Raw genomic sequence first — 264,700 nt, 5'->3', positions numbered from 1 at the left:
GTGGGGGTCCTGGGCTGTCCGGCAACAGAATGCCAGAGCCCTGGACCCTGAAGATCGATGGGCTCGGAGCAAAGCTCCACGAGTGCGGAGCGCGACCCTCGGCCCTTCGGTTAGTGGGACCCCACCGGGGGGACGCTGCTCTCCATTAGGCTGCACACTGTTTTATACGGAAGAAGAATTTTTTTTTCGGTGCTGAGGATGGAACCAGGGCCTCACGCATGCTAGGCAAGCGCTCTACCACTAAGCTACACACCCAGCCCCAAAAGGAGAATCTTAATTCTGGCTTCGGAAAATGACAAATCCCTGCCCACCCCGTCAAAATTTCACCTCGAATCTTGGCATTCTGACCATCTTTGGGGCCACTGGACGGGCTCTTGCACCCCAGTGCTCGATTCTTACTTCGACCACTTATTGGACGTCTGACCGCGAGGTCGAACAGAGCTGGTTCATCGTTGCATCTCCCCTACACCGTGACTGTTCCATCTCCTACCTGCTTTAAGGACATGAGACTATCGTGCACTGGCCTGAATTGCCCTTCTCCTCTGCCTCCCCCACCCCTCTCTCTCTCTCTCCCAACATGATTTAACCTCTTACACCAAGGCACGTCAATCTCACCGACCAAGGGCGGTGATCCTGACCGTCCCCTCTCGAAGTGGTCCTTTCCTCCCGCCAAGCCCCTTCCAAAAGTTCCATTCTACCTTCATTTTGTAGCCAGGGTGATCTTTAAGAAACACAGATCAGAGTATGTGTCAGCCCATCTCAGAGCCTTCTTCCTATAGAAAGCCTAAAGTCCTTAGCCTGATGTTGAAAGCCCAAGTTTCCTTTCCTCTTTCATGTGTCAGCCATAACGGATTCTTTCCTACAAACCGCCCCACCCCACTCCTATATTTGCTGATAGCCTAGCCATGCTTCCTCCACTGATACTTTATAAAATACCGGTTGTGTATTTGGAGAAAGAGGCTGCAGTACTTGGAGGAAAAAAAAAAAAAAAAAAAAAAAAAAAGAAGGGGAATCCCCATACTCCAGAATTTAGTGTCCGCTTTCAGGACCAACAACTTTCTTCCTGATGAAGGATGGTTATGGAATTTCACTTTTACAGCATTTTCAACACTACAAAGAGATTTCAAGAAGAGAACAACTACAGGGATGAACTCAGTGATTTGCTTGCCTTTTCCAAATGACTTACAATTGATTAAATCAGAATGCTAAAGAACTGAAGAACCTTGTGGTATTTCAAAATGTTTCCCTTGACTGACACATTAGAAGTTTGACTTTTAATTTCATTTTGCATTTCATGATCTATTGACAAAGTGCCCCTTCAGTCAGCCCCTTAAATCTTAGCAGAGTACCTGAGTAACTTGGGTAGAAAAAGGTATTTAAAAAAAAAAAAAAACCTTTGGATTCTCCACCTGGGGTCTTCAAGGGGAAATTGCATCTTCCTACTCAAACTGCCTCCATGACCTCAAAACAAATAAAGCCCTTTCCCTAGAGTGGGGCCAGTTACTCTAGCAAACTGACAACATAAATGAAGAAGTGACAGAGATTTGGAAGAAGTCCCTGACTTCAAACAACTGGATCATTAGCTGATGGTTTGCAAATTTGTCCCAGAATCATGTTTTCATCCAGGTCAGGGCTTATTCCAAAGTGATTTTTGTTTAGAGATTTCATTTTGCCTCTGCTTCTTATAAGCTGTGTGACCTACAGACATTCCTTAGCCTGTCTCCTTTACCAAAACGGTCATTGCCACTCATGCAGGAGATAAAGAGCATTAGATGTCAAAGATGGATGAAGTGGTTTTTCTGAGGACATCCAGACACTTAGGAAGTCTTCAGTGGGTACTGTTAATACCCTACCCAGATCCCCTCTACTGACTGATGAAACCATCCCCTCCCAGCTGCTGTGAGTGTTGACTGCTAATCACTGGCAGCTGCCTCTATCTCTTGAGCCCTATTCTTAGCTGAAGGAATCCTCTTCTCCCACTGAGATCATATCCTTCTAACTTCTCATCCCTCTCCTTCCATTCCCTTCTTCCCCTCCCCAGAGCACTCCCTCAGTATATCATGAGCAGCTCATTCTGTCCCAAGTCCCACTTCTAGGAAGCCTGACCTAAGAGAGTGGGTGTATCCAAGAATGGTCCTGGGGCTGGGGAGATAGCTCAGTTGGTAGAGTGCTTGCCTTGTAAGCACAAGGCCCTGGGTTTGATCCCCAGCACCCAAAAAAAAAAAAAAAAAATCGTCCTAAGAAAGAAAGTAGAAAGATAGGATTCCAGGTAATGGGTGTGATTGTATCAGGCTCCCACCTTGGTGGAACTATGACTGGATATGGGAAGGAGAGGCAGTCTCTCTGGTATTTGAGAATGTGAGGAAAATAAAATTACAACAATTATTTTGAAATTGAGTGGCCATGAATATTTTAAAGAGGAAAAATGTCAGACTCTGGGCAATTGATCACCACTATAGAGCAAAGTTTAAAAGCGAGAGCCTCCTAAACTGCCTTTTTATTTTTTTGGTACCAGGGATTGAACCCAGGGGCACTTAACCACATCCTCTGCCCTGTTTTGTATTTTATTTAGAGACAGGGTCTCTCTGAGTTGCTTAGAGCCTTGCTAAGTTGCTGAGGCTGGCTTTGAACTTGCAATCCTCCTGCCTCAGCCTCCCAAACCACTGGGGTAACAGGCATGCGCCACTGTTCCCAGCCCTAAACTACCTTTTCTAACTCCTGTCATCTGCAGTCAGAGGACAGGCATCCCTGAGGGCCAGATTTCAGGACTTAATTTAAAAGAAGCAGAACTTTAGGAAATGATTTCTGAGCCAGCCAACCTCCAGCATCAGAGTGAAATCTCTGATAAGAAAGGGGTAAGACCCTGAGACTAGAAATTAGAATCTAACCTCCATAGGACTTCAGATGCCTTGGAACCCTTTGGTCCTAAAGAAATGACTCACTCCCACTTGCTAGAAGATAGCCTCATCACCTCAAAGTCTATGCAGATGCCTCAGATGAGACAGGTACCCTACACATCCCCACCTGGTTACCAAATCAGTCTTAAAGTCAGGTCCTGGTATGGCCTGACTGGAGAAGTGTAAGCCAGGTAAGGGAAGAGTGGAACTATAAATTGAAGGAGCTACAGGACCAGTTCATATATACCAAAAGTCAAAACAGATAACCTTGGGAATGGATCCTGAGGGAACTAGAAAGTCAGAGGAGGGAGGGGGAGGGATAGGGAGAGTCTGCAGATGTGGGGCATTGTCCCATGATATAGATCTAACATGCTGTCAAAGGGCCTGGTGGTGATCCGGTCTGATATACTGTAGGGATGGCACTTGACAGAAGAAATGAAACCCATTCAACGAAGTCAAGATGCCATGACTTCCACAGAAGAGGGAGGAGAAAGGGAGCAATAGACTCAGGGAAGAGGACATGCTGAAATGATCGCTACCGGCTGACTACATTCCATGACAAACCCTGGGAGATACTGTTTACTGAAACCACAGAAGGCAGCGCCAGCTTTGTTGGGAAACTCAGTGACACAGAATGGTGACTATCATCTGTAGGCCAGGGCTGACCAAAAGGGGATGCTGTCACAGAATGGGTTCTCTAATATCAAGGAGAATGATAGGACCCTGGAGTGACAGAGGCTGCTGGGTGACAGCACTTATCCATCAAAAGCATGGTGGGCATGATTGATATAGGGGGCAGAAAGGTCAGAATGGTAAAGTGACCTGGTTTGCAGGAATCCATGGAGATGGCAAATAGAGGATGGTGCAAGACAGATGAGCAGTTAACAAAGGCATTATATAGCTAAATAAAACCCCCATGCACAGTAGACTAAGGTCAGCTATCCCTGTGGAAAGAATCACATTTCCAGTTTACCTCACCTGAGCCATTTCTCAGATCCAGAACACCCATCTAGTAAATGATAAGCCAGATACACGGCAAGTGTACATAGTAGTGATCCTCCAAATCCTTCCCCAAGGGGTCTCTAGCCATTACATCATCTTGGTAACCCTACACTGCGTAAAGGGTTATTTCCAGGTATTGGTTACAGAGTTCATGTTAATACAGACATATGGGGAACTTAAGCACCCTCAGGGCTCCCTTATTGCTAAGAAGTCAAGTAATACATTAGATCCTGACTCAGACCTCTTATTGGGTCCACTAGGCCCATATGGTCATTTTCCTAGTTCCCCAATGCAATATCCAAACAGTCATACTTAGCAGTTGTCAGGACCCTTACATTGACCCCTTGACTTATACTTTTTTTTTTTTTTTTTTTTTTTTTTGCGGTGCTGGGGATTGAACCCAGGGCTTTGTGCTTACGAGGCAAGCACCCTACCAACTGAGCTATACCCCCAACCCTTCCTTGACTTATAGATTAAGAACCATTGAAGTAGAGTAAGTGTTCCACTCAAGAGCCCTCTCTGGCCAAGAGAGTTACTTCGGGGCGAAGAGCAGAGAATAATACCAACCTCAGATTTGCAGAGAAGTAGAATTGGGAGGTCCCCATCTTATGCCCATTTTATTCATCAATGTGGCCCCTTATAAAACTGGATGAATCATGGAGGATAACAATGAACTACTGCCAACTTAACTATAGAGGCCTAGCTTGATGCCTTCATACCTACTCCACTCCTTAAAGATCTTCTTACAACCACCACAAAATGGGAGTAGTGTCCAAAATTTATAAAGAACTTACAAAACTTTACACCAAAATACAAAGAACCCAATCAATAAATGGGTCAAGGAACTGGACAGACACTTTACAAAAGAAGACATACAGGCAATTAATAAATATATGAAAAAGTGTTCAACATCTCTAGTAATTAGAGAAAAATGCAAATTAAAACAACTCTGAGATTTCATCTTACTCCAATTAGAATGGCTATTATCAAGAACAGAAACAATAATAGATGTTGGTGTGGATGTGGGGAAAAAGGTACACTCATACATTGCTGGTGGAGTTGCAAATTGGTGCAGCCATTCTGGAAAGCAGTGTGGAAAATCCTCAGAAAACTTGGAATGAACCCACCTTTTGACCCAGTTATCCCACTCCTTGGTTTATACTCAAAGGACTTAAAATCAGCATACTACAGAAACACAGCCACATCAATACTTATAGCAGCTCAATTCACAATAGCTAGATTGTGGAACCAACCTAGATGCCCTTTAATATATGAATGGATAAAGAAACTGTGGTATATATACACAATGAAATATTATTCAGCCATAAGGAAGAATAATATTATGGCATTTGCAGATAAATGAATGGAATTGGAGAATATCATGCTAAGTGAAATAAGCCAATCCCAAAAACCAAAGGCAGAATGTTTTCCCTGATAAGTGGAGAATGATATATAATGGGGGTGGGGGGTGGGAGGAGTGAAAGAAAAATGGAGAACTTTAGATTATGTAGAAGGAAATGAGGGGGGCAGTATGAAAAATGGTGAAATCATTACCCTGTGTATATGTATGATTACATGAATGGTATGAATCTGCATCATGTACAACCATAGAAACGAAATGATGTACCCCATTTGTGTGCAATGAATCAAAATGCAGTCTGTAAAAATTTTTAAATAAATAAATAAATAAATTTTTAAAAGAATGGGAGTAGTTTTTAGAATCTCTTAGTCAATCCCTTATTTCAAACATGAACCAGGCTCTTTAGCTGTAGATTTTACACATCATCTCTATGAACAAAGAAAAAATAATATAAATACCAAAAAGTACACTAGCACAAAACACATTCAAAATATTGTCACACTAAAAAAAAAAGAAGAGAGAGGCAACAAGGGTAGAAGGGAGGGGGAAAGGGGAAGAGTACCTTCCTTGCACTGTTACAGTGCTCAGATGACACAATCGATAGATTTGTCCTTGAAGACCACTGGAGATGAAGAGGGTGCTATTTAGAAACAGACCAGGTGTAAATCCCAGCTCCGGCTTTTATTAGTTGAGTTATTCGAGTCTTGCTTTGGACTGCCATGAAATGAAAGACTGGTTTAGTTTATCAAATCCAATTTGACCCTAACAGATCATTAACACGCCTCTCCCACCCCAAGCCAACGTAACACTTTCAAGCTCACAAGTTTTCAAGGCAGCTTATATTTGATCTCTGAGGACCACTGTCTTCTAGGAAGTCATTCTGAGACTGCGGCTGGCCAAAACTTAGACCTCTTGTTCTTGGATGACAAACCCTTTGTTACTCATTTGTGGATTACCAAAATGAACTCAGAATGGGTTGTACATTGGAGATGCTGTACCTACTTTCTAGAGACGGTCTATGCAATTAGTTACTCCACATTGTCACCGTGCTCAAAATGAGAAAGTTGGACAGGCTTAACCCTGAAGTGGATGCTGTTCAGGAAGGGTTGTAAAACTCCTTTGTAAACAGGTGACGCTTGAAATGGGTCCTGAGGTTTAAATTAAGAAAAAAAATGTTCCAGGAAAATAAGTGCTAGGAAATAGATGCCAGCATTTCAGGAGCAAATGCCAATTAGAAGCAAACAAAATCTGTCTCTCTCTCTCCATTACATTGAATTTCATGAAATGCACAAAAATGAAGATTAATAACTCAGTTGATAACAGAAGATTCAGTGGGTAGTCTGATTCAATAAAATTCTTATTTTTATTTATTTATTTTTAAATTTTTTATTTTTTATTTTTTGGTACTGGGGATTGAACCTAGGGGCACTTTGCCACTGAGTTATATCCCCAATACTTTTTTTTTTTTTTTTTTTGAGCAGGTTCTCACTAAATTGCCCAGGCTGGCCTCAAACTTGTAGTCCTTCTGCCTCAGCCTCTTCAGTAGTTGGGATTATAGGCATGTGCGTGCCCAGCTAGACTTGGAGTGTCAAAGGAAGAAGGAAGCCAGGTATAGTGGCATGCCTGTAATCCCAGCTACTCTGGAGTTGAGGCAAATTCAAGACTAACCTAGGCAACTTAGCAAGACCCTGTCTCAAAATAAAAATAAGAAAGGATGGGGATGTAGCTCAGTGGTAGAGTGACTCGGTTTGATTACCAGTACTAAAAAAAAAGTTTTTCTACTGAAATCCATATAATAGCAGTATCTAATAATAATAATTATTATTATTACTATAAAAACTGAAACAAAATAAGGAATAAATAACAAATATGAAAAACATGCAGAATGTTAGGCTTATGACAAAGGGACCTAAAGAGGGACTCTTTCTAGACTGGGGCTATACTCAGTGGCAGAGTGCTTGTCTAACCTGCATAGGCCCTAGATTGTATCCCTGGTACCACAAAAAAATAAAAAGACTTTCTGAATGAAGAGTTCTACCTCAATTTGTAAAGATTTAAAGTACAATGTAATTGATCCCAAAGAGATTTTTTAACGGAACTCAGTAAAATGTTGATAGTATGAAAATTAGTTTATGCATACAATACAATTACTATTTTTTAAAATACTTTTTAATTGTCAGTAGACAATTTACTGTCCTATCTTCAACATTGAAATCCTTAGGATACTGCAGAATTCCAGGAGAGGGGCTGGCATAGAATAGGAGAGAAAGTAAGCCAAACGTGGAACTTACCTTGAAGAGTTAGTGAAAACAGAAAAGTAAACTCTCAGAGGAAATCTCCCTCTCTAGAGGAGATTCTAGAGGTGAGCGACCTAAGAAGAGGCCTGACCTGACCAACCGGGTCAGAGAAACTCTGACCCCAGTGATATCGGTCAGCACTGGTAGCACAAATCAGTCTCCTAGGAGGAAAGATGAGGGAATATCAGTAAGAAAGGCTGTTAATTAATGTCAGCTAAGAGTTGAGAGGTTACTAAGTCCCAGGTATCTCCCTTAAATGCTTTCAATAAGTCATTTATTTATATGTGGTGCTGAGGATCAAACCCAGGGCCTAACACGTGCCAGGCAAGGGTTCTACCACTGAGCCACAACCCCAGCCATGCAATTACTCTTAAAAGGACTCCTCTGGCACTCACAAAAATATTTTGAATGTTGTCTGGGCAATAAAGCTATATATCAATATATTCAACACTCAGCTGACTCTAGTTCTTTTCTTTTGAAAGTTCCACTTTCTTTCACCTATAACAACTCTGGAAGCCAGGGAGAAGCAAATGGTGTTAGTCCCCAAAAGTCCCTGCCCTCAGTGAGCATTCAGGATGTTTATATAAAGCAGTTAAGCAATCATTATACCTGGAAGAAGAGAGGGAGAAAATAGCAGGGTGGGGAGTGGGGGAGTTGGGGAGCGCAGGTAAGTGGGAGGAGAAAACTCAGAGAGCATTGAACTTAAACCTGGAGGACTGAGTTTCCGTGGGCCAGGGGAACTAGGGACTGAGCAACTCAGAGAGGAAAGATTCAGACACAGAGATGGGTAGAGAAAATCAAGACAGAAAAGGATAACAAAGTGTAATTCACCTTGATGACTTTGAAAGGAAAAATGCACACAACTTTATCAGAACGATTTCTCAACATAGAACTGAGCAAAATAAAGGATGCTAAAGGGAAAAGATCTGCTACCAGGTTCCAAGTCTCTGATCTGAAGGGCGGCAAGGATTGTCTGGAACAGGGGTCTTCCTGAGCAAAGTGGAAAGCAAGAGCATTAATAAACATTAGTGATGAACAATACTGAGAGGTAAGGTAATGTGTTTCTAAAGAGGGACCTGATTAACTCACTTAATTCTTAGAACCATCATGAGAGGTAGGTACAACCAGCATTGTCATTTTATATATGAGTTAACTGAGACAAAAGGAGGTTAAGTAACTGATTCAAGATCATACAAGCTAGTAAGTAACACAACCCATGTTCTTTCAGCTCCAAACCAACACTGTTCAGAATTTTCTGTAATGATGATAACAGTATGTGCTGCCTAACAGAGTAGCCACGGGCACATACAGGTATTGAGCAGCTATTGAGTTATTGAGTTAGTCAGTTTTCCATCACTTCAACAAAATGCCTGAGATAATCAACTTATAAAAAGAAAAGGTTGGGATTTTTGGTTGTGACTCAGTGGCAGAGCACTCAATTGGCACATGTGGGGCACTGGGTTCGATCCTCAGCACCACGTAAAAGTAAATAAGTAGAATAAATGTACTATGTCCATCTACAACTAAAAATTTTTTTTTTAAAAAGAAAAGGTTCATGTTGACTCACAGTTTGGGAGATTCTAGCATTCTAGAATGCTGATCTAGCATGATCAGCATTCATTGTTTTCTGATTTTTGTTTTGTTTTAATTATAACCATTCTCATGGATGTGAAGTGGTACCTTGTTATGGTTTTGACTGGTATTTCCCTAATTACTAATGTTGTACAGTATTTTTTCATATGCTTTTTAGCTGTTTATTTATTTGGTGAAATGTCTATTCAAATCAATTGCCCATTTTAAAGTTGGGTTGGTTGTCACTTAGTTGTAAAAATTCTTCATATTGGATACTAGACCCTTATTAGATGTATATAGTAATTTCATATATTTTCCCTCATTCTGAGACTGATATTTTATCCTCTTGATAAAATCCTTTTATACACAAAAGCATTTAATTTTTATGAAATTCAGTTTATCTGGTTTTTTTCGCTATTGTTGCTATTTGTGCTTTTGTTGTCATATTTAATAATTGACAAATTTCCATTGTGAGATCATGAAGGCTTGCATGATAATATCTTCTAAGAATTATCGTTTTAGCTCTTATATTTAGTTTTTTTTATGTCATGTGAGGTACGGATCAAACTTCATATATGGATATCTAATCATATATGGATATCTAATTGACCTAGAACTATATTTGAAAAAACTTTTCTTGCCCCATTGAATGTTTTTGGCACCCTTGTCAAAAATCACTCGATCAGTTGGGCACAATGGTGCTCACCTATAATCCCAACAGCCTGGGAGGCTGAGGCAGGAGAGTGACAAGCTCAAAGTCAGCCTCAACAATTCAGTGAGACCCTAAGCAACATAGTAAGACCCTGTGTCGAAATTAAAAATAAAAAGGGCTGGGAACTTGGCTCATGGGTTGAATTCCCCTGGATTCAACCCCTGGCACCAAAAAAAAAAAAAAAAAAAAAAAAAAATCAGTTAATCAGCTAGGCACTGTGGTCCACACTTGAATCCCAGAACTTCAGAGGCCGAGGCAGGATGATTCCAATCTCAAGGGCAGACTCAGTAATTTAGGAAGACTGTAAGCAACTTAGTGAGATCCTGTCTCAAAATAAAAAATAAAAAGAGCTGGGGATATGGCTGGATGGTTAGAGTGCCCTGGGTTCAATTCTCAGTAGTACAAAAAACAAAACAACCTTTTCAGTTTTTCAAGGTCAATATCTATACTCCTCATTTTCATTTCATTGAGTCTCCTTTTTTCCTTAGTCAACCTAGACCCAATTTTGGTTTAATTGATTTTCTCTTTTTTTTTTCTATTCCTTTTATCTACATTCTATTATTTTCTCCCCTATTAAATTTGTGTTTAGCTTTAGATAATTAATTAATTTTTTTTTTTTTTTGTTCTGGGGATTGAACCCTGGGCCTTGTGCATGCAAGGTAAGCACACTACCAACTGAGCTGTATCCCCAGCCCTAGCTCTCTTCTCTAGTTCTGTAAGGTATAAAGTTAGGTTGTTAACACAAGACTTTTTTTTTTTTTTTAACGAAGTCATTGGAACCATAAACTTCTCTTAGAGTACTGCTTTCCCTGCATGCCACAGGTTTTATTGTGTTTATGTGTTTATTGTGTTTATTCATCTCAAGGTGTTTTCTAGTTTGTAATTTCTTCTTTGACCAACTTGTTGTTTAAGGATATGTTACTTAATTTACATATTTTAATGAATTTTTCCAGTTTTCCTTCTGCTGTTGATTTCTAGCATCATACCATTGTGGTCAGAGAAGATATTTTGCATGATGCATATCTTTTAAATTTTTTTGAGACTTGTGTCCTAGCATATGTTCTGTCCTGGAGAATGGTGGCATATAGAGTTGTTCAATTCCTTTCTTTCCTTATTGATGTTCTAGCCATTATTGGAAGTGTGGTATTTGAAGCTCCAAACTATTATTGTACAACTGTCTATTTCTGTACTCAATTCTGCTCCCCCCTTTTTAAAATTTTTTGGTACTAGGGATTGAACCCAGGGGTGCTTAACCACTGAACCACATCCCCAGCCATTTCATTTTTTATTTTGAGACCAAGTCTCACTAAACAGCTCAGACTGCCTTCGAACTAGGGATCCTTCTGCCTCAGCCTCCCATGCCACTGGAATTACAGGCATGCACCACTGCACCCAGATCCATTTTTGTTTCATAGAGTTTGGGACTCTGCTGTTAGAAGTGTATGTTTATAATTGCTTTATCTTCTTTTCTGGGGATTGAACCCAGGGCCTTCCATATGCTTACATGCCCTACCATTGAGGAACATTCCCAGAGCCCCCCACCCCTTTTTTTTTAACTTTTATTTTGAGACAGGATATCACTAAGTTGCATGGGTCAGCCTCAACTTTTGAACCTCCGATCTCAGCCTCCCAAGTAGCTGGACTTAACAAGTGTGAGCCACCATGATCATCTACAGATTGTATCTTTTTTAAAAAAAATATTTTTTATTTTTACAGACTGCATTTTGATTCATTGTACATAAATGAGGTACATCTTTTCATTTCTATGGTTGTACACAATGTAGATTCATACTATTCGTATAATCATACATGTACATAGGGTCATGATGTCTGTCTCATTCCACCATTTTTCATACCCTCCTCCCTCTCATTTCCTTCTACATAATCTAAAGTTCCTCCATTCTTCTCTCACCCTCCACCCCCCCCTACCCCCGGTTATGTATCATCATCCACTTATCAGGGAAAATATTCTGCCTTTGGTTTTTTGGGATTGGCTTATTTCACTTAGCATGATATTCTCCAATTCCATTCATTTATCTGCAAATGACATAATATTATTCTTCCTTATGGCTGAATAGTATTCCATTGTGTATATATACCACAGTTTCTTTATCCATTCATCTGTTGAAGGGCGTCTAGGTTGGTTCCACAATCTAGCTATTGTGAATTGAGCCGCTATAAGTATTGATGTGGCTGTGTTTCTGTAGTATGCTGATTTTAAGTCCTTTGGGTATAAATGGAGGATTGGGATAACTGGGTCAAAAGGTTAGGAACAGACTTCCTTAACAAGACTCCCAAAGCACAAGAAATTAAAGCAAGAATCAATAAATGAGATGGATTCAAACTAAAAAGCTTTTTCTCAGGCAAAGGATGCAATCAATAATGTGAAGAGAGAGCCTACAGAGTGGAAGAAAATCTTTTCCACACACACTTCAGATATAGCACTAGTCTCCAAAATTTATAAAGAACTTACAAAACTTTACACCAAAAATACAAAGAACCCAATCAATAAATGGGCCAAGGAACTGGTCAGACACTTTATAGAAGAAGATATACAAGTGATTAACAAATACATGAAAAAGTGTTCAACATCTCTAGTAATTAGAGAAATGCAAATTAAAACAACTCTAAGATTTCATCTTACTCCAATTAGAATGAATACTATCAAGAACACAAACAATAATAGGTGTTGGCATGGATGTGGGGGAAAAGGCACACTCGTACATTGCAAGCGTGGTTGCGAGGTGTCGGCATGGATGTGGGGTTGCAAGTTGGTGCAGCCACTCTGGAAAGCAGTGTGGAGATTCCTCAGATGGTATCTTTAAAAGCCGTGTGCCCTCTCAGATGTCTCTATATCCTACTGATTCTGTCTCTCTGGAGAACCCTGACTAGTACACTTGGTATTGTGTTGTCCATGCAGATGGTGACTAAGTGTGATGACAGGAGTGAGATGGATGAAGTAGAACTGGGAACTGCAGCCTTCCCATCCATATGAGGGAACGAGAGGGAGGTCAGAAGGTAAAAGCTAAGGGCAGTGGTGTCTAATGGCATGAGGCTTCAAAGGAGGCATGAGAAACAGTTGTGAAAACGTGTTTACTGATCTTGAGAGATAACAATTTTGTTGGTTAGATGAACATACAAAAAAAAAGATACATCTTACATGTAAGGAATAATTTCTACCTATTTAGAAGCAAAATTAGAATGCATATTAGCACAATGATTAAATATGGTTCTTGTATTTGGGGTTAATGAAAAATAACAAAAGATATGGTAAGAGAGAAAATCAATGTGATCAATAGAAGTCAAGTTAGAGTACAAAAGGGCGACAGATTAAAAGATATATATGTACAGTCAACTGGAACCTCTGTACTGACAGTATCAACTTAAAAGCATACCTTGAACTTTACCACAGTCGCTGAAACAAAACAGCAAATAAACAATACACTGAAATAGTCTGTAGAACTTAAAGGCAGAACCTGTTAAAAAGTAACCAAGGGAGGTTGGGTGTGGTGGTGCATGCCTGTGATTTCAGCTACCTGGTCGGCTCAGGCAGGAGGACTGCAAGTTTGAGGGCAACCTGGACAACTTAGTGAGAACCTGTCTCAAAATCAAATGAGAAGGGGGCTGGGGATGTAGCTCAGTGGTAAAGTGTTCCTGGGTTCAATCCCTAGCACCAATAAAATAAAATAAAATAACTAAGAGGGGAGCTGGGAAGTGACTCAGTGATAAAGCACTTACAAAGAATACAAATAAAAATAACTGAGGGAGACTTGCAGAAAGAGGATTTATAGCTCTATCCTTGAATAGGCACCACATGTCCTCAAATTAGATTGTAACTGTGAAGAAATTGATTCCAAAGGGATTCTTTTCTGGCACATAATAAATTGCTTATAGGGTAAATAGCTAATACCTTTTAATTAAGTTACAAGTGTAATTTAATGAATCCCAACAGGATTTCTTCTGAAAATTAGTAAAAGTGTTTTACGTGCTCCCTAAGTAATAAACACATTAAGTTATGAGTATAGCTATGTATATTGGCTGTCTTTCCAGTTTGCTCTCCCATTTATTCATCAATTTTCCATTGAGAGAAGAGTGTGCGTGATACAGAGAAAATGAAGAGCAAGAGACACAAAAACAATCCTTATACTGCCAGGCACGGTGGCGCATGATTGTAATCCCAGCAACTCGGAAGGCTGAGGCAGGAGGATCACAAGTTTGAGGCCAACCCTAAGCAGTTTAGTGAGACCCTGTTCAAGATTAAAAAGTTTAAAAAGGACTGAGGATGTAGCTCAGTAGTTACGTGCCCCTGGCTTCAATCCCCAGTCCAAAATAAAACAAATTCTTATACTAATGGATTTCCAGTGTGTTTATATGGGAAAGCTTGCAGGTAAGGAAGAGGAATCTGCTTCCAAAAAAACTAACATCTACAAGGAAGAATGCTAAATGCAGTGGAGGGTTGATGTAGTGTTATGGGTAGGAGGCTCTAACAAAGAGTGTGTGTTGGGGGGTGGACTGTAAAGGTAGTACAACAGCCTAAATTGTATGCCCCAACAGAGAAATATTGATGCTCTAACCCTCAGTAACAGAATGTGACCTCATTGGGAGACAGAGTCTGTACTTAGGTAACCAGGTTAAAATGATGTCCCTTAAAGTGAATCCTAATCCAGTGACTGGTGTTCCTGTAGCAAAGGACAATTTGGACACAGACACACACCAAGGGAGAAAGTCATGTGAAAATGAAGGCAGAGGTCAAAGTGAGGCAACTTCAAGCCAAGGAATGACAAAAATTATCAGCAACCACTGGAAACTAGGGGAGAGGCAGGGAACAGATTCTCCCTTACTGCTCTCAGGAGACAGTCCTGCAGACACCTTGATCTGAACTCCAGAGCTATGAGATGATCCTTTCCAGTTGTTTAAGCCACACAGATTGTGGTACTTAGCTATGACTGTCCCAGGACACTAACATGAAAGAGCAGTTAGGCATCTGCACAATAAGTCACATTTCAGTGGAGACTTGAGGGGTAAGTAACAGAAAGTTGGGTGAACTGGGGACTGGGCAGGGGCATGCTCTGGGCAAAAGGAACAGACTCTGCATTTATTAATCATGTTTATCCTCCTTCTAACTGGAGACCAAACCCAGAGCCTCTTGTGTGCTAGGCAAGCACTCTACCACTGAATTGTGTCCCCAGTCTATTTTGTTTGTTTGTTTGTTAAATTTTGAAATAAGGTCTCACTAAGTTGCCCAGGCTGGCCTTGAATTTGTGATCCTCTTGCCTCAGTCTCCTAAGTAGCTGGGATTATAAGCATGTACCACAATGCCCAGTCAATCATGTGTTCTAGTTACTGTGTTTATAATGTGTTGACATCTCACAAAGCTTGCTGGCCTGGAAGAGACTCCCCCTCCCAGGGTTAGTTGATTCTTCTTCTATTCTTCTGGACTGCAAAGGTCTCTTCCAGTGGCATGTCTTTCATATACAAACCAACCCACCCTGTGTTCACACTCCCAGCAACTTACCGAAGGCACACAACATAGTATTTCCCCTGCCCTAAATCGTACAGGGCCAGGTACCAGACATCTAGAGACCTCCTCTAGCTCCTGGGAATTGCTCCAGTTTGCTCTTGCTAACCTGCCTACTCTACCCTGACTTGCTTTTCCTTCAGAAACCTCAATAAAAGCTCTTCGGGCTCAGGCTCTGACCCTATTCTGGTCTTCTGCCTTGTGATCCAAACTTGGTGCTTTGCTTGGTTCTGCCTGGCATGTGGCAAATCCCTCTCTAAGATCTGCACGTATATAAATGTCTTCCTTCCAAACCTCAGTCTTGTCCCCTCCTGTGACTGCAAAAACTTTATTGTCCTATCTTCAACATTGAAATCCTTAGGATACTGCAGAATTCCAGGAGAGGGGCTGGCATAGAATAGGAGAGAAAGTAAGCCAAGCGTGGAACTTACCTTGAAGAGTTGGTGAAAACAGAAAAGTAAACTCTCAGAGGAAATCTCCCTCTCTAGAGGAGATTCTAGAGGTGAGCGACCTAAGAAGAGACCTGACCCGACCACCGGGGTCAGAGAAACTCTGACCCCAGTGATATCGGTCAGCACTGGTAGCACAAATCAGTCTCCTAGGAGGAAAGATGAGGGAATATCAGTAAGAAAGGCTATTAATTAATGTCAGCTAAGAGTTGAGAGGTTACTAAGTCCCAGGTATCTCCCTTAAATGATTTCAATAAGTCATTTATTATTTTCAACAGGAAAATATTAGGATTCCATTTTACAGATTAGGAGCTAAGAACATTACTCACAATCTCAGATGGAGGGATTTTATAGGCAGCTGGAATAGCAAAGGCAGAAATAAACGGAGGAGAGCCTAGTGGGTAGCTTATCTCAAAGTTATTGGAGAAAATTCACAGTTCTCTGAAAAATAACTCAATTTAATAAAATAAAGGAGGATTAAAGAAGCAGGCTACCATCAGGGCGGTTTCTTTGATCTTAAGATATACCAATCTGTGTATGCTATAGAAAGAAATCTCCTAGAATGAGCTACTTATAGGGTAATAAGGTAGTAAACACACCAGAGTTAATAAAAGAATATATTAATAATATGTTATGGTGGAATCATTATATACCAGGTCTCTCTGTATATATAATCTATATAAATTACACCTTAACTCATCAATTACCTTCAATAACATTATAAGGAAGGTATAATTAGGTTTCCATTTTATAGCTTCCAACAACTCAAAAGAGAATGGTTAAAAACCAAAAACCACCGGCATGGTAGAACACATTTGTAATTCCAGATACTTGGGAAGCTGAGGCAGTAGGATTCAAAGTTCAAGTCCAGTCTGGGCAACTTAGCAAAACTCTGCCTCAAAATAAAAATTTTTTAAAGGACTGGGGGTGTAGCTCAGAGGAACAGTGCTCTGGGTTCAATCCCACGTACCATAAAACACCAAAAACTAATAAACTATGAAAGACACATTATTCTGTACAATCCTCCTTTACTGGGGATCTGAAAAATATCTTGTACCTGGGCTCTAACTTTGCCATAGAATTTCCACATATGGTGGTAGGCAATAAATGGCACACGGGCACAGGGGTGCTCCTTGAAGAAGTCAAATCATGAACTGAAAAAGTATGTTGCAGAGTATATAAGAAAAGTAAGAAAAGACAACCAAAGTCCGAAATATTACATCCTTTCTATGGACATCATGTCTGTGTAATGTAAGAAGAGCTTAAAAAAAAAAAAAAAACCACAAATAAAAAAATGTTAATCCTTGGTGGGTGAGAGAATATAAGATTAAATATAACTGAAAAATGGAATCTGAACTTTAAATGGAAATTTTAAAACTTCCCAAAGGAGTTTACCTAGTCCTTGTGTAATATTATTAATTTTTTGTCAAAAAATATTATCTCGAGCTGGGGTTGTGGCTCAGTGGTAGAGCGTTGGCTTAGCATGCCCGAGACCCTGAGTTTGGTCCTTAGCACCACATAGAAATAAAATAAAGGTATTGTGTCCACCTACAACTAAGAATACATGTGTATTTAAAAAAATATTATCTATTTTGTTTTGTTTTGAGACAGGGTCTCTCTAAGTTCTTAAGGCTGTCCTGGAACTTAATAGTGTCACTAGGATTACAGGTGAAAAATATATATATACATATGCATTTGAAAATATCACTTCAGATTTCATTCTATTCATGTAGATTGGTCTTTAGAAGGCATATGTTTGGAGAAAAGAAATGCACCATTGGGACTCCCAGTTCCAGGGCCCTTTCTCTTCAGAGATATCTGTCCCTGTCACTTTTGCAATAAGCCTGCTGCTTGCTTGCTAAGGGGGAAAAAAAAAAAAAAAAAAAAAAAAAAAGGAAAGAAAGGAAGAAAGAAATGCACCATCAGGGCATTGTGAGCATAACAAAACAAAAACAAAATACTTTGAAGTCATTTCAAAAGGTAATGTGCAGACAAATGTGTTGTGTTACCTCCCAAAGGAGTTGCTGGGATCAGGGAGGTACAGAATAATATGAAGTACCTTTTTCACAAATGCGTCTTTATACTTTCATGATAAGAATTTTCACTTATTAAAAGGATTGATCAGGTTTATTAAAATGCTCATCTCATTCATTCAGACATTTAATTGCAGGATCTTCCTCACCAGGGAGTGTGCACACCAGGGAGAGAAATGCAATGGGTTAGTTATATTTGTAAAACCCATCAGATGAGGAGTGGAGGCAAAGAGTGTTAAGGAGACTGGAGAAAGGTAAGCAGGCAAAGAGATGGGTGAAATGAGTGGGTAGGAAGCGTGGAAGGCAGAGGGAAGGGGTGGGGTGTGGAGTGTCTAGTGGCTAAGTCAGCCTAGAAAAATATCCCAGGGTCAGGCTGAACCAAAGAGGAAAACCAAAAACAAGCCCCTCCCCTAGGATCAGAGTTTAATCTGGTCGGTGGGATGTCCTTTAATGAATGTCTGGCTGGTGGAATCAAACCTAAGAACAAAGTTGGAAACATTAGCAATAGCAAGACAAAATACTAACAAGGAATTAAAGGTATTGAAAGAGAGGTCCGGCAGTGGAGCAGACCTGTAATCCTAGCGACTCAGGAGGCTGAGGCAGGAGGATCACATGTTCAAGGCCAGCCTTGGCAACTTAGACCCTGTCTCAAAATTTTTAAAAAGGGCTGGGGTTGTGGCTCAGTGGCAGAGCACCCCTGGGTTCAATTCTCGGTTAAAAAAAAAAAAAAAGTTACTGAAAAGATACAATAGACAAGGAAATTCTTCTATGTGATTTATATAGCTTTACTCACTGAGGACCTATGATTTACACAGCTTTACTCAATGAGTACCTCTCACCATCCTGGCCGTACGTACCCTTAAAGCCTTCCATTTTACAGTTAGAAAAAGGAGGCAGGAGGCCAAGTAACTACGATGTGCATCCATACAAGTGTAGGTTTGCTGGAGACCCCAAACTGGTTTCTAAGCTGCTCCCCCCACCCCACAAAATACGAGAATTGAGAAGCCACAAAGCGAGGGAAAGAGTGAAGAGGAAAGCGTGTACCCTAAGGTGGAGAGCTCAGTGAAAAAAGCAAGTTGTGCAGCAACATGTAAAATAGCATACTGCAAGACAATCAAAACAATCCCAAACGATAACGTGCATTTTCTGTAGGGACATGTATGTATGTATGTAAAGTATATCTATCTTGTATGTTTGTTCATGTGTGATATATGCGTAAATGCCATATGTATATAAATACATATTTAGATGCCTACCTACACGTACATCTATTTTATGTATTTCACATATGTATATATACTCGCGCCCTCATAAAAACTACAGATGATTTGGAGTTGGTTTTAGTATTTCTCGTGAATACTATTAAGTATTGTTCTGTAACTTGCTTATCCATACACTCTAGAGATGTGTGAGCGTTAAGGAAGGACACTCAGCTGGTAACTGCTTACTTCTGGCCGGGAGGGACACTGAGATTGAGTGTCATGGTCAACAAAGACCCTAGGCTTTCTAGAGGACAGCCAGGGACCAGCCCGGGACCATGCCTCACCGCCCCCGCCCACCAGCGCCCCGTGGGCCGCGCCCCTGGACAACCCCATCAGAACCCGCGCGCCGGGGGTGCGCTGGGGCCCGACCAGTCTATCCTTCTAACTCGGAGGGGGAGGGGCGGAGTCTGAGTAGGCTCCGCCCCCGAAGCGCGAGGAGTGGGAGGGACTTCCGCCCGGCAAGGGCGACTTCCGCATCGGTGGAGAGACATTCGGGTGTCGCGTGGGGCGTCGTTGACCTAGCGCGCTGACTGTGCTGAAGCGTGCGCGCGACCAGCGATGCTGGGGGTCGGTTGGAGAGTCGGTTGGGATCCCTGGAAGCGCCTATCCCAGGGCGACCGGGCGGGGGATGTGGCCGAGGCGCCCGCCATCGACTTTCCAGCCAAGGGCTGGGCCGGGATGTTGGCGATGGACCGGGGCGTGGATTTAGGTAGCGGAGCAGCTTGTGCGCCGAGGGAAGGGTCTCGGAGAGAGTGTGCCAGCTCACCTCTTTTAGCCGTTGAACAGAAAATCCACAACCGACGGAAGATTCTCTCACCTTACGGCAGGAGAGTAAGGGATGCTCGAGGAAGATACTTGGATCTGAAGGACGACAACCTGCGCCCGTCAGCTAGAACCAAGTCTCCTAGGGGTCAAGATTTAAGGATCAGAGCTAACCAAAGAAAATAACGGTATTAGTAACAGTTACTGAAAGACTGCTGTAGATATGTCTTTTATTTAATGTCACTCCAATCCTGTAAGTTAGGTGACATCAGAATCTCCTTTACGAACGCAAGACTGAGTCCCAGGATACATAATGTGCTTAAGAATCAGTCGGTAGTGCCAGGATTCCCTGTGAACATTAAACTGAGAACTGAAGTTATTTTTCGAGTCGTTTGTAATATTGGAGACAATTCCCATGCTGCTGGGGGAATAGCTGAATTTACGATGGAATATGTGATTTTGAAAAACTGCGTTACAATAATATAGAAAATTCCCCAAGATATTTTGGAGTGGAGAAAAAATTCAGGTCGCAGAAAAATACAAGTTACGTAGTTAGTAACTCTTTTACACAAAAACCCCTCAAACGATCACTTTTATTGTTATAGGAGCTTATTTGAGGAATAGAAAACGTGCAAATTAACAAAAAGGACTGCGATAATATACATTAAACTGACAACAGTGAGAGGGGAGAAGGAAGTCAGGGATTTATGGGTATTAAGAGAACTTAATTTAAGAAACTTTTGGGGGGTGATAAGATAAATGTACACATATAATGTATATAATAAAAATTAATTATAAAACGACTAAAAATGACATTATCATTTGAACATCCACTATTAAAAATGGCATTTGAGGCCTGGCGCTGTGGCGCAGGCCGGTAATCCCAGCGACTTGAGAGGCTGAGGCAGGAGGCTGAGGCAGCCTCAGCAACGGAAAGGCACTAAGCAACTGTCTCTAAATAAAAAAATATAAAATAGGACTGGGGATGTGGCTCAGCGGTTGAGTGCCTGAGTTCAATCTGCGGTTCTGCTCCGGCCAGGAAAAAAAAGGCATTTGAATTATTCCAGAAATAAAATCCACCATTATTTTAAGGGGTTAAGATTTGAGGATTATGCGAACATGAAGTAAAGCACAGGGATTCCCAAAAGAGTACTTTAAAAATAATTTTAAAAAGTACAATATTTTATTGTTTAGTCCCAGGGAGCTTTTAAAAATTGTTAATGTTACCTGCAGCTGTTCTAAGGCCACATAATATAGCTCATGTTTGGTGGAAACAGAGGCACCAAGTAAAGACTTTCAAATAAGGCTTCTGACATTTTCAGTTGAAATACTTTATAAAATGTCAGTCACTACTTAATAATGAGCTTCTTCATTTTTAATAAAATTGTTAATGTTTTGCCAAAATCTTTCACTCAACAGTTTTATGATCCCATATAAAAAGTTTAAAATGAACAAAAAGCATATATACAGTACACTGTATTGAAATTGAGACCTCAAAACTGAAAGGGAGGTTGGGGTTGTAGCTCAGTGGTAGAGCGCTTGCCTAGCACTGGTGAGGCCCTGGGTTCAATCCTCAGCACCACATAAAGATAAATGAAATAAAGGTATGGTGTCCATCTACAACTAAAAAAATTAAACAAAATTGAAAGGGTACCGCCAGGGGTTGAAATGGGAGAAATACACTCATTAGCAGTAACCACTGGAAATAACCATTTAAAATATGTCAATTGACAAGAATATCAAGAACCAGTTTTGGTTTGAGGGACCCCTAGTTATTCACCTTCGGGAAAGTAAAGAAGAAAGCAGACAGAGATGTGCTCACCTGAAAGGTCCCTTAGGATCTGAGGCTAACTGTCACGGTGTTGGCAAGTTCCTACGAAGTGAGGGTTCTAACCCTGATGACATCACAACTGTTGCTTGGTAGCCAGCCAAACCAACTTTTTTTCTACCGGGCACTGGCTTAAACCATTCCTCATTCCAACAAGATACTTGAAATACAGTTAGACATTATTAATTACTGCTGTGTAACAAATTTCTCCAAAACAATCATCTTATTTTCCCCCACTTTCTGAAGGTCAGGAATCAGCAGTAAGACATCATGATTCTGGCTCAGTCTTTCTTGAAGATATAGTTGTCCAAGGCTCCCAGTCATTTTAAGTCTACTGAGCATGATGATCTGCAAGCTCACTTTTCCTGCTATTGGCAGACCTCAGCCCCCACCCCCGGCCCCATAGGAGTCTCACCATAAAACTGCTCACAACACTGCAACTTTCTTCCCGCAGAGACAAAAAAGGGAGAGGGGACAAGATGAAAGCCACAGTGTCTTTTGAACTAATCTTGGATGTCACACACCGTCCATTCTCTGCTAATGATTACATGGACAAATCTCAGTATAGTATGAAAGGGAACTTGACAGGTGAAGAACAGAGTGGAGATCTTTAGGGTCATTTTGAAGGCTGGCTACCACCATTTCTTGAACACTCACTGGTAAATTATTAAATACCTACCATCAGGGTGCCCAGAGTTGTTAAAAATGAAGGAATCAGAGGCACTGTACAAACAAGATTGGATCCCAGTTCTATCTATACATGCACAATTTCTTTAACATCAAAGTCACTCAAGAAATATCAGAAAATATACTGAATTATAGTTATATACCTAAGCACATTATTAATTACCTTATGTACTTAAATTTGATCCATTCGATAAAAACATCTCTCAACACCCTGTTGTATAGATAAGACATTTCTACCTTTTCCCATCTCATTAATTCCAAACATGTATGATTATAACTTTATACTATTAAATTGTATAGGCCAGGTGTGGTGGCACATGCCTGTAATCCCTGACTCAGAGACTGAGGCAGGAGGATCCCAAGTTCAAAGCCAGCTTCAGCAGTTTAGGGAGGCCCTAAGCAACTTAGCGGGACTCTGTCTCAAAAACAAACTAGCTTAGGATTGTGGCTCAGTGGTGAAGCACTTGCCTAGCATGTGTGAAGCATTGGGTTTGATCCTCAGCACCACATAAAAATAAAGTTATAAAAATCCTTTTAAAAAAACCCAAACAACCAAACTCAAGGGGCTGGGGTTGTAGCTCACTGGTAGAGTGTTTGCCCAGGACATGTGAGGCACAGGTTTTGATCCTCAACACCAGATAAAAAAAAAAAAAAAAAAAAAGCATTGTGCCCATCTACAACTAAAAATATTTTTTAAAAAACATAAAAAGGAATGGAGATGTGACTTGGTGGTGAAGCACCCCTGGGTTCAATTCCTGCTACCAAAAAAAAAAGTATAACACCTTCTGCTGGGTGTCCATAATTAAGTACTTATGCAATCATGATAGAAAGGTAACTAGTGGGGATTTCCTTTGATGTCCCTGACCACGCCCCTAAATTGATAGAGCTGACCTTGAAGTTCCTATGGAAGTTGATGGGAAGTCTACATATTAGGGAGCTTGATGAGGGGGGAATTAGGGGAGAGAGTGTGTGAACCATTTGAGCATACACACACACATACACACACACAGAAACAGACACATGCCTACATGGTTTTAGAATTTATTTCAACATGAGGAAAACTATATATGTAATATATGTGAAGAAAGTGGGTGAGGGCCATCTATGCCCACCTGTGGCTAACAATTAGTCAGCTGTATTTCTGTCCTACTTTTGGGTGATTTTATCCCTACTCCAGAGACTGTGACCTTAAGAACAATTTCTGGATGGGTATGGTTGTAGGGAACATTCCTCAAGCTTATTTGACAGCAGTCACTGACACCATGGTTTAAATAAACCTAACAGTCTGGATGGAGAAACTGAGGAAATGGTAAAGACTCGCCATGGATTATAGGCCTTTGCAGTTACTGAGGCTGAGTTACGAGCTGAGGGAAAGCCTTGCTCAACAGGCATCACAGCAAGCTGTGATGTGAGTTCCCTGTGCTGCCTAGTCTCATGCTGTGTGCTGGAGCTTGTCCTTCCCCCAGTCCTTTGTCTCAGACTTGTTGCCAGACAGAATCACTCAGGGATACTTGGTTTGTTTACATTAGTACGATGTATAGCTTACCTGTAGGTTGGTTCCGTTATGTTTTAACAAGTGTCTTAACCTGATTGGATAATGTGCCTATTTATGTCTTGTACAATCATAAGTAAAATTAGATCTGTGCCTTCTGAGCCTGATCTCCGTTGTCCGTGTTTATTGGGGGACATTGCCGTCCTCACACTCAGAGGGACCTCCATCCAAGATAACTACATATGGTGACACAGATCTGAAATCCCAGCTACTCAGGAGGCTGAAGCAGGAGGATCTCAAGTTTAAGGCCAGCCTGGGCAACTTAGCAAGACCTTGTCTCAAAATAAAAAATAAAAAGGACTTAGATGTAAATTTGGGAGTACTTGGGTTCAATTCTCAGTATGACCAAGAAGAAAAGAACAATTTCCCTATCTGCTCGGACCCTGTCTTATGTATGTGTAAGTCATGGGTCTTAACTTTTCTGGTGACTATTGTGGTACAAGGAGAGACTGGCAAGGAAGGCAGAGGCAGATATTAAAAGGCCATTGGTGGGGGCAGAAGTTGTGGCTCAGTGGTAGAGTGCTTGCCTGGCATATGTGAGGCCCTGGGTTTGATCCTCAGCATCTCATATAAATAAATAAATAAATAAAAGATCCATTGACAACTAAAAAATATTTTTAAAAAAGGCTATGGGAACAGCCATTCGTATTTATGGTTCAGTACAACTCCATTGTGTATATATACCATATTTTCTTTATCCATTTGTCTGTTGGGAGGCACCTAGGTTTGCTACACAGTTTGGCTATTATAAACTGTGCTGCTATAAATATTGATAAGGCTGCATCAATAGTATGCTGATTTTAGATCTTTTGGATTAATACCAAAAAGTGGAATATCTGGGTCATATGGTGGTTCCATTCCTACTTTTTTTGAGAAGTCTCTGTACTGCTTTCCAGAGTGGCTGTGCTAATTTTGCAGTTCCACCAAAAATATATAAGTGTACCTTTTCCTCTACATCCTCTCCAACATTTATTATTATTTGTATTCTTGATAATTGGCATTCTGACCAGAGTGAGATGAAATCTGTGTGGTTTTGATTTGTATTTCCCTGATTGGTAGAGTTGTTGAACAATTTTTCATACATTTTTATGGCCATTCGTATTTCTTCTTTTGAGGAGTGTCTCTTTAGTTCTTTTGTTCGTTTATGAATTTGGTTATTTTTTTTTTTTGGTGGTAAGTTTTTTGAGTTCTTTATGTATTTTGAATATTAATCCCCTATCTGAGGAGTAGATGGCAAAGATCTCCCATTCTGTAGGCTCTCTCCTCATGCTCTTATTTCCTTTCCTCTGCAGAAGTTTTTAATTTGATGCCATCCCATTTGTTGATTCTTGGTATTATTTCTTGAGCTTTAGGAGCCTTGTTAAGAAAGTCAAGGACTGGAGTTGTGGCTCAGTGGTAGAGCGCTTGCCTAGCATGTGTGAGGCACTGGGTTCAATTCTCAGCACCGCATATAAATAAATAAAATAAATGTCCATCAACAACTAAAAAAAAAAAAATATATATATATATATATATATAATTTTTTTAAAAAGAGTCAATGCCTATGCCAATATATTGGAATGTTAAGTCTACATTTTCTTCTAGCAGTTGCAGGGTTTCTGATGTAATTCCTAGCTCTTTGATCCACTTGGAGTTGACTTTCGTGCAGGGTGAGAGATAGGGATCAAGTCTGATTCTGCACATACGGATATTCAGTTTCCTAGCTCCATTTGTTGAAAAGATTATCTTTCCTCCAATGTATGTTTTTGGCACTTTTGTCAAGTATTAGATAACTGTATGTGGGTTTGTCTCTGTGTCTTCTATTCTATTCCATTGATCTTCATGTCTGTTGTGGTGCCAATAACTTGCTTTTATTTATTTATTTTTTGTTACTATAGTTTGTAATATAATTTGAGATCCAATATTGTGATGCCTTCAGAATTGCTCTTTTAGCTCAAGATTCTTTGCTATTCTTGGTCTCTTATTCTTCCATGTAAGTTTTGGCTTTTCTAATTTTAGCTTTCTAGTTCTGTGAAGAATGTCATTGGTATTTTTGATGGGGATTGCATTGAACCTGTAAACACTTTTGGTAGTATGTCTATATAATATTAATTTTGCCTATCCAAGAACATGGAAGGTCTTTCTGCTTTGTAAGGTCTTCATCAATTTCTTTCTTTCATTGTCTATGGTTTTCATTGTACAGGCTTTTCACCTCCTTGGTTAGATTTATTCCTAAGTATTTTACTTTTTTTGAGGTTATTGTGAATGAAATAGTTTTCCTAATTTCTTTTCCAGCAGATTCATTCCTGGAGTATAGAAAGTGATTTATTTATTTTGATCTTGTAGCCTTCTACTTTGCTAAATTTGTTTATCAGCTCTAGAAGTCTTTTGGTGAGTTTTTTGTGCTTATTGTTCGTTTTTTGTTTGTTTGTTTTGTACCAGGGATTGAACCCAGGGGCACTTTACCACTGAGACATATTCCCAGGTTTTTTTATTTTTTATTTTTTATTTTGAGACATGGTCTCACTAAGTTAAAATTGACTTTGAACTCCGGATCCTCCTCCCTCAGCCTTCTGAGCTGCTGAGATTACGGGTATTTGCCACCAAGCCTTGCTTTTGGTGGAGGTTTTTATTTTTTATTTATTTTTTGATATTTTAAATAAAGAATCATGTCATTAGCAAACAATTTGACTTCTTCTTTCCCTATTTGTATCCCTTTTATTTCCTTCTCTTGCTTTGCTCTGGCTACAGTTTCAAGGGCTATGTTGAATAATAGTGGTGACAGTGAACAGCCTTGTCTTGTTCCTGTTGTTAGAGAAAATGCTTCCAGTTTTTCTCTGTTCAGTATGATGTTGGCCTTGGGTTTGTCATATATAGCCTTTACAATGTTGAGGTTGGGTGCTAGACTTTGTCAAATGTTTTTTTCTGCATTGAGATAATCAAGTGATTCTTGTCCTTAACTCTATTTATGTGGCAAATTACATTTATTAATTTGTATATGTTGAACTGATCTTGCCTTCCTTGGAAGAGGCCCACTTGATCATGGTGCACTATCTTCTTAAAGTATTTTTGCATGTGATTTTCCAATATTTTATTAAGAATATTTGTATCTCGGGTCATCAGGAATTTTGGTTTGAAGTTTTCTTTCCTCTATGTGTCTTTGTCTGGTTTTGGTATCAGTGTGATAATGGCTTCATAGAATTCATTTGGCAGTGGTCAAAATGGGTGGATTCTAAGCAGCAGATTACCTCCATAATGTGATTGGGTCTCATCCAATCAGTGAAAGGCCTGAGTAGAACAAAAAGACAGGCTTGTGCCAAGCAAGAAGAAATTCTGCCAGCAAACGATCTTGAACTGGAACACTGGCTGGCCCCTAGACCTCCAGCCTGCCAATACACCCTACAGATTTTGAACTTGCCATCCCTCATGATCCCGGGAGTTGATTCCTTAAAATAAATCTCTCTATATACACATTGTATTGGTGCTTTTTCTCTGGAGAACCCTGACTAATATGCTTGCTTTCTTGAAAAGGAAAAAAAAAAAAAAAAAAGAAAAAGAAAAAGAAAAAAGTGATTCAAACATACTTTTTAAAAAAGTACAAAGAATAATGTAAAGAAACTCTAATGTTTCTGTAACCAAAATTTAACAACCACTGATGTTGCATTATATTTGCTTGAGAATCGTTTTCTTGGTTCATTTTCTGTTGGTAATAACACAATACCACACACTGGTAAGTTATACAGATGTTTATTTTGGCTCACAGTTCTGGTCTGAGGTCGAGAGGCCATGTCTTATGATGACCTTCTTTTTTTTCTATCTACCCTTTTAAAAAAAATATTTATTTATGTGGTGCTGAGAATCAAACGCAGTGCCCCACACATGTGAGGCAAGTGCTGTACCAGTGAGCCACAGCCCCAGTCCCTGATGATGACCTTCTTGTTGTGAAAATCTCAAGGCCACACAGGGCATCACATGGCACCAGACAGGGAGCACATGAGAGAGCCAGCCAAACTGCTTTTATAGCCAACTCGTTCTCACAATAACCACTTACCCAATAATCCACTAATCCATTAATTGCATAAATGACTTAATCCATTCATGAGGGCAGAGACCTAATCAGCTCTTAAAGGTCCCAAATGGTCCCATCTCTTAACATCTCATAATGGGGATTAAATTTCAACATGCGTTTTATATGGGACAAATCATAGTCAAACCATAGCAATTGCTTTTCTTAAAGAAATAACAATTAGAGAAATAGCCGGATTCCAAGTGTAAACCTTCCTGATTGCACTCACCTTTCTCCCTCTTAAGAAGTAATCACTCTTTTAAAACCAGGTATCAGTCAGGGACATATCTCAGTGGTAGAGCACTTTCCTAGTATATGTGAGTCCCTGAGTTGGATTCCCCACCATCGTACACATGCAAAGTAAAATAAAGCCAGATATCATTGCCATCTACATTTTAACATTTTTACTACAAATGTCTGTGTCCTTAAATAATATTCACTTTAAGCATGTGTAAAATTTTTTATGTACATGGCATCATACTGTGCTTTCTGAGACAGAGTTTGGAGCCAAACTGTCTGGATTTCAATTCTGCCTGCCAGGGATTTTTTTTGAGGTAATGAAAGTGTCTAAAATTAGGTAGTGAGGACAGTTTCCCAATTCTCTGAATATGCTAAAATCCACTGAATTCTACACTTTAAAAGAGTGAATTCTAAGCCAGGCATGGTGGTACCCACCTGCAATCCCAGAAACTCAGAAGCCTGAGGCAGGAGGATCGAAAGTTCAAGGACAGCCTGGGCAGCTTAAAAGGATCCTGTCTCAGAAATAAAAAAGAGCTGGAGATGTAGCTCAGTAGTAGAGTATCCTGGGGTTCCATCCCTAGTACTTCCAGGGAAAAAAAAGTGAATTTTATGATATATAAATTTTACCTTAAAAAAAACTATTATAGGGGCTGTGGTTATAGCTCAATGGTAGAGCACTTGTCTAACATGTGTGAGGCACTGGGTTTGATCCTCAGCACCACATAAAAATAAATAAAATAAAGGTATTGTGTCTATCTACAACTAAAGAAATTTTTAAAAACTAATATAAAAATTAAATAACAAAGGTGTATGTGAGAAAACTTCTTTCTGCTCTGTCTACAAGTTGTGTGACCTTGGGCAATATATTCAAAAAACGTTCTTTGCCTTCTCATAAGGAAGTATTCTTAATATTATTGCCTTCTGTAATTTAGTGCTTTCGCTGTGGGGTTTTTTTCTTTTCTTTTTTTGTACTAGGAATCTAACCTAGGAGAACTTCACCACTGCCAAGACCTTATTATTTTTTAATTATGAGATAGGCTCTCGCTAAATTGCTAAGGCTGTCCTCGAACTTGTGATCCTCCTATCTCAGCCTCCTGTGTGGCTGGGGATACAGGCGTGCACCACAGTGCCTGGCTTCACTGTGTTGATTCAATATCCCTGATGATATATGTGGGCTACTTGACTCATTCTGTTGTATATTTGTTCACATATTCTTATTTGTTCATTTCCCTATTGGATTTAGGCATTTCCAATTTTTTTTTTTTAGTTTTTAAATTTATTTTAATGTTTATTAGAAAAAATAAGTACATAAAATGTGAAATATGATTTCTTGAAACAAGACCATGGTTAAAAAAGGCTAAAACATTTTTTAAAATTAGTAAATATATGGCACAGGATATAGTACATGAGATCTGGAAAGTGGTAATACATTGAGGAAAAAAAACTGTGTGAAGGAATTATTTGATTTAACCATCATCATTTCTAAATGCTTGTTATTAATGAGTCATCCAAATTTGTTTTTACAAATAATGTGGCAATAAACACCCTATGTATATATCCTTGGGCACATATATAGGGGAAACCAAGGGAACCCGCAAGAGGATTACTGGATCTTGGGTAGATATATGATAAAGAAAAAAATTATTCATGGAAGTTGTTCATGATGGTAAGGACAATTTTATTGAAGGGCATTTTGTTATATGAGGAGGTCAGATTGACTCTGAAGACAACAAGGAAAAGTGGGAATGTATAACCGGGGGACTGGGTGCCAGTGAATGGAAAACTACTAAGAGAAAAGTCCAGGGTTGGGGAGAATTTCTGGCCAAACTGACCTAACAGGATTCTTGCTGAAGGCAGGTGAGTATGATCAGGCATCACCTTGGGAATGGTAGAAGAGAAGAAATCTGATTAGACATCAAGGGTGATAGATACGAAGGATGGGGGATTATGGCTATAGTGACTCATAGAGATTCTTTTTTCTTTTTTCAGACAGGGTTGGGCTGCCCAGACTGGCTTCAAATTCCTGACCTCAAGAGATCCTCCTGCCTCAGACTCCCTAGTAGCTGTGACTATAGCCACGTGCCACTGCATCCTATTCAGGATTCTTGCTAAAATTGGACAATGCAAAGATGAACATAGAGGCCCCCCAAATCAGGGTCTAGGTGAGAGAGAGTTCAGAGGAACCCCATTAGAGGTAGGTCAAGGAGGAGATCTTTGTCAACTGTTTGACTTTATTAGGTGCCATTGAATTGCTCTTTAGTTGGGTATTGAGGTACACACCTGTAAACTCAGTGACTCAAGAGGATCTCAAATTAAGACCAGTCTCCCCAGTTCGACAAGGCCCTAAGATACATAGCAAGACCCTGCCTCAAAATAAAAAGTAAAAGTGACTGGGGATGTGGCTCAGTGGTTAAGTGTACACCTAGGTTCAATCCCTGTACCAATATAAAAGAATAAATAGCTCTTTAGCAATGTATGATCTTCTTTTTCCATATCCTCACCAACATTTGGTATGAGAAACTTCAATTTTTGCAAGTATAACATTTCTTTTTTGTTGTTGTTGTTAGGTGATTTATTTGTTGATTTTTAAATCTTTTAGCGAATGAGCTCAGTGCAATGAACTTTCCTCTTAGTACTGCCTTCATAGTGTCCCAGAGATTTTGATATGATTTATTGGTATTCTCATTTACCTCTAAGAATTTTTTAATCTCCTCCCTGATGTCTTGTTATTCATGCACCATTCAATAAATAGCATATTATTTAGTATCTAGGTGTTGGAGTAGCTTCTATTTTTTATTTTAGCATTGAATTCTAATTTCATTCCATTATGATCTGATAGAATGCAGGGGAGTATCTTTATATTTTTATATTTGCTAAGAGTGGCTCTGTGGCATAACATATGGTCTATTTTAGAGAAGGATCCGTGTGCTGCTGAGAAGAAAGTGTGTTTGATTGTTGATGGATGGAATATTCAAAATATGTCTGTTAAGTCTAAGTTATTGATTGTATTATTGAGTTCTATAGTTTTCTTTGTTTAGTTTTTGTTTGGAAGATCTATCCAGTGGTGAAAGAGGTGTGTTAAAGTCACCCAGTATTATTGTGTGTTGTGGTCTATTTGATTCCTGAAATTGAGAAGGGTTTGTTTGATGTATGTAGATGCTCCATTGTTTGGGGCATAAATATTTACAGGTGTTATGTCTTGTTGATGTATGATTCCCTTAAGCAGTATGAAATGTCCTTGTTTATCCCTTCTGACTAACTTTGACTTGAAGTCCATTTTATCTGATAGGAAGATGGAAACCCCTGCTTTTTTACTCAATCCATGAGAATGATATGTGTTTTTTTTTTTTTTTTCTCCCATTCTTTCACTTTCAGTCTTGGATGTCTTTCCCCATGAGATAGGTCTTCGTTTTTTATTTTGCATTTACTTGTAACTAGTGCATCTTTTGCTACGTTCACTGGCTGTTTGGGGTTCCTCTTTGGTTAACTGTAGTTTAATATTGCATGTTAATATGCTGTATTATGTTTCATTTTTGTGATGCTGGGGAATGAAACCCAGGGCTTCAGGCATGTCAGCTGAACACTTTACTACTGAGCCTCGTTACCCAGCTCCTTATGTTTCTTTTTTTAACAAATTAATTTCTGGATATAGTACAAAGGTTGACCGCTAGTTTTTAGACTTGGAAAATATAGATGTATTGTATGCAATTTATATAGATGAAGAGGGATAATGAAAAATGATTTTTAGAAGGAAGATGAAGAATCTTTTTTTTTTCTTTTTTTTTTTGGGGGGTGCTGGGGATCAAACCCAGGGCTTTGTGCTTACAAGGCAAGCACTCTACCGACTGAGCTATCTCCCCAACCCCCATGAAGAATCTTTTCATAGCTGGGCATGGTGGCACACACCTGTAATCCAGCAACTCTGGAGGCTCAGGCAGGAGAACGGAAGTTCAAAGCCAGCCTCAGCAACTTAGTGAGACCCCTATCTCAAAATAAAAAATAAAGAGGGCCAAGATGTGGCTCAGTGTTAAATGCCCATGGGTTCAATCCCTGGAATTAGGAATTTGAGATACTTTTGAGGCATCCAAGAGAATACATCTGTGCTGTAGATATACATTTGGGATTCGTCAGATTGTAGATGGTATGCTAAGTGTAGTAAAACCCATGGTTATCTCCTGGACAGAGATAACAAGAGCCTTACAGAATTTATACATTTGGAAAAGGAGGTTTCAGTGAGGGATCCTGAAATGGAGGACCAGTGAAGAAGAGGAAAACCAGAAGAGTATGATGTCATGGAAGGCAAAAGAAGAACATGCTTTTTTTTTTCAGTTTTTCTAATGACCACATGAAGTTGCATCGCATAGGTATATGATGGTTGCTCTTCTACTTGCAATTTCACTTTATCTCATTGCTCTTCTCCCCCACCCTCCACATTGGTACTAGGGATTGAACCCAGAGGTACTTTGCTACATCCCCAGTTCTTTCCACTTTTTAGTTTGAGTCAGGGTCTTGCTGAGTTTTTGAGTGTCTCACCAAATTGCTGAGGCTGGTCTTGAACTTGTGATACTTCTGCCTCAGTCTCTGCAGTTGCTGGAATTATAGGTATGCCCTGCCACACCTGACAGATGAATTTATAGATTTATTTTAGTATGCTACTCTGATTATTTTATTTTTTACTGTGAATGGAAATCAGGGGAACTTTACCACTAAGCTACATCCCTAGTCTTTTTCTGTTTTTTATTTTGAGACAGGATTTGACTAAACTTGTGATTCTCCTGCCTCAGCCTCCCAAATCCTTGAGATAAGAGTGCGCACCACTGCGCCTAACTTGATTATTTCCTTAGGATATGCTCCTATATGTAGGTGAAAGGTAAAAGCTATTATTATTATTATTATTAGTAGTAGTAGTAGTAGTAGTACTGGGGATTGAACCCATAGGTGCCTTACCACTGAGCTACATCCCCAGTTCTTTTTATTTTATTTTAAGACAGGGTCTCTCCAAGTTACTTAGGGTCTTGCTAAATTGTTGAGGCTGGCCTGGAATTGGCAATCCTCCTGTCTCAGCCTCCTGAGTCGCTGGGATTACAGGCCTACACCACCATGCCTGGCAGGGAAATCTATTTAAAACTTTTCAGGTCCTGGCTTGGTGGTGCATGCCTGTAATTCCAGGGAACTGGGAGACTGAGACAGGAAGATCTCAAGTTCAAGACTAGTCTGGACAATTTAGCAAGATTCTGTCTCAAAAAAAGGGCTAGGGATGTGACTCAGTGGTAGAGTGCTCTGGGTTCAATCGCCAGTACCCAAAACCAAATGAATAAATAAATAAAAGCTTGTAGTATAAATTGCACATTGTCTTCTAGAAACTTCACTTCCATTTATATACCCACCTGAATGAGTTGCTTTTTCTCCATAACATCAGTATTACTGGGCATTTCCAGTAATGGCAGAAAAGTGGTGAGAATCAGATATTGCACATGAACAGTTTTTTTTTTTCCCCCCAGATTTTAAAATAAAGGGACACATAAGAACTTTTTGTGGTTGTTGCTGCATTGCTGGGGATTGAAAAAAGAGCTTCACATGAGCTACCACTGAGCTACACACCAAGCCCCATACTGACATTTTTTTAAAAAAAAATTCTTTTAGTTGTTGAAGGACCTTAATTTTATTTACTTATATGTGTGCTGAGGATCAAACCCAGGGCCTTGTGCATGCCAGGCAAGTGCTCTACCACTGAGCTACATTCTCAGTCCCAATATTTTTTTTTTTTTTTTTTTTTTGTAGTATAGGGTATTGAACCCAGGGGTGTTCTACCACTGAGCTATATCCCCTTCATTTGCATGTTTTAGTTTAAGACAGGGACTTGTTAAATTGAAGAGGCTGGCCTGGAACTTGCAATCCTCTTACCTCAGCCTCCCGAGCAGCCCAAAACTTTCCCCACCCCGACTAAGGACTAAAACCAGGGCCTTGTACATGCAAGGCAAGCACTGAACCACTGAGATACATCCCTAGCACCAGTAACTCGCCCCAACCCCACTGGGGATTGAATCTAGGGGCTCTTAACCATTGAGGGCTAATTCCCAGTCTTTTTTACTTTTTATTGCTTAACTACAGAACTACATCCCAGTTCTTTTTATTTTTCGAGACAGGGTCTTGCTAAGTTGCTGAGGCTGTCCTCCAACTTGCTGTCCTTTTGCCTCAGCCTCCTGAGTTGCTGGGATTACAGGTGTGCACCACCAAACTCAGTTTTTGTTTTTGTTTTCGTTTTGCTCATTCTTGACCTTTTCCTTGGATTAAATTCCTGAAAGTGTAACTGTTTGCTTTCTTTTTGATATAGGGGATTGAACCCAGGGACACTTTACCATTGAGCTGCATTTCCTTGCTAAATTGCTGAGGGTCTTACTAAATTGTTGAGTTTGGCATCTTACTGCCTCAGTCTCAGTTGCTGGGATTATAGGCATGTGGAACTGTCTGGTTGAACATGGAACTGTTGAGTCAGATATATTTTCTTTCTTAAAGTGATTAAATTTTTTTTTGGTACCAGGGATTGAACCCAGGATGCTTTACCACTGAGCCACATACCTTGTTCTTTCTATTTTGAGATAGAGTCTCCCTAAATTGCCTAGGGCCTCACTAAATTGATGAGGCTGGGCTCGCATTTGCCATCCTCCTGCCTCAGCCTTCTGAGTCCTTGGGATTTACAGGAGTATTTGCTTTCTTAAAGTTGTGGATTCATGTAGTTAAATCACTCTCAAGAAAGGCTGTGCTCTCTCAGAACATCAGCAATGCATGGGAAGTTTTATAGAGAACCGTTTCCTGAATTGTCTCGATCAGGCTAAATTTTTCCAGTATGACTCTATATGGAACGTACTGTTCGAATAAAAAAATTCAACCAGTTTTATACATCACACTGAGTTTCAGGTCTCAAAATCGTAAAGACTATTACAACTGTATTTATCTAATCCTAGATCTCCTTAAGGATTATTTTCAAAAGCATTGTGTTGGGGACTGAGTCACCAGGGCCAGTTGCAGAGGGCAAAGGATGGCGTACTAGGGGTTGAACTCAGAGGCACTGGACCATCCAGCCGCATCCCCAGCCCTATTTTGTATTTTTATTTAGAGACAGGGACTCCCTGAGCTGCTGTTGCTAGTTGCTGTTGCTTAGCACCTCTCCATTGCTGAGGCTGGCTTTGAACTCGCGATCCTTCTGCCTCGGCCTCCCAAGCTGCTGTGATGGCAGGCGTTGCCACCGCGCCCGGCTGGAGGATGGAGTTTTGAAGTTGAGTTTTTCAAAAATAGTAGATCCGGGGTAGCCTGGAGGTCACATGAAAAAAAGTACTAAGGTTTAAAAACATTTCAGTGGTTCATTCAGTCTCCCAAACAGCGTTATTTCTATTAGGTTAAATTCACTCTGGGATCAAGCTGGCATTTCCTATTTTATTGTGGTTTAACGGTTGACAAAAATAAATACGGCATTATACCCACAAAAGGTAAACATTTCTAATGAGCTCTGCAGACACCTAATTTTTACACTGACACCTGACTCTTGGCGCGAGGTGTGAGTGTTAACACTCGTCCGCAGATACTCCAGACTTCCGGGAGGGAAGACTGGCGGCAGAACCCCGGCCCACCCAGTGGAGCGGGGCGCCGAGGACCCGCGTCGCCCCAGGATAACCCCGCTGGGCGCGCTAGCCCGGGAGGTTGGAGGAGGCGGAGTCTGCGCTGGGCCCGCCCCCGCCGTCGACGTCCTCGTGGCGGGGGCGGGTCTTCCGTCCAGTGAGGCGCTACTTCCGGATCGGCGTCTGTCACCGCGGGTGGCTAGCCGAAGTGGCTCTGAGCGAGCCAGGTTGCGGTGCTGAGGCCTGCGCGCGGCCGGAGATGCTGGGGGGCTGCTCTGGGGCCCGGAAGGACAAAGCCGAGGGCGACCGGGCGGGAGGTGTAGCCTCGCCGCCAGCCATCGACTTCCCGGCCGAGGGCTCGGAACCAAAGTATGATGGTGAGTGAACCCGCTGTCGCTGGCCGCCTGGCTGCCCCCCCGATCACCCGCGTTTCCGCGCAGTTTGGCAGCGGCGAGGGTCGCCTGGGTTAGTGCAGCTGCCTCGGCGCTGCAGCTGGGGGTGGCGTGCGGGTCCTCAGGATGAGGTAAATATTTGTTGAAAAAGCTTCTCGGACCTGCTTGTTTGTTTATGTTTCTGCTCCTTGGTTTCCTTTCTGCGCACTGAGGCCTTTGGACGGCGAAGGACTTACTGGCCGCCACTTTGCAGCTCTTAAAAGCCGTGTGGTCTGGTCAGTCGTTGGGAATGACCTTTGTTTGCTATAATGGGACTTTGCAGACTCTATAGTGCAGAACAGTTGGGTCTAAGACTTGCAATTTGTAGCTTTTCCTGTAGTTTTTGCATCAGTGACACAATAATGATTTCTCAAAGTGAGGCAGTGGAAATGCCCGTTTTCTTGATGCTTTTGGTTATTAGATGTGGCGTTACTTAAGTCAACTAGCATAAAATGCAAAAACAACATTTCTACTATTTTACTGAAAATGCAGGGTTGTTAGTTGTCAATTTTTTGGACAGTTTTAAAAATTAAATGTGGCGTCGAGAATGAATACATTGGGGTTGGGGATGAAAGCTCAGTGGTACAGCTGATGTTTAAGCATAAATGAGACCCTGGGTTCAATGCCCAGCACCGAAATGGACAAGGACTCAAAGAGGTTTTAACTATACAGTAGTCCTAATAGAATGATTACAGAGAATACACATTCAGTTGAAGCACGGAATAAATATTACTGTGTTGCAGTGAATTTAAAGGTGCAAACTGAGGTGAAAAGGTTTTGGAAAAGTTCTTGCATTTTCATCCCTAATAGTACCTGTAATTCTTTACTACAAAGAGAAAAAACAAACCAAACAGACTGTGGTGGTAATTTAGGTAGAGTTTTACTGAGGAAAATCGTAAGATAACAATTTTTTTCATGGATACATAGTTTTTTCCCCCATACATTAGGTGGTATGTTAATAGCAGCTCAACATTGTGGAACATGTTATGTCATAGCATAAGTCCCAGCTGTAAACATGCAAGTCTGTCTTTCTGTGATAAGAGTGTCTGCAAACCAAAGATTACTCTTCAAGGGAGTAATCTTAGATAAACTTAAAATATTTTTCTTCTCCATTGTGCTTTTCTTCCAAAGAGAACTACACTGTCCAGATGCAGTTTATTTTTTTTTATATGAAAAGTGAGGCCTGTGAAGACTGTAAGTTCATTTTCAATAGATGTAAAAACAGAATAATTAAATGACTTCCCAAATGCTCTGGGATTTGAAGAGGTCACTCTGCCAGTTAATTACTGAGTCATAAAATTCAAAATCTAGGTATAACTTTGGTAGTTGATTGTTGGAATTTTTCTAAAGCCAACATTTGCCTTTGATAAATTTACTGTAGGTTTTCTTTTTGTGAGCATAAGGAGTACTGGGAGCCTCAGTGGCACACATCTGTAATCCCAGCTACTCAAGATGCTCAGACAGAAGGATGACAAGTTTGAGGCCAACCTGGGTAACTTAGCAAGATCTTGTCTCAAAAGTAAAATGAACAGGGCTGGGAATGTAACTCAGTAGTAGAGCACTTGCCTGGCATACAGGAGGCCCTGGGTTCAATGTCTGGTACCCAAAAAAAAAAAAAGGAGGAGGGCCAGCAGTAAGTCCATGGTCACATTATTCATTTTCTTCATCTGACACCAGTTTTTTAAAAATGTTAATTCAGAGGGGCTGGGATTGTAGCTTAGTAGTGGAGCACTTGCCTAGCATGTATGAGGTGCCGCGTTCGATTCTCAGCACCACATAAAAGTAAGTAAAGATATTGTGTCCATCTATAACTACAAATAAAAATGTTATTTCAGGTTAATCTTCTGGGCTTTTCTTTTTCTCTTCCTGAGGAGTCTGAATTAGAGTATCTCTTTCATGTTTGAATACTCTCATCCTGCTTAGCAGAAGTCTAGAACTCTAATTCAGCTAGGATCTGCATCTTATTTCTTACTGTTTTATGAGAACTTGACCTCATCTTTCCTTTTAGCTACTTTCCTTTTCCTCTTCTACTCATGACCAGTACTGTGAAATGGGAAACTTTCAGCTTCAGCCTTCATTTCTTTTCCATTTTACTCATTTGAATAGCTGTCCTCTGGTTTTTTAAAAGTTGTCCATTTTCTTGAATTATTAAGAGCTCATTTGAAAAAACTGACCAACTTTTCTCTTTTATTTCTTCATATTAAAAAGTAGAATTTCTGGGCTGGGGATATAGGTCATTGTCAGAATATTTGCCTAGCATGCTCAGCTCTGGGTTTGATCCCCAGGTGCAAAAAGATAGATAAATAAATAAAATAGAATTTTCTCATTGTAAAAAATGGGAAACTAGGAGTACAAAGAAGCAGAAAACCCTCCTAACCATAATCACACTGTTAAAAGTTATGTGTACATATATTTAAAAATTTCACCAGGCATGGCGGCACAGAACTGTAATTTCAACTACTCAGGAGGCTGAGGCAGGAGGATCACAAGTTTGAGGCCAGCCTTGGCAACTTTGTGAAATCCTGTCTCAAAATAAAAAAATAAAAATGCCTGGGGATGTAGCTTAGTGGTAAAGTACCCCTAGGTTCAATTCCAAGTACGGGGGTCAGGGAGGAGTTTTCACATTAACAGAGTATGTTTAAAATATAGAAAAGCATGAAGATTTAAAAACCATAATCTCATCACCCAGAGGCTATGGTTTACATTTTGGTGTAGTTAAAGACATTTTTTGTTAATGATTTCACATTTAAAAATGTTTATTAGAGAAAGGTCACATGAAAGGATTGATGATTTCCATATAATTTGCTCCAAATACAATAAATATTTAGAGAAATTATTCACAAATATTTTAAAGCATAAAGGAAAAAAAGGAGGGGGGTTAATTGCCTATACTCACAGGAATAATCACTGTGAGCAATTTGATGTTTTGGGTTGGAAGTGTAGCTTAGTGGTAGAGGTTTTGCTTGGCATGGGAGAAGCCCAAGGTTTGATCTCCAGCTCTGCAAAAGAGAGAGAGAGAGAGAGAGAGAGAGAGAGAGAGAGAGAGAGAGGGAGAGAGAGAAAGAGAGAGAAAGAAGAAAAGAAAAACAAAAAACAACCAAAAAAAGGGAAGAAAGAAAAACACAATTTGATATTCATTTGCAAATATTTATTGAGAGTTGTATACCAGTCACTGTCCTCAGTACTGAGGTTGGAATGATCAGACTATATAAAACAGCATTATAATGTAATTTAATTTCTTTTACAAAATCTATAGAAATATCATTAAAAACAAGGGGACAGAGATTTAGTCTGTTTTGTTCTTGCTAGCTTTAAAATTTTTTGTGTATTTTTTATTTAAAAATATTTTTTAGATGTTGATAGACCTTTATTTTATTCACATATTTATATGTGATGCTGAGGATCGAACTCGCTACCTCACACATGCTAGGCAAGTGCTCTGCCACTGAGCCACAACCCCAGCCCTTGTGTATTTATTTAACTATAAAATAAATGCATTTTAAAAGTTTGATCAAGCCAGGCATGGTGGTGTGTGCCAAATGTTGTAACACTTTTCTATCTCTTGTGTTTGAACATATTTGCTTTTCTTTCTTCCTCCTCCTCTTCCTCTTTTTGCACTTGAGATTGAACTCGGGCCTTGCACATGCTGTGCAGAGGCACTCTACCACTGAGCTACATCCCCAGGCCATTTTATTTTATTTATTTATTTTGAAACAGGGTTTTGGTAAGTTGCCCAGGTTGACCTCAAACTTGTGATTTTTTTGCCTCAGGCCCCACAGTGGCTACAATTTCAGGCATTTGTCACCACACCCAGCCATGCCTGCTTTTTCTGTGCCCTTGGCAATATCAAGTATTTCAAGCTTTAAATAGTTACCAATGTGATGGGCAAACTCTAGTACCTTAGATATTTTAATATGTATGCCATTAATTACTAGTTAGAATTTTAATTGTACTTTTGCTTTATTAGCTTGTGAGACTTCTAAGTTTTATTTCCTTTCCTTGTCATGCATAGTACAGACATATGTAATGTGTCTGAATTTGAATTTTATATTTTAAGTTTAAGATGTCTTTACATGGCCTGGGGATATGGCTCAGTGATTGAGTGTGTGCCTGGCATGCGCAAATCCCTGGGTTTAATCCCTAACACTGCATATAAATAAATAAATACAGATATGTAACAGTGCTTCCTTTTTTTTTTAAGATGTCTTTACCTGAGGAAGTTTTTCCATGGCCACATTTTTCATTTTTTCTTTCCCATACTCAGACAACTAAGTATTTATTTAAAATGAATAGCACATCTGCACATAAGAAGGTCATGGTGGTCCCCTCCCACAATACAGACACATGGCCATCTATAGATCAGAGAGGAAATTGATGCATAAATACTGGATTTTCAAATGTTGGCTCTTCCAGGACATTTAGTGGTTAATAGAGGAGACTGGAACAGAATATTTGAAATGGACCAATTTTATTTTTTTATTTTTATTTTTATTTTTTTGATACCAGGGATTGAACCCAGGGGTGCTTAACCATTGAACCACATCCCCATCCCTTTTTGTGTTTTATTTTGAGACAGTGTTCACTAAGTTGCTTAGGGCCTCACTAAATTGCTAAGACTGGCTTTGAATTTGCAATCCTCCTGCCTCAGCACCCCGACAAGTTGCTGGGATTTCTAGCATGTGCCACCATGCCCCACAGAATGGGCCAATTTTTGAAGGGCTAGGAGCTATGTACTCCTCTGCCTGCAGGATGTTTCCAGTTGAATGCTTCCACAGCTGTTGGGAGTTGATATGTCTTAACTTTCCTCTGACAGCACCTCATTATCTCATTAACACCTCTACCTTCCTATTCCTATTGTTTTATATCCTGGCCTCCACAGTTCTGTAATTTGCCTCTTTTACTCATTTTAGCCACACCTTCCCTTATTTACTTCCTACCTCCTTCCAGGCCACCATATCATTTCAGAATGGTGTCCTCAAGCAGTTTTCCTTTATTATGTTTTTTGCCTGTTAAGGTTTGAAAATGGGGTGTCCCCCAAAAGCTCACATGTGAGACAATCAATGCAAGAAGTTTCAGAGGCGAAATGACTGGGTTGTAAGACTTAACCTAATCAGCGATTTAATCCCTTAATAGGGATTAACTGAGTGGTTACTGAAGTGGGGCGTGGCTGGAGGAGACTGGAATTGAGGCATGGCTTTGGGGTATATATTTTGTATCTGGAGAGTGGAGACTCTTTGCTTCCTGATGTTGTGAGTTGCTTCCCTCTGCCACACTCTTCCACCATGATGTTCAGTATTCAGCCTCACCTGGAGCCCTGAGGAATGGAGCCAGCCTTCCATGGAGTAGAACTCTCTGAAACTGGAAACCCTCAAATAAACTTCTCCTCTAGTCAGATCTTTTAGTCACAGCAGCAAAATAGCTGACTGAAACACCTGTTCAATAATTTATTGAATAAAGTGTTGGTCTGGGGAGATAGCTCAGTCGGTAGAGTGCTTGCCTTGCATAGCACAAGGCCCTGGGTTCGATCCCCAGCACCGCAAAAAAAAAAAAAAAAGAAGTTGAATAAAGTGTTAGTGAGGATTTACGACCTTCAACTTTAAGTACCAGCTCATCTGTCTGCTTTATCTTCCATAGTGGCAAGAGGGCAAAATTGGGAGTCATTCTAACATTCCTGATTTGCTAGTTCTCTAACTTCTCAGATCAGTGTCCTTATCTGTAAACAATGGTGATGGTAACACTTTATATTGTTTTTTAAGAATTAGAAAAAGCTGAGTGCAGTGATGTACGCCTGTAATCCCAAAGATTTGGGAGGCTGAGGCAGGAGGATTGTGAGTTCAGAGCAAGCCTCAGCAATTTAGGCCCTAAGCAAATCAGTGAGACCCTGTCTCTAAAACATAAAAAAAGGGCTGGGGATGTGGCTCAGTGGTAAGCACCTCTGGGATCAATCCCCAGTACCAAAAAAAAAAAAAAAAAAAAAAAAAAAAAATTGGAGATTATGCATGTAAAACACTTGTGCATACGTAGTTATGCGTTCAGAGTAGTTTATGTCTTTTTTACCTTCTCTCCTTTGTCAACTTTCTTTATGCCTGCTTCGCAAAGGAAGGAGGCTATCCTATTCCACACTTGCTAGCTTGTTTGTTTTAAAATTATTTTGTTTGTTTTTTCCCCTTCTAATGTACATATCATTGGTATCTATCATTGCTGCCAAAACTGTTTTCCCTCTGCCTCATAGCATCGTTTTTTTTTTTTTTTAATAACCATTTTATTTAGTTTTTATGTGGTGCTAAAGGTCAACCCAGTGCTAGGCAGGCGTTCTACCACGGAGCCACAATCTCAGCCCCAGGCCTCATAGCATCTTGCTGCTGGTCCTCCAGCTTATAAAATTCAACTCAGAACTCACTTCCAGAAAGCCTTTCTTAACCCAACTAAGCATAACTACTCTTTTGTTTTAATTTCCCTTCAGTTAAATACTTTGTATTTCATTAGAGCGTGCTGTTTTTTCATTTTGAGATGTGTTTACCAATAATTTTTCCTTTTTAAATTTTTAGAATCTGATGTTCCAGCAGAACTCCAGGTGTTAAAAGAACCCCTTCAACAGCCAACTTTCCCTTTTGCAGTTGCAAACCAGCTATTGCTGGTTTCTTTGCTGGAACACTTGAGCCATGTGCATGAACCAAACCTACTTCGTTCAAAACAGGTGTTTAAATGTAAGTAAAAATAAGTTGATCTTGATTAAATAAAGTTTGTAAAAATACTATATTGTTTAATGTGGGTCCAAGAAGTAGCCGGTGTATAAAATTGGGTCAGAATTAATTGTGAATAATCATTCCTTAAAGTCATTTAACGTTTTCCTTTGGGTAACTCCTGGGGAACCCCAAAATTGCATGTAATTGCATAAATTAGTTTTCATTTTGATCTTTTTTAGTTGTACATGAACACGTACCTTTATTTTTTATGTGGTGCTGAGAATCGAACCCAGGGCTTCACCTGTGCTAGATGAGTACTCCACCACTGAGCCACAACCCCAGCCCCTGATTTATTTTGAGACAAGGTCTCACTAAGTGGCTGAGACTAGCCTCAAACTTGCAATCCTGCCTCAGCCTTCTGAGATGCTAGGAACAGGAAGGTGCCACTGCACTCACCTTAAAGAATTCTTTCGCATCTGTAGCATAATGTGATATTCATATAATTTTTGCAGATCTGTTTTGGTTGGTTGATACGCAGATAAAAGAAAATCACACGTATTCATTCTGAGCTAGTTCTTGACCAGAGAAGTAGGATAGCTGCATATTGTGTTGTTGAAAATGTTTTTTTATTCCTGCCAAAGGGCACTTTTATGAGAAACTCAAGACAGAAGTGAGTAGTATTATAGATGATATTTCTAGTTCAGCACTTTATTCCTGTTTGCAGTACTGGGGGAATTGGATCGAGATGTGGTCTACCACTAAACTACATCCCCATTCGTTTTTATTTTTTATTTTGAGATAGGGTCTTGCTAAATTCCTCAGGCTGGCCTTGAACTTTCAATGTTCCTGCCTCAGCCTACAGGGTACCTGAAATTATAGGCATGGGACACCACGCCCAACTGGTTGTTCATTGATAGACCATTGAAACTGCTTTAATATCTCTAGCCACAGAGTCTGAGGTTCTTTTCTACCAAAAAGGTCTTTCCAGGTCTTGTTTGGTGTTAGAAATTCTAAAACTTACACATTTATGTGGTCTTAGAACTTAATATATTTTTGTAGACTTCATGGAACATAAGTAGTAAAAGTATTTGTAAGGTGTACATTTATTATTTGCTTGAAAAAACAAATCTTATTCTGTACATTCTAAGCAGTGGCATATATGGGGGGCGCATAAGAGGTGTTTCTTAGGTTCCAGAGAACTGGTACCTAGGGATTATTGCATTAGATTCATGGTATAGAAAGTAAATTGTGATAATGTTGGTGCAGTAACTTTGCTTATAGTTAAAGCAGATTTGTAGATCTTACTGTTCTTTCTGATAATTGTGGGAACTGAATCCAGGACCTTGTGCACTGAACTATACCCACAGCATGATTTTAAGATAATTTTGAATTCCCTATATATAGAATATTTAGATTACTGAACTTTAAAACTAGATGTATCTAATTTTTTAGAGACGATTCTAGAATAAGTGTTCCTAAATAAATATTTCTGCTGTGATTCAGTTAGTTGATCTCAGTGGAGAGTTTTGAGTGTTAAAGAATATCCTCTGTGGTATCTGTATTTCTTATGAAGAAAACCAGGGCATCTCTGTAGGAACTTCTTTTTCTGAGGAGCCTGCTATTTGGTCTATAAATACATCTACTGTGCTCTTTGCATGTTGGCTGAAGATGTTCCATAAAAAAAAAAAAAAAAAAAACATTAATAATCACTTTGATTGTTACTTACCATTTTTTTCTGTCTCTGTTATCATATTACCTGTCAGCAAAGTGTAATGTATGAAATGTCAGAAGATTTTACATTTTTTTCTTGCCCCCCCCCTTTTTTTTCCTAATGGAACTTAGTACTTTAATGACTAGGCATATAAGCAAATGACTGCAGTGTAAAATAGGCAGTAATTACAAACGTGTTCTTGATCAGTTAATATACCAGTTGCTCCTTCTCTTTTAGAGACTCAGTCTTCAAGCCATTTTATCGACAACCTTTCTAATCCTGGTTTTCCATGTTCTTCTTTTATAGTACTTTGTCAGACCTTTATCAAAATGGGGCTGCTGTCTTCTTTCACCTGCAGTGATGAATTTAGCTCATTGAGACTACATCACAACAGAGCTATTACTCATTTAATGAGGTCCGCCAAAGAGAGAGTTCGCCAGGTAAGCCCTAACTGTGCTGTATATGAAAAAGTTTAATTTCAAGAGAACTGAATTTTAAAGCATTATGAAATTGTAATTATATATCAAGTTTTTGAAAATACAAACTTCACTTATTCAAGATTTATGGAATATTTATGTGTTAGATTCTTTTGTAGGTGCTGAGGTAAAATCACTGAACAAAATAGATGAAAATCCCTGCCCTCATGGAGATTATATTTAGATGGGAGGGCAGAAAACAGGAGGAAAAAATATAAAAATATATGAGATATTAGGTGGTGTTAACATAAAGGAGAAACATATGGCAGTGAAGGGGTTTTGGAGATGTCGGAAGGGGCTGCATAACTTTCACATAGGGTGGCCAGGGAGGACCTCACTGGCACAGTGTTAAAGTCAAGAGTTGAAGGTAGGTCAGGGGTTGTAGCTCACTGGCGGAGCCTTTGCCTTGCATGTGTGAGGAATTGGGTTCGATTCTCAGCACTGAATATAAAGAAATAAATAAAATAAAAATCAATTGACAACTAAAAAATATTTAAAGAAAAAAAAGAGTTGAAAGTTAGAGAATGAATTATGCAAATATGTGCAGAAGATCATTCCAAGCACAGGAACAGTAAGTGTAGGGGCCCCACAGTGGGTATGCAGGTGGCAGTGTGCTGGGGGTGGGGGTGAGGGGCTGTAAGGCATCCCTAGGGCTGGAATAGAGTGATCAAAGGGGAGAATTTAGAGGAGTGAGTAGGGAAAGTCAAGGGAGGAAGGGACAGATTAAATAGGACCTTGATACCATTTTAATGTGCTTGGTTTTTACTCAGATAAAATGGGAAGCATTGCAATTTTTTGAGCATAGGAGTGACATAACCTGATTTACATTTTAATGGGATCACACCTGCTACTGTGTTGAGAATAGGCCAATGGAGGGGCTGGGGAGATAGCTCATTCGGCCCTGGGTTCGATCCCCAGCACCCCGCCCCCCCCCCAAAAAAAAAAAAAAAAAAAAGAGTAGGCCAATGGAGGTCAAGGGCAGAAGCAGGGAAGCAGATACAGTCCTACAGGCAAGAGGTGGTGGAATGGGATGGTAGCAGTGGAGATCTGGGGAGTAATCAGTTTTTGTATATATTTTGAAGGCGAAGTCAACATTGGCTTATGGAGCTCCTTGTTAAATATATTCTCAGCTTTGAAATATTTTCAGTTGTAAACTTTTTTTTAAAAATATATTTTTTAGTTGTTGATGAACCTTTATTTGCTTTATTTATTCATATGTGGTGCTGAGAATCGAGCCTAGTGCCTCACACATGCTAGGCAAGTGCTCTACCACTGAACTACAACCCCAGCCAAGTTGTAAACTCCTAAGTAATATTAAAAATGGTGTTTTTTTTGCCTGGTACAGTGGCACATATCTATAATTCCAGTTGCTTGGGAGACTGAGGCAGAAGGATTACAAGTTCAAAGGCAGCCTCAGCAATTTTACTAAGCACGCTGGTCTCAAAATAAAAAAATAATAAAAAGGGCTGGGATGTGGCTCAGTGGTTAACCCCCCCTGGGTTCAATTTCTGGTAAGCCTGCCTCCCCCCTCAAAAATGAAAAAAAACGTTTTTTGGTTTTGTTTTCAATTTTGTTTGAGTTTTTGGGCTATTAATGTGACATTGAATTTTGAAAGATTCCTTGTTTCAGACTTTTCAAAATGATTTTTAAAAAGCATTATTTTTTTTGTTTGTTTCAGGATCCTTGTGAAGATAATTCATATATGCAGAAAATCAGGTATGCGTTAAGTTCTTCTTTGATTATGTACAGACTAAACTATTCAGAAGAAAGCAAGATTAATTTGGGGATAAAAAAATAATGGTGTTAGGGTAGTTTGTTATTTTTTTTTTTTTTTTTTTTTTTTTGGTACTGGAGATTGAACCCAGGTGTACTTGACCACTAAGCCACATCCGTAGCCCCCCCTTTAAAAAAATTTTTTTTTAAATTTTTTAATTTTGAGAGAGGGTCTTGCTAAGTTGCTTAGGGCCTCACTAAGTTGCTGAGGCTTGCCTGGAACTAACTTACCATCCTCCTGCCTCAGCTTCCCAGACTGCTGGGATTACAGGAGTGTGCCACCACACCTAGATAGTTGTGAAAATTTAAGACTGTGTTGTCAGCACTTAGCCCTGCTCCAGGACTTGCTTTATTTCTCATTTCTTTCCTCTTCCAATTCTTGTCCCCCATTGAATGTGAATTCTGTAAGCCCTACTATTACTTCACACTACTGATAATACCCAGTCTCTTTTAGGGAACATCTATTTACCAGATGTTTAAAATCTGTGACTGGTTTGCATCATTAAGGAGTTTAAATAAATTTATTACTGAGCTCACCTAATCAACTACTGTCCGTTGGTATTCCTTAGGAAGGAAGAAAATGCTGTAAAACATTTTCTAATTGGTAAGGGCCTTGAAATTATTTTAATGACCCCCTTGCCATTTTCATTATATTGTTGATTTGCTTAGTGTTTTCTTTGTAGAGAATGAAAAATTTCACTTCATTTTTTTATGTATACATATATTTTTAGTTGTATATAGATACAATACTTTTATTTTGTTTATTTATGCGGTGCTAAGGATCGAATCCAGTGCCTCACACTTGCTATGCAAGTGCTCTACCACTGAGCTATGACCCCAGCCCCACTTCGGTCATTCTTTATAAATGATTGCAGTTTAGTAATAGATGAGGACCAGCAGATTTGTACATAATACTGTGAATAGGAACTGTCCTAGAACATATTGATTGTCTCAGGTTGTAATATTGATTATGTATTTGGTGTTGGGGGGCGGGGCAAACTTTTAATCCTAATAATTTGGGAGGCTGAGGCAGGAGTGTTACAAGTTGGAGACCAGCTTCAGCAACTTATTGAGACCCTGTCTCAAATTTAAGAAAGCACTGGGGATGTGGTTTAATGGTAAAGTGTCTCTGAGGTCCATCCCCAGTAACAAAAGTAAAACCAGAAAATACTGATTGTGTTTTGTATTTAACTTTTAGATCCAGGGAAATAGCCTTTGAAGCACAAACTTCACGTTACTTGAATGAATTTGAAGAAATTGCCATCTTAGGAAAAGGTGGATATGGAAGAGTATACAAGGTTTGTTTTCTACTTACTCATTTTGACCCATTACTCTATAAATAAGTGTATTTTGAGAAGTTTGTTTCATTATTATTATAAAGCACTCAGAGAATGCCTAGAAATCACGTGTATTTACTTACCATTATGATTTGTTATTTATAGGGAAGCACATAGGTTTTAATATTTTCCTAAGCACAGTAGGTGGATTTTGGATTCTGAAAAATTAGAGTTTTGTTTTATGTTTTATTCTTATTAAAAATGTGTAACTAACTACTTGTGAGACTGAGGCAGGAGGATTGCAAGTTCAAGGCCAGCTTTGGCAACTTAGAAAGACCCTTTCTGAAAATAAAATATAAAAAAAGGACTGGGAATGTAGCTCAGTGGTAGATTGCCCTTTGGCTCAATCCCTAGTACAAAAAAGAAAAAAAAAAATGTTAATCAGTCTGAGGATGTAACTCTGGGATAGAGCTAGCATGCACAAAGCCCTGGGTTTAATCCCTAGCATTCACACGCATGCAAAAATGTTACTAAAAAGAATATCCTCCTGCATTTTGGGACTTATATGGGTTAGCTGATGTTCTTCTTCTTCAGACCTGGAACCTCTGGGAATCAGACTCACACAGTGTACAAAGCTGCAGTCCAGCTGAGTAGGGCTCACTCCCAGAAAACAGGGGCAAGGAGTTACAGCTTTAACTTAATTTGATTTTTTTGGCTAGTTTGGATTATCTAAGCTCAGAATAGAAGAACTTCTTTATTCATTTGTGATTTAATGGAACTTAATACTTGGTCTCTTTTGCTTTTTTAGGTCAGGAATAAATTAGATGGTCAGCATTATGCAATTAAGAAAATCCTGATTAAGGGTGCAACCAAGACCGATTGCATGAAGGTATGATTTTAAAAGTGATTTGAGTTAGGCCCAGTGGTGGCATGCACCTGTAGTTCCAGCTCCTGGGACACTGAGGTGGGACTTGAGCCCAGGAGTTCAAGACTAGTCTGGGCAACATAGCAAGGCCTCATTTCAAAGAAGAAAACAAAGATCTATTTTGTGTAATTGTGAATTTAGTTCCTTTCAAAAGAAATATGTGTATTTGTGATATTTGGCAAATTGTAGGTGATATGGATTGCCTGTTTACTAAGATGAGATTGTAGTAAAGAATAGTAAACATCAGAACTAAATTTTTATTTGACATTTTTTTTGTAGACTACCACATTTCAGGTCATTGCTGGGGAAATTAATTTTTCAGGTAAATGCTCAGTATATAATACAATTTGTTACTATAAAGCATGAGCCCAGTTTGTCCAGGTCTTCCCCTTACATGCTTTTGGGTTCTGGGAAAACAGCTGTTATTTTCTGAGCTGCTGTTTCTCTCACTTGGCAGTAGTGTTTTTTTTATTCACCTTGAATTGATTTAAGAATCAGATGGGAAAATTATAAATGAGCTATACGAAACATAAAGCGTCATAAATTTATTTAGTTGCTGTAGCTATTTGCCTCTCACAAGAATATCCCCATTATTTTAACATAGTTCAGATTGCTTGCACAGAGGGATTTTTATTATTTTGCTCTGGAACAATAAGTGTTTGATACCATAAACATTTAACAAATTGCCAGTAAAATCTCTTTACATTTTCTTTAGGTACTTCGGGAAGTAAAGGTGCTGGCAGGTCTTCAACACCCTAATATTGTAGGCTATCACACTGCATGGATAGAACATGTTCATGTGGTTCAGCCCCAAGGTAAGGGTAAGTCATTTTTGACTATACAAGTTGAGTATCCCTTGTCTGAAAACACGAAAACTAGAAAACTCCAAAATCCAAAACTTTTAAAGTGTTAAGAGTCACTTAAAATTTTTTGGATTTTGTAGTTTGTGAGAATACTTCAGGATCTGAAAAAAATCCCAAGTCTGATTTACTTCTGGTCCTGAGCATTTTGGATAGGAGATAGTCAACCTGTATAGTGAAATGGTTGGCATACTTCTACCTGTGAGCCAAATCTTGGCTGCCCTTGTTTTTATACATTTCACAAACTGATAATGTTTTTTTTATTTTCAAGTAGTTAAAAGGAATCAAAGAATATTTTGGGAAAGTTATGTTTAATTCACATTTCAGAGTCATAAAAAAGTTTATTAGAACCTAGGCTTACATACATATTGCTTTTGCACTACAACAGAATTCAGGTTGCAGCAGGGTCCCTTACAGTTATCAAAACCTAAAAGGTTTTCTTTCAGGTTTTCTATAAAAAGTTTGCTGACTCCTGGTGTATACAACAACTCTGTTTTTATACTTCCTAAAACATGCCAGCTATTTGAACAAACATGGTTTATTCACTTTGACTTGTAGTCTCATTTGGTATTATCTATACCTTTTAGCTCTGCTTTTGACTTTAAGTTGAAACACTGGGCTGCGTGCAGATTTTTGTATTTTGTTTCTGTTCAGCAGGCAGAGTTCCTATTCAGTTGCCCTCTCTTGAAGTGCTCTCTGATGAGGAAGACAGGTATGCGTTTGTCTGCACATTAGAGTGGTTTACTGTTGCCCGCAGTGACTTGCTTTTGCCTTTTGCTACTGGGATCTTGGGAGGAGTGTTTTAGGCTTTATTTTTGTTTATTTTTATTACAAAATATTAAATTTTCCTCAAGTATTTTAGTATGTTAAATAAAAGGTGCTGCTGGAAAGATTTGATACCTTTTTTGAAAAGTTGATCTGTAAGATTCCTACAGACTTGAAGGAGCAGTGAGATTACTCTTTTTTTTTTTTTATTGTTTAAAATTTTTATTTTATTTATTTATTTATTTTTTATTGTTTAAAATTTTTATTTTTTATTATTATTTTTTTTTATTATTGTATACAAATGGGATACACTTTGTTTCTCTATTTGTACATAGAGTCAAGGCATACCATTTGTGTAATCATACATTTACATAGGGCAATGATGTTTGATTATTTTTTTTCCCTTCCCCCCACCCCTCCCACCCCTCTTTTCCCTCTATACAGTCCTTCTTTCCTTCATTCTTACCACTCTCCTTATCCCTAACCCTAAACCTAACCCTAAACCTAATGCTAAGCCCTCCCACCCCCCATTATATGTTCTCATCCGCTTATCAGCGAGATCATTCGTCCTTTAGTTTTTTGAGATTGGCTTATCTCACTTAGCATGATATTCTCCAATTTCATCCATTTGCCTGCAAATGCCATAATTTTATCATTCTTCATTGTGGAGTAATATTCCATTGTATATATATGCCACAGTTTCTTTATCCATTCATCAACTGAAGGGCATCTAGGTTGGTTCCACAATCTGGCTATGGTGAATTGAGCAGCAATGAACATTGATGTGGCTGTATCTCTGTAGTATGCTGATTTTAAGTCCTTTGGGTATAGGCCAAGGAGTGGGATAGCTGGGTCAAATGGTGTTTCCATTCCAAGCTTTCTGAGGAATCTCCACACTACTTTCCAGAGTGGCTGCACTAATTTGCAACCCCACCAGCAATGTATAAGTGTTCCTTTTTCACCACATCCTCGCCAACACCTATTGTTGCTTGTATTCTTGATAATCGCCATTCTAATTGGGGTGAGATGAGAGATACTCTTTTGATCTTTTTTTACATTCACTTTTATTTTTTTCTGTTTTTCCTCCAGAGATCAATATGGTGGTGTTAATGAAAGCAGCTCATCAATTATCTTCGCTGAGTTTACCTCAGAAAAAGAAAAACCCTTTGGAGAAAATGACGGTGAAAATCAGAATAACAAATTGGTGAACTACACCACAGATTTAGTTATAAGGGACAGCAGTGAACTTGAATCGTCCATTAATCTCCAAGAAAATGGTTTGGTTGATTTGTCTGACAGATCAATTGTTAAACATCAACTGCCAGTAAGGCATAATTCAGACCTGGAAGGGAATTTCTCATTCAGTGAAGAGTCTTCTGAAGAAAACTTTAACTTATTGGGGCAGACAGAGGTAGAGCATTTTCCCAGAACCTACTGATGTGATGTTTACCTTAATAATTGTATGAAGGATTGTGATGGGCCTGCCTTCTTCCTCAGCGAACTTCCCACTTGGTGTGCCTCCCTGTGTTCAGTCTTTTGGACTTGCATGTTCTCTCTTGCCAGATGGCCCTTATATTTGGTGTGCTTCCTTCACTTAGCTCCTACTAATAACCCTTTTCTAAATTCCCCAGATAATCTTGAATGTGCACCCTGGAGTTGGAAACCTCATTCACACTCTATTTCTGTAGTATGTTAGTGTCATGCTATAAAAATATGTTTATGCAAAAGAATTTTCTATTTTTAGAGTATGACTTTAGATGAGTCCTGTAGGATTGCCAGGTCAGTTTTCAAGATATTCTTTTTGAGGGTTATACTAATATGCTGGTCAGACTCACATCGTATGCTCACTGGTATTGATTATTAGTATTTAAAAAAGTGAGCATTAACAGAGTCTACCTAATTTTGTCATATTAGAATTGCAAAACTGTATATCTTAGCCACACACACACACACAACAAAGAATTGTCAAGGAATATATATGTCTGTGTGTGTGTTTGGTACCAGGGTTGCTTAACCTCTGAGCCATGTCCCCAGCCCTTTTGATTTTTTTATTTTGAGACAGGGTCCCACTAAGTTGTTAGGGCCTTGCTAAGTTGCTGAGGCTGATCTTGAACTTGGATTCCTCCTGCCTCACCCTTCCAAGTTGCTGAGATTACAGGTGTGTGCCACTGTGCTGACTTTTTTTTTTTTTTAATGAAAAAACTGAATGAATTTACGTGAATCCAAAGGAATTGAGTTTGAGGGACTTCCAATCAGAATTGTTTAATTTCTCTGTATTTCTGTATTTGGAAAATTTTCCTCAATGCCTAAATGAGTGGGCTGTAGGAAGTTTAATGTTTGCTTATTTTTTTCTTAAATAAGTTATTAGTTATGTACTATGTGAAGCCAAAGTATATATACTTCAGAATATGGTTATAGTTGTAGAATACTATATAAGCATTCTTTGATGTTTTATCTTAGGTTTAAAAACTGTTTGCAGACCAGTTTCAGAACTGGTTCCTTCATGCCATGTTCAGGAGCTTCTACCAGTGGACTCCTACTGACTTCAGCCTGATCTACCCTTGTCTCCTTGTATTATGACACACTGTTTTAATTATTTAATTATTGCTCTGCTTCTTGGGCAGGCCCGGATCCTTAGTACTTAGCCATTGTTTTTGGCCTAGAGTGAGCAAGTTGAGTGTTGATTAAATGGATAATGTTCGTGAATTGGCAAATACGGGGACCCACAGTGTGTCCTGTCCTAGGTGCGGTACCACCTGATGCTGCATATCCAGATGCAGCTGTGTGAACTCTCCCTATGGGACTGGATAGCCGAGAGGAACAAGCGGGGCCAAGAGTGTGTGGATGAAGCTGCCTGTAAGTACCATCTGGATAGTAAATACTGAAGGGGAAATAAAGACAGTCAAGTCTTTCCCACCTAATGTTAGGAATGCCTCCAGGGGCTTTAGGTTAAAAAAAAAGAAAAGAAAACTAACAACAAAAAACTTCAAAGAAATAGTTGTGCTTATTTCAACATTTTGCAAGAACAAATAGATAATTTGGAAGCTAAATTTCTCTATAATAAAGATTTTGTTATATTGAAATAGTACTACCATGAAATTTAAATGATTTTGGATAGACAAAATTTATTTGATTGTCAATGGATCTTTATTTATTTATATGTGGTGCTCGAGAATTGAACCCAGTGCCTCACACATGCCAGGCAAGTGCTCTACCATTGTGCCACAACCTGCCCTAAGATAAATTTAAATACTTGTTTTACTTTATTATTATTATTTTTTAAATTCTGAAATTGGTGCTCTTATAAAAAAATTTCTTACATGATCCAGGCTCCCCCTCCCCCATACTCTATAGTTATAGGTTCTTCTAGAAATACTTTGTTGAAAATTTAAAAAATATAACACTGATTCTCAGCTCTGGCTGCTTGTTAGAATCACACAGGGTATTTTTAAAAATGTTGATTAAAAAAACAGTAACTTTACAGTGGAGAAGCCTCATAAACACAATCTTGGTCAAGGATCAAACTCACTATCAGTGTTGGTAAGTCATGTTGATAGTGTGAGTCTCCTTGGTGAGATATGATGAGAATGGCAGTTCATCTCTGTGATCTTCCTTCCCCCAAACCATAGTCCCAGGCTAATCATGGGGAAAATACTAGACAAATCCCTCTTGAAGGACATCTACAAAATACTTGATCAGTACTTTTCAAAACTGTCAGGGCTATCAGAAACAAGGAAAGCCTAAGAAATTGTCACAGTCCAGAGGAATCTGAAGAGACACCACAACTCTGTATTATACGATAGGTATATCCTGATTGGGGTCCTGTAACAGAAAGAGGAAACTTTTGTAAAGACTAAGGAAATCTGAATGAACTAGGAACTTCAGTTAATAATATTACCTATCAATGTTGGTATACCCATTGTGACAAATGTATCATATGAGTACAGGTGTTGATGATGAGAGAAACTGGGGATTTGGGGATGTAGCTCAGTGGTAGAGAGCCTGCTTAGCATGCCCAAGGGCCTGGATTCAACCCCAGCACTAAAGGGGAGAAAAAGAAAAAGGGGGCAACTGGGTGTGGGTTTTATGGAAACCCTTTGTACTATCTTTTCAGTTTTTCTGTAAATTTAAGATTTAAATATAAAATCTATTTTAAAAGAAAGCTGCTGTCTGGGACTATACCACTTATATATGTAGTGATTGGTCTAAGATAGGCCTTGGCCTTTGATACTCTTTGGAAAATTTGCTTGATTCTTGCATGTAGTCCAAGTTAAAAATCACCGTATTAGATTATCAGAATTGTAGATGAGAGTGACTTGATTTTAAGTCAAACTAAATGTCAGTCATTAATCACTTGCCATCCACTTCTTTATTGGGTCTAAGATATCAATTAACTTAATCAAAATCTGAGACCAGCTTCCAGTGCAAAGACAAACACTATCTCCAGAAGCTTCTCTATGCACCCAGTGCTGCTTCTCTGGTTTACCATATAATTAGGGTGGAGGGCATGTAATTGGTCCAGTTCAGTTGTGGCAGGAAGTGTGTTGCTTATTTTCAGTGCCCTGTGTATGTGTCTTGCCTGCTACATGAACAAATGGAAACAGTTTATTGGAACACTGTATGCTGTCGCTGATCTCTAAATTTCCATTTGGAGAATAAATATGGCATGAAAATTTTAATTTTTACCATTTAGTACAAGAAATCTGTTGAAACAAGGAAAAACATGTATGATGCTGCTAGAATGTTGTGTGTATATGTATATATGTGTATTTGGTGTATATAATATGTGTGTGTGTATTTTTTTTTTTTTTTTTGATATTAGAGATTAAACCCAGGGTGCTTTTCCACTGAAAAGGGTTGGTGCTACACCTCCAACCCTTTTTATGTTTTATTTTGAGACCAAGTTTCATTACGTTTCCCAGGCTAACTTTGTATTTGTGATACTCTAGCCTCCTGAGTAGCTGGAATTACAGACATGTGCTATCATGCCGGACTGTTTTCGTCTTAAAATATTTTGAAGTTTTAACTTTGTAGTAGTCCAACCCTGTGTTGATAGCTTTATGTCAGTTCTTTTTTTTTTTTTTTTTTTTTTAGTCTCTTTTTTTTAATATATATTTTTTTAGTTGTGGATGAACCTTTATTTTTATTCATTTATTTTTATGTGGTGCTGAGAATTGAGACCAGTATCTCACACATGCTAGGCAAGCACTCAACCACTGAGCCACAACCCTAGCCGGTTTTACATTTCACCATTCCCAACAATCCCATGAGCAGCAGACCTAGGTTTGAGACCTGACTGTACTTACCAGCTATAAGTTTCTATGCAAGTCTGGGAATACTCTCAGTTCGTCTTATCATCTGTCATTTGTGGGTTGTCCCTGTGGTGTGGGTTGTTGTGAGGATTAATGCGGGGAGTATGAAGGATGTAGCAGATTGCTAGGCAGAGAAAATGCACTGAATGGACACTGTTGCCACAGAGTCAGGTCCCTGTGTGGCCAGGTCTGCCCCCGGGTCAGGTCTGAATCCTGTGACTGTTGCCTGCCATATGGAGAGGTGAGGCACATGAAACAAGAACCACATGTTTTCAAGACACCACAGGAAAGTAGTGGTTCTGCATAGTTGTGGCAGTCAAAACTCTTCTTACTTTTCTATCTAGGCAGAAGGGGAGTGATGACTTTCATGTGATGGGGAATCACAGTGGGGGTCTTTATAAGTGGAACCATTGCTTTTACACACACACACACACACACACACACACACACATACACACAATACACACACACACACAGGTTTTTGTTTTCTGAAGTATTGCCCAGTTATAGGCTAGATATTGTAAAAAGTTATTCTGTGTTTGTGGAATAGGTTTGAGCTGTAAAACAAACTAGGCTCATTCAAGAAGAGAGCATTCAGGCAGGGTTCTTTTACATGAATATAAACAATAGGTTAGTTAATGATTTTTGACTGAGCTATTAAATGCTTAGTGTGATATTACTAAATTTACTTGGTAGGAAAATTCTAGGATTTTTTTTTTATTAATTTTTGATTTAGTCTTATAAATATTAATTAGATGAATTCACTTTTTTTTTTAATTGGTACTGGGAAACCCAAGGATGTTTTGCTACAGAGCTACATCACCAGTCCATTTATTTTTTATTTTGAGATAGGGTGTTAATAAGTTGCCCAGGCTGGCGTTGAACCTCTGATCCTCCTGCCTCAGCCTCTCAAAAGTCACTGGGATTATAGGCTTGTGCCACCATGCCCAATTCTTTTTTCTTTTTTGCCACATACTTAAACTACATCTAAGTTAGCCACCTAATGTCTGAGAATTGTTTAAAAAGTAATTGATATAGGGTTTAGTTGATTCTGGGTAAAATTAGAGGTTCCTTCTTTCAGGTCACACAGTCCATCAAGGATTGGGTGCCAGTCTGATGGTTTCTTCTCTAGCTGAGGAACACTTTCTTTGTTGACTTTGTGCTCCAGAATATCCTCCACAGCTCCTTGACTTGGTTAAAAATCTGAATATTGCCCAAATGTGTGATGTTAATGTGTATAGAACCACCTTAACCTTTAGATATTAATATAATGGGTTCAATCCCTAGCACCACAAAAAAAAAAAAAAAAAAAAAAGAGAGAGAAATGAAACTATTTCTCCCTCCCCTTACTTCCAGGTCCATATGTTATGGCCAGTGTTGCAACAAAAATTTTTCAAGAATTGGTGGAAGGTGTATTTTACATACATAACATGGGTATTGTGCACAGAGATCTGAAGGTAAGTAGGGTATCCAAATCCTTGAAAGCAGTAACTTCAAAAGAAAGTAGCTTCGTGTGAGGGGTGACTTGATGTGGGCTCCCTGAGTATAGTGAGATGATGTACCCTTGTTCATATACTTGGGAGGTCATTGTTACATCTGTTTAAATCGTCGTTGCATAGTCCAGACAAGAAAACCTTAGACTAAATTTAAAAGCAGTAATTTTAGAGTATTTGAACATTCTTTATGGAGTCTAAGTACTGTTCTAATATTGGTGATGCTAAATGTAATTAGTACTGTCAAAAATGCTCACATATTATCATAGCAGTAGATAATAAACTTTCTGGGAAAGATTTTTGCTGCTTAAAAAAGATAAGCACTATTCCAATTTTAAATCCACAAAAGGCTATCAAGAAAAATATTTTCTTCTTTGACAAGTTTTAAAGTAATTTGTTTACTTTCCAGGCAAAACTTACATCATGGTAAAGGCATTTAAAAGAAAATTAAGGAGCATAAGAGTTAATATGCAGGGACTTGGGTTGTAACTCAGTGGTAGAGTGCTTGCCTAGCATGTGTGAGACACTGGGTTCAATCTTCAGCACCACATAAAAAAAATAAGTAAATAAGATAAAGGTATTGTGTCCATCTATAATTAAAATATTTTTTTAAAAAGAGTTAATATGCAAATCAATTTATTTTTTGAAAAGGGTTGAAGAACCAGTAGTTTCTACATTGGGATGTAAGGGTGATGGGTTATATATTTACTGGTTTATGTCTAGCCAGAAAAAGCAGTTGTTGAAATTCTCCAGCACTAAGGAACCTGGAGGTCTTATTTCAAGAGGTAAGCTAAGTCGTAACAACAGTATATAGAGTTCCACATCTTCATTGGGAGAAGCTTCTTCAGGTGTTGTTTGTATTTCTCACCATAAACGTTTCTGATATTTCTTTTACAGATATCCTCTAGGGATAAAGGTTTTTGAGATAAGTTTATTAGGGTTTCCTTTAAGAGGTGGAATTCTGGTAGCATGATTCCTGCAGGTAGGATTCCTTGCTTATTGGTCAGTCTCAAAGGGTAAGTGTGATAAAGTAGTCTGGCAAGAAGTGTCACATCTCTGATGTTGGAACTGCGTTGAAGGTACATATAAATTGGAGATTCTGCATTTTTTGTTAAAATATTAACGTTTGCTTCAAATTCCAGCAAGAGATTGATTATTGCCTCTCTGCCCCCAAAACATGCCTCATGGAGAGCTGTTTGACCTTCGTGGTCCTGGGCATTAACCTTGGCTCCATGAATTAGCAGCACACGGATGCAGCTCACCCCTGCTGCTAGCAGTCGGCCTGCCTTGCTTGATGCGGTGCACACTGCCAGCTTCAGGGCTGTGTTCCCAGTAGAAGAGACAGCACAGTTAACATTCGCACCACATGCAATGAGTGTTTCCATCATCTCCTTATTTAGTACATCTGCAGCCATGTGAAGGGGTGTCATGCTGGATTCATTAATGGCATTGACCTGGGCACCATTTTGGGCCAAAATGGAGAGAACTGGGTAGGTTCCGTATGTTATGGCCAGGTGGAGGGGCGAATGTTTGTTGCTGTTGTCAACTCGAGCATTAACTCGAGCTCCATGTTCACATAAGATGCGGAGACACAGTACAGCATTATTCTGAATGTCTGTTAGGATCCTTTGGATTCTGTCACCTGGTTTTGTCCATGTGGTAGAAGTGATTGGCCAGTGCAATAGCATCAGGTGAAGAGCTGTGAGGCCTCGTGTGTCCCTGGAGGGTATTTATCACATGTTAATTAGATTCATAGTGAGAATGGCTCTACATGAAGAATTAATGCTTAAGAAGTCAACATTTTCTTATTACCCTTTAACTACTTTGAAGAAATGTTTCAGAATCTGTATTGCTGGGTAATTTTAAGAATCCACCAGTTTTCAGGTTACATAGATTTATTAGTGTGAGGCCCTGGGTCAAGGGGGACAGTAAGGGGCCGCGAGGGCTTCCAGACAGGAAACATAGTTAACTATTGAAGTAATATTGGAAGTGGGCAAACTTGGAGAGAGGTGCAGGGCTTCACTCAGGAATGTTATATAGTTTTGAAGGAAGGAAAGGGTGCTCTGCGGAGCCCCTGAGGAGATATAGGGAGTCCATGATGGATGTTTGGAGAAGAATTGAAAAGCTGGGGTGGGGGTGAAGGTGCAGGGAGAGATTGAAAGCAAGGCATATCTGGTGGACTCTAATGAACAGGGTCCAAGAAGTTTATTATTTTTATGCCATGTCATTCTTTCATTTATTCAGATATTATTGATTGGGTCCTTACTTGGTGGAGGCATTTGGTTTAGGTGTTAGAGTAGTGAGCAAGATAAATTTCTCTTTCAGGAAGCTTACATTCTAGTGGAAGATCATAAAAAAAAGACCCATTGTCTTGTTTTTCTTAGGTTATTAGATTTCCTTAGGGCCATGGCCAGAACTTAATATATTTTCCACAATACTGTTACTGAGCACTTAATACTCAGTGTGCATTAATTTAGCTGAGTAGTTTGTGTTCTTGCATCTTTTCCAATTTTTCTAGTATCTCATCTAGTCATAAAAGATTAGATGATGTGTAGTTCTAAACCAATGAAGAATGTAGAAGCCCATATGTAACTAGGACAGATAACCTCTGAGTCACTGAGATGGTCACTTAGGATGGCCTACTAAGTTGCCTTACCTTACTTCTGGGTCAGCTCCATGTTCTAACAAACAGAGCAAACTTGGTGCCTTGTGGTATTCGGCAGCCAGATGAATAGGGATAATGGACTGTGTTTGCTGTGGGAAAATCAAAATGCATTATAAACATAGTTTATAAAGTAATATTTGTGCTAGCTTGCCATTCCAAGGGAACAAAGTATGTTAGTTTTACATTGGTTCAGTATATTTTGGCATATGTGTTGAAATTTTCCTTTGCTGTTTACCTATTTTAAATGATTAATACCCAGGGAGTTTCATATTATAGAATTTATATTTTACAGAAATGCAAATTTACCAAGGCAACAGAAATAACACTCAGGACTTTGAAAGTTGATCCTGTGAATGACTCATAGTGTAAAATTAATGCTATAAAGTCATTTATCCTTAAATTGAAGTGACAGGCAAGTAGGTGCTATGTTTTAAGGCTTTAGCAAAGTCATATCATCAGGAGCAAAAACTGAATTTTTAGGGTTTCAAAGATAACACAGCATATGTTCTGTCTGTGATTAGCAGAGCTGTTTATGCCAGCTCTTAAATATATGTGTGTGTGTGTGTGTGTGTGTGTGTGTATACACACACATGTGATTTTATACTGTGGCTGTAAGATACGTGGGGGAGGGAGGAAAAGAGAAGCTGACTTCCTTTTTTTGTTTTTAAATGATACTAGGGACTGAACCCAGGGGTGCTTGACCACTGAGCTATGTCCTCACTGTTTTTTATTTTTTTAATTTGGGACAGGGTCTTACTAAGTTGTTGAGGGTCTTACCAAGTTCCTGAGATTGACCTCAAACTTGGGAGCCTCCTGCCTCAGCCTCCAAAGTTGCTGGAATTAGATGTTTGTGCCACTGTACCCTGCTGTGACTTCCTTTTTGAACAAAGAATTAACCGTATAGGCAATAATGGTTTTATAAAAATTAGTCATAAAAGAGTATATATTAAGCTGGGTACAGTGGTGCACACCTGTAATCCCAGCAGCTCAGGAGGCTGAGGCAGGAGGAGTTTAAGTTCAAAGCCAGTGTCAGCAATTTAGTGAGGCCCTAAGCACTCAGCATAGACCCTGTATCTAAATAAAATTTTAAAAAGCCCTGGGGATGTGGCTCAGTGGTTAAGCTCCCCTGGGGTTAATCCCTGGTACCAAACAAACAAACGAATGAGCAAAAAAAGAGACTAAAAAATAAGTTCACTGCATAGGTATAATTACTATCAGTATCTTTGAGAGGATGACGTAGTGTTCTTTGAGCCAAATAAGTTCTAGTCTTTTCTTCATCAGTTTATACATGGTGAATGGAAGGAAGGTGTTACAGACCTGCACTCTGCTCTGTGGTGGGATGTGCTGGCTGGTGGCTGAGCCAAGTGTGAGCCAAGTGTTTTGTTAGGGCAGGGAGGAGCCAAGTGTTAGGTCATGTTTCTCCATAAGCCTCTGTCTTTTTTCTAAAAGTGACTAAGCTTAAAAGAAGGTACCTGGCTCAGATGTAATCTGTAACTGGTGGATCTGGCCAGAATAGTCAGGGGCTTGTTGACAGGGTGGTTTCTGAGAAGTGCCTTGATTGTAGTGCAGTCATCTTTGATTATGGCTTCGTAAAGCTTAGTGTGCAGTGCTGTGTCTGAGCTGTCCTCTGGTGACTTGACACTGTCAGCCACCAGGTCTCTGCTTCCCTTCTTGGTTATATTCCCCATGAGAAAATCCTGAGGCTCTTGAGTTCAGGGGAAATTGCTCTTATGGAATCTGTCAGTTTCAGTTTCTTTATGATGATCCCTTCGGTGCAGTTCTAGAACTATTCTAGAATTGTTGAGGAGCCTATTTGTGAATACATTTCATTTTTTAATTGAAGCTAGACCATTTTAGATGTTGTTACCTGATTGCATAGTGCCAAATCTCAGCAGTTTTTAGGCTTTTCTACTCAGTCACAAAAACATTTTAACTCTCATCCTACACTTAAGATTATTTCTGCTTTCTCTTCCAGATAACTTTAGTTCAAACAACTAACAGAACTAAAACAGGATATTTATATATTAACATAAAAATTTTTACATTTAAAAGTAAGAAAACTTTTAACCCACGTATTTTTTTTTTTTTTTAATTTTAGTAGAATCTTTCCCATCATGTAGGTGTATTTGTTTTATTTTTTTGCTGTGGTGGGGATCTAACCTAAGGCATCACATATGCTAGGCAAGTGCTCTACTACTGAGCACATCCCCAGCCCTTTTTGAAAATTTGAGAAAAGTCTTGCTCGCTAAATTGCTGAGCTTGCCCTTGAACTTGCGATCCTCCTGCCTCTGCCTCCCAAGTAGCTAGGATTACAGACGTTTGCCGTTGCACCTGGCTAATGCAGTTTTTCACTGGTATAGGAATAGTCTGGTTGGAAGATGTTTTGGATCTGGGAAAATTGCTTAAATAGACCAAATGTGTATCTTCATAGTATGATCTAGTTGTCCCCAACCCTGGCTAATATATGAGATATCTGAGAGCTTATGAAAAATGCCAAAGTTGCCGAGCATCATGGCTGAGGGAAACTGAAGCAGAAGGGTTGGGAGTTTGCCGTTTCCAAAAAAAATTGGCCTGGAGGAGTGTGCGTAGTTTGCACAAGACCCTGGGTTCAATTCCAGCACCTTCCACCCCACCAAAAACCAAACAAAAACAAAAACAACAAAACAAACTCCCAGAGTTTTTCATAAAAAACATCAGTCTTTGACTGTTGGAGGACAGTTCTTAAAAGCTTCTCAGATGATGACACACAAAGTCAAGAAGCACTTGTCTTGGTATAAAGCATGCTCTGCATTAATGGTTCTGAAGCTGAAATGCCTTTGGAACTTTGGGACCTGCATTCAACCCCAGGAATTTTCACTTAGTTGTGTGAAGATGTTGAGATTCTTATGAACTCCTCTGATGATTCTACATAGAGCCAAATTTGAGAACTGTTGCTCAGAGTTTGATTTTTGACAGGGCTACTTGCTTCTGAGTTGCTATCATCTTTTTTTTTTTTGGTGGTACTAGGGATTGAACCTAGGGGTGTTGACATCCCCAATCTTTTTTATTTTGTTTGGCTACTACATTGCCAACTCTTTTTGTTTTTGAGAAAGGGCCTTGCTAAGTTGCCCAGGCTGATCCCAAACTTGCAGTCTTCCTGCTTCAGCCTTCTGAGTTGCTAGGATTATAGACCTTTGCCATGGCACCCTGTAGTTAATAACTCTTCTAACACTCATGAGTCTTCACTATTTGTTTTAAGAAAACTAAGGAGTAGACTTGTTGTGTTTGTTTATAGCCTAGAAATATTTTTCTTCATGGTCCTGATCAGCAAGTAAAAATAGGAGACTTTGGCCTGGCCTGCACAGACATCATACAGAAGAATGCAGATTGGACCAATAAAAATGGGAAGGGTAAGCAGCTTTTGTTTTTGAATTAAAAAAGAAACATGTCAAACATGTTGGTATTTAAAGAGAATCACAAAAATTTAATGACAAAACTAAGATAAAAACAAAACAGCTGTTGTCCCCTTAGGAGCTACAGCACCCTGCTTATCATGTTTCTTAATGTTGACAGTGTTAACACTGTAGAATTTAATATGTGCTTTTTCAATTGTAGAAACACCAACACACACTTCCAGAGTGGGTACTTGTCTGTATGCCTCACCTGAGCAGTTGGAAGGATCTGAGTATGATGCCAAGGTAGGATTTATTGCTTGTTACCCTTTCATTTGAGTCATTCTGCAATCATTAAGTATCAAACAGTACAGTAAGTACAGAAGCTTATAATAGAGGTGTCTGGAGAGAACAGTCCTGCAGGTGACCTATTGACCATGCTGCTCTAGTAAGAAGCCTTATTTTTCACCTGAATCTGACTATGTTGCTCTTTAAGCTGTTTTACTATTTCTGAATCCATGGATGTCCCAGGGCTGCAGAGATAGCTCAGTTGGTAGAGTGCTCACCTTGCAAGCATAAGGCTCTGGGTTCAATCCCCAGCACCACAAAAAAAAAAAAAAAAAAAAAAAATCCCATGGATGTCCCAAGTTGTTCTGAAATGAGCTTTCCCCTTTGAACTATCACCATTTGCTTCAGGAAGTGAGAATTCATAGAAGCCTGTGTTCAACTTTTCATTCTTTTCACTTCAAACTTAGTTCAATAAATCCTACAGAGAAGCACCCCCCCCCCCTTTTTTTTTGGTACTGGGGATTAAATCCAGAGATCCTTACCACTGAGCCACATTTCAGCTCCTTTTTATATTTTATTTAGAGATAGGGTCTCACTGAGTTGCTTAGGGCTTCTCTAAGTTGCTGAGGCTGACTTTGAACACACAGTTCTCCAGCCTCAGCCTCCTGAGCTGCTGGGATTACAGGTATGTGCCACCATGCACAGTATCTTTTATTGTTCCTCAAAGAAGTGTTAAAGTAAATCCCCTTTTCAAAATAACAGTCTAGGGGAGGGGTTGTGGCTCAGAGGTAGAGTGCTTGCCTGGCATGTGTGAGGCATTGGGTTACGTGAGGCATTGGGTTCCATCCTCAGCACCACATAAAAATAAATGAAAAATAAAGGTATTGTGTCCATCTACAACTAAAAATACATTTAAAAATAAAAATTCTCAAATAATAGTCTATTAAATTTTCTTCCTTTTTGATGAATGCATAAGTGTTTTAGCTATTGGGAAAGAACTGCCAGAAGAAACCAGGACTGTCTCTAAAAGCCTATCTAGTAAAGACCTTCCTAAAAATTAGTTTTTAGGGAAAATAGCACAGATTCATTCTTTCCCTTTTTTCCCTGGGGATTGAACCCAGGCAGTACCAGTGAGCTACATTCCCAGCCCTTTTTATTTTTTTTTATTTTGAGATAAGGCCCTGCTAAGTTGCCAGGCTAGCCTCAAACTTTAGATCCTCCTGCCTCAGCCTCATGAGTTGCTGGGATTACAGAGGGGTTTTTTGTTTTGTTTTGTTTCCTAGTTGTAAATGGACAGAATGCCTTTGTTTTTAAATAAACTAAGGATTGAATCCAGTGCCTCACACGTGCTAGGCAAGCCCTCTGCCACAGACCTACAGACCCAGCCCAGTAGCACAGATCTTATGAGAGTTTGCAAACATTACCAGGAATGCTTAGAGTATAGGCAGAGGTAAAACTAGAAAAGGATCCAGTGACAATCCTGTATTGCTCGCACTAACAGTTGCAAGCTTCTGTTGCTCTGCCTGGGTCAGGCCTGGGTTGTCACGGATGGTGGAGACAGTTATAGGGCTCTGACTGCTGTGGGTGGTGAGAGATATCACTGCCCTTCACCTGACCATCAGACCTGCATGCCCATGGATGCCTCTTAAGGGTATTAAAGAGATCGGGTTGTGAAAGTCCTGGTCACCTCTTGCTTGGGGTAGATAATTGTTTTTGTAAGGCGTGGACCTTCCTGTTGTGTTCCCATCTGTTTGTGATTGTAAATCCTCATCCTTAGAAGTCCTTGCTAGTTTGAGAGAATATAAACTGTTGTGGAAGTGCCATTCTAACTTTGTATTGCATTCTTGAACTCCCTTTTTTGTTCTTTTTTCAGTCAGATATGTACAGCTTGGGTGTAATCCTGCTTGAGCTCTTTCAGCCATTTGGAACAGAAATGGAGCGAGCAGCAGTTTTAACAGGAGTAAGAACTGGTCACATACCTGAATCCCTCAGTAAAAGGTGTCCAGTTCAAGCCAAGTATATCCAGCACTTAACTAGGAGGAATGCATCTCAGAGACCATCTGCTCTTCAGCTGCTGCAGAGTGAACTTTTCCAAACTTCTGGAAATGTACGTAAAATTATTTAATGCTAGGGGAAATATCAAGCTTGAAATAGAATTTGTTTAAATTGTGAATCCTGTTTCATGAAGAACAGTTGAGTTTTGATTAAGGTTTATGGAAAACTTAAGCCCATTCTGAGTTCCCTAACAGTGTATCAAGTACTAAGCTTATACCATAGCACACTTGTGTTGGGGGTTTACATGAGTTGACTCACTGCCAGCTTTCCAGTATTAAAATGATAAGCTTCACTTTTAGCTTCATCTCCCTGTTAGTCAGTAGAAAGGTTTTCATTTCTCCTTTTCAACCATGAATCTTTTCTAAATGATTATAAAAGTGCCTACTAATAAAAAGGGACACATATCGAAGGACAAAAGAGAGTAGTAATTCTAAGGTGTAGATGGAACAGTGGTGGCAGAGGCTGTTTTCACCACAGGGGGAGCTTTCATCGTATACCTGTGATGTTAGTTTTCAGCCCTCTGATATGGTGTTGCCCTAGGCATCCCATTCCCTTCCTTCATCCTGACAGTTCACAGTGTCGAGTACAACCACTAGTCTACTAGAAACAATAGGTGATTCATCCATTCTCTTCCTCTGTAAACTTATGTAAGATTTAGCTGGACACAGTGGCACACACTATAATCCCATCTACCCAAGGAGGCTGAGCTAGGAAGATCACAAGTTTGAGGCCATGGCAATTTAGGAAGACCCTGTTTTAATTAAAACAAACAAACAAAAAGATGGGGGTGGGGGGTGTTAAGTCAACTGTAAAGCACCCCTAGGTTCAGTCCCCTGTAAGGGCTGGGAGTGGGGCAAGAAACCTAAGATTTAATTAAAGCTTGATTCAAAGATATATTCACAGATTATCTAGTGCTTTGCCACTCAAATTATGGTTCTCAGATCAGTTGCATCAGTGCTACCTGGGAGCTCCACATTCTCAGTGAAAATCTGCGTGTTTGCAAAATTCCCAAATGATTTACACACAATGTTTGTGCAGCAGTCCATGAATGTGGTAGTTTCCTAAGTGTTGTCTCTAGGTCAGCAGGAGAAAATCCCTTGGGAACTTGGTAGAATTCTTGCCCTCACCAGTCTCCCAACCTATTAAGAGAAATTCTGAGTGGGTCGCAGTGGCACATGCCTGTAATCCCAGTGGCTCAGGAGGCTGAGGCAGGAGGATCGAGAGTGCAAAACCAGCCTCAGCAACTTAGTGAGACCCTGTCTCTAAATGAAAAATAAAAAAGCAGGGGATGTGGCTCAGTGGTTAAGTGCCCCTGAGTTCAAACCCCAGTACCAAAAAAGACTGGAGGGTTTATATTCTGGGAGGAGAGTGGGCAGCAGTTTGTACTTTAATAAACTTTTTATTTTTTTAGTTATAGGTGGACACCTTTATTTTTTAAAATTTTTTGTGGTGCTGAGGATCAAACCCAGCACCTCACATGCGCTATGCAAGTGCTGTATTGCTGAGCCATAACCCCAGCCCCAACAAACTCTTGAAGTGATTCTGATATACACTAGTTTGGGAATCAATTGGAGTGATTTTTTTAAAGACTCCATTGGGGCTAGGTGTGTGGCTCAGTGGTAGAGGTGATCTTAGCATGCATAAGGCCCTGGGTTCCCTCCAAAGGAAAAAAAAAATCAGGAAGTTGATTTGTCTTTTATTTAAAGCATATTAATTTTCAATTAAAAATAAATTTTATTAGCTTAAATGGTAAAATGGTAGATGTGATATTTCCTTTGAGAAAGTGAAAGTAGCAGGTGTGGTTCTAAACCAAGTATAGGCATTTATCCTCTTAAGAAAGGATTCTCTAGTACCAGGTCAGGAGCTATTAGAAATGATAGTTATTTGGTGTTTATGGAAAAAGATTCCTCCCATCTTGTACGATTTTATTTAAAAAAGCAAAAACAAAAACAGAAAACTCACACATACCTTTATATGTAAAGGTTTGTATATAGGCAGTCTTTTCTTTGCATGGAAATGTGGAACTGTAAAAGTAACTCTACAAAGTTCAAAAATGCCAAGGGATCTTTATAATCAATAGGAAAGGTTATGATTGTTTTGTGATCTTTAAAGTGTCAAACATTAAAACTTTCATGTTGTCAGTTATGAACATATATGGAAATGAAAAAGATCATAAAATCATTGTTGAATTAATGCGTAGTAATTAGCAACATTGGAAATTGATGAGTTCCAGGAGTAGTGTGAACAGTGCCTGCCACCTTCCTCTGGTAGCATGGGACATGGAGTGAGCACCTTTTCTTTTCTTTGACTTGGCTAATTGTCATGTTCTCTCCGTTTTTTTTTTGTCATCATCATTGTGAAATATCTCTGAGAGTTTCTAGTGTTTTTTTTTTGCTGGTATCACCTGTTTCCTAACTTAGGTTGAAAGCAGCTCTTAATCTGTGACCACATATCTAGTGTTTTTTCTGATGGTGACCACATTCCCACAAGCAGGCCACTCTTCTATAACACCATTTTCATTTGATTCAAAATTGCTTCCAGCATTATCACTTTTCATTACTTTGATGCACTTCGTATTTGTTGGCCAGTATCCGCTTTCATTTATCCAATTTTTAAAAATGTCAGGTAGATTCCTCACTGGAAGACAGGGAGGCAACACAGTCATGTGTTGTTAACTAACAGATGTATAGTGACCAAGCACTGATTTTGAAAGGAAAGACATATTTGACCCCTTGATGTGCTTTGTTCATTTACACAGTATCTTGGGAGTTGAGGAATGTCACACAGTTGTATTTAGTACACCATGATAGCTGACCCTGGAGCCATGCATTTGGGTGACTGGTGCTATTTAAACTGATAATGAATTTATGTATATTGGAACTTTGCAAAGTGAGAACTGCCCGTTAACTCTTTGTTTATTGTGGTGCAGGGGATCAAACCCAGTGCCTCATGCCTACTGCCTCTATGCTCTACCACTGAGCCACACCCCAGCTCCAGAAGTGGCCATTTAAATGGAACTTAAAATTTTTCTCTTTGCAGGTTAATCTCACCCTACAGAAGAAGATAATAGAGCAAGAAAAAGAAATTGAAGAACTAAAGAAACAGCTAAGCCTCCTTTCTCAGGACAGAGGGGTTAAGGATGATGTGTAGACCTGAGACCACCTGAGCGCCCCTGTCCCCCTGCCTGGCCCCATGTCTCTTTCAAAGCACAGCAGGCACTCGCCAGGCCTGGGAAGACGGGAAAAAATACAAAAGATGGCATATAGAATGGGAGCTTACCTGTCTAGCCTTATTTAGGCTACATCAGTAATATGAAAGTGGACTTATCTCTTAGAACAAGCAACTGGAATGTAAATTTTCAATCTTTAGTAGAATATAGATGGTATGATTCTTAATTGTATTTAGTAAGCCTGTAGAAGACTTATTAAAGATGTAAAAGTACCCCCAGCTGCCTTTTCCTTAAGTAGCTCTTTCATGACCTAAGATTGCACTAAATTAACTTTTATTTTTCTTTCTTTTTATCTTGTGGTGCTAGGGATTGAACCCAGGGCCTCCTGCATGCCGGTCAAAGGCTCTACTACTGAGCCAGATCCCTAGCCCCTCTATCTTAAACCTGTTATGTTCTTTCCCTCTCTTCTGCAAGCTTGTATTCCTGAATTTCCTACTTAAATATTTCTGTCCGGTTTCTGAAATTGAAAATTTAAGCATCACTTTCAATAATTCCTCTTTGAATTATGCTTGTTGACCATCCAGTCCTCCAGAAGGTTCTACTGTAGAAATCCAAGGGTGCTTCCCTTTCTAATCCCCACGTGGAGGCCTACATGCCAGCTGGGTTGTCATGGTCCAACAGCTGCCAGTCTCCTCAGTCCTTTCCTGCTGCTGCTGAAGCCAGTTCCTAGAAAGACACCTGATTGTATCACTCCTTGGTTCAAAACCACCTGCTGGCTCTGGCTGTCTCTAAGGTGGAATTTCAGTTTTTCAGCACCATCTCCAACTTTTCTCTGTTCTTGCACCTTCAACTCACCATCATTCTCTATAGAAAGTGACCTCAGAGCAGCAGAGACACCATCTTTCTTCTGCCCAGCTCTGCTCCCGGAAGCCCTTCCATATAATATGGCCTTCAACTCCCCCAACAGCCTACATTCCTGAGGCGGCGGTCTGATGTGCCTCCCACAGTTTGCAGTCCTCATGGTGTTCTGTACACAGTTTTAATGAATTTTAAATAAAATGGAACCCATAAGTTACATGATGCTTTTATTGATATTTGACAACTGTCCTAAATAAAAGACTTTGATTATAATACAAGTCCTCTTATTAATAGGCATGAAGCAGCACCATTCGTAAAATCAAAACCCTTTAAAACCATTTGGTAAAATTCACTTAAGGAGCTTGAGAGCAGCATTGAAGGGGGCCAGGTTTTCACAGGATCTCAGCCACCGCTGCACATTGGCTGGTGCCGCCGTGGTGCAGCCTCCAGTCTGCTGGAGCACAGACCATAGCACGACATCTGCTACGGTGAGCTCGTTCCCAACCAGCCATGGGCTCTTCCCCAGAGCAGAGTTCATGGAGCGGAAAACAGCTGCTTTTTCTTTGCTGCTCCCCTCTTTTAGCTGAAAAATAGCAATATCTACCCAGCTATCTATGAGGGTTGAGTTGATAGCATTATGCTTCTGGCCAAACAGAGAGAACAAGAAACGTGCAATGTTCCCTTCTCCTTCGATGGGGCACATCGTCTGGACACTGAACTTCATTTGAGTCTTGGGCACTGAAAGGGAGAAACATGCCAGGTAGTGTATGAGTGGCAGCTGCTGAGGGAAGTATTTGTGCTGTCTAGAAGGGGACGTCACCAATAATCACGAACTTATAAAGAGGGAAAGTATTTTCAAGTACATTACATTTTTCATGTCTCCCAAGTGTTAAAATTCAAGAGATTCAGATGCAAACCGTATGTTAAATGCAAACCGTATGTTAAAAACATACCCAAGTTGCCTTTATGCTATTTGATTTTGACGATTTTCAAGCTGGAAGGACCTAAGACCATCTATCCCAACCTCTGTTGCCAAGGGATTTGGACGCTGAGAACAGGAAACCAGGAGTCCCATGGCCCCAGTCAGGGATTCTGCCCTCATAACTTCTCTACTCATGTGGAGCTGAGGGCAGTGAAGTTATCACTGATGAATGGTGGGAACTCACTGCCCTCTATATAAACCCAAACAGGACACACATCAGTGAGACAGCAAATACATGATATCCTGCCAGCCTCCAAGGGACATAAGAAAAGTAACTGCAGTGTCCCTGGCATAAGTTTTAGAATAAGAGGGTCAGACAGCTGTGTCACTTCACCTCTGCTCTGCCTGGTTAGACAGAGTCCCCCTGGAACTCACTCACTCTCAGAGCAACGAGGGCATCCTGTGTCAAGATTCATCTCTGCTCTGCTTCTAGAACTGCCCTGTGAGCTTTGAATACTCGAGAGGACCTGACCTGATGCAAGCAGCTCTAGTCTGCTATAGTGTCCTAGTGCCCTGCCCTTTGTTGTCTGTTCATACATGAAGGTCAACCTTGTCCTATACTCACCATTCTTCCAAATTAAAGTGAAGCCCAGCTGATACTCATGACGGGGCTGTTTCCTAGTCTGTTCGCCAAAGCACTTGAGAAGGTTCTCGGGCACGCTCTTAACCGAAGAGTGGGTGTGCACAGTGGATAGCACCCTGTAGCTCTCACAGAGCAGCCTGTGCAGCACGAGCAGGGAGAGAGGAGGGGAGGCAGGGTTTGCGTTGATCACGATGTCTTTCAGTGCCCCATAGTCCTAGGGGAGAGACCAGAACGACAACCATCAAGAGCAAGCTGGAGTGTATGACTGTAAGGTGCTACCTTGGTGGCTCCCATGAAGGAGGTACTGTTATGACCCCACCTTATAGCCAGGAAAACTTGAGTCCTGGTGAGGCAAGTCACTTATCAATGGGCACTGAGCTCAGAAGTGGAGGTTGGACGTGGGCCAACGCCATGTCCCTCTCCACTCCTGGTTCACTACAATCAGTAGACTTTACTGTGAAACACAAAACAACATTGGGGATGACACTTCTCTCTCTTTTTACCTTTGAGATAAAACTAAATTAGAAACAATCACATGTGTAATTCCCCCAGCTACCAAATCTAACAATGACTACACATACTACACATAGAATTTCTATACCGATTTGTATTCATCAAGGTGTTTCAATGAAGTGCCCCATGAAACAGGGTCTTGGATCCAGAGACCAGGGTCAAGAGATTCTGCAACCCTTAGTGCTGACTAAAGTGCCCAGCCTGCAGTCTTTTTTATTTATTTTGTACGGGGGATTGAACCCAGGGGTGCTTTATCACTGAGCTACATCCTCGGCCCTTTTTGTTTTTTATTCTGAGACAGAGTCTCACTCACTAAGCTGCTTAGGGCCTCACTAAGTTACTGAGGCTGGTCTTGAGCTTGTGTTCCTCCTGTCTCAGCCTCCCAAGTGGCCAGGATTACAGGTGTACACTACTGCACCGGGCTATACCTGCAGTCTGTTTTTTTAAAGGTTGACATTCATATTTCTATGGTTTTGCTTTTAATAACAAAAACAATTCATGTACACAATCACAACCAGTTTCCTTGACCTTTTGTACACGACAGATTCATGTCCTTCATGCCAAGTCAGGCAGAACACTTCACAGTTCCCTGAAAAGATAACATTACTCGATGCTGTGCTTTCGGAGGTATCAAAATGCCATGAGCATCTTGTGCTGAGGAGCCTTCCTAGCACACTGAGAGATCATTGTTCTGTTGTGCTAGGGGTCTGGTCAGGTCTCCTTTGAGTAGTCAGTGCAGAATGAGTGGGCAGAGGAATGAATACACCAGAGGCACTGAGGTTCCCCAGAACAGAGCCCTTGGAGAGACACTGCAATGTCATATCGGCTTCTTAGGGCTTCAGTACCACTCCATCACCAGTTCTAGAGCAGGGCATTAGTAGGGAATCTTGGGACAAACCCTCTTCACACTCAATTAAATACTAGTTTGTAATAAGACATTCTTTGCATATCAGATTGTTCCCCTTAATTAGCTGAAACCTATGAACTTCAATCATGAAAGCTGGCTGATAGGACTCATTTTAATAGAGTAAAATGAATTGGAGCAATACACTGGAAACAGATGGGACTAGTAGCTTTTAGCAAGGTATTTCAAAAGGATTGGTGGGATATTGCACCTGGGCAGCCTACGTTTCTCTCAAAACGTCAAGGTTGCCGCTACTGAGCCTCTGAGAAGCACCCAGTAAGTAAGTGGAGACCTGTACTCCAGGACTCCAAGACTGCTGAACAGACTTGGACCCACAGGAAGCTGTGACTCGACTTCCTTCTGCCCACACTGCTCCTCCTGGGGTCTGAGAAATTCAGCAGGGGCTTTGGAGCTTGCTTTGGTTTCACTCTTGCCTTCCAAACCTGTTCTGTGCCAAGGTACAATCATTAAGAGAAAAAAAGAACGTACTCTTTGCTCCACCTTTGAGAACTAGAGCAAAGCAAAAATCACACTGGCACGATTTTCTGGCACTAAGAACTATCCAACACATTTGATGTCACTCAGCTTTCAATATGAACCTACCTTTCCAAGCACTGAATTCAAGTCCAATGCACTGGTGGTTAAAGTAGTGGGCTCATCAGCTTGTATGATGTTTGTCACGTCCAAGTCTGCATCTGGTGTGTGAATCATCTTGGAGAGACCATCAACTGCAGCTTTCAACTCGTACAAACGTTTTAAAATATCATCTTGGCGGGACTCGAGAGCTTGCAGAGATGGGTCAGATGCATCCTAAACAAACCAATATCCACGCAGTTGGCCTACATTTGATCACTTTTTTTTTTTAAAAATATTTTAGTCGTCAGTGAATATTTATTTATATGCGGTGCTGAGAATCGAACCCAGTTCCTCACACATGCAAGGCAAGTGCTCTACCACTGAGCCACAACCCAGCCCTGATAACTAGTTTTACTTTGGCAAGTGTTTGCACTCGCCAAACCTCCCACTCTTTAAAAGCCATTACTATGAAGCAGCAGAACCATCTCATCCCTCAACCTCCATCTAATAGGTTCTACAAATAGATCCATGAATGCTCTAAAATAAAGAAGAAACATTGTGACTAAAAGTCACTTTGAAATTCTCTGATTCCTATTTCAAGTAATTTTGTCTAAGAATAGAGAAGGGGAGAAAATGGAAACAAATCACTCCCCACCCCCAATGAATCTTTATTTTCTAAAAATTTTTTAGTTGTAGGTAGACATAACACCCTTATTTTATTTTTTATATATTTCTTAGATGTTGATAGACCTTTATTTTATTCATTTATTTATATGTGGTGCTGAGAATCAAACCCAGGGCCTCACATGTGCTAGGTGAGCACTCTATCACTGAGCTACAACCCCAGTCCAGACCTTTATTTTATTAATATGCAGTGCTGAGAATTGAACCCAGTGTGTTACACATGCTAGGCAAGCGCTCTACCACTGGGCTACAACTCCAGCCCCAACAAATCACTTTTTTATTTATTTATTTTTTTGTACCAGGGATTGAAATCAGGGGCATTCAGCCACTGAGCCACATCCCCAGCCCTATTTTGTATTTTATTTAGAGATGGGGTCTCACTGAATTGCTTAGTGCCTCAATTTTGCTGAAGCTGACTTTGAACTCATGATCCAATCCTCCTGCCTCAGCCTCCCAAGCCACTGGAATTATAGGCATGCACAACCGTCCCTGGCTAATTTTTTTTTTTTTTTTTTGAGACATGTTCTCACCATGTTTCCCAGGCTGGCCCTGAACTCCTGGGCTCAAGCAATTCATCTGCCTCAGCCTCCCACTGCATCCAGCATTCTTTATTCTTAATAATGAATTAAAAATACATTAGTAGAGAAAGAATGGGAGCAATGAGAATGTAACTTAAAATTTACACCAATAGAAGGGAAAAGGGGACACAGACATTATTCAAGAAGGCTCCTTTAGCGGGGTGTGACGGCACATGCCTGTAATCCCAGCAGCTCAGGAGGCTGCGGTTCAAAGAAAGCTTCAGCAAAAGCAAGGTGTTAAGCAACTCAGTGAGACCCAGTCTCTAAATAAAATACAAAATAGGGCTGGGGATGTGGCTCAGTGGCAGAGTGTCCCTGAATTCAATATGTGGTACCCCCCCAACACACAAAAAGGCTCCTGTGGCTCGGAAGTGGGTCCCTGGGGAAGGTGATCAATTCACCATATAGTTCTCAAGGTAACACTGGTATCTCCCTTATCTTAGAATCATCTAGAACTTCTTCATAGCAGAAGTGTATAACTCCATGAAGAGGAGCTACAACATTCATTCACTGAAACTGCATCCTTCTTTCCTCCTTAAAAAAAAATTTTTTTTTTTTTTTTTTTTTGGTACTGGGTTTTGAAACCAGGGGTATTTAGCCACTGAACCACATCCCCAGCTCTTTTTTGAGACAGGACCTCACTAAGTTGCAGAGACTGGCCTCAACTTGCGACTCTCCTGCACTCAGCTTCCCAAGTCACTGGGATTACAGGCATGAACCACCACACGTGGCAGCACCCTCTTTACATAGTACAGGGTCTGGTACACAGAAAATAACCAATTGTATCTGCTGAGAAGTAAGTCTCAGATCCTACAGACTTACTTTAAAAGGCAGTAACAAATAACCTCCCCATAGCCCTATCATACAACCTATTTACAGATTTGTGAGTTCTCACAACAGATAATTCATTTTAAGTTGAGGGAACAAATATATTAAGCATGAGGAAAAAGGTCTACCTAGACAGAATAATCAAGAATGTGGCAATGACCTTGAGTTTATTATAAATAAGTACTCATGATACAATGGGAGTGGAGGAGTATTTGCTCACATTTGTGGGCAACCAAGTTCAATGTTCTCAGGAACATCTGTTCCTCCACCAGTCATATCCCTCTCTTATATCCAATTTATTACCAGGTGCTGCTAGTTTTACCTTCCAAATATTTCTGGAATCCACTGGCTTTTAAGAGTGCCTCCGTCACTGCCCAAGGCCAGGTCACCATTTTTCACCTGGCCTAATTTCCTTACTGGTCACACAGCACCCATTCTGATCCCCTGCTCCAATCCATTCCTTAAAATGCTAGTTAGTTCTAAAAACGAACTTGGCCTTGGACCTTGTCACCACTTCCATAAGTCTAACTGCTTAGGCTCTTAGGATAAAAGTTAAGCCTTTAACATGGCTTAATAAATACTTTGTATTATCTAGACTCTTGTTGTGTCACTTCACATAATTCTCTCACTAGTTCTGCACTTAAACCATACCATTATGAGTTTCTAAAACCAGGCTCCCTCCTACCACAGGACCTTCACACATTCTGTTCCCTCCATCTGTGATACTCTCTCTTCTCTGGTCTGTTTAACTTCTATTTATGTTTGCACTTATAACCACCATCTCACCTCTCCTTGCTTGCTGCTCTAAAGATTGGACAGTAAAGGAATATAAGTCCACTGACGTCTGGATAGCACAAAGAATAAAAGATGCCACTTAAATAATAGGTGCTGGCTGGAAATAAGTCTGAATGCAAGATGTGACAGGTGGGACAAGCCCTTGGGTAGCATCCTGTTCTGTGATGACGTTCCTTCTGAGTAACATTTCTAATCTCTTGTAATCAACCTGTATTTGTACTCTGTGCACAGTCTTGCTCATCTCCACCTACCCCGTAGGCCCAAAGCAGCAGCTACTAAATTAAAAACTCAGTCAACACACTCTGGGAATTTCTGAAGTAAGAACTGTACATGTGACATGGTCTGTGATTTCTAAGCCCCAGCAGAACTTGATCTAGCCCTTCGTGATCTGCGTAATGCCAAAATGCTCAAGATCGGCTTTCTCTCATGGATACCTTCCAATTCTGGCCTGTGGTTTTCCTCGTTGAGGCTAGAGACTGTGATTTGGTACCCATCTGTTTTATCTTATATGTATTTAGAAGCAGCTGCTTCTTTGTGTTATTCTTATGTGCTCTAGATATGCTAGATTTTTAATTATTTGTGCATCCATATTAACATCTGCTAAAGGAATTGCTAGAGCCACAGGACTGTGTTTTCTCCAAGTCACAAGTTCACAGATTAAAGCCCGAAGGAACTCGGGCAGCAGATTTAAAAAAACAAAACTTGGGTCTCAAATAAGAGATGACTGACAGGCACAGTGGCACACACCTTAATCCCAGGATCACAAGTTCAAGGCCAGTCTCAGCAACTCACTGTAAGCCTGTCTCAAAAACTAAAAGTTAAACAAGTGCTGAGGATGTAGCCCACTGGTAAAGAACCCTGGGTTTCAATCCCCAGTACCAAAAAAAAAAAAAAAAAAAGATCTCCCTCTGGGTTTTCTTTATGGTTCTCTCTGTGCAGTTGAAGGGGCACTGGGCCATGTCTTTGTGGCAGTTTCTAGTTGAAGGACCACTGAACCATATCTGTCATTTTTGGCTTAGCTCTGTAGTGAGACAACTCTCAATGTCCTTGGGTTTCAAACTAAGCTTCCTTCTAATCTAGGCAGAAAGCCATTATGACAAAGTGAAGGAAAATACACGATGGGAAAACTGACCTCAAAATGTCTACTTATTCATCTCCTGTCAGAATGGACAGAATGTTTTTCCTACTAGAAACCCCAGATATGCATTTGTAATTGATAAAAAGGTAAAAGACTTGAGTAAGTATTTATAAAATAGGCAATCAAAATGGTCAAGGAGGGCTGGGGAGATAGCTCAGTTGGTAGAGTGCTTGCCTCGTAAGCACAAGGCCCTGGGTTCAATCCCCAACACCACCAAAAAAAAAAAAAAAAAAAAGGTCAAGGAGGGGCTGGATTATGACTCAGTGGTAGAGTGCTTGCCTTGCACATGTGAGGCACTGGGTTCCATCCTTAGCACCAAATAAAAACAAAAAAATAAAGATATTATGTCCATCTACAACTAAAAATAGAGTTAAAAAAATGGAAAGGGAAACATGAAAAGGTGTTCAACTTACTTAGAAATTGGAGAAAGTCAAACTAAAACTACATTAGGACACCTCCATTAGGATGACTACTTTAGACGCCCACCAGTTTTGTGAAGAGTGCAAACATGAAGAATTCTCCAATGATAGTGAGAGGATAAACTGGTATAACGACTTTGGAAAACCATTTATCCAGTAAAGCAGAAGACTGATCTGCCCACTGAGCAACAATTCCAATTCTTAGTGTGTGTATGTGTGTGTGTGTGTATGTGTGTATATATATATATCCTGAGTCAAGTAGTGTATAAGAATATTCACTGCAAGATTATTCATAACAGCTGAAAATGGAAAAGGACCCAGTGCCCACGAGCAGCAGGAAAAAAAATAATGGTAGTACAGTCACGCAGTAGAACAGCACGCTACAGAGAAGACGATTAATTCATTGTTGCAATAAAATTACCCTTAAAAATCTCGTTTACAAAATAAAGACAGTACCAACAGAACAGATACTGTATGCCTTACCTACGTCAAGACCATACAGTATAGGGATGTGTACTTAGTATGCAAAGTAACAGGGCCAAACAAGACGATACTACTGTCAAAGTCAGGACCTTTGGAGGAAAGTTGTAAATGGGAAGGGTAGGGAGCTGATAATGCAAATCAAACTGGGGTGGTGGTGACTCTGAAGTTCGCTAATTCCTCAAAATGAGTATTTATGTATTATTCACTTTTGTGAGGGTTAAATTTCATACTAAAAAATTTTTAAGTCTTATGCCAAAAAAAGTAGAAAGATGGATAGATCTTTTAATAGATAAAAGTTAGGGTGACTTGATGCCCAAGTGGTGCACGGGGCCAGGTTGGGGTTTGCGGCCGACTCCAGCGCCCAGTTTGTCCCAGCCAGGTGGGACTCGTCAGTCCTAGCCAGGGCCAGAGGGTCCGGATCGCTGCAGCGCCTGCGCACTGAATAGATGGGGGGTTGCGGGGTGCGGCCGCGCACCAGCGCCTGCGCACTGGTGGGAGCCGCGCACTCCTACCTGCACGTGGCCAGCCTCCGGCGCGGGGCTGCCGGTCCTGCAGTGCACGTTGGGGAGCCGGTACATGCAGGTGGGAAGCTCTACACGTAGCGGTGCGCCGCCCCCATGATAGGGTTTTACCTGGTACATCGGCATGGCGGGAACCAAAGGAAGGAAGTTGGCGGGCGAGTGACAAGAACGCTAAGAAACCGTCCGGGGCTACGACGAACTGCGGCCACCTTCTTTCTGACCCTGCTTGAGGCGTTCGGGAAAACGCAGTCTGTGCGTCCTAATTGGCTCAGGCGTTCTTGACGTCACTAACTCGACTTTTGACATGACCAATCCACGAGAAGGAGATATGGGAAGCGTTCGCTGCCCCGCCCGGAAGGGGTGGGACTTAGCCCCAATAGCCACCAATGGGCACCCGGGAAACTCGGCCAGAGTCGGAACAGCAGTGGGAACTCTCACACAGTCGTGGAGGCTAGTCACATTCTGGGTTCATGGAGGGAGTTGAGGGTCCCAGGTGAGCGGGACTCCTTGTCTTCCTTGGGGGACGCCCTTGTGGAAACCCACGGCGTCCCAGCCCCCTGGAAAGGACAGGAAGTGGTCTAGGCGCGCGGCGAGCAAGGCCCGCAGCGGCGTTCGAGGTGCGCCCGGGCCGGGTACTCGGTGAGGGTGCTCTTTGAGGCCGGGGTCCAGCCGCTGACCCCTCCCTGCGGGTGGGGAGTCGGCACCTGAGTGTTACAGATTTGGCTCGCGTTGGACCGGCCTCTCCAGATGCTGTCGCAAGACGGTGGATCTGAATCAGGACCATGCAACTCCCCTAGACTGAATTAATTTCCGTTTTACCTGGTGTCTGATTCTAATTGGGGTTAGGGTTAGCTTCAAGGCGCACGCTAATTTGCGTAGCCGTTCTTGTTTTGTTTCGTTCCTTGTTTTGTTTTAATGCAATGCTTCTGTATCTCTTTGAGTATTTGATTTCTGGCTGGCAAGTTACACCGAATTAGATGTAGGAGTCTGATGTCAGCACAGTTACATTCAATGTCAACGCACATTCGCTGTTTGTATTTCAGTGTTGTGCCCCACCCCACACCCAACTCAAAACAAGTATCTGAAATGGCCCGTGGCCTATGATGTGTTGCCAAATAAACTGATTTTTAGAGATACTTTCCATTTCATGTGAGGTCATCTGCAGTTTCACATTATAAACTTGTTTTGCAAGGTAGTATGAGGAGTTAAGAGGTTTGTTTATTTCCTTTTAGAGTTTGTTGAAGGTCTGTTGGGTATGTTTCACATGCTGTGGGAAATACCCAAAGATTTTTCTCCTGGGAGACTCCTGTCTTCCCTTATATCCAACCTATGAGTTGCACCATTTGTTGAAAATGTCTACATATTAATGAACATATGGAATATTTTTTTTTCCTCGAATGAGAAGGAGTTGGCTTGAAAGAGGGGGAACACTTTAGACAGAAGACTATAAAAGAGCAAAAATGTCTAAAAGAGGTTGTCCATTACAGGAAATACTTGTTTACTGTGACTGAAATTTAGGGACTTTGGTGAAGGGAGAAGGATGGGAGAGAATGAGAAAATAAGGTACACTGGGGCTCAGTCGTGACTAATATTAAATTTCATCTAATGGGCAGTAAGGCACTAGTAAGTTTTTAAGCCTAAAAATTGTCTGACCAGATTTGTGATTTTGAAAAAACTGGTGGTAGCATGTGGGATGGAGACAATTGTAAAACTCTGAAAGCAAGTAGAGGAAAAACTTTGAGGGCCTTTGCCAAGGCAGCAGTGTGCAGCTTGGATTTGGACTGGGGTTTCAGAAGCAGCTATGGGAATAGTTAGACAACTGGTACCCATTTTGGCAAACTTTCCCACCATACTTTTAACTTTTCCAAATTGTATGGGAAATACTGCTTTTGCTTTTCAAGAAAGATCTCTTTGTAAAAGATTATTGACCTGTAGCTTGAGAATACATGTTTCCTTCATGTAGTTTAATATATAATTAGATTTTAAATATCTATTGAATGTGAAGCATTTATTCAGAAGTATTTTTTGGCAAATGTTTAAGGATTGTAGAACATTTGTATTTGTAAATATATTAAATGGATATGTTCATATAATAAATGAATGGGATAGGTCCACCAATAACTGATGAATCATTTCCTACAGTTAATATCAGGGTGAAAATGCATTACTTGATTTGTTTGAATACTTGTTTTGTTTCTTGTAACTGATTTCTTTAGTACGGAACTTGCTAAAGCAATTAAACCTATCGACCGGAAGTCAGTCCATCAGATTTGTTCTGGGCAGGTGGTACTGAGTCTCAGCACTGCTGTGAAAGAATTGGTAGAAAATAGTGTGGATGCTGGTGCCACTAATATTGGTAAGTTTATGAAAGTTTTAAGCCTCAAGAAATAATCAGTTTATGTTATTTTATTTAAGAACCATTTGATATTATAATAAAATTCAAATATACAAAATGACAGTAGTATGTTTAAATATACTACTGTATATGTGTTTAAGTGTTAGTATAACAATGAATTATTATTTTAAGTGTAAAGTTACCATTTATTGTGCTAGTACTAGATAGTAAGAATAATAATAGTGGTTAAGTTTTACTGTGTTCTTACTATGTGTTTGTATTATATGTTGCAAATATCAATTTATAAAAGCTTTTCAGCATGGATTGATCTTTGAAAAGTAACTATTTTAAACTTTTTAGATCTAAGGCTTAAAGACTATGGGGTGGATCTCATTGAAGTTTCAGACAATGGATGTGGGGTAGAAGAAGAAAATTTTGAAGGCCTAGGTAAGTTGAATTTATAATATAATTGGGCCAAATGTCTCAGAATTTTGAATAACACTGTCTTAGTAAACACATCTTTTTAAGCCAGTTACTGGGGCTGGGGTTGTAGCTTAGTGATAGAGCCCATGCCTAGCACATGTGATGCATGAGTTTGATCCTCAGTACTATATAAAAATAAATAAATAAAATAAAGGTATTGTGTACATCTACAACTAAAAAAGAAAATTAAAAAAAAAAACACCAGTTACTTTGGTAGTCATTGTGTATATTTATTTATCCTTGAGACATCTTACTTTATACTCTTTTTTTCAGCTCTGAAGCATCACACTTCTAAGATTCAAGAGTTTGCTGACCTCACGCAGGTTGAAACTTTTGGCTTTCGGGGGGAAGCTCTCAGCTCACTTTGTGCACTGAGGTGATGCATTGTTTTTATCCATTAACTTCACCCTTAATGCAGATTCTTTTGAAAGTTGATAAGTATGATTAGAATCATTATTGTTTACACTTTACTTACTTTTCTTTTCTTTTTTTTTTTTTTTTTTTTTTTTGATGGAGCCCAGGACCTCATGGTTGCTAGGAAAATGCTGTATTACTGAGCTACAGCCCCAGTCCTTATTTATTCTTCCGATCAGAAAGTCTCAATCTCTAACTTCTGAATTTTTTTATCTGATTGCCAATCTAAATAATACTTTTGAAATGTGAGCAATAAATGATTAAATGAAACAGGTAGAATTGTAAAAAACATTGTTATTCATTTTAAAGCATTTAAAGCATTGTTTATTCATTTTAAATTGTTTCTCAATTTTAAAGTAACACTACAGCTGTAGCTCAGTGGTAGAGTACTTGCCTAGCCTGGGTTCAATCCCCAGCAAAAACAAACACAGGTAATAAATTATAGGGATCACTGTTTTGATTTACTTTCAATTTTGGGGGAAAGATTTAATCAAAGCCCTTGTTTATCCTAAAATTCTAAAGATTCTATTCTATCTAAACAATTGTTTTTATTTAGTCTAAGATTCTAAAATTTTTTAAGTGGTTATACATTTGAATTATAATATCTTTTGGATCATTTTATCAAATTTTGTTAGAACAGTAGTAACAAAACTGAGAAATCTTTATTTGTGAATAAATTTTGAGATCATTTGTTGTTTGCATTTCAGCTTAAAAAAACGAAGTCAATGGTTTTATCAAAACAGCATTTATAGAACCCTCAGTATCTTTAGGTGTCATGCCTTAGATTTTATGATTATTCACTCATTTAAACTCTCTTAACTATCTCAGAGGGATCATCAAGGAAAATAGATCAAATAGTGTTCTGTGTCCAACCCTTGTGAGTCTCTAACTGTGTAGCCATGGCTGCTGTTTTCTTACAGTGATGTAACTATTTCTACCTGCCACGCATCTGCAAAGGTTGGGACTCGACTGGTGTTTGATCATAATGGGAAAATTGTTCAGAAAACCCCCTACCCACGACCTAGAGGGACGTCAGTCTGTGTGCAGCAGTTATTTTATACGCTACCTGTGCGCCATAAGGAATTTCAAAGAAATATTAAAAAGGTGTGGTAAATTCATAACTCCAATCTTCAAGAGTATCAATTTTATAATGTACACTAGTAAAAGATTTAATAAAGATCTTTACTCTTCAGTTGATTCTCAAAGACTTCCTAGCTACTCAGAAGACTGAGGCAGGAGGATCATAAGTTTAAGGCCTGTCTGGGTAACTTAATAAGACCCTGTCTCAAACTAAAATAAAAAGGGCTAAGAGAATAGCTCACAGGTAGAGGTCTTGCCTGGTACGTGTGAGGACCTAGGTTCAATCCCCAGTATTGCCAAAAAGGAAAAGAAAGAAAAGATACTAAATTTTGAATGATGTATCCTTTTCTTGCAAATAATCATCAAATAGTGTTTATTAGACATTTTTATATGAGAAATGGGTCCTTTAAAAAATAATATATTTTGATTCTGTCTGTATCATGTGTGTGTGTGTGTGTGTAACTGGGGATAGAACCCAGGTTCTTGCATATGCTAAGCAAGTGCTCTATAAGCCCAGCTCCCATCTTCTTTTTTTTTTTTTTTTTTTTTTTGGTACCAGGCATTAAACCCAGGGGCACTTAACCACTAAGCCACATCCCCAGCCCTTTTTTGTATTTTATTTAAAGACAGGGTCTCACTGAGTTGCTTAGGACTTCGCTAAGTTGCTGAGATTGACCTTGAACTCAAGATCCTTCTGCCTCAGCCTCCTGAGCTGCTGGGATTATAGGCATGTGTCACCGTTCCTGGCTCCCATCTTCATTTAAAAAAATTTTTTTTTTTTTAGTTGTAGATGGACACAATACCTTTATTTTATTTACTTATGTGGTGCTGAGGATTGAACCCAGTGCTCTACCATTGAGCCACAACCCCAGCACCACCCCCATCTTCATTTTTAAATAAGATTATTTCTCTTTGTTTCCTGAAAAGTTGTTTAGAATGCAAATGGATGGCAAAATGCTATATTGTATTTCAGAAGCAGATTATGAAATTATCTTTGTATAATTACAGTTTTTTATCAGTGAAACAACTGACCTAAATATGTGTAGCAGAAAGCCTGGAAGAGTGGACTCTTGAGTGTTATGAGAGGTTATTCTTGGATGTGAGATCTCGTGCATTTTGCTGTCCTCTTGTTGCTTTTCTCTTTGGTATACACACACTTATTTTTGGTACTGGGGATTGAATAGAGGGGTGCTTTACCATTACATCCCTGGCCCTTTTTATTTTTTGAGACTAGGTGTCAACCATTGCTGGATCCGATCTCGCAGTCCTCCTGCCTCAGCCTCCTGAGTAACTAAGAACACAGGTGTGCACCACTGTGCTGGCTATACATACTTTTTTTTTAATCTTTATTTTATCTATTTATTTTCATGCGGCGCTGAGGATCAAACCCAGTGCCTCACATGTGCTAGGCAAGTGTTCTACCACTGAGCTACAACTCCAACACCTATGCATATATTTTAATAATACAAAAAGTACCTTAAGTCTATATAGTTAAAAACTTTCTTCGCTTATAAAGCCATTTATGCTAATTTTAACTTTATTAAATTTTACAAAAATAGAAAAAACTTTATTTATATCTGATGGTAAAAAAAATTGTGCCTCAGAAAAATATAGGAACATGGGACTGGAGTTGTAGCTCAGTGGTAGAGTGCTTGCCTAGCATGTGTGAGGCACTGGGTTCAATTCTCAGCACCACATACTAATAAGTAAAATGTCCATTGACAACTAAAAAAATATTTTAAAAAAAATACAGGAACATAGAACTTGTACTTGTTAGAGATGACCATTAATAATGGTTTGTATGTATTTTCAAATGCTTTTTAATTTCATGTTTACAAGTATTGGAAAAAATTTCAAGGTACATTCATATAATGAAAACAAGAAATACAGAAAGAACAGCAGTCATGTAATAGAGAATTGTAGGTGGTAAGTTGTCGAGATTGTCTCTGTCTATCCTCAGTTTGATTTATAGTGTGAGACTATAAATGTACATGTGTGTGTGAAGCCTTTATACATGTATGTAGATATTTTTAAAACATTTGTATCGTACGTAAACTGTTGTGTGTCTGATTTTTTCACTTAGCGTGTTGTTAGTTTTTGGTCAACACAGTTGCTTCTTCTATCATTAATGTAGGTGTACCATAATTTTTTTTTTTTTGATGGGGTGTACCAGGGATTGAACCCAGGGGTGCTTAACCACTGAGCCTCATCCCCAGCCCTTTTTTAAATATTTTAGAGACAGGGTCTTGCTGTGTTGCTTAGGGCCTCACTAAAGTACTAAAGCTGGCTTTGAACTTGAGATCCTCCTGCCTCGGCCTCCTGAGCTGCTGGGATTATAGGCATGAACCACTGTGCCTGGCCAGATCTACCATAATTTAATTACCTCCTTACTGACAGTTTTTAGATTGTTTGTGATTTTGTGTGGCCATTGAGTGTTTCAGTGAATATTTTTGTAATTTATCTTTGTATGCTCTTGCTAGTCTTTCTACAAGTATAAAATTTTTAAATTTTTAATTTTTTTTGGTGGTACTGGGGATTGACCCAAAAGCTGCTCCACCATTGATCTTTATCCTCAGACCTTTTTAAAATTATTTTTGAGACAGTGTCTCTCTAAGTTGTCAGCCCGGGCTAAAACTTGCAGTCCTTCTGTCTCGGCCTCCTGAATCTCTGGGATTACAGGTGTGTGCCCCCACTCCTGGCTAAGGATAAGTTTAAACAACAGTAACAACAACAAAACAGGATAAATTTCTAGGGGAGGGATTACAAGGTCAAAGGGAATGTGTGGCTGTAAGTAAGGACAGTGTGGAGGAGGCAAAGCCTCAGTGGCCTTTTACAGGCTACAGCGTGATACCTCTTCACGGTTTGTTCTGTCAGTAATGTTCCCTTTGTTTTTGAAATGGTATGAGAACCTTGAATTGGATGTGGTAACTTGGGCCTTGTTATTCCTGTGAGATAATTGTAATGTTTAGTCTTGTCTTTGTGTTTTTTACACAGGAGTATGCCAAAATGATCCAGGTCTTACACGCATACTGCATCATTTCATCAGGTGTCCGTATAAGTTGCACCAATCAGGTTGGACAAGGAAAGCGGCAGCCTGTGGTATGCACAAGTGGAAGCTCCAGCATGAAGGAAAATATCGGCTCTGTGTTTGGGCAGAAGCAGGTAATGGTGGCCAGTTACTTAAGAACATTTTATTGCTATATAGAGAGACTATGACAGGGTTGTCATCCTTTAATAGAGTAGAGAATAAAATCCAAGAACTGAGTTTTTAAGGTACATATTGTAAAAAATGTTTTGAGAGCTGAAAATTTTTGTTATTCTTACAGAAACGAAGTACTACATCCTTTGAGTCTCTCTGAAAAAGCTTAGAGTATAATGGCCAGTGTGCTGATTATGAGTTAATAGAAGCTCAAGTGTTTCATCTTTCTATTAAAAATAGTCAGGTTTTTAATAGCACTGCAAAACAGTTATCAAGATTCTTTGAATTTCTCTGTGCTCTTAATGTGAATAGTTTCACTGTGAAAGAAAACACATTTTATCTTCTCTGAAGTTTGGACCATTCTGTCTTTATTAGGAAATAACTGTTACTCTTGGTTTCTTTCAGTTGCAAGGCCTCATTCCTTTTGTTCAGCTGCCCCCTAGCGACTCTGTCTGTGAAGAGTATGGCCTGAGCTGTTCCGATGCTCTGCATAATCTGTTTTAGTAAGTAGATTTGTCACCAGGAAAACTACAACCACTATTTTTTCCTGAGGGTGTTTTTTTTGTTTGTTTCTTTTTCCTTTTTCAAATAGTGATTTTAAGACGTGTAGTGTTTTTCTCAATCCCACTGCTGAGAAAGGGGATTTATATAAAAGAGTTACTTGATCCAAACAGTATTCTGGGTAAATGGCACATTTCAGGGGGGTTCCTGTTGAAGTAAGTCTTTGTTAAGACTCTTTAGTTAGAATAATATTTAAATTATTTTATGTGCATTGTTTGACTTTTTGGGAATCTGCTCCTTAATTATTTTAGAAAGCATCCTTATTTTGAGTCTGTGAAAAATAGACATTTCTATAAGCAGGATTGACCCTGGCAGGTCCATATTACTTATTCTTCCTCCACTTGCTTTTGGTTTATGCCTAAAAGTGCCAAAAAAATGGAAATTCATTTCTTTATGTTAAGGTGTTGTTCTTAATGCAGGTGTTGTTCTGGAAATGCAGACATCCCTGGGTGGATTTCATGTAGAATAAGCACTTTACCAACAACACCTTAGTAGAGATAAGTTTGCTGACGGAGAACAGATTTTAAAAGGAGAGAGGATGTGGGTAGAGATCCTGAATACAAGTGGGGAGACTCCATTGACAAGCTGGTGGGGACAAAGGTGCAAAGGTCTTGAGAATGTGTTTGGAGTGAGGTCCACTCCTGACATGGAAGCCCAGCTTTAATAGGGAAGGTGAAAGGAGAGCTGAGGAGGTCAGCAGTGCGCTCACTGCATTACCTGAGATGGGTTTTAGCTGTGAAGCTTTAGGGCATTTCAGAGTGTCTGGGCTCTTTTTGTGATCCATCTGGGTAAAACAGAGATGCACTGGAATAGAAATAGGAATATTCATCAGCAGGTCACCAGGTGTTCTGTTGTTACTTGATTTTAACAGCATGCCTTGTGCTAAGTGTTCTAATGCTTAGCTTAGCTCCAGAACCTACTCTTATGTGTTACCCTTGATAGTATCTCAGGCTTCATCTCAGGGTGTGCGCATGGTATTGGCAGGAGCTCAACAGACAGACAGTTTTTCTTCATCAATCAGCGGCCCTGCGACCCAGCAAAGGTATTTACAAAATTTTTGTATTAATTTATTCTTGTGCCTCTGAGATTTTATTTTATTATTTCATGATGTAAGTAATTTATGTGGAACTTGAGACCAACTCAGAAACATGACTTTAAAATTATTTCAAGCATTTAAGAAAGTCAATATGCAGTTGTTTCACTTGTGTATGTGCATATGTATGTCTATACATACAAGCTTAAGTAGACAAGCACATATTAATTACCAGTATGTTTGTTAGCACTATTTGAAGAAAATAAACATTTCAGAACATTTTCTGTCATCTAGACTTCAGCATAGACCAACCACATGCATACATTTCTGTATTTTTCTCTTCCTTCTGTCCATTTTCCAGGAAAATAAGGGCCCAGATTTCCTCTGCCTCACATTTTTTAAAAATATTTTTTTAGTTGTCAATGAATCTTTTATTTTATTTATTTATATGTGGTGCTAAGGATTGAACCCAGGGCCTCACACATACCAAGCAAGCGCTGTACCACTGAGCCACAATTCCAGCCCTGTAACCGATCATCTTGATTTGGTTACATAGGTTTTTAGTGGTACAGTTTTGACTTTTGTATCTTCAGCAACAGTACCTTTGTAATATTTTCTGTTTTCCAGTGACACTTCAAAATTTACTTGTACCTACCACATGTGGTTCACCCTCTACCTTTTTTTAATTAGCACAGTTTCCATGCTTTATCTCTAATGCCATTAGGTAATCTCATCATAATGTCCTGTAAATATGTGTCTTCAGTACATTTGAATGTGCTTTTGAACATTTAAACTACACTTGAGTTTTATTAAAATTTCTTGAAGTGTATCTTCAGATTGGAAAAGGATTCAATTTCAGGATCCTAAAAAATACCTCTTTGAGGAACTTGACACTTTTTGAATGATGGATATATTTATGATTTTGATTGTGGAATAATTCCACAGGTGTGCACATGCATGCACACACACAGGCAGGTTAAGACTTACCTAATAGGTAGACAGTTGTGTGTCCTTGTAGTTCCAGCTAATTCAGGAAGCTGAGGTAGTAGGATCACTTGAGCCCAGAAGGTCAAGGCCAGCTTGGGCAATATAACAATTACCTGTCTCAAAAAAAAGAAGAGACTTATCAAACTTTATACTTTAAATATGTGCAGGTTTTTGCATACCAATAATACCTTAATAAAGTTGTATTCTTTTAATAAAACCTAAATAAAAATATACCCCTTTGGTGTTAACAACAGTGGGGGAAGGGAGCAATTATTATTTTCACACCTTTGTTTTTATACAGGTCTCCAGGCTTGTGAATGAGGTCTACCATGTATATAATCGGCATCAATATCCATTTGTTGTTCTCAACATTTCTGTTGATTCAGGTATGTTCCACTGAGATGTCAATAAAATGGGAGACTTATTCCTAAAAGAATAAAATGAAGTTATAAAGCTCTGACTTGACTGGAAGGAGGACAATTTATGGTGATAAAATTTTGAGTTTTATAGACCTTGCTTGCTTGCTAATTGAAACAATATCAAATGTGTTATTAGGAAAATGTGACTTTTTAATATCAACAAAGGGAAAAAATATAACATGTTATAGCATGTTCTCCCAAATTTTGAAAATAATTAATTTCATTATCTAGGTATTCTTCTTTGATTGTTAAAATTCTGGTTTATTGTCATCTGGTTTTTCTATACGCTTAAAAATTATGTGTGCTTACCTTGAAGTACATACACACACATGCACATATACCCATCCTTTGGGTAAGCAAATAATTTTGTGTCCTACTCTTTATCCTATCTCTAGGGATTGAACCCAGGGCCTTGCATGTACTAGACAAGTGCTATACTACTGCACTGTATCCCCAGCTCTTTTTTAAAAAAATTTGAGACAGTGTCTTGGTGAATTGCCCAGGCTGGCCTCAAACTTGGGATCTTGCTATCTCAGCTCTTCCCAAGTAGTTGGGATCATAGGCATATGCCACCATGACTGATTGCTCTTTGTTTTAGATGTGAAAAATGTTCTTTTCCATATTATTAAAAATTACTAAGAAACATGATTTTAATAGCTGCATTATATTCCAATGCATGTTTATACTTGATTTTTAAATTTTTTAAAAAAAATTGTTATTATTTTGGTGCTGGGAATTAACTTCAGAAGCCCTCTACCACTGAACTATGTCCCCAGCTCCCACCCCCCCCCTTTTTTTTTTGTATATTTTGAGACAGGTTCTCATTAAGTTGCCCAGGATGGTCTTGAATTGTTATCCTCCTGCCTCGGCCTCCTGAGTCCCTTGAATTCCAGGCATGTGCCATTGTGCCCAACAGTTCTTTTATTTTTTGATATATTAAGTTCTCTTCAATTTAAAGAAATTATAAATAACTATATTTTAAAATTATTATCTGTATCATCATTTCCATAAAATATATTTCTTGAAATGGAATTACTGGGCCAGTGAATATGATCATTTTAAGGCTTTTTGCTGTGTTGAATTCTTGGCATGTTGTATCAATTTATACATCTGTCAGCAATACTAGATAGGTACTATAATTTTTAAATTAAACTCAGTAGGGGATAAAACATAGCTTGCATTTTTCTCTTATACATTTTCTTTTCTTCTTTTTTTTGGGCAACGCTGGGGGTTGAACCTAGGGGTGCTCTGTCACTTATTCATATCCCCAGCCCTTTTTGTTTTTTATTTTGAGATAGGGTCTTGGTAAATTGCCCATGTTGGCCTTGAACTTGTGATCCTCCTGCCTCAGCCTCCGATGTCTTTGAGATTACAGTGGTGTACCACTGCTTCTGGTCTTCTACATTCTTATGTGTTTATTTTTCAGTTTACCCATTCAAATCCTTACTTATTTTGTCTATTTGAAAAATTGTTGGGCTGAAGTTGTGGCTCAGTGGTAGAGTGCTCACCCAGCTGGTGTGAGGCACTCTATTCGATCCTTAGCACCACATAAAAATAAAATAAAGGTATTGTGTCCATTTACCACTAAAAATATATATTTTAAAAAAATGATCATGTTTTTCTTGTTTGAAAAAACTACAATTTTTTTTAATTTATTTGTTTATTTTGTGGTGATAGGGATTGAACCCAGGTCCTTGTGCATACTGGGCAAGTGCTTTATCACTGAGCTACATTCACAGCTCTAAGTCACGAATATTAACTTGGATACCATAATTTTTTTAAACATTGTAACATTTTGTATAAGATTGTTGAAGGATGAGAGTAATTTAGTCAGAATATCAAAGAGAACTAAATTTGAAATGAGACGGTTACTAAATCTAGCAGAATAAACAATTATAATAAAAGATTTAATCATAACACTAGGTAGCTCACAGGAAACTGTATAATCATTAAATTGAAAATAGTGATATGCTTAATCAAAAATTGAAATGTAATTAAAAGAAGTATGGGTATAAGTAGCTAAACTTCTTATAATAAGATACATACTGGTTAGGTTAGACTAAGTTATTCAATAGTAACAACTCCAAAATCAAATGGGATATCTAAGAGAAGTTTTTGTCTTACATCACTCTTCTTACTTGGGTCCTCAGATATTCTGCCCCATATCATTCAGGGATTCAGTCAGAGGCTCTACCAACTTATAACTACACCATCTGAACATAGGCAGAGAGTGACAAAACAGTAGAGAAGCATGCATGAACTTTAACTTCTTTTACTGTCTCAACTTCGAAGTGTTGCTCTTCATTTCCTCTTAAAATTTCACTGGCCAGAAATAGTCACGTGACCCTGTTTAACCAGCCAGAGTGGGCTAGGCAGTGCAGTCTTAATGTACTCTGAAGGGAAAGGAGAACAGTAATATTCACCAGGGTAAGTTTTTAAAACCATTTAAGATGGTTAAAATGTGAAAGTAAATACCAGAACATGTTGAAAAGCTAAAGCAAAAGTGAATAAGGTTGAAATATTTCTGGGGAGGCAAGCAGGTAACCAGCATAGGCTGTGATGCAGGTCACAGAACAAGAGATTGAATGAGCTGAAAGCTTTCTAGCATTGTTTGACTTTTGAAACTGTCTGCATTATTGTTTTTATTAAATTATATATAATTAATTTTTAAAATTACTTGAAAAATAAAGACTATGACAAACATATTCTCAGTAACCCCTTGTAGGATCATCACTGAGGTCACTGTTAGATGGCTGGTCAGCAGTTTGCAGAAAACCTCTCTTGAGTGGTTGGTCAAGCTCCCTCCCTGGGTGTCTAACTGCTCCTGATTCCCAAGACTTGATGTGCTTGGAGAACATAGGTGCTGTCTTATAGCTTCTTCCTCAGGTTGCAATTTTTTCTTGCTCATTTTGACCTTACACTGCTCAGTACAAAGATTGTTCTTCAAGCAGCTTACCTTGATTTTTCTGATTCCACTGGCATCCTTGTGCAGCTATTAGCAGGACTGGACTCATGGCTCTGTCCTGGGGCCCCAGCCCTTGTGTTTCTTCCTGCCTGTGCCCTGCCCAGGGCAGGTTAGAGCCTGAGCTCAAGTGATCTTTCCCTCGTTCTCCCTATATTTTAGTAATACTTTTGGTAAGAATAAGTGAATGAATAGCATATGGCTAAATTATTTTTGTTAAAGATGAGTTTAAACATAATTAATGTATGTTATTTTTTTCTTAGAATGTGTTGATATCAATGTAACTCCAGATAAAAGGCAAATTTTACTACAAGAAGAAAAGCTATTGTTGGCAATTTTAAAGACCTCTTTGATAGGAATGTTTGACAGTGATGTAAACAAACTTAATGTCAGTCAGCAGCCACTATTGGATATTGAAGGTAAGAAAAAATGCAGTGATGTAACAATTTCTAAAACATCTAGCTATTGTGAGACTTGCTTTTTTCCCTGAGGAAACATTTTTTGATATGAAACAAAATTTCTTGGAGTGGATATATCACCCTAGAAACATGTAAACTGTAGGCTTAGGGTAATGTGTTAAAAAGAGACATAAGTGAGCACATTTAGCACGTATGAGTATTTAGTCATGTCTTTTTTTTCTTAAATACTTTTTTAGTTGTAGATGGACATGGTATCTTTATTTTATTTATTTATTTTTATGTGGTGCTGAGGATCGAACCCAGTGCCTCACACATACCAGGAAGCGTTCCACCATTGAGCTACAACCCCAGCCCCAGTGATGTCTTTCTTTTTTTTTGGTACTGGGAATTGAACCCAGGAGTGCTTAACCACTGATCCACATCCCAGCCCTTTATATATATATATATATATATATATATGTGTGTATATATATATATATATATATATTTTATTAAAGATAGGGTCTCCCTGAGTTACTGAGATTGGCTTAGAACTTGTGTTCCTCCTGCCTCAGCCTACTGAGCCGCTGAGATCCAGTGATGTCTTTTTTTTTTTTTTTTTAATGTTGGTAGACCTTTATTTTATTCATTTGTTTATATGTGGTACTGAGGATTGAACCCAGTGCCTCACACATGCCAGGCAAGTGCTTTACCACTGAACTCCAACCCCAGTCCCCAGTGATACCTTTCTTGGTCCATTAATGACCACTCCAGTTTTTCTGATCGTAAACAGATGATGTAAGATGTGTGATGAGCAGAAGTCTACCTTGATTGTAGATTCTTAATTCCCTTGTTATTTCTTTTACTATATATTTTTGAGTTAAGTTCTTAGCACTTACCCTGGAGATTATAATTAGCATAGCAATTGAATTCAGATTAATTCCAGTTTATTTTCAGTAGTATACAAGTTGATACTGGTGCCTGTCACCAGATTTGTCATTTTTGCTTTATGTAGTTGTCTTTTAAATCATATAATAGAAAAAAGGGATCCAAATAAAAAATGTAAAAATACATTTATTCCTTCTTATATTTACCTTCTTTTATATTTACCTTTATTAGTGCTCTTAATTTCCTCATGTGGATTTGAGTTTCTGTCTAGTGTCCTTTTCTTTTTTTAATAAAAATTTTTGTTTTAGATGGATACAATACCTTTATTTAATTTATTTTTTTTTTTAAAGTGGTGCTAAGGATCAAACCCAGTGCCTCACATGTGGTAGGCATGCACTCTGCCATTGAGCTACAACCCCAGCCCCTCTAATGTCCTTTTGTTTCATCCTGAAAGATTCCCTTTATCATATTTTGTAGGGCAGGTCTACACTAATGAATTCTTTCAGCCTTAGTATCTCCTCCTTTTTCTTTTTTCTTTCTTTTTTTTTTTTTTGGTAGGGAAGGGTACTAGGGATTGGACCCTGGGTTGTTTTACCACTGAGCTACATCCCCAGCCATTTTCAATTTTTTATTTTGAGACAGGGTCTTACTACGTTGCTAAGGGTCTTGCTAAATTGCCAGGCTGACTTTGAACTTGTGTTCCTCCTACCTCAGCCTCCTGAGTTGCTGAGATGACAGGCATGTGCCACCAATCCTGGTGAACCATTATTTCATCAAATAATCTTTCTGCCTCTTTGTTTCTCTCTCTTCTGGGATACCTACTTTGTGTATGTTGGTGTGTTTGATGGTCTCTGATGGGTCTCAGAGTCTCGGTTCATTTTTTTTTTTTTATTCTTTCTGTTCTAATTAGATGATCTCAATTGACCCATCAGTACTGCCGATTCTTCTGCCTGATGAAATCTTCTATTGAGCTTTTCTAGGGAATTTTTCATTTCAGTTGTTATGCTTTCCAACTCCAGACTTCTTTTTAATAATCTCTATCAGGCCCACCTACTTTGCAACCTGTCCACTGGAGACTCTGAGGCATATTTATGTTGTGCAGAGACACTGACGTTTTTCTTAACAGTCCTTCCAGATTTCTCTGCTTTCCCTTCCACCCACCCCTCTTCCTCCTACATCCCATCTGGAAATGATAATAAAGACATGTACCACTTTGGAAAAAATAATAATAATTTCTATCAGGAGGGTGAGACAGGAGGTTCACAAGTTCAAAGCTAGCCTCAGCAATTTAGTGAGACTATAAGCAACTTAGTGAGACCCTTTCTTAAAATAAAAAACAAAAAGGGCTGGGGATGTAGTTCAGTGGTAGAGCACCACTGGGTTCAATCCCTAGTGCCAAAAAAGAATTTTTTTTCCATCTAACAATATTCTCATTTGGCAGGACATTATTTTTATAGTTTGATGTGTGTGTGCATGTGTGCACACTTGTGTGTGTTACATGCCACTGAGCTATACCTGTTTTAGTCAGCTTTTTCACTGCTGTGACTAAAGGACTCGACTAGCACAATTGTAGGGGAGAAAAAGTTTATTAGAGGGTTCATGGTTTCAGAGGTCTTAGTCCATAGAAGGCTGGCTCCATTCCTAGAGGCTTGAGGTGAGGCAGAACATCATGGCAGAAGAGTGTGGCATAGGGAAACAGCTCACATGTTTATTAAGAAACAGAGGGAGTCTCTACTCGCCAGATACAAATATATACTCAAAGCCATGCCCTGATTCCCACTTCTTCCATCCACACCCTACCACTTCAGTTACCGCTCAGTTAATCCCTGAGTTAATCAGGAGATTAGATCACTGATGGGGTTGACTCTTACAACCCAATCATTTCTCCTCTGAACCTTCTTGCATTGTCTCATGAGAGCTTCTGGGGGACACCTCACATCCAAACTGTAACATCCCCAAGCATTTTTTATTTTCTATTTTTATTACTAAGTTGCCCAGGCTGGCCTGGAACTTGAAATCCTCCTACCTAAGCCACCCACGTCTCCGGGATTACTGGTGATGTCTGACTTTCTTTGGTTCTTTACGTATGGTTTCCTTTGGTTATTTGAACACATTTAAAATAGCTGATTTAAAATCTTTGTCTAGGTAAGTCCCTATACAAGCTTTTCTAGGAATAGTTCCTATTGACCACCTTTTTTCCTTTACATGAGTTACACTTCCTTGTTTCTTTGCAGGTTTCTATTTTTTTCCATGGAAAACTGAACAGTTTAAATAATAGAATATGGTGACTCAAAATCGGATTCTTTCCTCTTCCCAGCATTTGTTGTTGTTCCTGTTTGTTGTTTGTTTTTGACTTATCTGGAAAAAAAATCTCTGTAAAGCCTCTGTTTTTTTGTCATGTATGGTCATTGAAGTCTCTGATTTTGGTTAGTTAATTATTAGACAGATTTTCTTAAATGCTTGAACCCATCAAGTATCCCAGTATTCTCTGAGAGGCCCCATGTGCTTATTGGGGCAGGCAGTTAATAGCTCTGCCTCAGCCTTCACTTCCTGCTTGCTCTGAGTATCAGGTCAGCCAGAGGTCTTAGGGTCTTCCCAGGTCTTTCCCAGGCATTCCAAGTGGCCTTGTAGATTCACAGGTTTATATTGGAGCTTTTTAAAGCCCCAGTGGACATCTCATTCCCAGGCTTTTCCTTTTGAACTTTTTTGGTTAATTTGTTGTTTTCTCAACTCTTAACCAGTCTCAGGCTATGATTTTAAGCAATTACCTTGAATAGGTTTGACCATGACTCTCAACGAAAGGCCTTTTTGTGCTGGGTGAACTGAGTCAGTACAGATACAGACAGCCTTGCAAGTGGGGTGCTCCAGAAACTGCCAGACAGGTCAAGTAATCATCTTTGTCTAGGATGTGAGATTTCGACAGAGCTTCTGGTTTCGACAGAGCTTCTATTCTCCCCTGGTGGCTGCTAGGCTGCTGTAGTTTTACTGTGAGCTCAGGTGTTGGCTTTCAAGGATAGTGCAGGCCTGGGAAGGAGGAACTGCAGCTCTGCCAAGTCCAGTGGCCTCAGAGCTTGCTGTTCTTACAGAGATTTGACCATTTTTCTTGAATAAATACTCTCCAGTTGTAAATCTTACATTAATTTCCTGAGTTCTCAATCAGTTGTTTCTGACCGTTATTTTTGCCAGTTTTCTTATTCCTTTTAAGGAGGAGGGACTCTTTGGAGGCCCTCACTCTGCCATTTTCCCTGAGGTCATCCCATGCAGTCTTCACTTAGTGTCACATTGAAGTGAGAGTTGCCACAAAGATGGTCTGATCTCTGTCATGATGTGCTCAATCATTATTTTCTATCTGGCCACATGTTATCAGCCATTTGTCAAAGTAAAAAGTTTTCATTTTTATTCAATCAAACCATATACGTTGGGCAACCTGTGGGAGGTGCCAAAGTTGAGCCTCAGCTTCCTTCCTTGGCAGAGGGAGGAGCTGACCTTGCCTGCCTGGTGGCCAGACTCATTTTATTTGGTTAAGTTCATAAGCCAATTTATCCCGATCCCTGTGTCTGAATGTGAAGGAATAGAGGTGGAAGCCCATCATTGTGTCCTTGGTGGGGGAAAGGCCAGAGAACTGCTGCAAGGCTGGAACTAGTCTTTAGTTGGAAACTACAGGGTGACAGATGCACTTTGGATGCCCCCAGTGAGTGAAAAAGGGTCTGTGATGAACCTGAGACTGGAAAAAGATCTTAAGGAGGGTGCTGGGAGTGGTAAACCTTACCGCCTTCTCAGGTTTCTCCTAGGTATGCGGTGGCCATCTAGATCCCCAGGGTTAAGGGGAGCAGGATGCAGAGTAGGAAGAGACTGCTCTCTGTCCTCACAGTTCCCAACACCTTGAGGGCAGGAAGAGGTTGATTTGGAAAATGGTGGGGTGGGCTTTTGTAGGGTGCCATGGAGGACAGTTGGGAGAATACGAGGATATGGTGGGGGGCCTAGGCTCCTGGTGGTTGGGTGGGCTGCAGAGTTGTGGGAGAGGAGCACCAAAAGCCGGCATTGGTATGGTGGGGCTCTGACTTGTGTCTGGAAAGTTTGCGCCTTTCCTGGCTATTGTCTGCATGGGAGAGTGGGACATCATCTCTGCTCGTGGAACACTAAGGGGGATTATTGGCAGTACATGCCTCTATGGAAGGGCTAACTGGTGTCTCTGAGCCCTTTACAGACCTAGCTAGAGAGGCTGCCTCATAGTAGATGATTTAGAACCGCTGTATCAGACGCATGGTCACATCAGTGCCTGTCTTTTAGCCATTTTGTTGAAGTGGAGCAGTGACATAGAAACAGACATCCTTTGAATGGCTTGTAAGTGTCTTAGCCCTGAGATCAAGAAATAGCTCCCACAGAACCCCCCTTGTGTGCCTCCTCCTATACTAACCACCAGTGGTAAACACTTTTCTGACTTTTTAAAACATATATACCTTTTTTTTTTTTTTTTTTTTTTTTTTTTTTTTTTTGTCGCTGTTGTTGTAGGTGGATACAAGACCTTTATTTTTATGTTGTGTGGAGGATCGAACCCAGGGCCTCATGCATGTTAGGCGAGCATGCTACCACTGAGCCACAACCCCAGCCCCACTTTTCTGACTTCTAACAGCATTAGTTTAATTTGCTTTTAATTTGCAATCATTTAATTTGTTTTTTATGATTTATATATAAGAATCAGCCAAGTCATGAGGGACATCCATTTGTTCATTCTGGTGGCTGTACAGAATTCCACTGTATTCACATATCAGTTTTTTGTGGGTGTTAGGGTTGTTTGCAGTCTGGGGCTACAGAGAAAACTGCCATGAGCATCCTCACACATGTCTTCCTGGTGACCATCAGTAGGCATTTGTGGTGGGAGGAGCGAGCTGGGTCACAGGTACATGCACTTAGGGGAGACTTCCCAGAGTGCTATTGGAGCAGCTCTGCCAGTCTAAACTGCCACCAGCAGTATTTAAGACTTCCTTGTGAACCTCATTCTTGTGAACATTTGGTTGCTTTTAAATTTCACCCATCTGGTGCTGAGCAGCATCATATTGTTTTAATTTGTGCCCCTTTTGATAAACTGTTTATATATGTTTAATTAGCTGTCCTCCTTTTTTATGAAATGCCCGTTCATGTAAAAACATCCTCTTGTCTCACTTCAGCACTGTCTCTGATACTTTTCTTTGTTCCCATCTGCCTAGGTAACTTAATAAAGATGCGTGTGGCAGAAATGGAAAAGCCTCTGCCAGAAAAGCAGGAGAGTTCCCCTTCCCTAAGGACTCAAGCGGAAACCAGGCTAGTGTCCATTTCCAGGCTCAGAGAGGCCTTTTCTCTTCGTCACACCGCAGAGACCAAGCCTCAGGGCCTAGAGACTCCTGAACCCAGGCGGAACTCTCCAAGACAAAAAAGGGGTGTACTCTCTTCCAGCACCTCAGATCCTGTCTCCGGCAGAGGGTTTCAGGGCCCTCAGGAAGAGGTGGTGAATCCTAGGAAGGACTGTGTGGACAGAGTAGAAATGGAGAAGGATTCGGGTTGCAGTAGTGCTTCAACTGGCTCTGAGGGAGGGCTCAGCACCCCAGAAGCCAACAGTCATTGTAGCAGTGACCATGCAGTGAGCTCTCCAGAAGACAGATTTTCACAGGAAGATGTGGACTCTTGTGAGAAACTGCCTGAAACGGAACATATGGAACATCACCTTTCAGACATGAAATGCTGTTTAAACCAAGAAGGTGCTGGATATAAATTAAGAGTTTTTTCTCCACCAGCTGATACTACATCCTCAAACACCAAGCGTTTTAAAAAAGAAGAAATTTCTTCAAATGCTGACACACCTCAAAATTTGGTTAATACTCAGAACATGTCAGTGTCTCAGGTTGATGTAGCTATTAAAATTAGTAAGAAAATAGTGCCGCTTGACTTTTCCATGAGGTCTTTAGCTAAACGAGTAAAGCAGTTACATCACCAAGAACAGCAAAGTCAAAGGGGGCAGAATTACAGGAAATTTAGGGCAAAGATTTGCCCTGGAGAAAATCAAGCAGCAGAAGATGAACTGAGAAAAGAGATCAGGTAAAGTTTGCTCTTAATGGTGTTTTGGTCAGGCCTGTGGCTGGTGGTTTTGAATGAACCAGAGGTTGCTCCTAGAGACTCGGCGTTGGCTCCTCTTGCTGTCTTTGGCTTTCACTTTTCTGTCTGACTTGGGTTCAGGGTGGCCCTCCCTTGGCACCAGAATGTGTCCTCTGACCTGTGTTGCCTCTCAGGACAGCCCTACCTGGGGGCGTCCCTGCTCCATAGACTTCTACTGTCCCTTGTGAGCTTCCCCTCTTTGCTCCCCCTCTCAGATTCTAATGTCAGGGCTGACCTTGACTCCATAGATTGATTTTTGACTTCGCCAGGAATTCTTGGTTTTTCCATTCACTGCCTTCTTGCTGCCTCTCACGTCTATCATGTTAGTTTTCTTTAAAGAACTCATCATCATACTTTTCTGCTACAAAATATGTAAGATTGTTTTTCCTTAGATTTTTTCATCACTGTTTTGATCAGCTGTTTCGCTGCTGTGACCAAAAGAACAGTTAGAGGAGGAAAAATTTATTTTGGAGTTCATAGTTTCAGCTCACTTCATAGTTGGCCAACTCCATTGCTCTGTGTCCAAGGTGAGGCAAAACACCCTCCCCACAGACAAAATATAAACTCCAGAGGCACACCCTCAGTGACTCATCTCTGGCCACACCCTACCTGCTTACAGTTACCACCCAGTTAGTCCCTGTCAGTGGATTAAGGCACTGATTAGGTTAAGGCTCATAACCCAGTCATTTCACCTCTTAATTTTCTTTCTTTGTCCCACACATGAGCTTTTGGGGACTCCTTATATCTAAACCATAACAGTATCCTTTCCAGATCAGTCCAAATAAGCAAAGTCTTCTTGACCCCATTTTTATTCCTCTTCCTGACAATTTCCAGCCCATAGTGACTTCTGATGTTAAATTTATGGCAGATTTGGTGGATTATCAACATTTCCCTTTTTCAGTTAAATGTATATTAGAAAAAATTACCACTAGCTTATTGTCAACTTGATGATTTTGAGGGATAAGTGAGAGAGTCAATTTAAGGAAAGTAACAGTACGGATAATGGTAAACACTTTCACTATAATCATGGTCTACCGTGTGGCACTTTTTATTCCCCCAAGTGCTGGGGGTCAAACCCAGTACCTCAGGCATGCTAGGCAAGTGCTGTACCACTGAAGTACTTCCCTAGCTCCATTGTGGCTTTTTGATAGTTCGTTTTTCAAAAAACTTCTTGTGTGTTTTGTCTCAACAATCACCGAGGCATGCTATACCGTACAACTCTAATTGCAGTGGCCTCCGAGCATTTTGGAGCAGAGATTTTACCAATTCATATTCAACATGCTTCAACAAAGAATAATATATACTTCCTTTGATATTCGTAAACCTAGTTAATATTGAGACAAGTTTTCAAGAAATGCTTTCTTTAAAAAATGGTTTAAGATTGCTAGGCAGGTGGCCCACACCAGGCTGAGGCAGGAGGATTGTGAATTTGAGGCCAGGCTGGCCAGCTTATCAAGACCCTCAGTAACTTAACGAGACCCTGCCTCAAAATAATGAGAGCTGGGGAGTATAGCTCCATGGGTTCAATCCCCAGTATCAAAAAAAGAATTAATAGAGGTAAATTTTTTTTTGGATAGGATCTGGTAATTGAAGCGTGAGGGATCTAGTAGAGAGAGACTGGTTTCTGGGCATATGTGTGGCCATGCTCACTGTTGTGCATTCTCTCTCTCTCTCTCTCTCTCTCTCTCTCTCTCTGTCTCTCTCTCTCTCTCACACACACACACACACACATGCGCACGCACGCACACACAAATTATACAGGGCATATAATTGCTAGGGAGATTACGTAGAGTACCCACATTAATACCAAGTTATCCTCTATCTTTGGATTCTTTTAACTCAGCAAGTGAAAATTTTTAAGAATAGCCATTTCAGTAGACATTTACATATCAATTGCTTGCTATGGTGATTCTTGAATTTGGGTACACATGAGAATCACTTAGTAAGCTTGTCAGACAAGCACAACCTCTGGCTGATCTCCTTTCTCAGTGGATCATTACAACCTGGGAGTTGGCAGTTTTGCAAGAATGCTGGATGTTTACCTCAAATCCCTGACCCAGCAGTATGCCTGGCCTTGTCTCTTGGCTGCCAACACACAGCTGGTGCATGGGCCACAGTTTCTGTTCAGAATTCTTGTTCTGACAAGGTGTGGTATGGTTTACTGTTTTCTGAGAGACACATTTCTAGTTAAAGATTAGGTAGTACTATATGACATGGAGGTAATGCTTACTACCTAACAGCCCCCCACCACCAACAACCAGTACTGGGGATTGAACCCAGAGGCACTTAACCACTGAGCCACATCCCCAGCCCTTTTTATATATTTATATAGTTTTTGGTACCAGGGATTGACCCAAGGGGGGCTTAACCACTGAGCCACATCTCCAGCCCTTTTTATATTTTATTTTTGAAACAGGGTCTTGCTAAGTATCTTAGGGGCTTGCTAAGTTGCTGAGGCCAAACTTGGTGATCCTCTTGCCTGAGCCACTGGGATCACCAGTATCTTCTAATTTTTTATTATGAGAAAGAGTCCCCCTAGGTTGCCCAGGCTGACCTTGAACTTGTGATCCTCTTTCCTCTGCGTCCTGATTTGCTGGGATTATAGGCATGCACCACTGCAACCAACTACCACCTTCCATATTTTAAGTTGTAACCGAATATAGCAAGCCATAAAGTTTTGTTCCTTCTGTTGTTTAAACAGATACTGCTTTCTGTAGAAGGAGAGAAACCTACCAAAGACACAGACAAGCTGGGTCTTGAGGCCAGCACAGGTTCTTCCCAAAGGTCATTTTCCTGGGGAGCTGACTCATATGCAGACAGTCCCTGGGAGAGATGGAATCTCTGTCAGTTATCAGTGGATTGGGTATTGGCTCCATGCTGCTTTGCTCCTGGAGGCTAGACCACATAGGTAGGCATTTTTCTGGTGCACTTCTAGACTTTATCAAGAGAGCTTGCTGAGGGGAGGACACTGCAAGACAAAGTAGACACTTCCCTCCTTGCTTCTCAATGCCCATTTTCTTTTCCTTTCACAGTACAGCTGCCAGTGGCAAGCAGGAGCCCCTGCATGGCTCCCTGGCCATTTCTTTCCATTCAGGGCTAGCAGCTACTCCTGCTGGAACTCACTCTCCATGGTGGAGCCTCTTCTGGGAACTCCCCTTTTGGGCACTGTCCCTCCCGAGAGGTAGCAGCTACTTCTTGTGTTTGCTGCTTTTCATTTCTTAGTTGAGTAGTTGGCCATGTTTTACTGTGAATAACTTTATTGTAAATTCTCCTTTTCAAATCACAGATGCATTTTTATCTCTTGACTGGACTCTGGCTGACATGGAAATGGTCTAGGAACAGTGCCAGGAGCCAGACCCTCAAAGATAGGATTTGGGACCTGGCTTGGTTGTGACTTGGGTTGAACTTAGTGCTGAATCTCTTGCCAGTAGAAATCCATAGCATGCAGAGGGATCACAGTTAGTCACACTGTCTATCATCTGTGGTTGATTGTGATGAGGTGCCAACTTTGTCACTTCATTGTAATGAAGCCAGTGTCTCAGGAGTCCCAGCGGCTGCTGTTCATTGATGATGAACAAGCTCTGGTGTCCTCAGTGCCCTGGAGCACTTACAGAAAGAAATGGCAGTCTCAGCTTCTTCTGGTCTCTGTTCAGGCTACTATCTAAGAGGCAGAGAGTTCCATAGCAGCTCTAGCCATCTTGTTTCTCATAGTTGTAGGGCTGATGTTGAGGAAAATAAATGTTCACAAAATGTAGTTGTGTGGATTTCAGGGTTACTATATCTCTTATGTGAAGGTTGAGGTGGTGTCTGTCTCTGCTTTGACCTGTACAGTGTTGAGTTAGATTTTGAAGTCAACCACCAAAGGACTCGGTGGTGAACCTGGTGGGAGTGCAAACTTGTATAGATTTGCTATGAAAAGAAAAAGTGTACATACATAGTTGTAGGTACTAATCTCACAAAAATACTCCTATAAGTGAGCTGGTCTTGTTGCAACTTTGTGTGCATTACTGAAATTGGAAACAGCTGAATATCCTTCAGTAGAGAGTTTGTCAAAGTACGCTGCATCCACACAATGAGTTCCTATGTGGCCCGTCAAAAGAATGAAGTAGGTCCATATGTGTGCATCTGAAAAAACTTCTACAGTATCAAGTGATGAAAGTAGAATGGTGTGAAGAATAAAGTTTAATTTTAATTTTTTTAATAACAAAATTTATGTATAGGCAAAGATCTAGAAAGATATATGTACCAGATTATGGAAGGCATCTCTGCAAAGTTGAATGAATGAATAATTGATGTTATCTGTAGAAAGTGGGATTGTTAGGGACCTTCTCTAATTTATGTTTTTGTTTTGATTTTTTTTTTCTTTTGTTATAGTGTTCTGTTTTATAATCAGAAAAATAACCTTTAAGATTTCTTATAATGAACATTTTCTCCATGCAGTAAAACAATGTTTGCAGAGATGGAGATCCTTGGTCAGTTTAACTTGGGATTTATAATAACCAAACTGAAGGAGGACATCTTCCTCGTGGACCAGCATGCTGCTGATGAGAAGTACAACTTTGAGATGCTGCAGCAGCACACTGTTCTCCAGGCCCAGAGACTCATTGTGTAAGTTCACTCAGGGTACAAAATTTTCACTGCTGTTTCCCCAGGTCCTTCCCTCATTTAAGATTGAACAACTTGAAAGTGTATGCATGTGTGTGTATAGTCTGCCACGTGCATCCGGGCAACAGATTTTTACACTTTTACATAGTAATAGTTATGCTGTCATTCATTGAGTGCCTATCATATCCTAGGCACTAGTGAAGCAATTTGCATGCATTGGTTTATTTAATCCTCACAAACCTACAAGGTAGTTTTCATCTCCATCACGATTTCACAGGTGACAAAACTGAGGCACAAGGTCACTTAGCTGATGTACTCTTTAGGTATCAGAACTTTTCAGCTGTTCAAAAATGTTGCTCACTAGTTGGCCAAAACATTATTATGGTGAAGGGCAACTGATAGTACATAGTATCAGTGTAATTACAGTGCAGAAGGGTTGTGTGTTCAGAAAGGCAGCGCAGTGTGCAGCTCAGTCTCTCTGTGTAGAGAGCAGTTTTAGTGGCTCATTGCTGAACAGTTCGGTACTCCTCTCCCCTGTGTCAAGTCAAATGTTTTCACTGACTACTATTCAAGGGGCTGTGATGGTTATTATGTAAACCAGCAATCTTGTATTAAGCAGGGTTACAAGAAGAGGTCACTGATTTTCATCTGGGAAATAAAATTATGTAGCTAAATGAACTTATACTGTAAGAGGTAGATCTGCCATAGAGAAATGTCCCACTGAATAGTCCTGAACTGGAAAAGCGTGTCTAGCATATTGAGTACTCCATTTCCTGTGGAATACATTAATTCTTTACATTTTCAGCAGGAGTTAATGGTAATAGTGAAGATGCTTTATAATATTGAAATATGGGGCTGAGGTTGTAACTCAGTGGTAGAGTGCTTGCCTAGCATGTACAATGCACTGGGTTTGAGTCTCAGCACCACATATAAATAAGTAAAAATAAAGGTCCATTGACAACTAATATGGAAATATTTTTGCTCATCTTATGGGACCTTTTGCCATTTTGCATAAATGTGCAGCATCACAAGTTGAACCAGATAATCAGAGGCCACTTTGGGTCCCACATGGACCACACTTCAAGATTAAAGGATAAAGACCAAAATTCCATTCTAACCTCTGAGGCTCTGCACAGTTTAGCTGATGACCCCTCTAGCATCTTCTCTTCTCCCTTCTTTTTTTTTTTTTTTTTTTTTTTTTATTGTAAACAAATGGGATACATGTTGTTTCTCTGTCTGTACATGGCGTAAAGCATACCATTTGTGTAATCATAAATTTACATAGGGTAATGTTGTTTGATTCATTCTGCCATTTTTTCCCTTCCCCCCCACCCCTCCCACCCCTCCCCCTCTTCTCCCTTCTTGTTCTCTTGTGCCACTCTGACTCTTTCCTGGCAGGCCTGATTAATTCCTCCATGGGATTCCTGGAGAAGATGAAATGTGTCTTTATGTGTGGTGCTGGGAGCATCAGCGGTCCTTTGGAGTACCTTTGCGCATGTGGTTCTCTCTACCTGGAACCCTCATCCCACACCTACTTCTCTCCCTTTATCTGATTTGCCCTTTTTTGTCCCCAAAGCTCAAGTTCACTTTCTCCCTGACCCCAGGACCAAGGCCCACTTACCTTATGCTCTTATGGCACTGGGTGTCTTTTCTTCCTTATTCTCACTGTATTTTGTAGTTAGAATTGATTTGACTGTTTAGTGTCTTTCTTCCTACTAATGTAAGGCAGAGACAGTCTGTTTGCTTATTATACTATCTCCTGCATTTGTCTTATTATGAATCCAGTAGGAGAGACGAGTAGATAAGAAATGCAGGCAGAAGAAGGAGCAGGATAGCAAAATTCTTGTTCACATTCATTGTTTTCAAATGATCTTTATCGTGAGGTGGAAATGTTGGCATAGTTTTATCCTTAAGGAGAAGATCCGAAAAAAGACCAGGTCATTGGAATGGGGTGGCAGATTGAGGAGAAAGCAAACTACTTTTGTAGCTACTTTAACTTTTATTAAGAACTTTATTAGAAAAAGAAAACTAAAGGAAATTGTGCAGGAGGTTTCGTGATGAATAGTGGGAAGGTCCAGAGCTGAATAGTGTTATGTCTTGTTTTTGAAATTTAGTGTCATAATATTAATGTTTCACTTTCATTTCTGCCTTATGGGTAAATGCTGACATCAAGTTGCAGTTTGAATCTCCTGTTTTTCAGACCTCAGACCCTCAACTTAACTGCTGTCAACGAAGCTGTCCTTATAGAAAATCTGGATATATTCAGAAAGAATGGCTTTGATTTTGTCATTGATGAAGATGGTAAGTTAGTAATCAGGACTATCGAGTTGTGCTTGTTTTTAGAGCTGGGAATAGTCTTTGACATCTTTAATCAGTCTCTTTATTTTGTAAAAGGTGCAAAGGCTCCCCAGGAAGCATTGTTGTCTTGAAGTATTCCTTTTCAGTAGTACTCAAGTGATAGATGTTTCTCAAATAATGAATTTTTCTCAAAATTTTATTCTTTTAGCTCCAGTCACTGAAAGGGCTAAGTTGATTTCCTTGCCAACCAGTAAAAACTGGACTTTTGGACCCCAAGATATAGATGAGCTGATCTTTATGCTAAGTGACAGCCCTGGGGTCATGTGTCGGCCATCCCGAGTCAGGCAAATGTTTGCCTCTAGAGCCTGTCGGAAGTCTGTAAGTAAAGAAAACTCTGCTGCCAGGGCATGGTGGGTCTGCTCATCCCTGTGGTCTTAGGAAGTTCTCAGTTCAACTCTGGATTTGGTCAGCATTGTTGAATGTCTTCATGATTGCCACAGGTCATGTTATGCAAAGAGTCAGATCATCTCTGTTAATACAGCATATCAGCCAGCAGGTCTGTGTTATCTTTGACCTTTAATTCACATTTAATGCCCTTTTTTCTATGTAGTTAAACAGTGTTCTTTCTTGGGGCTTTCGTTGGTTCCACCATAGTTGGCTTTGCATGCACCTTGCCTGTTCATGGTCCTTGTGGGTGACAGCAACATTGGTTGAGAAAGGTTTGCTGCTGCCAGACCAGTGCTCCTGTGGAGTCATTTAGTCAGCAGTGTTCCACAGGGGCCAGGTACAGTTGTATCCCTGCTGCTGCTCAGCTCTGTAGTGGAAATGGTAGCAATGGCTGGGGATTAAGCTAATGATGTCCAAATTCAGTAAGCGACTGCATCACTTGGTCACATTCCTTATTTATTCCTCATATATTTCTTGGGCCCACTTTGTGGTCAGTCCTGTTTCACATGTGAGGACACAGAGGTAACCAGGCAGGTGAGGTCCTTGCTGGTATGGACTGAATGTTTAGTGGAGAAGAAATAGACATAAAGAAAAATACATGACACCTCAGATATCAGTGCTGTAAAGAAATTCACACAGTGTGTTGCGATAGGGAATGACCAGAGGAATGAGGTGAACAGGTGAGACAGGCAGTCAGGATTGGCTGTGTGAGCTGAGCTGCTGCTTGGAAGGTGAGTTGGAGCCCCCTTGGGTAAGAACTTTCCCGTTAGAAGAAATAGAAAGTACAAAGACTCAGGGTGTTTGAACAGATCCAGAGGCTGGTCCATGTGTTCACAGAGGGACACTTGGGAGCAGAGCTCTGAGGGGTGCTGGGCCTGGAGGAGGTGGGATTTCTGGGGAGTGGCTGGAGCATTCGGGAAGCGGTAGAGTGCTTGGGAAGGGGTAAAGCATCTGGTGAGGAGCACTGCTGTGGACATGCCCAGTGTGAGGCCCCATGCAACTCTAAACCAGGTGTCTGTAAACAATGCGTTGGTGGGTCTAGGGCTCCAAGGAAGTGTCAGGGCTGCTGATCAGAGTCAGGTGGAATTCACAGCTGTGAGACTAGGTGAAATTACTCCAGGGAAGAGTTTAATTAGAAGAGGGTTCAGAATCTGACAGGCATTTGGTGACGACCTAACACTGACCTTCTAGTCCTAGAGTCTGAGTGAGTGGTGGAGCAGGGTAGCCTGTGCTGACAGTGGGGCACTTTACCTCTCTGTCTTCATGACTTGAAGGCTCTGGAGCCACAGACTACCAGCTTGGTTTCTGCCCTGGGGATTTCATCCTGCTGTATCTCTCCTTCCTCTCACTCTGGTGCCTACCCCCTTGGGCTTTCTTCTGTCACTCTGCCCAGGAGGCCTATGCTACCAAGCCCTGCCCACCCTTCAGCCCTTCTGTGCTCCAGCTATGCTGACCCTCTTTCAGCTCCACAGCCACTCCATGCACCCCCTCAGTTGCTTCTTCTGCTCTTCCCTCTGCCTTGGCCTGTCCCTTAGCCCTTCACGTGGTCTGGCTCCCTGCCATCTGCACAGCCCCTGCTTTTTTCTGTTAACTTGTTTATTGTCTGTCTGCCTCTAGCATAGAAGGGCCCTACTGTGCCCCCAGCCCTAATAGGGCTGCTGCAGTTGCCCAGGTGACAGGTTAGGGTGACTGGAGCAGTCAGGGTGTAGCTGCTGAGAGTGGTTGGATTCTGGATGGGTTAGGTTGGCATCTCAAGGAGAGGTGGTGCTGTCATGCCAGAGCTGCAGGGCCCTGGACCCCACCAAAAGGCAGAGGACTGAGATGTCAGTTGGGGCAGAGACGTCTTTGAGGAAGGTTTTTCAGAAAATATTGTTTTTGAGCTATAATCTTGTCTAGTAGGCTTATTATGGAGAAGAGTGCTTTTGAAGGGTATTTAAACAGAGACCAGTAAAACTCTAAACTATTGTGTCTTATACTCAGGTGATGATTGGCACTGCTCTTAACACAAGCGAGATGAAGAAGCTCATCACCCACATGGGTGAGATGGACCATCCCTGGAACTGTCCCCATGGAAGGCCAACCATGAGGCACATTGCCAATCTGGATGTCATTTCTCAGAACTGACACTTGTCATTTTCTTTATAGATTTTATTGTAGATTTCTTTTTTTTTTTAATTTTTATTTTTTTGGGTGCTGGGAATCCAACCCAGGGCCTTGTGCTTGCAAAGCAAGCACTCTACCAACTGAGCTATCTCCCCAGCCCCTTTATTGTAGATTTCTGTGTTTTGAAAGACAGGGTCTTAAGTAACCATTTTGTTTCAAAATTAACCTGCTACTATAAAGAAAATGTACCAAATCCACTTAAAAATGATCTTAAAGCCAGGTGTTGGTGATATGCTCCTGTTGTCCCTACTACTCAGGAAGCTGAGGCAGGAGGATTGCTTGACCCTAGGTGTTCTAGAGCAGACTAGACAATAGATTGAGTCCCTGTCTGAAAAAAAAAGACTTGAGAATCTTTCAAACCATGTGAAGCAGTGCTTGCAATATTTTTTCTGCATTTGAATGAGTGTGTGTGCAGGAAAGAACATATTTCACAAAAATAAGAATACCACTTTGGAAGTTACCCAGGCCTCAGCCCTGGCTGGAGGTGTTTTAATCTGCAGCTTTCCACCTGCAGTGATGATTAAATCATTTTGGTTGAAATCATAAACTTAAAATTATGCTTCTTTTGGGTTAGTTGTTTTCAACCCTGGTGCATGTTAAATTTTTTTAAAAAAGAAATAATCCCCAAAACACAGAAAACTCTGTTCGACTAAAATGAAATGACTGGACGAGGCTGGTGTTGCTATTTTTACATGCTCCCAGTGCAGCACGGGTTTGGAAACTGCTGTTCTAGGCAGAGGGAAAGAAAAGATTTTGATATTTCTGTAACTTCATAACTGTGATTTGGTTTCCTTGGGGTGTGAACTGTAGATGTTTTTTTCATGGACTTCCCATTTGAACTGTTGCCAAAAATGGAAGTAAAAATACCCTCTTTGGATTTCAACATGATGGTCGGGGTACAGCAGTGACAAGTGTGAGCAACCCCACTGGCAACCCTTTCTCCAGACTGGCCTTTCAGGAGAGTGGGCCTCCGAAGTTTAGCCCTGCTCAGATGTAACCAGACAGTCGTTATTGCATTCATGTGTCAAACTGTATGCTGGTGTTTCTGCAGGATCTCATTTAATATTCACAAGAACTCTACAAATTGGGAATTGTGGTAGGCATGATGATCCCCCCACCCCAAGATGGCTGGGTCCCAGTCCTCAGAGCCTGTGATGACATCTTGCATGGCAAAAGGAACTCTGCCAATATGATTAAGTTAAGGATATAATGATGGGATTAGCTCCTACTGTCTGATGGCCCCAGTCTCTCAACATGAGCTCTTCAAAGTGGAGACCACCCTCCCAGCTCCAGCGGGCCAGAGAGATGCAGTGTTGCTGATTTCGAAGATGGAGGAAGGCACCACTAGCCAAGGGTACAGGCATCCCTAGAAGCTGGAAAAAGGCAAGGAAACGAATTCTCACCTGGAATCTCCAGAAAGACCAGCCCTGTTGGACTAACTTATAGAACTGTAAGAAAATAAACGTGTTGTTTCAAGCCACTAAGTTTGTGATGATTGGTTTAAGGCAGCAGTGGAAACTGATGCAGAGAGGCCATGCAAGGCATTTATTTACCATAGCTGGGGAAAGTCAGGCCAAATACTCTCCTCTTGCCTCAAGGACCCGAAGGGCAGGATGGGCTGCTCAACCGCTTTGAGGTAGCGGTCCCTTTAAGGGGGAGGGGCCCAGCGTGCGGCAACGTGGTTGCCGGGAGACTGACACTGACCTAGTTCCGGGACGCGTGCCCCTGCAGCTCCTCTGGGTCTGGCACCCCTGGGCCCCCTGCGTGCGGGGACAGTGCGTGGACCAGGGCCTGCTGCTTCTTCAGCCTCCTAGGACCTGAGCATGTGCTTGATGGGCGAGGAGACCTGAGGTAGGGCAGAGCAAGGCTCAGAAAAGGTGGGGTTTACTACTGAAGCTGCTTCCAAAGCCTAGGACGGGGACAGTAATGGAAAACACTGTGAGAAATGAAGTTTATTTGTAGTTTGAATTCCACTGATAAGAGGACCAGAAGGCCCATAAAAGCCCGAGATGAGAGCACCTTGGGCTGGATTGCTGTGGACGGTTTTGTCGAGACAGTAATAGGGATCCCGGGAAAGAGCAATGCGGGTTTTGAAGGCAGACAAGTCTGGAGGCGGGGCTGAACTGAACAAGTGGGGTCAAGAGGATGCCGTCAGATACAGGCCCCCACACCGTGGAATGCACCCCAGGACACGTCTGTGTGCCCTGCCTAGTGGGTTAGGAAGTTTCTGATGGGTCCAGTTTTGGAGGGTAATGAAAACTGGCTTTGGAACCCTGCCCTTCTCAGCCTTGAGACCTTGGACAAATTTTTAGCATATCCTTTCTCCTCTGGCCTGTAAGAGGTAGTGGTGTTACAGGGAGTAGGCAGGCAGGGGTTTCAAGTTCAGAAAAGGAAAAGTGATAAAATAATCTCTCCATTTATTGACTGCTCTATATTCTCTAAGGGATTTTTCTGTCCATCATCTTATCTAATCCTAATGGTGAGACAAGGTACTGTTATTTCTTGTTGATATCCAAGGCAGAAGGAAATTAAGCAACTTGCTTAAAGTTACAGAGCTGATAAATTTTGATGCAGGTGCCTGACCCTAGCTACTGAGCACTTCACAATGCTACATTTTAGGAGAAAGTTCTTAAAGTATGAACTGACAGCATGCAAGATCTTAGAGGTTAGGCAGTCATTTTTGTGTATGGAAAAGAAAGAATGTTAGCCTGTGATCCAGTACTAAAAATTTCAGGAACCACCAATACTACTATATTGAGATTGTATAGTTTTTTTATAAACTGGTGATACTTGTAATTATTTTTTTCAGGTTTTAGGAGAATGATAATGATACTGTGGTAAGGCTAAGTTTTTATAAGTGAAACCTCCAAGTATTTAGAGACATAATTTTTATTTTTCAGATAAAACTCATCAGTGCTTTAAAACAGACAACTGTCAACTGAAGGCCTCAGTTGGATATTTGTATACATAAATTGGATATTTATTCTTCCAAAGGCAATGGTGAAAGAAAAGAAAAAAGCAGACAAAAAAGCAGATAAGTCAATCCGCTCTCCCTCTTCTATCTCAGAGTATGCAGAGTTTTCCAAGCAAGATGGCAGTGCTCCTAGGCAAGAACTGTCCCCAGGTGGCGTCCAGGCATTGGAATTGCCACATAAGGAACTGTCACCCAGAAGATTCTCCAAAGGTCTTCAACAGAGTGAAGATGCCACTCAGTATGAAGAACCCATTCTGACCAAACTCATAGTGGAAAGGTGACTTTCATGGGGTGTGGCAGGATTGAATGCTGTGAATCAGGTGTTTCTTGATAACATGCTTCACTGCGAGCATATGACTCCTCACACATTTTTATGATCATTACATGATTGTCCCACGTCTGAAAACCACTCCTCTTTTAGGTAATGTTTTCATGAGATGATGGCTTTGCCCCATTGAGGTTCCTGGAGGTTGCCTCTTCCAGACTCCCTTTTCTACCACTTTTATGCCCCTCTTGGCAATCTCTTCTATCATTGTAGCTTTACCTACCATCTCTCTAGATGACCATAAAAAACTATTTTCTTTAGTTCTGTTCCAAATTTCAGATTCAAATTTTTAACTTTCTACTGGACTCAAACTCCCTCTGTCCAGAAGTACAGACTGCAGAGCTTGAGACTAGGCCTGGCTTCAAGTTTTAACTCTGTGACATTGACTTCATCCATCCTAGAGTCTTGCTGAGACTCAGGTTCTCAATTGGGGAATATGAGAATATGCACCTCAGGAGGTTGCTGGGAATGTCATTCTTTTTCTTTTGGTTATAACCTTCTCCATTGTTTCCATTTCTATAATGGCAGAAATCTTCCACATCTCCTGGCTTGACACCTTAGAACTGCCCTTCCCCATGCCTGTCACATTTCTTTTCCTTCATTCTTCTCTCATTTCATTTCCCTGTGCATAGACTTTATTCCTTCTTGTTGGATTGATTCAATGTTTCCTAGACTTGCCTTCCTGAAGGCCTCCTGTTTAGATTTACCTTCCTAATGTAGGGCTCTATCTACATTTCTCCCTGTATTATTTATGCACTGCTGTGTAACGGGTCACCCCAAAGCTTGGCAGCTTAGAGCTAGAAATAGTACCTCATGTGGTTTCTGGGTTCAGAAATCCCACAGTTGGGTGTCTCATGAGGTTGCAGTTGAGGTGTTGACCTTGGAATGCTGTCATATGAAGGCTTGACTAACCTAGATATCTGCTTCCAAAGGGGCTCACTCCCATGGCTGTTGACAAGAGGCCTTACCTCATTTCCTGATCACATGGTACATTCTCTGTAGGTCCCCCGAGTCCCTGACATGGCACCTGGTTTCCCCTAGAGAGTGATCTAAGGGCAGAAGCCACAGTATGTCTTCTGTGACACATTTCTAAGACCCAGTCTCGAAAGTCACCCTCTTTCTCTCCATAATATCCTAGTGGTCACACAGGTCAGTGATATTCAATGTGGGTGTGAATACAAGGTGAGAATCACGAGCTAGTGGAGGCTGGTCACTAAACTCCCCTCCTTACCACCTCTTGAGTTTCTTCCTGTTGACTACAGAATGAAATCCCTTAGCCCAACAGTCTGACTCCAGTTCACTTCTCCCTGCCCTGTCCAACAGGCAGGCCCACCTCAATTTCCTACTGATTCCATTTGGTTCTGTTTTTGCTCTCCAACTGCCCTCACTGGAGTGTTTTCCCTTGTTTCTATAGATGAAATCCTACCTGCTCTTCAAGGCCAACTTCTTCTGTTAATGCTTCCTATTAAGAACATTTCCCTCAGCATTTCTTTTGCTTATTTTTTGGTGCTGTGGTTGAAACCGAGGGCCTTGTGCATGCCAGGCAAGTGCTGTGCCACTGAGCTACATCCCCAGCCCTTTTAAATTTAGAATCCTTTAATCATATTTACTGTTTTCTATTGTGTATCACTATACTTAACTACTTTCCATTACATGCATACATATGATGTATGTGTCATTGTAATTGACTTTTTAGCCCTCAGCTTCTCTACCTGGTTGAAAATTCCTCAATAACTGAGGCGCAACTAGAACATCACATACCTGGCCTCAGCCTGATAGGTGCTCTGTTGAGATTTATAGTTTGCACAATACCAGCAGCTGTTTACAGTGTGCCCGCTCACAGTTATAGCTGAGCACTCTAGAGGGATATTAAGAAGTATGAAACATAGTCAGTGTAGGCAGTGCATAATTATGTTCTCTGGTGGGCTATTTTTAGGGAAGCTCAGAGCAGTGTGTGCTGAGTTGGTTTGGGAATGTGGGACCTGCAGTTACCTTGAGGTAGGAGCCATAGGATAGAATGTCCTGACATAGCAGGGGGAGGATCCCAGCCAGCTCCTGGATATATATGTGCTCTGGGGATGAGGAGAGGTGTCCTTCAGAGCACCATATGAGGCTGTTATGAACTCTTCAAAATCTTTTATATTTTCTTTATTCATATATATATATATATATATATATATATATATTTTAGTTGTTGATGGACCTTTATTTTATTCAGTTAATTATTTATATTTGGTGCTGAGAATCAAACCCAGTGCTTCACACATGCTAGGCGAGCGCTCAACCACTGAGCCACTACCGCAGCCCCCCTATATTCTCATTATGACAAAAGTGAAATAATGCAATGATATAATTAATTGTCCCCTTCCATCCCATTCCAATTTTCCTCTCCCTACCCTTTTCATTAATCCATTATGTTTTTAATGTGGGGTTTTTTGTTGTTGTTTTGGGGATGGAACCCAGAGCCTTGGGTGTGCTGGGTAAGTGCTCTACCACTGAGCTACACCCCCCTGCATTCATTAATTGCCATAAAGTTCTTTGGATTTTATTTCTTCTGTTATCATCGAATATGAACTGTCCTATGTTTATCATTTTTTTTTTGAAGTGCTGGGGATTTGAACCCAGGGCCTTGTGCTTATGAGGTAAGCACTCTACCAACTGAGCTATATCCCCAGCCCCCTGGATTTTATAGGTAAATTATCACACAATTTTCTAGTTTCTTATTTCTTCAGCATTTACACCAGTTGTTTAAATTTCTTGACTTTTACATTAACTAGAACCTCTAAAATGGGTGTTGAGTAATGGGTAGTCAAAGCTTGCATCCTGTTCACATTCCTGAATTTAATGGAATTGTTTCTTGTCTCTCTTGAAAATCGTGTGTGCTGTTTTTTTCATTAGTCTATTATATTTAAGCAGCTTCCTCATATTATAAATTAGAATATTTTTTAGAAATGATTGCTGAAGCCTATCAAATACATGTATGGTTTTTATTCTTTTAATTTGCTAATGTATTCAATTATGTTCATAGATTTTTCTGAAGTTTAATTTTCCTTGGATTTTTAGAATAAGTCAGTTCTGGTCACACCCATCACAAGCTCATTTGTTTTCACCTCACCTCAGGTGAACTGTGTGACAAATCACACATTATCCTTTTGGTTTTGAACTAAAAATCTGGGCTGTGTTCTTAAAACCTCCCTTTCCCAAAGCTAACTCATCATCAGGCCCTGTTGGATCCATGTCCAGAATAGATCTTTTTTTTTTAAGTTCTAAACATTTTTGTAGTGGTAAAATATACATAAAGTAAAATTTACAGTTTTGACCATGCAAAGTGCAGAATTCAGTGGCATTAAGTACATTCATGGTGTTGTGCAGCCGTCATCCTGCTCTGTTTCCAGAACTTGTTCATTTTCCCTAACACCTGTTTAACGCTAACCCCGTGTCCCCCACTCCTCCCCAAGCCCCTGGGAATCTCTACTGTATTTTCCAACTATAAAACTTAACACACTGTCATGTAGGTTTATTCATGTCACTCATTACCTTGAGCTTTATTTCTTTGTAGCTATGAAGGGGAGAAAGTCCGAGGACTGTACGAAGGAGAAGGCTCTGCGGTCTTTCAAGGTGGTTGTACCTACCATGTGAGTCTCTGCTGGAACTTGCAGGGTGGGGAGGAAGGTGTGAGATCATATGTTTTAATTTGCAAGGCTTCCAAAAAGTCCACTGATTCTTCAAAAGGAATTGGAAATACTTCATGCTGATTTTATCCTGAATCTAGACTACATATTTAAGGTAAAAATTGGTCCAGTATAATTGAAGTGGTCACTTTAGATTTTTTTCCCCCTGATTTTTATATTGTTCAAAGAACATCTCTAAAGCAAAAATAGTTTCTCCTTGGTGTTCATGGGGGATTGGTTCCACATCCCCCTCAGATACCAAAATTCAGGGATACTCAGATTCCTTATATAAAATGAGGGAGTAATTCCATATACACACACAATCTGTTAAATGCCCTAAATCATCTCTAGATGACTTACAATATGTAACATAAATGTTATGTAGATGGGTGTTATACTGTATCATTAAGGGAAGAATGAGAAGGAAAAAAGATATATCTTCAGTTTAGGTACAACCACTGTAGGCCTAGACAATGTAACTATTTTCCTTCTGGGGTCTGTTCCATCAACATTTGTAAACCATGGATATGGAGGCCAACTGTGATGAAATATAAAATCTCAGTATTTTCACCATTTTGCCATGTGTTCCATTTACCATGTTTCTTTAATGGATATATCATTATTTAATGTGACACATTAGTTTCATAGGTAACATTTTGAACTTTTTTTCATTTGTGAATCTGTATTTCCGCATAGTTTTCTTTCTTTTTGTTTTTTCTTTTGATTCTGGAAATTGAGCCTAGCAGTGCTTAACCATTGAGCAATATCCCAGTCCTTTTTATTTTTTATTTTGAGACTGGGTCTTGCTAAGTTGCCAAGGCTGGCTTTTAACTTGCAATCCTCCTGCCTCATCCTCCTGAGTCGCTGGGATTACAGGCATGCACCACCTCACCTGGCTTGCTGCGTGGTTTTCATAAATTTTAAAATTGTTTTATTGTGAAATATACATAGCATTATTTTAAGTGGACTCTGCAGTGGCATTAAGTATATTCATATTGTTGTTCAACCATTACTATTACCCACCTCTAGACCTTTCTTAGCATTCCAAACTGACTTTGAGACTGTACCCATTAATCACTAACTCTCCATCCCCATTATTTTTTTAACTCAACTTTAACTTTTTTTTTTTTTTTTTTGGTAGATTGTAGATTGACCACATGCCTTTATTTGTTTATTTTTATGTGGTGCTAGGGATTGAACACAGTGCCTCATGTGTGTGCTAGGCAAGTGCTCTGCCATAGAGCTACAGCCCCAGCCCTTCTGCCCCTGTTATTTTTTGAAATTAATTTTTAATTTTTTATTTGTTCTAATTAGTTACACATGACAGTAGAATGCATTTATGTATTTTGATAAATCATACATTAATGGAGTATAATTTCTTATTTTTCTGATTGTACATGTTGCAGAATCACATCAGTCATGCAGTCATATATGTACAAACTAGTGACATCCTAATTGCTTCATTTCTTCTTCATTTATTACTAGAGTACTAGATATAACCTCTTATCTGGAAATTTTATTCAGTACCTTTTATTTCTAAATGAACTGTAATTTCTTTTGATTTTTAATTTACAGTAATTTAGAAGGGTTTCATAACCAGCAATTGTGAGTGGTTTTTTTAAGGGGGAAGTTTTCCTTTTGTAGACAATGCTTAGAATTATATTGTATTAAAAATGTAACTAGTATCATTTCTAAGAATTTTTAAAGTCATCTAATACACAGCCAATTTTTTAAAAAGTTCCAAGGATACTTGACTTAAATGTGTATTTTCTGTATGTTAGTATTATAGTTCATATCAACAAGGGCTGGGATGTAACTCAGTGGTAGAGTGCTTGCCTAGCATAAGCAAGGCCCTGGGCTCAATCTCCAGCACTGCAAAAATAGACAAATAAGGTTCACATAAACATATGTCTGATATCAATCTGTCATGGCCTTGCTGTTTTTCCCTTTCCTGATTTTCTTTCTCAAATTGAAAGTGAAGAGCCTTTATTTAGTTTTCTAGTGATGGTATCCTATCATCTTTAAGAAATATTATGCTTTTTCTATCAACATATTTCTAAATGTCAGAATCTAACTTTCTTCTCCTGAATAAATTAAGTCTTATAATGCACAGGTTTACTGACACCCAGTATCTAACTGAAATCCCCTGGAATTTTAGAGCAAGATCATACTTTTTATTTTCTTAGGAATATTCACAACTGCCTTTGGCTTCTCAGCCACATTAGCAACAATTACTGTTTTCTTAACTGTGATGGAAGTGAGGGACTGACAGGGCTTTCATGGGGGTGTGCGCTAGGTCTAGGACTCCTCCCTTCAGGGGAGGCTACACTCACTCCAGAAATTCTCTCACTGAGGATTTGAGGTTGGGGTTGTGGGGAAACTTCCTTTTTCATTCCAAAAGCAAAGAATTCACTTGCTGGGATAACATTTCTACCTCTCCGTCCCTTCTCATTTTCTATCTCCGTTTCTCCTGCTAGATCAGCCTGGAGAATTCTAGGGCCCTCCGCTGGTTCTGTCATTAGGGCACATGTATTATACTTCACTAAGTCCTTCCTTTGTAAGAGGGGCCTTCGGTCCTTCTGCTAGTTTGTACTTCTGTTTACATAGCCGTTTCATTTGCCTCATCTAGTTTGCCTCACTAGGGCCAGAATCCAAGGCAGTCTAAAGCAGTAACGCCTGGATGTCCCTTAGCTCACAGCTCTGCAGCAGGAGTTCCTTCAGAGAGTGTTTTCAGGTGTCCAGTTCTGCTGCAGCTTTGCATTCGAGCCAGACAGGAAGTAGGGCTGGGTGCAGCTCAGGTAACGTACATGCTTGCTTAGTATGTTGTGCTGGCTTGCCCCCTCAGCACAGTAAAAAAAGAAAAACACCCCAGACTGGAAGGTGCTTCTTGCCGCTACATCCACACTTTCCAAATGAGTTCCTTTGGTGTTTCCACACCCCATTTCCCTATCCCACAGCTATGAAGAAGGTTGGCACCTCTAGGGACTCCATGTGGCCAAACCTAGACCAGTGATAATGGGAACATTTAGTAGTTAGCAGGAACAGAGCACAGAATCCCCCCAAACCCTGGACCCTTCCAGGGTGTCCCACACTCCATCCCTACCTATAAAAGCCAGATTTTTCACCAACTGCTGCTCCTGCCAGGCAACTGCACTGTTCTCTTTTGTTGGTGCAATACAGTGCCTACATTTTTTCCTCCAGTGGCCACCTCTGCCCCTCCTGCCTTTAGGTCCCTCCCCATTATTTTTGATATGCATAGTCTTCTAATTTGTTAGTCATAACTAATTACATAGTTGTGATATTTTGGGTGCTTTTACTTTTTGCCTTTGCTGATTACACCACAATGAAGAGATTTACCTATTTATTCACATTATAAAAGAAATATGTGCTTATAATATGAGAACAAATTTTTGTAGCTGAGTCCAGAAGGCTTGAGTGTTAGTACCTTGATTTTTTTCCCCCTTAACATACTTGGTTATTTCCCTTTGTCATAAAAGCTATTCAGAAACACCTTTTCAGGTGACCAGAGTACTCTTTATCAATTGACTGCCCCATTTGACCTTTGCTCTGCCTTCTGGTACTCACAGGGTTTCGCTTATTCTGGTCAGGGTCTTCTCTCCTCTGCAGACTTTTTTTTTTTTTTTTTTTGTAAAGGGGATTGAGCCCAGGGGGGCTTAACACTGAGCCACATCCCCAGCTCTTTTTTATATTTTATTTTGAGACAGGGTCTTGCTGAGTTGCTTAGGACCTTGCTGAGTTGTTGAAGCTGGCTTTGAACTTGTGATCCCCCTGCCTCAGCCTCCCCAGCTGCTGGGATTACAGGCGTGTACCACCCAGTGACTACCCTTTCTGCCCCAGGTGCTCTTCTGCTGACTGTTACTAGGTGTGTATGCAAGGAGCACGATTGGCTTGTGCTGTGTAAGCTAGGCTGCCCTGACCTTCCACTGAGAGGGTGAGAAATGCCCTCCATTTCCTCTGCCTGCACTGCCAGCTACTTGATTTACAAACTTGCCATGTTTTCCCAAGACCCAAATGATTTTGATGAAAAATAATCATTGCTGGACTTTCTTTACATTGTTTTGCTTGTTTGTTTTTGTTTTTGAGAAGGGGATCTCACTAATGTTGCCCAGACTGACTCCAAATGCCTAGGCTCAAATCATACTCCTGCTGCAGCCTCCTGCATAGCTGGGATTGGAGTTCACCAGCCTGACTTTAAAAATTATTATTATTACTTGTAGTGCTGGAGAATAAACCCAGGGCCTTGCAAATGCTAAGCAAGTGCTCTATCACTGAGCTACACCCAGCCCTAAAAAAAGTTTTTAGCAATGTCAGTTTGTGGTTAAATTTTTGCATTTGAATTGGTTTAGGCCACCCCTAAAACAAATTGAGAAAGCAAACAAACAAACACTGAGAGCAGGAGCAGTGACTTGCCCCTCTGTGTTGTTTTACATCAGAGTGACTGACGTTTCATGCATCAATAGAGGTTTCAGTTCCTAGAACACTGAATCCCTGAGGCCTGAGAGGGATGTTAGCATTAGGCTCTTTCCAGGTAAGGGTCAGATCCAAAGAGACAGCCCTAGGCTTCAGGTGGGTAAGATCAGGCTTTCTCATATTTTTGGATCACAATCCCCAGTGTACGTGTATGTGAAAACAGGCTGATTATTTTCTGATTATTTTCTAGTCTAGTTTTTTAAAGTAAAAACACTGGCTGGTGTGACACATTGGATTGATTCCTTAATACAAAACAGGATCATAGACTGCAGTATGAAAATTACTGCACTGCCCTAACTCCTTTGTGCCAACCCTGTCTGTGGTGAGTTGACCTGGATTGATTCTGAAGTTGATTCTTGCTGGTAAAGTTAGGGCCCCCACCAGCAGCGTATGCATCACCTGGGAATGTTTTAGAAATGTACATTCTGGGGCTCCACTCAGACCTGCTAAGAAGTGGAAGCCCCAGGTGTGCCCAGCAATCTGCATTTTAACAAGCCTGCAGGTAGCTCCCATTCATAGCAGCATCTGAGAACCTCTGAGTTCTGTTTTGTGTAGACAGTTTGTTTAGACTTGATCACCCACCTGACCTGACGAGATAATTTTCAGGAAGGACTAGGTATAATTTTATCATTGTTTACTCCGATTGCATTTAGACATTCAGCTATGTTGTTTTTGTGACTCTTCTTATATATCAACATTAGACACTCTAAATGTAAATTAACTATACTAGCAGTGCTGTAGTTGGCCCTCCATATTCACAGGGTCTATATCCACAGATTTAGTCAACCACAGATGGAAAATATTCAGGACAAAAATTGTATCCGTATTGAACATGTACAGACACTTTTTCTTCTCATTGTTTCCTAGGTGATAGAGTATAATAGCTGTTTACTTAGCATCTATATTGTATTAGGTATTCCCATTAATCTATAACTTAAAATATATAGAAGGGGGTTGAGATACAGTTCAGTAGTTGAACTCAGGCTTAGTATTTATGAGGCCCTGGGTTCAATCCTCAGCACCAGGTAAATAAATAAAATGTATGGCGGGAATAGTTAGGTCACATGCAAATATTCTACCATTTTATGTGAAGGACTTGCATCCTGTTATTATCGAAAGCTTGGTCCTTGTCCACAGTGCCAATCTAATAATGAAGACAAGGTTGTGAGAAAAAAGGAAGAAAAAAAAAAAAAAGTTGTGTTTCTTTGTTAGTAAAGGAGAAACTTGAGTGGACGTCTGTCCCTGAGGCTGTGAATCTCCCCATCAGGGGAAACAGGAATTTTTAAAGAGGTGATTCAAAGGCTCCCTTCTAGGTGTGCCCTGTCACACCTACTTGTGGCCCTGAGAAGTAGCTGTTTCATAGGTAATCTGATGCCAGGCCAGTCTCAAGATCTGAATTACCTCATTCCTCTGGTGTGTGTACTCAAGGGCAGATAATGTGGCCTAGGATGGGAAAAAAGGATAATCTTATTTCCCCTTGGTGGGGAGGGAGATGAGGAAAGAAAATAAATTCAGGTTTAACATAAGCTGCAGTGGCAGAGCAGCAAGGGTCAATATTCAAAGCATAAAGTCACAGGAACCAAACCCCCATGGAAACTGAGGGACAAGTGTATATGCATACACATATGTGGGCCAGTGCATATACTGATAATTCTTAGTAAAGGAAAATGGACAAAAGCATGAAATTTACAAATAATGTCTGATCTGATATTCAGATGATGGTTTTCATCATCTACCTAGTTGAAATTTAAAAGTTTTTTTTTAAAGTTTAAAAGGCAAAAACCAAAAGTATTTGAATTGTTTTGAACTATACTGTTTTCTAGTAGCTTGCATAGAGAGGAAGATTCAGATTGTGGTGTACATTTTAGAGAACTGGGTATTTTGGAATCCCTCTTTAGATTCTTTTTAGATCAGGATGAATCCCTGTGTCATGGAGAAGCCTCCTCTCTAAGTAACTGCACCTTTTACAATAGGTGCTTAAAACGAAGTTTCATTCTGAAGGTTTGCTGTTGTTTTGTTTTGAAGGGTATGTTTTCAGAAGGATTCATGCATGGACAAGGGACTTACATTTGGGCTGATGGATTGAAATATGAGGTAAAGCATGTGATAAATTATAGTTCTAAATTGCAATTATGAAATTTAATGATCAGGCCCCCACAACTAGATGTATTATTTTCATAAAGTAATTTAGCACAAATTTAAAACAATGCACAGAATCAAAGGGTAGAGTAACTTAGTGACTGCATGTGGCCTGCCAGGAATTGTTGTAACTGGTTCTGTTTGTAGCTCTAGAGGTATTTTATGTGTTCTTTACCTATATAGCACATATAAGTATATATTCCCTCCTACTTTTTACAGTTTATTATACATTCTCTCCTATGTTTTTACTTTTTAGTGATCAAACAATATCCAGACATCTAGATCTATTTTTACTGGCTGCATGTGTTCCATTATCTGGGTTTCACTTAACCCATCTTGCCAGGTTGTGGGGAATATATGTACTTTTAAATTGATTGCTTGGACAGATTTGTTCTCTAGGAGAGTGTGCCAGTTCCAACTCCCACCCACAAAGTGTGGTGCCCAAAATGCTGTTCTAAAAATCTCCATTGCAGAGCTACTAATGTGGTGGTGTTTATAAATGGTGATGAAGACATTTAAAACACAGTCATGCCATGCACTTGTTCTAATAACAGCTAAGCAAGGACAGAAATGCAGGCACAGTTGGGTAGGAGGGCAGCTAACTGGAGCTGGATGAGGCAGGCAGGCTGCAGAGGTGTAGGGAGAGCAAAGGAGGGGTTCACTCTGAGGCTCAGGGGAGTCTGAGGTTTGATCCCCAATAGTGGTCTGGGGCCAGCCTTGCTGGGGGAAGTCCCTTCCCACACAACATTCCACCTCTAGCTCAGGGCCCACGTTCAAGATTTCTGATCCAACTGGCAATTTGGCAAGGAGATGCCTCTGCTTCATTGTTCTGGATATTCTTGGGGGTTGAGGACTCCTCCTTCCAGGCACAGACCCCTGCATCAGCCCAGTCAGATGGCTTCGTGGGCAGGGTTGGGGCTCTCAGAGGAGCTCCTCAGGCAGGGAGTCCAAGCGGTACCACCTGGCCAGTGTTCGATCAGGCAGCACTGTGATGGCGACATCCCGTAAGTTCAGATTCCTGGAAGAGCGTCTGTTGGCTTGGGGCAGGGTGCATAGTGCTGTGCCCACAGACGTCCCAGTCCACCAGGGCAGATTCTGCAAAAAGGTATCTGCAGAACATTGTAATGACCACAGGTGGAAGGAATGACTTCCACTGGTAATCAATCGCTTTGTCACGTCTGGAGGGAACAGGGAATGAGTCTGCTTCTGGGCGGGTGTGAAGAGTCTGAAGTCCTAAGGTCAGAGTTGGCAGCCCCTCTACCATATCACCTGCATGCTGCGTGGAGCTTTGTCCACACATAGCTTTGTCCCATATTTTATTCTCCATGCCCTTCCTCACAGAGGAGCCATTAGGTGAGAGAGGATGGGAAATGCAGAGGAGGGAGACTGGGGGCATGTCCAGCTTCCCATGGAAGAGGGGCAGGGGCAGCATCAGTGGTTAGGTCTCCAGCAGCCCACAGGATGAGGGGCCCCACACTGCTGCATTCTCACCACCCTTATAGACATTTTGCCTTAGGGGGACTTTGTGAAGAACATTCCTATGAACCACGGCGTGTACACTTGGCCAGATGGCAGCATGTACGAAGGAGAAGTGGTGAACGGCATGAGGAACGGATTTGGTATGTTCAAGTGCAGCACACATCCTGTGTCCTACGTCGGCCACTGGTGCCAAGGCAAGAGACACGGGAAGGTGGGTGGAGGCACCATCTGTGCACAGGGTGTGCGGTCGTGGTGGGTGGGAAGTGTTGAGGGATACTCGTGTGACATAAAATTAACCATTTTAAAGTTACAGTTCAGTGGCGCCACGTCCATTCGTAATGTTTTGCAGCCATCACCTCTGTCTAGTCTCAAACATTCTCATCACCCCAAAATAAAACCCCTGCCCATTAGGCAGTTGCTCCACATCCCTGCCTTTACATGTTCCCTGGCAGTCCCTGGTCTACTGTCACTGTGGGTTTACCTACTGGACATTTTATATAAATGGAATCATGTGACATGCAACCTTTTGTGTCTGGCTGCTTTCACTTAGCATGTTTTTAAGGTTCATCCATGTCATAGCACATGGCAGTACTTCACTCTTATGGCTGAGTAATATTCCATTGTAAGTATTGATCATAATTTATCTATTCATCTATTGATGGACATTGGGCTTTCTTCTTCTTTTTTTAAAATATACTTATATATATGTAATATAGTTATATATTTTTATATATAATATATATTATATATACATATGTTGTAAGTGGACATAATACCTTTATTTTATTTATTTATTTTTATGCGGTCCTTAGGCTCAAACCCAGTGCCTCACATGTGCGCACTCCACCCCTGAGCCACAACTGCAGCCTGGCATTGGGCTATTTTCATTTTGACAATTGTGAACAATGCTGCTATGAATATATGTGCCTGGATTTGAGTACTTGTTTTCAGTTCTTTGGGGTATTTACCCAGAAGTGGGGTTGCTGGGTCATATGGTAACTTTACGTTTATTGTTTTAAGGAGCCATCAAATTGTTTTCCACAACAGCTGCACCATTTACACCTCCAACAGCAATGCACAGCATATTCATTTTTAACCAAGGTTGCTACATTTGGCATTATTGTTTTGCTTTTGTATAGGTTGAAAAAATACTGTAGCAATTTTTAGAATTTTAAAAATTCATAATTTTTAGAAAAGATCATAAGAAAAGAAAAAGTGTACCATTCTAAGTCTCATTGGCTGAACATTGACAGGTTGGAAAACATTTGAGAGGGTATTGTTCCCAAGTCCTTGATTATGCAACATTAAACAAAGGGAGACTCTTGTTTTTCCCTTTTCTTTTCCTTCCTTCCTTCTTTCTTTTTTTCTTTTTATAATTTATGACTGCCTACTGAGATAAGGCAAATACCCTGGTTTATTTTCAGACCCACAAAAGTAAATGGATGGAGTCTGGCACATTATTTAGAAGCTCCACAGAAATCAGTGCCTATCCCTCAAGTAGTGCTATATGAAAAAGCAAATCTGTGACCATCCCTGAGAAACCTTGGCGAATTCTAGCTCTAGGAGTCTTTTCATCTGAACAACACAAAATCCCAGCTGCTGGCCTGCTTCCTGCAGAGGCCTGGTCTGTCTACCATTTTCCTTTCAAGTGGAACTACCAGATGGAAACTGGAAGGAGAAGTCCTTCCATGAGATGTGTGCCAGCCACTGGAAGTCGCCAAAAGGCCTTACAAGCCAAGGAGGACTTCCAAAGTCCATGCACAAAGGAATATCTAGGTTTTAGGGTTGAAAATGTGGCTGGAGATGTAGTTCGGCAGTAGAATGCATGCTTCAAATGTTCAGGGCGCTGGGTTTGATCTCCAGTACTGCAAATAAACAAAAAACCCAAAATCAAAACAGAGTGAATTTGAGAGGGATTAGGGATCTAGTCCAGCCTCTTCCTTAAGGGATGCAGGCCTGGAGGGTGAGGAGCGGGTGAGCCAGGGCTGCATGGCTGAGTTCACCTGGCACCTGGCCTTCCCTCACAGTTCCTCAAAATTCCACCTCAGCCCTCCTGCTCTGCTCAGGCTTTTTCTGTCTCTTATGTGGTGTTTGTGGGTATTTCTCAAGCTCACAGCAAGTCAGTTGAGACTGGAGGGGTTGGAGATGGTGACTTCTAGTCAGAAACCCCTGGATGACTTCAAGAAGGAGCAAGGTAGCTGGATAATGAAGATGAAAGGTTTGCTGGGCTTGTTGGTGCAGGCCTGTAATCAGCAATAGAAGTCTGAGGTGGGAGGATCACAAGTCAGAGTCCAACTTCAGCAACTTAAAGAGACCTCAGTATCTTATTGAGACCCTCAGCAATTTAGTCTCAAAATAAAATGTAAAGAGGGCTGGGGATGTGGTTCAGTGGCAAAGCACCCCTGGGTTCAATCCCAAGCACCAAAATAAAGAAAAAGAGGGGGCTGGGGTTGTGGCTCAGTGGTTGAGCACTTGCCTAGCATGTGTGAGGTACTGGGTTTGACCCTCAGCACCACACAAAAATAAATAAATAAAATAAAGGTATTGTGTCCATCAACAACTGAAAAGAAGAAAAAGATTGCTTGTGTATACCTGTGCACGTGTGTGCATGCAGCATGCACACGCAGGGATAAATAGCAGAAAAGGTAACTAGAGGCTGTTCAGCATAGATCCAAATACGCTGCAAAGTGGCATGAACCACTGCCTTGCAGGAGTCATCAAAGGACGCTTACTGAATGTTGCTCATGCGGAGACAGCAAAATGGGTAAGATATTAAAATGGATAAAACGAAATGGCTTTGATATGTGAAAGAGTGACCTCCAGTTACAAGGAAGGTGCACCAAGAAGACAAGGTTCTTCAGGTGTGTGTGTGACTAATAGTTACGGAATACAATGAATGCAGTCATTCCCTGCCTTAATGTGGCACTTTGTTATTAAGGGGTAATTGGTTTGTGATATTATCTCATTTGCCTTTGGTATAACATTTTCTTGATTGTAAAAGAGAAACTTAATGGCTTCTGTGCCTCATGTTGTGTGACACTGACCTCTGCATAGTTTTGTACTTCTTCAATATATATACTTTTTATATTTACATTTAAAAAAGCATGTGTTATGAGGCTTGAATTTTTAAAACATGATTATTATTCATTTTAGGGCTCCATTTATTACAATCAAGAGGGTACCTCTTGGTACGAGGGAGACTGGGTCTACAACATCAAAAAGGGCTGGGGAATAAGATGGTAGGTATGATCACTGCCACATCTGGGGTGTAGGGAAAAAGTGTGTGCGGTCCCAAATAGCTTTCACTTAGGCTACAGATAAGGTGCAGAAATTACAGAGGATACATTGTCTGTTGAAGCGGGGTGGAATTGAAATTTATCTTTTATGGAAGAAAACATTCCATAAAAATTTAGAGAAACACCACATTAAATATTCAAACATACTGTTTCAGTTTTTTGTAAGTAGACACTGCCTTTCTTTGTTCTTTGTATTAATCATCGATCCTCATTATTAGTTGTATGTTTTCTGAAGAATGATGACACATTTGCTTGGCTTTGGATTCAGATATAGAATCCAAAATTTTAATAAAAGGATTTTTAATGTTTTAATAAAATGATTAAAATATTTGGGGGCAAAGTATTAACCAATCATAATATGATAGAGAATTATTTCTAAAGCATGTGAAGACCTTTCTTAGCTACTTTGTCACCTTATTAATCAGTGGGCTTAATAAAGTGATTTATTCTGCTCCCCCACATGATAATTTTTACTGACCACATGCCCACCCACTGGACACAGTGGAGGGGGCTGGGGTCCTGGGCGTGGATTTCTTCACAGGTGTTCGAGGACTGTTGTATGCGAGGTCACTGCTGGCTGCTCATTGGTTCTTTTGTTTCAGTTACAAATCTGGAAACATATACGAAGGCCAGTGGGAAGACAACATGCGCCACGGGGAAGGCAAGATGAGGTGGCTGACGACCAATGAGGAGTACACCGGCTCCTGGGAGAGGGGGGTCCAGGTGGGCCCCGGGCCATCTTGGCATGGCCCCTACAGCGTGCTGTACTGATCCTCAGCCCTGGGCTTCGGAGTGAGATTACACAGTAATCTAAAATTTAAGCTCTGATGAATTTAGAAACTCAAAGTACTCTTTCCTGGTCTCAACTGCACTTTTTATTGCTGTTTTATTATTTAGCGTTCTTTAGTAGTGTGACACACATTAGGGTCTGCCATTGTCAACCTCATAAATTCATGTGGCTCCTCCAAGGGCAGAGACTATTATTTATACTTCAGAAATGTTGGATTTTCAGCCAGGTATGGTGACGCATGCCTATAATCTCAGTAATTTGGGAGGCTGAGGCAGGAGGACTACAAGTTCAAGGTCAGTGTCTCGAAATAAAAAATAAAAAGGGCCATATGTAGAAGAATGAAACCTGATCCTTATCTTTGACCCTGCACAAAAGTCAACTCAAAGTGGATCAAAGACCTAGGAATTAGCTCAGAAACTCTGCAACTGCCCAGCTGTCTAACATGTTGGCACAAGAACCCACTTCCTTAACAAGACTCCTAAAGCATAAGAAATAAACCTAAAAGTCAATAAATGGGAGGCATCAAATTAAAAAGCTTCCACACAGCAAAGGGAATGACAGCATGAAGAAAAAACCTATAGAATGAGAAAAGTTCTTTGCCACATTCTCCTCAGATAGGGATTAATATCCAGAATATATAAAGAACTCAGCAAACTTTTTTTTTTTAATTTTGCGGTGCTGGGGATTAGAACCCAGGGCCTTGTGCTTACGAGGCAAGCACCTTACCAACTGAACTATCTCCCCAGCCCTAAAGAACTCAGCAAACTTAACACCAAATAACCCAATTAATAAACGGGCAAAAGAACTAAACACACTTCTCAAAAGAAGAAATACAAATGGCCAAAAAATATATGGGAAAATGTTGAATATCTCTAGCAATCAGGGAAATGCAATTCGAAACTACATTGAGGTTTCATCTCACTCCAGTCAGAATGTCAATTATCAAGAATACAAGCAGCCAGGCACAGTGGCACACACTTGTAATCCAAGTGACTCGGGTGGCTGAGGCAGGAGGATCACAAGTTCGAAGCCAGCAATTTAGTGAGGCCCTAAGCAAGTGAGTGAGATCCTGTCTCAAAAATAAAAAATAGGGGTTGGATTCATGGCTCAGAGCACTTGCCTGGCTTGTGTGAGGTCCTGGGTTAGAGCCTCACTCCCTCATATAATTAAGTAAATAAATCAATAGATAAATAAATCCATTGACAACTAAAAAATATTTCAAAAAAATTAAAAAGGGCAGGGATGTGACTCAGTGGTAAAGTGCCTCTGACTTAAATCCCTAGTACCAAAATTAAAAAAAAAAAAGAAGTAATAAGTGTTGGCAAGGATGCAGGGTGAAAAAGGGACACTCATACATTGTTAGTGGGACTGCAAATTAGTGCAGCCACTCTAGAAAGCAACATGCATATTCCTCAAAAATCTCCACCATATGACCCTGCTATCCCAATCTTTGGTTTATATCCAAAAGATCTAAAATCAGCATTCTGTAGTGACGCAGCCACATCAATGTTTATAGCAGCACAATTCACAATAGCCAAGTTGTGGGTTTAACCTAGGTGCTCTTCAAGAGATGAATGGATAAAGAAAATATATACATTGTATACACAGTGGAGTATTAGCCAGAAAGAAGAATGAAATTATGGCATTTGCTGGTAAATACATGGAGTGAAGGACAAGATGCTAAGTGAAATAAGTCAGATTCAGAAAGTGAAGGGCCAAATGTTTTCTCTGGTCTGCAGAAGCCTGTCCAAAATAAGGGGAGGAGGGAAGTGAAGAAGGGAAAATGGGGGATTTCACCAAAATAGGAGAAAGATCAGTGGACTAGATGAAGGGAATTGAGGGAGCGAGAGAAGGAACGGGATAAGCGAAGAATGAACCTGACCTACCTTTCCTATGTGCATATGTGAATATATCATGTAATCCGTAAGACACTAACGGAAAAACAACTAAAAATAGCAGAAAGATCAGTGGAGGAGAAGGGAACGGGGAGGGAAGAGAGGAGAGAAAGGGAAGTAGTGGGGACTGAAAAGCATATTCCATGCTTTTTTAATCATGTCAAAAATGAACCCTAATGTTATGTATAACTAAAAAAAGCAGTAAAAAGGGAAAACTGGGAAAAAATTCATTGAAATATAAAAAACAAAACCAAAAACAAGACTTTGGATGTGGCTCAGTGGTAAAGCACCACTGACTTCAATCCCTAGTACTGGGAAAAGAGAAGAAGAAACAAACAAATGATGAATTTCCTGTACAAAAGAGAAAAACTTTGGTTGATATAGTTCATAAAGCTAGAATTTTCTAATAGATATTAGTCTGTTAATGGGACCTTTGTAAACTCACATAATAGCTCCAGTTTTGTTTTTGTTTTTTGTTTTTTTTTTTTGGTGTGTGTGTGTGTGTGTGTGTGTGTGTGTGTGTAGGTTCTTTGGTGGTGTCTGTCTAGGTAATCATCTTTGCAAGTACAGTCAACTTCATGTCTTTCTTTCTAATCTGTCTGGAGTTTTCCCTCTTACTACTGTATTGCCTGGTCCTCCTGTATGATAGAGGGATGGAAATCCTTACGTCGTTCTTGATCCTTCTAGGAAAGAATTCAATCTTTCATCAGGGGTGACGTTAGCTGTAGATTTTTCATAGATGCCCTTTTCTGGTTCAGGAAGCTCTCTTTAATTCTTCTTCTTTTTTTTCTTTTTCTTTTTTTTTTTTTTTTTTTTTTGGTACCAGGGATTGAACACAGGGTGCTTAACCCCTGAGCCACATCTCCAGCCATTTTTGTGTTTTATTTTGAGACAGGGTCGGGCTAAGTTGCTTAGGACCTTGCTAAGTTGTGAGACTGGCCTTAAACTTGCAATCCCCCTGCCTCAGCCTCCTGAGATGCTGGGATTACAGGCACTACCATTCCCAGCAAATTCTTAATTTCCTTACAGTTTTTGTTATGAATGTATGTTGACCCTTAAAGGCTTGTATAAGTTCTCTTAGGTCAAAATACTGGTTAGTAAGTAGCTGAGCTAATATTGAACCTAAGTCTGTGTGGCTCCAAAGTTCATGTCTCCCATTGTGTTTGTCTTGATTAGAAATGAATTCAGGTAAAAGGAGGAAGTATTTTGAGCATTTCTGATGGCATTTCACTTTCTTTTCAGAATGGCTTTGGAACACACACATGGTTTCTAAAGAGAATCCCTAACTCCCAGTATCCTTTAAGAAATGAATATATAGGAGAGTTTGTAAATGGATGTCGTCATGGACATGGAAAATTTTACTATGCCAGTGGAGCCGTGTATGAGGGAGACTGGGTTTCCAATAAAAAACATGGCATGGTGAGTATCTCTGAGAAGATTCATCTTAAAGATTATTTAGAGCAATTGAAGTGCAGTAAAAGGTGAGTCATTTCTAGCTAGTAAATTACATTATCCATTTTGCATAGATAACTTACTGTTAAGGTGGTCACATGAATTTTGAAATATTTCCAACATGTTTTCTATTTCCTGGATATTTAGAGTTTACTTAGTTTGTGTTTCATGAATGTGTGTATATGTGTTAGGTGGGTTTGGTTGCAAAGTATCAGACAATCTAGTTTAATGTGCCATATATAAAAAGACTAATGGGAATGTGGGCTTAGGCTGGTTAGACTCAGTGACTTCTTGAGGTCAGGATTTCTCCTCATCTGCCCACATCATCTCCCACCCTGTCAGCTTCACTCTCGAGTTGCCCTTCCCCGTGACTGCAGGACAGCTGCTGTGCTTCAATACTTCACATCCATGTACCACACTAAGTAGAAGAAAAGAAATTCTTTTCCCTGAATCCTTCTATAAATGTCTCATTTCACAGAGCTGAGCTGTGTCATTTGCCCACCTCTGAAACAGTAACTGAACATTGGCATGGGTTTGACAAACAGCAGGGAGTCCCTCTTCCCCTGGGCATTATGCCAGTCATGTGCATAGTTTAATAAGACCCATTCTGTGACCTAGAGGTTCTTATATTTGGGGAGAGGTTGTGGGCTGGATACAGAAAGAGGAGAGAAGGGGGAGGAGAGGAGGGAAGAAGCAGTAGGAAGAGGAGGAGGAAAGAGAGGATTTGTATAGTGATATGAGACCCTAGGAGCCGGGCATATATGGACTACGTGTGTAGTTTCAAAACAAACAGCTCTTCTGGGCGCAGTGGCACAAGCCTGTAATTCCAGAGGCTCGGGAGGCTGAGGCAGGAGGATCAAGAATTCAAAACCAGCCTCAGCAACAGAGAGGTGCTAAGCAACTCTAAATAAAATAGAAAATAGGGCTGGGATGTGGCTCAGGGATTGAGTGCCTCTGAGTTCAATCCCTAGTACCAAAAACAAAAAACCAGCTCCAAACCCTTGAAAGAGCCTTTGGTGTGCATATGCCAATGTTTCTTTCCAAGGAAACTTTTCGCAAATTGCAAAAAGTTGTTTTCTACCTTTCTACCTGCAGGGTCGATTAACTTTCAAGAATGGGCGTGTGTATGAAGGCCTGTTTTCCAATGACCACATAGCACAGTTTCCAGATCTTGAAGTTGAATTTATAAGTTACCTGGACCTGCCCTCAGATGTTGCCCAAACAGGCAGGCAACTCCAATCTTCTGTTAGTGCTGGTAGGATCCTTTATTCAGTCTGCTTTTATCTATGTATCCATTAATGAGAATATATCTGATACTTCAGGAAACAGCAGTTTCCTGTGAGCAACTATTTTTTTTTTTAGTTTTTTTCCTCATACCCTTGTATCCCATTTTGGTAGAAAACATTTTGACATAATGGTGAAATTTTTTAACATTGCTTTTCATAATTATTCCCTGTTTTTGCCTTCATCATTTGCCAGAAACTATCAGAAAGCTTGATGGCAGTGAAAGCCATTCTGTGTTAGGATCAAGCATTGAACTGAACCTGCATTTGCTGCTGAACATGTATCCTAAGGAAAACCAAGCAGAAGAAAAGAAGCAGGTGGAAACATTTTTATTGCTATAGATTTATATTGTAGATTTAAATATTAACAGAGTCTCCACCGTCCTGGGATGCCAGAGCTGGTGATTGTTGCCACCTGTCAAGTGTCTTCTAAACGCTCAACATGGTTTAAGTAGATCGTCCTGCTTAGTTTGCAAGGCAACCCTGTGAGTGAGCAGGCTTGTGAGAAAAGGGAAGAACAGAGGGAGAGTTACCTGGAGCCCCTGAGCCCATAAAAGTCACATCACCCTCACACTCAGGTCAGTTTGAAGTCCAAGACTGTGGCCACCTCCCTTGGTGGAACACTAATTCTGCAGTACATTATTATAGACTTTTAGGGTTCAGGAGAACTTCGGGCCCTTAGAAATCACTGAAAATTGAGAAACCTTTAGAGTCAGATGAAATTATATGCACTTGTACCTCATTGAATGACTGTCTGGCAAATTAAAGCCACCAAGTGCCAGTTAGTACCACAGGCCCTACTTAGACTGGGGATTGGTGTTTCCTCCTGAAACTTTTGTTGCAGATGTTACTTTGAGAGCCAGCCTCTTCTGCATTGCAAAGCATCTTTGCCCCTTTCCTCTTGCTCATCACTGCTGCTTCTGGCCCCTGGTTCTTTGGGCCTCAGGAGGTTGCCTCATTCCATCTCCTGTCCTTCTATTTTGGGTTCCAAGGCCGTCACTGTAACCCAGGCTCCCAGAATCAAGATTCTACTCAAAGATTCTTTTTAAAATTAGGAGTCTTTCATTTATCAAGAATACAAGCAGCAATAAATGTTGGTGAGGATGCTGGTGGGGTTGCAAATTGGTGCAGCCACTCTGGAAAGCAGGATGGAGATTCCTCAGAAAACTTGGAATGGAACCATCATTTGACCCAGCTATCCCATTCCTCTGTTTATACCCAAAGGACTTAAAATCAGCATACTACAGTGACACAGCCACATCAATGTTTACAGCAGCTTGATTCATGATAGCAAAACTATAGAACCAACCTGGATACCCTTCCATAGATGAATGGATAAAGAAAATGTGGTACATATACATAATGGAATATTACTCAGCCTTAAGAATGAAATTATGGAATTTGCTGGTAAATGGATGAAACTAGAGAATATCATGCTAAGTGAAATAAGCCAATCCCCAAAAACCAAAGACTGAATGTTTTCTCTGATAAGTGGATGCTTATCCATAGTGGTGGGTGGACAGGGAAGAATGAAGGAATTTTGGATTATATGGAGGGGAGTGAGGGAATTGGTGGGGTGGTGGGGATGTGAAGGAGGATAGAATGAGACAGACATTATTACCCTGTATACATGTATGAAAAACATTTTTTTTAAATTCTCTATTAAAAAAAAGAAAGAAAAAATAAAAGAGGCTCTACATCCAAACAAAATCCCTCTTTCCCTCCAATTTTTTTTAGGGGTTTATTGGGGACTGAATCCAGGAGTGCTTGACCACTGAGCTATATCCCTGATGTTTTTTATTTTCTAGAGACAGGGTCCTGTCGTGTTACTGAGACTGACCTTGAACTTGTGATCCTTCTGCTTTAACCTCCCAAGTCACTAGGTTTGCAGGCAAATACCACCAAGTTCAACTCCCTCTTTCCAATTTTTAGTATGCATAGATAGAATTGGAATCATTCCATTTACAAAATCTCTGTCTTCACATGGAATTTAATGATAGCTATTCAGTGCCATAAGATATATTTCTACAATATAATTTTAGGTGAATAATATATACTGATTTACCAAGAAAGGCATAATCACATTGTTTACATTATTCCCCTCATCTCTTACAATATATATTATAATAGTATAATATATATGTATATAATCTCTTATAATAATATATGTTATTATTATACCATTTTACACTTTGAAGTTCTATGTCAAACATGTGGGTCTTATACAAATTATGGGTTTAAAAATATCTTGAATATTTCATAATCACAAAAGGAACACATGTTCTTACAAAAAAATCAAGCATTATGGAAATACAGCACAGAAAGTGAAAGAATCCTACAATTAATTCCACACCCTGGGAATACCTTTAAACAGTTTTAATGACTGTAATGTTTCATAATGGACATATTGCAATTTAGCAAATTTTCTATAGCTTACTTTTTACTTTTTATTATGAGATGATTTAAGGCTTGCAGAGAGTTAAAAAAAAAAAAAAAAAAAACCATGGTTTCCACATACCTTCCTCCCAGCTTCCGCTCATGTACCATCATATATGACCATGGTACAGTGAACAGACCCCAGGAATGAGCGTTACAGCAACACAGTTGACTCAGCTACTGACTTCTAGAACAGAATTTTACTAGTTTTTCTCCTAATGCCCTCTTTCCATTCTGGGATTCAGCCCAGGCCCCGTTGATGCCCTTGGTTGTCTGTGTGACAGCTCCTTCATTTTCCATTGTCTTTGCGACCTTGAGGCCTCCCTCTCAAGAGAACTGCTCAGTTATTTGGTAGAATCTCTCCATTTGGGTTTAAGATTTTCTTCATGATTATACATATTTATTATCTATCATTGACATTTTGTCAAAATGTGAGTATCTGAGTAGAGGTTCTGGATTATTCTAGTTTCAACCAGGAAAAGCTAAAGCAAACAGGCCATGGTCCTCTGAGCCTTTGGACTATCATTTCTCCCTCAAATAGTTGCCTCTATCAAGTGACCTGACAACCCCTTTCCAGCCTAACCCTGTCAGTCCCCTCCTCCTCACCATGACCTGCAGGACAGTGGCTCACCTGCAGAGTAGCACTTGGCTCTGGGCATGGTCCCAAATGCCTTCAATCACTGACTCCTCCCAGCAGCCTCTGGGCAGGTCTGGGGTTGTCCCACTTTGCACAGGAGGGGCTGGAGCAGGAGGGGATGACAACTTCACTGCAGGCCCTCCTGGCGTTCCTGGAGCACCACCCTTCCCCGCCCTGCCACTATTTCAGGCCCAGCCTACCCTTGGGGTGCCTGCTTTCTGTGACATTCTACTGCTCAAGCTGTTCTCCCAGGCTCAGTTCAAATGCCGCATCCTCCAGGGAGCTGCTGCCTTAGAATTGCCTCTCTTTACATAGGCTTGGTTCTCCCAGTGATACCTCTTTATTGCATAAAGCGTCTTGTGTTCATTACTCGATTTTAAGCTTCATGAAGACAAATTCTGTGTTGTGCTCTAGAATAGTGCTTTAAATGGGCATAAACGTGCATTGAATTGAATCTCAAAAAGCAGGAGTCAATGGCAAGAGTAACAGATGCCTGATGCAGCTGTCCAGGTGGGGCTTCTTTGTTCTCCCTGAGGACCCCAAATGTCATTCTTTGCATTCTCTGACTGTTTAAGAGGAAAGAGGCACAGGTAGGTAGAAGGGGACACCGTACAAGCTGTCGGGTTGTGTGACTGGGGAGTTCAGGGCAGCATAAGGGCATCGGAGGCCTGGGAAAATACTAAAAGGTGAATTGGGGACAGAGAGAGAGCTTAGTAAAGCAATCAGCATGGACATTGCTTAGTGCATACCTTCAGCCCCAAGTACACGTTAGCTAGGTGTTTCTGGCACATTCTGTTCATCAGGTTGAGGAGTTCCTTCTCTTCCTAATTGGCTGAGGGTGTTTATCATGAATGGGTGTTAATTCTGTCAAATGCATCAACTGGTAATCGTGAGGCTTTTCTTTTATAATGTACCAGTATGGTGAATTTCTTTGATTGTATTTTCAAATGTCAAAATCAGCCCTGCAATCGCAGCACAAACTCCACTTGGTGTTGATGTATTATTTGTTTTACATAATGAATTCAATTATTTTTGTCACAAGGATTTTTGCATCTATGTTCAGGAGGGATAGTGACAATAGAATTTTATTGCTGCCATTGAGACAGGATGCCATCACATTGCAGTGTGAAAGGAACTCCATTTTCCAGATAACATGTGTTTTTTACTGTTAGAAATGGCATGTTATTGACTGAGGGCGACAGGCAGAAAAGAACACTGAGCTCTCGCAGGTAAGAGGTATCTGGTTTCTTCACGTGTGCTGTCCTCATTTGATCTAGAAAACAGGTGCTGTGTCTTTTATTGTTGTTTCCATGAAGCAGGATTAAGATACATGGCTGTCTTTTTCCAGGTAGAATTTGCTGTCTTAAGAAACATTACAGAATTAAGAAGAATCTATAACTTCTACAGCAGCCTAGGATGTGATCACTCTCTGGATAATACATTTCTGATGACAAAGCTTCACTTCTGGAGATTTCTAAAAGATTGCAAATTTCATCACCACCATATAACTCTTGCTGATATGGACAGGATATTAAGTGGTGAGTGTTTGGGGTCCTTTACTTCTTTGGGTTTAGAGGACAGTGTACCACACTGCCATTTGGAAATGAGCTAAGGAGTGTTGAGCAAGTAGGGAAGGCAAAAGTCAGGAAAAGAGTTCCAAAACTCAGCCTGTGTCCTTGCTCTGGGTGCTTACAGTGTACTTGCAGAGGTGGTCCCCAGCAATAATAGCTACCCTGGCAAGACCACCTGTAGCAGGGGCGGCAAGGCGCAGCCCGAGGCCAGACCCTGCCCTCCAGCTCTTCTTTCCTGAACCTAGCACTCTCATCTGTGTCTTGCCTATGACTGAGCAGTCAAGAAGGCCAGACCATAAAGCTTCATTTATTTACTCTCATGTACCTCACGGGTAGAAAAGCACTGAATTGCCAGGTCATAAGCAAGAAGGATCTGGGATGGCTTGGAATAGTCTAGAAAATGCTTAGTAGTTTTAGGATTGGTTTTGATTTCAAATTAGAAAGTTCATGTGATAAATTCAACAACCTTGAAAGTTTTACTCTTTCAGCTGAGTTCTGGGAGGCAAAACTGAAGATCTTAAAATATCTACTTGAAAAAATATTAGGAAAAAAAAACCATTTACTTCAAACTTTAATGTTTGAAACATGTTTAAAATTGACTTAGTATTAGCAGTGTTGGGGTTGTGGCTCAATGGTAGAGCGCTTGCGTAGCATGTGTGAGGCACTGGGTTTGATTCTCAGCACCATGTAGAAATAAATGAATGAAGTAAAGGTCTATCAACATCTAAAAAAAATATATTTATACATATATAAAAAAATAACTAGCAGTGATAATCAAACAGTGGCTCAGATCACGAGAACCATGGGGTCAAGGTGTCTTTTCTAGGAAAGTAATCAGAACTCTTCCATGTGGTGCTTCGTTTTTGTTTGGATGCTCACATGTGTTCGGAGTACTCTCAGGAAACAAGTTCTCTGTCATAGTCAGTTCTTTGAATTGTATACCAGGAGTAAATAAAACAGAAGGTTCTAGAAAATGCTATCCATCCTTTCCATTTTTTTTATTTTAGCCAACAATGACATACCAGTTGAAGAAATTCATTCTCCGTTTAGAACAATACTTTTGAGAACATTCTTGAACTACCTCCTGCAGTTGGCTTACCACATTCATCACAAAGAATTTCAGTAAGTACCACTCCTGGGTCCCTGTGAGGGGTGACGCAGACTCACCTGCATTATAGTGACGGTGTTGTTCTCTTTTTCCATTAATCCTTGTTTTTACAGATCTTTGAAGTGCAGGGCTAGAACCAAACTTTTTCCACAAATATCACCCACAAAGCCGTAAGATACTAGGTTAGACTCTGAAAACCCTTCATATCTTGAACTGTTTCAATATTGCAAATAGCTCTTGGAATTCTATTCAGAAATAATCACAACTAAACCTTTCTTCTTAGATCAGAATTTCCTGTCTTTCTCAGAGCAAAATTGATACTATATATATTTTTTAACTTGTTGTTTTGAAATAATTTTAGATTTTCAAGGTTGTTGCCAATTTAGACTGTAGAGTTCCTGTGTATCCTTACTCAAATTTCCCTACTGCTGACTCTTATATAGCTATGATGCATTTATCAAAAGTAAGGAATTAATGTTGCTATAATAACATTAACTAAACTAGACATTAGTAGGATTTCCCCAGTTTTTCCACTGTCCTGTTTCTGTTATAGGATCTAATCTTAGATCCCACAGTTCATTTTGCTGTTCTGTCTTCTCAGACTCTTCTAATCTATGACAGTTTCTTGGACTTTGTCTTTCATGACCTTCACACTTTAGGAAATGCTGGTCAGTTATTTTGTAAGATATCCCATGATTTTGTTTGGCATCTGATATTGCCTCATGATTACACTGAGGTGTAGATTTGGGGGAGGAACACCGTGGCAGTGAACTGCCCTTCTCACTGTGTCACACGGGCAGTGTGTCACGTCAGTGTGCCTCATTACTAGTGATGCTGATCTGGCTCGCAGATTAACATGGCCTCAAGCAAGTTTTTCCACTGTAGCTTACATTTTCCTCTTCTCCCCTTCTATATAGACTCTATTTGTTAGAAATATTAAGTCTCTCCCACACTCCAGAAGAGAATTAAGTTCTAGCTCCTGGAGTGAGGAGTAGTTATGGTATCTTTTAATCACAGAAGCAGAAGTCCATCGCTCTTTCTGTGTTTCACAAAACTGATGACTGAGAACATCCATCCAAATGCCTGCCAAGTAAAAGGTAAGTACAAGAATAATAGGTTCAGGCTAGGTGCTAGCAACTTGGGAGGCTGAGGCAGGAGCATCTCGAGGATCAAAAGTTTAAGGCCAGCCTGGGCAATTTAGTGAGACCCTGTCTCAAAATTAAAAAAATATAAAGGACTGGGGATGTAGCTCAGTGGTAAAGTGCCCCAGGGTACAATCCCCAGTATCAAAAAAAAAGAAAGAAAAATAGGGTTACATTTGCTATGATTTCTTCACAATTTAATTCTATAATCATTTTTTGGAATGTTATATTTTAGGCACTTTATTCAGTGACCAACAGAGAACACTCTACTCAATGAATTATATTGATAAGTGCTGGGAGATTTACACAGCTTATTGCAGAATAAATACAGCTCCACCCAATGAGCCTACAATGAAGATGAGACACTTCCTCTGGATGTTGAGAGTAAGTTTAATATCAGTAGGTTTGAAATTGACTTTAACTGGTCCCGGGCATGGCAGCACACCACTGTAAATCCTAGAGACTTGGGAGGCTCAGGCAGGAGGTCACGTATTCGAAGCCACTGTGGGCACCTCAGCAAGATGCTGTCTAATAAAAATTAAATTAAAATTAAAAAAGGACTGGGAATGCAGCTCAGGGGTAGAATGCCTCTGGGTTAAATACCCAGAACTACAAGGAAAAAATTAATTCTCTTAAATTGGTTTTATATTTATGGGCATTTGATATTAACTAAAGGCAAGATATTGTAGGTGTGATATGTAATAATGAAGTGACGATTTGGGATGAATTTTCATGGTCACTGAATGTTTAGTTTGGAGAAGAGAGTGATGTAAAGGGTCTGTGATGGTGGGAAGCCCAGACCCAGGGGTGTGTCCTGCAGTCCTGGTCCTTTGAAGGAAGATGTAGGATGAATGTCATGTTTAAAAATCCTTGTCCATGTGGGGCATGGTGCCATGGCCTTGGTCCCAGGTACTCAGGAGGCTGAGGCAATGTGGGCAACATAGCAAAACCCTGTCTCAAAAAAAAAAAAAAAAAAATCACTCATCAAAATGTAATTTTTAAAAGTTAATTTGAAAAATAGTGACATCTTATTTATTCAGTGTTCTCATACTAATGGTAGTTTTGTTCCGTGATACTTTGTAATTGTGGGAATATAAATGATGAAAGAATTGAATGCTAATTTTAGAGTGCTTAATGTTTTCAACAGTGCTATGCATATGAAAAACTGATAAATAAATATTATTTTAATTTTTTTTAATTTTTAATTTTTTAAATTTTATTCTAATTACTTGTATATGACAGTAGAATGCATTTATACATTTTGATGACTCATACATAAATGGAATATAAGTTCTCATTTTTCTGACTATACATATTGTAGAATCACATCGGTCATACAGTCATATATGTACATGAGGTAATAATGTCTGTTTCACTCTACTATCATTCCTTCCCCCATAACCCTTCCTCTCCCTTCATTCCTCTCTACCTAATATAAAGTAACTCTATTCTTCCCTACAACCTCCTTTATTGTGAATTAACTTCCACATATCAGAGAAAACATTCGGTCTTCAGTTTTTTGGGTTTGGCTTATTTCACTTAGCATGATATTCTCTAATGCCATCCATTTACCAGCAAATGTCAGAATTTCATTCTTCTTTAAAGCTGAGTAATATTCCTTTTATATATATATATATATATATATATATATATATATATTTAAAAGAAAATGTGAGATATATATTTTTTTTTCTTTTTTTTCACTTTATTGTAAACAAATGGGATACATGTTGTTTCTGTTTGTACATGGAGTAACAGCATACCATTTGCATAATCATACATTTACATAGAGTAATGATGTTTGATTCATTCTATTATTTTTTGCTTCCCCCCCTACCCCTCCCACGCCTCTTTTCCCTCTATGAAGTCCCTCCTTCCTCCATTCTTGCCTCCCCCACCCCCCATTATGTGTCCTCATCCGCTTGTCAGTGAGATCATTCGTCCTTTGGTTTTTTGAGATTGGCTTATCTCACATAGAATGATATTCTCCAATTTCATCCATTTGCCTGCAAATGCCATAATTTTATTATTCTTTATGGCTGAGTAATATTCCATTGTGTATATATGCCACAGTTTCTTTATTCATTCATCAATTGAAGGACATCTAGGTTGGTTCTACATTCTGGCTATGGTGAATTGAGCAGCTATGAACATCGATGTGGCTGTATCTCTGTAGTATGCTGATTTTAAGTCCTTTGGGTATAGGCCGAGGAGTGGGATAGCTGGGTCAAATGGTGGGTCCATTCCAAGTTTTCTAAGGAATCTCCACACTGCTTTCCAGAGTGGCTGCACTAATTTGCAGCCCCACCAGCAATGTATGAGTGTACCTTTTTCCCCACATCCTCGCCAACACCTGTTGTTGCTTCTATTCTTGATAATCGCCATTCTAATTGGGGTGAGATGGAATCTTAGTGTAGTTTTGATTTGCATTTCTCTTATTACTAAAGATGGTGAAAATTTTTTCATATGTTTGTTGATTGCTTGTAGATCTTCTGTGAAGCATCTGTTCATATCCTTAGCCCATTTGTTGATTGGGCTATTTGTATTCTTTGTGTAGAGTTTTTTGAGTTCTTTATAATATCTGGAAATTAGTGCTCTATCTAAAGTATGAGTGGCAAAGATATTCTCCCACTCTGTAGGCTCTCTCTTCGCATTGCTGATAGTTTCCTTTGCTGAGAGAAAGCTATTTAGTTTGAATCTATCCCAGTTATTGATTCTTGCTTTTCTTTCTTGTGCTATGGGGGTCCTGTTAAGGAAGTCTGATCCTAAGCCAACAAGTTGAAGATTTGGACCTACTTTTTCTTCTATAAGATGCAGGGTCTCTGGTCTGATTTCAAGGTCCTTGATCCATTGGAGTTGATTTTTGTGCAGGGTGAGAGATAGGGGTTTAGTTTCATTCTCTTGCATGTGGATTTCCAAAAACTGACAATTTAGTGTCTTACTGTAGGACAGTTTTTTAAAGGTAAGTGATTTAGGAAATGGAATATCATATAGCTGTTTGTCCACCTTCCCCTTTCTTCATGGTCATTTATTATTGAAGAAACTAGGTCATCTGACCTTGCAGAGTAGGTCAGACATCCTGGTTTTTGTGGTAGCGGGGTTCCATGGAGCCCAAGTGACTGGGGGTGTCTGCAGCAATTGGCCCTCACACTCTCACAGGTAAGATTTCAAAGGGGACATGCAGAATAGCAAACAAGTGCTTATCAGCGGAATCGAGGTGGAAATGCATTTTACCAGCAAATGTCAGAATTTCAGTCACAGAGGCACTGTGGACTGTCTCTGAAGAGAACCGTGTGGCTTTTATGGGGTTTGGGTTTCTTTGTTCTTGTCTTGGTTTCCCACACCCACTGTGATTGACAAGTTAGCTATTGTCCTCTGTTGTTTTGTATGGCCCTCAGCAAATTTTCTTTATGAAGGTCTTAATGATGGGCTCACAGAACATGGTTTTGAGATAATGGTTCCTTTAAGGGGTTATCCTTAGCAATGGCCAGGGGTGTGTGACATGCTAGCTCCTAGTTTTTCATGTGTGGGTTCTGTGAGCAGATGCTTAGCTATTCTTCTTGGGTTTCCTGCTTTTCCTAGTCCTGGGACCAGTACTCATCTGATAGCCTCCCCTGTCAGTTGTTCCCCTTCTTGTCCCTCTTCCTGCCTGCTCATAGCTGACTGCATCCTCACAGTGGTGTTTAGCATGTTCTTCTTTTCCCCACACTTCCATGAAAGTGACAGAATTAGGGCCTTGATGAGATTCAGGTTTTTATTCTCTGACCAAGCCACAGGTGGTACTGTGTCCTTCCTGTTACAGCCCATCGGGAGTGATTCCTTGTAGTGATGCTTTGATTGATCAGTGGGTTCATACAGTGTCCGTGTGATGGTCTCTTATAATGTTTCCCATAAACCCTGCCTAGGGGCTTTGCAGTCCCTGGTGGTCATTGCTAGTGGCCATTACTTCATGAGAGAGTATACACTGGCAATTTTCAAAATCTGTCATTTCTTTTACATTCATTAGCTGTGAGTCTTCAAGAACTTTACTTCATTGGTTGAGTACTCTGAAATACAATCCATAGGGGAAAGGAGGGATGAGTGGTTGATTTTTTTTCCTTGATTAATTTTCAGAATAATGAGTTCTACTATTGTGGCAATTCAGTTTAAAAAAAATTTTTTTTTAGTTGTAGATGGACACAATGCCTTTGTTTTATTCATTTATTTTTATGTGTTGCTGAGGTTGGAACCCAGTGCCTCACATGTGCTAGGCAAGCACTCTGCCACTGACCTACAACCCCAGCCCAATTTTTTTGTTTTTAATATGCACACAATATCTCTTATTCCACTGAAGATATGATTTGGAGCGGGGAGGCTAACTGGGGGTTTTTCTCTGCTCTTATAGAATACCTCTGTTCTGGGGCTGGCTTTGTGGCTCAGTGGTAGAGCACTTGCCTAGCATGTGTGGGGCACTGGGTTTGATCCTCAGCACCACATAAAAAGAAATAAATAAAATAAAGGCATACTGTCCATCTACAACTAAAAAAAAATACCTCTGTTCCCTCCAAGTGCTGATTTTGTTTTTTGGTTCGGTTCCTTGGCGTTGGATGTGTGGCAAACCTTGGTCGTTGCTCGCATACAAGACTGCACGCTCTAAAGCTGATTAGGTGGCACTTGTCAAAGAGCAGGTTTCACTGTAGAGGAATTGGCCAGGAAATGCCCTGCTGCAAACTGTGAGTACTGACAGAGCTTTTCTCTTGGGATTTTCCAAAAGCTGTCTCCTGACTCCTGTGTGGGAAACAGGTACCTGATTTTCACAGGCCTGAGGACAGAGTGAAGGGCAGGATTGGGTGTGGGAGAAGGGCCTTATCAAGACCCATTTTCACTTGATCTTTCTTTTCAGCAAAGCACTGGGACTCAAGGGGAGCCAAGTGTTTTTCCTGCCCAAATTATCTCTGATCCAGTCTTTGTGGAGAGTAAGCCTTTAGTGTGGAAAGGGGACCCAGCACACTTGTCTCCATGCTGGCTTCCGTGGTACCCATCTCTCCTTCCCGAGCTGCTTCTCCCTCCTTGAGTGCCTTGGCCTGTTCCTCCAGGGCCAAGGGCCCAGCTCTCCCTGGCCCATGGAGTATGTTGTTATTCATACCGGTATCATCCAACTCCCATTTTGTCTGTCTGTGTTTGTGTGGAACAAAATACTGTCGTTTTAGAGAGATCAGAAAAGGGATAAAGAGGCAAATACTAATGGTGGTCCAGAGTGCTTTTCAAAATGATGGTTTCTAAGATATTGATTTCTGGTTCCCTTTTTCTTTCCCCCCCATTTTTTTTTTGTTTTTGTTTTTGTTTTTGTTTTTGGTGCTGAGAATTGAACCCAGAGCCTTGATGCATGCAAAGCAAGCACTCTACCAACTGAGCTATATCCCCAGCCCCCATTTTTTCTTAAAGTATTATATAACACTTGGATGTGCATTGACATTAAAATATATACCTGGGGCTGGGGTTGTGGTTCAGTGGTAGAGTGCTCATCTAGCATGTGTGAGGCACTGGGTTTGATCCTCAGCACCACATAAAAAATAAATAAATAAAAGTATTGTGTCCATCTATGAATGGAAAAATATTTAAAAACAAATAAAATATATACCTGTTTATAATTAATTATAGGCAGTTAAAAATGTATAGGCAGTTATGATTTGGTTGGTTTTTGCTTTTATAGGACTTTAGGATGATAAATAAAGAATTAACCGCAACCAAATTTGTGACAGTAATAGCAGAGGACAATCCTTTCGTACATGATGGAGTTGACAGCAACTTGGAACTTGAGGTTTGTAAAGATGGGTCACAAATGATACAGATCCAACTCAGGTGTTTGTTCTGCCTTGGACACCAGGAACCAAGATCTGACTGAGAAGAGAATGAACCCAATACACAAAAATATATATTGTGTCTGTGCGTATATACACATACACTTAAAAATTTTTAAATTTGTTCTAATTAGTTATACACGAAAGTAGAATGCACTTATACATTTTGATAAATCATACATAAATGGAATATAATTTCTTATTTTTCTGATTGTACATGTTGTAGGATCCCATCAGTCATGCAGTCATATATGTACATAAGGTAATAATGTCTGTTTCACTCTACTATTCTTCCTACCCCCCACTCCCTCCCCTCCCTTCACTCCCCTCTACCTAATCTAAAGTAAGTTTATTCTTCCCTAACAACCCCCACGCCCTTATTGTGAGTTAGCATCTGCATATCAGAGAAAACATTCGGCCTTTGGTTTTTTGGGATTGGCTTATTTCCAACTCCATCCATTTACCAGCAAATGCCATACTTTCGTTCTTCTTTAAAATTGAGTAATATTCCATCATATATATATATATATATATATACACACACACATACTACATTTTCTTTATCCATTCATCTGTTGAAGGATACCTAGGTCGGTCCATAGTCTAGCTATTGTGAGTCGAGCTGTGTGTGGCTGTGTCACTGTAGTATGCAGATTTTAAGTCCTTTGGGTGTAAACCAAGGAGAGGGAGAGCTGGGTCAAATGGTGGTTCCATTCCAAGTTTTCTTACGAATCTCCATAGTGCTTTCCATAGTGATTGTACTAATTTGCAGTCCCACCAGCAATGTATGAGTGGATCTTTTCCCCCACATCCTTGCCAACATTTATTGTTGCTTGTATTCTCGATAATTGTCATTCTGACTGGAGTGGGATGAAATCTTAGAGTAGTTTTGATTTGCATTTTTCTAATTGCTAGGGATGTTAACATTTTTTTCATATATTTGTTGATCGATTGTATTTCTTCCCTGAAGTACCTGTTCAGTTCCTTAGCCCATTTATTGATTGGGTTATTTGTGTTTTTGGTGTTAAATTTTTTGAGTTCTTTATATATCCTAGAGATTAATGCTTTATTTGAGGTGCATGTGGTAAAGATTTTCTCCCATTCTGTAGACTCTCTCTTCACATTATCAGTTGCTTCTTTTGCTGAGAAGAAGCTTTTTAGTTTGAGTCCATCCCATTTATTGATTCGTGATTTAACTTCTTGTGCTTTAGGGGTCTTGTTAAGGAAGTCAGATCCTCAACTGACATGGTGAAGTTTGGGGCCTACTTTTTCTTCTGTTAGGCACATGGTCTCTGTTCTAGTGCCTAAGTCTTTGATCCACTTTGAGTTGGTTTTTGTTCAGGGTGAGAGATAGAGGTTTTGTTAGATTGTTAGAAAACAAGATTAATATTAGAAAGAAGGATATTTCAATGTCAGAAAAATGAATGAGAAATGATCACCCAAATCAACCTCTGTTCTACCTCTAGGTATGTCAGAAAGAGTAACATCCCTATGTTTTCTTCTATTTCAGCTGGTTTTCCTGGAATTCTTTGAAGCTCTCTTATGCTTTGCACTTAGCTATGTTCCTGAACAAATGACTAAGTCCTGTGTACATGTTCAGTATGATGAAATGTTTGGAAACAAAGTTGGAAGTATTCAAGTGGTGATGAATCAGGTAACATAATCTTAGAATTTACAAACAAGGAAGGGTTTTATTCTGGAATGGCTAAACCTCCATGAAAACTATCTTGGGGTTACACATGCCTAGCATGCGTGAGGCACTGGGTTTGACCCTCTGCACCACATAAAAATAAATAAAATAAAGATATTATGTCCATCTACAACTAAAAAATACATTGAAACAAAACTATCTTGGTCTTTTGTAACCTTTCTAGAAAATAATCTAAAACTTAAGAAAATTTATGCTGCCTTTTCACATTTTGAAAGGTTTGTATTGTTTTGTTTTGCTCTTTTTTAAGTTAGGGAAAATGTATTTCCTGGACATGGTCCAGGAAGACTTCTAGCCACAGCAGTGAAAATATAATGGAAGCCAGTGTGCATACTGATGAGATCACATTAGGGAATCTGATGTCATTATGACATGCTTCATTATGTGTATGTAGTGTTTAGAGAAGCAGAAAGCCTGTCCCAGAGCAAAGGTATCAAGGAACAGTTCCTGAGTACACAAAAGATGATGAGCAGGTCCCCCAGGATGGGGCTTGAGCACAAGGATGGACACCCTAGACTTCACCGCGAGACCCTGGCCAGGAAGGTACTGTGTCATCAATTTATGAAGGATCTAGGGCATGTAAAACACTTTGTTGGGGGTTTCAGGTTAGCAAGCTTGAAGAATTTTCAGGTTTTGAGACACAAGGGAGATTCTTGGGGGCCTGCTGAGTGCCATACCTGGTTGACTCTTCAGAACTGCTCATGTGGAGAGTCACCTTATTGTTCAAGGAGGATGTCTTATCACAAACCCCTCAGATGTGCCTTGGATTGCTTATGGGGAAGCTGGGGGCGGGGCTTTGCGTTGGTTGTTTTTGTTTGTTTGTTTGTACCAGGGATTGAACTCATGGGCTCTCAACCACTGAGCCACATCCCCAGCCCTAGTTTGTATTTTATTTAGAGTCAGGGTCTCATTGAATTGCTTAGCGCCTTGCTAAGTTGCTGAGGCTGACTTTGAACTCAAGATCTTCCTGCCTCAGCCTCCCAAGCTGCTGGGATTACAGGTGTGTGCCACCGTGTCCGACTCTTTGTGTTCTTTTCAGCACCTCATTGCCCACACCTTAGCCAGATATGCCTCCTTCAGGTTGAGCCTGTGGCTGGTGGCCTCTCCAGTTCATCTGGGAAATGATCTTGGGCCATAGTCCAGGGTTTTTCTCTGAAGGAAATGAATGTTTACCTTGAATTTATCAATCATTTCACAGATGATATAATACTTTTTATTACTAAAATGAAATACTGCAGGTAGGCTAAGTTTATAAAGAATTAGCTTATAGTTCTAGAGTTTCAAGGGTTCATATCTGATGATGCCCTTCTTTCTGGCGGAGTCATGAAGTGGCTCAGGGCATCCATGGAAAGAGAAAAAAATTGTGTGTGTGTCTGTCTGGTCTCTTCCTTTTTAAAAATAAAGCCACCAGTGTTCAGTCATGGGGGCTCTACCCTGATGGCTAGCTAATCCTGATCACTTTCCGAAGGTCTTGCCTCCCAAATACCATAGTCAGATTGTTTGCCTCCTCTTAATGCCTAACGATGAGTGTTAAATTTCAACACACAAAGCCTTGGGGGACAAACTATATGCAAACCATAGCAGATGGCCTCCCCGTAGATTCTAATAATGTGAGTGTGAATATGCTGATCCAGGGCATGTCCCCAGCAACCACCTGGTAAGTTCGTTGCTGGTTTTCAGTATGTCATTCCATGTAGTTTATGTGTCCATCTTATAGCCCATGTGTTAGGCCCCCTCATCCTTTTCTGGAATTTGGAACTTCACCTCATGCTTCAACTTCATCTCTGCTCCCTTTTGATTAATAATTTTGGGACATTATTGAGAGTCCACTGAGACAGTCAGCCTCAACCTGTTAAAGTCCTGTCTTCTTGTTCTGTTCACAGCAACTTCATACATTTCAATAATTTGGGGGAGGGGGCAAGGGGAAATAAAGAGCTGTGCAGAATGAGAGAGAGTGAGCTCCAGAGATCTGCAGAGGTCTCCCTTGTACTGTTGGCTGAGGGTACTGCCATGGGCTTGTATGTAGGAAATGACTGGAGGCCAAGGAAAGAACCACCCGGAAAAAAGTGGAATAGGCCTAAGGACTTGCACACAACTGCAAACACGTGACATTCCCAATAGCTAGGGTTAGAGAGTCCTGACAAATGAGTAAGGGTGTTAGATCTGAAAAGTCCCCCAAAGGCCTATTTTGTTTAAGCCTTTGTCCCACCCTATGACATTACTGGGAGCTAGAGTTACTGCAAAGAAGGTAGGTCATTGGGGGTGTGTCATTGAAGGGGATATTGGAACTTCCAACCCCTTCCTCCCTCTGCTTCCCAACCACCATCGAGTAAGCAGCTTTCCTCTACCATGCACTCCTGCCATGATTTACAGTGCCACCACAGGCCCAAGGCAGCAGAGCCAAACAAGCATTGACCGAAACCTCTGAAACCAGAGCCAAAATAAACCTTTCCTCTCTCTGATTTGCCTCAGATTTTGTCACAGGAATGGAAAAGTGACTAACACAGAGGGGCACTGGATTGAATATACTGCTTCAGTATTTGTGTCCTAGATCAAAGCCTGTTCTGGGCCCAGCTTACAAAGCAAGACTGACAAGGATCAAATTATTTCCAACTAATTTAACTACATCTCAGAACAAAGCACAAAATAATGTTTAAAGGAATGCCCAAAATTTCCAGGGTACAATTCTGTAAAAATAAAAGATGCTTCGCATCCAGTCAAAACTAGGAGGCAGCCAGGTGTAGTGTTGCATGCCTGTAATCCCAGCCGCTTAGGAGGCTGAGGCAGGAGGATCCAGGGTTCAAAGCCAGCCTCAGCAAAAGTGAGGCACTAAGCAATTCAGTGAGACCCTTTCTCTAAATGAAATACAAAATAGGGCTGGGGATGTGGCTCAGTGGTTGAGTGCCCTGAGTTCAATTCCTGGTACCAAAACAATAACAACAACAAACTATGAGGCATGGAAAGCAGTCACACATGGTCTGTAATGAGAATAACCAACCGATAAAAACAAACCTAGAAATGACATGGATGACAGAGTCAGCAGACAAATCCTTTTTATAGATATACTACATGTGTTCAAGGAGGATGAAGAAAGCAGGAGTATGTTAAGGACAGACATTAATGATGAAGAAAATTTTGGGAGGAATAAACAGCTTCTTAGACTCTACAAGAGAAAAGATTAGCAAACCTAAAAATAGCAGAATTCAATCCAAAACAAAGGACGCAGAAAAAAAGAAATAGTATCAGTGGGCTTTAAGACTTAAAAACCTCATATATAGATGGTTCAGATTATAATTTTTTGACTTTATGAGGATGCAAAATTGATATACATTTGATAGAAGCCTTCCTTTAATTTTGATCTTTTCCTGGGCTATCTGTATATGGTATGATGCTCATGATGTTATGAAGTGGCAACCAGCCACTTCCTCGTTACTGTACAATGTGCTGTTCAGTCAATCATGTGAGATAGTCAATACTTTATTCTAAAATAGACTTTGTATTCCATGATTTTACCCAAGCATGGGCTAATACAACATGTGTTGGATAAAGTAGGCTAAGCTGTGAGGTTTGGGAGGTTAGGTGTGTTAAACACATTTCTGACACTACATTCAGCTTTCAGTGCATCAGGACATAACCCCATTGCAAGTTGTCGTCTCTTAAATTTTTGACACCCAGAAGGAGGGAAAAAGCAGAAAAGAAATAATGACTGAAAAGTCCAAAAATTATGGAAACTATAGACCTACAGATTCCAGAAGCACAACAAATCCCAACACATTTTAATCAAATTGCTTTAAAAAAGTGATAAAGATCTTAAAAGCAAGCCAGAGATAAGACAGTGAACAGATATAAGATTGACAAGTCTTCTTGTCTTCTTGTTCCTGTGAAGTAACATCTTAAAATTAAAGAAAAAAACCTTTCAACTTGGAATTCAACACTCACAAAAATAGTTTTCAAATGTGAAGGTGAAGGGAAGGGGATTCTGGAGAGATGGTCAGAAGCAGTAGTGATCTGGAACTCTGGAGTCTATTGAAAGTTTGAAACTCTGTGTGTGTGTGTGTGTGTGTGTGTGTGTGTGTGTGTGTGTTGCTGGGGATTGAACCCAGGGCCTTGTGCCTATAATGCAGGCACTCTACCAACTGAGCTACATCCCCAGCCCCCAAAGCCTGAAACTTCTGAGGTGAATTTTGGTGTGATCAGTTCCTAACCTCGAAGCCGGCGGCCCTTACCCCAGCACTGTCTCAGGCAGCTGTGCACATGCACCAGCCTGCAGGCAGTGTGTGGGAGCCAGGGTGGGCAATTAGGACCATCCTCCAAGTGTTTAGGAGTGCTCTGGCCCCTGGTTTCTGTGGCTGGTCACAGATCCAGAGGTGGGCAGTCCTTGTTGCACCCTTCCCCACTTTTGCAAGACCCTCAACCTCTGCTAAAGAGACTTCTCGGTCCTTTAAAGGCCATAACTCTGCCACACTTTTCCTCTATTACTCACACCAGGCACTAAAGACTTAAGTTATTCAAAAGCAATGGCAATATATATGGGCAAGATTAGAATGCCAGGGAAGGGTGAAGCCTCCAGAAAGACCTCTGATGACCTGATGTTTATTATGCCTCAGGCTAGTTCTTAGCACAGGGACAGCAAAAAAACAATACGAAACAAAATATATCCAGTTACCACATTATTGGGTTCAAATATTCAGTTTTCAACAATATAATCACAAGGCATATGAAGAAACAGGGAAGTGTCCCATTCAAATGAAAAAGTAAACCAACAGAAACTGTCCCTGAGAAAGATGAGGTGACAGTCTTACAAGACAGAGACATTAAAACAGCTGTCTTAAAGTCACTTAAAGAACTAAAGGAAGATGTAGAGAAAGTTAAGAAAATGATGTATATACAAGTGGTAATATCAACAAACATATAGAAAACCTAAGAAGAAACAAAATCCTATAACTGAAAGTGTAAGAACTGAAAGGGAAAAATTCACTAGTAGAACTCAAAGGCAGATTTGATTGCACACACTGAAGAAAGAGACGGTGAACTTGAGAACAAGACAACTGAGGAACAGAAAGAAAAAAGAAAAAAGATGAAGAAAAGCAAACACAGCCTAAGGGACCTGTGGAACACCATCAAGTGGACCAACATATACATAAAGTAAATCCCAGAAGAAGAGAAAATGAAAGGAGCAGAGAGTATTTGAAGAAATAGTAGCTGAAAACTTCCCAAACTTAATGAAAGACATGAATATGAATATTCAAGAAGCTCCACAAACCCCAGGTAGGATGAACCCAGAGGCCCACACTAAGACACATTATAATCAAATCGTTGAAAGACAGAATCGTGAAAGCAACAAGGGAGAAGTGGCTTGTCACCTACAAGGGATCAAAAGTAATATCAGATTTCTTATCAAAACTTTGGAGGCCAGAAAACAGTGGGCTGACATATTCAAAACATTAAAATAAAACCTATTAACCAAAAATTGTATATCACTCACTTTAAAAGTGAGAAATTAAGACATTCACAGATAAGCAAAAGGTGAGGTGGGTAAGTTCTGATGAGGCCTACTATGCAAGAAATCATAAATGCTGAATGAAATGAAAGGACAAGATGGTGTATCAAAGGACACTACCATTAGATTGCTTAAAAAACAAAAACTATGAACTGTGTACATTAAAAACTTATGTGCGTCCGACATTATCAGCCTGTTGGTATGGAAGACAATATTTACAATCCATATATCCTGTAAGAGGTTATAACACATAGGAAATGTTCAAAAACTTCTAAAACTCAATAGCAAAAACAACAACAGCAACAATACCTACCCAGTTAAAAAAATGGGCAAAGGACTTAAATATGCATTTTTCCAAAGAAAGTATACAAATAGCCAGCTGCAGTGGTGCACACCTGTAATCCCAGTGGGCAAGAGGCCAAGGCAGAGGATTGCAAGTTCAAATCCAGCCTCAGCAACTTAGCAAGTCCCTGTCTCAAAATAAAAAATAAAAAAAGGCTGGGGATGTGGCTCAGTGGCTAAGTTCCCCTGGATTCAATCCCTGGTATTAAAGGGAAAAAAAAAAAAAAAAAAAAAAAAAAGGTCTACGAATAGCCAATAAGCACATGAAACAGTGATCAAATTGCTAATCATTAGGGGAATCCTAATCAAAACCACAGAAAGATAATGCCTCACACCCATTAGGGTAGCCATAAAACAAGTCCAATGGTCAAAAATTTTCAGATCACCCACCAAACTAATTACATATATCCATGCCAGTGGGGCATGACTCAGCAAGAAAATAACAACACAGATGAATCTCAGAATAATTACACTGGGTGAAAATAGAGGCAAAACGGCTGGATACCACGTGGTGTCATTTATATAAAATTGCGTGAGGTGCAAAGCAATGGTTGCCTTGGGGGGCGGGGAGGAAAGCCAGTTGTACCTTGTTAGAGAAACGTGTGAATGTGCGTATACACAATGTGCGTGCATCTCTGGAAGCTGGAAACCCTCTGTGTGCTTGTCCTTGCTTAGAGCATCCACAACAGGAGTCCAAGTGTAGTCACGAGCCACGAGTCTGATGTCGTTAACTTTGGCAACACCAAGTCATCTTCAAGCAAGTTAGGATTCTTGCCTGATATGAGAATAAGGAAATCAGAGGTTTGTATTTACAACGCACCGTGTCACATTTACACAGCTGTGGTGTCAGCCCATTGAGTGCCTGTTACGGGAAGAGTGCCTTTCCTTGTGCTGTGGGTCAGCAGGGGGCAGAATGCCCATGTCACATGCACTTTTACAAGCTGAGGAGCAAAGGGAGATTCTGGCAAGCAAGTGGCAGCAGCACACACTTATGGGGGCTTTGCCAGATGCCACGCACTTCCCAGGTGTCAGCTCATTTAATGCCTCACATGACCTTTAGGTCCTGTTGTCTCCAGGAGGCGACTGTGGCACTGAAAGCTCACGTTATTGCCCATGATCACTAACCAGTGAGCAGTGGAGCTGGGGTCTGTAACCACGCAGTCTGAGTCCAGAATCTGCACCTGACACCACAAGCCTCTGTACACTTAGGAGGTCTAAGTGATTCCAAGGGCACCTGGCTGGTTCTGAGCGAGAGGGGATGGGAAACCACCTGAGCAGAGCCATCCATAGGTTCCTGGCTTCCCTGTTGACAAACCAGATGGGAAGCTCGTGGAACTATCCCAGTCCAAGGTGATGGCGACTTAGGATGAGGTGGGGAGAAGGGCTCAGGACCATGGGGTTGAGGTGGGTGTGGGGATCTGAGAGGGAAAGAGAAGGCAAAGATAAATTTAAGATTTTTGGCCTGACCAACTGGAAGAATACAGTTGCTATTCACTCTGATGTGGAAGGCCAGGGTGGGGGCAAAATTAAGAGGTTGATCCTGGACCTGTTTTGGGCACCTGATTAGATTTCTGAGTGGTGACCGCAAGTGGCCAGACTGGGACCAGTCTGCAGTTCCAGGGTACATTCTAGCTGGAAATAGAATTGTTGGTGCTACCACATGTCTGTGGTCATTAAGGCCAGGAATGTACGAACTTAAGTACAGTTGATCATATATTATAAATGCTTTGCCATCAGACACAGGGGAGGCCTTGACATCTTTGCTTTGGGTTTTGGGGGAAGCCTTTCAGTAGGTGCATTTCCTCAGTCATATAAATGTCATATTTTACACAAGTTAAAAATAGTCAAATTTAGCTGAGAACGGCCTCGTTAGTAATTTGCTAATCAGTTAAAATGTAGAAAACTAGTTTTAGTCCATGATGATGCAGAAGTAATATTTCATTTTTTTTTTTAATGTAAATGCCCAAGATCAAGAAGTCTCTAAGTGATGACAAAAGTTCCAAAATGAATTTTAAACCTTCAGGAAAAAACCTGACCTTCCTATCTCAGAATGGTGAGTATTTTAATTGGAGAACTTCAATACTCGTGAGCTGTTGTTCATAAATTATTTCCAGTCTGCTCAACTTCCCAAGTTTCTCTCTTACCTGAGGAGGCTGGTACAGCTGCTCCCGGTTCTCCTGTGTGGGCTGTGGGAGGTCCCTCTCCAGGTAGGACCAGGACCAGCACTAAACAGCTGATGGCCCTCCCCGACCCTGCCTGGACTGTGTCCCCAGTCAGTTATTTTTACTCGAGAGCCTCATTCTCCCCATTTTTTGAGCCTATTCTAGGGTCAGCCTCCTCTGCTGGCACCTTTCTGGTTCTCCCACCTCCCCTGGCTGGCGGCGCTTCCTCACCTCCAGGCTGTTCCTCGTACCATCTGATTCTAACCACCCACTGTCCACGTCAGGCCCCCCCAGAGCCACTACCTCAGCACATTTGCTGGGGACTTCCTGCCACCATCTCACTGCCCTCAGCTGCTCTGGCCTAGCTTCTCATGGTCGGCTACTGGGGGTGAGTTCAAGGCTCTGTCCTGGGCCTGGGCTGCCTCTCCTGGGGCATCCATTCTGAGGGCCTGTCTCTTCCCCGGCCCTCCCTCCCTCCCTAGCTGGTCATGCTCTTGAGCTCTTGTGTGTAGAAGGACACTGTTGGCCTCCTTCCCTCCAGTGCCTCTCACTTTCTCTGCTCCCTTGCTGAGGAAAGCCTGGGTTCGTCCCCTCTGCCTGCTTGGCTTACCCCACACCCGCTTGCTCTCACCATACCCAGCTGTTCCCCTTCCTCGCCGGTGACTTTGAGCTGTCGCCCAGTAACCCTGCCCTCATGTGAACTGCTTTCTCAGGAACCCTCTTCCCCTTGACTTCCACAACCCTCACTCTCTGTGTTTTCCTCTCCTCTGGGCCTAATCTGCAAGGCTGTGGTGGTCAGCATCCTAGCAGAGAACCAGACTTACTTAGGACTGTCCCCAAAGCCATCCTCAAGATGTATAGTTCCCGTGGCAGCAACAACTACAAAGGGAACCCCAGTCACCATATTTCACCAGTGAAGCCATTAGCTGGTGATTCATCTTGTAGCTATACCGTGATTTTGCCCTGGATGTCTCTGGTTCTTCCTTTAACAATGGTTGAGCACCTACTGTGTGCTAGCCACTGTGACCATGGCTACTGCTCTGTCTGCTGCCAGGGCCATTCCCTTAGCCCATGTGGCACCTTTTCTCAAAGTCCCATTTCATCTGGTTTTTGCATGCACGTGGCTATGACTTACTGTCCTTCAGGTCGGAGGTATTTATGACGACGAACATAAGAATTTTCCTTCATATTCAGTTCCATTCTGACCTTAGAGTCCTGGGCTGCATATAATGATACAATTCTCTGATTTTAAAATCTGCTAAGTAATTAGAAAATCAGCATTGCTTAAAAGGATGGGAAATCACAGTCATTTGGAAAGGTTTGTTTTTTTAACCTAGACACAAAGGGGAGAAAGTGGGATAAGCCCTGGGATTTTTTTTTTTTTTTTTAGAATAACCATAACTCTTTAGAAGAAAGAATTCACTGAGGCACATAGCTCTCTTGTCCTAATGCACTTCAGACTTTGAGCAAGTCACAGACAGATGTTATCAAATACTTTGTCCCAGATATCTAAGTAGTTTAACTGTAGCCTCTCTGGGGCTGAACGGTGGCACCAGAAAGTCCCTTTCACGGTTCTTCACCTTACTCCACCCTGCCTATGGGGTCCCAGTCACCTCGTGAAGGCCCATGGGGTTGTGTTTTGGGTTCTCTGATCTTCCTTATGTGTTCAACACATCTAAGGACAAAAGAGAATGATTGACAAAGCTAGTCTGGAAGGCCTTAATTTCAAGATGAATAATTTGAAAAGTGCTATTTAGTTGGGTGTGCGGGTGCCTGCCTGTAATACCAGAGGCCCAGGAGACTAAGGCAGGAGGATCACAAGTTCAAAGCCAGCAACTTAGTGAGGCCCTAAGCAACTTAGTAAGATCCCATCTCAAGATAAAAATTTTTTTTAAATGGGCTTGGTATGTGACTCAGTGGTTAAGCACCCCTGGGTTCAATCCCTGGTACAAAAAAGGTAAAAAAAGGAAAGAAAGAAAGAAAAAGAAAAATGACATTTATTTTGGCAAAAGGATATATCAAGGGATTCCTGAACCATAAAGTAATTCCATAAACATAAAATTTATTAAATTGTAGCCCCAAATGTGACGTTTGATGCAAACTCAGGACCTGGAATACATATGGAAGCAGCCTTAAAGACAGATGTCAAAGAGAAAGAGGATAATGGATTGCCACACATTGATGAAGAAGATGACACTCTTAGTAAAGGACCAGGTATGTTGATTTTAAATGTAAAATATCATCTAATCACTTGAAAATTTAAAGCAAAATCAAAGAACAAAAATCCACCAAAAATGAAGACCACTATTCTTGTAAATAATTTATAAAGAAAATCAAATTGCCTTTCTAAGAACACTTAGGAAATTCAGATAACTTAGACGTTACCTATAGGACATGGCTAAGACTACAACCAGAAAAAAACTTATCGTATTAAGTTTACTAAGAAAATAATAGCCTAAACACTCAGCCCCAAAAAGTAGAAAAGACAAATAGTAAAACCCCAGGAGAGCGGGAAAAAGGCCGTGGCAAGATGTACTCACAGGTGGGGCACAGTGGCCGCACCTGTATTCCCAGCAGCTTTGGAGGCTGAGGCAGGAGGATCTCAAGTTCAGTCAGCCTCAGCAACTCAGTGAGGCTCTAAGCAACTTAGCGTGACCCTGTTTCTAAATAAAAAATGAAAGGGGCTGGGATTGGGCTCAGTGGTTAAATGCCACTGGGTTCAATCCCCGGTAATAAATAAATAAATAAATAGATAGATAGATAGATAGATAGATAGATAAATAAATAAATAAATAAGATGCGCTCACAGATTGCAGACCAGAAGAAAAAGGAAAGTAGTGGGCCTGGAATTCTACATGCTGGTGCTTTGAGTAAAAGGTAAATAAGAAAACCTGAACCTCATGGTCCGAACAGAGGTGATAAAATGCCGTTTTTGTTACTATTGCTCTGCAGTAGAGTTTAAGGTCTGGTATTGTGATACCTCCTGCATCACTCTTCCTGCCCAGGATTGCTTTGGCTATTCTGGGTCTTCTGTTCTTCCAGATGAATTTTGTAATTGCTTTCTCCATTTCAATGAGAAATGTCATTGGGATTTTAATAGGAATTGCGTTAAATCTGTATAGTGCCTTTGGAAGTATGGCCATTTTGATAATATTAATTCTGCCTATCCAAGAACACAGGAGATCTTTCCATCTTCTAAGGTCTTCCTCAATTTCTTTCTTTAATGTTCTGTAGTTTTCATTGTAGAGATCTTTTACCTCTTTGGTTAGATTGATTCCCAGGTATTTTATTTTTTTTTTTTTTGAGGCTATTGTGAATGGAGTTGTATTCCTCATTTCCCTTTCAGATGTTTCATCGCTTATGAATAAAAATGCTTTAGATTTATGCGTGTTGATTTTATAACCTGCTGTTTTGTTGAATTCATTGATGAGGTCTGGAAGTTTTCTGGAGGAGTTTTTTGGATCCTCTAAATATAGAATCACGTCATCAGCAAATAGTGACAGCTTGTGTTCTTCTTTTCCTTTTCGTATTCCTTTAATTTCTTTGGTCTGTCTAATTGCTCTGGCTAGAGTTTCAAGGACGATGTTGAATAGAAGTGGTGAAAGAGGGCATCCCTGCCTTGTTCCAGTTTTTAGGGGGAATGCCTTCAGTTTTTCACCATTTAGAATGATATTAGCCATGGGCTTAGCATAAATGGCCTTTACAATGTTAAGGAATGTTCCCACTACCCTATTTTTTCTAGTGTTTTGAGCATGAAGGGGTGTTGTATTTTGTCAAACACTTTTTCTGCATCTATTGAAATAATCATGATTCTTCACCTTAAGTCTATTGATATGGTGAATTACATTTATTCATTTCCGGAAGTTGAACCAACCTTGCATTCCCGGGATGAACCCCACTTGATCATGGTGCACTATCTTCTTAATATGTTTTTGTATGCAGTTTGCCAGAATTTTATTAAGGATTTTTGTGTCTATATTCATCAAAGATATTGGTCTAAAATTTTCTTCCCTTCATGTGTCTTTGTCTGGTTTTCATATCAGAGTGATACTAGCTTCATAAAATGAGTTTGAAAGGGTTCCCTCCTTTTCTATTTCCTGGAATACTTTGAGGAGTCTTTTTTTAAAATATTTTTTATTTTTACAGACACATTTTGATTCATTGTACACAAATGGGATACAACTTTTCATTTCTATGGTTGTACACAATGTATATTCACACCATTCATGTAATCATACATATATATAGGGTAATACTGTTTCATTCTGTTTTTCCATTCCCACCCCCTCCCACCCCCTTTTTCCTCTACAAAGTTCCTTCCTCCAAAGTTCCTTCATTCTTCTCTCCCCCCCACTACTCTCCATCATTATATATTGTCATGCACTTATCAGAAAAAATATTCGGCCTTTGGTTTTTTGGGCTTGGCTTATTTCACTAAGCATGATATTTTCCAACTTCATCCATTTACCAGCAAATGCCATAATTTTATTGTTCTTTATGGCTGAGTAATATTCCATTGTGTATATATATCACAGTTTCTTTATCCATTCATCAATTGAAGGACATCTAGGTTGGTTCCACAATCTGGCTATTGTGAACTGAGCTGCTGTGAACATTGATGTGCCTGCATCACTGTAGTATGCTGATTATAAGTCCTTTGGGTATAAACCAAGGAGTGGGATAGCTGGGTCAAATGGTAGGTCCATTCCAAGCATTCTGAGGAATCTGCATACTGCTTTCCAGAGTGGCTGTACCAATTTGCAACTCCACCAGCAATGTATGAGTGTGCCTTTTCCCCCACATCCATGCCAAAACTTATTATTGCTTGTGTTATTGATAATAGCCATTCTCATTGGAGTTAGAGGAAATCTTAGGGTGGTTTTAATTTGCATTTCTCTAATTACCAGGGATGCTGAACACTTTTTCATATATTTTTTGATCACCTGTGAAGTGTCTGCCCATTTCCTTAGTCCATTTATTAATTGGGTTCCTTGTATTTTGGGTGTAAAGTTTTTTAAGTTCTTTATAAACTTTGAGAATGAGTGCTCTGTCTGAAGTGTGTGTGTGGAAAATATTTTTTCCCACTCTGTAGACTCTCTTTTCACATTGTTGATTGTTTCCTGTGCTGAGAAAAAACTTTTTAGTTTGAATCTATCCCATTTATTGATTCTTCCTTTTATTTCTTGTGTTATGGGGGTCTTGTTAAGGAAGTCTGATCCTAAGCCAACATGATGGAGATTCGGGCCTACTCTTTCTTCTATTTGGTGAAGGGTCTCAGGTCTAATTCCTAGATCCTTTGATCCATTTTGAGTTGAGTTTTGTACAGGGTGAGAGATAGGGGTTTAGTTTCATTTTATGCATGTAGATTTCCAGTTTTCCCAACACCATTTGTTGAAGAGGCTATTTTTTTCTCCATTGTAAGTTTTTGGCACCCTTGTCTAGTATGAGGTTACTGTACTTATGTGGGTATGTCTCTGTGTCTTCTATCCTGTACCATTGGTCTACCCATCTATTTTGGTGCCAATACCATGCCATTCTTGTTACTATTGCTCTGCAGTAGAGTTTAAGGTCTGGTATTGTGATACCTCCTGTATCTCTCTTCCTTCCCAGGATTGCTTTGGCTATTCTGGGTCTTTTTTTCTTCCAGATAAATTTCATAATTACTTTCTCTTTTTCTATGAGAAATGTCATTGGGATTTTAATAGGAATTGCGTTAAATCTGTATAGCAATCTGGAAGTATGGCCATTTTGATAATATTAATTCTGCCTATCCAAGAACATGGGAGATCTTTCCATCTTCTAAGGTCTTCCTCAATTTCTTTCTTCAAAGTTTTGTAGTTTTCATTAAAGAGATATTTTACCTATTTGGTTAGATTGATTATCAAGTATTTTATTGAGGCTATTGTGAATGGAGTTGTATTCCTCATTTCCCTTTCAGATGTTTCATAGCTTGTGTATAAAAATGCTTTAGATTTATGCGTGTTGATTTTATAACCTGCTGTTTTGCTGAATTCATTGATGAGGTCTAGACATTTTCTGGAGGAGTTTTTTGGATCCTCTAAATATAGAATCATGTCATCAGCAAATAGTGACAGCTTGTGTTCTTCTTTTCCTTTTTGTATTCCTTTAATTTCTTTGGTCTGTCTAATTGCTCTGGCTAATATTTCAAGGATGATGTTGAATAGAAGTGGTGAAACAGGACATCCCTGTCTTGTTCCCGTTTTTAAAGGGAATGCTTTCAGTTTTTCTCCATTAAGAATGATGTTGGCCATGGGCTTAGCATAAATAGCCTTTACAATGTTGAGGTATGTACCTACTATCCCTATTTTTTCTAGTGTTTTGAGCATGAAGGGGTGTTGTATTTTGTTGAATGCTTTTTCTGTGTCAATTGAAATAACCATATGATTCTTATCCTTAGGTCTATTGACATGATGGATTATGTTTATTGATTTCCGGATGTTAAACCATCCTTGCATTCCAGGAATGAACCCCACTTGATCGTGGTGCACAATTTTCTTTATGTGTTTTTGGATATGGTTTGCCAGTATTTTGTTAAGGATCTTTGAATCTGTATTCATCAAGGATATTGGTCTAAAATTTTCTTTCCTTGATGTGTCTTTGCCTGGTTTGGGTATGAGGGTGATATTAGCTTCATAGAATGAGTTTGGTAGGGTGCCTTCCCTTCCTTTTCTATTTCCTGGAATACTTTGAGAAGTATTGGAATGAGTTCTTTGAAGGTCTTGTAGAACTCGGCTGAGAATTCATCTGGTCCTGAGCTTTTCTTGGTTGGTAGGTTTTTGATGTCTTCTTCTATTTCATTGCTTGATATTGATCTATTTAAATTGTGTATGTCCTCCTGGTTCAGTTTGGGAGGAGCATATGTCTCTAGAAATTTGTCAATGTCTTTGGTAGTTTCTATTTTGTTGGAACACAGATTTTCAAAGTAGCTTCTCATTATGTAATGTATCTCAGTGGTGTCTCATGATATTTCCTTTTTCATCATGAATTTTAGTAATTTGAGTTTTCTCTCTTCTTCTCTTTGTTAGCATGGCTAAGGGTTTGTCTATTTTGTTTACTTTCTCAAAGAACCAAATTTTGTTTTGTCAACTTTTTGAATTGTTTCTTTTGTTTCAATTTCATTGATTTCAGCTCTGATTTTAATTATTTCCTGTCTTCTACTACTTTTGCTGTTATTCTGTTCTTCTTTTTCTAGGGCTATGAGCTATAATGTTAGGTCATTTAGTTGTTGACATTTTGTTGGGATACATGTTGTTTCTCTGTTTGTACATGGCGTAAAGGCATACCATTTGTGTAATCATAAATTTACATAGGGTAATGTTGTTTGATTCATTCTGTTATTTTTCCCCTCCCCCCTCCCCTCCCACTCCTCTTTTCCCTCTATACATTCCTTCCTTCCTCCATTCTTGCCCCCCTCCCTAACCCTAACTCTAACCCTAACACTAACCCCTCCCACCCCCCATTATGTGTCATCATCCACTTATTAGCGATATCATTCGTCCTTTGCTTTTTTGAGATTGGCTTATCTCACTTAGCATGATATTCTCCAATTTCATCCATTTGCCTGCAAATGCCATGATTTTATCATTCTTTATGACTGAGTAATATTCCATTGTATTTATATACCACAGTTTCTTTATCCATTCATCAATTGAAGGACATCTAGGTTGGTTCCACAATCTGGTTATTGTGAATTGAGCAGCTATGAACATTGATGTGGCCTTATCTCTGTAGTATGCTGATTTTAAGTACTTTGGGTATAGGCCAAGGAATGGGATAGCTGGGTCAAATGGTGGTTCCATTCCAAGTTTTCTCAGGAGTCTCCACACTGCTTTCCAGAGTGACTGCACTAATTTGCAGCCCCACTAGCAATGTATGAGTGTACCTTTTTCCCCACATCCTCGCCAACACCTGTTGTTGCTTGTATTCTTGATAATCATTCTAATTGGGGTGAGATGGAATCTTAGGGTGGTTTTGATTTGCATTTCTCTTATTACTAGAGATGTTGAACATTTTTCCATATGTTTGTTGATTGCTTGTAGATCTTCTTCTGTGAAGTGTCTATTTATTTCCTTAGCCCATTTGTCGATTGGATTATTTGTATTCTTGGTGTAGAGTTTTTTGAGTTCTTTATAGATTCTGGAAATTAGTGCTCTATCAGAAGTCTGATTGGCAAAGATTTTCTCCCACTCTGTAGGCTCTTTCTTCACATTGCTGATAGTTTCCTTTGCTGAGAGAAAGCTTTTTAGTTTGAATCTATCCCAGTTATTAATTCTTGCTTTTATTTCTTGTGCTATGGGAGTCCTGTTGAGGAAGTCTGGTACTAAGCCGACATGTTGAAGATCTGGACCTACTTTTTCTTCTATAATCTGCAGGGTCTCTGGTCTGATTCTGAGGTCCTTAATACATTTTGAGTTTAGTTTCATGCATGGTGAGAGATATGGGTTTAGTTTCATTCTGTTGCATATGGATTTCCAGTTCTCCCAGCACCATTTGTTGAAGAGGCTATCTTTTCTCCATTGCATATTTTTGGCCTCTTTGCCTAGTTTGAGAAAATTGTATTTTTCTGGGTTTGTGTCCATGTCCTCTATTCTGTACCATTGATCTACCTTTCTATTTTGGTACCAATACCATGCCGTTTTTGTTACTATTGCTTTGTAGTAGAGTTGAAGATCTGATATTGCGATACCCCCTGCTTCACTCTTTCTGCTAAGGATTGTTTTAGCTATTCTGGGTTTCTTATTCTTCCAGATGAATTTCATAATTGCTTGCTCTATTTCTGTAAGGTACATCATTGGGATTTTAATTGGAATTGCATTCAATCTGTATAGCACTTTTGGTAGTATGGCCATTTTGACAATATTAATTCTTCCTATCCAAGAACATGGGAGATCTTTCCATCTTCTAAGGTTTTCTTTAATTTCTTTCTTTAGTGTTCTCTAGTTCTCATTGTAGAGGTCTTTCACCTCTTTTGTGAGATTGATTCCCAAGTATTTTATTTTTTTCGATGCTATTGTGAATGGGGCAGTTTTCCTAATTTCTCTTTCTGAAGATTCATCACTTATGTATAAAAATGCCTTAGATTTATGTGCATTGATCTTATATCCCGCTACTTTACTGAATTCACTTATGAGTTCTAAAAGTTTTCTGGTGGAATTTCCTGGTTCCTCTAAGTATATAATCATATCATCAGCAAATAGGGATAGTTTGAGTTCTTCTTTTCCTATTCGTATCCCTTTAATTTCTTTGGTCTGTCTAATTGCTCTGGCTAGAGTTTCAAGGACGATATTGAATAGAAGTGGTGAAAGAGGGCATCCCTGCCTTGTTCCAGTTTTTAGAGGGAATGCTTTCAGTTTTTCACCATTTAGAATGATATTAGCCATGGGCTTTTAGCATAAATGGCCTTTACAATGTTAAGAAATGTTCCCACTACCCTATTTTTTCTAGTGTTTTGAGCATGAAGGGATGCTGTATTTTATCAAATGCTTTTTCTGCATCTATTGAAATAATCATGTGATTCTTGACTTTAAGTCTATTGATATGGTGAATTACATTTATTGATTTCCTGATGTTGAACCAAACTTGCATCCCTGGGATGAAACCCACTTGATCATGGTGTACTATCTTTTTAATGTGTTTTTGTATGCGATTTGCTAAAATTTTGTTGAGAATTTTTGCGTCGTTGTTCATTAAGGATATTGGTCTGAAATTTTCTTTCCTCGATGTGTCTCTGTCTGGTTTAGGTATCAGGGTAATATTGGCTTCATAGAATGAGTTTGGGAGGGTTCCCTCCTCTTCTATTTTATGGAATATTTTGAGAAGTATTGGAATGAGGTCTTCTTTAAAGGTTTTGTAGAACTCGGCTGAGAACCCATCTGGTCCCGGACTTTTCTTTGTTGGTAAGCTTTTGATGACTTCTTCTATTTCATTACTTGAAATTGGTCTATTTAAATTGTGTATGTCCTCCTCGTTCAGTTTAGGCAATTCATATGTCTCTAGAAACCTGTTGATGTCTTCGAAATTTTCTATTTTGTTGGAGTATAGATTTTCAAAATAGCTTCTAATTATGTTTTGTATTTCAGTCATGTCTGTTGTGATATTTCCTTGTTCATTCCGAATTTTAGTGATTTGGGTTTTCTCTCATCTTCTCTTTGTTAGTGTGGCTAAAGGTTTATCAATTTTGTTTATTTTTTCAAAGAACCAACTATGTATTTTGTCAATTTTTTGTATTGTTTCTTTTGTTTCAATTTCGTTGATTTCAGCTCTGAGTTTAAATATTTCCTGTCTTCTACTACTTTTGGTGTTGGTTTGTTCTTCTTTTTCTAGGGCTTTGAGCTGTAGTGTTAGGTCGTTTATTTGTTGAGTTTTACTTCTTTTATTGAATGCGCTCCATGAAACAAATTTTCCTTTAAGTACTGCTTTCATAGTGTCCCAAGATTTTGATATGATGTTTCTTTGTTCTCGTTTACCTCTAAGAATTTTTTAATTTCCTTCCTAATATCTTCTGTTATCCATTCATCATATAATAACATATTGTTTAATCTCCAGGTGTTGGAGTAGTTTCTGTTTTTTACTCTTTCATTTATTTCTAACTTCAATCCATTATGATCTGATAGAATACAAGGTAGTGTCTCTATCTTCTTGTATTTGCTAACATTAGCTTTGTGGCATAATATGTGGTCTATTTTAGAGAAGGATCCATGTGCTGCTGAGAAGAAAGTGTATTCGCTCTTGGTTGGATGGTATATTCTATAAATATCTGTTAAGTCTAAATTATTGATTGTGTTATTGAGATCTATGGTTTCTTTGTTCAATTTTTGTTTGGAAGATCTGTCCAGTGGTGAGAGAGGCGTGTTAAAATCACCTAGTATTATTGTGTTATGGTCTATTTGGTTTCTGAAATTGAGAAGGATTTGTTTGACATACATGGATGAGCTACTGTTTGGGGCATAGATGTTTATGATTGTTATGTCTTGCTGATTTATGCTTCCCTTAAGCAGTATGAAATGTCCTTCTTTATCCCTTCTGACTAACTTTGGCTTGAAGTCCACATTATCTGAAATGAGGATGGATACTCCAGCTTTTTTGCTGAGTCCATGTGCATGGTATGTTTTTCCCCATCCTTTCACCTTTAGTCTATGGGTATCTCTTTCTATGAGGTGAGTCTCTTGCAGGCAACATATTGTTGGATCTTTCTTTTTAATCCAATCTGCCAGTCTATGTCTTTTGATTGATGAATTCAGGCCATTAACATTCAGGGTTATTATTGAGATATGATTTGTATTCCTGGTCATTTGGTTCATTTTTAAAATTTTATTTATTTATTTATTTGACACGACTTGGTTCCTCTTTTATTTGACAGTTCCTTTAGGATAATTCCTCCCTTTGCTGATATGCTTCTTTGTTTTTTATCTCTTCCTCATGGAATATTTTGCTGAGAATGTTTTGTAATGCTGGCTTTCTTTTTGTAAATTCTTTTAGCTTTTGTTTACCATGGAATGATTTTATTTCATCGTCAAATTTGAAGGTAAGTTTTGCTGGGTATAAGATTCTTGGTTGGCATCCATTTTCTTTCAGAGCTTGAAAAATGTTGTTCCAGGCCCTTCTAGCTTTTAGGGTCTGGATTGAAAAATCTGCTGATATCCGTATTGGTTGCCCCCTGAAAGTAATTTGGTTCTTTTCTCTCACAGCCTTTAAAATTCTGTCTTTGTTTTGTATGTTAGGTATTTTCATTATAATGTGCCTGGGTGTGGGTCTGTTGTAATTTTGCGTATTTGGAGTCCTGTAAGCCTCTTGAACTTGATTTTCCATTCATTCTTCAGATTTGGGAAATTTTCTGATATTATTTCATTGAATAGATTATTCATTCCTTTGGTTTGTTTCTCTAAGCCTTCCTCAATACCAATAATTCTCAAATTTGGCCTTTTCATGATATCCCATAGTTCTTGCAGATTCTGTTCATGATTTCTTACCATCTTCTCTGTTTGTTCAACTTTGCTTTCGAGGTTAAATATTTTGTCTTCAATATCTGAGGTTCTGTCTTCTAGGTGTTCTATCCTATTGGTTATGCTTTCTATGGAGTTCTTAATTTGGTTTATTGTTTCCTTCATTTCAAAGATTTCTGTTTGTTTTTTTTTCAATATCTCTAACTCTTTATTGAAATGATCTTTTGCTTCCTGTATTTGCTCTTTTAACTATCGATTGGTGCTATCATTCAATGCCTGCATTTGCTCTTTCATCTCATCATTCAATTCCTGCATTTGCTCTTTCATCTCATCATTTACTTCCCTGATCATTTTAATTATGTACATTCTGAACTCCCTTTCTGTCATTTCTTCTGCCATGCTGTCGTTGGATTTTATTGATGTAACATCTAGATTTGTTTGGGGCATTTTCTTCCCTTGTTTTCTCATATTGTTCAGGTATCAGTGGACCACTAAGATATTGCAGATTTCCTCTATTGACTTATAATGTCCCTGAAGATTTCTAGTATATCCCCTCTTATCCTTCAGTAGCCTGAAGTCTTGGAGGAAGTTGATAATGCAGTGCTCCACAAGGAAGCTGCCTCTCTAGGGGTAGTGGCCTTCAGGGTGGGGTATATTCCCTGCTAGTGGGCAGAGGTGCCTCCACTTGTTGACCAATGATCATCCAAAGGGGAACTAGGCTGTGGGCTGAGGCAAGGCCTGTTTGGGCCTGTCTCTGGTTTTACCGTCCTTGTGGGAAAACCTCACCCAGCAGGGAAGACTCACCTGGTGGGGAGGTCTTGCTGGTCAGTTCCCCTCCTAGAGGTTCCCCTCAATCTACAACTACCACCTGGGCTGGGCTGCCTTCCTCTGCAACGTTCCCAGGGGCCCGGACCTACCTCCTAGGCCTGGGAGCCTCACCCTTTGCAGACGAGTCTCCTTAGGCTGCCTCTCCTCAGAGAATCTGCCCACAGTCCTGGAACCTTCACTCTGCTCCTAAGCGTGTCTCTGTGCGGCTCTTCCACCAAGAAGCCTCCTAGATCCTGGGACCCTGCTCTGCACCTAATCGCCTGGCTATGTGGCCCCTCCTCTGAGCAGCCACCTGGAGCCTCATACAGTCGCTCTGAGTCCCAGTGACGTGCCGCACGCCTTTTCCTCTGGGCAGTCGCCCCGTGTTCCGGTGCGATCGCTAGGAGTCCAAGCAACTCACTGCGCGCCTCTTCCTCCCGCCAACCGCCCATAGCCCTGGGCAGTCACTCCGAGTCCAAGTGACCCACCGTGCTTCTCCTCCTCCTCCGGGCAGCCCCCCCGGGTGTTCAGGAGGGGTCGCTCTGAGTCCAAGTGACCCGCCACAGCCTCCTCCTCCGGGCAGCCGCCCGGAGTTCTGGTGCGGCCGCTCTGAGACCAAGCGACCCAACGCGCTCCTCCTCCAGGCAGCCCCCCAGTGTTCAGGAGTGGTCGCTTTGAGTCCAAATAACTCACCACTCGCCTCCTCCTCTGAGCAGCTGCCCGGAGCTCTGGTGCAGTCACTCTGAGTCCAAGCGACCTGCCACACTCCTCCTCCTCCTCTGGGCAGGCCCCGGTGTTCAGGGGCAGTTGCTCTGAGTCCAAACAGCTCACCGTGCAGCTCCTCCTCTGGGCAGCTGCCCATAGCCCTGGTGCAGTCACTCTGAGTCCAAGCGATCCACCGTGCTCCTCCTCCTCCTCCGGGCAGGCCCCCAGTATTCAGGAACGGTTGCTCTGAGACCAAACAGCTCGCCGTGCAGCTCCTCCTCTGGGCAGCTGTCCAGAGCCCCAGTGGTTGCTCCGAATCCAAGCGCTGTGCTGAGCAGCCTCCTCTACGATGCTCCCAGTTGTCCGAGTTCACTGCTCCAGCGGGGGGAGGGGTGTCTCGTTGGGCAACTCTACTTCACAAAGTTCCCTGCATTCCAGGACTACCGCCCCATCCGGGGCGCCTCCTCAATGGGAGAGACTCACCCAGCGGCTTTGAGTTGGTCCCAAGTCTCTCAATATCTCCTCTTTTGAATCCTGAATCCGTGGCGTAAGTCTCGGTGGGACGTCCAAATCTGATACCGCTGTTTACTGGTGACGAGTTCTGCTCCTCCTAATGTTGAAGATTGAACACTAGAGCTTCTTCTTTTCTTGAATGCACTCCTTGCAATAAATTCCTCTTAGTATTGCTTGCATAGTGTCCCAGAGATTTTGATATGTTGTATCATCATTCTCATTGACCTCTAAGAATTTTTTATCTCCTCCCTGATGTTTTCTGTTTTCCATGCTTCATTCAATAGCATATTATTTAGTCTCCAGGTGTTGGAGTAATTTGTTTTTTATTTTGTCATTGATTTCTAATTTTATTTCATTATGATAGGATAGAATAACAAGGTAGTATCTCTATTTTTTGCATTTACTAAGGGCTGCTTTGTGGCATAACATATGGTCTATTTTAGATCCATGTGCTGCTGAGAAGAAAGTGTATTTGCTCACTGATGGATGGATTATTCTATATATATATATATATATATATCTTAAGTCTAAGTTATTGATTGTGTTATTGAGTTCTGTGGTTTCTTTGTTTAGTTTTTGTTTGGAAGATCTCTCCAGTGGTGACAGTGGTGTGTTAAAGTCACCCAGAATTATTGTGTTGTGGTCTATTTGATTCCTGGAATTGAGAAGGGTTTGTTTGATGTACATGGATGCACCATTGTTTGGGGCATAAATATTTATGATTGTTATGTCTTCCTAATTTTTGGTTCCCTAAGCAGTATGAAATGTCCTTGTTTATACCTTCTGACTAACTTTGGCTTGAAGTTCACTTAATTTGATATAAGGATGGAAACCCTGCTTTTTTACTGAGCCCATGTGCAGGGTAGATTTTTTTTCCCATTCTTTCATCTTTAGTCTGTGGATGTCTTTTTCTATGAGATGTGTCTCTTTTTTTTTTTTTTTTTTTTGCTTTTTATACCACTTTATTCCAACCTGAGCACCTCAATATAAAACTAAACACTGGTGAACTGTTTTCCTTACTAATCTGAATTACTGTAAAATGTACAAGTTCTGCTAGCAGTCCAACACTTAAATAGATTAAATCATCTGACACATGGTAGATTTTATATAATGAAAAGACCTAAAATAATTAGTGCAATATACTGAACTGATCAAAATAAAATGAACTTTGAAAAACAAGGTTGCAAGATTGTTACTAACATTGCAATATTTATGTTACAAATTACAGGTACATTGTTTATTACGGTTCTAGCCATGAGGAACAACTGAAGCCCCTTTCTTTCAAAGGAGGAAGAAATAATTAGCTGTTTTAGTAACTGTACATTTTGTATACTTTTAAGCAACTCTTAAATATTACAGAAAAATAATAAACATATGGAGACAGTGCAGTACCCTATTTACAGTACAGCTGGAAATCAAATTAAAGTAATCAAGTTTGAATGTACATAATTGTTAGTGCACTGACTACATGTCCAAAGGGAACAAAAGCCCCCTCCCTACCCCCAAACGAGACCTATATAATGGCCAGCAGAGATTAAATAGAAATCACAGACACCTGGTTTGTTTCATTTTTGTTGAAGAGCTCACATGACGGGAATACTATTTATTAAACTGCATTTATCAGTTTTTATACTCTTAAAACAAGATGGGGATACATCTGCTTTTTTTACCCCATTTAAAAAAATAATGGGACTGGCTATAATTTCAGTGCCACTAATTTCTTTTTTTCTTCCTGGACATGTGGGACGGTTTTCTTGTGGTTAATTTATTATTAAAATTGTGGAATGTACATTTTAGATAAAAGAAATTATTTGCCTGAATATTGCAGCTAAGCAAAACATCTGGAGAATCCTATAAATGTTTTTCAAAAGCCCAAATTAATCATTTTCAAATCTTTTCCATAGATGACTACGCTCCAGTTTGGAGAAACTGGATGGTTAGTTGTGGATCCAGTCATTTGTCTTTATCCCTAATGATGAGATATGATTCCCTCATAACTTTCCAATGAAACACGTATACACATAGTTCTCATCTTCCCTTTCTATTGCTGTAACATTAGTTGGAGGGATACATGCATGTTATTAAAAATTAAGTTCAAAACACATAAAATAATTCTGTATTAGAAACTTGACTCTATCATAAGTCTCTTCTTTTTGGAAGTCATACTGGGTCGGTTAAATGCTCCAATCCCGCTGTTAACAACATTTAGGAAACAGAATATTTCAGCTAGTTCAATCTGGAGGTTTAGTTACTACAACACTGACTCCTGGTTGGTTGTGTAGGTTCGGTAAGGTCTACTCTTCTTCCTCTAGCAGAATTTGCTCCTGGATTCTGTGGTTCATTCTTTGGCAACTTTTTAGCTATTGCCATGAATATTTCATTTACATTCATTGGTGTTTTAGCTGATGTCTCCATGAATAATAAACTGTTGTCATCTGCATAGGACTGTGCTTCCAGGAAATCAACAGCTCTTTTATTTGCTAGATCAGCCTTGTTTCCTGATAAGGCTATTACAATGTTAGGACTTGCTTGCCTCTGAAGTTCTTTAACCCAGGATTCCTCATTAGTGATATCATATACAACTATAGCTGCTTGTGCTCCTCTGTAGTACATTGGTGCTAGACTGTGGTATCGTTCTTGGCCAGCTGTACCCCATATTTCAAACTTTACTGTTTTGTCATCAAGACACACGGTTTGGGTCAGAAAAGCAGCCCCAATAGTACTTTCTTGAAATTCATGAAATTGGCCTTTCACGAAACGAAGCACTAGGCTTGATTTGCCAACAGCAGACTCTCCCAGAAGTACTAGTTTGAACTGGCATATTTTATTTCCAGTGTTTGGTCCATTTGGTCTTGTTGCTCCTCGATTAGCCATGTCCAAATTTGAAAGAAGTTTCTAATTTCAGACTTCTAAATGCACTTCCAGGATGCAAAGTATCAATTTTTTTTTCTTTCTAGAGGTAAAGAAACCTGAGACCGCACCACGTGGGGGCCGCAGCTTCCTCGTGGTAAGGCCTAGGCGTGGCCTGAAGGACGAATAAGGCTGTGGCTGCCGAGGTGTCTCCTCCTCGTGCCGCTCCCCTTACACTGGACGGTGAGGAGCTGGAGCCATGGTGCCATCCCTGTAGGGCTCCGTCTCCGCCTCTCTCCACTCTGCCTTCCTCCTTCCTTTCTCCTCCTCGGCCGCCACCGCCGTGGTCGAGTTCCGACTAATTCTTCCTCCTCCTCCAAAACACAAACACTCAGGTCCTGGCGCTGGAGTCACTTCCGAGATGTGTCTCTTGAAGGCAGCATATTGTTGGGTCTTTCTTTTTAAACCAATCTGCCAGTCTATGTCTTCTGATTGATGAGTTTAGGCCATTAACATTCAGGGTTACTATTGAGATATGACTTATATTCCCAGTCATTCAGGCTTATTTTTGGTTTTTAACTTGACTTGGTTTCTCCTTTGAATGGATTTTCCTTTAAGGTAGTTCCTCCCTTTTCTGACCTACATTGTTGTTTTTTCATTTCCTCCTCATGGAATATTTTGCTGAGAATGTTCTGTAGCACAGGCTTTCTATTTGTAAATTCTTTTAACTTTTGTTTATCATGGAAAGATTTTATTTCATCTTCAAATTTGAAGGTTAGTTTTGCTGGATATATGATTCTTGGTTGGCAACCATGTTCTTTCAGAGCTTGAAATATGTTGTTCCAGGCCCATCTATCTTTTAGAGACTGGGCTGAGAAATCTGCTGATATCTGTATCAGTTTCCCCCTATATGTAATCTGATGCTTTTCCCTCACAGCCTTCAAAATTTTATCTTTGTTTTGTATGTTGGGCATTTTCATAATAATGTGCCTTGATGTGGATCTTTTGTGATTTTGTGCATTTGATGTTCTGTAAGCCTCTTGTATTTGATTTTCCATTTCATTCTTCAGGTTTGGGAAATTTTCTGATATTATTTCATAGATTGTTCATTCCTTTGGTTTGTATTTCTGTGCCTTCCTCAATCCCAATAATTCTTAAATTTGGTCTTTTCATGATGTTCCATAGTTCTTGGAGGTTTTGTTCATGATTTCTTACCACCTTCTCTGTTTGGGCAATTTTATTTTCAAGATTAAATATTTTGTCTTCATTGTCTGGGGTTCTGTCTTCCAAGTGATCTAGTCTGTTAGCGATGCTTTCCATTAGTTTTTTATTTGTTTTTTTTGTTTCCTTTATTTCAAGGATTTGTTTTTTGTTTGTTTGTTTGTTTAGTTGGTTTTTTGTTTGTTTGTTTGTTTTTTTAGAATCTCTATCTCTTTGTTGAAATGATCTTTTGCTTCCTGCAGTTGCTCTTTCAACTGCTTATTGGAGTGATCATTCATTGCCTGCATTTGCTCTCTTATATCATCCTTTGCTTCATAAATCATTTTAATTATGTATATTCTGAACTCCTTTTCTGACATTTCTTCAACCATGCTGTCACTGGATTCTATTAATATAGAATCTAGGTTTGTTTAGAACATTTTCTTCCCTTGTTTCTTCATGTCATTCACGTATCTTCCCCTCTAGCAGTGCAGATCTGTGGTATTGCACTTTCCCCCCTAAAGGCTTATAGTGACCCTATAGATTTCCAAAACCTTTTCTTTAAGGGGGAAATCAATATTAGTAGCACCCAGTACAGACAATATACAGCCCTAAACCAAATAGCCTCTATGAAGATGTTAACAATATATTGTCATAATAAACAGAGAGGATGAGTTCAATCATTATCTACGGTATAACAAATAGATTTGCAATAAGTTCTGCTGTTTCTAATGGAGGACAAGAAGAATGGGGAGGGGTGTAGGATGTAGCTGATAATGGGATAAGAAAAGAGTATATAGAAGTTCTAAATCATAGAAAGAGTGAGAATGTAATCAAAAGGAGTTGGTTGTTAGCATGCGAAAAGGGAGAAAAAGACTCTGAGGGAATAGGTAAACAAAAGGAAAAGAGAATGAGAAAAGTAAAGAAATAAAAACTTAAGAATTTTCAATAAGGAGAAAAAAAATCTACACTATAACAGTCATATAGTATTCAAATCTCCCAGTCTTCAGTAGCCTGGTGCATGACAGGTGCCTGACAATGAGCTTCCAGTCTCCAGCAGGCATCTCAGAATGGGATTTGCCCCACCTAAAGATGGGAACTTCTGCTTCCAGGATAATCCAAGATGGCTGCTCTGGCTTCCAAATATGTGGGCAAATGGGGAGCTGCAGTTTGGGTTGTGGGCATGGCTGGCTGGGAGTCCTGGAAGCGGGGTGCAGTTGGTCTGGTTGGGGGTCCTGGGGGCAGGGTGTGGTCGGCTGAAGGGTTCTGGAGATGGATCTCCGTCAGTCCGGCTGGGGGTCCTGCAGGTCCTGGCTGTTATCTCAAAATGGCAGCAACCATGTGTAACCAAATCTGCAGGTACTGTGACAGTAGATTTCCAGGCAACAGTAGGCAGCTGGTGGTCCACTGGCGGTCTGTGGTCAGTCTGCAGGCTATCGGTGGATGATCAGCAGGTGGACCTTAGGTGGTGGGTGATGAGTAGGTGAAAGGCAGGCAATGGGCAGGCAAGTGGCAGGCAAACAGGTAAATGGAAGATGATAGGTGTCAGTCAGTGAGCAATCTGCACTCAAAAAGTAGTCGATATGCTGCCAGACTGGAAGTGCTGGCACACTGGAGGTGCTTGCAGTGGACAAATGGTGTAAATAGCAGGGGATGGATAAGCAGCAAAGACTACCTCACAGAGAAACAGTCTCTGCTTGAAACCCAAGTTATGGAGCGAGTTATGGAGCAACAAGGAATGCAGCCCCCCTCTAGTCCGCCATCTTGGATCTCCCCTAAGTTTAATTTTTATGAGCAAGTTCATTCAAAAGTTTAAGGAAACAATTATATAAGAATTAGTCTTGGATTTTTTTTAAAATCAAACTTTCCAACAGCATAAAATATGTATTCCATGTCATTTAAGAAAGTTAGCATAACCAAGTTAAAAGAACTCAATGATTAAAAATATGAAAACAGTAGGCCATTGTTCTCAACTGGGAAAGGGGTGACATGAAAACCCCTTAGAGTGGGGATTCTGGGAAGATGAGGGTGGCGCTTGGGTAGTTTTTCCATCTCTCTAGATCCCCACATGAAGCAAGTACACTGAGAGTGCAAAACCGAAGGGGCAGAAACTGTAGCTAGAACCCTGTTTTGTGATAAGGTGTTACCATGAAAGTCAGAATTTGAGCAAAGAGACAAATCACTAGTTACACTACTTGAATGACCTCAGAATGCAAAATGGTTGCAAGAGGCAAAAAACAGATGTAAAAGAGCAGTGAGGGTGTCATAGGCCGAGAACATGAACCCAAAACTCCCGGCACGAACTCTGCAAGCCTGGCAGAGCCGCCTGGGGAGAGAGTGTTGTGTGCTTGGAGGGTGAGCGAGCACAGGCCTGGGTGAGGGCCACGTGGGCTGCTGAGCCCCAGGAACTCCACCTTGCCACCAAAGCTCCTTTCAGGAAAACCCAGGGCCCGGGGAAGGGGTGCTGAGAGAAGCCTGGGCAGAAAGGCGAGGAGGGAGCCAAAGGAAAGGAATTGGGAAGTGGTTGAGAGAGCAGAAAGGGGCGTTCTAGAATCATTTTTTTTTTTTTTTTTTTTTGCAGAAGAAACTATTCACAAATTTCATGGTAAACAAATATCCATTCACAAAACAACATACCAAATGTTGACAAATCACTTGTCTAGGTACCATTCTACCCTCTGAGAATATTCCTTATTAAACAAAATAAAATAATGAATATTTTTATCATTCTAAAACTGAACTCTCTAACCAGGGCTTTTTTATGATATAACTTAGGGGGAAATTATAATACTTTTTAAGGGAAGTGCTATTTCTCTAACTCTGAAAAAGAAAATAGGCTTTCTACTATAACAAAAATTTTTAAAAATAGAACCCTCACAAAAATGTAGATCATTATTTATATACTCCAACAGTGTTAGGTAAGATTACACATAAAGTAGCTAACTTTCATCTCTAACAGATAAAATTAATTTTATGCCAATAATATCTTCCTGAGGTCAGAATAACAGTTCCCAACAGATCTATATGGTTGTATAATATATTGTATAAAAATAATCACATTACAATGATAGTACTGATTTACACATGTGTCCTTTCAATAAACTACTTCAATATATCCTCATGTTCATGAGACTATACTATAAATCACATTCCAGTTTCTATGTATTTTTTGCTTAACTTATTCATTCATTGGCATTTTAGTAATATCCCTATTGTTTTATTCTTAGAAAGATATGGAACATATTTAAATTTTAATAGTTTTTCATTTCACTGAATAGTTCCAAAAGTTATTTGGAAAAGTAATTCTAAATCATCAGCTGGAAAGTTACAATCAAGAAATATTATCTGGACTTTTTAAGCACCTAAAAGTGAGGAAAAGAAATATTGCTTTTGATTGTGGTAATTTTGGAGCACAACTTGTTATGACATATCTGTAACCATAAAAACAAAAATAATAAAATCATCATTTTGACATTTATCAGTATTTCATACATCTAAGAAAACAACTGCCATTGATAGAACTTTAAAGTCAGAACATAAGTACAAATCTGAATTGAAAAAAGCATCAATAAAATATTCAGTAGTATGTACACATTTGCACACATTTTCAGACAAACTTTCAAAGATTTCACAAATAACCAAACAGTAATTTTGGATCAAAATGAATGTCAAAAATATTTAAGCTTTGTGAAGACTTACTTTAGTGAAGTAGGAAAAATGGAAGAGTGAAGGGTAACGAGCAACATATTTCTAGGAGGGAAAGAAATCACCCACTGCCTTTATCATAAAGCAAAAGTCAATAAGTCAACATTTTAAAAACAATGGTTACGAAGTTATTCACTATTCAAGAATACACTTCTCAATTTGGGTTCTTAAAGACATATTCATTCTGATATTCAAATCAAACTAAATTTATCAATCAAAACACATTTGGGGTTTTCAAGATGGCGGACTAGGGGGCGGCTGCATTTCACGTTGCTCCAGGACGCAAGATTCAAAAGAGGAGATAGTGAGAGACTTGGGACCAACTCAAAGCCGCTGGGTGAGTCTCTCCCACTGGGGAGGTGTCCCGGATGGGGCGGTAGCCCCGGAACGCAGGGAACTTTGTGAAGTAGAGTTGCTCGGCGAGACGCCCCTCCCCCCACTGGAGCGGTAAACACGGACAACTGGGATCATCGTAGAGGAGGTGGCTCAGCACAGCGCTTGGACTCGGAGCAACCACTGGGGCTCCGGGCGGCTGCCTGAGGAGGAGTTGCGTGGCAAGCTGTTTAGACCCAGAACAACCGCTTCTGAACACCGGGGGGTTGCCCGGAGGAAGAGGAGAAGCGCGGCAGGTCGCTTGGTCTAGGAGTGACTGCATCAGAGCCACAGGCGGTTGCCAGAGGAGGAGCTGCGTGGCGAGCTGTTTGAACTCAGAGCGACCGCTCCTGAACACCGGTGGCCTGCCTGGAGGAGGAGCGCGGCGAGTCACTTGGTCTAGGAGTGACTGCATCAGAGCCACAGGCAGTTGCCAGAGGAGGAGCTGCGTGGCGAACTGTTTGAACTCAGAACGACCGCTCCTGAACACCGGGGGGTTGCCCGGAGGAAGAGAAGTGCGGCGGGTCGCTTGGTCTAGGAGTGACTGCATCAGAGCCACAGGCGGTTGCCAGAGGAGGAGGCGAGCGGTGAGTTGATTGGACTAAAAGCGACCGCTCCTGAACACTGGTGGCCTGCCTGGAGGAGGAGCGTGGTGGGTCATTTGGTCTTGGAGCCACCACTCCTGAACACCCGGGGGGCTACCCCGAGGAGGAGGAGGAGGAACAGGGCAGGTCACTTGGACTTGGAGTGACTGCCTAGGGCTACGGGCGGTTGGCGGGAGGAGGAGACGCGAAGTGAATTGCTTGGGCTCCTAGTGACTACGTCGGAAACCCGGCTGCTGCCCGGAGGAGGAGGTGTGTGGCGGGTCTCTGGGTATCGGAGCTATTGTATGGGGATCCAGGTGGCGGCTCAGAGGAGGGGCCACATAGCCAGGCGATTAGCTGCAGAGCAGGGTCCCAGGAAGTAGGTGGCTTCTTGCTGGAAGAGCCGTACCAAGACACGCCTAGGGGCGGAGCGAAGTTTCCAGGACTGCGGGCAGATTCTCCAGGAGAGGCAGCCTAAGGAGACTCGCCTGCGAAGGGTGAGGCTCCCAGGCCCAGGAGGTAGGTTCGGGCCCTGGGAACGTTGCAGAGGAAGACAGCCCAGCCCAGGTGGTAGTTGTAGATTGAGGGGAACCTCTAGGAGGGGAACTGATGAGCAAGACGTCCCCACCGAGTGAGTCTTCCCTGCCGGGTGAGGTTTTCCCACAGGGACGTTAAAACCAGAGACACAGGCACAAACAGGACTTGCCTCAGCCCACAGCCTAGTTCCCTGTTGGATGACCATTGGTCAACAAGTGGAGGCACCTCTGCCCACTAGCAGGGAATGTACACCACCTGAGGGTCACCAACCCTAGAGAGGCAGCTTCTTCGTGGAGCTCCGCATTATCAACTTCCTCCAAGACTTCAGGCTACTGAAGGATAAGAGGGGATATACTAGCAATCTTCAGGGACATTATAAGTTGATAGAGGAAATCTGCAATATCTTAATGACCCACTGATTCCTGAACAATATGAGAAAACAAGGGAAGAAAATGCCCCAAACAAATCTAGATGTTACATCAATAAAATCCAACGACAGCATGGCAGAAGAAATGACAGAAAGGGAGTTCAGAATGTACATAATTAAAATGATTAGGGAAGCAAACCATGAGATGAAAGAGCAAATGCAGGCATTGAATGATGAGATGAAAGAGCAAATGCAGGAATTGAATGATGAGATGAAAGAGCAAATGCAGGCATTGAATGATAGCACCAATCGACAGTTAAAAGAGCAAATACAGGAAGCAAAAGATCATTTCAATAAAGAGTTAGAGATATTGAAAAAAAAAACAAACAGAAATCCTTGAAATGAAGGAAACAATAAACCAAATTAAGAACTCCATAGAAAGCATAACCAATAGGATAGAACACCTAGAAGACAGAACCTCAGATATTGAAGACAAAATATTTAACCTCGAAAGCAAAGTTGAACAAACAGAGAAGATGGTAAGAAATCATGAACAGAATCTGCAAGAACTATGGGATATCATGAAAAGGCCAAATTTGAGAATTATTGGTATTGAGGAAGGCTTAGAGAAACAAACCAAAGGAATGAATAATCTATTCAATGAAATAATATCAGAAAATTTCCCAAATCTGAAGAATGAAATGGAAAATCAAGTTCAAGAGGCTTACAGGACTCCAAATACACAAAATTACAACAGATCCACACCAAGGCACATTATAATGAAAATACCTAACATACAAAATAAAGACAGAATTTTAAAGGCTGTGAGAGAAAAGAACCAAATTACTTTCAGGGGGCAACCAATACGGATATCAGCAGATTTTTTAGTCCAGACCCTAAAAGCTAGAAGGGCCTGGAACAACATTTTTCAAGCTCTGAAAGAAAATGGATGCCAACCAAGAATCTTATACCCAGCAAAACTTACCTTCAAATTTGACAATGAAATAAAATCATTCCATGATAAACAAAAGCTAAAAGAATTTACAAAAAGAAAGCCAGCATTACAGAACATCCTCAGCAAAATATTTCATGAGGAAGAGATAAAAAACAAAGAAGCATATCAGCAAAGGGAGGAATTACCCTAAAGGAACTGTCAAATAAAAGAGGAACCAAGATGTGTCAAAAAATAAATAAATAAATAAAATGTTAAAAATGAACCAAATGACTGGGAATACAAATCATATCTCAATAATAACCCTGAATGTTAATGGCCTGAATTCATCAATCAAAAGACATAGACTGGCAGATTGGATTAAAAAGAAAGATCCAACAATATGTTGCCTGCAAGAGACTCACCTCATAGAAAGAGATACCCATAGACTAAAGGTGAAAGGATGGGGGAAAACATACCATGCACATGGACTCAGCAAAAAAGCTGGAGTATCCATCCTCATTTCAGGTAATGTGGACTTCAAGCCAATGTTAGTCAGAAGGGATAAAGAAGGACATTTCATACTGCTTAAGGGAAGCATAAATCAGCAAGACATAACAATCATAAACATCTATGCCCCAAACAGTGGCTCATCCATGTATGTCAAACAAATCCTTCTCAATTTTAGAAACCAAATAGACCATAACACAATAATACTAGGTGATTTTAACACGCCTCTCTCACCACTGGACAGATCTTCCAAACAAAAATTGAACAAAGAAACCATAGATCTCAATAACACAATCAATAATTTAGACTTAACAAACATTTATAGAATATACCATCCAGCCAAGAGCGAATACACTTTCTTCTCAGCAGCACATGGATCCTTCTCTAAAATAGACCATATATTATGCCACAAAGCTAATGTCAGCAAATACAAGAAGATAGAGACACTACCTTGTATTCTATCAGATCATAATGGATTGAAGTTAGAAATAAATGAAAGAGTAAAAAACAGAAACTACTCCAACACCTGGAGATTAAACAATATGTTATTATATGATGAATGGATAACAGAAGATATTAGGAAGGAAATTAAAAAATTCTTAGAGGTAAACGAGAACAAAGAAACATCGTATCAAAATCTCTGGGACACTATGAAAGCAGTACTTAAAGGAAAATTTGTTTCATGGAGCGCATTCAATAAAAGAAGTAAAACTCAACAAATAAACGACCTAACACTACAGCTCAAAGCCCTAGAAAAAGAAGAACAAACCAACACCAAAAGTAGTAGAAGACAGGAAATATTTAAACTCAGAGCTGAAATCAACGAAATTGAAACAAAAGAAACAATACAAAAAATTGACAAAATACATAGTTGGTTCTTTGAAAAAATAAACAAAATTGATAAACCTTTAGCCACACTAACAAAGAGAAGATGAGAGAAAACCCAAATCACTAAAATTCGGAATGAACAAGGAAATATCACAACAGACATGACTGAAATACAAAACATAATTAGAAGCTATTTTGAAAATCTATACTCCAACAAAATAGAAAATTTCGAAGACATCAACAGGTTTCTAGAGACATATGAATTGCCTAAACTGAACGAGGAGGACATACACAATTTAAATAGACCAATTTCAAGTAATGAAATAGAAGAAGTCATCAAAAGCTTACCAACAAAGAAAAGTCCGGGACCAGATGGGTTCTCAGCCGAGTTCTACAAAACCTTTAAAGAAGACCTCATTCCAATACTTCTCAAAATATTCCATAAAATAGAAGAGGAGGGAACCCTCCCAAACTCATTCTATGAAGCCAATATTACCCTGATACCTAAACCAGACAGAGACACATCGAGGAAAGAAAATTTCAGACCAATATCCTTAATGAACATCGACGCAAAAATTCTCAACAAAATTTTAGCAAATCGCATACAAAAACACATTAAAAAGATAGTACACCATGATCAAGTGGGTTTCATCCCAGGGATGCAAGGTTGGTTCAACATCAGGAAATCAATAAATGTAATTCACCATATCAATAGACTTAAAGTCAAGAATCACATGATTATTTCAATAGATGCAGAAAAAGCATTTGATAAAATACAGCACCCCTTCATGCTCAAAACACTAGAAAAAATAGGGATAGTGGGAACATTCCTTAACATTGTAAAGGCCATTTATGCTAAGCCCATGGCTAATATCATTCTAAATGGTGAAAAACTGAAAGCATTCCCTCTAAAAACTGGAACAAGGCAGGGATGCCCTCTTTCACCACTTCTATTCAACATCGTCCTTGAAACTCTAGCCAGAGCAATTAGACAGACCAAAGAAATTAAAGGGATACGAATAGGAAAAGAAGAACTCAAACTATCCCTATTTGCTGATGATATGATTGTATACTTAGAGGAACCAGGAAATTCCACCAGAAAACTTTTAGATCTCATAAGTGAATTCAGTAAAGTAGTGGGATATGAGATCAACGCACATAAATCTAAGGCATTTTTATACATAAGCGATGAATCTTCAGAAAGAGAAATCAGGACAATGACCCCATTCACAATAGCTTCGAAAAAAATAAAATACTTGGGAATCAATCTCACTAAAGAGGTGAAAGACCTCTACAATGAGAACTAGAGAACACTAAAGAAAGAAATTAAAGAAAACCTTAGAAGATGGAAAGATCTCCCATGTTCTTGGATAGGAAGAATTAGTATTGTCAAAATGGCCATACTAGCAAAAGTGCTATACAGATTGAATGCAATTCCAATTAAAATCCCAATGATGTACCTTACAGAAATAGAGCAAGCAATTATGAAATTCATCTGGAAGAATAAGAAACCCAGAATAGCTAAAGCAATCCTTGGCAGAAAGAGTGAAGCAGGGGGTATCGCAATATCAGATCTTCAACTCTACTACAAAGCAATAGTAACAAAAACGGCATGGTATTGGTACCAAAATAGAAAGGTGGATCAATGGTACAGAATAGAGGACACGGACACAAACACAAATAAATACAATTTTCTCATACTAGACAAAGAGGCCAAAAAATATGCAATGGAGAAAAGATAGCCTCTTCAACAAATGGTGCTGGGAGAATTGGAAATCCATATGCAACAGAATGAAACTAAACCCATATCTCTCACCATGCATGAAACTAAACTCAAAATGGATTAAGGATCTCGGAATCAGACCAGAGACCTTGCATCTTATAGAAGAAAAAGTAGGTCCAGAGCTTCAACATGTCGGCTTAGGACCAGACTTCCTCAACAGGACTCCCATAGCACAAGAAATAAAAGCAAGAATTAATAACTGGGATAGATTCAAACTAAAAAGCTTTCTCTCAGCAAAGGAAACTATCAGCAATGCAAAGAAAGAGCCTACAGAGTGGGAGAAAATCTTTGCCAATCATACTTCAGATAGAGCGCTAATCTCCAGAATCTATAAAGAATTCAAAAAACTCTACACCAAGAATGCAAATAATCCAATTGACAAATGGGCTAAGGAAATGAATAGACACTTCACAGAAGAAGATATACAAGCAATCAACAAACATATGGAAAAATGTTCAACATCTCTAGTAATAAGAGAAATGCAAATCAAAACCACCCTAAGATTCCATCTCACCCCAATTAGAATGGCGATTATCAAGAATACAAGCAACAACAGGTGTTGGCGAGGATGTGGGGAAAAAGGTACACTCATACATTGCTGGTGGGGCTGCAAATTAGTGCAGCCACTCTGGAAAGCAGTGTGGAGACTCCTGAGAAAACTTGGAATGGAACCACCATTTGACCCAGCTATCCCACTCCTTGGCCTATACCCAAAGGACTTAAAATCAGCATGTTACAGAGATACAGCCACATCAATGTTCATAGCTGCTCAGTTCACCATAGCCAGATTGTGGAACCAACCTAGATGTCCTTCAATTGATGAATGGATAAAGAAAACGTGGTATATATATACAATGGAATATTATTCAGCCATAAAGAATGATAAAATTATGGCATTTGCAGGCAAATGGATGAAACTGGAGAATATCATGCTAAGTGAGATAAGCCAATCTCAAAAAACCAATGGACGAATGATATCGCTAATAAATGGATGATGACACATAATGGGGGTGGGAGGGGTTAGTGTTAGGGTTAGAGTTAGGGTTAGGGAGGGGGGCAAGAATGGAGGAAGGAAGGACTGTATAGAGGGAAAAGAGGGGTGGGAGGGGTGGGAGGGGTGGGGGGAAGGGAAAAAAATAACAGAATGAATCAAACAACATTACCCTATATAAATTTATGATTACACAAATGGTATGCCTTTACGCCACGTACAAACAGAGAAACAACATGTATCCCATTTGTTTACAATAATAAAAAAAAAAGGAAAAAAAATGGTAAGAATATCAGATCTCGTATCAAAATCCAAAAAAAAAAAAAAAAAAAACCCAAGACCCAGAGATCTTAAGTAATTTAATCAAGAAATTATAACCAGAATGTAATGAAAGCAGTTCATATAGGCATTTAAGGAAATTTTCCACATGATTATGGGTTATAAATGAATTTACTTTCCACATGATTATGGTTTATAATCCATAGGTATTTGGAAATCCCCACTGAATGCAGGAAAGTCAATCAAGGTCTGCAGTTTTCAGATTAATTCATGAAATAATTATTTTGAAAATTGTTTGATTGTCTGTTGTTTGTCACCAGCATTATAGACACAAGTGAGACAGACAAGGTCCTTGACTTTATATTCTGTGGGCTCTTGAGGAGGAACTGAGTGATAATCCCCTAAATGGAAGTTATCTTCATTGGTTATTCTAATAAAAAACATATTGACTGAAAAACAAAACAAAACAAAACAAAAAAAACAAAACACATTTGACGGCTGGGGATATAGATCAGTTGGTAGAGTTCTTGCTTCACATGAAAAAGGCCCTGGGTTCAATCCCCAGCACCACCAAAAAACAACAACAACAAAACACACACACACACATTTTACTCAGAATTCTAATCTTAAGAAGTATAAATTGTAACTTATCAAAGCATAGTCTGAACACTTTCAATAATTCTACCATTTAGTTTTTATATTCCTCATCTGAGAAACTTATTATACAAACAGTAGTTCTGCTTTCTTTCTCCAGAGTAAATATCCCTATGTCTAAACTTTTAGTAGCAATCAAAAAGATTCAAATAATTCCTTTCTGCATATGCTTCATCGGGCTTTGATAAACACAGAGCCATCTGGTGGGGCAGCACCATCCTCCTTCTCAGTTACAGTCTCAACAGTCCCAGAAGCTGACACAATAACCATCGTTTTATTCGCTGAAATGGTCTTCTGTTTGCCAGCAGTAGCCACACAAACAGCAACAATCTCATCACTTTCAAAGTCATAGTCAGGAATTGACTTTGGTGAAAAATGTGTTCCTTCAGATGGTGCTTCACTTTTCTTAATTCTCTGTGCTACCTTCTGCTGCTCCTGAAGCGTTCTTGCCCAAGAAAGGTCTTCTTTCCATAGTTCAGGGTTCATCGGATAGATATGAAGGGCTACTTGAATACTTCGAATTGCCAGGACTATCTCTCCTAATCCAAGCTGAGTACACCCCAAAGTTTGCCAAGACTCCCATGAATGTGGGTTTCGCTGGACAGCCATTTCTGCTGCATGTACTGTGATTTCATCTCATAGACGGTGGCATCATTTGGGGTTAACTGTAGTGCTTCATCCCACTTCTGAATTGCCTCCCGATATCCATGTTTATAGTGGCACAATTCACAGTAGTCAAATTATGGAGCCAGCCTAGATGTCCATCAACAAATGAATGGATAAAGAAAATGTGGTATAAATACACAAAGGAGATTTATTCAGATCTTTTGTTTTCAGCCAGATCGGCTCCTTCATCCTTCAGCTGTTTACTTTTCTCAGCACAGCCTTCAAGGAGAATTTCTTTCCTACGTTTAATGGCATGAAGCCAGTTTCCTTCATCATTCTCAACTACATCTTTCTCATCGGCAGCTTCAGCTTCAAACTGCTGTGAGGTGGCCTTAGAGACCTTCTCACCAATTTTCCTCTTCCACCCAAAGGAAGCCACGCTCATCTGCCTCCTCTTCCCGCGGCTTCCCCGCTACCCACTAGCCCCAGTTACCTCGCGTTCTAGAATCTTGAGGCTAGAAAAACTCAAGATCCTTCTCCATCTGCCCTAAAAGTTCAGACACCTACTTTTCTGTAGAAAAGAAGAGGTCTGTGGTCTTGTCTGAAACAAAATTATCATAAGAAAAAAGAATAAGAAGCAGAACGCTGCACCATGGAGAACCAACGCACGCCAGCAGGAAGCCTGCAAAGCAGATGCACATGCACCTGATATTGTGAAAGGAGCCCAGGTGAACTGAGAGTGCGACAGAAGAGAGACAGGACGCCAACCAGAATCAAAAACCTCAGATGAGAAAACAGCTCAAGAAAGAATTAGAAATAAAAGGAAAACATTTTTTAAATACCAAACTAGAGGGGCTGGGGTCGAAGCTCAGTGGTAGAGCGCTTGCCAGCACGTGTGAGGCCCTGGGTTCACTCATCAGCACCGCTTAAAAATAAACACAATAAAGGTACTGTGTCTGTCTACAACTAAAAAATATATTCTTAAAAAAACAAAGTAGATTTAAAAAAGTAAGCAAGAAGAGAAATAGAAAACAAAAAGAAATAGAAATAGTAAACGAATAGAAAGGGAAAAGGAGAATTCCAAAGAAATCGACAAAAAGGCTTCAAGAGAACAGATGTAAAAGGTCGGCAAAGAATTCCTAATGTCACAGGACTCCTCGCTAGGAGAACACAGAAGCAATAGAACAAGTGTGGAAATCGATAAGTCCTGTACACTTTCTTGAAAAGACATTGCACTGATGTGTTCAAATGACATCTGTAAACCTGACCCGGATGACTAAAAAGTCCTGGGGGAAGGGCAGGAGAGGGAGAGAGACAGGCAGATCTAGCAAACCCAAGGACATCATTCAAGTTAGACATGAAGGAGATCAGACTGTCAGCAAACTTTGTTTGCTGTTGTTGTTTTTGGTTTTTTGCGGTGCTGGGGATTGAACCCGGGGCCTTGCACTTGCGAGGCAGGCACTCTACCAACTGAGCTACAGTTCCAGATAAATGTGTGTGTTTTTTTTTTTTTAAACAGCAATGCTACCTAATGCCAGAAAATAGCTTAAGTTCCTAGAAGAGAGAAAGTCGAGCTTGGGATTTTATTTCAGCCTTCAGACAGTTCACTCAAGAACTCAAGGATGACTGCTGTCACGAGCCGCACCGGACTTGAGGGGACACGAGCGGATGATGGGAGCGAGTGCTGCCCTGAGGACTGGGGCATCTGGAGTGCTCCACGTCATCAGGCCAGTGTCCCTGGCCATCCCGTGGGGGGGACACGCACTCTGCTTCCTTCCTCTGCCTCAGCCTTGGCTTTGCAGTGTCAGTGTGTGAAACATCTGTCCCTCCGTCCCCCTCAGTCCTCTCCGTGCTCCTGGCATGGACATGTCCTGCACTCTGAGTGGAGAGCTGTCAATCACTGCTGTATTCCCAGCCATGCTAGGTGTGCTTCTAGGGACCCAAGAAAACTTGCTAAGGATTAATGAATGACCTCCCTGTCTACCTGGAGAAACAGAAGACCATCAACTGGAAAGCCATTTGAAACATGAAGAGTGATCACTCCTGTAACCCCAGCAACTTGGGAGGCTGAGGCAGGAGGAGTGCAAGTTTAAGGCCAGTCTGGGTGACTCAGCAAGTCCTTGCCTCAAAATAAAAAGTTAGGAAAAGGACTTGGGATGTACCTTGGTGGTAGAGGGCTTTCCTGGCATATGCAAGACCTGGGTTCAATCCCTAGCACCACAAAAAAATAAACATACTACTATGGATGATCAGAAAATATGGAGAAAGAAAAACTATTAAGAGGAAAAGAAGTTTCAGTTGATGATAAAAAATATAAGGTAGAAATAAATGAAAAGAATTTGTGGAAAGTACACGAAAAAAACTAGCAAAACCAAAAATGGACAAACCAAAAAGCTTATGCATGGCAAAGGAAAGAACAGAGCAAAGCTACAAACTATGGATTGGGAGAAAATATTTGCAAGCCAGGCATCTTGTAACTGGTTAGCACCCAAAGAAAACATGAGAAACTCAACTCAGTAGTAAGAAAATAACCTGATTTAAAGATGGGTGAAGTACTAGAGTAGACATTTCTTAAAAGGTGATATGCAAATGACCAACATATTAAAAAAAAAGTTCAACATCACTAATCATGCAAATGCAAACTGAACGGCGATAAGATATCATCTCACATCTGTCAGACTGGCCATTATCAAAAGATGAAAAGTAAGTGGTGCTGAGGATGTGGGGAAAAAAAGGAGCCCTTTGTACACCATTGGTGGGAATGTCCAGCCATTGCAGAAGATTCTACAGAGGGTCCTCAAAGAGCTAAAAGTAGGGGTTGGGTCGCTCAGTGGTAGAGCACTTGCCTAGCACCTGTGAGGCACTGGGTTGGATTCTCAGCACCACATTAAATAAATAAATAAAATAAAGGTATTTTGTCCTCTATAACTATATAAAAAAAAAGCTAATGGTAGAATTAATGTATTGTGTTAGTTAACTTTTGGTCACTTGACAAAATACCTGAGAATAATGAGAAGAGGAAAGATTTACTTTGGCTCATGGTTTCAAAGGTTTTGGTCTATGGGAGGCTGGCTCCATTGCTTTGACCTGAGGTGAAGCAGAACATCATGGCAGAGGGGCTTGGTAAAGGAATGCTGCTCCCTCATAGCTGCTGGGAAGAAGAGAAAGAGGACATGCTCCCGAGGACCCACTCCCCCCAGCTAGGCCCCACCCCCTACAGTGTCCACTGCTTCCCATTAGTCCATCCCTCAATGGGTTAATCCATTGTCGAGGTCAGGATTCTCCTGATCCACCTCTGAGCATTGCTGCACCGGGGATGGAGCCTTCAACACATGAGCCTTTGGGAGACATTCCAGATTCTAACCAAAACACATACATGACACAACAATACCATTCTAGCTACATACATAAAGGGTTTGAAATAATGATATTGGAAGAGACATGCACTTCCGTGTCCATTGCAGCAGTGTTCAGAAAAGCCAATCAATGAATGAGTAACTAAATAAAATGACATATACATACACGCATGGAATACTATTTAGCCTTAAAAAGGAAATTTGTCATTTGTGACAACATAATGATCCTGGAGGATGTTGTGCTAAATGAAAAAGGTCAGGCACAGAAAGCCAAATGGTGAATGATCTCACAACCTGCAACAGCTGAATTCAGAAGCAGAGAGTAGAATAGGTGGTTATCAAGGATTGGAAGTAGTGACTAGAGTTAATTATGTGTATTTCAAAATTCCTATAAGTAAACTCCAAATGTTCTCACCATAAAAGTATGTATTTGAGATGATATATATGTTAATTAGCTTGATTAAGCATACATGTTGTATCTCATAACTATTTACATTAAAATTTTCAATTTACAATTTTAAAACCCCAAAGTACTGAACTTTACAGATCTTATAAAAACCTTGAATAAATGGAAATACCAATTACCTGGCAAGACTCAGTATTGTAGCAATGTAGATTCTCCCCAAAATAATTTACAAACTTAACTGCAATTCCAGTTAATTCTAATGCCAACAGTTTTATGAATTTGATAAAATGTTCCCAGTGTTCATCTGGAAAAACAATGGACAGAAACAAATAAGAATATTAAAAAGAAAATCAAGAAAATAATTTTAGTTCTCTTTATTAAAACATATTGAAAATATAAAGCTACAATAAGCAAACTGATTCTGGCAAAAGAAAAAAAAAGAAGAAAAGAAAGAAGAGGCTTATTATTGTAAACACACATGGGCATCCAGTATATAGTAGCTTATTCTTCCTTGGTAGGGGAAGATGGATTGTCTAATAAATGCAGCTGGGGTTGGCTAAATTTAGGGGAAGTATTCAGCTGGATTAAAGAGGTAAATGTGGAAACTGGAACCATAAGAACTGAGAGCATATACATGTGTAGGTTATATTCTTAGTGTTGATAAGGCCTTTTTAAGTATAAAAACTAAGGTGAAAAATACAAAGGAAAATACTGATAGAAATCAAAACCAATTTTTGGCAAAAGAAACCAAGGACAAAATGAAAATCCAAACAGAAAACACTAGAACAAATAAAAATTGAAAAAAGAGGAAAAAAAAAAATAAGGGAATATCCTTAAAATACTACAAATAAAGAAAGATTAAAAAATAGGAAAAAGTCACTCTTCAGAAACCATAAGTGACCCATAAACATACGGGAAGAACTTCACTGATATGAGAAATGCAAATTAAAACATAAATGGCTACTAAAAGAAAATGGTGCTATGGCAGTGAGGTAAGAGAAGAATGTCTTCATGCCCTGACGTGGGATTATAAAGAGGCTCGATCTTTCTACAAGGCACTTTGGGTGCGCGTTTCCAGGGAGCGGTCAGTTTTGGCCAGCAACTCTGCTTCTAGGGATTTATCCCAAGGAATTTAGAGATGTGGGCAAAGCTGTAGGATGAGGATGTTCACTGCAACCTGGTTGAGGACGCTGAAGAAACCCGTGGCTGAGGGGAGCTGGGCGCAGTTCCTGTTTCCATGACTTCAGGATGATTTACAGCCATAACACTCCTACAGAAATCCCTGCTGATGGAAGAGCAGGACCGGTGATCCCATGTTAGCCCATCAATGCCCAGGTGTTCAGGTCTGTCGACAGTTCAATGAAATTGACATGGGTACATTAAAATAGGTCAGAAATCATGAGCTAGAGACGGTGTGTATATATATGACTTATTAGAATCATGTTAGCATATATTCCTACTATATAAGATTTTATATAACGTATTATATTCCTACTACATGTTATATTCTTATTATAACTATGTAATTATATATTATAAAGTTTTTATAGGTGTTCCACATCTAGGACCATGGAACAAAAATAGGTTCACATTTTGGTTACACTAGAGGTACATATTTTTGTTTTGTTGTGTTTCCTGCAGCACTTCAAACAGGGCCTGGTACATAATTGGTGCCCAATATATTTTATTAACAAATCTAGTATTTTCTGCAATGAGCAGGCTTGACTTCAATAGTTAGGAATTTTACTCAATAAGCTATCTTCTATGAAAGATTTTTAATTTCCTGCAACTCTATCAATCCATTCCATCCTGCCCCTCTCCCTAGGGTTGGAACACTGGTCCTTTGGTCCATGGGTCTTGCTGGTGGCAGGATTACTGTGTGCTTCACATGCATGTAGGGCTCAGCTTGCATGCAACGTATCTGATCTTCACAACACCTGTGAGGCGGGTACTAGTATGGTGCCCCATTTGCAGTGAGGAAACTGGACACTGTGTTAACTGGCTAAGGTTGCACTGCGAGTATGTGGCATAGCTGGGCCTCGAGTCTTAACTACGTGGCCCCAGTCGGTGCTACACAGTGCTGCTTCGAGCAGGGCTGTGCAAGAGCCTTGTCAGGTTGGGGCTTGTTTTCTTGACTTCCATTCCTCCGTGCATATAGCTACCCAAGCCCAAGGCTGTGTGACCTGCTGCAGGTTGTGTATTTTCCAACTGGAGTCCACATGGGAAGCGCACACCCAGGTCTCCATTAGTCTCGAAAATCTGGCACCAGTGTCATGGTTCTTCCTGTTCTTGCACTTGGGGCGCACCACAGCGGACCTGGACTGGCAGCTGACTGGTGGGGTGGACTGTTCAGATTCCCTCCCACGGTGCTGCTCGACACCACTGCCCTGTCCCCACCCTTGTATAGTGGAGTAGCCCAAACTCAAGACAAGTCTCCTTAACCTCCCTATGCAACTGTACCGGGGATTGAACTAAGGGACACTCAGTCACTGGGCCACATCCCCAGCCCTATTTTGTATTTTATTTAGAGACAGCCAGGGTCTCAGTGAGTTGCTTAGGGCCTCACTTTTGCTGAGGCTGGCTTTGAACTCCTGCCTCTGGAGCTGCTGGGATACAGGGGTGCACCACTGCACCTGGCTCAAATGAGATTAAAGTCTCTCAAGAGTCAGGCAGGTCTGTTCCCCTCTGATGGAAAACATGACTGCTCAGGAGGAAACAGGTACTGGGAGGTTCAAAGGCGGTATTGACAGCGGCCATGGTCTGCAGAGCACTTGCCTTGTCCAGGTGGCCACTAGCATTCTGCAGTTTCCTCAACCCCTCTGGCAGGACTGGGACACAGAGGCCATCACAGGAAGGGGGTGAAATTAGAGTAAAAGACTCTGGATGGCAGGGTTGTACTAATTCTCATTTGAATGAAACTCTATTCCAGAGAAAAATGAAAAATCCAAGAATGAGCAGAAGGAGAAACTCAACACGTGGGTCAGCAGCATGTACGTCTTCTTCGTGAACACGCTTTTCCAGGCGTACAAGCACGAGGAGCTGCTCAAGGACAAAGTAAAGGAAAACCGGTTGCGGGACGCGGCCATGGCGCAGCAGAGGAAGATGGAGAGTGAAGAGCTGGAGGCGAGGTAACAGGGTCCCGGTCTCCTCCTTCCCTCCTCCGGGAGCCCCAGGAGCATGCTCGCATTGCCCGAGGAGGTGTTGAACATAACAAACATCTGGCCTCTGCCCCACCACCTTCCAAAGCCTTTGTGACCTCCAGAGGGATAGGAGCACCTTTTGTTAGGAGTTCCTGACACCAGGCCTTCTCAGGTCCTGGAATCTCGATTCTGGAGGGATGCCTTTCATATACTAATGAGATGACTTGCTGGGGCCCTGGATAACTTTGCTTGGGGTGGTTGCCAAAGAAACCAGCTGTGTGACTGGAGAACTCTCAAGCTTCACCCCCTGTCTCTGGGCAGGTGGGGAGGCTGGGGACTGAGTTCCATTACTAATGGGAGTTTCTGGGGCTGAACATATCCATGTGATGGGGTGATGGGCAGGTGGCATACCCCAAACTCTGCAGGGACAGAAGTTCCTGTGCTTAGGGGACTCTTCTGGGCTTTACCGTGCATGCCTCGTCCTCTGGCTGTTCATTTTTTTTCTTTTTTCTTTTGCAGTCCTGGGGATTGAACCCAGGCGTGCTCTCCCACTGAGCTACACCCCCAGCCCTTTTCTATTTTTTGAGTCAGGGTCTCAGTTACCCAGGTGGGCCTAGAACTTGTGATCCTCCCGCCTCAGCCTCTGGTGTAGTTGGAATTACAGTCCAGTACCACTGTGCTCTGCTGTTCATTTTTATTCTTTATAATATCCTTTAAAGTAAACCAGTAAATGTAAGGCCCTAGATGTGAGCAAAGTTTTTTAGAGGTCTACGAGCTACTCTAGCGAATTTTAGAACCTGAAGAGGGGGTTGTGGGCACTTCTGATTCATAGCTGGTTGGTCAGAAGTAGGAGACCTGAACTTGCAACTGGCATCTGAGGTGGGGGTGGCCTTGTGGGACTGAGCCCTCTTCACTTGCAGGATCTTGCTAACGTGAGTAGAGAGTGTCAGAGTTTAACCCAACTCCAGGACACAGTTGGTGGGGTGGGGAGAAAACCCATTTGGTGTCAGAAGTGTCCTGGGGGCTTGTGGCTCTCTGCGGGCTGCTTGTTCTCCTAGGTGTCTAAGTGGAACTGAGAGCTGTGCAGGAGGCAGCAGGAAGCAGTGGTCAGACCCCAGCCCCTCCACCTGCCTGTGTGTGACTGCAAGCTCCCTCCTCTTCTGTGAGGTGAGGTGATGGCACCAGGTGTGACCAGGAGGTGAGCTGGGATGCTGCACTCACCTTAGGGTCACTGCTGAGGCTCAGCTCCACGTGGTCGTTTGTCCCAGTGCAGAAACCTGCCCTCGGCGACGTGTCTCCACTCACTGGAAAAAGCATCGCTCTACGCTGAAGGGACATGCGAGGACTTTCACAAGGCCACCGAGAAAAGTGGTTCGCACCAGGGCAGGTCCACAGGCATTCTATTTGGGCACCTAAATATGACTTTACTGACTAATTAGACAAGGTGATGGCAGTTTAGTGTTGTTCACAGGCACTGTTGAAATACAGTATGGACAACTGTACATGATACACAAAATAAAAACTGGCTTTTTTAATTTTAAAAGAAAATGCTGGGCATGGTGGTGCACACCTGTAATCCCAGTGGCTTGGGAGTCTGAGGCAGGAGGATCACAAGTTCAAAGCCAGCCTCAGCAATTTAGTGAGGCCCTAAGCAACTTGGCAAGACCTGTCTCAAAATAAAATATAAAAAGGGCTGGAGATGTGGCTCAGTGGTTAAGCACCCCTGGGTTCGATCCCTAATACCAAAATTTCAAAGGTAAATAATTTCAAAGGTAAAAAGCTACCTTCTTGTGTTTGCTTTTTAAGGCTTAATATCCTACGGGAGGAAGAGGCCAAGAAACAAGACACTGAGGTGGACATCACTGTGATCAAGGAGCCAGGGGATGCCCCATCCTCGGTCCTCACGCCAAGCCCTCCCAAAGAGGACACAGCTATGTCCCAGGCCAGCAAGTCCACTCCGAGCAAGAAAAGGAGGAAGTAAAGGTACATACTGTTGAGGGTGCACTGCAAGGACAGGTGGACACAGAGCAGCTTAGGACTGCGGGAACTGTGACACATGCCCTGCTCAATAAAGTTGTTTGCAGTTTACCTGTGCTCTCAGTGTTCTGAATACTCCACCTTGGCCCGCGACATCCAGCTTTATGCAGCTAGATCACTCAGAGGCCTGTGATTTGAAAACTGAGTGGAATGAACACACACATGCACACCCACCCCCACACACACACGTGCATATTAACGAATGGATGTTTTAATACATATCTAAAATATCAAAGTAAGGCATGACGATGATGCTAGAATCTGATAAATGAATCAGAAGACAGTGGGGAATGAAGGAAATTATTCACACATTTCTTCAGATACTCTTGCTCCCCTGACTGGATGCATTCTGTCCCCATAACCATCTGAGGTTCTTCAGGTGCCACTTCCTGTGGCCTCTCCCTGGCCCTTTTCTGTAAATGCCCAGAGCACCCCATGGCATTTGAAACACCACACAGCAGCGATTGCAGGCAGCAGTGAGGGGTGACGGGGAGCAGGCATTCAAAAGATGGGTCGTCAGAAAATGTTATGGCTAATAATTTGTGTTAAAATTTAAGGGTCACCACCAATCTAAAGCTACCCAAATTAGCAGAAGGAATACAGGAAACCATCAGTTCAACAGAAAGTGGGGGAAGGGGAAAAGGTGGGAAATAGAAAACAGAAGAACGTAAAGAAAAGTGCCAAAGTAATAGGTTAAACTCACTCTGCTCCCCCCAAACAAGTCCAGAGATAATTTAATGGCACTAAAAATAAAAATCCACCTCAGCATCACTCTACTAGGGAAATATCTAAGAGCTACACAGAAAGAATGAAAATAAAGATGTGCAAAAAGATGTGCCAGGCCAAGTCTCATTGAGCTGGCCGCAATAGCAAGCACTGCCGGACACAACGAGTTAAAGCAAACGTGCACCACACGAAATCAAGGTGATGGTGAAAGGAGCACACACCTGCACGTTAGCCTTGCAGAGCTGAGGGAATCCCGGGGAGGACCGCCATGGTGACAGTGGAAAGCAGGACGACATGGATTAAAAAGGTTCAGATGATGTGAGCAACTAAACTCAAAACCTGACGGAATACAGAGCTAGGACCTGGGAAGTAACGGAGAACAGACACTCTGACATGCTAAACACTTTTTAGGTTGAGAAGTGCAGCAGTTCCAAATGATGTATAGGGCACCGGATCTAACACAAGGTGACTGCAAAGCGTGCAACAAAGCACACCGTAAACACAAGAGCCACCATCTGAAGTAACACATGGGTGAAGAGGAAATCACCACGGTTGTGAATTATTTAGGACCAAATGACAATGAAAGTACTATGAATCCACAAAGCCATTTCCTCCTAACAGACTCATACAGATTAAGTGATGGGGAATATGGGGACCACCTTTAGGGCTAGTGAAATACCATGTTTTTTGGACCACTTAGTTGGCTAATTTTCACCTAGATCCCGCGCTGGCCAGACCAATAAAAATTAGCTTAACTGACATGGATTTCATCTCAACCACGAGGTAAGTGCAGAGTTGTGGTTCATTGGAATGGTTCCTCAGGAGTTCCAAACGACAATGAGGAATGCTTTCTGTTCAGACCACACTGGGCACTTTCTTCAAGCTCTCTGTATTAAATGGGGTCTAAAAATCACAATAGTACTCAAGATAAAAGTCAAGTCTAGCCAGGCATGGTGATGCATGCCTGGCTCGGGAGGCTGAGGCAAGAGGATTACAAGTTCAAGGCCAGCCTTAGCAACTTAGCAAGGCCCTAAGTAACTTTGAGACCCTGTCTCAAAAAAATAAAAAGGGCTGGGGGTGTAGTTCAGTGGTAGTACACACCTGGGTTCAATCTTCAGTACCAATCTAGCTGTCAAAGCATCAAATGAGCCCTTAAATCCCAAGGGTAGGTACCAGGGACCATTGGTTAGTGCAAAGTAGTAACAGAAGAATGCCTTAGTGCAAAACCAGAATTTTAAAAACTTTAACAATTTATTAGTCTTATTTTCCAGTAAAATATTCACATGTCAAAAGAATGGAATGATAGAGATAGAGCCAACTACCTTTAAGTAATTCCACATAAATATTTAAAATCTAAAAACCTCAGGGGATCATCAGACTGAGTAGAAATTTGATTCTTCAAAGCAAGTATTGCTTTACTATTGTCATTAATCCAGTCAATAATATGACCAATAACTTGCAATGGTAAACAAAATGTTTGCTGAGTTTTTTAAAAGATGCTTTCCGTGAGCCATTATCAGTCAATCCAAGAAGAAGATGTTATTGAACTGTGTGGCACAAAGTTTCTTCACCTCTTCTGCAAAAAGAAAAGAAAACAGTACATAAGGAATAGAGGTTCTTACGTAAAAGGTTGTATGCTATGGGTTAGTACCTTAAATTCTTCTGGAATAAAGTTGGGAATAAATATATGTCTGTATTAATTTTGACTTTAAATTCCAGAAGCCTAAACAAACAGTATTAACAAAATATGAGAAAGGGGAACAGATCCACACCTAACACACCCATGAGACTCCAATACTTCCCAGCATACTGAAACACAGCTTCCTTGGGCTGAGAAAGCCTAAACCCGGGGCAAACAGTACCTGAGACACCTACAGGTTGGGGGTTAGAAGTACAACATCCAAGGCACAGTCAATTTCAGAATCTGATGCAACAACACAAAAACTGGCTGCAACTGTAGATCAAGGGCTCCATAGAGGTGTGCTGATCTTTAGTCTATTAGATTCCCATTTGAAGTCAAGCATGTACTAACTGTTTTTTTTTTTTTTTTTAGGGGGTGGTACTAGAGATTGAACTCTGGGGCACTTAACCACTGAGCCACATCCCCAGCCCTACTTTGTATTTTATTTAGAGACAGGGTCTCACTGAGTTGCTTAGTTCCTCGCTTTTGCTGAGGCTGGCTTTGAACTCGGGATCCTCCTGCCTCAGCCTCCTGAGCCTCTGGGATTACAGGTATGTGCCACTGCACCTGGCATAGTGGATGTTTTTAACACACAATGAACACAGGTATTAGTAGAGAGGAAAATTTTCATAGGCTCTAGAAGTTATATTTTTCAAAACATTGCATCTAACTTTCCTTACAGTTTGTACTGGGGTGCGTCTCCCCCCACCTTGCTCCAGCTCCAGGTCTAAAGCAGAGCAGCAGAGAGGTTCGTGAAGGGGACACTGCCCTTTCTCCAGAAGAACAGCTGTCAGGACCCCACAGACCAGCTGCTGGGTGACACAGCACGAGGACCAGACTGCTATTTCACTGCAAGGCAGAGAATGCTCATCCTGCCTATGGATGGAAACAGCTGGGACTACCATATGAATCCAGTAGCTCTGCACATAAAAGATGTGTTTTCATCACAGGCTATTAAGAGAGACTTTTTTTATACACAATGTGTAAAGTCATGGCTTATTTTAGCACTGTAGAAAATAATTTTCTTTTAGCCACAATTAAGCTTTCGATGTCACAGGACACAGAAACATTAAAATGGAGAAATCTGCCTCAACTCTCCACAGTCATCATTTGCTCTATATACCATGTTTCTTAATACACTAAAGAGAGTTCTCAAATATTAGTAGCATTCAAATTATGGTCAAATACCAAATCCAATTTACCATTGACTTCAATCAGGTTTGCATTTTTTTGATTCAAAATGACATACAGCTCCCGCTGATCAGACTTTTTCCCAACAACCCAATAATCACTCATGGCTTTCACGATGATTTCCTCATCTTCATCCGCTCTGCAAGGGAAGGATTTCAGAATATAATATTTTATTAAAACTTAGCTACATTGTGTGTATGTGGGGGGAAACATTTCAAAAATAGAAATGGGACACTGAATAGACATTTGGGAAGTTCCGGGGGCCATGTGAATGGACTGGGCTTATGGATCTGTTCAGAAGGAGCACCCGTCAAAGTGGTCAGGCCTGGCCCACATGAAGGGGCTTGGGGCCACTTAGTTTTGAAGATGATTCCTTTAATATCCTTTAACAAGGGGATACCTATTAGAGAAGTTGTTAGGATTACCTAGTAAAATCACTGTTGATGTCACCTAGAATCTTCATCAAATCTGGATGAACCGATGTAAGTGACACACTGGGCGTTTTCCTCATGTGAATTGTACTTTTCTCTGCTAAATTCATATGGTTGAAGTAGATAAACTTAAACTGTGGTTCTTTTTCAGACCTGTAAAAACATGTCATCAAGAGGGTAACATTCTAAACATTATTTAAACTACACAGTTACATTTTAAAAATCAAATGGCTAAAGCCTGGTATTTTCAATGGTTGGGTCTTTAATTCACAAATCTCCATTAGTAACAGACTCTTCATTCAGTAATCACTTATGTGATATCCAGCATGATGGAATCTCCCAGAGAGCTTAAGCTTATTAACTGACTGAATAATTTTGAAGTACTGGGGACTGAACTCAGGGCCTCACACATGCTAGGCAAGGTTTCTCTCTCTGAGTTGCATTCCCAGTTATTTTCTAAAATTTTAATTTTCAGACAGCATCTTGCTAAGTTGCTAAGGCTGGCCTTGAACTTGTGATCCGCCCACCTCAGGCTCTTAAATAGCTGGGATTACAGGTGTGTGCCACCACATCTGGCCTAAAATTTACTTTTTTTTTTTTTGGTACTGAGAATTGAACACAGGGTTGCTTTACCCTGGAGCTGCATTTCCAGTCCTTTTAATTTTGAGACAGGGTCTCACTAAGTTACTGAGGGTCTTAATAAATTGCTGAAGCTGGACTTGAACTTTTGATCCTCCTGCCTATCTCCCAGGTTACTGAAATTATAGGTGTGCACCACTATGCCCAGCTAAGGTTTCTTTTTTAAACACTGAAAATACCTTAATTGAAGATTTTCTAAGTGAAATCATAGTGTTTTATAAGTGGTAATCACTTGGTTATTTGCTGACCTTTTAACAAATGCAAATGAAATCCACACAGGTCATTTATCTCCTAGTACAAGGGTCAGCAAACTATGGCCCTGAAGCCAAATCTGGCCATTTTCTTAATAATGTTTTATTGGAACACTGCATGCCTATACATTTCTGTGTTGTCTATGCTACTTTCAAGCTAAAATAATAGTTGAGCAGTTGCAACATACATAGCCCACAACATCTAAAATACTTACTATTTAGCCCTTTACAGAAAGTTTGCCAACCCCTGACTCAGGAGAGTAACATCTCATTTATCCCACAGTGCTAGGGAATGAAGGAGGCGCTCCAAGTAAATTAACCAGCCACACAACTGAAGCTTAATACTGTAATAGCTCTTCAACATCCTCAGTGGAAATCATGCTTAAAATGTACTGTTTCCTGCTAAAGTAAATTTTAATTGGGATATATATTTTTCCTGCTTTGCAAATTACTTCTCACTTGTCCCTGTGTCTTTCTCAGGGAACCATGGGGACAGCTGGGCTACACAGCTCACAAGGTGCCTCCCCGCCCCTCCCCTCTCACTGTGCCCTTATGAACACACTGGGTTCTGGGGAGAGCCTGAGCACAGCCTGCCACTGGGGGCTCAGAAGCCTTCTCCGCTTACTTCAGGGTTAGCAGCCATGTTCTGGAGGGCTGAGGGTGCCGGAAATCCGACCTCCGGACAAGTGGGTTACTACTGTAATACTTTACATCTAGGCAAAGAAAGAATGTGGGTGATTTAGTTTCCAGGAAAATGAAAATAAATTCTTACAAAACCAGAATGTTTTTAGTAGAGCCCTAAAACTAAGAGAAGTAAATAACATGAAAAACTAGATGGAAAGATGAAAAATTTAAGACTTTTGGAAAAAATTTCAATTTAGCTGTCTAAACAACACACAAGTAACTTAAGTTGAACTTAAAGTTCTGGCTGTTTGTCTAACCCCCAAACACTGTCTTTCATTCATTTATAAGACCTAAAACTCTGTCTTTTGTACCCCAGGTTGGAATTTACATTAAAAATGTTATTTAACTAGTTAAGACAGGGTTAAATAAATATGACTTTCTACTCCATCCTTCACAAAATATAATTGAAAAAACAGACTCAAAAATGGCTACTTGCAATGTGCTAAAGAAGAAATAAAAGAAAAAGGGAAACTTGCTCACATTCAAAATAGCCAGAGTAATTTTCAATGTACAACCTTATTAGTGATCAAATTTAAGACTTTACAATGTCAGTTTTGAATTAGCAGCAGGCACATTTACCTGGTATTTTTTCCAGAGAGCTAAGAAATTCCTTTTAAACACCAAAGCATTTTTTTCAAACACAAAATCACAAACATTTCATGCCTTCTTAAAAAAAGAATATACTAAACATAGTTAACAATGTCCACATAGGAAACTCTAAACACAAGAAAACAGTATAGAATTCTTCATGAAGACTTTGAGGTTTGGTTACTTTGTATACCAATATCTTCAAAACACATGGGAGGGGAGTCCATCCTAAGTGGCTACATCTCAGTTTGTGTGTCCACTAATTTTAAAGACAGATTTCCTATATTCTGATGTATCCACCTTTTTTGGCCTTAAAAAAAAAATGATTTCTTGGTCAGACTTATCTTCAAACATACTTTCTTCCATATGATGAACACCCAAGTAAAATCAATCCTGGGTATGTCCTGCACCCACAGATTAAATAAACTGTGAATCAAAAGTAGAGGAAAAGTGCACCTGTACTAGACACGTATGGACATTTATATCCATATCCACCCCAATACAGTAAACAAACTACTTACACAGTACCTCCACTATATTGTTGTAAGTAACCCAGAGATGATTTAAAGCACATGGGAGGATGTGCATGACTTATATGCAACACAGTGCCTTTTATTTAAGGGTCTTGAACATCCAGAGATTGTGGTATCCACAAGGTCCTGGAACCAATTGCCCTGAGATACTGAATGAGGACTGTAACCATGATTGTTAGATGTCATGAAAAGATGTGAGGAGATTTCCCAAGAACAAACAGCAACAATTTTCCTGAGATGCCAGATTTAAAATGTTTAAATATCAGGTGTATGAAAACATCCTTAGATTTCAAAAGCATGCCCAGAGAGGGTGCTCTGATACAATGGAGGAAATCAGCACATGTCCAGTGAGCACCTAACTGCTTGAAGTGTCCCCTGTGGGCTTCAACAGCTGTCTGAGAACACAAAGATAATCACTACATCAAGTTGTTGTGGGCTCTGCTCCAAATAGCTAAGATCGCGAGATACACAATTTTTGGATAAATACGGCTCAGAATTCCTCACTCATCTGACCTAACTGAAGGCCAAGAGGAAATACTGAATTGAGAAATTTGGGTACCGTGAAAAAGAAAACTGAACTTATGAGTTCAGTTAATAAAGTTCTTTTCTCCTGGCGTCTCCAAAGTAATGAGCAAGCGAAGGAGAGCTAAAAATCCCAGAAATGTGCATCCTGCCTTCTCCTGGAAGATGTCCTCTTCCCCGTCCCTATTTCCACACGCTGGCTCTAGCCAGGTCAGCCTTCCTCTCTCTTTCCTTCTGTCAGCATCCAATCCTGTATCTGATCATTACCGACTCCTATTGTCAATGGCGGTACTTTTCACTTCTTTACAAATCTGAGCCTACTCAATCTCAAAAAAAGAACTATACTAAAACTGATCAATGTGCTGGGGATGCGGCTCAGGGCAGAGTGCTCGTCTAGCACGCAGCAGGCCCTGCACCCCATCTTCAGCAATCTCCCCTGTCACAAATAGATCATAGGAGACTTCCTTTTCTGAAAACTGTACTTTCTCCTTCCCATCCTCTTCAGATTTAGTATTAGAATTGACTAAATGAATAGGGATGTGTGAAAGGAATAGAAACAAGAGTCTCAGAAAACTATCAATTTGGGGAAAAAATTTTAAATTAGAACTCTGCCTTGACTCCTTAAAAACTGCTGGTGAATTGAAGATTTAAATACACAAAATAAAACCACAACAGTACCAGAAGTAAAATGGGATTGTATTTTTATAATATTGGGGTGGAAAGCTTAGAGTACAACACTAAAGATGGAATACCAAAGAACACAATTTAAGAACTGACTACATATAAACCCCATGGAAAGTAGCAAAATCAAAGTTAAAAAAATACATTCCATGACCAAAGGGCATTATACTAAGAGTACTGATGTAATAGAAAAAAAAGAAGCCCTTCAAGAGAAAGATCAAAGAATCCAGAGGGCAATTTGCTGAAGACACAGAAATGCCAATGAACCATGAAGGGACGCCTGATCAGTGTCACCTGCCAAATGTCAAAAGAATAGCTGGTGGTGGCAGAGCTGGTGAGTGTACAGAACGGCACCAGCCTGTGGAACGTGATCTGGCAACAGGCACCCACCCTTTAACTGTATATTCCTTTGGCCCTGAACTTGAAGGACATCCTCAGAGAAAAATGGAATGTGCCATATTATTCTTTTTACAATGCTTGAACAGCCAAACCCAGACTGCTAAACCCACTAACTGGGAGGGTAAGCAAACAAGAGTGCATCTAATACCATGATGCCACCAGAAACAAGAAGACAGATCCATATTAATTTAAAATGTTCATGCCATATGTTTTTAAAAAGTTCTAGATTTATGACATGATACATATTTTTAAAAGTCATGTGTAAAAACATGGTGTGTTTGCATCACTGTTTATCCATGGGTTTGAGTATATAAAGTCAGAAGCAAGAATAGGTAAGATTTCTAGGGGCTGAGGATGTGGCTCAATAGTAGAGCACTTGCCTGGCATGTGCGAGGCACTGGGTTCAATTCTCAGCACCACATATTAAATAAATGAATAAAATAAAGGTCCGTCAACATCTAAAAAAATATTACATGACAGAAAGCAAAGACAAGCAGCTTTGCTTCATGCCATTCATTAAAGGCAGGACCTCATCTTGGCAAGGAGTAAACAGCTGCAGTGCAGGACTCGGATTCTACCCCTCAAATGATGACGAGAACAGCCTCCCGGCGTTTCCAGCAAGGGGTGCAGCTGAAAGAACAGGTACAGAGATCCTGGAATTGGTTTCTGGGACCAAGATGGTTTCCTGCTCTAGCTCCTTGCCTCCCAAATCCTCAACGATGCCCTGGAGAGGTGGCCAAGATCTTCCTTTCTCCCGAGAGCCACCCCTCACCTTGCCAAACTAAGTTCTCCAGGATCGGAGTTTTGGAGAAAGGGAAGGATAGGGATATATGATGGTTTGGTCTAGGTCAGAAGGATTTCTAGGAAGAAAAGAAAATTATCTTGGGGCTGGGGAGATAGCTCAGTCGGTAGAGTGCTTGCCTTGTAAGCACAAGGCCCTGGGTTTGATCCCCAGCACCCAAAAAAAAAAAAAAAAAAAAATTATCTTTTGTACCCCAAAGCTTTTATCTTCAGTCAGCTGACATTTGTTGCTTAGCAAACAATAACACCTTATACATAAAATCTTGGATACGTCAAGAACTATTACAAGGTCAGCAGACAAAGATAAGAACATTTCTAGAATTCTGACTCTTGTCTCTTCACATAAATTGTACCATGTTTACTTTACTATCCAGTTTTCCAGGTACCCTATCTTTCAGGGGGCTAGTGACACTGTACAGTGGTTCACTTAACAGTCAAAAGACCTGTCCTCTGGATAGAGGGATAAGTGACAAAATATGTACAGGAAAATATTAACTGCAGAATCTAATAGGGAGTATATGAGTATTCACTATTATTGCATAATAAAATGTCACCGAGAAAACTGCTTTCTGAGGTAACATTCAAGGCTTTCTCTTTCTGTGTAATTTTAAGGAGAGGTAACCTTATTTGCAAAAGAGAAGGTACTCGACAGCAAATTCTACCCCTGGATAGCTGTTGCTGAGTCGCTTGGAATTCATGGGATCTGCAGAAAGCAAGGGAAGAGCAGTTACCAAGTCTAGTAATCTGAAGGCTCTGGGGATGATTCTAGAAACATTTGATCAACCCATCTGCTACTTTTTAACTTGCAAGATCCAAAACAGATTTAACTCACTCATGCTTCCTCCAAGAAAGAAAACCTGGCAGTTTCATGGGCAAAAGATTAATCCAGCAGGCAGCATTGTCAGGAGGGGAGCTGGTCAGGTACTTTCATTTCTTGACCTTACCTTTTGCTGTCCATTCTTACTTAGTTCTCCAAAACCAATAAGCTGTCAAAGAGCCACATACACTTGTACTTTCAACCTGAGGGTTTTTTTTTTTTTTTTTTTTTGAGCTCCCTAGTGGTTGATGCTTATCAATACCATAGACACTAATATATGAAGACTGAGACACTGTTAAATAAATTCACAGCGCTTAGTAGCTGCTCAAATGGATGAAAAGCCCCAATAAACAGGACCTGTGTCTGTCAAAGTGCTTTCCATGTACTCATTTATTCTTTACCATGGTTCTAATTTATACTGAGACGAGAGAAGTAGGAAGAGTTCGATGACTTTCCAGTGTTCTACAAAACAAGAGGGTTTATTAAACCCCGAGTCTTGTGATGTGTCAAGCTCAGGACCAGAGCCTCAGTGGATTGCACTGCGGCCACGTTCACTCTGCATCTCCACAGAAAAGAAAAAGGTGCTTTCGCTTTACGCAAAGCAACGCCACACTGCCTGACGCTGCCAAGGTGATGCAACAACCTGGGCTCAGTAAGGGGGACACTCAGTGATACTCTAAAGGCCAAGGCAGCAGCAGGCGCAGACAGTCCATCCAACCCCATTCATTCATGTAACCAATGGGGAGAGCTAGGGACCATGTTAACAGAAGACTGAGCCCTAACCATCATAGTGGGCACAGACCTCAAGTATAGTTCCCTGGGAAACTTCAGACAGGAATAAACAGTATATTACTCAACTTGGAGTGAATACAGGAACGTTAGCACCATCAATATTCTTAAAAATACCACCCTATGTTTCCATGATCAGTTAAGTGTTTGAAAGTAAACACAAAGCAAAGTACAAACCCAGATATTCTTTTGTTGATGTTAAACTGCTCACAAATGTCAGATGCCAGCACTGTAAGCTGGGGCCCAACAATGCTGTCCAGTCTTCGGCAAAACTCCAATGTCAGTTGTATGGATGCTAGTAATTTAAAAAATAACATTCAGTGTTACAATACTTTGTGTCAAACAGGTCAATATTCATTTTACCTCCAATATTTAACAGTATTCAAATCAAACTTTCTAATCAATTAAATAAAAACAGAACATTTTGGAAATAAAACAATTAGATGATCAGATACTCTTCCCCTTCCAAACAGAAGAGTTAAAATTAGTTATATTTAAGATAAAAAGGGTTGGGTTGTGGCTCAGTGGTAGAGTGCTTGCCTAGCAAGTGTGAGGCATGGGTCCCATTCTCAGGACTGCATATAAATAAATAAAGGTCCATTAACAACTAAAAAAATAAAAAATAAAAAAAGATAAAGATTCAGAGACGGTCTTACTGTGAAAAACTGCTTCACATGCACCTTGAGGGGTGGCAAATCAGCTGCTGCCCAGGTGGACCTAACACAGGACAGCACTCCGTAATGTGCTGCTTGATGCTTTACAAATATTACTTCATTTAACCCCCCAAGTCTCCCTGAATCAGGCACCACTGCTACCAACACACAGTCAGGAGGTGCAGAAATATACCCAGGTCTACTGTTGACATGTGGGAAGGGTAGCAGAGGCCCCTAACAGCAGAGTTCCCGGATGGGGAATAGCACTTAGTATAGCCTCTGTTGCTTTCTACTGTACATTATTTATTGCTTAAGAACAGAACATAGCAAATTACAAAAACTTTTATCTGGTCAGGCTGAAACCAGACATAGGTGTGCACCTACCATCAATCATAAAGCAAACAGCTGCACTCATGGCCTGGGAGAAAACAAACCAGAGATTATAAAACAGCACAAAAAGGAGGCTAAGTGTAATAACAAAATGCAGTGATTTCCTTTAAGTCTTGATTTGAACAAACCGATTGTAAAAAGATTCTTTTTCATTGCCTGGAGCAATCTGGACACAGACTGAACAGGGGATGTTAAGGAAGGACTGATTTTGCCAGGTGTGACAACGGCTAGTGGTTAAGCTACAGAAGACATCCTTATCAGTCAGGGATGCAAGGGAGCTATTTACAAGTGAAGGGGTCTGGCAATAACTAGTGAACAAGACAAATACAACACAAACGTGACAGACGAAAGATTAGCTTTTTATTGACTAAGCTCTGTGATGGGTACCTGGAGTTTCATTATTCTAGTCTATGTGTACTTGACAATTTCCATTAATAAAACTTAAAAAACACTACAAATTGATGTCATCTTATCTCACTTTATTCTAGCAAGTAATTGCAGTTATGACATTAGCAAGTATTAGCAACCTATAGCCATCAAGATCATAAGTAACCCAAAATGTTTAAAATTAAAATTTACCATAGCAATGCAGTGTTGAAAAAGATCCATTATGAATAACGACAGTCTTTAAAGCTGTAAGCTACAGGCTGGGGGCTGGGGCTCTGTGGCAGAGTATTTGCCTAGCACGTGTGAGGCACTGGGTTCGATCATCAGCACCATATACAAAAATAAGCAAATGAAATAAAGGCAAGCTGTCCACCTACAATCACACACACACACACACACACACAAAGCTGGAAGCTAATGTTATAAAGAAGAAAATCTCAAATCGATAACCTAATCATCTACCTTAAGATTCTGGAAAACAGCAAACTGAACGTGAAGCAAACATGAAGGAAGAAAATAATGATCAGAGCAGAAATAAATCACATAGGGAGAACAGAGAATGAGGGACTATAAATGAAACCAAAAGTTGGCTCTCTAGAAAGATCGACAAAACTGAAATCTCTGTAGATCAGGAGAGAGAGAGAAGACTCAAATGACCACAATCAGGAATAAAAGGAAACTCACTACTGACTTCACAGGAAAAGAAAGCAGCAAAGGCAATATATCACACCAGAAAAAACTGTACACCAACAAATGGAATAACTTAATGAAACTGACAAATTCCTTGAAAGACAGAGACTACCAAAACTGCCTCCAGGAGAAACAGAAAATTAAACCTGTAACAAGTAAAGAGACTAGTAATTTTAACATTTTTCACAAAGGCAAGCCCTGGTACAGTGAGCTCTATTGTGAATCTACGAAACATTTAAAGAATTAACACCAACCCTTCATGAAATTCCCAAAAACAGGAGAGGAGGGAACATTTCTCTATTCATTTTATGAAGACAGCATCACCCTGATACTGAAACCAGACAAAGTTATCATGAGAAAAGAAAACTACAGGCCATATCCCTCATGACCACAGCCCCTGCAGTATCATCCTGGCCTCTGCAGGGCTGGAGAGAGGTTAGCCATCTGGGGCCACCTGTGTCTATATGGCCAATTCCTGATAAAAATTCAGGTCATGGAGGTACAGGTGGGCTCCCTGGAGGACATCACTCCAAGCACATTTCACACATCAGTGCCACAGAAGTAGGTGCTGTGCTGCCAGCAGGACTCCACCAGGGGAGGACAGCTGGTGCTCACGCCTGGTGACTTCCTGCCACATGCTCTTCCCTGGGCTGACTTCACATGTACTCTTACACTGTACTAGACCGTGATTGTGAGTATAAAGGCTTTTCTGAGTCCTGTAGTCCTTAAGAACTGCCACACCTAAGGACAGTCTTGGGGACCCCCAAGAACTACTGGGGTTTGAAATGAGGGTGATCCTGGGGACTCCTAAACTTTGCAATAAGAAATTGCTGAATCACTGACCATTTTAAATGGATGAATTTTATGGTATATGAATTATGCCTCAATAAAGTTGTTTATAAAAAGGCTGTGTGTAGCGGCGCATACCTGTAATTCTAGCTACCCAGGAGGCTGAGGCCAGAGGACCCCGAGTTCAAGGCCAGACTGGGAAACTTAGTGAAACCCTGACTCAAAATAAAAACAGAAAGAGCTGGGGATGTACCTCAGTGGTCGAGCACCCCCAAGTTTGAGCCCTAGTATCAAAAAAAAGATAAGGACTCTAACATAACCAGAATGCCATTATCACACCTAAAATTATATCTAGAAGTTGACTCTAATAATGGAAATCCATAAACATATTGAACCAACCTGAGAGCTCAACGTCACTGCCCCTGAACCTTCAAAGCAGAATTTCAGCTTGACAGACAGTGGAGCAATCCCCTCCCCCCGCCACCGCGGTAAACCAGGCCTCATTCTAGGAGCATATCTCCTGTTTTCTCTGGAACTCCCGCTTCCCAGGCACTCTGCCACATTTAACTGCTTAAGAATACCATTCCAGGGGCTGCGGTTGTGGCTCAGTGGTGGAGTGCTTGCCTAGCATGTGTGAGGCACTGGGTTCGATCCTTGGCATCGCATTAAAAAAAAATTAAAAATTAAATAAAATAAAGGTATTGTGTCCATTTACAACTAAAACAAAAATATTAAAAAAAAAATGACATTTCACAAACAAAAAATATTTGTATCTTAGAGGCCCCGAAAACCAAGAATTGTCCTTCCTACTGCTCCATCATGGATATATCTGAGGCATTAAGTATCGGAAACCGTAAGAGCTGTCATCTCGAGACTTCCTTTTATTCCCTCCTGGGTCAGAACCACTAGTCTGGATTCCAAGGAGTTCCCTGTCCTGGTTTACTCATAGCTCTGATGAGGGTTAGCGCCATGTAACATCCTGAAGGGATGCAGGGTTGTGACTTTCATGGGTAATATGTCTGTTCTTCTGTCTCACCTGTGACTGATAGTTTGGTTGGCCAAGATGTCTACACTGAAGACCATTTTCTCTCAGAACTTTAAATGTAACACTGTTACTCAAAATCTGGCGCTAGCTAGGAAACCAATGGTGTTAGTTTTACTGTTTTATAGGTGACTAGATTTTCCTTCTGGAAGCTTTCAAAAATCTTCTCTTTATATTTCCGAAGTTGCCCAATGTTGTGTAGGTGTGGGTCTTTCTTATTCACTGTGGCAGACATTCAGAGAATCTTTATACTGTGAAAAATCATATTACTCTTCAGCTAGGCATTTTCTTATATGATTATTCTACTTGTTTCCTCTCCTCCACTTCCTGTTAATCAGATGGTGAAATTCCTGAATTAATCCTTTCCTCTCATCTTTTCTTCTGTGATTTCACCTCCTGTCCTTTTAATCTATATTCTGGAGCAAGCCAACTTATTTTTACCCTGCTAATGAATGTCTTATGTTAAAAATTATACTTTCAGGATTGGGGAATAAGGAGTTGTTGCTTAAAGGATACAGAGTTTCGGTTTTGAGTGATGAAGAAATTTTGGAAATGATGGTTGCATAACACTGTGAATACACTTAATGTTACTGAATCATACACTTAAAAATGGCTAAAACAGCCAGGTATGGTGGCATATGCCTATAATCCTAGCAACTCAAAAGGGTGAGGCAGGAGGATCACAAGTTCAAGGCCAGTCTCAGCAACTTAGTGAGACTCTGTCTCAAAATAAAAAGGACTAGGGGTATAGCTCAGTAGTACAGTAACTTGGATTAAATCCCTCCTACAAAAAGCCTAAAACAGAAAATTTTATAGTACATATATATTTTACCACAATAAAGCAAAAACATTTTTTGAGACAGGGTCTCCATCTGTTGCCTAGGCTGGTGGCCCTGTACTGATGATCCTCCTGCCTCCGTTTCCCAAGTACCTGGGATTATAGGCATGCAACACCATGCCTCTACCTTAAGATATTTTTAATTAACCTGAGTTTAATATCACCTGAACTCTTTTTATATCATCCTGCTTCAATTTTATAGGTACAACTTCTCCAATTAGTGGCTACTGATTTTTATTAAAAGTTCCTGGGTATTCCCAGAATTCTCATTTTTTCTTTGGGTGCCTATAGTTTTGTTTTTCTGATCATATTTAAGAATGAGGGAACCAGAGGGCTACCTATGCATGGAAGTTCCACGTGGAATGTAGACAGAAGCAGTTACACTGGCAGATGAAGTCGGTGAGTCCACCCGATTCTCAGATGCTGAAACCCACACTAACTATTCTAGTATCTCAAACTATTTTACTATCTTTTATATAGACCCTCAATCTTCACCCAGGGACAGAGGACAGAGGTTCAGCTGTCAGTCTCTCTGTGTGCAAGGGGGTGGACTGAAATAACACCTTCTTTTTCCCCTTCTTCCCTGCTGAGTTCCTGCTCCTGGCCCTCAGGAGTTTCTCTGGGCCCCTGTCTCAGAACACTGTCTCCTCTCACTCCCTGGCTCAGAGCCTTCTCCACTCTTCTTTCAGTCACCACTCTTACATTTCCTTTCTATATTCTGGTTATGGGATTCCCTTCCTGTTCTGTTGGGGCATCTTCATAAAAGACTTAACTGTAGTTTTCGGGTGGGAAAGAAGATCGACACATATACTTGGGCCTTCTTCCTTACCAAAAACTGTCTTTAGATAAAAAGAAAACTAGCTGGGTGTACAGGAGTGTGCCAGTAGTCCCAGCTACTCAGTAGACTGAGGTGGGAAGATGGCTTGAGCCAAGGAGTTCAAGACCAGTTTGGGTAACAGGCAAGACTGTCTCAAAAACAAAACAACAAAAAAGAAAACTTGACCTAATGTAGATATCTTTACAAGGGAATATCCTGACAAAAACAAAACACCATCCTTACAGAATTAACAAGTCCTCCACTTTAAGAATCAGAGCAAAAGCAGATTTCACTGAGGTGTGGCCACAGCCAGTGGGCATTTAACTGACAGGTGGCACTACCCTCTGACAGCCTTTGGTTTGTGAATACACGGGACTTCAAATGTTTGAGGAGCACCATCTTAGCGAGCTATTCTTTCACTAATAGCAAAATTGTTTAAAAAGAGCTGAAAACACACTTACTACTCCAGAAGAGCACCCATTTTGAGTTTTACAATAATTAGAACTACCAACAACTTCTCTAAAAAAACATTTAAGAGGTTTGCATACGTACTCAAGTACACATGCAAGAAAGATTTACTTTAGTATTAATCTGTAACACTGGAGGGAAAAACAGTTGTTACCTTATAAACAATTAAATGGAGCTCTTCATAAGTGTCATCTGTATTTACAAAAATTTTGGGGAATCTGCATTTTGCTTCTGGATCATTAAGGTTCAAGGGTCCAGTAAGAAATCTTAAAAGTAAGCACAGAGATGACTCAACTCAATGAGGTAAATTATAAACAAGAATATAGAAACACATTTCTACTCAACATATATCAATTTTTTTGAAACTAGATGCTACATGGAAAACATGAAACCAGAATATGATAAAGTAACAGTTTAAATTAACAGGAAACAAAAGAATTTCCTTTGTTGATTATCACCAATAAAATAGCACAAAGGCAATTCAATGTTCATCATTTCCTCTTTACCAGGAAAGCTAATGAAACCCAATAATGTAAATCAAAGAACAAAAGTCCTACCTTCCATAGTGTTGGAGATTTCCTGGCATTTCTGCTCTTATTGGAGAATCCCTTCCTGCCAACTGCAAACACATTTAATATTCAAAAATGACTGATTAGACTTTTTTACTTTCAAAGCTTTGATGAATAACATTCCCATCTGCTAATTGGTTCCATGTACTCTGTATCAATTTTCCATATTCCTCCCAACCAAAAGGAAAAAATAAAAAATAAAAAGGGTAGAAGTACATGAAGAACTGAATGATTTAACCATGTCTGTCACCACACCACTTACTCTAAATTCCACAAACTAATCTAATTCCTTATTAAAAAAACAAAAATACAAACTAAAATTTCCCATGTGGCACAAGGTACTTAATGTCATCACACACTGTGGGGAATGTCCTCTTTCCACTTCCTAGATGTGGTTTGTAGAAGTGCACCCACACACACAGCTCCTAAGTGACAGGAGCAGACATCATGACCAGGCCTGTTCAGTGTCAAAGTCTCTACTTTCAGCCAATGACACCGAATCTCTTCTAAGATTTATATTCGTCACACGTTCCCAGTTAATTTTGCTGAAAATATACCATTTCAACACACACAGGACATGAAACAATCCAAACCCAATAGTCATGTTTGTGAAATTTGATATTCTTTCAAAAATGTTTGACGTTCTTCTGGTTTATATAAAGCTTTAACACAGAACCTCAGATTGAAGGCACATAATGGGCCCAGTGGTGAAAACACACAGACCACTATCATTCATGTGTCTGCGTTAGGAGCCAAGGTTTCACGTGCCCATGTCATGCCGCCACACATAGGTCTCTCTTTAACTGTACGAGAGAGTATCGGCTATCTGTTGTGGCACAGCATTGCCACCTTAAGGGGTGTGCTCATAAGCAGATGCTTCAGGATTTGGAAGACCTTGAGGACAAGTCCTTGCTGGAAGATCTTGGGTAGGCACCGATACCCCTAAGCCTAAGTTACCCATGGGGACTGCTGTTTTGGTATCAAGAGTCTGTAGGGCATGGGGAACCATTGTTGTGTTCAGGAATTACCCCAGAAATAACAGCCACTGTCCTCAACCTATCTGGAAAGAAGTTAAGACCTGGATGAGATCCTTCTTAAAACCCTTCTTTCAATTTCTTATTAAAGAGATTTTTTTCTGTTTTTTTGACATAAAGGCCTTAAGGTAGAAGGAGGATGGGAGGGAGAGAGGGAGAAAGAGAGGGAGAACGGGTCCATGCATGTGTGTGCTCCTGAGCAAAAATGATGACTTTATGGGCTGTGAACACTTTTTGCTTCCAACCTAATTAGAGCTATGAAAGGGTACTTTGGGGAGAACACTGGTATTATTTAAAGTTCTCCACAGAAAACTGGGAAATTAACTACCAAAGTAGAAAAGCCAGGCAGGCAACATACCATCTACTCACAATGAGATCTCAAGTTCGTAGATGGAAGAGACCGTGGGACTGATCAGGGTTGGTCATAGATCCCTGGCATTAACATGGTTCCCTGGACCTTACCTAAAACCCAGTCTTTCCTCTTAAGAACACACCTTTCCTACTGCATTTGGACACAACGAACTGGAGAAAACTGACATACATGGGTTTCTATGCTAATAACTGATACACAATATCACATTAACATAAAATTTAGCTCAGAAATGCCCCCCCCCCATCACCTTACTCAACCCTCAACCCTCTACCCCTGTCCGAAAGTGTACGTATGTGTGTATCTACAGAGCCCAATCGTACCTCAGGTTCGATGTGCCTGGGAAACAGAGAGGTGGTGAGGTATTTGTATAAAATTCTCATGTCATCTTGCTCTAATCCACTCCTGAAACATCAGAAAGCATTGTGTTAGGTTTGGGATTGGTCTTCTTTTTTTTCATTGCTCTATGATGAAGTTTACCTTCTTTTTTAAGAAGAAGGTTGCCCTTGACTTTAAGTGGGGAGTGAGTTAAGACCTGAGCTCCAGCACGAGCACCATACCCTGACCTGTTCAAGGCTACTGCAATGCAGTCCTGTATTTTACAGGCATCTGAATCTCAGGGGATCTGAGTCTCAGGCTGAATTCCAAGTAGGGGAATTAGGGCACCTTAACAAGCACACTGCTGCATTCCAGCAGCAGGGGTCCCTTAGCTTCCTAGCCTATACAGCAACATCACATTCTGGAAAAATAGTGGCATGCTACACACAGGGAACTCGATCCTAGGTTGCAGAAATACATATGGGTTTTAATTCTCTAGATCTCAGTGTAGACAAAAAGGAAAAGAAAGAAGCTTTAATCTCAAATGAGGCAGGTATAAGGAGCTATAGAGAAAGCATTAAGAAACTTGAACGCAGCAGACTCTTTGAAGGGGTTTTCAGGAAAGGAGAAAAACATACAATGAGGCTGGGTAAGGGTTTTTCTTGTTCAAGGTAAGTGAAAAGTCCTGGAAGAAATTCCCACTTTACATGGATCAAGTCTTGGCACCATATTCCAAAGGAGTTCTCTTTTTTCCTTGTAAGGTCCTAAGTTCTGGCCTGTCTCAAATAGGCAGGGCCTACTTATTTCCTCTTCTAACACTATCTCTCTGCCTTTGAGGTTCAATTTTTATGAGTCTTGACTACAGATACGGGAGCCCTACACTCTAAGACTGTTTTTTTTTTTTTTTTTCCCTTTTCTAAACAGGAAAAGATGTCCTGATACAAAGGAGAAAAGAAGAGGTAGCTCAAAACATTTAATGCTATCTTATGACAGTACTTAGTCACTCAGGAAGACTAAATTTCTAAATCAAATATGGAAAGCTACCAACTTATTTCTTTTGTAGAAATATCTGAGATAAGGGAAGAAGAGGAAAACAAAACCACAATAGGTTCTGGATGTTATTTTCCTTTTGAGAGGTAAATAAGAGTTATTGGGGAGTGGGAGTAATGGTAAGAAAAGATAGTGTATGAGGAATTAATGTGCTGTCAACTATCTTCAAGAGCTGCATTTCCAGTAGTAGTAGTAGCTAATGGGCACATCTGATCATCAGCACCTGAGACGGAGGTGGACAAAAACAGTGCAAAATGCACACTGGCTTTTAAAGCTAGTACAAAATCAATAGCTCATTAATTTTAAAATACTGTTAACATACTAATATTTTACATGTATTAGGTTAAAGAATATATTTTATTAAAATTAATCTCACTCTGGTCTCTTTCTACTTTAACATGGCTAATAGAAAATGTACTGTTGCATATGTAGTTTGCATTATATTCAGCACTGTCCTTGATCAGAGGACACTTGGGTAGAAAATAAGCTATAGGAGGGAAGGGAAGAAGGCAGTGTGAATTGCTAATTGTATGCACTGTGCTAGGGGCTTTCTTTTTACTACTTCACTTAAGACCTGCTAGGCAATCCACACTTCACTGTTGGTTTTAGGAAATCAAAAGAGAAGACTGAGTGAGGCTGCAGCCAGTTGTGCAAAGCTACTGAATCCCACACCAGTGCTTCCCCCCAGGCGTGCAGAGAGGCCTTCCTCCTCACAAGGTCACCAGGAGCTCCAACACAGCCAAGCTCCCCGCAGTATCTGCCTCCCATTCCCTGGCCCTCTGCCCTCATTAACATCATAATGTAGTTAAGTAAGACATTATCACTGGAAAAAATTTCTTACAACTGCACATTAATCTTTAAGGACCTCAAAACAAAAAACTTACAATGAACAGAAGAGCCCCTTCCTAGGCACAAATAAATATGTGAAACAAATGAAACCCTGCACAGACAGGCCCGGGTAATCCCTGTTCCACCAATGACTCAGATCAAATAGGAAAACGGCCTACTTGAACTCAGAAGAAAAGATGTTCTCCAAGTCTCTCAAATACAGTTACTTAATGATTGGGGATTTTTTTCCCTCAAAAAACAAAAGAAGTTGGATGTGGTGGTGTGCCTGGGGTCCCAGCTACTCAGCAGACTAAGGTAAGAGGATGCCTCAAGCACAGAATTCGAGGCCAGCTTGGGCAACAGAAGCGAGGCCCTATCTTAAAAAAACAAACAAAAAATCCTCAAATATGTTTCTTTAGCTTAAATCTCAACTGATTCACTTGTGTGCAATGTGACACTACTACTTTGTCAAGACTGATTATTCTTTTTATTTTGTATATGTCTTTGGGCCAATTTATTATCAATGCTAAATGAACTTCCATGTGTGCCCCCCTAATTGTCTCTAGTGGAAACATCAAGCTATTGAGAACTTCTTTTAGCAGAAGCACTAACAAGAATGAGGTGGCTACCATTAAATGCAGAACCTTTCCTTTCAGTTCATTCTAAAATATAGATCGTGCTACTATCATGATATTGAATATAAAATAATCTAGCAGGAGCAAAGAATATGGTCAACTTGGAGTAACTTAAGAAAATAAGACATTTACTCATAAATGTGCTAATTTCTCATAAGTAAATCAATACACTAAAAAAAAAATTTCTCAAAAAATTGGCCAAAATCTGAAAAAGAAAGTCAACTAACCCCTCCCACCCAACAACAAATATCTAACCCAGGCAATGACTGCTACAAAAACCATACCCATTCATTAAATGCATAGTCCAAATAGAACTTGGAGATATTTTTAGTCATTACTTGCTCTGAACTGACTATCAAGATTTACTTAGCACCTACTGTGTGCCATGCCCCAGCCATGTGCTACACATGCATGGAGTTTCTACTCTCAAGAAGATTAAAACAAAAATGATAGGAAGTAATAAGAGTAAATACATACTGTGCTCCTGAAGCATAAAATTCTTTCTTGGTATTTAAATATACCAGCTTTGGGACAAGCAATTCCCTGTTAAAATGTGCTGTTTCCTTAAAGCTCCTTATTGTTACTCCCTGGGACCAACTTTTCCTTCCTGCATACTGTATGGACCACAGAGCTGGTGCTCTGCTTGACTCCAGGAGAGCCCATTCACAAATCTGATGATGCTAAGAGACTCCCTGAAGCTGGGCAACAGGTAGCCGTGGGAGTCCAGGCTTCCGGAGCCCAGGCCTGCTGGTGGCTCTGGTACCAGGGTCTCCCAGCACGAGCTGGCTCTGGGCCTTTCCCCTTCATCATTCCCAGGGTTTGCATCTGTATCAGGGCTTGTGAGCTGTATGAGAGACCAGAATCTGAGCTACTGTTTTCCAACAGTACAGAGGGGGCCCTGGACCACTGCCACTGTGTCTCCTACTACCAAGGATGGCTGTTAACCTTTCCAGCACCTCTGTAATTTTCACCCGTGTAGGGGCAACTCCCCCTACAAAACTGCTGCTGTAGAAGCACAACTATCTTTCCACTTCTTAAATTTCATTTTGCTAACACAGCATTTGTATCACAGAAAGTAACCAGAGCAGGGTCAGTTCACCAGCATAAAGTTGCCTGATAAACAATTTGTTAAATTGAAAAGTAGATAGATTTTCATCTGGAGGCAGAAGACAAAGTCCACAGGGAAACCCGCCAAACTGCTTACAACAAGGATTCAAATTTCTTTAGATTATCCTGTTTCTCTTCTGAAAACAGAGATACAGAATTCTGACAGGAAAGGGAATGGGCTTCTGGGCAACTAGTGCCACCTTTTCTATTAACTGAATTCAGTTTCTCATGCTAAAATGTGACCACCCGCCCAATGGGTTACAGTAAATGCAAACATAAAAATTGAGAGCCGCAGGGGAGCTACTAGAGCAATACTGGCCAGTTGCCCCCTAAGGGGCTTCAGGCAAATCTCAACTGGGCTGGTGCGCAGTGACAGGCAGGGCTGCCACACTACTCTTTGGGGGTCATATCCATTCCACAGTCTCATGCTCCTTTAGTCTTGGAAGACAACATTTAATAATACTTTTTCTTCTTGAACACGGCCATTTTCTTCAATAAAATGATGTTTTTGTTCCCACTACAGGATAGAAACATAGCTGGGTGACAATGGTCTTCTTGGCTATTTTTAAGAATCAGCTTCTTTATAAGAAAATATGAAAAAGAATGCATTTCACATTTACTTTACCAGTGCTTTGAAGATGGGGATATTTTCTCCACCTTGTATGGAGCCAGTTCTAAGCTCTCCCACTTGGTAATTTTGTCACAACCCTAGTTTTGTTTTAAATAATCCCTGCTTTATTGTGACATCGTCTATAAGGAAGCTCTCTACCCATCCCCCTGCTCTTAGTTCCTGCTTGACAACCTGCTACGAATCAGTCGAAGCTGTGTTTATTACTCTGACTTCCTCCTCTCACGTGCCAAGCCTTATGGTGTACCTACCAGATGAGCTGATCATTGTAGAGAAATGCAGTGTATTTGACTATGTTCAGGCTTTCTTCCATTCTGTTAATAAAGGACTGAATTTTCAAATAAGTCATTTTATCCAATGGGAAGAAGCTGATTCCACCAAAAATGTCAAGTAGATCACACGACTGTAAATGTAGCGTTTGCAAATACTGTAGGAAAAAATAAGGTACAAAACTTACAAATAGTACATCTAATGTAGTACTGACAACTGAAATTAATCTTAGGTTGGATTAACATTTATGGTACAGTTACATAAGGACAAAGAGCAAAATTTCAAGACCAACAAGTAGGGAAAATTAAATCAGTACCAATTTAAAATTACTGAACCTAACTAGTTACTATTTGGCATTTTATCTCTTTAAAATATTTAAGTTCTCATATTAGTGCTCCTAAGATTAAGCTCATTACTCATACGGGTATTATTATACCATGGATGGACACTGACATCTTGCAGGATGTCAGTTATACCCATCAACCAGAGTAATGAGAACAAGAACAGGAACCAGGAGACAGTATGAGAGTGATTATTGTGCTCAGCAAAGAGAAGAAATAAAGTAATTCATAAAAATAAAACAAAAAAACTCAATAAACAGTACCAAAGATGTCTGAGACGTAGTAAAGTTTAATTTAAAAAAAAGGTCTGAGAGGCATTATAGAAAGAAAATACAGAATTATTCATTTAAGATAAAACTGGATTTGACAGAAGTAGGGGTAAGATCTGCAAAATTCAATTTACAATGAAAGAGAATGGCAACTATTTAGGGCCATTCTCATTTGGGACAAGTTATACTAATAACCATTAATGTGATAGACTCTGTGTCACAGGCAAAAATTTTTTCCTTCAGTCAATATAGACTATGCCTGTTTAGGGACCAGAACCAACCCATAATATGCAACTCTAAGAATTATTTAAATTTTGCTAATCAACCAATCTATTACATAGTACAACTGCTTCTGAGCAAGTCTGTATAAACAAATGCAGGTAGAACAAGGGCAAAACCCAAAGATGCTTCCAGAAGCCCTGAACAAGGACAGCATGCTCTGCTCCAGTGTAGGCCAGAGGAGTTCCTCACTGCTCTGGTTTTGCCACAATACCTCTTAGACTCTTTGACACATTCAGGTTCTGGGGTTTTTATAAAAAGAAAACAAAAAACTTTTTTGCATCTATATTTCTTTTTGGTACTGGTGATTGAACTCAGAGATACTCTATCATTAACCTACCTTCCTAGCCCTTTTTATTTAGAAACAGGGTCTCACTAAGTTACGGAGGCTGGCCTCGAACCTGTAATACTCTTAACTCAACCTCCCGAGTAGCTGGGATTTTAGGTATGCACCACCATGGCCCGCTTCTATCAATGTCCCTAAAGAATTGTTCGAATACTACTAAAATTATAAATAAAATTCAAACTACTTACCCGATGAAAGAATTTCTCTAATCTTTCTTTCAGGAGCTTGACACCTCCATCTTCCATGGCTTTCAAAAATGTCCCATTAAAAAGCTAATGGTGTAAGATATCGTGGAAAACAATATCAATTTCCGATGTCCTTCAATTTCCTAATGTAAGAAGTTCTTCTTTTCCTTTTAATCAATTCAGTTAATTAATCCTCCCCACTTCCTTATAGACACAGAAAACATTCACATGAGAAAGTCTGAGTTATTAGTTATAATAAATAAACTGTTAAGTGATACTGTCATTTTTATGAAATCCCCTAATTGTTCTAGAAGTTTTTGTTTTGTTTTGTTTTGTTTGAGATAGGTTCTCAATATGTTATCAGGCTAGTCTCGAACTCCTGGGCTCAAATAATCCACTTCTGCCTCCCAAATAGTGGAGACTACAGGTGTGCACCATGGTGCTTGGATATGGGTGTGTGTGTGTGTGTGTGTGTGTTTAATTATATTCACACCTAAGTTTCAATTCACATAAATAACACCACCAAGATTTTTAAATTATCACAATATTTGCAGTCTTTATGTTACTTGAGTACACAGACTCATTTGTTCCCTAATGGGGATATATTCTTTACAAGAACAGAGAAGGGGGTTTAATACATAATGGAATAAATGATTGCATAAACATTACTACCTGTTTCAAAGGCCCCATTATTTTATCCCCCGAAACAGCTACAAAATCACTTTATAGTCATCTAAAGAATTATTTTTAAACAATCATCAGGCTCATAAACAGGATGAACTGTACAGACTCTCAGTTTCAAAAGAAGTCACACTTACCTTGTACATGCTATAGCACTGTTGAAGCACTGAACTATAGACCTTGTCCTACAAACGACAAGAAAACAGCACAGAGCTCAATTCCAGGGGGGAAAAAAAAAAACTCTTTTGGGCATAGCAAAGGTACATAACTATTGGCAAATCAATATAATAATTATAAACTTGGTCCTGTAATGCTTGTGTGTTGAAAATAAAGAGACATTTAAATTCAAATTTACCAACCAGTAAGTCTAATTGTAGAAGGGCTTCACACACAGATGATCAGTAGAAAGTTTTTAGCGAGACAGGATACATATACGTTTTCTAAAAAATTGTGCTAATATAAACACTAAATACAAAACTTTTCTATGTACTGTGAGAAACTTCTATAAAAATCACCTAGTTTAAATATGTCATTCAACATATTCAATAATATATTTTTTCCTAAAAATATGAAATTAAAAAAATGACACATTACCAACAGTTCCTCCTCTTGGTATTCAACAATTGGTTTTCCATCTTTACTTTGCTTTTCAATTATTGGATTCCGAACAACCTACAATGTTTGATAAACTGAAATTATACAATGAATTGATTCTGTATGTTTTTAATTTTGCCTTTCGTTTAAAAATTTAGGGCTGGGGATGTAACTCAGTGGGAAAGCATTTGCCTTGCATATTCAAACCCTGGGTTCAAACCCCAGCACCACAGAAAAAATAATTTGAACATGTCATACCACCAGAAACATTCCTTAAAACAGCCCCAAGAACAAATACACTGAACAGAAAATTGCTTTTAAAATGGCAACCAATTTTACTGTAATTTTACTTTGATGCAATAGTGAGAGAACATTCCTAAATTCCTAATGGTAAAGAATACCAGTAACTTTACTATACCACTTCAGAAAAAGATACTTGTGGATAAATACCATGACCATCCAGAAATTTTCTTCTGGTTCATTGAAGAACTGTCTATTCTTCTGTGTATGTAAAGATTTTGCAGGTTTTGATGGACTAAACGTCCTAAAAAAGTTAAAATAATATGTTGGAAAATCTCTCCACCTTTAAGTTTCAAGAATGCATTGAACTCTACAACAGCACATTTAAAGGCATTACCTTGTAAACTGTACAATAGCTTCGCATAACCCAACATTTCTAATTTTTTCATTCTTTTCTACTTCATTTGGATGATAAAACAAAATTTTATTTTCCTCCTAAAATATGAAGAAACAGAAGCACAACATTAATAACACGATTTTCTTCATCTTTGCTGTTCAAAGTGCTAAGTTTAACGAAGACCTCTCCTGCAATACGCTCTAAGGACAAAACCAAAAGGCACTTTTCAGAAAAACAGCTGTAAACACTGCTCATCAGTCTGAAATTTTCGGCAACTGCGATATTCACTAAATAATCACATTTCATCTCAAGTAGTACTAAATAATTGCAAAGATTTCTGAATTTCTTTCCGTGGGCTAAGTTGTAACACCAACGCTGGTAAAAAGCAAGCGTGTGCGCACGTGCCCAGGAATACAGCTCTCAAAAATCAAACCCAGCTGGTTCAACGGCATTTGGACTGACAGCTTTTAACGAGGGCTGTGATTTGCTGACAACAAAACAAAGCTCTGGACAGCTTTCGAGGTGGTCAGCATCCTCACCAGAGAACAAACAAACAAAAGCTCCCAGCGTCTATTTACTAATTTGGGTTTAAAAAAAAAAAAAAAAAACTTTCCGAGGGTCCTCCAAGCTCGCATAATTTTAGGACTCCTGTCCTCCACTCGGGTTCCATAGTTCTACTCGGATACTTCCAAAAATAAAGACAGGTTCCATTTTTATTCCCCAGAACTGCCGCAAAGCGAAAAGAAGACTCAGCCTGCGTGGAGGGATTAACCGGGCGGACCTTGATTCAACAGACGGGCATCCATGGGGGAACTCAACAGCCCCTGACTGCCCTGTCAGGTCCCTGCCGCACACTTGGCACGGAGCAGGATCGGCCAGTGCAGCTCGAGGTGCGCAGAACGACAGGGGCCGCCTCCCGGGCGCACCCCGCGGCTCCCCGGCACCGACGCCGGCGGGCCGCCCTTCCGCCCCCGGGGCCTCCTCGGCCACCAGCTGACGTCCGCGCGCAGCCCCTCCGCGTACCTCGCCCTCGCGCGGCCCGAAGCGCGGATTGTAGATGAAGAAACTCAGCAGCGCCGGCGGGAATTGCTTCTCTTGGGCCGCCCAAGCCCCGCTCCCAGCCCCGGCCGCCGCGGCTGCCATCCCGGCCCGGCCCCCACCTCTGGAGCCTCCCACGGCCCGCCCAGAGACAGTGGCCTCGAGGCAACTACACTTCCGCCTCACTCGCCACCGCCCCGGAAGCGGTTGCTGCTGGCCCGGAAGAAGAACTCGCCACGCTGCGTCCTTCTTTTGGCAAGTCCGGGTGGGCCCCGTTCCCGTGAGTTTCCTGGGCTGAGGTGTTTCTTATGCATTGGAAGGAACTTGTGTATCAACCGGTTCGTTGGAATTTGCGCCTTGCTGCAGGTTCTCTTGCTCGCGAAGGCGAGACCAGTCGTGGCGTTCTCCCGAGTGCCTGTTCCCGGACCTAGGCGTACTTGGGATTCCCGTGCCTTGAGTCCTGTGGATTGTGACAGCTGGAGGGCTCGTTAGGTCTAATATTTGGAGTTCAAACTCTTAGAGTAGACGGATTTGAAAACCCACGTCGGTCACAGTTGAGGTTTAGAAACAAGGCCTCTCTTACCCAACCCGATCTTCACGTCCAGGGAGGCGATGCTTTGGGGTTTGTTCATGAGACAGATCTGGGTACACATCCAGCTCTACCATTCACTAAGTGGGAGACCTTGAACCCAAACAGTAGACTATAGACTGAAGTCTAAGAGTACCTTCTTAGGAGCTACCTACATCCCCATTTCTCTTGGGGGCCCTCAAACAAAGTCGTGGAACTCTGCAACTCCGGGGAACATAGTTTGAAAACTCCAGGTTAAAGAATTCTTTCCTCTTGTCAGAGCAAATGCTTCTGAAAGAGTCATAGGAAGAGCCCGGGGATTGGATAGAAAAACCTGAATTTGAGGGGCTGGGGATATAGCTCAGTTGATAGAGTGCTTGCCTCGCTTGCACAAGGCCCTGGGTTCAATCCCCAGCACCAAAAAAAAAAAAAAAAAAGAAAGAAAGAAAAAAGAAAAACCTGCATTTGAGTTCTGGCTTTGCCATTTACCAGTTGTATGACCTTTGGACAATCTCTTAACCTCCTTTTAATCTCAATTTCCTCTTCTATAAAATGAGATTAAGACATGCCTCACAGATTGCCAAGATTACATTAGCTGATATAAATGAGAGCCCTTTGTAAAGTACAAAGTACTATATAAATGTGTGAGATTAGCATTTTGTAGTACTAAGTCATGATTTCTCTTAGGAAACACTTCTGTTTCCTTGTACACTTTGCCTCTCCCCATAGAATTAGTTGCATTAATCATCACAAGAGAGGTAAAGGGCTGGGAATGTGGTGCAGTGGTAGAGAGCTTGCTTAACATGCATGAAGTCATGGGTTATATTCCAGTACCACCAGGCGGGGATAGGGAAGAAAATTAAAAACACCCAGAAATTGATGAAAATACTTTTAAATTTCCAAAGCCAAGGAAGCAGGAAAGCTTGGACTTTGATTCACCCTCCTCTTCTAATATAGTCCTAGGATGTTGCATGGGTGCAAGATACAAGTGATAGTGATGACAAACATCCACATACGTTTGGAGGCTGTATCTTGCTTCCCTGTGGAGCTGGGGCAGGGTGGCAAGTCTTGTAGAGTTCCTCAGTATTTTCTCGCATGATTTGGCAATAATACAATATCCATGACCACAAAAGAGTCTGGGCAATAGCCCCTGCTTGGTGCAGGAGGCAGCCACATGTTGTACATAGAAATAATCCAGAGAAAGTCTGAGTTTAGAGGTCTCAAGGTCAGGATGAGGAAGAGGTAGCTGTGACCATTTATGATCACAGAGAGGAATGAGGCTGACTCCACAGTCACCATGTGGGCTGAGCACACTCCTTTCCCATCCAGAGCCTTGGTATGCCAGCTCCTTCCTGCAACCTAGGGAAAGAAAGGAGAAGACAAGTTCAAATTGCCCAAGATAACTCTGAATTATGATACTGACACCCAGGATGATAGTCAAATGAAGTTCAGTTACAGAACTTCTAACTTTGCAGTTTGTGAACTCAGAGTTTCAAGGGAATGAGATGTGGGAAAGGCACATTTCCTAGTAGAAAGTCACAGCAGTTCCAGACTGGGTTCTTTTGGACAAGAGTTCATGTACTGTATGTCTCATCCCTAACAAGAAAAGTGAACTTCTCCTGTAATCCCAGCAACTCAGGAGGCTGAGGCAGGAGGATTGCAAGTTCAAAGCCAGCCTCAGCAGATTAGGGAGGCACTTAGCAACTCAGGGAGACCCTGTTTCTAAATAAAATATTAAAAAAGGGCTGGGGGATGTGGCTCAGTGGTTAAGTGCCCCTGAGTTCAATCCCTAGTACAAAAAAAAAAAAATAGTGAGCTCTGGTAGGACTCTCAGAGTCACCTTCTTGTTCCTGCTAATTCAGTGCCTACCTTGAAGCACACAATCCATGTGTCTTGAATGAATGAATGACAGAGGCAGGGAGGGTGGATAAGTGGACATCAGAGATGGATGTTGCTCCTACAGGGTTCTGGTTGCTGCATGTCATGCCAACAGAGTTCTGACCACAGGCTGATCCAATGTTCTAGTGAGTTCTCTACTCAGGTCAGTATTAGCTCCAAGAGGAAGCTGCTGGTGCCATGTACACTCCTCTCCTGCAGTTAAAATTGTCCTCATCCCCGATCTCTTCCCATCATCACCTGGAAAGTATCTTCAAGAAGATGTGATTCTTTTTTAATCAAAAATAAAAGATGGCCAGGTGTGGCGGTACATGCCTGTAATTCCAGTAACTCAGGAGGCTGAGGCAGGAGGTTTGCAAGTTTGAGAGCAGCCTCAGCAACTTTGTGAGACCCTGTCTCAAAATAAAAAAATTAAAAGGACTAGGGATATAGCTCAGTGTCCCTGGGTTCAGTCCATAGTACCGCAAAAACAAACAAACAAACAAAACAAAGACAGGAGGTCCGGGTGTGGTGGTGCATGTATATAGTCTCATCTCCTTGGGATCCTGAGACAGGAGGCTCTCTTGAGCCCCAGGTTTGGGGCCAGCCTGGGCAACATAGTGAGATTCTGTGTCCAAAAACAACAAAAAACAAGTGAAAGCAAGTTCTAGTAAGGTTCAATGGGAGAAGCAGTATTATTAGAAAAATACATTTACATATTTATATTACTTAATAATGTAATTTCTAGATTACATTAATTACAGGTCTTATGCAATGATGTCACCGTATGATATATGTGGAAGATTGCAAGTATTATGCACTTGGGAGAACTGGTCAAACAGTCTTTGGAAGGTTTCTGTCTTTCTGTTGAATGCCAAAGCCCGACCCTTGTGGAAGGATCAGGAAAGGATGATGGAGATAAAGTTGGGGAGAGTGAGGTGAACCAGCCGATGAGAATGAGCTGACAAAGGTGTCGGTCTCCAACTGCCTCCACCTCTGAGGATGAGTGGGTGCTCTGGGGAAAGACTGGTGTCCTTGGTCACAGAGAGAAACACTTCGTGGAATTGGGGAGCCGCAGGGGTATCCCACAGTCAAAGAGGTGAGCCAGCAAGTGATGTCCACCTGCACCAAACTCCCAAGAGTAAAATACTAGAACTGCTGCCTCACGCCACCCCAAGCCTCTCAGGCAACTTGCTTTGTGGCCCACCCTAACTCGATCCCTATAGCCTAAGCAATTGGCCCTATAACAAAGCCACCACCCAAGCACTGCCAAGATTTGAGGAAGTGAAACTGTAGGTACACAGGTATTCATGTTCTGTCTTCTCATCCATGGGTTTGAAATACTTGATGCCTTAAACAACAATTTAAGGTGTAAATCAATTTACACTCATTGTAAAAACCCCTAGGAAGCAATGTCAAAATTTATCCCACCACCACCACCCCCAAAAAAATAGGTTGACTTTTTGAGACCAGTGAAAACATTATGTAAATGTATAGTCTTTCCAGTGAATCGATTAACAGGCCAGGTGGAAACTATCCTGGTGCATCCAATTTCATCTGTCTTCTTAAGTGTTTGCAAAGTAATACCACACCTTAACACTAGCAGAAGACACATAAGACAGGTTTTTGCTTGAAACCCAATCCTTGAGTACTCATTACATAAAATTAAACTGCATTTTTACTTATAATTAACTATGTACCTTGTAAACCTGAATACATGGACACATATTTCCCATCTCAGCTACACGTTGTGTGTGTGTGTTTGTACGTATGCTGGGAAGAACTACTTTGAAAACCTGTGTGTATATATTTAAATCTTATTAATATTTTATACTGTGCATATGCTGAAGAAAAATACCAGATAGCATTTGAAGTAATGTCATCCTTCTCAGTCTCAACCATTAAGCACATTCCCAAAGCTGGCTTTGAGATTGCATTCCATTAAATTGTGAACTAGTGTTCCAAGCCAAAATTGCAGTTATGTAAAAACAGTTCAAATTAAAGTCTCTATTACAGCCCTAATTTGTAAACAATTAGGAAAAATAACAGGATACCTAGGTTTTTGTGTGTTTGTTTGTTTGTTAAACTTTGTAACCTATGGTGCAGCTTAGGTCTTCATTTTTAAATTAAAATATCTTATTCCAGTGCTGAGGACATGTCTTTTTGAGGTAGGTCGGTGGTCATCTATAACTTAGGTGAAAACAGAGAAGGCCAGCCTGGATATAAATAAAGCTCTTCAAATGCTCTTTCAACCTTTTTTGGGGATTGCTAGATTTTCTTTAGAATCCTTCCAGTTTTGATTTGATTCTGGGTATGTTATAAAGTTTTTCCTCAGCATATGAAGTACGAATGAGTCAAAAAATGGGAAGAAATTTCAGTAAGAGAACATTATGCAGGGTTTTCGTTAGCTGGAGTGTGGGGCACATCCTTGGCATGGAAGTTTTTGTGTTTTTTTAATGAGAATTTACTGTGACTTTGGTTAGTGACAATAAAATCTAAAATCTATATCTGTGTTCTTCATTTTCTCTTCTGTGTGTGTGTGTGTGTGTGTGTGTGTGTGTTGCTGGGGATTGAACCCAGGGATTTGTGCATGTTAGGCAAGTGCTCTACCACTGAACTCCACCTCTGGTCTATGCTCCACATTTTTAAGAGGTTCCAGTCTTATCTTACTGTTTGATAGTCCTCCCTGTTGGAGATAATCACTGTTAACATTTTGCTGTATATTTTATTCTTTTTTCCTTTGAGATACACATTGACTGGGACCCTTTTTAAAAATGAATTGTTTTGCATAAAATTTATAGAATGACTCAACTCAGAGAATTTTAGAAAAACATTTGTATTTCCAAATGGAACTTTCCATCAAAGATTTGGAAATACTAACGTTTTTACAAATTTAAGCTTAGAAAAAAATAACAAGTCAAAAAGTGCTCATTCACAGATATGTTTAATGCCCAGAGAGTGGTTACCTGCATTCAGGACTAGAACAAATCTCTAGAAATCACATCCCAAATCCAAATGACATAATTAAAACTTGGTAAGAGTGAAGATAAGTTTATTGTTTTTACTTAAGCACACCACCTGGCACTTTGGGGGTGTTAAACACAGAGATGGATTCTTTTGATTGCTAATTCTAATTGTTAATTCTAATTGATTGCCTGTTGATAGAGACAGTGAGATTAAAGCCCTAAGACCGGGTTGGAAGAATGAAAATGTAGTACATTTAAAGGAAACACAAACTATTTGAATTATATTTTTGAAGCAATGAATAAAATTCATGAATAACTGACCATAACTGACCTATGAGAAGTTTGTGGGTATTTATTCCTTTATATACATGTAAGCTTTTTCCCCAGGACGGAACATCAACAGTAAGACCCATATCACAGTGTCCCCTGAGCACTCTGTCATACAGCTCCTCCAGTCATTTTTCCTGCTCAGGTGACTTCCTGAGGAAAAAAAATTGTGAAATTACCACCTTACTCTAGATTAGGGTGAAACTACCTTTGCTGCGCTAATAATGGAATTTTTGATCATTTAAAAGCTCACAAGAATTATTATGATGGTACAGGCCATTGAACCCAGGGATGCTTAACCACTGAGCCACATCCCCAGCCCTTTTTATTTTTTTATTTTGAGACAGGATCTTAGGGCCTCTCTAAATTGCTGAGGCTGGTTTTGAACTTGAGATCCTCCTGCCTCAGCCTCCGTGTCGCTGGGATGACAGGCGCGCGCCACCACACCTGGCTCACAAAGTATTGTTTTAAAAGCCTCATCCTCCACATGGTTTCTCTGAGGCTTCTGTGGGTGGTCAGAGTTCCCATGGAACAAGTACTGCAGGATCACTTGGCGTTCAAGTAGAACTTGTTGGGATAAAGAACCCTCCCTTGGGTCTGGGGTTGTGACTCAGTGGTAGAGCCGTTGCCCAGTACGTGTGAGGCACTGAGTTCCATCCTCAGCACCACATACAAATAAATAAATAAAATAAAGGTGTATTTTAAAAGAACCCTCAAATGGGGAGGAATACAGGAGTGAAATAAAAATAACAGACCAGAAACCAAGTGTACAGGGTGATGATAAGACTTGGGCTGCTTTAAGGACCAAGACTCCAAGTTAGTGGATGTAGGCCAGGAAGGTCCTCCTTCTGTCTACAAAGGATTCACAAGTGCATCTGGGAGAGATTGTCACACGCCCAGGGAAGCTGGTGACGGAGGGGACTCGCCTGATGCCGGCCGGGAAGTTGAGAAGGACAGTACAGGGACAGGGGACTGACCGCCAGGAAACTTTCCCTAAGGGTTCTTCATTTGAAAGCTGAATTCCCCAACATCGATTCATTTGAAAACACCCTGTATGGTTTGTGTTGGTCCAGACACCATCTCTTACGGTAATTGATATCTTCACACTGGCTCACTTTCAAAACCTGATTTGCCCTTTATCCTGGTTCTCAGCATTGGTATTGAAACCATGTTTTTTTTTTTTTCTAATGCATATGAAAATACATGCAGGGCCATTGCATTTATAAAAATATTGACCCCCGTCCTTCTCAAGTCATTTCAAGAACCACCCCCTCTAATAGTATCCTGCACTTTGAAAAAACCACCTGAAATGTGATCTTTCAAACAACACAGGTTCAAAACTCACTAAGCTATTTTGTGTGTAAGAGGTGATCTGGAAAAATCCTGGCATGTGGTGAGCCCAGGAGGAGTATTGAAAAAGTGCTTTTAAACAAGCACCCGGGAAAATATCTCAGTGACACCCAGGAGTCCTCTGCTCTCAGGATCAGTCAGAGAATAGTGTTGTGTGTCTGGAAGACAGACAGATGAGAATTTCCTGGCCTGGGACTTCCCAGTCCTCATGACAACCCTGTAACAGGACCCTTGAGACAGGCCTTGAATGGTAAGGCAATTCTAGGGGTAATTGACTCAGGTGGCGTCACCTAAGAGCCAGGAAAATGGTGGCCAAGAAGAAGTGGGAGTTGAGGGCAGGTGAGTCTCTCTGACAGCTCATTTTTATTTCTTTTTTTTGTTATATTGGGGCTGGAACTCAGGTCCTCATGCATACTATGGTTGAGAGTTCAACCACTGAGCTAGAGCCCCAGCTCAAGAACTCAAGAGCTTGAAAATGGGTATGTTTGTGCCAAACTAGAATAGCAAGTCTCTAGCTTTGTGGCCTCCTACATCTTGTGCTGACTTGTCCTGTTCGCTTTTACTTAAATCTTTCCTAGAGCAATATAACCCCCAGTATCAGAACAGACATCAGCGAGAGTGATTTTATGCTGGCTAACACCTCTTCGTATTAATTTTGGAATTAGATAAATTGCTGAGCAAAATCCTTGCACAACCACACCATTTATTTTTTTAAACCTGATTTTCCTGTTTCCTCCTTCACAATGCCAGTGTGGCTTGCTCAGCGCCTGATGGGACCCCGAGATCTTTGGACAAGACCTTGGTCTCCATTTCCTTTGGCACCTTTACCTGGTTGAGAAAAAACACACCCACACATCAGCTGTTGAAGAACTGTCTTTATTGGGCAATTTGAGAGGCAATGCCTGTGGGGAGTCCTTACAGAAATCGTGAGGCAGACTCACCACTAAAAAGCTATGGGCTGATTTAGTTCCTCACTCCAACAACGAGCAAATTGCAGAAGCATTTCAAGGGGACTTGATAAATAAGTTCAGGATAGGATGTGGGGCTTCCCATTCCCAGGGCTTTGCAGGTTTTCCAACTGAAGGTTCCTTTTTTTTCCATAGACCTTTAAGAATGCACCATCTCCTGGAATTCTAGAACACAAGAGGTGAGAACAGGTCAGTGGAGACGGCTCAGTTCTTTCCAGATGCGCCGTCACTGTTAGAGATCCAAGAGGTAAGGGAACTCTGAAGCCAATACTCGGATGACAAACATGGTTCCCTTAGAGGGAAAAGAAGTTGGGTATCAACGACCACAGGTTCAGAGCATCCACAGCCTCCCACCCCTCTGTGTGATCTTGATTAACAAACATCTTCAGCTTGGCTCCAGAGCCCCTGCATTAGAACTCACCAACTCCATCGTTCCTCTCCAACAAGGAAGGAATTCAGTGTCATTGTCTATTGCAATCTATAAACATTTAGTTTTTTCCTTGGGTCAATTTAAGACAAAAAGGGGAGATTTTCTTCCTTTATTCTGCAGCAGTATATTGCATATTTAGGTAGCATTCAACATGAGCTAACCTTACCCACCACCAGAGTTTATATTACTAAAAGAAAGATGATGATAATAATAAGATGTGGATGCTGCAGATTGAAATTGAAATCTGAGAGATTTACTTTATATTCGTTTGGAGTTTTTCTGGACATCTTTGTCCTTGTGTGTAAATAAATCAGTCCTCTCAGGCCTGAACTAATTTTCTGAGCTGTCTACGGAAGCTGCATTCACTTCCAAATAGTAAGCTATAGTGGTATAGTTCTCAATGGATTTAAAAAATAAGAATCTAGCTGGGCAAGGTGGTGCACACCTGTAATCCCAATGGCTTGGGGGCTGAGGCAGGAGGATTGTGAGTTCAAAGCTAGCCTCAGCCATTTAGCGAGGTCCTAAGTGACTCAGAGAGACACTGTCTTTAAATAAAACATATATTTTTTAAAAAAGGGCTGGGAGTATGGCTCAGTGGTTAAGTGCCCCTAGTACCAAAAAATAACAATAAAAATAAGGATCAAAGGGCTGGGGATGTGGTTCAGTGGTGGACCCTTTGCCTAGCCTGTGCCAAGCCCTCGGTTCAGTCCCCCAAAAGGGAAAAAAATTAAGGATCTAAGGAAGCAAATTTCTGTTTCAAATTAGGGCCACTATTAGCATGATATCCATAGGTTCTCCTGACTTGTCAGGCACAAAGTCCCTAAAAATCATAACCTGCAGTCATGCGACTATGATGACATTTTGGATCTAGGACTCTGCACACAGAAGGCAGACTTCTTTGTCCTCTGTTTAATATCGTGCAGTTGGGGGTCTAATGCCCACTAAAATGTCTTTGTCTAAAGCCTTGAAAGCTAAGAGGATTTTCACTGCCAGCCATAGACTGTTGGATACGACACAATCCTGAGAATGCCGATACTTCCTTTATCCAGAGGGACGCAGGTCCTTGCATGATTTTTGAGGAGCATTATTAGTGCATGTTGAAAATAACTGGCCAGGCAGCTAGCTAGTCCCCTACTCAGGTAAAGGAAATTTTTCCCCTTTTCTTTTGCAGCGCTGGGATTGAATTCGGGGCTTCATGGACTCCAGGCAAGCACTGAACCACTGAGTCACATCCCCGTCCTCAGCCCTGAGGATATTTTCTTTCTTTCTTTTTTTGTTTTTGTTTTGCAGTACTGGGGATTGAACCGAGGGGCACCCTACCACGAAGCTACCACCCAGTGTTTTATTTGTTTGTTTGTTTTTGCTTTTTGAGGCAAGGTCTCACTGACTTACCCAGGTTGGCCTCAAACTTGTGATCCTCTTGCTGCAGCCTCCCAGGTAGCTGGGATTACAGGTGTGCACTACCATTCCCAGCCTTTTTTTTTTTTTCCTCCTAATTCATAGAATGACCAGAGGGACCAACTTCTAGGAGAGATCCTGGGCTTCATGCCAGAATTTTTGCACGTGTGTCTGGTGCTGGGGAATGAACTCAGGGCCCTCTGGGCAGCATCTCCAGCAATGCCAGAAATTTTACACACAACATTGGCAGCCTCACATTTTAGTCCCATTTTACAGATGGGAAGATTGAGGTCTAGCGAGGTTAAGAAAGGGGGATCAAAAGCCTGTGTCTCTTTGATCTTGGGGCCGAGTCCCAGTGGATGCTCCCGAGCTAACATGTTCATGCTACTCACAGATGTGGACATACCATCAGCCCCGATTTTTCCATCTCCATCATTATCTGCAGCAGCCATCAAGGACTTGGTTTCTGACTCGGTCAGTTCTCTAGCACCACTCTCAAACTTCTGGAGGAAAAACCTATAGGATAATAAAGATTGATGGGAATTTTCTGAAAGAATCTGTGTCTCCCTGTTCCTTTCTCTCTCCCTCCCTCCCTTCTATTCTTTTTCATTTTCCTCCCCCAACCCCTGCACTGGGGATTGCACCCTGGGGCGCTCTACCACTGAGCTACACCCCCATGCTTTTCATTTCTGATTTTGAAACAGGAGCTCACTAAGTTGCTGAGGCTGGCCTCGAACTTGCAATCCTCCTGCCTCAGCCTCCGGAGGTTGGGATTATAGTTGTGTACCACCACACCCAGACCTTTCTTTTCTTTAAGGCAACTCTCTGTTTCTAGTAGTTGCAAGTATCAGTCAAGGTCTTAGCAAACAAAGCACCAAGGGGCTGAAAACACTGGTTATTAAAAAAATACTTTCATAATATCCCTGAACCAAAGGGATGCTTCATGGATCCAAGCAAACCAATGGTGTATGTTTTATTTTTAAGAGTGTTTATAGAGTTTCGTCGAGTCCATTTACAAAGGAAATTTCTTAGACTAAGAAATCTTTGCTGCTTTCGTTTTCAGTGCCTAAGTTTAATGCTTTGCATGGCTAGAGGTAGGGCCCACTGACTTCACTTTGAGGAGTCTCAGCCAAATGAATGGCCAAAGGCAAACTTGGCCATTGACAAATACTGAGCCCCTTGCGCTCCAACCCCACCTAGAAATCCTGGGGTGCTCAGGACAAAACTTACTTAAGCTCTTCTTCATCCAGATATCCACTCTGGTCATTGTCTATGAATCGAAAAACGTCCTTCACCTGACTGGCTGACATCTTGGAGAGGCCCGATGTCTGGAAGAATTTTTGGGGTTCAAAAGTATCTGGGTCTAAGGAACAGAAAGTGGGTTATTCTGATGCTCATTGGATCCCATTCTATATCTGGGCTAAGGTGCTGAGCCACAGGGATGCCCCACTGATCCAAGACTTTAAGACAGCCAAGTCTGGGGGCTCAGGGTCTGAGGCTGACTTTGAACTCGAGATCCTCCTGCCTCAGCCTCCAGAGCCACTGGGATTACAGGCATGTGCCACTGCACCCGGTTTTGTTTTTAATTGAAGCCAGGGTCTCCTGTAAGCTGCGAAAGTACTCCACAACCCCAGCCCTTTCCTCTTGACTCCACCCCATCTCCCTCTCTCTGCTCTGTGCCTCCCCCTAATTGCCACCCACTCAACAGGCTGCCTATCCAAGCCCCCAATATCACTGCTCTAATAAGTGGGGAAAAGCAATCATTGGATCTGAACAAACTTAATTGCATCCATGGACTCCCTGCCCCCACCTGCCAAGGCCACTTTTGGGGTTTCTTTCATCTGACAGAAGTGCCATCACATGCTTAGATCCCAGAATCCTATATCTGTTTCATTGTCTGAGTCCATGAATCTTCCAGCAAAGGTCACATTTTGGTTTTTGTTGCCTTGCTGGAGGTGTGACGCTGGGGCGTCGGTCCACACCTGCCTGGCACCCCTTACCTTGGCATTCCTGCAGGGCAGCCGCGATGTCATCAGCACTGAGCACATCTGTGATGCTCATTTTCCACCTGGTCACCCGGAATGAAGGAGACGGGGTAAGATTTTGCAGGACTGGGGATTGAACTCTGGGCTTTGCACATGCTAGGCAAGTGCCGTACCATTGAGTTACCTCTCCAGTCCCTGTCTAGAATTTTTAAAATGTGCTAAGCACCTGAGATGGGAAAGAATATCCAAACAAAAACCAGACATGGGAAAGATCCCAGCCCCCTTGGTCTTAGTGCCATCGCCTTAATACACTCCGAAGATGAAATTTTTAAAATGACCTAAAAATGGATTTGATTCAGTTTTCTTATAAAATTGTATTTACATAATCAATCATTCACATAGACAGTGACAAATCATTCAAAAATAAACCATGTTGCAAATGCAATAACACTTTCATACATCAGTCAGAGAATTACATTGTTGCAAATTCCACATAAGCCTCAATACAGCTTGAGTTGCTTGCAGATCTTCTATGGAAGACACGCTATCTGTTCTGAAGGATGGGAATCAGATGCATGAAAAACCCGTCTACCACAGATCAAAATCCTTCCAGGTGCCAAAGTCATGGGAAGAGAAAAATCCGAGCACAGCATGCACAAACCTAATATGAACGCATAGGGGGAAGAAGAGCCAGGGGTCTGGTAGGTCCACAGCTACTCACCGTTTTAGATTTTCCCCCAAGAAGAATCAGGGGAAAAAAAGTTCAAGGAGCAAAAAGTAGATGTGCTTTTGCTACCTTACTGACCTCCCTTATATAGGGTTGAAAAAGTGATAGTTACAACCTCTTAGATTTCCTTCTTAAGGATCAAGTGGATGTAGCTCAAATGTCTTACTTTACTAATTAAACCTCTTTTTTCTTCTATTTATATCTCAAGTGAATGTAGTTGGGAACAGTTAAAAAAAAAAAAAAAAAAAAAAACCTCAACAAAACTAAGGTTTCGATTCTGCAAACAATCCTGGTTGGCAAAATGTAGGGAGGATACTGGAGGCCTGGTAAGGAGGGGCAGGTGGCTGAAATGAGATAAGCTTGTCTTGGGGGTGCTCTGTAAACTGAAAAGGCCCCCCAGATGTTAGTGGCTGACATTTGAGGCAGGTCTGTTTTCAGCCTCTGAAACCACGGACATGGGAGGCTGACCGCGATCCAGGGTTGACAGACTCAAAGTCAGGGTCAGCAAATGGACTCACGGGGCTCGTCCAGTGAAGGAGATGGGGCTGGTTAGGTGACTCTCCTGTGAGTCTTGACTTTGACGTTTCCCAGCAAGATCTGCACACTGGCAAAAGACAAAACGGAGGAAAGCAAACACCCATTCCCTGCCCCCAGACTCATATTTGTAGAAAACAGTATTATGATCTGAGAGTTCAAGTTATTTTGTTTGAATTGCTTTCAGCAAACATTTTTTTGAAACCCTTATTGCCAGCACTGTGCCAGACTCTCTCTCTCTCTCTCTCTCTCTCTTGCAGTGCTGAGGATTAAACCCAGGGCCTCACGCATGCTAGGCAAGTGCTCTACCACTCAGCTACATCCCCAGATTGACTCTTATGTTATTGTTGTGATTTTTAAAAACCCCACCTAACCTAAAATGTACCATCTTAACCTCCCCTGACCCTCTCTCTTGGGAACTGGTGATTGAACCCAGGGTTGCTTAACCACTGAACTTCAACCCTAGTCCTTTTTATTTTTTATTTAGAGACAGGACCTTCCTGAGTTACCCAGGCTGACTTTGAACTTGTGATCCTCCTGCCTCGGTCTCCCGGTCACTGGTTTTATGGAGTGCACCACCACGCCCAACCCATCTTAACCGTTTTGAATTGTACATACGCTACAATAGTGTTAATGATGTACACATGATTGTGCAATAGATCTCTATAACTTTTCATCCTGCCATTTCTGTTTCTAAGAGTTTGACTACTCTAGGTCTCTCATCTGGATGGACTCATGTGGTGTTTTTCTTTTGTGACTGGCTTATTTCAGCTAGCATCATGTCCCCAAGGTTCAACCATTTGGAATATATGACAGCATTTCCTTTTATCTTTTCTTTTCTTTTCTTTTTTTTTTTTTTTGCACTGTAAATTGAACCCAGGGGTGTCTCACCACTGAGTTGTACCCCCAGCCTGTTTAAATTTTATTTTGAGACAGGGCCTTACTAAGTTGCTGTGGCTGGCCTCAACTTGTGATCCTCCGTCCTCAACCTCCCAAGTCACTGGGATTACAGGCATGAGCCATTGCAACCAGTCAGATTTTCTTTTTGAAGGCTGGAATTGAGGTTTTTTTTTAAGTGCAGAAATAGATCCTATGTTGCAATCAGAAACATCCAAGTGTCTTAAAAGCGGAGAATTCAATAACTCTAGAGAGGGGCCTAAGACTCCTCCCTGGATACTAACCTGGAAGGTCATCTGTAGTTTACCCCAAAATGCATTTCCCACTTCTATCCCAGCAATGGCTTTGTGTCACTGATGAACAGGCTCTTTAAGGGATACCAGTAGCATTTCTGTTTTTTTTTTTTTCTTTTTGGCGGTGCTGGGGATCATACCCAGGGCCTTGTGCATGCAAGGCAAGCACTCTATCAACTGAGCTATCTCCCCAGCCCTCCAGTAGCATTTCTTAAACTACCAAACCTCTGGCAAGCACCAGTATCAGTTTTTCTCACATTTTGTTCCCTAAAGCCTAGCATAGAGCTGACCTATGGTTGGGTGGTCACTAACTATTTGATCAGAGAATAAATAAAAATAGTAAAAAGAACTTAAAAACACTATGACCAATCAGCATTAACCTGTTGAGTCCTTAAAAAAGTATTCTGAAAATAAGTCTCAAGAGTTTTGAATTAGGTGTGGGTATGGGTGGGGGTGGTAGAGGCCTTGCCTAGTGTGTGAGGGCCAGGGTTTGATTCACAACACATAAACAAAAACCAAAACAAAAGAAGTTTTGAATTCCATTTCCAACATTAAGTTGCCCTAGAAACGTGCCAAACAGTCCCCCTGGAAATGTTTACAATTGTCCACAGAGATAAAAATGTTGTAAAAAATATCGGGAGGCTGAGGTGGAAGGATCATGAGTTTGAGGTTATCCTCAGCAACTTAGGGAGGCCCTAAATAACTCAGTGTGATCCTGTCTTAGAAAAGTATATAAAAAGGCTGGGGATGAGGTTTAGTGGTTAAGCACCCCTGCCTGGGTTCAATTCCTGGTACCACACACATACACACACATAAAATGTTAATTTTTTTTTGGTCAGATTAAGTGAAAAGAGTGTATGGATTAAACAGAACACTTCAGATGTTCTTGCTGTTTTTCTGATAGAAAATAGTGATAATGGAGACTGAGTTAACATGTGGGAGGTGATTGATTAGAAGTGAGGCATCCAATGTGATTGGCCTGGAGAGCAAGGTAGCATTCTCTGGTAGGTTCTAAGTGGGGATAGAAATTAGGGAAGCTGGCAGTTATTAATCCAGTCCTGACTCTTGGGAGCTGATTGCACGGGTTAGTGTTCAACTTCCTGGACTATTTGAGCCAGAGGCCCGACTCTGACAAGTACACCTTGGAGGAGCAGGCCAGCTTCCGGGGCTGGCTGCTGTAGACAAAGGGTCAGAGTTCTGTTTTTAGAGATGGTCTGGCCACGGTCTACTTTTGTCTTCAGCCTCTCAGAGGAACATTCCTTGTCCCCTTGCAAATGTTCAATAAACTTATTTATGGAATAAATGGACTCCGTGAGCTTAAGCGAGCCTCTTACACTGAGCCCCGATTTCTCCTTTTAAAAGTGGAGACATAGCCAGGCATGGAGGATAGTGCATGCCTGTGATTCCAATGACTTGGGAGAGGCAGGAGGATTGTACGTATGAGGTCAGACAGAGCCACTCAGCCCCCCCCCCAAAAAAAAAAAATAGAAAGGGCTGGGGAGCTAGCTCAGTGGTAAAGTGTCCTTAGGTTCAATTTCCAATACCAACCAACCATCTAACTGGGGACATATGCAAGCCACTTCTACAGGTCATCGGAAAGCAATGCAAGCGGAGCAGCTGGCGTTGTGCCTGGCACACAGGCAAGGGACAGTCATTAATGGCAGCCATCGCCCAGGCCGTTATTGGCTTCGCATGTGCTAGGCAAATACTCTACAATTGATCTATATCCCCAGTCCACACTTTTGTGGTTTGTTTTCATTTTCTGGCCCTGTGCTGGGGAGTGAACCCAGCCCTTGTCATGCTGGGCAAGTTCTCTACCACCGAGCTACCTCCCCAGCCTTGTAGTAAAGTCTTTTACAAATGAAGTTAAAACTCGTGTATGGTGCTAGAAGAGAGTAGCAGGTGGGGAGGGTAGTTCCTGAGGATGGGAGGTCTTGGGGTGCAGATAATGTTTTATTTCTTGATCTGGCTGCTGGTGACATGGGCATTTTTATTTTAGGGAGATTGATCAGATGCTTTTCCGTTATGTATGTTTTACTCCAATAGAAGGTTGACTTTAAAAACAGTGGTTGTTACCTCCAAAGGTTGGGCAGAGAAGGACGAGGGTCCTGCCTTGTGAGTTTGGCCTTAAGGAGTGCAGGGTACAGGTGGCGAGTCAGGCCTTGCCACTGTAGCCACCTTTTTGTCCTCTTGGCTGAATGATGGGAGGGCTTCATGGGGGGGTTCCCATTAGGCGGGGACCCAGCCACTCGACTCTGGGACTTCTAGAGGTCACAGCAGGACTGTGAATAGAGATGCTTGATGGAACCATTAGGCGTCTGTCCTTGTGACGGAAGGAAGTGACCTAGCAGCTCAGAAGGAGAACACTGTTCTGGCCCCATTGCAGAGGGGCCTCCCTGTGGCCACACCAGTCTCAACACACTCTGTTTTTCATCCTTGGCACTTTGCATGATCTGGAATGATCTGGTTTGCCTCCTTGTGTACTTGTTTGTCATCCCTCTCCTCTCCCAAATGGAAGTTTCTGGAAGGCAGGGTCTGCATGTACTGCTCATCCTCAGTCCCCCAGACCCGGCATTGGATAGTATTGGAAGGCCCACCAGTGGAGATGAGAGATTCTAATGCAGACTTAATGGGCACCTGAAGTCTCATTTAAACTAAACCCCTATGGTGGGAACATCCTCCATGCTTGGGGATGAGTTCTGAGAGAGTCCATGCTCTGCATGGAATTTCCAAGTCAGGCAACTTCCTGACCCTGACCCAGAATGGGAAGAGTTCCTGAAAGTGTTATCAGTACAGCAAGAGAGGCTGTGGTGGAAGACAAATTCCACACACCAAAAGAAACTCTCCAATGTCTTATAGGTCCACAGCAAACTACTGGATGACATTAAAAGCTGAGATTCTCAAATGTTGGTGATGAAATAGCAAAGGCCCACAGGAAAGCAACTTTTGACTGACAAGTTAGAAAAGCTAAAAAAAAAAAATCTGAATTTCAGCATTGAGCTGATGTCTCTGTATGGTGATATGGGCAGAGGGGGAATCTACAGTTACAGGCGTGTCTTTATTTATAGATGAGATTCCTTTCTAGAGGTGGATTTCCTTTCTCTACCCAGAGAGACTCAGCAATAATTTGTTAAATAAGTTTATTCATGGGGGCTTAGGCCGAGCTCCTTAGAGAGGTAGAGTTATTAACAGAGATTATAAAACATCTTAGGGTGGAAAGAGATGGGCATCTTGCATATTTCACAACTAAGTTCCTAGCAAACAAATGGCAACTCCCCGGAATTACACAGCCCATATGTATGAGAGTTAGTGTCTCCTGGGTTTGGAGTTTTTATCACTAATGGGACCAGATGCATCCCTCATGACCTACTACAGGTCTGGCAATGAAACAAGGCTCTTACCTACCACTGGTGACGTAATCTGTGTGCCCAATGCAAAATGAAAATGTGAGTCCCCTTGTTCAAGTTATGAAGAATTTCAATATGATGTCCACAGAGCTGTAAAGGAAGCGTGGGCCCCTTCAAAGAACAGGGCCCAGGTCCCACATCCACAAAGCTAGCCCTGCTGGTGATTTATCAACCCAAGTACGATGTTACCCAGTTTATCAAAAGCACATCGTTAAGTCATTTATTGCAACAAATCTGTGAAATGTCAACATCCCTGTGATGGGAACGAGAGATTAAGAGATACTCCAGTGGGTTGGGGGTCCAGCTCCGTGGTGGAGCGCTTGCCTGGTACGTTCAAGGCTGTGGGCCTCATGTGCACACACACAAAAAGAAAGAAATGAAGGGAGGGAGGGAAATAAAACAAAAAGGAAAAAAAAAAAAAAAAGGGAGTCAAATAGCTATTTCGGTGGTAGAGCCGGAAGTCATACTTGATCTTTTCTGTGGTACCAGTTGAAAAATTCCAAAGATATTCAGGTCCCTGTATTTCTGCACCTCTTCACCTTAGAAAGCTAAAAGAGGCACAAGTTTGTATCGAAGGGGCTGGACAAAGAACTCTCCAACACGGAATCATCACGTAATCCGGCCTCTCCCTTCCCTTGACCAGGGAGAGCACCACACGCAGTGATCCCCGCTAGACGATGGTGCTAGCGCTGTGTGGGAGGGTGGGGAATGGGACACGTTTCCCACTGTTCTTGATAATTCACCTCAGATCCTGGACCATGGGTGTGCTGGACCAGTTTTCTTAGGGAGAATTTCTAAGAGCAAGACAGTCTACCCCAGTTTACCATAAGAATAATATTAGGGGGCTGGGGAATTTAGCTTGGTTGGCAGAGTGCTTGCCTCACCTGGGCAAGGCCCTGGGTTCAATCCCCAGCACCACGGGAAAAAAAAAAAAAAAAGAATACTATTAGGAAAGCACAGCATGGATCTAGGCGGCCACGTGTGGCACTGAATGATACTGACCTAGGTTAGAGTAGAGTCAAGAAATGAATAAACAAGGCACGTGCCCGACTTACATACACATGGTGCCAGTCAGCTTTGTCACTGTGACAAAACACCTGAGATCATCGGCTCCTTAGGAAGAAAGGTAGATTTCATCCCATGGTTTTAGTCCATCATCACTTTTGCTTTGGGCCTGTGGCAGCCTAGTCCATCATGGCGGAAGGGTATGGCAGGTGGTCTGTTCTTCTCATGGTGGCCCTCCAGAAGAAAAAGAGAGAAAGAAAAAGAGGCCAGAGTCCCAACATCCCCCTCAAGGGCTTGCCCCAGTGACCTAACTTCTTCCCACTGCGCCCAACCTCCTACAGATTGCACCACCTCCCAGGAGCACCACAGGCCGGAGACCAAGCCTTTAACACATGGGTTTTTAAAATGCAAATGGTAGCACCCAGTATTTCTCTATGTTGGTGTGTGTGTCTGTGAGTTAAATAATTTCGAAAGCGTTATTAGAAGCGTAAGACCTAATCCGTGTAGAAAATATCAACGTGAAAAAAGAGGAAAAAGAGAAGGGAAAAGATTAGAGATACAGAACAGAAAAAGAAAAGAAAAATCACGTTACCCACCACTCTGAAAGACTGTCTATCTTTTCAGGTATATCTATTTTAAAAATATTTTAAACACCGAAATGGGTTGATAGGTTTCATTTAACATGGTATGAACATTTCCCCCTGTCCACAGGTATAAATCTATACTCTGATTTTATGCATAATTCTCTTACATAGGGGTGGCTACAATTGATAACCTGAATCCCCTATTATTGGACATCTGGATTGATTACATATTTTATTTATTTATTTAGGTACAAGGGATTAAACTCAGGGGAACTTAACCACTGAGCTACATACCCACCTCTTTTTATTATTATTATTTTGAGACGGGGTCTCGATAAGTTGCTTAGGGTCTTGCTAAATTGCTGAGTCTGACCTTGAACTTGTGATCCTCCTGCCTCAGCCTCCCAAGTTACTGGGATTACGGTGTTCTCATATTTTAACTATTACAGTAAGCAACTAGAATTTAAATCTTAATCATGAAAGCAGAATGCATCCACTGGGAAATTCTAAGGTGAGGAGTGAGTACATCAGATTTGCATTTGCAAAAGATTCCACAAGTTTTCATAGAAAAAGATTGGCAAGGGCCAGAGAAGATGATGGGAGACTAGTGAGACAATTATCATTCTTGTCTAGACAATAAATGAAGCCCTGGAGCAGGAAGGAGTAATAGAGATGCAGAGTGAACAGAGTAAGAACAATTCAGATAGTTAATGGACTGAATTTAGTCATGACTTAGGGCAGTGTTTTAGTCTGTTTTCCAATACTGTAATGGGATACTTGAGGTTTGGTGACTTACGAAAAAAAGATATTTATTTAGCTCACAGTTCTGGAGATTCAAGGCCAAGCACCATTATCAACTCAGCTGTGGTGAGGATCTCCTGGCAGATGGCATCACACAGTAAGACTGGGTGAAAGGAAGAGATCACATGGTCAAAGAGGAAGCTGCAGAATGGGAAAGGGCTGGTTTTGCTTTTTCATAACAACTCATCTCATAAGAACGAACTGGGGTCCCACAAGAACTAATCATTGGGGGACAAACCACATCCAAATCACAGCATGCCGTGACAGAGGTGCCAGTCAGAGGTGGTTCAAGGAGACCGATGATGCCTGTCACAGGGAAGTACACACAAGAAGACCATCCAGTTTGCAGGGGTTGGCCCATTTTGGTTAGGAGCAACTTGAGTGTGAAGTGGAAGATCCCCCATGGAAATATCTGGAAGGCAGTTGGATATGTACCTGTGGGGCTTGGAAGAGACGTATAGGCAGGATGGGCACAGTTTTTGAGTCACTCTTGAATACCTGGCAATTGAAGCCCTGAGTTCGGATCATCCTATCTGGAGACAAAGAGCAAGCAAAGACAGGGACCTAGGTCTGAATCTTGAGGGCCTCTGGGTCCTGAAGACAAGCCTGAATCAAAGAAAAAGAATAGCCACCACAAAAGATAAAAACAAAAAAATAGAATACTATAGTAGAGCAACCCAGTGTTATGGGCTGAACTGTGCGTCCCCTGAATTTGTAGGCTGCAAGCCAAGTGTCTCAGAATGCAACTGTACATGGAGACAGGGCCTCTAGAAACATAATTAAGTCAAAACGAGGGTGTCAGGATGTGTCCTGATCCAATGCAACTGGTGTCTCCATAAAAAACGATGGGGACACACAGACACCTGGGATGCGTGTGCCTAGAGGGAAGGCCATGTGAGGATACCATGTGAGAAGGAGTCATCTATAAGCCAAGGAGAGAGGCCTCAAGAGAAACCGGCCCTGTTGACCCCTTGTTCTTGGTTTTCTGTCATCCATGACTGTGAGAAAAAACATTTCTGTTGTTTAATTGACCCAGTCTCTGGCATTTTGTTTTGGCAGCTCTAGCAAATGAATATACCCAGAGAACAGTCCATCCTCAGAACAATCTAGGAGGGTCCCAAGTGTGAGAGGTGCCCACTTATCACAAGCACAAACTGAAATGTATCAGAAAACACTTGTGCCCTGGGCTGGGCAGAAGCTTTCACATTTGATGCCATTTATTAACTCTTGGCATTATTTCTTGAGCATTAGTGGTCCTACGGAAAAATCACTGCTCGTGACTACCTGCTGGAGTGCTGAAACTACATTTTCTTCAAGGAGTTGCAGTTTCTGGTCTAATTCCTAGGACTTTGATTCATTTTAAATCAACTTTTGTGCAGGGTGAGGAATAAGTATTCTTCTACATATGGATAACAAGTTTCCCAGCACCATTTGTTCAGAAGACTATCTTTTCTCCAGTGTATGGTTTTGGTACCTTTGTCTAGGATCAGATAACTGTACCTGTGTGGGATTTTCTCTGCATCTTCTATTCTGCACCCTTGGTCAGCGTGTCTGTTTTTATGCCAGTACCATGCAGTTTTTGTGACCATGGCTCTGTAGTATAATTTGAAGTCAGTTATTGTGATGATTTTGGAATTGCTTTTTTTGGGCTCAGAAATGCTTTGACGATCCTGGGTCTTTTATTCTTCCAAATGAACTTTAGGGCTTTTTTTTCCCTACTTCTGTGAAGCATGTCGTTGGCATTTTGATGGGGAATATATTGAATCTATATATTGCTTTTGATAGTATGGCCATTTTAACAATATTAATTCTGCCTATCCATGAACATGGCAAGTTTTTCCATCTTCTTATGTCTTCTTCAGTTTCTTTCTTCAATGTTTTATAGTTTTTATCATAGAGGCATTTCACCTCCTTGGTTAGATTTATTCCTAGGGTTTTTTTTTGGGGGGTAGGGGGAGGCTATTGCAAATGGGATTTTCTGATTTCTTTCTCAGTAGATTTATTATTGGTGTATAGGAAAGATACTGATTTTTACATGTTGATTTTGTAGCCTGCTACTTTGCTGAATTTGATTATCAGTTCTAGTAGTTTTTTGGTGGAGCTTTTTGAATATTCTAAGTATAAGATAATATCATCTGCAAACAATGATCATTTGTCTTCCTCCTTTCCTATTTTTATGTCTTCTATTTTCTTCTCTTGTCTAATGGCTCTGTCTAGAACCCCTAGCACCATATTGAATGGGAGTGGTGAGAGAGAACATCTTCATCTTGTTTCAGATTTTAAAGGAAATGCTTTTATCTTATGCTCATCACTATGATGTTGGCTTTGGGATTGTCTTATATAATAACCTTTATGATGTCGAGGTAGTTTCTTTCTATCCCTAGTTTCTTCAGTGTTTTTATCATGAATAAGTGCTGAATTTTGCCAAAGACTCTCTCAGCATCTATTGAGATGACTAAGTGGTTTTCATCCTTAATTCTACTTATGTGATGAATCACATTTATTGATTTGTGTATGTTAAAACATCCTTGCTTCCCTTGTATAAAACCAACTTGTTCATGATGTACCATCTTCTTAATTTGTTGTTGAATACAATTTGCTAATATTTTGTTAAGGATTTTTGCATCTAAGTTCATCATGGATATTGGCCTGTAGTTTTTTTCCCCCCTTGGTTTTGGTATGAGTGTGATAACTGGCTTCATAGTATAAATTTGGAAGTGTTCCATCCCTTTATATTTCATGAAATCATTGGAGGAGAATTGGGATTAGTTCTTCCTTTAAAAGCCAATAGAATTCAGCTGAGAATCCATCTGGTCCTGGGGTTTTCTTTGTTGGAAGGAGTTTTATTACTGCTTCTATCTCATTGCTGTTTATGGATCTGTTTAAGTTTTCTATGTCTTCTTGACTCAATTTTGGCAGGTCATGTGTGTCTAGAAAGATCTCATTTCTTCTAGGTTTTCCTATTTTGGGGAGTCTAAGTACTCAAAATAGTCCCTAATGATCTTTTGGATTTCTGTGATGTCTCTGGTGATTTCTCCTTTTTCATCTCTGATTTGATTAATTTGCATCTTGTCTCATTTTCTTTTGGTTAGTTTGGTTAAGGGCTTATCAATCTGTTTATCTTGTCAAAGAATCAACTCTTCATTTCATTGATCATTTGTATTGCTTTTTTAATCTCAATTTCATTGATTTTGGCTCTGATCTTAATTATTTCCTTCCTTCTACTGGATTTGGAAATGATTTATTCTTCTTTTTCAAGGGCCTTGAGATACATCATTAGGTTGTTTTGGATCTTTCAGGTTTTCTTAGGTAGGCACTCTTATCTATAAACTTTCCCCTTAGGACTGCCTTAACAATGTCCCAGTGATTCTGGTATGTTGTATCACTATTCTTGTTTGATTCTAAGAATTTTAAAATTTGTCTCCTGATTTCTTTTATTACCCATTCATCATTCAAAAGTAAATTGTTCAGTGGTACATATACACAATGGAATATGACCTTAAAGAAGAATAAAAAGTATGGCATTTGCAAGTAAATGAATAGAACTGGAGAAGATCATGCTAAGTGAAACAAACCAATCCCAAAAACCCAAAGGCTGAATGTTTTCTCTGATAAGCAGATGCTGGTCTAAAGTGGGGGGTGGGTAGGGAAGAATGAAGGAACTTTGGATTGTACAAAGGGGAGTGAGAGGAGGGGTAGGGTGAATGGGGATGGGAAGGACAGTAGATTCAGACAGACATTATTACCCTATATGCATCTATGAAAAATTTTTTAAAAATATTTATCACTGTCAAATAAAGTTAATGAAAAAATAAATAAAAGTTTTAAAAAATCTCCATATGTTCATATAGTGTCTGTAGGGATTTTTGGTGTTAATTCCTTATTTCTCTCCATTATGATCTGATAAGATGCAAAGAATTGTATTGATTTTTTTTATTATTTGCCAAGAGTTGCTTTATAACCTAAAATGTGGTCTATTTTGGAGAAGGTTACATGAACCATTGAGAAGAATGTGTATTTGGCTATTATTAGATAAACTAGCATATGGATATCTGTTAAGTCAATTTGATTTATATTATTTTCCAAGGCCAAGAGTCTTTACTGAGTCTATGTCTGGATGACCATCTATTAGTGAGAGAGGTGTGTTGAAATTATCCGGTATTATTGTATTAGGTTCTATCTGAATCTTCAATTCAATAGTGTCTATTTTATGTAATTAGATGCACCAGAATTTGAAGCATAAGTATTAATTATCATTATATCTTTTTATTGGATCATTCCCTTTACTAGTATGAAGTAATCTTCTTTGTCTCTTCTGATTAATTTTAGCTTGAAGTCTACTTTGTTAGATATGAGAGTAGCTACTCCTGCTTATTTTGGGGTTCCATTGCATTGCATATAAATTTCTGTCCTTTCACTTTCAATCTGTGACTGTCTTTGCCTGCAAAGGTGAGCCTCTTGCAAATAACCATGTAGTTCAGTCTTGTTTTTTAATACATTTGGCCAGCCTGTTTTTTTTAATTAAAGAGTTAAATATCATTTACAATCAATTTCACTAAATATTTTAATTAATTCTTGCCATTTTGATTTATTTCTAATGTTTAATTTGGTCATGTTTCTCATTTTCTTAGCTACTCTCCAAATAAGATTTGTTCATTTGATTTCTTCTGTGTGGAATATTTCTTTAAATATTTTCTGCAGTGCCAGTTTGGTAGTCATGAATTCTTTGAGTTTTTGCTTATTGTGGAAGTCTTTTTTATTTCTTCTTTAATTTTGAAGTATAGCTTTGCTGGATATAGCAATCTTGGTTGACAGTACCCCCCACCCCTGATTTGGAACACATCATTCTAATACCTCCTGGCTCTTAAAGTTTGTGCTAAGAAAGTTGAAGCAATTCTGATTGCTCGCCTCTAAATGTGACCTGACATTTTTCCCTTGAGGCCTTTAAAATTGTATCTTTGTTCTCTGTGTTAGGCATTTTAATAATTGTCACAGTGTGGTTCTTTTTTTTTTTTTTTTTCTTATCTATTTGGAGTTCTGAATACCTCCTGTCCATCTCATTCTGAAGACTTGGAAATTTTTCTGTTTTCATTTCCCTGAAGAGGTTATCCATGACATTAGCCTACATATTACAACACTCTTCAATTCCAGAGATCCTTAAAATTGGTCACTTAATGTTATTTCAGAATTTTTGTATATTCTGGTCGTAGTTACTTATTTTCTTTTCTTTAATACTGTCTGAATATTCAAGGTAGGCCACTTTGTCTTCCAGCTCTGAAATTCTGTCTGTTCAGCATGGTCTACTCTATTAGAGAGACTTTTCACTTAATATTTTATTTGATTTATTGTGTATTTTTTAAAAATAAAATTTAAAAGATATTTTTAGTTGTAGGTGAAACTACTAACTTTTAAAATTTATTATGTGGTGCTGAGGATCAAACCCAGTGCCTCACACATGCCAGGTAAGTGCTCTACCACAGAGCCAGCTCCTCAGAGAGCTATCTTTGAGGTCAGCTATTGATGAATTATGAACTTTAGGAGACATTGTGTTATCTTATTTTTTCGCATCTCTTGTATTCCTGTGTTGAGTTTTATGTATCTGTTAGGATGAATTTCTCTTCCATTGTTATGTGTGAGTCTTTTTAGGGCATAATCTTTTTTTGACAAAGTGTCCTCGAGTAAGCTAGATTGAGACCCCTTGGTAGGCATGGTATCCACAGCCCTTGTGTTAATTCTCTGTTTTTGCTGCAGGAGTGGATGTTCATGAGTGGGACCTGAAGGCCCACTCCTAGCTGTTCCTACTTGAGGAACTTGTAGTGTTCCCGTAGATTCCCAGCAACTCCCTGAAGAGGGGAAAACAAACAATAGCAGCAACCAAATCAAGTAATATACAGCATTAAAATAAATACCCAGTGCCTACTATGACATCTACAACACGGATTACCACAAAAACAGGAATGGTGGGGTCAGCAATTGCCAATAGCAAAAACAACAAATAACCATGAACTAGATCTGGCTTTAAAGTAAACAGCAGGTGTCAACTATGTCATCTGCTGCACAAATAGCTGCAACAACAAGAATGGTGGGAGAAGAAGTTATATAAGCAAAAGAGTTCTAAATGATGGTAAAAATACAATTCATTAAAAGAAAAGAAAATGTGATAGGAAGGTAGGAAAAAGTTTAGAATGCAGAAGAGATAATATAGTAAGTGATGGTTATAGAGAAGGAGGAGAAAAATAGGGAAAAAAAAAAACAAAGTAAAGGAGGCAGGAGAACAAGAGAATTTGACGATTGAAGGGAGGAGGGAGAGAAAGAGAAACAAACAAAAATAAAACAAGAAAGTAAATAAACAAACAAAAATCCCAGACCCTTAAAAGACAATACAAGAAAAATAACTCACAAAAATGTTAACAGTGTGAAAAAAGAAACCAATATGTATATATCCATAAACCAATCAGCACATCTAGAACACCAAAAAAAAAAAAAAAAAAAAAAAAGGAAAAAAAAGATTCTTAATGAAAAATGAAAGAATTGTCTCCATTGAGGACGTCTAAACAGTTGACAAGAGTGGATGGCCTCTGCCTTCTTTCTGTTTTTTCTTGGGCTAGTGCTGAGATTAAAAGCAAGGGCTGGGGATTGTTACCCCTTCCTCTTTTTGTGTTGCTCACTGAGCAGCCAGCTGGAGTGGCCTAAAACTAAAGCTGCCAGAAATAGCTCTCAGCTTCCCTTCACATCATCATAAGGTAGTATGGGATGGGAAGTACCGTAGATCAGTTTTGTCCACACAGATCAGATTAATGCCCTCCCAGCCTGGGGCTGCTGCAGATTTCTGTCAAGGTCTTGCTATTTCTTCCTCATCTCTGGGCTTCCTGAGATTACCCAGCTGTAAAGACCCAGCTTAGCCTCTGTAATGAGAGAAGGAGAGACCCTCTGTGGAGGGGGGCCCAGCCATGCTAGTGGTCCCAGTAGTCCTGGCTGGGACCTCAGATCTATGAGTGTATTCAGCAGACACATAGAGTTTGCTGTGTCTTCCCAGCTGAGCCCAGCCAAAACTGTGGACAAATAAGATGGTGTTGGCAAAGTCACTTAGTTCCATAGGTACTAAGTTTAAAATAGCATTTCTTAAAAAAAAAAAAAAAAAAAAAAAGTGGACACAATCTCCTATTGTGTTTAGGATAAAATGGACTTAGGGTCTTCACACATGTCCCGTCTCTCTGGACCACTTCCCTATGGGCCACCCCCTCCAGCGCTCTCCTACTTCAACACTGCCTGGAAAATTCCCTCCACATCTTTCAGATCTCAGGTTAAATGTCATCTCCTCAATGAAGCCATTTCTGTACCCCAGCTGTTATTTCTATCTTCCCAATATCTTCTCCTTCATGACACTCGTGATATTTATTTGTGTATTCGGCATTAAATGTTTTTCTCCCCAACCAGCTGGTAAGCTCCTCAAAGCTTTGTTAATTTTGTTTCCCACCAGTGGGAAAAGAGTGCTTGGCACTTGGTGCTCAACAACTGAAGGAGTGACTGTTAAACATCTTGAGGAGGAGTCTACATTCTAAAAACATTCGGTCGTCATTTCGATCTACTAATTGTGGAGGATGATTTGAGTTTTGTCTTGACCCTGGTGTTTGTGTGTCAGAAACAAAACATGGGGTCAGAGAAACAGGAAATGCATGAAAAATTTATTTTAGTTTGGAGACCATCTAGATTTCTAGATTCAGTTGAAGTTTTTTGGTTTTTTTGTTTTTCATTTGGGGTGTGTGTGTGTGTGTGTGTGTGTGTGTATGTGTTTGCGTGTGAGTGTTTGGTGCCAGGGATCAAACCCAGGGCCACATGCATGTTAAGCAAGTGTTCTACCACTGAACTACATGCAGCTGTAGATTCAATATAGAAGAGGATTAAATACATATATATATATTTTTTTAGTTGTTGATGAACTTTCATTTTTATTTATTTAAATGCAGTGCTGAGAATCAAACCCAGTGCCTCACACATGCTAGGCGAGTGCTCTACCACTGAGCCACAACCCCAGCCCAGAAGAGGATCTGATGATGTGTTTTTAGACTTTATTTTGTAAGTTTCCAGACATGTGCACAACTAACTGCTATGCACTCTCATCATCCATAAATATTTTCTTCTTAGGTTTCCTCTATTTGCAACCCCCACCCTTTCTTTGGTGGAGAATAAAAGCAAATCCTAGACAGAATGTCATTTCAACCCGCAATGCTTCAGTATGCACACAATGCGTTCTTTTACTAACACCCTACGTCTTCAGAAATTCTTGAATGCCGAGGGGTGTGGGGGTGCACATCTGTAATCCCAGCTACTCTGGAGGCAGAGGCAGGGAAATTGCAAGTTTGGAGGCCAGCCTGGGTAACTGAGTAAGACCCTGTCTCAAAATAGGGGTGTAACTCAGGGGTAAGCAGATCCCCAGCATGGGGGAAAAAAAGAGAGAGAGAAAAGAAAGGAAAAGGGAAGAGATTCTTGAATGCAAATCTGGAAAGCTTAGCAATATGTTTACAGGAAATTTTAGCCCTAGAAGTTTGAACAAAGGCATCTTCACCAATAATAGTATTTCATTTGCCCTGCAATTATGAGACTGAAATGATTACAATCTTTGTTTTTTGAAGAACAAAAAAATAAACAACTGGATCATCAGTAACTCTGTCTTTTGCCTTGCCCCTCGATGTGCACATTCTTATTGTTTTCCAAAAATGAAGAAAGGGACCAAGGATTTCAGTATTGTCTTGATCCATGTTCTTCAGTGTATAGTTAAACTCAGAAAGCACAGGGTAAAAAAATAAAAATAAAAATAAATAAATAACAGCGCAGGGTATAGTTGCCCAAATGCTTAACGGCTGGCTCCGACTTTTAGGTCACTGTCCAATGTGTTTCAGTTCTTCTGTTGCTGGAGGTGATTAATGTTTATTTTTAAAAGTGGCCTAAGCCTAACAAGGAACAGGAATGGTGTTGCCACCATGAACTGCCCTAATGATATTCTAAAAATGCAGTGGCTTCTCATTCGGTGGCTGGTTTCTCTTTGTCTCATTAGTCAGGGTCTCTTTTCTCCTCTGTGTGCTGTGATTCCAATGCTGCTGGGCGTGGCCAGCTCTCATTTTGGAAGCAATTGTGAACTGTCAGTAAAGGTTCATCTCCTTTAAGAAGCAAAAATGTTCAGCAAGAAAATTCACTGGGTCTCGATTTTCTAGACAGCATCCTCCTAGATCGCACCGGGTGCTTAATAATTTAGGTTTTTGGGTGAAGTTCTCATTAGAATAGGTCAAAACCATGAATAATTCAGACATTTGAGAATCTTACTGCTCAGTTGTGCTGACTCCAGCCAAAAAACACCTTAGGCGCTTACAGAGAGGCTCGAGGTGGCTGGATCGGGTGACTGGGTCATGATGACACCAAATTTGGTTAATGGGAATCCCAGGTCCTATCCCGCGGTGTCAAACTACGAGCCACTGCCGGTTATAATTTTGCAAGTCTGAAATGTCTCGTGCAAGTCAAAATTCCCGCCAGAAAGACAAGACTCCACATCCCGACTCTCTTCTCTCTCTAGATCCCAAAACCTGTCTACTCTCTTCATCTTCTAACACTCCTTCATTCTCAGGAGATGACCTCAAGTCCTCCTTAACTTAAAATAGAGAAGCAATGGGAGGAGAGCCTCCCCAGCTCCCCAGCCACTTCTGCCCATCACCAGTGTCCCTACCCAGCTACACTACTTTCTGTCTATGGGATGAAACATCTCATGCCAGCTCCTCCATGTCTACACTGGATCCTACCTGCTCCTACTCACTTGAGCACATCTCCCCACTCACCGTCCCCTCTCTCTCTTACATCATCATTTTTTAACTCCCTAATAAATCTTTTTCATCAGTACACTAACGTGCTGGTGCACGGTATAGATCTCACCTTTAATTCTCCCTAAACAGGTGATAAGATGCTTAACATCATTCATCCTGAGAGAAGTGCAGATTGAAACCTTGACTGGATACTGCCACAATGCAAATATCCAAAATCAAAAAGATGGATCAGGGCTGGGGATATAGCTCAGTTGGTAGGGTGCTTGCCTTGCAAGCACAAAGCCCTGGGTTCAATCCCCAGAACCACAAAGAAAAAGAAAATGGACCAATGTCAAGTGCTACTGAGGGTGTGACTGGTATTCTCTTCCGAGGGGAAGAGAAATGTGTTAGCCAAGTGACAACCAATGAATTCTCTTGGCTCTCCTTTTATTCTTCAAACGCATTTTACTTCCTGAAATTAAATTTTCCTTGGAAAACAAGTTGGCAGTGTCTTAAAATGTAAAGATACAACCACCACATGGCCCTTCATTCCCTTCTAGTTTCTTTCCTAAGAACTGGGATTCCCCGGGGTCACTTCTTTCTCTCACCCTTAACAGAGTGACAACTATAGCCCCATCTGTTCCATGTACGTTTGGTGTTGGTGGTGGCACATGAGGACTTCCTGTCAAGATCTTGAACAGTTTTTACTTAAAATATGTTCTTGGAGTTTCCCCTTGGTGATTTTTAATTAATGTATCAATTTTTGACCAAGGGCAAAAAAAATTTGGGGAGAGTCCCAAACTGAACAGGCACCTATGAAATGCTATAGGAGGCTGATTTTTTTCATGAACAAGAAATGTGAGCATCTTTGGCTCAATTTACATGTGCTGGAGGCAACCTTTAAAGGAGACTCAAGTGAGTTAATTAAGGAGAAATCGGAACTGAACCCCACATAATGAGTCTGCCTGGATTGCTCCAGGGCCTCCTTTCTTCTCTGCTCTTTAGCATGTAGGTGTTCTGAGGGGTTCCTAATAATGGGCAGAAACGCCCCTAAGAATCAGACCCCAAGGAAAACCATCCAATAAGATAAACTTCAAGGAAGGTCACTGTCATTCCCAAATTCCAAAGACCTGGGATGGGCTCACAGTCAAATCCAGGAGATTGGTGGAAAGTCTCAAGAACCTTTCACATTCCAATCTGGAGGTGACCTTGAATGGATGGGAGATTAGGAGACATGGAATCCCACCTTCGTTCTGACTTCTCCGACCGTCTGATCTTGAGAAATTCATGTAATTTCTTAGAACATCACTTTTCCTGTTCATTTACTCAATACATTGTTATGGAATGCCTCTTAGGTGCCTGGCACTAAGAATAAAAATTATTGCCAGCATAGAAATGATACTTAAAATGAGTGTACATCACACAGCCCGTGGGAGTCCCACTGTGCAGAGGACTCTGTTAAAGAACAAAGTGAAACCTCATGGATTCAGCAGGGCCTGTAAAGTTCAATATACGTCTTTTAAATTTCTTTCACACTTCTTAATGTGTTCATATTTTCTTCACCTTCTTGAATATTCCAAACGCAGTTGTAGTAACTATTTTAATATTCCAAATGCAGTTGTAGTAACTATTTTAATGTCCTTGTTAACTCTATGTCATTTCTCTTGATGATTTTTCTCCTCCCATCATGGGATGCAATGCTTGTTTCTTTGCATGCCTTTTTAATTCCATGACAGATACTGTGATTTTTGCCTTGTTGGGTACAGGGTTCTGAATATTCTTCTATTTCAAAAAATATACATATTCTTGAGCTTAGTTCTGAGACATAGTTTGGAAATAGTTTGATCCTTTTGAGGCCAACTTTTAAGCCTTGCCAGGCAGAACCAGAGCAAGCTTTAGGGCCACTTTTGCTTCACCCTCTTGAGCTCTTGACTTCCTGCCTCAGGTATTGTGAGGTGTTTTTCTCTTTCTGCTGGGAACTAGAAGAACTATTCCCTGCTCTCTGTGGGCTCTGGAATTGTTCCACTTGCTTCTACCATGGAGTTCTTTCCCTTGCCGTCACATGCATGAGCTGGAAACTCAAGAGGGAACCTTTGCTCATCTCAGGTTTGCTCCCTATACCCTTGTCTCCTCTGAAACCCTGCCCTGCAGATCCCAGCTGCTTTGCCTTCCCAGACTCAGCTCAGGGAGAGGACCGTGTTCTGCCTGGCCTAAGCCTCCTTGCATCGCAGGCTGCAAAATCTTTGCCTTACCTTGTTTCACCTCTATTAGGGATCATCGTCCTGCTGGACTACCTGTTCCTGCGTCAAAACACCTCTGTTTCATAAGTGTGGTTCAATTTTATAGGTGTTTAAGGTTGGAGGGTTAATCCATCATGGCCACAAGTGGGGGATGTCTCCACAATTTTTTGTTTTAATTGAGTTCCTGGAAAGAGAATTTTGAGTAAAGGCCTATAAAAACTATTGAGGCTTTTAACATAAGGGGATATGAAATTTCTTTTAAAATTGTGTGTGTGTGTGTGTGTGTGTGTGTGTGTGCACATGCGCAGCAAAATATTTATTTCCAGTGGAATCCTGACTGCTACCGCCTCTTTGGTCCTTCCTTGTTTGTGGGTATAAACTTTGCAGTTGCCTGTAGATGTCACCAGAGGAAGGCAAGTCAGAAGGGACGAAGATTCCAGAGTGAAAAACACAGCACCACAGCAGAAGGTTGGAGAAGAACGTTTTATTTAGAGTCAAGGAATTTTGTCCCCGGAACCAAGATTTTCAACAAGGATAGAGTGAAATTCTTATTAAAACAAATATTAGCATAAGCAATGAAATCAAACATTGTCCAAGTTAAGAGTGAGAAAAGATTTGGTTATGTTCTGGGATTTGGACTGGTGTAATTCGGGTCAAACTTTATCAAAAATCTTCTTTTCCAAAGCTGGGTGTCCAACTAGAGCTTAAGCAGATGTTTCTCATAAGGAAACCTTTGTAAGCCTGTTCTGTTGGATGAAATAATGTGTGTGTGTGTGTGTGTGTGTGTGTGTGTGTGTGTTTCTTCATTGTATTTATTTATTTTGCAGTGCTCAGACTGAACCCAGGGCTTAATCATGCTAAGCAAGTACACTACCACTGGCTATACCCTCAGCTCTCAAAACAAAACAAACACACTTAATTGGTACATAATAATTGTGCATATTTGTGGAATGCTCCATGTATACATTGTATAGTGATCAAATCAGAGTAATTAGCGTATATGTCAACCCAAACATTTATTATTTCTTTGAGGGTGTTTAGGTTTAGATATTAGGTGTTCCCCAAAAGCTCACATATGAGACAATGCAAGAACATTCAGAAGTGAAATGATTGGGTTATGAGAGTCTTAATCCAATCCGTGAATTAATCCCCTTTTGGGGATTAACTGAATGATAACTGAAGGCAGGTAGCATGTGGCTGGAAGAGGTAGGCTTGGGGGCATGGCTTTGGGGTATATATTTTATAGCTGGCAAGTGGAGTCTCTCTCTGCTTTCTGATCATCATGTGAGCTGCTTCCCTCTACCACACTCTTCTGCCATGATGTTCAGCTTCACCTTGGGCCTCAAGGAATGGAGCCAGTTATCTGTCGACTGAGACCTCTGAAACTGTGAGCCCCCAAATAAACTTGTCTTCCTCTAAACTTGTCCTTGTCGGGTCTTTTAGTCACAGCAGTGAAAAAGCTGACTATAACAGAAGTATCCCTTAATATAAATGTATTATAACTAAACAATTTATTTTTGGAAATATTGAATGTACAGTATTGATCAACAAACATATCCCCACTCTCCTGAGTCTTGCCTGCCAGTGCAGGGACACAACAAACAAAAATACCAGGAAATAGATGCTGACATGAAAAGCAGACCTTGTGATCATGTCTAATTTTCATTATTGTTGCCTTCGAGTGCACATTCTTAAGCTACAATATGCCTCTTGCCACAGAAACAGTTTGGAGACTTCATAATAAATGTGTGTGTTAGTTAGCTTTGTGGTGTTGTAACAAATGCCTGAGAAAAACAACTTAAAGGAGGAAAGATTTATTTTGGCTTGGTTTTAGAGGTCTCCGTCCATGGTTGACTGGCTCCATTGCTTTGAGCCTGAGGTGAGGCAGCACCTCATGGTGGAACAGTGTAGCAAAGAAAAGTTGCTCTGGTAAGAAGAAAGAAAGAAAAGTGGCAGTGACAAGATAGAGTCCCCAGGGACATGCCCCCAGTGACTTAATTCCTCCAACCAGGCTCCACCTACCTACATCGTCTATGACCTTCCAGAAGTAGTCCACTTGAATTTCTAATCCACTGATGAATTTGGAGCCCTCATGATCCAGAAATTTCCCCCAAACCTTACCTTTGGACACTGCAGCACTGGGAATGAGACTTTAAGTATATCTGTCTTTAGGGGATGTTCCAGATTCAGTCCATAACAGTGTATCTGAATCTGTTATTGGCAAAGCAGTTTGACAGGTTTCTTATTTCAGAGAATGAGTTTATTTTCAGCCCTAAAGGCAGTCAACTCTCCCCGAGGAGTCTGCGGTGGTTGCCGCAGCCACGTGTTTGTGGTTAAAGACAGCTGTGTCCCACAAAGGCGGTAGCTCCAGCCGCATCCTGGACAATTTTCTTTGGAGTTGGCACATCTTCATCAAGTAGGCAGGATATGACTGACAGGAGAGCTGGGATCCAGTTCCCAAATCAGCTGTATCACAAGCCGGGTGACCTCAAATCAGCCCCATTGTCCCTGAGTTCACATCAAGCCTCCCTCAACCAAAAATTCAGAATCCAGAATGCTCCGGAATCTGAAACTTTTTGAGCACTGAAAGGATGTCAGAAGTGGGAAGTTCCACCCCATGGAACTTTATTTCAGGCACAAAATTGTTTAAAATAGTGTGTAAAATTACACTCCAGCTATGTGCATAAGGCGTATATGAAACAAATGAATTTTGTTTGGAACTGGGTCTCCTTCCCATGGTCTCTCAGGATGTATATAGGCAAACATTTCAAAATTAAAAAAAAAAAAAAAAACTGAAACCCCAAACACTGCTGGCCCCAAGCAATAAGGGATGTGGAACCAGGAAGGTCCTTGCCTCCAAGTTTGAGAAGCTTATGAAATAATGTCAAATGTCTCCGAATCATTCCAGAAGAACCAAACTATCTCCAAGTCATTTTAGATATGAAGAATGAGAGGGGGGAACCCTTTCCAAAGGATTCGTTAGGCTAAGGTGTGAGCACATTGCATAGTTCACATTATTTTCAAGGCAGACAGGAATCTGTTGTGGAGTACCCACCCTTGGTGAATTATAAAAGATTCATAAAAAGCTACATATGGTTTAAATATTGATAATTCATGGAGGTGGGTGGTGGCAACTGACCATGTGTACAAACAGTCTACACTTGTCTGAAAATTGAAACTCGAGCAAAGTTCCCTGAACCTCAGAACCACTGACAGGATGGACATTGTGAGAGTGGATTTGGACCAGGTTCATTAGGGACTTACTTCACGGAAGCTCCTCTGTGTGATTTCTGGGGAAGGAGCTGTAAGATTTAGAAGACATGGATCCTGCCCTGTGGCTGCTTAAAATAGAATAGAAAGGGTTTCCATCAAAAAGAAGTAGCCGCTGGGCCCAGTGGCGCACACCTGTAATCCCAGAGGCTCAGGAGGCTGAGGCAGGAGGATCGAGAGTTCAAAGCCAGCCTCAACAATGGTGAGGTGCTAAGCAACTCAGTGAGACCCTGTCTAAATAAAATACAAAGTAGGGCTGGGGATGTGGCTCAGTGGCCCCTGCATTCAATCCCCGGTACGCCCCACCTTCCCCCAAAAAGGAGTCATTTGCACTAACTCACAGTTCTCATGGATCGGGATAGAGAATATCTGTGAAGGCTGCGGAAAGCGTTAATCCCTGGTTATTCACGTTCTTCCCCATTCTGGCTCCTGTCCTCATTACAGAACCACATCGTTCTCACCATGTGGGCGTGGGTGTGAATTGTGTCTCTCCAAAAAGACGTGTTCTATCTTAACCCTGATACCTCAAAACGAGACTTTATTTGGAGACAGGGTCACTCCAGAGATGGTCAAGATAAAATGAAGTCCTTAGGGTGCAGCCTCGTCCAATAAAGTAAGTGACCTTACATAAAGGGGAAATTTGGCCTGTAATCCCAGTGGCTTGGGAGGCTTGAGAGCTCAAAATCAGCCTGAGCAACTTAGTGGGGCCCTAAGTAAATCAGCGAAACCCTGTCTCAAAATAAAAAATAGAAAGGGCTGGGGATGTGGCTCAGTGGTTAAGCACCCCTGGGTGCAAGCCCCAGTACCAAAAAATAATAAATAAATAAATGAAGGGGAAATCTGGACACAAAGACAGAGGTGCACAGGGAGAAGGCCACATGGAGAGGAAGGCACAGGTCTGGTTGTCCCTCTGTGAGCCCAGGGAAGTCTGATGGTGAGCAAAGCACAGGAAGCCAGGGGAGAGACCGGGAGCAGATTTCTCACAGTTCTTAAAGGGAACCAGCTCCACTGACACCTTGATCTTGGCCTTCTAGCCTCCAGCACTGTGAAGAAACACATTTCTGCTGGTTAAGCCACCCCGTTTGTGGCACTTCATTACGGCAGCCCTGGAAGGCCGTGTGCAGGGACTATTTGGTACACTTGATGTGTATCAACTCATTCCATCGCAACAATAGCCCTACCATGTGTGTGCTGGGGTCACCCCCACTTCCCAGATCAGGACCCTGACGCCTGGAGCAAGGTTTCATGATTTGCCGGAGGGCATACAGATTGGACATGGCGCAGCCAGGATTCAGTCTGTGCCCTTAGCTGCTGGGCTACCCTGACTCTCACTGGGTCATGGGGAGGAAGTGCAGACATTTCTGGGAAGAAATGATGGGTAGGGAAGAAGGTGCATTTGGCGTGGGTCACCAAAGGGCAACCACAGGGATGGGCCTTTGAAAGGGCTGACGCTCTTTCAACTGGGTTGAGTGCCAAGGGCCACCGTGCTCAGCCTTTGTTATTTATCCACCAGGAATGTGTTTCCCACCCTCTCCTGGCCCTTCAGGTGGACTGTGATGGCCGCCATGTTGAACAGAGCAGCTGTAGAGCTGTGAATGGTGGTCAAGCCATAGCCACGCTTGGATCCCCTGTAGAGGACATCCAGCTTAGTCCTCTCAACAGAGGCCCAGGGTGACAAAGCGACTAACTGAAATTCTCCAGCCAGAGATTAGCCTCCTTCTATGAAGGAATTAATTTTATCAGGAGGTGAAAGGGTGACTTGAATGCCAAGACAGGGTGACAGGGATATGGCTGAGAAACCTGAGGAATCAGAGAATATCTTTTTTCTGGGATCCACGTGTAAAGACATAAATAATTAGTTGATTATTTCTCTTTTTAGGTGGGGTCTCACTGTATCTCCCAGGTTGACCACAACTCCTGGGCTCACAGATGCTTAATCAGGTATCATGGATTGAACCCAGAGGTACTTAACCACCGAACCACATCCCTGGCCCTTTTTTATTTTTTATTTCAAGACGGGGTCTTGCTAAATTGCTTAGAGCCTCACTCAGTTGCTGAGGCTGGTCTCAAACTTGTGATCCTCCTGCCCTAGCCTCCGATACTGCTGAGATTACGGCCCTGTGCCACCACTCCCAGCTCCACATTTTTTTTTTTATACATTGGCCCATGATAGTTCATTGCATTGCACATAGTGGTGGGATTTGTTGTTACACACTCGTACATGCACACAACAGAACAATATAATGTGGCCCATATCACTCCGATGCACTTTCCACCTCCCTCTCCTCCCACCCTCTGGTCCCTTTCCTGATCTGGTCCCTTTCAACTGATCTCCCTTAGATTTTTGTTTTGTTTGGTTTAGATTTTTGTACAGGGGATTAAACCCAAGGGTGCTTTCCTACTGAGCTATATCAGTCCTTATTTTGGGGGCGGGTATTGGGGATTGAATTCAGGGGCACTTGACCACTGAGTCACATCCCCAGCCCTTCATATATTTTATTTAGAGACGGCCTCACTGAATTGTTTAGCACCTCGCCATTGCTGAGGCTGACTTTGATCCTAGAGATCCTCCTGCCTCAGCCTCCGTGGTTGCTGGGATTACAGGCGTTCACTTGCTTGGCCCTTTGACTTTCAAGAGACCCCCACCACCACCTTTCTCTTCCGTTTTCCTCTTCTACATATGAGAGAAAACATTTAACCCCTGATCTTCTGGGTTTGACTCTTTGCACTTAACATAATTGTCTCTGGTTTCATCCATTTTTCCTGCAAATGACAAAATTGCATTCTTCTTTATAACTGAATACAACTCCATTATGTATAATACCACATTTCCTTTATCCATTCACCCATTGATGGACACCTAGACTGGTTCCAGTTTGGTTATTGTGAATTGTATTGCTGTGAACATGGGTGTGCTTGTATCACTGTAGTGTGATCCCCTTATTTCTTTAGGGTAAGAACAGAGGATTGGTATAGTTGGGTCTTATGGGGATTCCATTCCTAGTCTTTTAAAGAACCTCCATATTTATTTCCACAGTGGTTGTACCAATTTACAACCCCATTAACAGTATAAAAATATTCCTTTTCCTCCACATCCTCTCCAGCATTTATTATTATTTGTATTCAACAAGAATTCTGACTGGAGCAAGATGAAATCTCAGCGTAGTTTTGATTTGCATTTCACTAATTGGTAAGGAAATTAAAAGATTTTTCATACATTCGTTGGTCATTTGTATTTCTTCTTTTGAAAGAGTTGCTGTAATTCATTTGCCTGTTGATTAATTGGGTGATTTTGGGTGTAGAGGGTTTTTTTTTTTGCATTCCTTATATACTCTAGATATTTATCCTCTGTCAGAAGAGTAGCTAGCAAAGATTTTCTCCCATTCTGTAGGTTCTCTCTTTGCCTTCTTAATTGTTTCCTTTGCTTTGCCGAAGCTTTTAAATTTGATGTCATCCAATGTATTAACTCCTGGCATGATTTGCTGTGAAGTTCCAGAGGAAGGGGAGCAAGCTTCCTCATGCCACCAGGGGTCGCTGCTGTCCACAGCTCTGAGCCTCCGGTGGGCCCTTGGGTCTCTCTCCACCTTCCCTCAACCCCTCCTCTTCAGGACCAGGCCGCCAGCTCTTTCCTCTCAGCCAGACCCTTTTCACCACACGATCCCAGTCTTCCTCTGTCACTGCAGGATCAAAAAGTTCCCTAAGTTATCCAGGTCAGATGGTCTTGTCCTGTGCCCATCCCTCCCAGAGAAAGTTTCTTCTGTGAAATTTCAGCCTATCAGGTTAGCAGAGTGCTATGGCCTAAATGATGGCCTGCTGCAGGTAATTACCAGGTCCTGTTTCCCTCTGGAGGGCTTTTATAAGGATCAGGTGAGGTCCTATGTGGGAAAGTACCTCATAAACACAACCTGGGGTGATGATGGGGGCTGGGGCTGCCGTAGTGAGTCTCAGGCCTGGGGCATGTGGTCTTTCCTCTGGGGCTCTGAAGAGTCCTTCCTGGTTAGAACATGCTTTGAGAACTGCCGGGTTCCAACTGGGTGATACATTTCAGTGTCCCCGGGGCCCCAGAGCCAATGAGGCTCCTGGGAAGGGGGCACCATCCATGGCTGCAAGTAGGGGCAGCCATTCCTGAAGCTCAATTCATGGATGCTCGCCAGGTTTAAATGTGGGCTCCATGTTTCCAGATAGTCAAATTTGGTAAGAGAATTTGAAAATGCATCTATTTTTTGCCCACAGGAAATCTCCAAATGTTTCAATATTGGCAGTTAGTTACAATTTTTTTTTTTTTTTTTCAAGCTCTGCATGGGCCCTCAAAACAGTCTACAGTCTGGCCTATGGGTGCCATTTTGCAGTCTCTGGTGGAGTCTTGTTGAAAACATCGGTCAGTGATGGAAGTACCACGGGACTCGACCATGGGAACAGACTGAATTTTATGCATCCTGGTGTCTCCTTGGTTCTCACCTCTTTGGAGGTGAACCAGGAGCCTGGCTTCTCCTCCAGGAAGGTGAGGGGACATCCTTTGGTCTCTCCCCTGGGATCCAAGCTGAACTAGTAATCTAGAGATGTGAAAATCCCCATTTGTATCCCATTTCTCCGAACTGACTTTTTGCCTGAGCAGTGAGAGATACTGGATAGCCCCTAGTCCCTACTGGACTCGTACAAACAGGAGCATCAGATCCTCCCTTCTTCCTCCACCATGGCACTGCTGATGCTGACTAGGAGCTAACTCCACACTGGTGGTCTAGCCAGGCCAAGAAAAACTGACCTCATGCTCCCCAAGGATAGGGCGATGGTCCTTCTGCATCTTGGGAGGGTGATCGTCTTGGAAGCGCCATCAACTGGAGCCAGAGCCTGGGGCTGTGGTTGGGTTGGAAAGTCCTTGGTTGCTCAGCTCTTCACACCCACTCAGCGAGTGTGATCGCGGCTACAGGATCTAAAATAGATGTGCTTGGCAGAAGTCCTTCTAAGGTGTTGAAATGGAACTTCACATGCCCGGCTGAAATATGTATGCAGAAGGAAACCAGACACGGCACATGCCTTTCCCCGTGTGCATCCAGGGGATGAGACTTCTGGTGGAGGTCCTGGTGTGTCTTTGCTTCTGACCCCAGGCAGACAGCTGGACCCCTTTCCCTAATTCAGGAACCGTGTAAAGCTGAATGCTGTCATCCCAGGCACATGTCCCTCCCCTCCCCAGTGAACTTCCATGGAATGAACTAAGTCAGATTTTAACAAGGATAACTACAGCCAAGGGCAGAATAATTCCGATCCTCTTTCTTGGTATCTCCCCCAAGAGCTAACCATACACACACGTGCATGCACACACATACACGCCCACGGTCAGCCTGCATGCACGTGCACACACACACACGTGCCTTTAAATCACCGCCGGGGGATTTTGGAAAGGGTCCTATTCAAAACAGATGAGGTTAATCACAGAAATATTTTTTCCTGACTTGTAAATACACTATCTGATGGAGGAAAAGTCGCTCCCTTTACCATCTACAGGTCCTCCAACTAAGCACAGCTACTCAACCCGCATCCATGGCCTCATCTCTTTGGGGGCAGAGACTTCTGTCTCTGGAGCAGGCAGAGCACATGAAGCTTTGTGTTGAAGTCTCTTTCTGCTGTTCCGGAGGGGAGCGAGGATGTGACATCTCTGTTCTCAGCTTACCAGAGAAAAACTCCACTCTTGTTTCAGCTCAATCTTTTTTCTACATTTTCCTCTGAGGTCCTCTTCTACTTCCCTCCCCACTGCTGTGGGCCTAGATTTGGGGGGTTCTCAAAGAATCATAACCCCAGCCTCTGATCACACTCCCCAGCTGGTTGATTGCATCCTAAAAGGGGCTTGGGTGTTGCACGTACCTTAGTGAAGCACTGCCAATAGAACCTCCTGTCATGGTGGAAGTCTTCCATCTGAGCCGGCTGTTGCGGTGGCCGCCAGCCACCCATGGCTCACAAACCCTTGAAATGTGGCAGTCGGAGAACTGAAGGTTCCATTATTTAAGGAGCCAGAGGTGGCTAGTGACTATTGTATTGGACCGCACAAGTTTAGATCCTCACAACAAACTTGTGAATTACAAAGCTCCCCCTTCTTCCATATCCATGGGTTCTATATCCTAGGACTCAACAGAGTACAGATGGAAAATATTTTTAAAAAGTTGTGTCTGGCCAGGCAGGTGCAGTGGGGCACACCTGCAGTCCCAGCGACTCGGAAACAGAGGCAGGAGGATTGCAAGTTCAAAGCCAACCTCTGCGACTTAGTGAGATTCTGTCTCAAAAATCAAACAAAGAGGGAGCCAGACCCGGAGGTGGGGGTGAGTATGGGGGTGGGGGTGGGGCACACACCTGGAATCCCAGTGGCCCAGGAGACTAAGGAAGGAGGATCTTGAATTCAAAGCCAGCCTCAGCCGAAGTGGGATGCTAAGCAACTCAGTGAGACCCTGTCTCTAAATAAAAACCAAAATAGGACTGGGGTTTGACTCAGTGGTCAAGTGCCCCTGAGTTCAATCCCTGGTAACACACACACACACACACACACACACACACACACACACACAAATAAATAAATAAAATAAAATAAAAAA

General features: G+C 40.7%; 9 protein-coding genes across 21 annotated transcripts; 3 read left to right on the top strand and 6 right to left on the bottom strand.

The window, feature by feature from the left end:
• Nucleotides 1-36,001: 36,001 nt before the first annotated feature.
• Nucleotides 36,002-70,216, top strand: Eif2ak1 (eukaryotic translation initiation factor 2 alpha kinase 1). Of its 4 annotated transcripts, none has more exons than XM_047533430.1 (15): nt 36,002-36,209; nt 42,812-42,970; nt 44,967-45,100; nt 46,815-46,852; nt 48,108-48,207; nt 48,995-49,075; nt 49,827-49,926; nt 50,629-50,683; nt 51,826-52,147; nt 53,481-53,592; nt 57,405-57,505; nt 63,481-63,595; nt 63,801-63,883; nt 65,739-65,972; nt 68,960-70,216. In XM_047533430.1, the coding sequence occupies exons 1-15, from the start codon at nt 36,092-36,094 to the stop codon at nt 69,068-69,070; spliced, it is 1,863 nt and encodes a 620-aa protein (XP_047389386.1). In that variant the 5' UTR covers nt 36,002-36,091; the 3' UTR covers nt 69,071-70,216. The 4 variants fall into 4 exon arrangements, with proteins under 4 accessions (XP_047389386.1, XP_047389385.1, XP_047389384.1 ...); XM_047533429.1 differs by having other exon boundaries at nt 50,626-50,683; XM_047533428.1 differs by having other exon boundaries at nt 49,827-49,932.
• Nucleotides 58,200-61,894, bottom strand: Ankrd61 (ankyrin repeat domain 61). Its single transcript, XM_047533433.1, has 3 exons — nt 61,679-61,894; nt 60,198-60,295; nt 58,200-59,260 (listed from the first exon to the last, which is right to left on the bottom strand). Exons 1-3 carry the CDS (start codon nt 61,892-61,894, stop codon nt 58,315-58,317), a joined length of 1,260 nt encoding a protein of 419 aa, XP_047389389.1. The 3' UTR covers nt 58,200-58,314.
• Nucleotides 70,158-79,189, bottom strand: Aimp2 (aminoacyl tRNA synthetase complex interacting multifunctional protein 2). Of its 2 annotated transcripts, none has more exons than XM_047533432.1 (4): nt 79,063-79,189; nt 73,533-73,739; nt 71,495-71,726; nt 70,158-70,685 (listed from the first exon to the last, which is right to left on the bottom strand). In XM_047533432.1, exons 1-4 carry the CDS (start codon nt 79,075-79,077, stop codon nt 70,297-70,299), a joined length of 843 nt encoding a protein of 280 aa, XP_047389388.1. In that variant the 5' UTR covers nt 79,078-79,189; the 3' UTR covers nt 70,158-70,296. The 2 variants fall into 2 exon arrangements, with proteins under 2 accessions (XP_047389388.1, XP_047389387.1); XM_047533431.1 differs by having other exon boundaries at nt 78,943-79,183.
• Nucleotides 79,190-79,329: 140 nt separating this feature from the next.
• Pms2 (PMS1 homolog 2, mismatch repair system component) lies at nt 79,330-109,342 on the top strand. Its single transcript, XM_047534391.1, has 15 exons — nt 79,330-79,444; nt 81,168-81,307; nt 81,647-81,733; nt 82,043-82,145; nt 83,104-83,287; nt 86,258-86,425; nt 86,868-86,965; nt 87,966-88,065; nt 89,345-89,429; nt 92,688-92,843; nt 98,918-99,782; nt 104,280-104,447; nt 106,645-106,745; nt 106,951-107,120; nt 109,170-109,342. Exons 1-15 carry the CDS (start codon nt 79,422-79,424, stop codon nt 109,311-109,313), a joined length of 2,592 nt encoding a protein of 863 aa, XP_047390347.1. The 5' UTR covers nt 79,330-79,421; the 3' UTR covers nt 109,314-109,342.
• A 1,327-nt stretch (nt 109,343-110,669) lies between these two features.
• On the top strand, nt 110,670-198,459 carry LOC124970792 (radial spoke head 10 homolog B-like). 9 transcript variants are annotated; one of them, XM_047534385.1, is made up of 22 exons: nt 111,070-111,203; nt 112,253-112,603; nt 116,211-116,286; nt 122,839-122,907; nt 124,469-124,642; nt 127,585-127,670; nt 128,330-128,450; nt 131,655-131,831; nt 132,960-133,119; nt 133,344-133,465; nt 137,569-137,758; nt 138,799-138,913; nt 139,917-139,996; nt 140,277-140,425; nt 145,734-145,841; nt 147,392-147,535; nt 154,107-154,232; nt 155,400-155,484; nt 157,670-157,807; nt 192,470-192,668; nt 194,487-194,663; nt 197,807-198,459. In XM_047534385.1, exons 2-21 carry the CDS (start codon nt 112,350-112,352, stop codon nt 194,659-194,661), a joined length of 2,748 nt encoding a protein of 915 aa, XP_047390341.1. In that variant the 5' UTR covers nt 111,070-111,203; nt 112,253-112,349; the 3' UTR covers nt 194,662-194,663; nt 197,807-198,459. The 9 variants fall into 9 exon arrangements, with proteins under 9 accessions (XP_047390338.1, XP_047390341.1, XP_047390339.1 ...); XM_047534383.1 differs by lacking the exon at nt 197,807-198,459 and adding an exon at nt 197,575-197,634; XM_047534386.1 differs by lacking the exon at nt 197,807-198,459 and adding an exon at nt 197,497-197,529.
• Nucleotides 171,777-172,530, bottom strand: LOC124970797 (ras-related protein Rab-5A-like). Its single transcript, XM_047534394.1, has one exon. It carries the CDS (start codon nt 172,453-172,455, stop codon nt 171,826-171,828), a length of 630 nt encoding a protein of 209 aa, XP_047390350.1. The 5' UTR covers nt 172,456-172,530; the 3' UTR covers nt 171,777-171,825.
• Nucleotides 185,192-186,226, bottom strand: LOC124970795 (tetratricopeptide repeat protein 33-like). Its single transcript, XM_047534393.1, is given in 3 exon segments — nt 185,192-185,795; nt 185,798-185,878; nt 185,998-186,226. Coding segments are annotated over 3 exon segments (759 nt in total). The 5' UTR covers nt 186,224-186,226; the 3' UTR covers nt 185,192-185,343.
• Ccz1 (CCZ1 homolog, vacuolar protein trafficking and biogenesis associated) lies at nt 196,937-222,849 on the bottom strand. Its single transcript, XM_047534392.1, has 15 exons — nt 222,689-222,849; nt 221,666-221,763; nt 221,479-221,572; nt 221,029-221,106; nt 220,572-220,619; nt 219,757-219,840; nt 218,315-218,490; nt 213,821-213,902; nt 212,082-212,143; nt 211,679-211,790; nt 206,488-206,521; nt 205,628-205,745; nt 198,741-198,899; nt 198,327-198,454; nt 196,937-197,019 (listed from the first exon to the last, which is right to left on the bottom strand). Exons 1-15 carry the CDS (start codon nt 222,806-222,808, stop codon nt 196,964-196,966), a joined length of 1,449 nt encoding a protein of 482 aa, XP_047390348.1. The 5' UTR covers nt 222,809-222,849; the 3' UTR covers nt 196,937-196,963.
• Nucleotides 222,850-230,896: 8,047 nt separating this feature from the next.
• On the bottom strand, nt 230,897-234,646 carry Ocm2 (oncomodulin 2). Its single transcript, XM_047534410.1, has 4 exons — nt 234,586-234,646; nt 233,816-233,948; nt 232,992-233,101; nt 230,897-230,922 (listed from the first exon to the last, which is right to left on the bottom strand). The coding sequence occupies exons 1-4, from the start codon at nt 234,644-234,646 to the stop codon at nt 230,897-230,899; spliced, it is 330 nt and encodes a 109-aa protein (XP_047390366.1).
• Between the last annotated feature and the right edge of the window lie 30,054 nt (nt 234,647-264,700).

Source organism: Sciurus carolinensis, chromosome 18, assembly GCF_902686445.1.
Source record: "Sciurus carolinensis chromosome 18, mSciCar1.2, whole genome shotgun sequence".
Lineage (NCBI taxonomy): Eukaryota > Metazoa > Chordata > Mammalia > Rodentia > Sciuridae > Sciurus > Sciurus carolinensis.
This window is presented reverse-complemented; position numbering and strand designations above follow the sequence as displayed.

Coding starts and splice junctions, on each gene's coding strand:
- LOC124970797 (XM_047534394.1), bottom strand. CDS start 172,455: ATGGCTAATCGAGGAGCAACAAGACCAAATGGACCAAACACTGGAAAT.
- Ocm2 (XM_047534410.1), bottom strand. CDS start 234,646: ATGAGCATCACAGATGTGCTCAGTGCTGATGACATCGCGGCTGCCCTG. Junction 233,102..233,815: donor CTGGATGAAGAAGAGCTTAA/GTAAGTTTTGTC, acceptor ATTATCCTATAG/GTTTTTCCTCCAGAAGTTTG. Junction 230,923..232,991: donor TGGAAAAATCGGGGCTGATG/GTATGTCCACAT, acceptor CTTGTGTTCTAG/AATTCCAGGAGATGGTGCAT.
- Aimp2 (XM_047533431.1), bottom strand. CDS start 79,077: ATGCCGATGTACCAGGTAAAACCCTATCATGGGGGCGGCGCACCGCTA. Junction 71,727..73,532: donor TGAATTCAGTGCTTGGAAAG/GTAGGTTCATAT, acceptor TCTCTCCCCTAG/GACTATGGGGCACTGAAAGA. Junction 70,686..71,494: donor CACTTTAATTTGGAAGAATG/GTGAGTATAGGA, acceptor TCTCCCTTTCAG/TGCCCAAGACTCAAATGAAG.
- Eif2ak1 (XM_047533427.1), top strand. CDS start 36,092: ATGCTGGGGGGCTGCTCTGGGGCCCGGAAGGACAAAGCCGAGGGCGAC. Junction 49,933..50,625: donor GGTTCAGCCCCAAGGTAAGG/GTAAGTCATTTT, acceptor GTTTCTGTTCAG/CAGGCAGAGTTCCTATTCAG. Junction 63,596..63,800: donor GACCAATAAAAATGGGAAGG/GTAAGCAGCTTT, acceptor TTTCAATTGTAG/AAACACCAACACACACTTCC.
- Ankrd61 (XM_047533433.1), bottom strand. CDS start 61,894: ATGGGGAATATAACCAAGAAGGGAAGCAGAGACCTGGTGGCTGACAGT. Junction 60,296..61,678: donor ACAGATTACATCTGAGCCAG/GTACCTTCTTTT, acceptor ATTTTCCCACAG/CAAACACAGTCCATTATCCC. Junction 59,261..60,197: donor GGAGCTGACCCAGAAGTAAG/GTAAGGCAACTT, acceptor AATACCCTCCAG/GGACACACGAGGCCTCACAG.
- LOC124970792 (XM_047534385.1), top strand. CDS start 112,350: ATGGTGAAAGAAAAGAAAAAAGCAGACAAAAAAGCAGATAAGTCAATC. Junction 131,832..132,959: donor CCAATAAAAAACATGGCATG/GTGAGTATCTCT, acceptor TTCTACCTGCAG/GGTCGATTAACTTTCAAGAA. Junction 147,536..154,106: donor TTCAAGTGGTGATGAATCAG/GTAACATAATCT, acceptor GTCCTTGCTTAG/AGCATCCACAACAGGAGTCC.
- Pms2 (XM_047534391.1), top strand. CDS start 79,422: ATGGAGGGAGTTGAGGGTCCCAG. Junction 99,783..104,279: donor GAACTGAGAAAAGAGATCAG/GTAAAGTTTGCT, acceptor TTCTCCATGCAG/TAAAACAATGTTTGCAGAGA. Junction 104,448..106,644: donor CAGGCCCAGAGACTCATTGT/GTAAGTTCACTC, acceptor CCTGTTTTTCAG/ACCTCAGACCCTCAACTTAA.
- Ccz1 (XM_047534392.1), bottom strand. CDS start 222,808: ATGGCAGCCGCGGCGGCCGGGGCTGGGAGCGGGGCTTGGGCGGCCCAA. Junction 198,455..198,740: donor ATCAACAGTGATTTTACTAG/GTAATCCTAACA, acceptor CTTCCCTTGCAG/AGCGGATGAAGATGAGGAAA. Junction 197,020..198,326: donor AAACCTGATTGAAGTCAATG/GTAAATTGGATT, acceptor TTCTTTTTGCAG/AAGAGGTGAAGAAACTTTGT.